Source organism: Aphis gossypii, chromosome 2 (genome assembly GCF_020184175.1).
Source record: "Aphis gossypii isolate Hap1 chromosome 2, ASM2018417v2, whole genome shotgun sequence".
NCBI lineage: Eukaryota > Metazoa > Arthropoda > Insecta > Hemiptera > Aphididae > Aphis > Aphis gossypii.
Window position 1 is genome coordinate 40,351,204 of NC_065531.1, and position 208,389 is coordinate 40,559,592.

At 29.2% G+C, this 208,389-nt stretch overlaps 9 protein-coding genes, 3 long non-coding RNA genes and 1 other non-coding gene across 20 annotated transcripts; 9 read left to right on the forward strand and 4 right to left on the reverse strand.

Moving 5' to 3' along the window:
* Positions 1–737: 737 nt before the first annotated feature.
* On the forward strand, positions 738–18,577 carry LOC114124615 (cyclin-T1). 6 transcript variants are annotated; one of them, XM_050201635.1, is made up of 3 exons: positions 738–1,045; positions 15,596–15,682; positions 15,766–18,577. In XM_050201635.1, exon 3 carries the CDS (start codon positions 15,779–15,781, stop codon positions 17,822–17,824), a length of 2,046 nt encoding a protein of 681 aa, XP_050057592.1. In that variant the 5' UTR covers positions 738–1,045; positions 15,596–15,682; positions 15,766–15,778; the 3' UTR covers positions 17,825–18,577. The 6 variants fall into 6 exon arrangements, with proteins under 6 accessions (XP_050057592.1, XP_050057590.1, XP_050057591.1 ...); XM_050201634.1 differs by lacking the exon at positions 738–1,045 and adding an exon at positions 11,683–11,934; XM_027987920.2 differs by lacking the exon at positions 738–1,045 and adding an exon at positions 13,006–13,231.
* On the reverse strand, positions 3,452–12,652 carry LOC126550327 (uncharacterized). Its single transcript, XR_007604390.1, has 2 exons — positions 12,507–12,652; positions 3,452–3,786 (listed from the first exon to the last, which is right to left on the reverse strand). It is a non-coding gene; the product is annotated as an uncharacterized LOC126550327 (long non-coding RNA).
* Positions 18,298–19,829, forward strand: LOC114124622 (G patch domain-containing protein 4). Its single transcript, XM_050200151.1, has 4 exons — positions 18,298–18,328; positions 19,058–19,227; positions 19,522–19,607; positions 19,715–19,829. Exons 1-4 carry the CDS (start codon positions 18,298–18,300, stop codon positions 19,827–19,829), a joined length of 402 nt encoding a protein of 133 aa, XP_050056108.1.
* Positions 19,830–19,897: 68 nt separating this feature from the next.
* LOC114124278 (cadherin-99C) lies at positions 19,898–74,971 on the reverse strand. 3 transcript variants are annotated; one of them, XM_027987485.2, is made up of 24 exons: positions 74,649–74,971; positions 37,807–37,901; positions 36,497–36,562; positions 34,763–34,941; positions 34,540–34,662; positions 34,220–34,462; positions 31,932–32,081; positions 30,732–30,950; positions 30,454–30,657; positions 30,203–30,340; positions 29,946–30,095; positions 29,424–29,882; positions 29,074–29,358; positions 28,813–28,986; positions 28,251–28,592; positions 28,067–28,183; positions 27,206–27,452; positions 26,370–26,521; positions 25,832–26,215; positions 25,439–25,707; positions 24,924–25,160; positions 24,253–24,343; positions 24,045–24,177; positions 19,898–23,053 (listed from the first exon to the last, which is right to left on the reverse strand). In XM_027987485.2, exons 2-24 carry the CDS (start codon positions 37,898–37,900, stop codon positions 22,773–22,775), a joined length of 4,737 nt encoding a protein of 1,578 aa, XP_027843286.2. In that variant the 5' UTR covers position 37,901; positions 74,649–74,971; the 3' UTR covers positions 19,898–22,772. The 3 variants fall into 3 exon arrangements, with proteins under 3 accessions (XP_027843286.2, XP_027843275.2, XP_050057588.1); XM_027987474.2 differs by having other exon boundaries at positions 24,247–24,343; positions 74,649–74,970; XM_050201631.1 differs by lacking the exons at positions 34,220–34,462; positions 34,540–34,662; positions 34,763–34,941; ... (1 more) ...; positions 37,807–37,901; positions 74,649–74,971 and adding an exon at positions 32,169–32,320 and having other exon boundaries at positions 24,247–24,343.
* Positions 74,972–89,772: 14,801 nt separating this feature from the next.
* On the reverse strand, positions 89,773–93,123 carry LOC114124548 (50S ribosomal protein L1). The gene is made up of 8 exons (XM_027987840.2): positions 92,751–93,123; positions 92,528–92,690; positions 92,034–92,126; positions 91,672–91,957; positions 91,237–91,351; positions 91,052–91,170; positions 90,884–90,987; positions 89,773–90,002 (listed from the first exon to the last, which is right to left on the reverse strand). Exons 1-8 carry the CDS (start codon positions 92,755–92,757, stop codon positions 89,867–89,869), a joined length of 1,023 nt encoding a protein of 340 aa, XP_027843641.1. The 5' UTR covers positions 92,758–93,123; the 3' UTR covers positions 89,773–89,866.
* Positions 93,124–93,281: 158 nt separating this feature from the next.
* Positions 93,282–149,517, forward strand: LOC114124556 (CCR4-NOT transcription complex subunit 6-like). Its single transcript, XM_027987851.2, has 13 exons — positions 93,282–93,495; positions 93,816–93,883; positions 93,960–94,114; positions 94,188–94,374; positions 94,454–94,629; positions 135,378–135,446; positions 135,544–135,701; positions 137,238–137,392; positions 139,032–139,183; positions 147,148–147,366; positions 147,448–147,622; positions 147,685–147,824; positions 147,901–149,517. The coding sequence occupies exons 2-13, from the start codon at positions 93,834–93,836 to the stop codon at positions 147,981–147,983; spliced, it is 1,719 nt and encodes a 572-aa protein (XP_027843652.1). The 5' UTR covers positions 93,282–93,495; positions 93,816–93,833; the 3' UTR covers positions 147,984–149,517.
* On the forward strand, positions 97,769–97,848 carry Trnal-uag (transfer RNA leucine (anticodon UAG)). The gene has a single exon. It is a non-coding gene; the product is annotated as a tRNA-Leu (tRNA).
* Positions 110,533–153,143, reverse strand: LOC126550162 (uncharacterized). The gene is made up of 3 exons (XR_007604204.1): positions 152,921–153,143; positions 110,713–110,913; positions 110,533–110,652 (listed from the first exon to the last, which is right to left on the reverse strand). It is a non-coding gene; the product is annotated as an uncharacterized LOC126550162 (long non-coding RNA).
* LOC114124566 (protein YIPF5) lies at positions 145,100–146,067 on the forward strand. Its single transcript, XM_027987862.2, has one exon. It carries the CDS (start codon positions 145,281–145,283, stop codon positions 145,980–145,982), a length of 702 nt encoding a protein of 233 aa, XP_027843663.2. The 5' UTR covers positions 145,100–145,280; the 3' UTR covers positions 145,983–146,067.
* An 817-nt stretch (positions 153,144–153,960) lies between the features above and the next one.
* LOC126550160 (uncharacterized) lies at positions 153,961–156,411 on the forward strand. The gene is made up of 2 exons (XM_050201196.1): positions 153,961–155,011; positions 155,140–156,411. Exon 2 carries the CDS (start codon positions 155,211–155,213, stop codon positions 156,189–156,191), a length of 981 nt encoding a protein of 326 aa, XP_050057153.1. The 5' UTR covers positions 153,961–155,011; positions 155,140–155,210; the 3' UTR covers positions 156,192–156,411.
* A 707-nt stretch (positions 156,412–157,118) lies between these two features.
* LOC126550161 (uncharacterized) lies at positions 157,119–177,258 on the forward strand. Its single transcript, XR_007604203.1, has 3 exons — positions 157,119–157,194; positions 157,270–157,359; positions 177,206–177,258. It is a non-coding gene; the product is annotated as an uncharacterized LOC126550161 (long non-coding RNA).
* Positions 177,259–180,127: 2,869 nt separating this feature from the next.
* On the forward strand, positions 180,128–189,035 carry LOC114130876 (retinol dehydrogenase 14). Its single transcript, XM_050201195.1, has 8 exons — positions 180,128–180,295; positions 182,803–182,994; positions 183,090–183,182; positions 185,037–185,276; positions 185,560–185,748; positions 185,823–185,932; positions 187,616–187,705; positions 188,746–189,035. Exons 2-8 carry the CDS (start codon positions 182,808–182,810, stop codon positions 188,848–188,850), a joined length of 1,014 nt encoding a protein of 337 aa, XP_050057152.1. The 5' UTR covers positions 180,128–180,295; positions 182,803–182,807; the 3' UTR covers positions 188,851–189,035.
* A 1,256-nt stretch (positions 189,036–190,291) lies between these two features.
* On the forward strand, positions 190,292–202,687 carry LOC114130874 (facilitated trehalose transporter Tret1-2 homolog). Its single transcript, XM_027995944.2, has 7 exons — positions 190,292–190,599; positions 190,730–190,793; positions 195,279–195,647; positions 196,789–197,042; positions 198,684–198,899; positions 199,518–199,772; positions 201,423–202,687. The coding sequence occupies exons 1-7, from the start codon at positions 190,564–190,566 to the stop codon at positions 201,723–201,725; spliced, it is 1,497 nt and encodes a 498-aa protein (XP_027851745.2). The 5' UTR covers positions 190,292–190,563; the 3' UTR covers positions 201,726–202,687.
* The last annotated feature ends 5,702 nt before the right edge of the window (positions 202,688–208,389 follow it).

Genomic DNA, 208,389 nt, shown 5'->3' on the forward strand with positions numbered 1-208,389 from the left:
AATTGAAATTTGAAACAATTGAAACAGTAAAAAATTCAATCCAAGTGTAATATAGTATAGGTACCTATATTATTATTTAGTGTATAAAGTGTGTAGTATACCCTTTTATCAATATTCAATAATAATAATAATAGATACAACGAGAATCGAGATAGTTGTACCAAGTTGTTCTTTGGTTGTACTATAGTATATATAGTATATACCACAGCTGCCTTCTACATAGAAATCTGTGGCGTATACTTATTATTCAATATTCATTTATGTTATCGTAAAAGGTGAACTGCAGAGTTTGCATGTAATATTATCAGGGGTACGACACTCCCTATCTTTCCATGTTAAATAAATAGGCGACCTTGAATGCCTCCAAGTGCCGCCGGGTATACGACCTCTCTATCATTGTGTGTTAATAAATGGGTGACCTTGAGTGCAGCTGGCACGGTTATAGTATATAACCGTGGTATAGCCTATTGTTGTAATATAAAATATGCTATACATGTAGTTTATTGTAAACAAAAACCGGTACCAACTTCAAAGCGAGCCTCCAATAATTCGAATATAACTTCAAGGCCGAGCCTCCACTTTGTTATCACACGGCAGAGTGTCGTTTCTTGTTTGTTCTTTGATATTATGTATGTGTGACGTGGCCGTAGAGTATACTCTATGGACGTGGCTAATCGCGGTTTTTCACACTTGTACGTTAGACAGCCTGTCAAAACACTTTGAAAGGATCGTCCTAGGAAAGTTGGTCAACGTGTAAGTACTTGATAAAAAAAATATTTTGGCGTTTCTTTTTATTAATTTTGCTACAATTTTACGTATTGTTCCCAAATAATTATTACTGTATTTCGTTCAAGTTGAACGTAAATCATTTATATTATTTGGTCGAGCTACATAATTTATGTTTTATGTTTCTTTTGCTAAAAAGAATTACCGTTCTAGCCGTCGGTCGTGCTCGCTGTGTAACCGAACTTGGTCTTTTAGGTAATCGCCATCACACATTTTCCAATTAAGAGAGAAGGCCGTTAATATTGCAGTTTACCCTAAGGTAAATAGATACAAAACAAATATAAAAATATAAGCAAATATCATTTACCTCTTGGCTATTATTATTAACGTGTTGAACGCTATGGCGTTACCAATCTTCCGGCAGAATGTTTTGCCAATGGGTCACCAACTATATTTTTAATATTATTATTATTATGTATTATTGGTATAAAAAAATAAAATAAAAATAGTAAATTTGTATTATTTTAAATGATAAACAACTTCAGTCGTCTTTTCTTTTTTATAAACCTTTCCCTTGTAAGTTACCTTGATTATTTTCTTAACATTGCATATTAGTAATTAGGTTACTAAAACGGTATGGTTTAAAGATGTTCTGTATGATTAAATGCTTTTCTTAAATAGACTCGTTCATTTTCAATGTTATACTTTTTAATTAATGAATGGTAATAGTTCTTATTTGTATCTGAAGATACACGATATTGTGAAATTTAGTATGTATAAAAAAAAGTTTTCTTTGTTACTGATAAATTTGTTATACTAATGTTAAAGAGTTAATAAAAAAATTTAGCATTTACCTATCTTTAAAAAGGGATTAGTTTTTGTTAAAATTATTTCTTTTTTTGATAAACATCTTTTTAAATGTTATTTATTTTGTATGTACCTAATTAAATTGAAATTAATAAATTAGTTTTTAACCATATAGACTTGAGTATTAAATAATACTATTCATAATTTGGTAGGTGTTCAAAATATGTTTCAAGTAGTGTCATACTGCCAATCAGTATGTAAAGTTGACAATAATGTTAGTTTTAAAATTTGAAAATATTTGGATAGTTATATTCAAAATAATAAGATCTGCATAATATGAAAATATAAGATCAATCTTATTAAACTAATGTACTTTGGTAATTTATTTGTTTATATTTTAATTTATAAACAAGAGGTCTTGAGTATAATACATTTCAATATTATGAAAATCGTTTTGTTGTATTAAAACAAAAACTAAATAAATAAAATTTTAATAAATCAATTAATATTATTCAATCAAAATGTTTAATACAATTTTTATATAAGTAAAATTTAAAATAATTAGTTTATTGGGCATTTGTATTCGGTATTTGAACATTGCAGGAAATTTAGTTGTGAAATATTTTAATACATTTTTTTTTTTAAATACTTAACTTATTTTTACATTTAATTGTCATTACTTACCTTCACAATTTTGTAATATTAGGGAAACGGAAAACAATCACTAACTACTCATTAGTTATGGTTTTCTTTGATATTATACATTTATAGTAATAATATGTCAATCACACTACCCATCTCATTAATATCAATGATTATATTTAGAACTTTTAGATTATATAATTAATAATTGATAAATAACAATCATTAATATTTGTATGAGAAAAAATTCAATGTGAAATATTTTATTAGAAATATTTCATACTTCAAACACTATCTGTATTACACATATTGTAAGTTATTTTTTAACTCCATGTATTTTTAAAAGATAATTTGTTTAATTTAAATAATTTGATCCATTTTTTCCCAAAAAAAGAATTGTAATTATTGTGTATTCTAATTTATAATATAACTAAATATCTAAATTTAATTTATAAATACAAGTATAATCAATTATTGATTAAGTTATTACCAAAGGTCATTTAAATAGTATTTAATAGTATATGTTTTATTATATCAAATTTGAATGACCTTGTATTTTTAAATAAACAATGCTTATTATAATTCAATAGTTTAATTTTATCCTGATATCACATTTTACTTTGGATACCTAGATACAGTGAGTATACACGCCAAATACATAATACCATATACTTTATCTTATTAGTATAATGCATAATGGTGTGTATACTTACCATATTTTAAAAGGATTTATTATAAACAAGAATATAAACATGTCATTTAAATGCATCTGTTATTTTTGGGATATAATGTACTAAATATATTAATTTTACAATAAATATTATTTCATAGTTATTTAGTTATTACCTTCAATATTATTTATGCGCTTTAAATTTTTTTAACATTTATTAATTCAGTAAATTTGCTTTTTTAAATATTATATTTATCAATATAATTTATTGTAGATTTTAGATACTAACAGCTGAAAATGATAATTTGAATTTATAAGTTCAATTAATATTCTGTATAAACTAACAAAAATTGGTAATTAAATGTAGCTTTTTAGTAAACGCAAGTAACCAGTTATATTATTTTGTTTAATTTGTTTGTTTGTTTTTTTTTTACTTAGCAGTTTATAATATAATTATGTAAGGTTTGATAAAAATTCGTCACTCTATAATCTGTTTTTTTTTTTAAATTATTATTATTAGTAATTTCTGATTTTAAAAATCTAATAATTTTATTATACTATAATGTATACCGTTGTCTATAAAAAAAAAAAACAAATATGTATAAATTATGTTAAATGTATTATTTTTATTTTGTGTGAATTTTTATATAACATATTTAAACTTAATTATACAATCAATATTTAAAACTAAATTAAAATTTAAAAACAAATAAATAATAAAAAAAAAATAGGTACTTAACAACAATAATAATAATAATAGTTATCAATACATAAATTATTCAACATTAATCTTCTAAAAGTTATTAAACAATATCAAATAAATAATTTTGTACTGCATAAGCAATTAAAATAATTTTTTAGTTTAAGCTTTAATGTTAAATATAAATATAAATATAATGTTCTTAAAACTGCAGTCTTTTCTTCAATCCATCTTCATAATTCTAAAACATTAAAATGAAACATTATTAATAATTATATAAATACTATTAATAATATTATTTAATTTTAAGGTATAAAACTACTATGTTATAATTAGAAAACACTATATATTATATACTCTGACCAACAGGAGAAAAATCATGGTTTGATAAAAATTAGTTTTGCGCATCTCCTAGTGACATCCTGCCATTGAGACTGGTTATATACTATAGTTAAAGTGGGATGTTGTGTGGGGAATGCACAGAAATGGCATGATCGTTGGGCAGAATATAATTTAATAATTATTTCTAAATTTAAATATTGGAATTAATAAGTACTATTTAAAACTATATACAATTCTTTGAATTCTTCAAAATTTATTTGTTTAGATTTTATGGTTCTATGAATAATGATATAAATTTCTATTTGTATTGTTGTTTATTTTAAATAATACAATAGCCAAAATGTATTAATGCATGCTCGACTTATATGGTATTTTCAGTCATTCTAATTTCTAATAGCATTCTTAAAGTAGGCCCAAAGTAGAATGTTACTAATTTGACTGATGTACAATAAGGTAATAGAGGTTATATTTAAGATACATCTTTTTGTTTGCTATTTTGTGATGTAAGAGGATTACGAATTATGATATTACGTGAATGTTGGAATTGATAAGATTTACCTTCTAACCAAATTAAATTTAATCCAACAACAAAAATATATTGTACTTATAAGCATAAATTTATTTTATTTTATTTTTTTATGTTGAATATATAAATATAAATTAATTAATAACTAACTTTATATATACACATAGGTATCTATTAACTATTATTATAAAATTATTTAAGTATTTAAATTAATACTGATTGAAAGTGAAAAAATAATAACATTGTAATTCAAATATATTAATTTTACTCAGAATCTAAATTTGTAATAATCTTTTAAAATATACAATATTTTATATTATTTTTCTTTTTATATTTTCTTTAATGATATTTTTTCATCAATAAAATATGTATTCCTATATTTTTATTTTATCAATAGAAATGTATACAGCTATTCAATTTTAAATTAATAAAATAAATTTATGTTTTAGTTTTTTTTTTTATTGGTTTTTAGCTGATTTGGAACTTAATCTTCTGAAATACAATTTTCTAATAATATAATATGACAAACATTCAAAGTATATTTGTTTAAAATAAACAAACCATTTTGTTTTACTAGAAGTAAATGTTTTAAATGTTGATACTTAATAACTAAAAGGAATGATTACTTCCTAATGAACTTTAACCTTGAAATTCTATGGCTTATTAAACACGTAGATGGTTATTTTAAAACAAAAAAATGAATAGATTTATGCATCTATGTTTAACAGAATGTTAGGTTACGTTAATATTTATGATCAATTTTTAAAATAAAATATTCAAAACTATTTCTTTCAGATTTTATTTTGTTGACTAGCAGTTCTTAAAATTTGGTACCCCTTACTTATGGTTCTGTGAATTATCTAGGGTTTCCATAAACATGTCTAAACTTTATATTATCAATTGTAATCAATATATATCATATATAATATAATGATAATTAGGATATGTAATATTTTTTATCAACTTTAAGTTCTGTGAATGAAAATGTTTGAGAACCACTTTTGTAAATAACTTATTTAAATGTAACTACAAAATATAAATTGTTTTAAAACACTTAATTTTTTAAATGGTTGTGTTTACTTATTTAGAATATTTTTGGCTTCAAATGAGATTATATTGAATATTTTAAAGTAAATGCAACAGATATGCTGACATTTAATTTATAATTAAAATAACTTGTGATATTCTAGACAAAATACTATTTGCATTCTGAATTCTGATACATAAATAAAATAGGAATCGTAATCAATTATCCAGTAGTTTTATTGAGTATGGATATGCAACTTTCCAAAACTAGACTTAATTAATTTTTAAAATATTAGACAATTTAAATTAATTTTCACTTATTTATTATCCTATTATATTGTTTATATGTATGAGCAATTATTTGAATTGGTTTTAATTTATAATTATTAATATTATTTAATGTTTTTTTAATATATAAAATAGCTATATTTGAATTCTATCTCAGGAATCTTTTTAAATACCAATTCTGTATGATGAAGCAAAATGCAACATATCAACATTATTAACGGTTTTTAAATTCAAAATTGTTTGTACGATTGTATAGATTAGGGTGAGTTTTCACAAATTCACAATTGTCTGTGGTTCATTTAGTAGTGTTAAAAATTAGCTAGAATATGAAATGGAAGTATTGATTCAAGTGAAATATTGTTATCTAATAAATAGTCTAGAATTAAATCTACTTTTAAAATGATTTAATTGCCAAAGAGTAATATACTCATTAGAGTACATAGGCAATTTAAAATTAATATTCTATATTCTATAATTTATAGTTTATTTACAGCTACAAAAATAAATGTTACCCAAGTCAAGATGATATATTATTATTGATTACATGTAATAAATAATTTTGAGTAGGATGAAAATCAAGTATCTCTTTATTACTCAGGACGGATCAATTGTGTAGCCACTAGTCATAAACCAGTAGAAACACGCATTTATTTATATAATTAACAAGTCGTCACTTAATGTTCACTCAAAATGTGTATCCAAATCATTAAAATTCTGATGCATTAATATTTAGTGCCATGCTTGGGCTTTTAATTATTTTTATACTGTTAATAGATCCCATTAGGTGTAACATAATAAAATTGTATTCTTGGCTCACGTGTTTCCTTGCAAGTGGTTAGGTTAGTTAACTTAAAATACTGAAATATTTTTAAATGTGTATACAAATGTTCATATCACTAGAACTATTTCTTTAGAAAATTAAAAACTAAATTTTCATATTATTATTATTATTATACATATAATTAGATACATCATTAAGTATCTATAAAAATTTTACTAACCATTTACACATATTTTGTGACACACCTGAAAATTTTTAAGTTTGGTACAAGTTTTTTCCTGTTTTAATTTTCAGTTATCTTACGAAACAATAGGTTATACTAAATTAATTCACCAAATAATTAAGATTATGCTTGACGTCATTATTTTTTATTTATTCAAAAAGTATTATTTACTAATCTGTTTTCATTAATTTCTATTTAGTTGTTTTTTTTTAATGGTAAGGAATTGGTATGATTTAACAAAAGATACTATATTATGATAATGATCGTAAGTAGAGGGTTTGTGGAATATTTAAATGTGAATAGAGAAATTATTCTAATTTAATATGAGTTAGGTACCTTCTGTTAATATTTAAAGCTTTCTTAAAATACTAATTTTCTTAAGGCCGAATATACCACTAATTTTGGAAATTAGAACGCAAAGCTTAGTATACACTATTTTGTTTTTTCCCTAGTTAAGTCTTTAAATAACTAAATACATTTAAATATCAAAACATTTTTTTATTAATTGTGAGTATGGCCAATTGATATGTGTGTTATTTTATTCATATGTATGTATGAAATTGAATAAATAATAATAATAATGTGTTATTAGTAAACATGTTTTGAGGTCCGTGTACAAATGTTTAACGGGGAATCTTTAATCAATTACCGCCAAATCATTACAATTTATAAATTAATTTCTTAATTATATATAATACTGATTATTTTATATTAAAAAGTGACCAAAATATTTTAAAAACTATAGAAAGTAATTTTTATTAACTTTATTTGGGAATAAAGTAATCACATTTTTTTTTAAATTATCTTAAATTCTAAAATAATTTCATTCATTAAATTAAACTCCTGTAATCCAGCAGTCATAAACTATGAAAATAGATATTTTTCTATTTAATTTACAAATTCAATTAACATAATTTCACTGAATAAATAATAGGTAACTAAGATATTTTGTAAATGAGTGTTCCATGAACATTTACTTATTACTCGTTGTGAGGAGAAATATCAACAGAACAAAAATTGGTCAAATACGATTTTTCTAAAAAACTAAAATACTTAAACATTATGAGGTTAAAAATAAATGACAAAACAATACTTCAATTTAATTTTTTATGCCTTAATATTAATAATTACAATTTAAATCTGTTAAGTTTCTGTTTTGTTTTTTTTAGCAACATATTATGTCAATAATATTCAATTTGAAAATTATAAAGAGTTTATACTTAAAAGATCAAGGAATAAGTAGTAACAGTAACCATAATATTTGAAATAATTTCAGTTTGTGGCTATAAATTTATAATCATGATAATACAATTTTATGATTTCTGCTTCTAAGGAAAACTTTGCTGTTAATTATTGTTAACAATATTATGAATAATAATATTTCTTTCTCTAATTAATAATAAATACTTTAAAGTGAGTTATAAATGTATACAATTTAAAATATAGAGGGGGACGTGTGCAGTGCACACCTTATAGTTTAACAGATAGTTGTGGCACTGTTCATTACTTAAATATACATATTTTAGTTTGTTAACCAACTTAACTTTATTTATATTAAGTATTATATTATATACTTCATAAACAGTACAATCTAAAGGGGTGATAATATGACACCTGCATCCATAACTTATAAGCAAGCCACTATTGTACATAGCAGGGGTGGCCAAACCGCGGCTCGCCACATAGACTTTTGCGGCTCGCATCTTATCTCATTTTTATAAATTTTTTTATATGAATTTATGTGTTATATATATGGCTTTTTTTTTACATTCTGGCTTTTTCATATTATTAATACATTTGGTGGCTTGCGAGTCTCTTCTTGTAGGCCACCCCTGGTATATAGCAATAAGATCGTATAGTAGTATTTTACTGATATTAAAATTAATCTTATAATTATAATACTTACTAATTTAAATATTAATAATTCAATTTTATAAACAAATCTAAATGTTTTTTTAACTCAAGTATGATGGTTACATTTTATGATATTTTATTTCCCAACATAAATAAAAATTGTGTTTCAAATTAAATATCCTATATCCATACATACTCTAATAGACTTGATCATTAAATGATCATTAAAATACACTTAAGTCTCAATAACTCAAATTTTTTTGTTACTTATCCCTAGGGAATTCCTGTTCACTTAATGCAATATTTATAACTCGAAAAATACATGAGTTGAATAAATTTTTACTTCCCATATTACAAAACGTAATCAAGCCACAGCAGACAGTTAATGCATCTAAAAATATGTGTTTATATGGATAAGACAAACATGTAGGCTCCTCCACAAATGTGACCAAGTATCTGCTTATGCCATTGATATTCAAGTTATTGAGACTTGCGTGTATAATTATATTAAAAAGCTTTTTTGAATACTTTTTGAATCATATTTATAATTTGTATAATATTAATTCTCCTTAAGAGGATATCTCTATGTTTTTGATCAACACACAACAAGGATAAAATGCGTTTATGAAAAATTATTTTTTTGGTTATTGTATAATAGTAGATATTTAATATTTTTGAGGATTTAACACATATCTATTTAAATTTACAAAACATTATTTTTAATTTGAATTTAAGTTTGTCAAATATTAAATAAAATACAACATTTATTAGTAGAATCTTCAAAAAATATGCATACTTATCTAAGTTATTAGTGATAATTCAGTGGTAGGAAATTCATATTAGTTATTATAAGAGCATCATTGGTTTTATTATCTCATATTTAATAAGTATTAACTATTTTATTTTTTCATTATTATTCTATATACAATTATTGGATATTATTTAACAAATTTCATTATTTTGTGTTTGATTCAGTATTAGTTAGGTATTATGTATTATTTTTCTTTTATATTGATTTATTACCAATAGAGACACTTGATTTGAAATGTAAATAAAAATACAGCAATGAGACTAAAACAAACTGAAACAAATAAGTGAATTATTTTACAAAATATTAAAAATTGTCTAATTAACACAATTTATAGATTGAATGAAATAGGGACTATTTAATAAACTAGGAGAGTTAGGGTATTTTATTTTTGAAGTATTTAGCTTATGAACTAAGAACCGAGTATTGACACTTAAATCTTGTATACTTTAATATTAATAATAACTATTTAAAAACTTTTGAATAAACTAAAGTAAATGGTCGTAAAAGAAAATTTGGTTATTAATTACTTGAAAATAATAGTGTTTAAATGATAAAATTTTAAAATAAATAAACTAATAATTACATACCTACCTAGATTATAATTTATTTTTATTAAAATGATTAATGTATAATATTATAATATTTAGGTATCGATAATAATTTATGCTACATAAAAATAATACCTATTATTATCTTAGATTTATTTTAATGACATACGGTAGAACCTCGAATATCCATGTTTGTGATTAACCATACTCTCTCTTGTGAAAATTTGTATGTGCCAAAAGTAAATAAATAGGCACAAAAGCATACATAATATTATAGTATATATAGGTTAAAAACAATAAAAATAATAATTACTTCATATTTTAACCCCTGATATAACTTTATAACAATACAATGCACACACATACATATATATTATATATAATATTTTTAAATTCATAAAAAGTGGTTAACTATGGTTTTTATTTATATTCGGGTGACCCCTCCACCATTACCACAAATAATCGAGGTTCTACTGTACTATTATGTATTAATATTGTATTATTAAAAACAAGATGTTAATCAGTTAACAGTAGATTACTATTGGAATACACAATTGTTACAATAAAAATCTGTCTATGATTTTATATTTTTATTGAGATAATAACATAATATTTTATGCCAATTTATTAATTATTATAATTTAATAGGGGAGAATTAAATATGTTTTTACTAAACATTAATAATTTTTTTTAATATTGTTTAATTTTTAATTGACAATGCATTTAATAGGTACTTTATTGGTTAACTATTAAAATTGTTGATATATATTTTGAAATGTTATACATTTTTATCTAAATTTATAAATAAGATAAGAATGTTTTAATTATGTTTATAATTATATTGGGATTATTGAGATGCTTTAAAATGAGCAAATGACTTTAAAGTATAGCAAGAATATAACACACTTTTGATTAATAAAATAATATACAGGTAAAATTAAAAAAAAAAGGACGCATTTAACATTTAGCTATGTATCCACCTTAAGTAAATATATTTTTTATAGTATCCGGATAGTATTTTATTAGATTCTAAAATTTCTAAATATTATATCCATGTTATAATAATATATTAAAATTATTTGTAGTTCAAATAGTAAACTTTACATAATTTAGAATTATAAATTCATTATTTTTTGTAATATTTAAGATTTTAAAATTTTTTAACTTTTGTTGAAAGTTCAAATTTAAATTAATCAAACATTAATTAAATGTTTAAATTTGATAGCAATTAAATTAAGGATGATAGGTTAATATTCCCATTAATTTTATTCATACCAAATATTTTAATATCATTTTCTAAGCTTTTTTAATTAAATATCATAATAGTATTTAATTATACTAACCTTTAAAAATGTAGGTGATTTTTTTTCAATTTGAACTTATTTAACTAGATAATTCAATTTACCTAGTAGTTTACACATTTTTACATTTATATTAGGTATTCAAATTCAGATTTTTGTATTACTTAATGGATATTAAACAGTATTTCAAACTCTTATTTTTAAAATAAGAACCCCCTTTTTTACTGTAATTAAGAGGATAATTTTATTGAGAAATGTTAATGCACCCAGTTTAAAATTAAGATTTTTTTTTTTTCATTGAAATTTTGTAATTTACAATTAATCTCAAAGATTATGTGTACATGCTATAGGTAATTATATAAGCAACCCAGAATTAAAAATAGTTTCTAGGTAATTAAAATGTTTATTTTAAAGATAAAATAGCCCTAAAAAAAAGTGTTATAAAAGCATAAAACAGATGAATATTGAATACAATCATATCACTAGAATTTCCAAATTGCCAAGCAACATAACTAGCAAACTCATTGTCATTAGTACACAGAGTTAAATAATTTAAAAACTACTCGTTCAAGTTCTGATTTTGATACATTCCATTTTTCAGAAAAATTATCTACTAAATAATTTACAATAAAAAGTAGAAGTTATCATTTGAAAAACAGAAGTTTTCATCACTCAAGGAAACTTGTTAAGTATGAAAAGTCTATTAAACATTACAAAACCATATTTAAAATAATTGCATTATTTAGGGGGGGAAAGAATGAACATGATGAATAACCTTATATATTAAAATCTACTAAAGTAATAATTCTAATTAATCAAAAAATATTTCACAGATTGGAAAGTTATATAATATTAATAATTAAAAGTAGTGGTTAATTATAGCATTTAACAGCTAAAATACAATATTGTAATTAATTTATAGAGTAGATGTAATATTTTGAAAATAATTTTTACTTTTGAAGTACCTAGCCTATATAAAAACACTTTTTTTAAATTAAATTAGTATACACTAAATAAAATTCATTGTTAGTTTCTTTATTAGGTGTAATTTGTTATTTTTATAGTAACTCAAGCTTAGATTAAAAAATACTAATAAAAAATATTGACTACCTATGTGCAAATAAATAAATATTTTAAATATTTCTATGTCTAACTATATTATTTTTTATTATGTGTATTGGTCTAACTACTTTATAGTATATTAAGACAAATAATGTTGTGGAAAAAAATTGATTATAAGTATAATAATTAAACAGTTTACCTGTAAATCTGATAATGTTATCCAGTTCACGATTATTTTCTTTTCATTTAATATTATATTACGCACTTGTCGAATAGATATTTTTAATTTTTTTTTTTTTTAATTCAAAACCGTATACGCACGGACGACATCTCTGAACGCTTGATTATTAGTGACTGACGAACTGACGACTGTCGGACTGTTGTTATCACTTATGTTGTTAAATTATTATATTGTATTGTTGTCATCATAGTATACAGTGTTCACTTCTGTCTGATCATTTTTCTGGCTTCCATTTGTTGTGTTATATTATTATAGTTTCAATTTAATTACTTGATTTTACGTTTTTTATAATAAGCAAATTTTCCAATAATCAAATTCTTTGTCATATTGTTGTACGAATTTTGAGGAAGAATGTTGCAAAATTTATTTTTTGGAGTATGATTATAATTTTTGAGATAAAAAATATTGTATTTATGTTTATCATCCATGGATTTGTTTTTGTAACTTGTTTTTCTAGGTTGGGTCTATGATGTTGCGTTTGTGATTTGTGTTAAGCAAGTAGGTTTTTTTCAATAATTTCAATTTTCAATTTCAAGACTTCTGACTAGAATTTGTCTAAAAATACAGATATGTTCTCTCTACAATAATGTTCAAATATAATCATAGGTGATTGTCGTATTTACACGCCGCCAAGACCATGAGCTTTGGCGAATCTATTTTACGTAAATACGGCTGGACTCAAGGTAAACAAAATCATTATTTTTTTTTTCAAAAACACATGCAGCTTCTAAAGAAATTGATTTTATCCTGTTGTTTATAACCATTCTTTGACTTTAATGTTTTTTCAAAACATTGAGTACATTATACAGTGTTTTTTGTTAACATTGTGCTTGTACACTTGCTTGCAATCTGTCTGTCGGTTCGAATCTTAATGCATTTGCTAGATTTGGCATTGTAAATTGATATCAATACACTTGGTAATGTTTATCATATTTCTGTGTCAAATAATTGTTAAAATAATTTGTGCTGGTAATCAATTATTAGTTGTCAACATTAGTCAATTATTTGAATCGGTTTTGGGTATGTATTTGGTCATTGATAATTATGGTTGAACAGATATAAATTTCTAATTCAAAATTATTATTTTACCTTTTTTACTTTGTCTGAATTATAACATAAGATTTTAAATATTTTAAAAAAGAAACTTCATTATTTGTTTATCTTAAGATGCCCGAGAAAATCATGTTTACTATTTTATAGTAGATCATTTATATTATTATGTTATAAGGTTAAATTGCAATTACATGGTTAATATTTTTAATATAAGTATCTTACCCATGCCCCAATGAAAATAACTACAGTGAAACTTCGTTAACAAAGTCTTGTGGGGAAGTAAAAAAAAATTGTATTACAGAGAAATTTGTTAAATAGAATTAACGCATATATAACAATGAAGGTCATGGTTCTCAAAAAAAGTTTGTTAAATTAGAATTTCACTGTATTAAGAGTAATATGTAATATATTTTACTTTGAAATTAATCTTTTATTCAATCAAAGAAGTTTTGCATAGTATATATAGTATTTCAAAAGTATTTAACTAATAGTATATCAATATTAAATTTAATATTTTAATATTTATTTTGTACTGTTTAATAGGCTGCATATGAACTGAGTCCCAATAAAACCTTTTATGACGAATTGAGTTCCGGGCTGTTTTAGGGTACCTATATACCAATTGAGTCCAGTGAAATTTTAGATATACAACTAATTGAGTCCGTGTTTTAATACTAACTGAGTCCTGTCAAATTTAAAAAAAAAAAACATTTTCCTTCTCATTTTTACAGACTTTCAAAAAATTCTACAGGTATGGTTAAAAATGTTTTTTTTAATATTTTATAATATATATATATATATATATAATAATATAGGGGTAAAATACAGTATGAATAATTTCAAATTTGTGTATAATTTAATAAATGTAGATAATGATAAAATAACATTTTTTATATTGGTAAAAATTTATGGGATAAGCATTGTATTTATTCAAATCTAATTATTGTGTTTAATTGCAACAGCTGCATTTGATAGATTTCTTTTTCTTTTTTATAATTTCTCGTATACTTTGATATTTTCATCTTTTTCTAATTTTTGTATTTGTTGATTTTATATTTTACTCAAAATAATATTTGGACTCAATTCGTATACTATTAGTTTCCTAACCTCGGACTCAATTATTATATGTCCCATTTGTACCCGGGACTCAATTACTATATTTTTTTTTCCCTTTAGGTATAGGGACTCAATTAGTATATGTCCCGTTTGTACGTGGGACTCAATTACTATATTTTTTTTCCCTTTAGGTATAGGGACTCAATTAGTATATGTCCCGTTTGTACGTGGGACTCAATTACTATATTTTTTTTCCCTTTAGGTATAGGGACTCAATTAGTATATGTCCCGTTTGTACGGGACTCAATTACTATATTTTTTTTCCCTTTAGGTATAGGGACTCAATTAGTATATGTCCCGTTTGTACCCGGGACTCAATTACTATATTTTTTTCCCTTTAGGTATAGGAACTTAATTAGTATATATCCCGTTAGTACCCGGGACTCAATTACTATATTTTTTTTCCCTTTAGGTATAGGGACTCAATTAATATACAGCGGTTTAATAAATGTATTAGGTATCTCTTTTATTTAATTTTTTAGGTAATGTAGTTATGTATTTCATTTCAATTATATTAAGATGAGTAGATCGTAGCTCTCTTTGTATATTGTTATTATTAATAATCATTATGTACTATGAATTTAGTATACATTATTAGTACATAAATATTAAATTTTATCTAAGAATAAAACAAGGGCATTTGTCAATTCAATTTCGTACAGACATCCTTATGTTAAAAAGCTAAAATTTAACCAATTAATCTAATTACATATTTGTTTATACTTAAAAAAAACTATTGGTTTAGTATCCTCTTAAATAGTAAAATTAATTTTTAGTTTATAGTTATAACTCTATTATTAATTTATGTTATGTTTAATGTATTATATTTTCAAATTTGTTGTATAAATAATATCTTTCTTGATTTTTCATGCATTCAGTTGAGGAATAAATAAATAAAAATATAAACATGGTTATTGTTTATTTTGTAATCTTCATGTACTAATAGCCAATAGGAAACACAATGGGTAGTAAATATTATGCATTATCTAATTGCATTTACTTTTAGTTATGTATCATTTGGACTAACATATAGACTAATTGTGTTTAGGGTGGTGAGCGCCATGCATGAGGATCGTTGGTACTTCTCAAAAGAGCAGCTGGAGAATACACCCAGCAAACGATTTGGCATCGATGCTGATAAAGAGCTGTCATACCGACAGATTGCTGCCAACCTCATTCAAGAGATGGGCCAAAGGTTGCACACCACCCAACTGTGTATAAACACTGCCATTGTGTATATGCACCGTTTCTACATGTACCATCCTTTTACGCTATTTCATCGCAATGCAATAGCTACAGCATGCCTTTTTCTTGCTGCTAAGAATGAAGAACAACCACGGAAATTAGAACATGTTCTCAAGGTTTCCATAATTTGTCTAAATAAACAACATGGTCATAGTTTTCATCACATTGATAATAAATCTGAAGTTTATTTAGAGCAAGTACAAGACTTGTTAAAAAATGAAGAAACCTTGTTAAAAACTTTAGGTTTTGAAACAGCCATTGATCATCCTCATACTCACATAGTAAGATGTTGTCATTTGGTAAGAGCTAGCAAAGATCTTGCCCAGACAGCATATTTTATGGCATCCAATAGCCTACATTTAACCACCATGTGTGTCCAATATAAACCAACCATAGTTGCATGCTTCTGTATACATTTAGCTTGCAAATGGTCAAAATGGGAGTTAAAAGATAGTATGGAAGGAAAACCATGGTTTTGGTATGTAGATCAAAGTGTAACAACTGAACTTCTAGAACAATTAACTACAGAATTTTTAACAATATTTGATAAATGTCCATCTCGTCTGAAAAAACGATTAATGGCTACTAATACAATGGACAAAAATGGAGCATTAGCAAATTATTGTTCTTCTCAACAAATGCAATCACCAACCCCTACTTTGCCTTCTAATTATAAACACCAGGGTCATTCCCGAATGGTTAACGCCAGGCCTACGCCGTCCAAATTTCCTAATCCTATAGTCTTCCAACCTCCAACCAGAACTAATGGTGTTCCAAGCGATCACAAATTTGTAGTACCAACTACTAGACCTATTCCTTCTAAAGAGCAGCCACCTACACCAATTGTTAATAAACCACTAGCACCAGTAAAACCCAAAGTTGAAATACCAACAACTTTAAATAATAATATTAAAAATGAAATTCTCCCACAAAGACCTAAATCAGTACCTAAACCTCCAGAACAAGTTATTAAACAGGAAGTTATAGTTAAACAAGAAATGGTTGTCAAACCTGAACCAATTCGAAATCAATTTTCTGTTGGTCGAGATAACCATTCTGAAGTAATAACAAGTGTGCTCAAAGAAATGACCAAGCATAATGATTTAAATATTTTATCTGTGATTAAATCTCCACGAGAATCTCCACCCAAAGTTAAAAAGCCATCAATATTTAGTCCAGTACCTGAAGATGAACTACTAGATATTAAACCTTTTACTATTAAAACTGAACCATCAGAAAATATTGTTATTAAATGTGAACCAATAGATGAAAGTTATAACAAATCTGAACCAATAATAGAAAGTTATGTTAAATCTGAACCATTACTAGAAACCTATATTAAATCCGAGCCAATGAGCCCCGAAACATTAGATGTACCTAAATTTGATCCAGAGCTAATGTTAAATCCTGTTGGTCCAACTGGTACTATTGAAATGGATGGAGAAACTTGTAATTCAAATTCACATAAAAAGAAAAAGAAAAAACATAAAGAAGAAAAACGTGAGAAAAAGAAACATAAAAAAGATAAAAAACATAAGGACGGGGAACATAGACATCACAAACATAAAGATAAACACAAAGAGCCTGAACCTATTAGAATTACAATACCAAAAGAAAAAATTAAGCAAATACCACCTGTAGTTATAACTACACCACATTCTCCACCTAGAGGCATTAAGTTAAAAATTGCCAAAGAACGAATTGGAGGTAGTGGTCCAGGATCTGGAAGTAGTCTACGTATTAAAATCAGTAAAGATGACAGAGGATTAAAAAGGGATCATAGTCCAAATGAAACGACTCCAAAGAGAAATCGGAAAGAACGAAGAGATTCTGATTCCGGATTAGGTTTTAGTCAGAGTTAGTATTTATTGTTTGTAAACTGGAATCGAAACTATATATCATACATTATTATTTTTTGTTTTTATAACAAAACAGAGTGTTTGAATAAGTATTTATCATTTGTTTTTTTTTATTTTATAAAAATGAATTTATAAATTGGAAAAACAGAACAAAAAAAAAAAAACATTTTGCAAATACTTTTTTCTCTTAGATAAATGTTTCGATTTCTGGTGTGTGTCGTTGTGCAATATAATAATAATATAATGCTCTTCCCGACACTTAATTTTATGTTTTCGTTTTGTTGTTAACAATTTAAGTGCCTTTATTTTGTTTGGTCTTTTATTATTTTTATATACATAATAAGTCAAACATAATTCACTTAACGAGTAGACCTCCTAGTACATACTCGTACACATAAATATTATAAATAGCTAACATTATCATCTCACACGTCAAGCTATAAACTATAATATTGATTTTGTGATAATTGACGGACATGCGTCAAACTTATTTGTACCACTACCATTGTAAATATTGTAATGTCGACTGAGTTAACAATCATAGAAAAAAATATGGTTTTTAGGAATTTACATATTAAACATTGTATTTTGCAGAGCTCATAATATATACTTTTCTTTTTTTCCAAACTCCCTAAGACCTAAATTTTCAATATTCTAGTAAATAAATTTTTTTAAATTGTATATTTTGTATTTGTACTTGGTTATGTAATTATTTTTCTGCGTACATAAGTAAAAGAAAATGTTGTTGAAAAAGTACTTTTTTTTACTTAACATTTATATTATCCTTTATTTCTCTTTGCTCATCTAATCACATAAGTGATTGTGTTGTAACAATACTGCATGAAAGACAACAAAAAAAGGTTCATTAATAATAATATATGAATGTGTGACCCAATCAAATAAAATTATAAATATTAAGTATATTAAAAGAAAGACATTTGTTCTTGATATAAAAAAATCTTGATCATTTCCCTTGCTAAAAATAATATATATAATATATATATTATATAAAAACATTTTACATGATGCCAATCGATTAACCGATTATATGTCACCAGTATATGTAACCTATAGAAATTAATGGAAGATCTACAAATTATTGATGTATACGTTGAACCGATTGACAGACAAGCAAATTGACACATTTAAGTATCAAATTATGGTTATTTAACTAAAGAGCTTGTTTGTTTCATTGAAATAATTTTTGTTTTTTTCTAATTAATACCAAATGGTTAGGCAAGGGTCTAGGCAAAAAAGAAGATGGAATTGCCGCTCCTATCCGTGCAAGTTTTAAATTTGACCAAGCTGGTGTTGGCTATGACACGGCTAATGCAGAGTCCTACGGAGATAAATGGTGGACTCGTACTTACAACGATGCAGCCAAAGGAATAGATGTCAAAAATAAAGTAATAAATTCAATATGATATAACAAAAAAAATATTGTACAATAAATTTAGTATTTAATATTATTAAGATATATTACTAGATTATATTGAATGTATACTAAATTTTTTTTAATTTAATAAAATACTCTCCTTTTTTAGGGCGGAAATGTTACTTTTAAATCAAAAAAAAAAAAAAAAAAAGTTAAGGTAATTTATATTTATAATAATATGCATATTATGATAGAATAGATATTCATGCAAATGTACATCTCACCTGTTGTGTAACATAATATTTTAAATATTGTTTTTATTTAGAAAATTAAAACCGAAGAGGTTAAATCTATGTTGGAATTATCAGACGAACAGTTATTCCAAGCATGCGGGGGGATTACTTGTCATAAGTAAGTTTAAAACAAATATAATAAATACATTTTATGCAAAAAAATTGTGATGTCAGATTATTATGAACTCCTCAATACTTACTTAAAAGTGCACTTTGTTGTTTTAGAGCTGCTAGGCACGGATTAAATATGGATGGAAAGTTGGCTAGATTACGTAAACAGGATGAGCAATTATTGGCTACTTATAAAAAAAACGAAGAAACCAGCGGCATGGAGAATTAAAACTATAAAATATAATTGTACTATTTTATGGAAAACTGTTTGATAAGAATTATAATAAAAAAATAACATTATACACATAAATATCAAACATTTATTTTTACTAAATGTACACAAAATTGAAATAATCGTATAAAAAATATAATAAATCAAGAACGTAATTATCAAAACTACATAATATTATACACATTGTTATATTACTATATTACACTATAAAATGGTCCTTATTTTACCATATTTTTACTAATTTTAGTAATAAATTATTACACACAATTTGAGCTTGAGGAAAACGTTGAACGTTTGCCTTTACAATTAAATATGGCAATTTGTTACCTATTTTAATAATATTATTAGGCAAACTGAAATATCTTATATATTATGAGCAAATCACTAATAATACAAATTATGCACACGTAAGTACATTTTACCATGTATTAAATATAGGTACTAGTATATTTAATCTATGATTTTACTGACATTACATTTATATTTAAAAAAAAATATTTATGATTATGAATAATTTGATTGGAATTATTGTGGCTACTGGCTGCGTTCATGTATGCTTAAAGTATGAAATTAACTTGTCAATATATTAGGTAACGTACAATTAATACCCTAAAACCAAGCTTTGTATTTTTAGAACATACTGAAACTGAGTTCTATCAGCTGAGTATCACGTTTGAATCGCTAGATAATTAATATAATTAAAAAAGATTTTATTTATTTACATGCGGTTACAGAGTATTTGCCTACTAACTGTGGTTGATCATTATGAACAAATCACAAACGTGGTATAAACAATCTGATGGTTTTTATTCCATCTTAGTTTTTAATTTAGTTGAACACCGAACGCACCCGGTTAAAGTTAATGGAATTTAAATCAAAAGTATCTATAAATGCTTAACTAAACAGTCGTCATTAATTAGTTCAGTACCTACAACTTATTCAATAGTATTATAATACCTATATGAAAAGCGTACGTTTTCGGTGAATTAATCATTACAATACAAGTAAGTTTCGAATACAAGTCGTTACGGTTTCACAACGCAAGAATATTGTATGGTAAGTTTATAGTTCTATACAAAAATAAATATAGTTAATTACAAAAGTACAAAACACATGATTACGAGAAGAAAACTGCAGAGAATTAAAAATAGGTACCTATCAGTATAGGTAGTAATAATACATATATATATATATAGGTGGCTACGTATAAAACAACGATTAATAATAATTAATAATATTAGAAATTGCACGTTCCAATAGTCCCTTCCAATTATCGCTACGACATTTAAAGTTTTCGACTCGTTTTGTTGATGAACTCTGTTTCAAATCGGAGATGTTCTAAATCGAGTAAACGAGTTCGTCATAAGTATACCTAATTTTTAACGTCACACAGTTATATACAACAACAGAGTAGGTAATTCGTACAAATATCAAAAAAAGGATTTTGCAGAATTTCCGAATCGCGTGTCCGTTAGTCGCTCACTTCGTGTATAATTGAGATTTGAACTACTACACGTGTTCGGCACGTCGGTGGTTGAAAAATATAAACGTTTTGAAACAAGTGATAACGACAGCTGGCACTACACTGACTGCGCCTAGTGCCTACTATATTAATATTATGTTTATCAATCGCACTCAAAAACGATTGTTCATAAAAGTTACGTTTAGTTTAATGCCCGATACGATGATAAAAATACAACACTAGGTAAGGCACACGGTATGTGTATAGAATTAGAATGTTTGAATCATTTCGATTTATAAAAAAAAAATTGATCGTCTCTCCTCGTGCTACACTACAGGTATAAATTATTAAATCGGTGATCGACATATTTTGGAATCCGATCTTATCTAACGATCATTTGTATTATTATAAATTACCGTTTATCGCACGTAGGTGAATATAATTTAAATGATCGAATCGGAAATTGGACATGTAAATGTGTAATAGGTATTTAAAAATTTACGCCGTTCGGATTTTTGATAACAGATTGTTAACGTATCTCGTATCCTGCGTTCCTGTCATTTTGATATTAAACATTTTATACTGTATGATTCTTTTATCCAAGAACATTTATTATTTCAAAAACGTTTCATTACCTAGTTATTTGTATATATATATATATTTTTTTTTACATAAATTTAAATCGTTACAAAACTACATTTTTTGTTGTTGAGATTTTATACTTTTTTGAATGATAATATACCTACATTAGAATCAAATTCTTGAATAATTGACTTATTAGTCTTAGGTACTTATAAATTATATTTTATTATATCAAAAATTTAATTTATAAGCATTGAACTATCTACCCTGGAAAATACTTTTCAATGGAACAAGAAATTAAAACGTATGTTATCGTTCAAAATAGTTAAAACTTAAAAATGTTGTTTTGTAACGTCTATATTTTTTAAAATAATGATTGATCTCTAATAAAAGAACCAATTAGTATAATACCTTTAATATGATGCACCTACTACCGATATAAATGCATATCGAGGATGATGGCCGTTGGGGAGCGATTTTGATTCGACGCGTAGCTCAAAATAAGTCGTTTCGTACAATAATAATGGATAATAAATTGTACACGAATATAGAGATACAAATAAAAACTAAGTTCGTTGCACACAGTTAAAGGGTGGGGTTGGGGAAAACGTATAATATATTACATACATAGTATCTATATACACATAAATTTAATTTAGGTATATGTACAAAAACGATGTTATCACAGTGACCGCAGTTAAGGGGAAACGGGGCTATTTAAATCGTGTCGTTGATTGGGGGAGAGGGGGACCGCGGGGACTAGACGCGATAATAACATCGCATTTTTAATTTTCATATGATATCAGTGTTATACCGACTACCGGAGTTATGATGTAATAGGTATTATAAGAAATACGCTAGTGTACAGACTATGGTGAGAGGGCAGGGTAGTTGGATCACAGTTCGGTGGTGACTTCCACGTCCTTCCTGTTGAACGTTGTCAGCCCGTTGCCGTTGTGGATCGTGGGACGTCCGAACTCCTTCTTCTCCCGGAACATCACGTTGTCGTTGGTGGGACTGACGACGGCCGCAGTGGCCGCTGACTCGGCGTCGTCCGCCGGGTCGAACGCCATGTTCGTCCGGCCGAACGTGCTGGTGCCGCCGTTCGCCATGCCGCGGCCCATGCTCGATGTCCTGGCCGTGGTCGCCGCTTCCGAGCTCACGGGGCTGTGTCCGTCTGCGGATCATACGATTGCGATATTTTAATATGATGGAAACATTTTGCGATTTTTTTTTTCGTACCTATATTTATATTCCGTTTTTTGTCGTATTTTTTTATATTATTTATCATCTATCGCTATAATGGTGTAATTTAGGTGTAAATAGTATCATCATAATATCGTTATTATATTTTATTGGTATGCCATAGGCATATATTGTGTGTAAAATATCGTTTTATTATAATATTATCTCGGTCGACCAGTGACCACCGATCGTCCAGACATCATTTGCGTAGTTTTGTTTTTAATTTTTTTTTTCAAACGTTATATTCCCGCTTTACTTTTTTCATATATTTTTTTCTCTCGTTGCTACTTTAGTCACAACAAAATAATATTGTTCCACGAAATCACGTTGGTTTTTGTACAATTCGCGATTTTATTAGAGAAAAACGCGTTATATATTCATAAAATAGTAATATATACGTGATAAGTAAAATACTACAGAATCGTCTGTGTATATAATATTCAGCAGCATTTTAGTTTTATTTTTTGTCGCGTAATTTTACGATCAATTTTAAAGTCGTCTAACGAGAAATATATTTTTTACGTGAATTCTGATGCAACAATCCTACAAAACCCGACATTCCCGTTATAATTTAGATTTTAGGTCATACAATTTGGGCGGGAGCATGCATATTAAAATAACAAGTTGGGATACCTAACTATTGTTTTCGTGAAAAATTATTTACGTGGGTGCTTACTACATACTTCTTATAGAGGCGGCGTTTACTATGTACATTTATAACCGGCAACCGCAGTCAATTGACTATCTTAAAAAAATACGGGCGCAACACTGGCCAACGTTTATATGGCCTTGTTATATAGTGTATATTTTATTTTAGATTCGTTATGATTGATTTCATTGTTATGATGTGGGAGTGTCGTAAGATTTTATTCTCCCGTTTAAAACTTAAAGCACGCACTATAGTTGTTAATAATTGTTATTACCGATGCTGTCGACGTTTTCTTTGGTGATGTATCCGACATTGTCCATACTGAACGTGTGATTTTTGCGGCTAAAGTCCAGTTGCAAGTCGTTGTAGCTATCGTTGTCGTCGATCGGTACGCTCATTTGGAGCACCTGTACAAAAACACCGTCGGTCAAGATTATTAGTCCTATGTCCACGAGTCGTCTTAACTCAAATCTTACCTGTACCTCGTATTCCTTCATGTTCGGCTCGATGAACACTGGGTCATACCGTTGCGTCACATACATCCGGGCCATCCTCTCCTTATACGCCTTGTACCTGAAAAAACGAATGGACAAACGCTTTTATTACACATCGTGTAGCATAATTAGGTATATTGCACTGCCATACTGCAAGACAAATGTAAAATCAGCCTGATCATTTTTATTGATGAAACACAATGGACTTTATGTATACAATTTAATATGTAAACAATAAATAACGTATAAGCAGTGTAAGTATAAATAATCTATATCTTATAATTTTCGTGAACAATTTCAAATAAGTATCACCTTTTAATATGCAGTCTTTTATACGTGTTTGGGCAATGCTAAATGAATAAATGATAGTTATAAAAAATATTATATTCAAATTGCAGATATCTACCTAATTACATATGAAAAGATCAGAGTATTTTTTATTAGAATAATTATTTTTACTAACAAAAAAATTGGGGCCAAATTTACAATCGTTCTTCGTACTATCATAATTATATACGCTACAAAGCGAGCTGTCTCGTTTTTCCGTGTCGGTGTTGTGGGAAAACGTGTTAACCCGCTGTGTCATATACAATGTACAATATGTATATATACAGGTATACGTCGCGCGTTATCGCCGACGGCCTGGAGTTCAGCCTTACCTAGACCACGACACGCAGATGTAAATTATACCGGCAATGCCCAACACCAGGATCAGGGCCGCCATGAGGATCAGAGTGTACGGAAACACGGTCCATTGGATGGTCACGCCCGCGGTGTGGGTCCGAGTGACGACGTTCTGCTGTTGTAGCGGCAAATGAATATCAGACGCGATAATTGACAGTTTCTCAGCGATCGTCGTTGTAATGTTTCCGACGGAATCTCTGTTCAGTATCGACCTGCAGCGTGGTTGAAAAAAACAAAACACGAAACGTCAATTTACACGTTTATTACTAATATTATATACGCGTGTAACAGTGTCATCGCATTATACGCCAGACGGCGGAAACCGTTTTGTATTCTCGCCGAGTGACGACTAAACCGGTTGTGGAAACACTACACTTCGTACGTTATAGTCCGTCATTTTGTGCAAATATACGTCGGTTATGTGAACACTATAAGTATATGGCTTATATAGGTAGCCGCAGTCTGCAGACATGCAGTTATTATTAATTACCTGGCCACTTTGGTGTTGTTTCGTTCTAAAATTGTCTCGCTGGCAGGGTCCACGACGTAAAACCAGAAATCGGTCGAGCTGGGATCAGTCTCTAAAGTGAGGTTGTCTCTTCTCCTGTACTGTTTGGCCAACACTTTTTCACCGCCCACGATCAGCTGCAGTTGTTTTTCTAGTACGTCTATCAGTTTATTTTCCGACGACTTAACAATGTCCGGACGTGCGCCATCGATTGCCATTACCAAGCGATGTTGGTCTTTGATCACGTTTATCTACAATAAACATAGGTCATATATTATACGCAGTCTATGTATAATCATGCTTTTTGTAGGAGCGGGAGGAAGATTGTCTAAAATAGTTAAAATGTTGTGTTTATTATTTTTTTTTAACACTCACGACGACATGCGCTTGAGCTGTGTTGTAGTCGCTAGGATTCGTGGCCCCCGGGTTGTCGCGCGCCGTGACTACTAGTCGGAACGGTAAGTTTCGAGGAAGCACGTCAGCCAACGTCCTCAGGGTTTTCACGATCCCGGTCTTTGGATCGATAGCGAAATAAGGTCCTTCTGTCGAGTTTTGATCATCATCATCGGCCAACTCGTATCTCACGTCACCCAATTTTCCACCGTCCAAGTCCTCCGCTTTCACCTGTAACACCGCGCTACCTATTTCTTCGTCGACCGCCACAGCTCCGTAATATGCGTTCTTGGCGTAGCGTTTGCTGCTTTCCGGATACACAAACGTAGGAACGTTGTCATTTATGTCGATCACTTGCACGTTTAACTAAACATAATATTGAGCGTGTTTAGAATATTATAGTTTATTGACATACAAACACTGTTATTAGCTATATATTAAGAGGTACCTATAAGGTATATAATATTACCTATAATAATAGTATTTAAGTATACTTTTATTGTAAACTTAAATTACTTACCATAGTAGTGCTTTTTGTCGGGCTAACGACTCCGGCAAGCGTGTCGAGACGTATTTTCAATTGATAACTCTCTGCGTGTTCGTGATCTAATTTCGTTTCCTTCAGACGTACTTCACAATTTTTTTCGGTTGTGACGTTTATTGTAAATACATCTATGTACACCCATAAAACCAAATTATTATGATAGGTTTTTTTATTTTCATAACAAATTTAAAGGTTTTAATGTGTATATAGGTACATACAGTGAAAACTTTCTGTAACGAATTTGAAGGGACCAAGAGATTTCTTTCATTATAACATTTTTGTAATATAGGGATTAAATAATTTTTTTAATTTACTTATGTATAATGGACAATGGTATGTACTTATGTATTATTATTATCATACACATTATCATTTTTACATTACTGTTTGAATTTGTTTCCTCGGCTAATATTTTATTTTGTATTTTTCTTTGAATTTGTATTATGAAACAAAATATTGCTTCGTTATTGAGAGTGACTAATATGCTATAGAGAATGAGTTGATTAATAGGTTATAAATCAAACCAACCATAGTAATGAAATATTTACGTCATACATAGTTTTTCGTTGTAACGAGTTTCGTTATAAAGAATTTTCACTGTATATAAAAAAGTAACTATTAAATCAATTTTATAAATATGATTAACCAAACAATAATATTATTTTTTAAATGAAGTAGGGTGTGGGAACTGGGAATAAGGAACTATAGGTATTAAAATTAATAGAAAAATGCATATTTAATATTTATATTACCTACTGTTTAAATTAGTAGGTAATATTTATTTAAATAAAATATTTTTTGTAATACTTTACCTTCAGAGTTTCCAGAAACTATTGTACAAACGAGAGGAAGTGGTAGTGATGGTCTTGGGTGTACGACAGTTAGAACTTTAACTAAAGTGCCAGCAACAGCAGATTCTAAAACTCGAGCAGTGTACGAATCATCCGAAAATCCCATTCCCAATTCTGGTATTGGAGTTGTGACTCGACGAACAAATATTGTTACTGAAGTCACTGACGAAAGCTGAGGTTCACCCAAATCATAAGCTTTAACATCCACCTGTATAATTAATATATATTATATTATTTCTGTGCGTTAGTACGGTGTTTAATATTTATTTGGTTTTTGTACAATATAATATTTTACATTTTAATTTTAAAAAATATAATACACATTATGTGGTAGGTAAAAAGTAATTGGTAACAAGAACATTCAAGTTATAGCGACCTACAGATAAAAAATAATGAGCAATCGATTTTAACGGTTTTTAGATACATTAGTTAGATGACGTAGTATGTAAGTAATAAAATAATATGTAAATAAATAAATAACCGATGCGGGTGGCCAATCGTTAACTGCACAGTAGAATATATTTTAGAATATTTTATATTGATAATTAGATAATAAAGTTAAATTTGTAATATTTTAAATAAATCTGTAGTGAATCTAAATATGAGTAGTCATATTAGTGTTTAATAATATATTTATGTATTGTATGTAAAATACTAGTATTAAAATTTAAATATATTTTCATCTATGCGTATGGATAAAAATGTAATAAATAATAATATTGAAGTATTGGAAACATAATTTACAAAATTTAAAAAACTGGTACGTATAGACACTTATTCTATTTTTAATCTCAATAACAAAAACAGTTACAATTAATTTACCTGATATTCATTATCGGGTTCTTTTTGTAAATCACCGCGTACATATAAAACACCAAGATCAGGGTCTATGTGGAAATACTTTAATGCCTTTCCACGGCCACTCAGTTCATACCGAACCTAAAATACATATTTTTTTTTATTACGATTCAGTTAATTAAAATGATAGTGTTTTTTTTTAATTTACCTTATTTCCTGGAGATGTTCCATCCGAATCAGTAGCTAAAAGAGTTGTGACTTTAGTTCCAATGGCTACATCATCATCAAGTGTTACTGGTGAAGGTATGGTTAGAAACACTGGTGGGATGTCATTGCGATCTTCAACGTTTACAATTACTTTCGTTGTGGCGCCGGGTGTTTGGTTTGAATTTTCTAATGTTCCAATAATTAGGGTATGTTGACTGTCTTTCTCGTAGTCTAAACCTCTAAGCGTTCTAATCGTTCCAGTATTCGGATCAATGGTAAATAAATCTGAAGGTCCTTGTTTTATTACATAAGTAACTCGTTTCACTGTATCGGGATCATCGGCCTGTAATTATTATACTCAATATTTTAAACATAAATAGTTAAGCATACATTTTTTAATTAAATTATAAATATATATATATATATTACGACGTATATCATAATTTTTTTTTAAATATTAACTATGCACTTACTTAAATTAATTAAAAAGATAAGTTTGTTATTTAAAATATGGGAAAAATTGTTTTAAAATAAAAATAATATAGTTTTAAAAAAATACACACGTGCACTTGAGTAACTAAGAAATCTGGTGAATTCTCTGGTACTTTTGCTTCGTATAGTGTTTTATGAAATAGTGGAATTTCGTCTTCAACGTCTTTGACTGAAACAGTTACAGAAGCAGTGCCAATACGTGGATCTGGTGCTCCGTCTTTGGCAGTGACCACAAATTTATATTCCTATTAAAATATTCATGATTTTAGTATGTTAATTTTTAATAAAATAATGTATAACATTCCTAACAAAAATTAATCACTGCTACTCACATTAATTTTTTCGTAGTCTAAAGCTGTAGCAGTACGTATATGTCCAGTGTTAGCATCAATTAAAAATGGCAAATCGTCTGGCAACGAATAATGAACCAATGCATTTATTCCTTCGTCTCCGTCTACAGCTTCTACTTTTCCAACCGGAGCTCCATCTAAACCTTCGTCCACCGAGAACTCATATGGGGCACCAATAAATTCCGGATTCTTATCATTTATATCACTAATCTTGATGTTTAATGTTGTTGTACTCGAAAGTCCACCTTCATCTTGTGCTTTGATTAACTATACATATATTATTTCCGTTAACTTTTATTCAATATTAAAACCGGCGATAACGAGACACTTACCAATTGATAACGAGTGAGCTCTTCGCGGTCCAATTTTCTTATAACACTAACTATTCCACTTTTTTCGCCAATTGTAAATTGCCTTAAGTCATTTCCTGATAAAATTGTATAAGTGACGGGGTCATTTTCGGGATCAATGGCTTTCAATGGGATAACTGTTGTATTAATTGGTGATCCTTCACTAACAGTCACTTCATATGAAGATTGTGAAAATACTGGGGATTTAGTATTTGGTCCAGCTATTACAACAATTTCGACAATACTTTGGGTGTATAAACCTCCAGAGTCAGAAGCTTGGACAGTAATACTATATTGATCACCAGCCATCATTCGACCAGTGGTTTCAATCCAACCAGTTATTGGATCAATATGGAACTTACTGTGGCCTTGATTTGATACATGATATATACTATAAGACACATTAGCGTTTTGACCTTCGTCGTTGTCTACTGCTTTAATCTACGTAAAATGAAGATGATCAATGTAAACTCATAAAATCGATTAATATAATTTACAACGTACTTGAACAAGTTGTCGCCTAGAATTTCCAGCTTGAATCGTGATCGGAGACAACATTGGCATTCTAGGAGGATTATCATTCACATCTTTCAAAAACACTGTCATTAGGTATGGAATGCTGCCAGCATGTCCATTAACTTCTCTAGCTACTATCTAAAAATAATATTTATCGTAAAAGTATTAAAAAAAAAATCGTTTGATTGGAACTAACGAGTATCAAATTATTTAATATTTACAACTTAATATAAATTTGTATTTACTTGAAAACGGTATTTTCCGGGATTCGGCGGGTCTCTGTCTAATTTTTCTTCATTTACATAAACATATCCATCGGAATCCACATTAAAAGAATTAGTTGTGAGTTCAAACGCATAAGTTACTTTAGGGTCGTTTGGTCCCTATAAATAACACATATAATAAATATTTCGATATTTAAAAATTTAAATGATTTATTGTAAGTTTTAGGTCAAGTACATAAAAAAAATTGGTATTATATTTTAGTTATATTTACCAAATCGTCGTCGGTGACAGATAAAATGATCGGTTGTCCATTCTTGTCTAAAACTTTTGTACCAATTGGTGAGTTTTCTTCTACAAATCCATATCCTTCGTCAACAGCAGAACTATGAATTACAGGGGGATTGATATCGACAGGTTTTACTTCGATGTATAGTTTAGCAGTAGTTGATCTGTGATTAGATGACTCTTCTTCAGCCTTAAAAATGAAAATTTATGTCAAGTTATCTTTTTATAATAACTGTATAGAAAAGTAATATTTTTATGACTTACCTTGACAGTTATTGAAAATCTTTTCGTTAAACTAGTATCTACTGCTTTTATTTGTTTTACGGTACCAAATTGTGGATCAATGGTGAAGTATTCGGCGTAGAATGACGGAGTCCCATCAATAAACGAATACTCAATTGGATAATTCAAAGAATCCATGTCTACAGCTTGTATTTTTTCTGGTCTTATCGTAAGGACTCCAGAATTTACACCACTTGCAACCTAATAGGTAAAGTATAATAACATTTAGTTGAACGTTAATTATTTTATAAAACCCAATAAAGCTTTATTAAATATAGGTACCGATAAAAAAGTAAAAGTAAATTGTTCTTTGTTAAAATAAATTTACTCATATACTTAATATTGGCCATGATATAATTAAAAAGATTAACAATGTATATATTATTATTTTTAGTTTAGACAAAATATATAATAATACTTAGTTAAAACATTAAAGACGGATTAAAAAATTCAAATAATTTAGTCAATTTAAAATATTTTAATCATCCAATAAGCGACAATCTATTTTTTACATTTTATGGGTTTGGTGTGTTTAGACCGCAACATTTTAACTAGCTTATAATGAATGGATCTTTTTATATCAATACAAACTACAATTAGTAATTAATTTACTGAAAATAAATTAGGTTTTGTATTATATTAATAAGAAATATAAATGAATTCAAGTATGTAGGACGTAGGTATATTATATATTATATTATTGTAATTACTAATGTAATAAGTGAAGAACGTTAAACACGTTTACATCTGTAACCACTTGTATGATTTCTGCACATATGTATTTGCATTTATCACCGTAAATCATAATCAGTCAAGTTCAATAATAAATCACTAAAATAAAAAAATGCCATTTATATTACTCCCTCTCTACACACACGTATTACATCGACGATAATAATATGTAATATAGTTTACAATTATAGTAGTTCGTATAAAACCTGCGGGCAACCGGAAAACCGGTTAAGCGTTAAATGTTTTAACTCTCTCCCATGAATGGAACAACTTTATAGTACGTACGAATATATTATATAGATATAATATGTTAATATATTGGATTGGTCATTTTGATTTTTAGAGCAGAAAATGAACTAAATAAACGTACTCTGTTTCATTGATATCATGTTAAAATCTTTACATTATAATAGTTATCGAGTCATACATTATATTTTAATAGTCACTCACGGTGGTGTAGTATTCTGGATTTATGCAAGCTCCGTCCTGAACCGTACATCCTTGATAATTGAACGACGGATCCTGATCGTCTTCATCTTTTACCATTACCGTAAGCGTTGTTGTGGAGGTAAGTCTGTCATCGGGGTTCTTAGCTCGGTCCTGAAATCATGTTTATTTCATTCGTTCGTTCGTTCAACGATACTGTGAAAATATAAGTAATTATCGGACAAACGGGGTGGCACCAACCGGCAGAGGGTATAAGTAAATGGGGCCGACGTTGAATTCCGTCGCCTGTCCCAAGACGTACGAAACACACCAATAACCGAATAAAATAAAAACCTTAACCATTTCGAAACATTTAAAACTTTACTACAATTCACGCCATCTAAAACATTTATAACGCGTCTGACCTCTACAGCCGTTGCTATTCCGTCATAGATGTGCCATATGTACAGTGTGTGTACCTATATATAATACGTATTATATGAACAGTGTACGCTGTAACGTGTGTGGTACGTGTATGCTCGTGCATATTTGGATGCGTGTAATATTCAAATATAAACAACCATAATGCCTACACCTATATAGCGTTCATCGATATTCGGCTGTTCTATTTATTTGACATACGCCGGAAAAAACATAGAATATTAATTATAATATTATTGTTCGAAGCGTACAGAACTACAGAAGTAATAATTTTATACAGCAGTATACAGTATACACTATACACACAGAATGACACATACATTTACAAACGATTTCATCTAATTGTAGACACAAATTATCTTTACAATAATATCATATATTATTATTATTAAGTATGTATTTAATGTGACTGTGCAACCGGTGCTATAGAGTTTCATTAATCCTCATCACTAAAAAATTAAAACATGTAGGTAGTGATCACCGTAGGACATATTTTTAAAATATAAGTTTTTAAAAAAATCGGTCATGGTAAATTCAAAAATTGTATACCTACTTAAATGAAATTGCATTATCTTTAAAATGTATTATGGCGGGTAATACAGAAGTGGTTTATTGGGCTTTGATTATTTAATTAATAAATACTGATAATGATAACACGGGGGTCAAATAGTGAAGGTCAAACTTTGTGAACTTTAGTCCATAAATATCATTATTAAGTGGGCTTATGACATGAGAACAAATAATGTCAGTTATAAATACTCAAATTTAATGTATGTTGAAATAGAATTATTATAGTTTCGAGGTCGAATTAAAAGAAAAATTCTAAAGATCTACGTTTAGGATATACTTAACGCTTCAATAATTAGTCTTAACTAATCTAACCAGAATGACTTGCTCACGTCGTAATAAAACCAGTATACGCTTATATTTCATAAATATATAAGTATTAGGACATTAGGTATAAATAATTTTTCTATTATTTAACTAAATATTTTCAAAATAATATAAAATTGAGTTAAAATGCACGTGACTGGAAATATTATTATCCATTGTCAACAGATCGTATGCCATATTATATGCTTGCATATATTATTATTATTGTATTATCAACCACCAACGCTATTTTTTGGCTAATTTCAACACTTAATTATTATCATATTGTATTCTCTGGAGTGAAGCATCAAAAAAAAAAAAAAAAACTATGAAATCTCAGGTGTAGGATTAATGAGTCATACTATACATGTATAAAATCCGTAGGAGATGATGCATACATAATATAGGTACGCAATCTCAACCAATGTTCGCGGGACTCACAGCGTAGGACGTTTATGGAGTGCGAAATGCGCTACGTGTGTACTGTGTAGGTACGTATATCTAATCCCTCCTTTTCGTACATATCGTTTGCTAAGGGAAGTGGCGTAAGCATATAGGTGTATATAATAAATCGGATAAAATGCGTATGTGAAAAAGAAAATAGTATCTATAACCGGTCTGTAAGAAAAAAAACCTGGTAAAAAATACCAGTGTAACTAGAGCGGCTTGCTTAAATTGGACATTTCCACTTTGGCCTCGTTATTAAACCCTATCGCGTATAATGCGTGTCCCCGCACCATAAACGTAAATCGTAATATTATATTTTAAGAATATTACACGGTTTCGTAGTTTGAGGATACGGTTCCAAAAGTCGATTTCGGCTTATGAACCAACATCGCGGAGAAAAATAATTACTGCGGTACCGATTATATAATTATATATATAACATAATAATCATAATATATGTATAGCTGCGTTGTACCTATTAGAAATTCGTTTCCGCCGAAAATGGAATACATGATATATTTTGATAATTTAACATTAAATTTTATACGTACTGTTGCTTGGATCGTTACGAAGTACTTTTGAACTTTTTCAAAGTCCAAGCCTTTTTGCAGTATTATTTCGCCAGAATTGGAAGATTTCATTTTAAAGTGTTTGACGCCATCGCTGACTCTGCCTTTCTGAAGTTCTTCTTCCGGCACGTTTCCGGGAATCACCAAGTATTCGACTAAAGCGTTGACGCCGGTATCCGCGTCTACTGTTTTCACAGCTGCCACAGATGTGCCGACTGTTGTCAACTGTACATACACACACGAAAATGAATTGATGAGAAATTAATGAATTCAGTGCCAATACATTATTACACGATACATACCTCGGGAACCGAAACTTGGTATGGAGTATCTAAAAATACTGGTGCATTGTCGTTAATGTCGGTCGTTCGGACTATTATGGGTATAGTCCTCTTTTTGTTGGTAGACCTCACTATGCATGTAACCTAAAGGTATAATTTAAAAAATTAAAATAAGTGAAAAGTTATCACAAAATAATATATTTATAAAAAATACTAAAAAAAAATATTAATATAATATAGTTACCTGAAATACGATGTGGGACAAATTTTCAGCGTCTCTGTCCAGCGGCTGAGTCAATTGGATATGTTTTCCGATTAACGCGAACGTCGAATTTCTCGTCGGAAAAAGTAAATCCAAAGAGATTTCAGTGTAAGGATCTCCTATGATTGGTAATTCGGATGGTTTGATGGGTTGATTTATTTCTGTTCACAAATAAAAACAATACAACAACAGGTGTATTAGGTACGTTATAAATTATTTTACGTTTATTATATTATTATGTAGCATGTTAAAAGAGATCACGATATCATTATAAGCACACATCATCCTCGGGCGTTTTCTGTATATAATTGCCGAAATAATGGCACATAATTATTGTATGTTAACTACGTTTAGTGCGTTTTAAACTCAGTTATAGGGCACGCGATCTCAACACGAAATTGCTGCGTATTTTCACAAAAAAAATTCCATAAATAACAAATACCAGTCGGATGACTATTCGATTGAATAATCGAAACATTAAAATGTTGTTGATATACCAAATTTTTTAAAATTATTTTTAAACGACCGTCGGTTGCGCAATGTGCATATTATAATATTAGAGAAGTTTTCATTTCCCAAAAAATTCGACTTTACCATACAATATAATTTAATCATAAAAAAATGAAAACGTTTTCGAGCACACTATTCTGCAGAGGAATCACATTATTCGTGGGAATCGTTTTAACGGCTCGTCTATTGTACAACAATAATTGTAGACACATACGAATGACGTGTGATGCGGAAGTCTAATCTTTACTATATATCTATAATAAACCATCCGTTTCGTGTCGATTTCTTGTTGGACGAAATATTTTACATAGCTTATTATTGAATGACATTTGGGATAAGACCTATATATTTATACTATTTACAGTATAGTATAAAAGAACTCGGCAACTTCGATATGTCTATTATATTTACTACCTAGCACATAGTATACGTGCTGTTGTTGATTGGCTGAGGTAAGTATTATCAGGTCAAATACCAGCACAATAAAAAGTGACTAGAACGATGGTCCATTGTAAAGGTGGCACGCTTAACGTTGGCACCGCACATCTCGAGGTGTAAATAACTGCCAATAGCTCGAGGATAACGGTACAATTATTGTTGTGACGAGTAATAATCAGTTTTACGTTTTCACTGTTGTTGTTCCTATATAGTTGCGATGTGTGAACGTGTGTGTGCTGGTGACAATTATACAGCGTGACTATGTGTTGTAAATAGTATATTTGGACAAGTTCGCACGGTCTAGTTTTTGTAAATTGACTTTTAAGTTTAGAAAACATTTAATTATTGTACGATTTATTAAATGTCCATCCGAAAAATAGTAACGAAGGATTTTCCATGAACATCCTGAGCGCGGTTATAGTTTTGAAAAAATTTTAAGTCAAACCATTTTAACCGTATTACTATTAATATTTGATATTACCTATATTTAATATACGCTTATCATTGGTATCAGTTGTTGGTATTGAATATGTTCTAAAATAATAGATAATGATTATAATTTTTTGTTTTGTACTGCAGTTTCTTTCTAGCGAACACGCGCAGAGACCTTTGTTCGTCGTTTCAAACTATCTTTTCAATACATAAACTTGTTGGGTCATCGTTAATTTGAGTAACCCGAAGCAAATCAACACACGTCACGCGGAAATATAAGTGGATCTTTTTTTTATTGCCATGACCAATTGGATTTTATTGAAAAAAAATACTTACGAGACCCACGACTTTCTTCGATGTCCAGCACAATGTTTCCTTGACCAGTTTCCATCTCGCATAGCCCTAAAATAATAAAAATGAATTCGATTCAAAACGTGTCTAATTAATATTTTGATTGTTATTGTTCTAGTGGTAGGGTACAGTGATACATCAACCAATTAACTGTACGAAATTAATAATTATATCATAAAAAAATATACTAGTTATACTTCATAGGTACACCTATAAGTACATATATATATTTTATATTATAAAATATCCTTTTAAGTTTTTTTATAAATATATTGTTAAATCTATATAGAAATATATTCTCCCTCCCCCCAATCAAAACCCTGGATTCGTAACTAAACTAAAATATTATATCATGATGAAATTTCCGACCTATATGCATTTCTCGGTTAGGCCTTATGCCAAATACGATGACAAAATTGTTTGCAATTGTTTGTTTAATTTTTAAAATTTTTATAAACATACGAGTTTGAGCATAATTCACGAAATCCATAATTTATATAGGTACCTATATACAATGTACGATGTTCACACGAGTTCTACGACCCTATAGGTATATACAAACCGGTCGTCAATCCTCCGGAAATGCTTTTCACGTAATATTATATACACGCCGTATATAAAATTTTCTGTTTCATTTATAAATATATGATGCGACAATCGATTACACAATCCCACGGATCTAACTAATTAACACATTTCGACGAAGTTAGTAGTATTGGTGTATGGTAATTTTTGAATTAATATATTTTTGAATTGAATAATACGTATAAGTAAACAAACTTGTTTAATATTTTTATGGGCATGGAGAAAATTGTCGTCGTACGACAAACGTACCTACACATTACATATTATTACATTTAGTTATACGGAGATAAATATTATTATTATATTATTAGTTATTACATTATCTGATGACGTCACGTATAATTTCTTCGGGGTTAGCTTATAAATTATAGGTTTTTTTTCTTTATTTCCTCGAGATTGTATTTATATACTCGTATACCGCTAGTAATATTACTGGTCACAAATAAAATAAATATTATAATAAAAACAGATCGTTAAAACGATAAATAATAGGTAATAATAATATAATGTTGTTTATACCTACTGCAGTTTAAGATTTTATTTTTTTTATTTCACAGATGAATTTTCTAGCGTAAGATAACGCGATCGCATCGTATAACACAGATAAAGCGTCGCAGATTGCATTATATAGGTGCATATAGCTATTATTCTTGCAGTTCAATGCTATTATATATACGCGCAGTATTCTAATCTTCTAATCAAATTATTACCTGGTTTGGCATAAACGCCATGTCGGTGTCCTTTGTCCAAGATGAGCAGGAACAGTAGCGGGGTCCACACAGCTATAGACCGTCGCCGATCCATCCTAAAACAAAAAAACATTTAAATTTTAATAGGTTTATAACAAAATCACTAGGTTATGAACATCACACGTATTGGTACACCGCAAGCACGCACGCACGTACGTACGTGTGGTTGCGCCTAGCTGTCGGTCATTAGCGATAAGTTCCAAAAGAAGTATTTTTATGATTTATTCTGCACACAGGATTTCATCCAACGCCGAGAGATTTTTCAATCAGGATAATATTGCTTATTATATTCCTACATAACTGTTATTACACAATTGTGTAAGTGAGACGAGGTATTTTTTTCTTGTCGAAAAACCCCTTGAGACTGACGAGTGAAAGTCCACCATGCAGTTATGCGCATGTATATGATAATAATGGCACGTGACCTTTTAAAGTCGTATAGTATATTATTGACGATCATTTTAGTATGTCATTTTTTTTAATTAATGGATAATGTGAGTTTATATTATATACTGCAATAGTACGTTTATTAATTTTTTTTACGATGGAAATGTTTTGCGACTTAATCAGTAATAAGAAATTGTTTATATAACACGGGATTTGAGAATGCATTCTATATTTCTATAACACTATAATAATATAGTGTACGTATGTCGTATACGTACGTCGTACATAATATAATATATTACTTTTACTATCAATATTCATTTATAATTAACAATTTGGAATTGATGTAGTTACCGTCTTTATATGTGTAGAAATCTCTTTAGATTTCTATGGCATTATCACACCGAATACGCACCTAAGTCCTAAGGTTTAGCTATTTTATTATCGAGTGAATAGTACAAACATAAACCTACTGGTATCACGTTGAATAAATACTTTTTCAATTGTATAAAGGTCGTACCTGTATAAAATTGTCAAAACTCTTACATTTTAGGTACCTACTTTATGACTGATCTAGCTACTTTGGTAAGGTGGCATATATAATAACCCAATAATGTGTACATGCCTACATGTATGATGATGACTGCAGTCATAAAATTAAAAAGAATAACGCGAATAATGTTTACTGCAAACGCAATAGTGATAAAATAATAATCGTAATTAGTCGTACGATGCAACGATAGTGTTTTATGTATTCTAAATAAAATTATTAGGTAGGTAGGTATACTCGAGGGTAATAACTATAATAACATAATAATAATATGGGCACCTATAGTATTTATTATTTAGGTTAAAGTAATACAGAGTACATTAATAATACACACATGTGTGTCTTTTATTATATAATTTACATTGTGAATACGTAATTCGAATGGAGCGAAATTCAATGAATAGAACATAATAATATACAAATCACTTAAAGTTTTTCAGTAATCGTGACTAAACGATAGCGTATACTGCAGTCCTTCGTTTTAACACGGCAATGTGATAGTATTGTATTTATTATTTTACTATTTTTTTTTATAATATTTATTGTCTTTCAGTTCGAATCGGAAAAATACTTTCTCGAGTTATTTTCTAGAACGCAATGCGTTGTACGTATATAGGCATTATATCGGGTATAACGCGGCTGGAACTCTGGTGCGTTATGGGCAGCATTATCCACACATGACTACGTCATGAGCGTTAATGCGTTATAGGTTGCGAATGCAACAAGAAAAAGATGGAGATTTTCAGATTTTTCGTAATGAAAACGTTCGCCGCACGACAGAGCATGTGCTACATAACAATATATAATAATATAATATTATTATAATACTCGGAACACGACTGACGTATAGATCTAATCCGACCGCTGTACAACATTATTATTATCGTTATTGGTATAGTACCAGTATTATTTTTTTCGAATATGATTAATTATAATAAAAAAAATATAGCAATACTTAAATACGTAATACACTGCGTCGGTGTGTATAATACGCGACTTCTCGAAGCTCTAATTATAATGTAATTCGATGACTTTTCACCAAATTGCCGCGATGTGTGACGAGTGTATTATGCGTGTGCGTGCGTGCGCGTATATCTAACATGTTATATTATACACCTAACCCTTTCTGCAAGGCCATACATCGGAATCCGATCCAACTCTGCCGTTCCCGTGTAGGTACCTATAATAATACATATTATTGTAAGTGTGTGTGTGTGTGTGTTTTTTTTTTTTTTTGAAAGATATATTACAGGCGTAGGCATGTACCTATAATATCCATAACAATATCTGTGGACAGGATTTTTTGGCCCGATACGACCGAGCGGCGGCACGACGGTCAATCGGTATTCGGGTCAGACATCTCGATCGTTTAGCAACTTGCCTTGGCCACCGTCACGATTCGACATTCGTACATTATAAGTGTATACGACACACACACAATTTAATATTGTACAGATAACGACTGCTATATACCTATAACTATGTACGTGAAAACGAAAAGTGCTCGCGCCAGTCGTGGAGATAACAAGACCGTTTTTCAGCGTCCAAGCGCGGCGAGCCGGAGTCCGCGTATAGTCCACTTTTACGTGGTTTTAACGAGAAATCGCCGAGATCGCATCGACACGCGTAGGCATACATAGGCATCATATAAGGGGGTGCTTACCTACATAATTCATATTATTTCAACTTGGACCGCGCACTTCTATACGACCGTTATGGCCCACAAATTCGATTGAAATCGACGATGTATCCAAGTACGAGTAGGTACTATACATTTGTTTGTTAGATACTTAAAGTTGTATAACAATATAATATTATTGTTAGATTGTCGAGGTATTATCAATGTTATACAGTTTGGTCGCGGTTACACACGTTCGTGCGTGATAATAAATCGTATATTTAGTATATTATTATATTATGAATTCACGAATAACGCGTAAAGTGATAATGTGATACTAAAGCCTATATAAAATTAAAAATAATTCAATAAATGACGAAATGGATATACTTTTTAGACGATTTTAATTAAGATAAGAATATAATATCAGACGACCAATTGAAAATTGTATGGGTTACAACGAAGAAATTCAGTATTATAACAATGTAAGTGCACTTGAATTTTAAATGTATTAAAATATTTGAATTTTTATATGCAAGACAACCGTGAAACCTTTAGGTAGGTGGGTATTGGGTAGGTATTATAATATATATTATGAATTATGTACAATACACGGTTGTGAATCGGCAAGTACACATGGTAACTTGCCAATATTTTATATCCTGTGCTGTCCATATAATACACTTTAATATACATTTATAAATTATGTAATACGCACATCCGAATAATAACGTATTTGTTAAAAAATAGCTTGCAGCCGTTAAACAATAACCCGTAGTGGTTTGGCGTGGACCACTATAAAGGTATGCGCAAACAACATCACAGATATATAGCAGCTCCACACCTATATGCGGCTAAAGTATATCATTCGAATTTAGTTTTAATTGTCAGCATTAGTGCGTTTCTCGAGACGAGTGATTTTAATAAACAGAGTGTACGCGTTACGCACGAGTAACGGCGTAAGCATATACATAGTATAATAAACTAATTCGCCATAATAATAAGCAAATTATAAATGCGAGTACATAAATAATACTACTTTTTAACATTTGAATTTCAAATATTTAAACGCGCAGCAATGTAACGACTCCTACGCGTAATGTATTTCACGTATAAATATATACATTTATGCGTTGCACTTTAACTATATACTTCAAGAGCATTGCCTTCCAACGTAACAGAGAGAATTTCCAAACAAATCTGCAATTAGTAATATTAATAATAATAATTATTATTATTATTATATCATTAGGTCCAAGTACAAATTATGTCAATCAAAAAAATATATTATGACTACATTTTACAAAGCACAGTATTAAATAGCTTATTTTCTTTTGTGTGATATTTTTATAAATATTTTTGAGAGATTTACCATATCTTCTTTACATCGCAGTCTAGATTCATCCAACATTATCGGTAGATACGTTTTTAATAGTTTTTTTTAATTTTACTGTAAATATATTAATTATAATCGTCGATACGTTTACCGATTGTCATAATTGTTTCTTATTTTTTTTTTTGAGTTCTATATAGGCGTACGGCGTACCGCAATCGAACACTCCTCAAATCACGCCTACCGCGCAAATTATATTACGAAATTAAACATCAAATATGGGCATCGTACAATCAAAAAACAATTTACTTAATGGATATGGTACCGATCATAAGTATATACATTTAAGTCGTAGAGTAATTAATCAAGATTTCAATGAAACTAAATAATTTAAAATATAAATTCAATAATTTTTTTTCCGTAAAGTATAATGTGTTACTTACAAGTTACAGTACAATAATTCATATTTTATACATAATATTTAACAACTTCATTTAATATCTAGTAATGAAGTATAGACTATAGTTTGTACGAAAATTATACGTTATTCATACAATTTTCTAAGAAAACGATGTACAATAAGTAAATAAAGTTATAACTATTAAAAAGACAGCAGGAAGTGACTCACGACTATAATAAGATATTTTACAGTCATGAACGGTTTAAATTTAGTGCTACAAGACTATAATATTAAATATTCAACTTTGTTTCAGTTAAGTATTTTATCAATGGCATATTAAAAAAATAAAAAAAACAACAGTTAGGCGGTATTTAAATTATATTAATTGTCAGGTACACATTTTAGTATAATATTACGTAATTTCCAATAGTACCTAATGGATTATTTTATTAATATTCAATACACATCTACAGTAAAAACTTCATAATAATAATAATCACACACGTCATTTTCGCTGAAAAACTCGTGAGATATATCGGTACTACGTTACGTATATACCAATTAAAAATCCTTAATATTTCTTGCTTCGTGTTTGCCGTTAACGGGCTACAGCCGTTGTTAATGATATTTAGATTGAAAAAACTCCAGTCACGAACGTTGGGCGCGGAACAAACGCGTGGAATATAAATCGAGGAAAACGTGTAGGTTTTAAGTATAAAAATATAATATAACGCGAGGACAACGCACATCGCACATGCGTATAATAATAAATCAACAGCTGAAAACCCCTCGAAAAATGACAATTTCAACTGAAAACATTAAAAATTTATGATTTCGGGACAAAATTATATAATCAGCTCTTATTTTTTGAACAATATGAAAATCCAAAATTCCAATACTAATTTTCTACAAATTTTTGTTTTTATATACCTCGACCCTTTCTGGAAGTTTTAAATAGTCCCTATTACACATGTATAGAAAGAGTCAGTGCTAGCAATACATTTTTTTGTGAATAATCGACTGATAATATCAAAAATGGGTATGCATTGGACAATATCAAAAATGTTGATTTTTATTATTTCATATTTATTTTATTTTGATATTTTATAAATTATGTAGTTATCGCGTATAATATTATAATAATAATTGCATAAAATATTGAAATTGACACTCAAAAATAAAAACACGATTCTGTTATTCCATACTAAGTATACCTATTGATATTTCTGGTTTCAAGAAATCGAATAAAACCATCGCTCACCATCTCTAATAATAATATATTAATAGTACTTAGTAGATTAGTAGCGACTAGCAATCTACCATACTATACGTCGAAGACGTTTGCGTGATTAATGATCCGGTCATATCACGGGTGCTTGGTTGTGTATAGCCGGAGAAACTGGTTAAGCATGCCGCGTTGTTGGAGTTTTTTTTTATTATTTTTTTGGTTTTCATTTTATGACCGAATCGAACGCGCATCCAAAATTGCGTGTGAGGTACAAAAGATGGTCGTTACAATGACGGTTGTAACGCATATATACTAACTCCAGCAGAGAGGATAGAGACAGGGCGATGTATACTCCGAAGATCGCGTGGTTGGAGTCTAGAGATGATAATATCGCCAGCTAACGGTGGTAAAGGTACTATACCATGTATATAATGCAACTCTGCACCCATGATTGTTTGAAAATACTTCATACAATAATCTGTGTTATTATTCACGTTTTTTTATGTAGAAAACGCGTTTCAGAGTACACCGGCTCCAAACGAAGACAGTAAAACACTTTGGATTTTATGGAAATTTCTTTCCGTGTAACTTTTTCTCTTTTGTTTTTGAATTGAAGCACGATCCAAATATATCTAACACTCTCAAACTACATTGAAGATTGAACTGAAATCACGATATTATATATAAAAAAAATTTTAACGAATAATTTGATTTACCACAGACTTAATATAATTAGGTATATTAGTTAAGAATTGAGATTATTTCGGAAACTGAAGTCCCCAATGATTTCGGGACAAAATATAAGAAAGTTGCAGGTGACATTAATAAAGGATTGACGTAGCAGGTATACTCGAAGGAAGGGATGTGTTTTAATTTTTGGGAGACCATTAGACCAAGTTGATTGTTTTTTCTCCAACGGTCTATACTGTACCCAATGGTAGATTTAGTGTATTCAATATCACCGAGTACTATTTCAGACGTGGATTTAAACCAATTTAGTTTAGTACCTACATTTTTGATATTATGTTATACACACTCATTATACGTTGGGTGTATTTGTAACACTAATTGATCAAATCTGTAATAAAATTGGTTGTTGATTAATAATATTACAAACAATAAATATTATTATTTAATCAATGATATAGTTAGAAAAAACATTTTCAACATTTCAGAAGTTAAAAATATCGCCTGTATTATGCGCTTAGTGATTATTATGATGTCTATGCGACTATGCGTAAATCCGCCTCTGAATTCTGACTTGTCTTTGTCTATTTTTATTTAAATAATTCACTTAGTTACCAAATTGTATTGTGTTCAGCTGCTTTTCGCTAAAGATAGTAGGTACTATATAGTTGATAGAATAGCCTGTACTTTATTGATAATGTTAGTTTTTTGAATAAATAATAGACAAAGACTTAAAACATTAATTAAAAAAAAGGAAAAACTAACAACAACATGCAATGTTTCATTATCAGTGGTCACCAACTCATGGCCAAATTATGTTGAAGTAAAATATTGAAATAAATATAATATAATATAGTAAAATAAATATATTAAAAAATATCGTGAATTTGTTTGTAGTTCAATAAAATAACATATCATTAATATCGTAAAATATTCGAAATCAAAATAGAACAGTTCAAATTAATACGATTTAAATATTTACTATACATAATATAGATTTGAATAACATAATAATAAATTAATATGTGTCTGGAAGGTACCTGATTAAGTATGGAATAAATCATACAATGGCTACCATATTATGTATTGTAATTAAGTATAAATAATTTATATACCTATACAGGTATACAGTAAGAGTATGTGTATATTATTAATTGTTTTGAAAATATCATTACCAATTCTATTTTCTATTGCTATATACTTATATATTGTTGTGTTTGTTTATTATTTACATCATTTTAATTTACATGATTTATTATTCTAGATCTTATTCTCATGTGCATATGAACTTTTTAAATAACATTTTCATAATTTATGGTTATTATTTAACTTAGTATACTACAAATCTAATATGTAACATTGTTCGTCGCGAGTATTTTTCTTTAGAACATAATAATTTTGCCGAAAATTATATAATATATCTTTAGAAAAAAGAACCAACTTCGCGTCTTTAGTTTTAAGCATTTTGATTGTGTTGCCATTCACAAAGAGACAATGATATTTATGTATAAAATAAATGAAACAACCAGAAAGCAGATTATTGTAGGTATGTTGAGGGATAATAAATTCACAGATATTATTAATAATTAATATGTTAAATGTCAAAAACAAAAAGAATAATTTCAATTTTTCTTTTTTTTCTTATAGTTTTAAATTCGTATAATGGTTATAAATGTAGATTGTAGGTACAATAGGTATACACATATAATGGGTTGTATACACACAATTATTTTGTATTTCTGTTCGTAGTAGATGAGAATGATGAGATACAATTCGTTTTTACTTTTTTTACAACTACTAGTGTTTTTTCTTTTTTTTATTGTTGTCTTAATCATCATAGAAACAAGTGCTTACAACCAATCAGTGGGCGGTTTTATTTACATATTGTTAAAGAGTATAGTTGAGATACACTCTGCACTTCTGCAGTACACCTGAATCGGACTAGTTGGGGTTTTACATGACATGTATATAATATAGAAATAGCGGCAGCCGTGTTTCGGCTGCTGTATCACATCTCACAAGTCATAACGCGCGTGGCTCAATAAAAAAATAATTTAGTTAATAATAAACTACGTCGTATAGCTATAAACGTCGTACTCTCGTAATGAATGTAATTTTAATTTGATCATGATCTAATCGCAAAACACTATAGTTCAAAACATCAGACTACGAGACGCTGTATAATATACGCTGCGGCGGACACCTCCAGCTTGTATAATAACTAGTTTATGATTGATATACGATGAGAACATAATATACTGTCGGTGCGGACGTGGGATTGAGTAAAAAAAAAACCAATGCCGGTAACACTAATGACGACACTCGGATCGGATGTGAAAAAAAAAAATTAATACCTATGCCGAAAGGGCTTGGCGGACCAAACTGTGCCTATAACATTATATATATGTATATGCTGCACACGGCGAGTAAGTCGGCGGTTAGCATTATTTATCGAGTAGGCGGCGTTTCCTTAATAAAACGCGCTATATAATATTATATTATATATCGAACCGAGCGGCTTGCGCGCGTGCATATTATAATATATGCGGCCAAAAAATAAGTAATACCAACACCTATGTATCAATGAAATGGGTATTACACAGTCAACGGAACGTTATTCGTTTTTGGACATAATAAAAGCGACCAACAGAGTATATAACGACGCATTATATATTATATTACATTTAGTCCTTATAAGGTAAACGACGTTTTAAAATCGTTAAAATATATTGAAAGTATTTATTCGTGTATGCAATATTCATGTTTTAATAAACTCAATAACCAGTCCCTCTATATAGGTAGGTATTATATGTGATCTTCGGTAAATGGTTAAAACACCAGAGTGTATAGAAATACCCAATTCATGTAAGTAATAAAAAAAATATGATTATCATATTATTATATTATCAACTCATTAAAAAAAAAAACATTTTAAAAGTAAAACAATAAAAATAACAAAACAACAAAATAATATAAATTAATAAATAGGTATTGGGTATATTAAATAAATATTTTGATGTTTCAGATATATTTTTAGCTAATAATTCATTTCCGGATAATTTTTTTTAAATTCACTATATCTTTAAACGTCGGAAATACGCTTCAGCGGTCAACTACAGTCGGTAGTCTTGTATAAGATTATTGTTCGTCTCGGGTGCCAGCACTAAATATGAACCAAACGCAACGTGCACGATTCCAAAAATATAATATTGAATAAAACATAATTTTTTATTATTTATTTTATTTTTGCTGTCATCCAGGAACCGTAGGTATCTCTGTTTTGTTTTGTTTTTTTTTTTATCTATTTCGAGTCCCTCGTGAAATCGGTAATGTGCATAATCTGTTACCGCGAAATGGCCCATTATACTATTGTACCGTAAACGCGATCATAAATATTTATCGAAGTCTTTTATTCGTGACGCGTGTATATATGATAATTTGGACGAGCACACGCGTACTGACGTAATGGTGACACGCATTATGACGTGTATAATCGCAATCACATACAATCCAATGCACATCGTAATAGTCGATATTATAATTATTACGAATCATGAGCAAAATTAATTAACAGACCAGTGTCCGGCAACAACAAAACGCGAATTTGACAATAAATATATGTGACACACCGGTGCTGATCCTGCGTATACTCATAGCTACATAGGTATAGGTACAATATGCATGTATTCATGTATTACGTATTCAAACGCGCAACGAGTGGAGTTTCCGCCATAACGGTGCTAATTGAATGAAGAAAACAACACGGTAATAGGTATAATATATGTAATAATGTATAACGGGTTGATTTACCAAGCATGATTACCCAGCTCATTGTTTTTTTTTTATAATGAATTTATTCAAATTAAAATTTTAGAAATTTTTCGTACCACTTAAAGAGAATTCTATGGAGATACAAACTTTTCAAATGAGAACCTCCCTTTTTTACCAAAATTATTTTGTGAACAACTTTTTTAAAAATGTTGATGTACCTAATTCAAAATTCGGATAAAAATAATCATGATAATCCTTAAAAATGGTTTTTAAAAAATAGATAATATAATATACCTATAAGTTTTAAAGAATCTGGTATTTATTAAACTTTGATGATTTTACAAATTATAAATATTAATTAATAGATGTTAATTACTAAAATTTTTAAATCAGCAGAGCTCCATAATGTATTCCAAACAAATTATCTTTAACTTGTATAATTATATATTGTCATCACTCCTTATAATACACAAAGTTAAATAACTCAAAAAGTACTTGTTCAAGTTTTCATTTGACAAATCAAAATTTTCAGAAAAAATATCCACTACGTAATTTACAGAAGAAAAAGAAGAACAGAAAGGTTCATTTTCAAAAAAAAAAAAAACAAAAGTTTATATTTCTACAATATACTTCTTATGTAGTATAATATTGTATGAGTAGTATACCTATACCTACAACCTATCGCAAGAATTTAAAAGTTAGTAAATATATATGATTTAAAAATTCCAAAAATCAAATTATGAATAAATTCTGTTTTAAAGAAAAAAAGGGGATGAGCATGTTATAGTTTATATACGTATTGTAAGTTGTAACACTGTATATACCTATATGTACTACTAAACTATTTACGTCTAAATATTATGGAAACTACGGAACCGAATCTATCGTTGACCATTACGCGAACCGTTATATTATAGCAGCATGTAACCATTTGGCACGTTTATATTATATACTACCGGGAGCGGTTAAAAAAATGTGTAAAAACCTCTCTAGCAGCACCAATAAACGGTTTTCGTAGCGCATATATTTTGGGGTGTTTGGTCAGTGGTCGTGCTGCACCAAAGCGGAAGAACAAACACGGCCGTGGGAGATAAATTGAAAAAAAAGCCATGCGGATTCGAAGAGGCGGAATGATTTGCGGTTTTCGGTTTTACACACAGGTATATGCACGAACCGCGTCGCCATAGCCACAGAGCTCACACGTCGGTCGTCGATAGATACGTCGCAGCCTTACCTAACTTGGAATGCGTTTATTCATCACGCATGATAGCCGAAATCTATTCGTTTTAATGTTCACATATTGTATTATACTACAGCAGGCGTGTACCTATACTATATGTATGTACGTCAAAATCATGTTTATATTAATAATAATATAAGTACAACGCATGTTAATAGTGTTTTGAGTATGTGTTTATTATATTATTATACACTAATGTCTAATACATAATATACACACTACATAACACATATACAATATACATAATATACATATATCTAATGATTCTTACACGTTCGTATTTTTCTCCATTACAGGTTATCATCGCCCATAAGATATTCGAAAATTGAAAAAAAAAAACACAATAATATTTATTTACTGAATATTTATTCAAATCGATTCGTTAAATTCTCTATTGCCGTCCCGGTTTATAAGTAAGTGTCTATAAAATAATATGCTGCAATCTTATTTCACAGGAATTCGTCGAGTATGAATAAGCTGCAGCATTTCAGTCTACCCTATGTCTAAGCTCTTGACTGCGTATAGGAACCGTTAAATATTTGAATGAAAAGTATTGATGTGAGTATGGAAATTAGAATATTTTTAGATTAAGTTTTTGAAATAGTATTTTGTAGATATTTGTATTTTAAATTTTATTTTATTATTTTTGTTTGGACTATGAATATTATATTGTTTTTACTAAGACATTAAACTATCGAATTTTTTATATTTTACACCATTGTTTATAATTATTTTCGTAGAACTAAAACCTAGGTATATAAGTTGTATGGTGAATATACAGTTAAAAATATTGTTATTATTTGCTATTGCATACAAGTTTCGTAATTTTATGTACAATTTATGCTCATGAATACTTCACATATACATAATATATTCTAAGGAAGAAATAAAAAAATATCATACACATTTTATGAGTTTAAGTAGAGGTATAGTTTACGATATTTTTCCAACAATTTTATACAATTTGTGATTATTGCTTCATAACTCATACCTAGTTAGTAGTATACAGTGTAAATGACCCAATACATCAATTTCACCGGTATAGTATAGATTCCACCTGTACAGTTAGCTTAAGAACAACCTATCAATTCCGCCAACTAACAATTTTTATCTGTGATAATCCAGTTTTCTTTTTAATTTTATTAAAAAATACAGTTACATTTAGCCTAATGTAACCACTATTTTTAGAAATGATAACTCAATATATATATATAATGAACAAAATGTATATACCTAAAAAACAGATGGTATTCAATTACTAACAGTATAACGAACCTAGTTAGTGTATGACAAATATTTGTCGTTCTTTATGTCAGAATGTTAGATTATTATTATCAATTAGTAACAAATAAATATTTCAGAAAATACTTTATAAAACAATATTTTTATAATATAGTATAATATTATATAGCTATATGTAAGTAAAATCAAATTATAATTTTTTTTCTGAAACGCTATTTTTCTCCTGTTTGGTTATAGATGGCGGAATCTATGTAACTTTTCCACAAGTATAAAAAGATCTGGTAGAATCGATAAAATCCCCAAAAAATATACTGATAAGTTTTTGTGTTTAAATACTATAAACAAATATTTATATTTGCTCTTAGACTTATTATTGTCTAATTATAATTGAAATACTTTTAAGTCAGTGAATCTGTAACTCTTATTTAAATATAATACATTACAAGTGTGTATATGTAATGTATATTATATTATACTTATAAATACTGCAAACAAATGCCCATATACATCGACTGTACAGTCATCCTTGATTTTTATATACGTACATTTAACCTTATTCATCATATGCGTATAATTCTTATAAGTAAATTAAAAATTTTCTGCTAATAAACATAATATACAACTGCAGTAGCTATACTGCTGTAGAATTAAATAATTACTTATTAGTGTACATAACCAGTATAGGAATGTCTATAATTGTATTTATTATATTATTATTACGACCATGGTACTCGTATATAGCGCGGTGTTATAAATTAATTTTTTTATTTATTAAAAATTCAGATTCACTGTGACGAATCGATTTGATCACCGTCATTCCAAAAAAAAAAATAAAATAAAATAGAACAGGTATTTTTTCTACTACAGGTATATAATATTATCCATTTTTATTACACATACTAACTATATGGCCTTTTAGGGTGGCCCAGTGATGTTTTCCTGTCTTACTACGGTGTCGTTATTATATATAGCCATACGGGAAAACAACACTGCGATGAAGAAAAGTAAGAATATTTACTATAATCATACGTAACGAGCAATGTTATCCATTCAATGACGAACAGCTGTGATTCAACTAATAAGAATTATAACCTTTATATTATATACTCTTATTGTTATTACGTACACCTATTGTCTTTATATTTATTGGTTCTTACTTCCTATACAGAGCAAATTAGTAATTATTTTACAAATTATTAATGTTTCCGTTAGATTGAAAAAAAAAACACAACAAACACACAATTTAACACGTCATCTAGCTGGTGATACTGTCATAAATCAATTTTATGGATACCTAAAAATTCAAAATATTTTTGTGTCACACGGGTTGTACGGATACTCGGATAGTATTGACTATTATTTAGAATATCAAAAAATAACAATCGTTGAAATACGATTTTGTGACATATTTGGTACAAAGATATGTTAGAGTTAGACAAATTAAGTACTCCAAACCATGTACAATGTACAATAGATGATTTTTTTATTTTTTTCAAACAGTAAAAGTGTAAATTTTGTTAATACGTAAATGGTATATAGATAACTATATCTAAAAGTTAAATGCAATTAAAGTACGATATTAAAGTTTTCGTTAAAAAACACATAGATGTTGTTTTAAAATAATTATTAATTTATTCTTATATTTTACTTCGAATAAATATAATTTAATTTAGATTCTTGATTTCAAATGCATCGACGATTTTAAAATATTATTTTTTTACGAACATATTATACATAAATAATAAATACCATTTACATATGGTCCGTAGTGTGGATAAAAAAGTTTCATTAATGTTTAGTACGATTAGTCATCGCGATATTGGACAATACATGGACAATTAGATCCCCATCAAAACGTTGAACCGATCAAAATTATCTAATCTTATCCTATTTAAAAATGTGGCTCAACTGCTAATATGCCGCGTATTTGTTAGTGACATTAATATAACTATATACACCTCGACTGTGGAAATCTCAATATTTGTCGCTAAAACAGAGCTCTGCAGCTGTAAACGGTATATTATGCTTGTCGAATTGTTTTCCGTGTATAAATTGAGAAACCGTTTAATTTAAATTAAAATTCGCCATGGCCTTCGTACGTACGAGTGAATACAATATTAATATTGCAGGGTATGTTATACCAATGTCTTTATTATAATATTCAGTCGTTTTTTCGATACAAAATTTATACTTTTCTGTGTTATCACCGTTGTGCACACTGCACTATCCCGTATGTATTACAGCGACGTATAATGTATATAATGTACCTATTTTAATTTTATTAACATTTTTATTTCTCTGCGCTTATCTTGTACACACGCACAACATATAGTACTATGATACGCGTGTGTGTGCAATGGGAGGCTGCTTTCACAAAAACCGGTTGCCCCATACGCTGCCGCAGAGATTCCGTTTCCCGGTGCCTACGACATTCCATTGCGAAGATTCAGTCACGGACATCAGAACCATGCGTTTAAGACAACGAAATGAGATGTGATCGAAACTAATTAAGATATATTATGCTCTAGTGGGGTTCACGAAAATACATTTTCGGTACTCAAATCGTGTAGTCAAGTTTAAAAAATGTTTTTTTGCTTATACGTTTTATTATACTTAATTACTTAAATTAATTATAGGTGTAGGACGTAGATACTCAAATACGCATATATTAATATAATAATATACGAGTTTACGACGATTATATACATGTAGCGCGACGTTTATATATCTTACATTGGTATATATTATGTAAATAATAGTACTATCGTACTCGGATGTACTCAAAATAATGCAAAATTATTACTAGTTGTATGAATAGTAGACGACGATTTGTTCGTATTAAACATTTTTTTTATTGTCCGTAGATATAGACGTTATTTCTACGAATATAAACTGTGGGTGCTCACAATTTCGAAGGCGATGAAAAAATGTACACTTTTCAAGTCGCTATATTATACTCGACATGCGGTGCTATAGATATTTTTTTAACAACAATTTGGTTGTACACTGTCAGAATCGTCAGATAAAATCGGAGTAACCGTGTAGTTACTATATATTATAGTTAATATTATATTATACAACATAATATATAAACACGATTTGATGCGTTCTATCATACCGAAATATAATCGTATAATCTTCAGTCAGTGCAATGACCATACGATTTACGATGACCGACGGTTATAAAGGTGTACCTACTATATATACATTATCGCAGTACAATTTATATTTCGCCAGTACGATAAATTATACGGCCGATTGTTGCAGAGGTAAATGACAGAACTTAAAGATAATTTAAGTACCCATATAAACAATAAATATTGAACTATATAATTTATATTTCATGTATAATGATGTATATTGACATGAATGGTGTTATTATTATCGTATAACTTTAATAACTACGTTTTCTTTTGGATAATTTGTAGACGTATAATTATTTATTTTCCTCTTTTCACTTCGATAAATTTCGCCCGCAAAAATTAAATTTAAATTTGATATTACTGCACACTCTAAATTACACATGCGACTATGCGAGCGAATTAAAGTGGAGAAAATTTGGTGGTTTTTTTTTAATTGAATTGAAAACAATTATAAGACCACGAATACCGTGCTATTGATAACACTAATACAAGTATATCAGGTAATTATATAATCAAATGAACAGAACCCACGTTGAAAAATAAACCATATTATTTATGATCTTTAAACAAGACCATAATAAATGTAGGTATAATTGTATGAATAACTTTTTTAGGCTCTACGTCTTTAGTTTTCATATTTATGGTAATGTCTCTCCTCTTTGTCCCTTAACGCTAACGAACATTCAAGCATTGTATATCAGTGGCCCAAATATATTATTTAAACGAGTAAAAATGTGGAAATATCTTCATTACGTTGTATTCAAGGACGTGACTTTATTATTATCATTATTTTTTTTAATGAAACTTCTTTATTTCATATACGATGTCTGGACGCAATGAAGCACGTCTTTCCGCGTACGCGTTATACAGTCAGTGTCCAGTAGGTCCTAGGGTATGTTGAACCATAAAAGTCATACACGATCGCTCTTGTGAGAAGTTGACGGAGCTGATGAGGGGCGGTGTAGGTTCTGTTTGTTTTCAGTTCGTATAATATATTGCACAACACACATGCATAGTATTATAAGTTATTCATATTATGAGAAAATTTAGTTAAATAAATCTACTGTGTACTGTACTTATATCGTATACGTTGTATACTTATTATAATATTTACCAATACAACATTATAATAATATGTATACAGTATATACATTATACATACATATTTAATATATATATTTTTTTTTGTAAAATTATGTACAAAGTTTATGTATATTGGAGCATGGATACATAGCACTGGTACGCTTTGTAGTTTTGTACATAATACTTTCATTTTATCAGTTTTCACAGAAACGCAATAAGTATGTTATATCGTAAACGTAGAATATTATATTCGTATAACTATATTATTCAGTGACATTTAATACATCATTCTCCGCTATATTGTTTTTAAACCTGATAAAAATTTGTTTTGACAATATTCACGTAACTTACTCAAAACATGAAAATATAATATAATAATAATGCATGTTGTAACGAGTATAATCATGATTCACGACGTACCTACTTATGTTTTGAAAAATTTCAAAAACCAGACAGCTGAGCCAAGAGACTTGAAATTTGTCCTAATTTTCACTATTTAATGTAAGAGAGCACTATAAGAAAAGACTTTTGGAAATTCATTCCTCTCCCTAAATCCCAAAGATAGAAAAAAAGTACAATCAGTATATATTTTCTCGGACAAAGTCGAGTAATACAGCTAGTAATTAAATTATAAAATTTATTTCAGTTCATTAAAATAACATTTATATATTATAGTAATAAAAATAGGTAGTATAATTATTGTTTTTTTTTTTTAAATTGCAATCATTGGTTGGCTAGACCCTAAGCGATTATAGATCATGATTTATTACAACTTATGACTATCACTGTTTACAGTTAAGGTATTCATATTTTATTAACTGTTAAACCCTATTTATCTATCTTTGAATACTAAAATAAATATTCATTTTTAACATAATATAATTTAATCATAAATAAGATAGCTTACTACTGTAAAAACATGACTATGAAATTAATCATTATAGTTTTTATATTTGTATTTTATTATTATACTCAAGAGTCAAGACAATAACTAATTTTAAAAATTAACAAAATAAGTCATCATAGTTTTATTATCTTTGTTCTGCAAACAAAATGTATACATTTTTTATTTTGTTAATGATGATGATGTATACAATATTATATTTATTTTAAGGAAATATTAAAATGAAACCTTGGTACTATATACTTTAGTTTGCTGAAAGATATCCATCTACATATATTTCTTAATTTCATTGTGGCTACAGGGCACTTATAAAAACATTTTATTGAAACAGACGTTCAATTCAAAAAAAAACATATTAAACATACTATTATTAGCTTTTGGCATATTAGGCATTTAGACGGTGAATATAATCGACAGGTAATTTAATACTAATGAAATTTTCTTTCGAGCACAAAGAAATGTGGACAATTAGTAATACACAATTAATATGTGCATTACTAATAGAAATAAACCATTAAAATATTTATTCCTCTATAATATATATTTTACTAACTAACTATACATAGTTTACAGTGTTAAAATATTTTACTTCAAATTTTTAGAATCTATATAGTTTTTGAAGTATAGAACTATTATTATAATATATTGTTTTATAAAATATAAATTATATGTATAATTATTATATTATATTGTTTTAAATATAAGGAAGTTCCATTATAAAATCTATATACATTCCATTTTATACACAGATTTATTTTATTTTTAAGTAAATATTTATAATGTTAAAATATATTCTTGTATATTTAAAATGTGACCAAATATTCAAGCTAACTACCTACTTAGTTCATATTTAATATTGAGTTAAACAATGTACATTGGGTTTTAAAATGAAAAGAAAATTTTCAAATAATTGTTTGACAATAAACTTTTTTTTATTAGTTGATTCCTATAAAAAGTTGATAACTATTAATTATGTTTACCTAGTCATAACTCGTGCGTAAGGATATAATCAGTAATATTGTATATGTATTTAGTAACAACTAATACTTAAAAAATGTAGGTTGTAGAGGAAAATTATTTTATATAAACTTAATTGTTATTAATTGGATGTAGATAGTTACAATAAAAGTAATTTTTCGTAGTTCGAAATATTTGAAGTTCTTAAAAAATATCTTGTCATAGATAACTTACAAAACAAACTACATATTTTAACGATTCGATATTATTTATTATGCACATATAAAATGTTTATACTTAATAACTTGCCGTGTTTGTATAAATAGTGTTTAACGGTTTTTTTCAATCAATTTCCACGACGTTTCTACCATATAGTATTATATATGTGTAGGTTTAGTTGGAATCGACACAAAAAAAGTCGTTTCGCAACCAAGCGTCGTCGTTATCGAGCGGGGTTAAAACTTAAAAGTACATATAATATGCATGTATGTTAACGGGAAATATTCAATAAGATTAAGCACGATTAATGTCCATTTACAGAAAGATTCCTGAACGTTGTAGAAAAATTAAAGTCGAGATACCGATTTCTCTTCGACCTTGGGCTTTTATACAGCAACCGCCACCAATGCACTGGGTCACGATTTAAACGTTCGTTTGAATGTTTTCTCTGCAAAGCTTATAATACTATAGTGATCGGTGCTACAATTTTTAATTTCGGGAAAATAAAAACCGTAGGTATGTGTTAAACAGCTGTTAATATATGTCAATGCGTGTTATATTGTATTATGTATTATGGTTATATAGATAATGTGTGTACTAATATAAAATGGTAGGTACTTGGCGTACTATATTACAATATATATATTTTGTTTAATTCACGAACACTAAATGTCTTAATAAAACGTCAATGTAATTATTTACTCGGATTAAAAAATGTCTTGTACCCATTGATAAATCACCTATAAAATCGAGGTTAACGTCCCAAAACCAAAACATTTAATATTATAAATTATTTAAGCGATTTAAACCGTATTGTATCTGTATTAATCAGTGATTTGGTTTTTGATAATTAATTATACGGATGACAAATGTTGGTGTTTAGAGCACAACAACAACCCTGCAGAATTCGTAACGCGTTTAAAAATTACCAACATAATATAATAAGTGTATGTCTGTATAACTATGGACTTGATATATTAACGTGTGGTGTTTTTAGTGCGTACAGAATTTAACAATTTATATCGATTGGTTTCTCGAAAGAGAAATAATATTATCGTCGTCAAGAGCAGCCGGTGCGAGTGTAATGGAACCGGTGGTCGGCAATTAAAGTGTTCGTTCGACGGATTTTCCAATCACGAAAACCGGTAAAAATCAACGTTAATATTTGATAGTATATTACAATAATAAAAATAAACTCTCCCTCTTTCTCTGCTGACGACACCACTGTTTATGTGCGCTGGAGAAACCGCGCGAATACTGTGTTGCTAACGACGGACAAATGACTTAGCGCGCACGGCCAATTAATAACGCGTCTGTACGATATAACATATTATACACTCTCTTGCAGCTGGACGGGTGCGGGCAAGGGGGTGACCCACATTCGCACCTCGCCCGGTCCATCCGTCTTCCGATCACACGAGAAACTCGTCAAATCCGTGCACTCTCGCCCAACCAAGATCTCGGCAAATGTGTGTGATACAATAAACATCCTGCATCACAATTATTCACAGTGTCATAGAAGTGTTACGAAACTAAACTTAAATGAATATACGTTGAACTAAAAACTAATTGGAGGGAGAGCTAATATAACTTCCCATATGAATGCTGGTTCCAAACGTATATAGAGGGTTTATAGGGAAATGTACCTTTTTTGCTCGATGAAGCAATGAGACACGAGCGTTAAATGTATTATAATTTACATCTTAAATTGTAATCAGTAACGAAAAAAATATTATAATGGCCTCCTAGCAAAGAAAATATGACAAAAGGTTAATTGCTAATTTCACGCCCAACTAAATAATGTATGACCTAATTACGTTCCTACAATAATTGATTTTCGCGATGGTAACTATAATAAAATAGGTATTTAAGTTTAGTCAAGTAAAAATAAAATATTATCACGATTGAACAAAATAATTTAAACTTTACTTTACCAAAGTGTTATAATCTTAGAGTATATAATATTATATTAAACAAGTGATATATAGTGTGCTTCATTTGGCGATAGTCACGCCTATATTGAAAATTGAAAAACAATTGGAGAGGAGGGGACCGTAGACTGTATATTGATTCCTCCTGCAATTATGACATTGAACTTGTTCTGTTCTCGTACAAATGACAAGAGTATCTTACAATGTGCGTTGCGAGGAAGTTTCCGTCGATTTCGTAATATTTAATAACAATTGAAGCACAAGACGACAAGACAACAATGATATTATAGTCGTCGAAATAAGGCACCTGTTAGGTATACAACTGCGCACGTATGGACATACACCGTAAGTCATTATTTATTAAATATTGTTACGCGGAAGAGTTGTGTACGAATAATAATTAATATATTATCGTTATTACGATGACACCGTAGTTACCGATGACGCGACATCGAGTGCACACGGACAATAATAATTATAAGTAGGAACGTAAAAAAGAAACAAAACAAACTCATCGCATCTGCGCGCAACAAGTCCGACTGTCGAATACGTGCAGTGTACATTAATGAATAGTATATTTTCAACCGTACGTATACGAAATTACCATTCCAAGAACCCAATGAACTCCGATGACCACACTTAAACATGGGCGTAATAATAATGAAAACTATGAAAATAATAATAATAATAATAATAATAATAATAACAACAATTACTATTATTATTATTATTATTGACAGTGGTCCGTCAATAATAAACTAAAACGTAAAATAATATTGTATTGTTTGGTTTCTCGACACAGTTGCCATGAAACGAGCTATGTCTTCGAATTTTTGTATCATATCAGTACATCACTTCGTGCCGTTTGTCATATTTTTTTCGTTTGTTTCGACCGCCGAATTACCTACTTCAACTCGTTGAAAATAACAACGAATAAAAAAAAACTGTGTTGTCTATCGAACGATTTGAACGTTTTTATAAACATTATTATTTATATTTCCATAGAAATCATATTCGATGTGATATACTAATATCCCATCGCACACATAATCGACTACCATAATATTTTTCAGACGTCAGTAAAGTAGGTATTTAAAAAGAAGTATCACAGCTCTATATGTGGCGTGCTCGTGATTCTAAGGTAAAAGAGGCGACAAACGTCTTGCAACACTCAAAATAAAATTGAGACATAATACTGTAACTTATTGTAGGTTTTTACAGTGTAAAAAAAAGTTATGATTTTAGATAATATAATCAAAAATACTATTGTCCGATGTAATGGCAACAATTTTAAACTCGAGATCAAATACGAAAAAAATAAATACACAGCGTATTCGGTTTCAGATCGGTGTTTAGAAAATAACAAGAAACCATACATTATCTTTTCGCGCGATGATAACAATAACTATACGTCCACTGTCCGAACATAATATAAAATAATACGTACCTACGTATACGTTTTTAGATCAAGTCTCTAAGCCAAGGTCACACTCGCGTGTAATCCAATACCTATATTCTATGGGTATTCAAGAGATCTTAAGAGGTATCCGTTTTACAACATTTTACAGTTTATCCCTACGGTGCCGTCGCCGGTTTATTATGCCGTATACAAATAGGAAAAACGGTTTTGCAACGTTGTCCTCGATAATATGTGTTCGTCCCGGGGCCAAGGTTCCCCGAGTTGGGACAAAATGTGTATCATTATAGCCGTTATCACTAGACAATGTACAATCGTTATACGATTTCATAACGTCGCTTCGAGCAATTGTAATTTTACTCGCTTTACACAATTCAAATTACAAATTAAGCTGACAATAACACACATTAATCGATAATTGAAATTTATTTGACTCCGCGCGGAACAGGGTTGAGTGCACAAGTTCTGTAACACAGCTTGGTGGGTATTACTCATGTGCCAACTACCGTACCTATACCTAATACCTATATTGTTATACTAACCGCTTCACCTAACCTAACCCACTTGACCGACATTTTTAAAGACACAATAGGAACCTATATAATACTAATACTTGTCTTATTCGATGCAAAATTACTATTTCTGTTTTTTAAATCGCTAATTGGATACGCACAATATATTATTTAAACCGATAAAAATTATACAAAAAATGTATTCACAACGACGTCATAGTACTTTTATCAAAACCAGTTTAAAATTCGTTTAATTGATATAAATATATAATACATATATAATGAGAGTAATATAAAAAAAAGTCTATAATAAACTATCTATATTTACTTTGAAGCGGATTATTATTATTCCACTAACTTTCTAAAATATAAAATATTTAATAAATTATAATTTATCTTTATAATGAACAATTAATTTTACCATTCTGAATTTGATACAATATACAAATACTATTTAACTATTTTGTACTTGCACTTTGTAATATTATCAATTGAAATTAAATTAATCAAACATAAATAGTACGACATTAATTTTCTTGTTGCCATACCATAAATTTGTTTCGTGACTATTTAAATGGTAATCTAAAATACATTTAATTGTCATGGATTTTACCGATTTGTTAATGTTCCGACTTCTAATAGTTTAAGTCTAATCGCTGATGTTCCAAAAACTATTATCTAAATTACTCTTTAAGTTATTACCTATATAGGGTGTAACAGAAATAACTGATATATGTAATTGATAAATATTGCAATAAATGTAATAAACATTAATTTTTTTTTAAAAAATTAAAAGAACAAAATTTATAGTACACACATATTGTGACATTGTGTCTAATTATTTGGTATCTCCTTGTATCGCATTTTTATAATTTTAGTTACATGCAATTAATTGTTATGCCATTACAGGCACTTATAGTGTTATTTTTTTAAATTCTAAATTCTTAAAACCCTAACCAATAAATCTAAATCATTTAAAAGCGAATAAAAAATTAATTAGTTTTTTTCTAGTTTGCTTTTATGCAAAGCGTTTTCTACTTTGAAATCAAGTTTAATTTCATTTAAGTGTTAAATGTTAATAATATGTTATGTGGGTACTTGATTATTTATCATTCGTAATACTTTATGAAACCATCTCCGAGGATACGTGTCAGAGTGCACACGCTGTAAATGTTTATTAGTTGTTAGATGTTAGGTACGTTGTTAACTTGTAAATATTCCTTGTATATTGTGTCATTGATTCACGACTCACGTAATGTCATTTTGGTTGCACACATACCTACTCGTTTATTACATTATACCATTAAATAGCTTCGAAAAATTTTATTTTACAACTAGTTCACTATTTGTAGCTTGTAATGACATGCACTCTTGATGTACAAGCAGCGTAGAGTGGCATATTGACTTTAAGAGGTAATAGCAATAGAATTTCAAAGTCATCCTTACGAAGATGTAGCGAGGTCGATATTATTGTTGTTTATTCATATGTCATTTAATACATTATAACAACTATAGTAATAATAATCGAAAACAAATTCTCATTTGACCGATATCTATTTGTCGTACAGATTTGTTCAACACATTAACAAGATGGTATACCTTATAGTGGCTAAACGTCGATGTTTAAAATTCGAAATTGTCGTTTTTTGCGTGGTATAATGGCTGACAAAATGATTGAACGTAAATATCTCTGATGAAAAAAAAAATGGGAAATAAAAAATATATATTATATTTGCACCCGGGAGGCGCACTTTCTCTTAATTGATTATTCGGATCACACATGAGCGCAAGATTGAATCAGTAGACTACAACAAGATATACTATACGTATATTATTATGCTTTTATATATACATATACGCGCTGCATGCAGTCACTGCCGAGTTGGTTTTCGTGTCAATCGAATTTTTACGTAATATACACGGCATATCATATCATCATAGGTATATATATAGGTACACAATATAATACACGCATCAGCAACATATACATATACGCGTAAGCTGTTTTTTACGGCCGTCACCCAAAGGTGTGTCGGAAGCTGTGTGTAGTATCTATAGACGACGGCAGAACCGGTCGACGTTCGGGTTTTAAGAGTTGACTCTACCGTAATACTTATAATTCTGTGCCGTATATAAATCGGTTGTTGACAAAATGCATTTTATGTCTTCGTTAGGTATATATACATTAGATACCATACTATGTAGAAAATATATAAACACGACTTACGTTGTATACCGCACGTAGGCCCGTACGCGATAATGTGTAAATAGTGTACGATAATATATACCTACATATTGTAATACCTTCAGTGTAACTCACTGTAGGCCACTATGTACTTATACCTAAATGTTTAATGTGTGTATACGGCGAATACGAGTTTTGACAAGTCGGTGCGATCAATACGCATAATGATTATTATATATACGACAAGCGGCATGACGTTTAATGTTTAGTAAATGGTGTGTTTTGTTGAAAAAAAAACTGCGACTCGTTAGGATATGCAATAGTGCAAGGCACGCAAATCGTTTACAAAATATATATTTAGGATCGAGCGTCGACGAAAATGTATAAGTACAACAAGCGATCGCCTGGAATATAATCACTGAGTTACCGATCTTTTTTTTTGGAAAATTAAATATTAAAATCAAATTGTTTGTTCTGACCCATAGGGGTTTTTGGCTGGTAAATGTTCCAAGACTCGGTGAGCTAGTATGCAGTTTATATATCTTATCTGGCTATCCGGTACTGAAGCTATATCTATACTCATTCTCCGAGTCTTCTCATCCGCGGTAGCTATACAGCGCGTTTTCATTTTCATATTTCACTTCATCATGGATTTGACCTAACTTTTACTATTATTGACCATTAAGATTCACAGTGCTAACACACGTTTTAGCAGCGTCTTTAATGTTCTATACACAATATAATATGGTCTCTATAGTATTCTTAATATCATATTATGATACCCCGTCGTATGCAAATTGACACATCTGGCGAATTTCTAGAATGGACACGTGTAATGTGGGACGTAGTAGACAGTACTACAAATATAAAACGTCGATCTATATAAAATGCCAACTCTACCGATACACAACGGGTCCAATTGCACTCGTAATTCAATATCTGCAGACTATTGCCGTATTAGATATACGCGCGATGTTATTTTATAAACGCGCGTATGTTCAACGCAGTATACATGCGGCGATCGTAAAAGGACACTGCGCTATAACGGTTTATCCAAATGCAAATGTAAAGTCCATTAATTATACCTTTACCGTTCATGCATTACGATTACTATCAATTATCATAGTTATTATATGCAGAATTAACAACGATAATAACACGTAAGAACGAACACGCAGCGTGTGTCTGGCGCGCAGAGTGAGAGAGTATACATGCAGGAGAGAGAGAGTGAGAGAGATTTATGCCGCACGGTGTCGCCGCCCGTACGTACGTATAATAATATTATTATTATAATTGAGCTAAAATGGGAGGTGCCCCGTCCGTTTCGATTGAATTGAATATTTAAATCATAACTTTCCGCGCGCTCGTCCGAGTGAAAATCATCTATTGTGAGGGCTGCAGCGCGCCGCTACCGCTCTGCCATATACGTAGCCGCCGCCGAATAGAAACAAACAATAATAATCATTATTGATATACATAATGTATACCGCAGAGCTTCGTTTTAGATGATTCCGATGAAACACGACGGCCGACCGCCACAATACTATGTGTCCGCAGCCGCTATAATGGTGATAATACTAATTTATCCTGCTGTTCCTTCTGAATCATTCATTAGATCATTACGGAAACGACGGACGGCCGCGATATTTACCCGGTATAGACCCTAATGACCGGTAGGAATGTACGATATCATATTTTCTCGACTTCCATTATTTATATTATGTTCAACAATATAGTATGACGGTAACCGCGTAACGAACAAACGACGGTTGACGGTTATAGCACACGTAAGATATTAATGGATTCTTTTCGTTAGGTCTCGGTATTCCACGTAAAAACTCCGTAAGATTATGATATAATATTTTATTACGTTACGTGGAATAAAATCCCCTCCCCACTCTACGATATCTTAAACTGTTTTCAGTTACCTAAACCATTTATTTTTAGTTAATTTGATAAACTTCTAGATTTGTCAGTAGATTTCGCATCTCTAAGGCTTATAAGAAAAAGTAACAAATTCAAGTCAATATTATGTAGATGGTGAATATTGCCTTATAATAGGTATACGTTTAGAGACCCTCGAAAAATCAATAACCAAGTCTGGTTGTGTCACGGTCCAGACCCCGACATCCAAGCATTCTAAATTCCTATATACACACATAAATATAATATATAACGAGATATTGTTTTATTTAGATTTCAAACATTGTTTCCTTCTCAAGGGAAAAAATTCCTTATCTTTAGATTTTACGCATTAGTGGAATTAAACGCTTAAATGTTATCCAGAACGCACACGGAGGCCATTCCGATTACTGACGAGGGTCACCAAGCTTATAATATATCATACGACAGTATGATAAGCGCTCTTGTTGACTTTACCATGAGCGTATATACTAATACATATTATATAATTTAAAACACTTTTTTTTTATTTTAGAACAATTCGTTTCCTAGTCGTCACCGTATAAACGTTTTTCTTAATTGCAACCTATCTGTTCTGCTCGAAACGAAAAAAGCGTCACAGTTTTGAAGATTTACATAGTATGATTGGCATGTACATACGACACGCCTGCACGACGAGTTGCAATATATATATATATAAGTAAATGCTTTGACGCGTTGCAATTTGCGAGTATCTTATATCCATTCTCGTAAGGGGAGTGGTGTGGAGTCCTCAAGTAAATGCCGCCATTTCGTCGGCCAAGGCTTATATTAGTTATAGGTGTAAGGTGTTGTACGTTGGACTTCAGGATTTACATTTTTTTTAGTCTTAGGGGTACAAAAATGTATGTAAAATATAATTACACAAGAAAATTTACTGGTGTTTTGTACTTCATAAAAAATAAATTGTTTAAATGTTAGCTGTGTTTCAGTAATTTTACCCACTATAAATACTACATCCGTGTACCCGTATAAGTCACAATATATTATTATGAATTAGTGTGGGGTGACATTTGTGTTTTGATATTTATTCATCTATTTTTTTTTGTCCCTCCGCGCGAAACTCTTAATCCGATTAAATGAGTTAGAAACGGTCGATCGGTCATGCGACGCGCGACACCGCCACCGATGCCGCGAGAGTTATTTAAATCGACTACATTCGTAAAACCGCGTTGAAATAAATAAGTCGACACTTCCGCGGCCGCGACACCGTAATTGCGATCATCCTGTTAACCTGGCCTATTCATAGATAACGGTCAGACGCATATTCAGAGTTCGACAAGTTCATTGTTTGGAGGGGTTGACGGTTGACGAAGTTGATAAATAATAAAATGATTATAAAAATAAAAATATATTATTATGAATATCATGATAGTTATTATCTTTTTGAGGCTAAAACTATAAGCTAGACGACTTCATTTTGACTTGTAGTCTAAAATATAATTACTATAATTTAAAATAAAATGTTTTATACTTTAAGTTGATGAAGCGGGCTAATTCAAATATTAAATGTGGTTTAACTTATATCCTTAAAAGTTAAAATCGCTTATGGAGCTGCACGTCTCGCGATACTTTGCTGTCGTCGCGAATTGCATTTCCGTACAGTTTAAGGACCCGGACAATCAATCTATATAACTTTATATATATTTATAAATACATAGTGCAACACTTATAAGCCCGGTTGCAGTGTTTTGTTCGACCAACACTCAACAGCATTCGGCAAGAACCATTTACAATATCTACTGCACGACGGGTTTATACACCAGAGTTACGTTTGTATATGACATATTGGTATAAATTAATTATACCAGTACGACAGCACACAATTTAATAGTAATATACATGCATATAAAATAACTAATAATAACACGCACCCCGAAAATAAACAAAAAAAACTTAGAACCACTTTCGAGCGCAGTACTTATACGTTGTTTTACTTTTACCAAAGGCGTGATTAAAGTTAAATTATTATTTAGGATTTCTAAATGTAAATTATTATTCATGATTTATCCGCAAGAACCGGAAACTCAGTAATATACGCAGAATGGGTGGTAGTAATGGAGTACTCGGTGAGTTCGTTTAGTGTACAAAAGCGATGGGAAGAAAATGGGGTACCATAATTTACACTGCAGGGAAAGTAGTATTACTCGTTGAATTTATCTAAATATATGGTAGATAAAAGCATTCGACACTACTCAGCTACCGTTGGCTTTTATTAAATTTTACAGTCATATTCCAGTTCATACTGTAATTGTAGTCATTTGCTGCATGCGATTTATAGGTATCCATGTAATAGCAGGTGAATTTCATTGTGATACCTGGGTACCTATATATTATACAATTTACAATTGGGTAATTATTAACAGTAGTTTATTTGTTTTATGAGGTTTACTTATTTAATTATTGGCTGTATTTAAATCTTACTGTATGGGTTCGTTATAAAATATCCGATAACATTACATTCATATATCCTACGTGATATTTATATACATAGTATAATTATATTATTACAAAACAAAACAAAAGAGCTATATTATATACATTTATACATCGCAATTGCATTCGCAACGCTATAGAAACTCACGCAAACATGGTTTATAAAACATTTACGTGCGACAACAACCAAATCATGACTTGACCTTTATTATAATGATAATGTTTTTATTTCTATTTTACTCAAATAAACATGATGTTTACACGACAGTACGACACGAGGCTCTGTATAATATATGAGTGGAATTATGGTGCAGATGAGTATGAGGAGCTATTTATTATTTTTAATTTATCTGCAAGACTAAAATAGTCATAAGCTGTGCCAGTTTAAAGATCCATACATTTCAAGCCAATTAACGTGAAATACATTATGACATAAATGCGGATTTAAGTAGAGGAAACTTATTATCAAAAATATAGAATACCTTACTGCATTTAATACAATACCCATCGCGAGCCGTACATCGATTACATGACGAAACAAATCATGAACATACAAGGTTTTTTTTAATTGTTTTTGCTTAACATTTATATGTATCATATATTACATTGTAAATACTCGTATAAATTATAATTATTATAAATAATTAAATTGTTGTTGTAGGACAGATAGAATTTCGATTACACATTTTTAAACAATTTTTAATGGTGCGTATATAATATATTATAATATATCATACATATACATTATGTAGCCATCATATAAGATATTATAACAGATACTACAGTGTAAAACAGTAGGTATACATATTACATACAAGTAATGCTAATTATATTTTTAACTATTAAATTATTATGAATACTATATTGTGAAATTAAATAAATTTATCTTTCAATAACTGATTAATGAAACATTAAAATTTAATAAGTGAGAATTATTAGCAGTTTTCTGTAACACATTTACATGAACATGATAGTTAAGATACATATAAATATTAAATATATATATATGTATTTCCTAGCCATAATATTGTAGTTTTATAAATGTTTCATAAATACATTTTTTCTTTTAAATAAAATATAATGTGAGTTATTGAAGTTCTACGTTACTGAAATATAACTTCAAACAGAAAATTTTATAAATTATGGATAATCTTAAATAATTTATAATCCCTTATAATTACCTCCTATTTTTAAAAATAGAATGATTTCGTTTTTTTACACATTATGAGTTGATATTTTCATATAGATGTATATTGTATATTTAGCTAAATTTATTAATATTTTAAAACTGCATTGTAATAAAATATAATTTTTATAGATATTTTTAAAATTCTATTTTATTTATTATTTCTACAAAACCGGTTATAATAGAACTTATATAAATCCTTAATTATAAATAATTTAAACTGGTTTCAAATTGGCATAATTTTTTATCAGTTTTACTATAATACGCATTACGCATGCAAATGACTGTTATTGAAATTTGTTTTAAATAATATGCATAATATACCTATATGTACGTGATCTTTATAAAAGTATATTATATAGATATAGTATAGTATAGTACATAGTATAGTCTATAGATTCAAAATAGAATACTTTAAAAAAATAAAAATTCTCGATATTTCGAGTATTTGCCTATACATTTTTATTATTAAAGATGTCTATTTCACGCAATTTGCATTGTTTTCCAAATGTAGGTATATTATTCATTTATTTATTTTTATAGTTTATACACATTACAAATATGTATATAATTGAAAATACAAAATCATAAGATATGATCAGAAAAATGTATGTAATAAAATGTAATTATTATAAGCTTTGTGTATAAAAACTTAACAGTTAAATAATTTGCTAATACATTATTTACGCATATACATATTGACAATATAAACTGATATATTTAACTTTTTATAGCAAACGTTGACATAACTAAACTGGACAATTAAATTAAAATAGATCGAAAACATTTGAACCTATCAAAACACAGCGTATAAAGAAGATGGGAAAGTGTAACTGGTTCGAGAACAAAAAAATATAACGTGAGAATCGAGAATGCAATTCGTTCTTTAAGTCTTTGTACACGATAATAATATGTAGAGGTCACGAATATAATTCATTCAAGTGATTATTAAAAAAAAATAATTTAGAATTATATTTTGAAATATATTATATTCATTTATTGGACTTCACACAAAATTTAAAGCACATACCAGATACTTAGAATTGTATTTTTCTAATTTTATTGTGATTATTGTACATTGAATCATTAACTGTGAAATGACATGTGTAAAATCAAATATCAATTGTATATCACTTAGACCGTTAACACTGTGGAAGGACATTGATAAAATTCATTAGTCATTTGTGTCAATATTCAATAATTGTCCTGGGCGTTCAGGTATCCTATGTGGCTACATTTATTAAGTACATAATTTTTTTTTATTATTGTTATTTATTTATTTATTTATTTATTTATTTTTTATAGTTATATTATAAAAATGTTAAATAATATGACATTTAATATTGTATCATTATGCTAACAAAATATGTTCTAAATTAAAATCTACTTGAGATCATACAAACTTATGTATTATAATTTAACAATTCATTAATTTATTAGGTATTATACTACTAAGATACGAGATTAAGATTTTTATTTTGCTGTTTATTTAAATTATACCATTTATATCTACAATTCATATAATTGCGAGAATTTATAAGCAAAAATTATGTTTGTATTTTGTTTTTGCTTGATTATGTCTTGAGGAAAAACCTGCAATGATATTATTGAGATTTGTTCATAGCCCATATAGGGTTTCGAGATTGAGATAAAAAATATTTATATTTAAAAATAAATAATACACTTTCAATTGATAATTATTCTAACAACTAACGACGCTAGAATATGCCCAAAGTACAATGTATCTAAAATAATGTGAGTTACAGTTATCATATAATACCAACAATAAATAATGAATATTAAGAGGATGTCAAGCATCTGCTGTGTTACTCCGCTATAGTGCTATACAAAGTAGTAAGTACAACACATAGAAATGTATGTTTACCAGTAGGTACCAATTGTATATTGTAAGCTTTAATAACATAATATCTGTTTTTTTCATATTGTAACATTTCATCATACAAAACAAGCTTAACTATTTTAAAATCGTAAAAAAGTTAATTCACTTTAATATTAAAACTAACAGCATGCAATTATTTCTATTGAAAGTAAATTTACTATGATGTACGTTCGTAAGATGGGAGAACACATATGGGTCGTAGACATTATGACGATGAAGAATGTCTAGACAGAATTTCCTAAAACGGTAAAAACTAAAAAATCTTTTGGTACATACCTAGTGAGGTTAAGATTAAGTAAGGTTTTTTTTAAATCTTGGGTGGTCATCATTCAAATCCTATGTTGTAATATTATACTAGTATCTAATGTATCATTATAGAATAAAGTATAGTACCTATTATAATTATGGAGTATAGTAAATTGTCTTTTTGTGTATTAAAGTGGTAAATCGACCTTTTGGTTTCCTTAAAATGTTCATTATTTAACGAAATACAATATAAATACATTTATATTTTTGTACCAATGGTTGTATACTTGTATTTATTAAACATATATGGTACCTATAACCTACATGTATAAGTAATACAAATGTAATTTTAACTAATCATTCCAATGATAAATAATATTATAAATTAATTTTTAAAACTATTCATTCAAATATGAAATGAGTATAAACAATAGACTAACCGTCTAACCAGTAACCTTGGTGAAACAAACTATAAAATATAACTATTTATTTGAAGTCTCAATGTTCTAGATTTGTTTCTATCACATTTGACTTGTCTGCTACTCAAGATAAATTTATAGCACTTATTAAATTGTATATAATCCCTATAGTCTTAAAGCTCTGACATTCATTGCACGTAATTCTTATAAGTGTATGTGTATTCAAGGGTGTTTAATCGTTCTACCTATGAAATTCAAATATAAATTAAAACCTTTTTTAGGAGGTTTTATAAGAATGATGTAGTAATTTATGATTCAAAAATATTAGGCAGTTTATTTTTACCCATAACGACTGACAATTGTTCAAGAGTCAACTTTCTAATATTTTATAATATAATGATATAATTTAATAGTATAAACAGTTTCTTGTATTTCATTATTTCATAATAAATATATAAACAACCCACACCCTCTTATTCTTATACGCATTTTCAAAAAATATTATATATAACTCATTTCAAGGACTTAAAATATAATCACTTTCGTTAATCACACTCTTTTGTGTGAGTTACAAAACTAAAAACTGTATTATGATCTAGAGATCTTTGTATGATGATTACCTACCTATAAATACATTAAACATTGACATGCATATGGTGCTTTATGGAAAACGATGGGGATAAATGGAACAAACACAATATATTTTTCGGAATTATATTTCGGATATGCTTGTCAGCGCTGGACGCTGGCGCCACAGTTTATAATATTTTTGGGACTGAATAAAATAAAAAATTTTTTTTTGTACATATGAGGCGCCAAGAAACCGTAGGATACTGTCGCACTATGGTAGATACCATTTTCTAAATGACGCCTGTTGGTATACCACACAGGATAAACAAAAATATATTTCAGTCGAGCCACAGACATCAGACGGCGTATCAAGTAACACCAATTATCCATGGCTTGAAGATGTACATATAATAATAATCATGCATTCATGCGGCCTGTTATTATTTCGAATATCGTGCATAACTAGGATTCCAATTCATCTTCCATATTCTACTTATATACAAGTTGTTCAGATTTCACGATTGTGAATTTATAATGATGAATGATGATTAATGATGCGTCATTAAAATGATTTTTATTTTCAGCAACGCTATAAGGTTTTATTGGTTCTATATTATATTTCAACGTATCTGTAATTATTATTTTATTTGAAAATGTATTTTATTAATAGTATAATGAAGATTTCCTGTTATATTAAATTTATTTTTTAAAGATAAAGAAATACTGGAATATTAATGTCAATGTATCATAGTAAAAAATATAACATTTTAAATTGTATTTACATTTAAATAATTAATGGTAATCAATTGATATGAGTTAGTAGGTAGGTATGTAATCGCAGATTAACAATAAACATAATTTTTAGTTCAGTGTTCAACGAAACTTTTGTCAAGTTTATTTATATTCAAATGAAAATGACATGATACTCAGTAAATGAAGTATTCTGATAAATTAAATGTTTAAAAACAAACCAGGAAATCATGTATAACGCCTCGGTCATATATATTGACATACTTATAAGTTGCGGTCGGCACCCTCGGGTACCATTTACTTGTTTATTGGAATAATAATAACACTAATAACAGACAAGGCATAGTACCTCAGCCTATGGGCTTTTATTTAGCTCAGTGCATAAAAGACGTTTGTCTTTAGTTATCTATTTCTATAGACCTATCGTCTATACATACAAATATATGGTGCCATGGTGGTTTTCAGGTATGTGAGTGTGTAATGAGTAGTTTGTAATGTGTACACGCACTGTATAGTTTACATAGTATATTATAGATGACTGAAGAGTACCTCTTTAATAGTTTCCATTCGAAATGAGAATCGATATGGGCTTATGAATAGGTATAATGTCTTCTTTTCGTTTGTTGTTAAATAGTAAATAATATATATTATCCATAACTAGAGCGGAAAATTGTATTCTTTTTTGCACCACTAAATAAAAAGTAAATCATTTAAACATTAAAATGCTACCTTTTAGTTTAAGTATAACTGCGTCATGTTTTAAATTAGTATCCACATACTTATAAGGTTTTGTTTGTAAACTATTAATCAGTGTACTTCCCGTTATTTTTAAAATTACTACCTAATTAATTTTAAAATATACGTTAAACGACGTATTAAAGAAAATTATAAAACGATAGGTAACAGTATTGAATTTTTGAAATTGAAAAAATTTTTTTGTTTAAATCATTTGTCATTGATTAAAATTTTACAAATAATAATTATATTAGGTTTACATTAGGTTTACATCACAAATATATAGAAATGAATACTACTGTATAATCACTAAACCTAACCCTCCCTAATATATATTTTTAAATTCAAACTATATAATATTTTAATATATTCAATGCCTATACAATTTTATGTCAGACGGATGACAGTTGAACAGTTATAATATAAGTATAATATAACTGTGAATTATTTTAATCTTGATATTCTATGACCATAGCTTTTAAATTGTAGATAATTTGATATTATCAACAGTCGTGAATACGTCGTAACAATTTGTTGGCTGATAATAATTGAAAAAAAAAATTTATGAGGACTATACAATAGTTATTTTATTGTGCATCTGTCTTATAAGCGCATGACAAGGGAAATTTATGTTCAGCATTTCACATTCAATTATTATAGTTTTGTTGATTTTAATATAACTATATTAAGAGTATATAAGACTATAAGAATGAATTTATAGAAGTTATCAAATTTAAAGGTATCTTACAACATTAGGTATATCCAAGTTTTTTCAGCATTATTTTTTGAATAATTTAATTTTAAAGCTATAGTTATGAGTATTAATAATAATAATAATAATAAGGTATTAGTATAGTATAGGTACCTACAATTAGTATAGATGATTTTTGTGATTTTTTATTTATAAACCAACCCTTATAGTCGGTGTCAAATGTTTATGATTATATATGGTCTCGAGCGTTAAAGTTTCTCGAGATCAAATATAATGAGTACATTTTCATCGTTGAATCATCACTCATACCTAGCACTAAACAAGTATATTCGTCACTATACAAATATTTTGATGTACGTAATAAATTATAGATACAGTATGACGTGCAGGAGGTATTTTGTATATATATATTTTTATATATTACTATGAGCACATCAAATGTAAATATATAATAAACACTGTATATATATAAAATTATTTGTTTTTTGTCTTCAATCGTCAACATTAAAAATATAGTGTAAGTACAGGAAACATCAATATCCATGAATGTCGAATCAAAATACTTATGTCTTACATCATGTTGTGTATAGTGTGTACAATAATGAATAGGTATCGCCGTAAAGAATACAATTGCGAAAAACGATTCAAATATAATAATATTATACAAGCAAAACAAAATATGTGCTTTGCAGTCTATATGGACGTGTTTAAACTACCAATGGAAGTCAATATACCTATACCTACATCATATATTTATAGAATATCTAGTATCTACCCAATGCGAATAATATTATTATAGGTACGTATATTATATCTGCAGCCGTGCACGCGGCGGTCTCCCCTTTTTTAGTCACTCGCACGTGACCGACCGGCTTCTTCCGGCCAAAGCTACTCGGCTCATACATCGTACACGCATAACCGCGGGTACGCGTACCCCCCCCCCCCCCACCCCAAATTCTGCCCAGCTTCTCTGCGAGTCTCACCACAGCTACAAATAGGTACGTTTTCCACCAATAATTACATGTCACCGGGTTGACCGACACACAAAGAATAGCAAAAAGAATAACGTTTCGGTCAGTTATTTTTAAAATTTTTTCTTACCTTCTCGTCAAGACCGCCACCGTTGCGTAATGCACCTGTACTAGTCCTCCGGGAGTTGCAGTTATCGAGTATTATCCATGACGTCACAGGCAACGATACAATTTTTTGTCACGACACACACTCGCGGCAGTACACGCATTCGGGTTCAACCGAAGTAGACGATAGGAAAGGAGCGAGAGATGAAAAACGGTATGATTTTATATAAATTATTCGAATTCCGAACGGTCACTAAACGCACGAAACGACGACGACGACGACGACGACAACATACGAGTAAAAGACGTGCAGGCCGAACGAATGTTACCGGCAGACTAACGTGGCGGCGGCGGCGGCGGCGGCGTACGGCACCAGTTCACCACCAATATCCACCACCACCACACAACTACTACTACTACTACTACTACTACTACCACAATTACTATTATGCATTTATACGACGGATAAAACAACATGGGTACCCGTCACGGTGAGACGACGACGGCAGACATACATGGTGTCCGCGTTAGATCCGTTGATTACATCCCTGAACACATATTACCAATATTATAACACACATAAATATAATAATAATATTGTAAAACGAATTTTGTATATTTTATATTTAGCCATTTAGGCATACTAGGTGTTATATGATCCAATCGTTAATCGATGTTGATACACCTCGCCGTCCGATAAATTTTTGCATCGTCGACAAGTTTTTTTCATATCCATATTGTCATAGTTTTATAGATTATCTACATATAATCTTATTACTATTGATTCGATACTACGTAATATTTACCAATCGATTTTTTTTTCACTGGAAAAAAGGGATTTAAAGTAGTTATCGAATTATAGTAGTACCTAGTATAGAAGTATGTAGCAAAAGAATCATTAGTTGATAGGTCAGTACCTATTAAAAATAACATAAGTTTATCAAATATTTAATTTTAACTGCAGTCAACGACCTCTTAGACTATATTTTGTAATATTGTATACGAGTACATACTGTTGATATAAATAACATTTTTAGAATTGTATGTTTATGTTTACATTCAAATATTAAATATACATTAGATATATTCTCGGTAATCCGGTACGTCCAGTAATCCGGTTATAGGTATTAACCTATATTTATCTGGCAAATAACCATAAAATTTCTATCGTAAACTTAAAAACAAAAACAAATTGATTTATTTTCTTAATTTGTCTCATCAAAAGATTAGTATGTATGTATTATTTATATGTTAATATGTTATAATAAAATACATTAATGTTATTCATTTTTTAGTATGTGTAAAAATCTAAAATTCAATAAGTAAAAATGTTTTTTTATGTGAACCTTCCATTAATCCGTCGTTTTTGTTAATCCCGCAGTAGCGTGATCTGATATCTGTCGGATTACCGAGATTCTACTGTACATACATTACGTCATAATACATTGTCTGCGGTTTGTTCAAATTTATCGAAGGAAATTCAAAATTGTGTTTGTGTATACACAGAGATGAGATTATTTGAAAGTTGGTTGGAAATTACTTCAAATAGTAAACGAAGGTAAACGTATTTGTATGTTATAACTTATAATAATACGATCGATCTTGGTATAAAATTATATTGTGATAATTTATGAATTGAGAGTTCTTATAAGTAATAGATACTCAATGTAGTTAATTGATTAAAACAATTTGAAAACAATTTTTAAGTCCAATGTCATGTGAATAAAAATATAAAAATTCAGTAGCAAAATTCTAGTTTAGGTCAAACTTTATCTTTTTACCCGCCAAATTTTCAACCTATCTATAATCATACAACCGTTGTTGGATGAGCAGACGAAATTGATTTCCTATATTATACCTATATATTTCATATTATAGGCGGACGGTTAGGTTACATGAGTCAGACACCCTATGGGCTATAGTATATAGAAGTCAGTATATAACGTATTATATATATATATATTTATATTTATAATTTACCTATAGGTACCTGTAGACGGTAGGTATTGTATTATACTTTATTGTGAAACACCAGCTGTAATCCTGTATGGGCTTATACATATTTGATGTTTCTACATTGTTTGCAGTGTTTTCGTACACACGTGGGGCTGCCGCCGCATACCTTTTTTAGAGGAAGCTTAGCTATATACTCTATATAGGTATAGTAGGTATAGACATTATTTTAGGTAAGGTGCATTTGCCTACCATTTACAGCTTATATATATATATATTGTATAATGTATATCACCAGTATTATACATGCTTAGCATTTTTTCTTCGTTTGTTTTTATTATTGTGCTCTTATATCACGTATAAATCTCCGAGACGCATCAGGTCAGAAAAACAATATCTTGCGCCATAATATCGTCATCTTCACGCGTATCTACCTCTGACTATGGGACACGTCGCCGTTACATAATATAATATACCTAATAATAATAATAACACCCGCCGCGGCATCACATCCGGCCGGACGGTCCGGACCGGACACGGTGTCAGGCGTCACACGATACAACGGTACAGTGACCGAAAGGAAGAAGATCGCTTATATTGTATGCATCAATCCGTACATGTTATATATATTGTTTATACACGTATTTTGATCGCACGACACGAATCACATATTTTTTATACATATAGATATAACTTACCTAATATAAAATTATATATGGCTGCACCTATGAGTTGTAAATTGTAATAGGTTTTATGACACTATTTATAATCCTTATAAGTTATAACCATATAGGTAGTTATTATAATATATTTTTATACTTTTATAAGGCATATGTCTCGAAGAATTCGATCAAAAACCATTGATATTTACTGATTTACGAGTACATAAATTTAAAATGGTTAACACTGTACGGTGAGAAAATTATTTTATCTATACCTATGTAGTTCGTACATGAAAACGAATAAACATGTAATTCGAATAGATATATTGTGCTTTTCACCAAATCAGATTTCGTAGTCTACTATTATAGTATTTAATATAATGACTGTGTGTAATTTGTGTGTGATGCGCTAGTACTGCAGTAGTTATGTAAATGAGCCCACTAATTTATCAGTTATATCGTGCAATGTAGAATTACCTATATCACTAAAATGGAAATTTATTTTCGAGCTTACATTTTACGAATATCTATACTGCTAATTATTTTAATAAATATTTTATATCAAATGCAGCTTTTAATATTTTACTTACGTATTTATATTTAAAATAATGTATACAACATACTGCAGTATAGTTACTGCAGTTACTTATTCTATTGTAACTTGTAAATATAAACGATCAATGGTTGTATATACTTATTTTTAAATACTGTTTTTTTTATCATTAACAACGAATATTTGTGTTGAAATTAAAAAAAAAAATACCTAATGATAGAGAAGCAGAACTCATATGTATATTACGCAGATTATTGATTACTTTGCGAATTTAAAAGCTCGGAAAGAAAATTTAAACTATTATTTATAAAATATCTCATTAATGATGTATAAACTTACATTTTTCTTTTACATTTATTTTGAAATGGAGAAGAGCCATTGGGGCCGGATTTTTATAATTATGCCACGTGAACTATTTTTTTTAACTATTTAGAATTACTATAATCGGGGTGCGAATCGTTTTGGTAATGCTGGGTTGTACTTTTTAACTAAATTTAATGATCGAATTGTACTCAAATAAAAAGTAGGTAATAGATGAACTGCACTCATTCAAAAGATAAACTTAATTTAAACTTTAAAGTTAAAAGTGTTACAAATTTCGTTTACGAACATTACGGCGTATCTAATAACATTATATAGGCACGTGAATCCGGAAAAAAATAAACTTGAAAAATGTATTAACTTATTAGTTATATATGCTCAAACATAAATTACCAGGTCAGTCATTTTAAGAATTCAGTTTTACAGAATTACAATTAAAAAATAATTGAAAAGTTAAAAACAATTCAAAAAAAAATTGACACATTTTTAACATATTAACCTATGTATAATATAATGCATATATAAACATAATAATTATAAATATATATCGACGTATCATAGGTATAAAAATAATTGTAAACCACGTAAATTATTACAATTATTGTCACTTTTAACTTTTAAGCATATAACTGGGAAAAAAGTGTTTTAAAAATTTTTACTCGTCTTTCAAATGTATAAAAATGTTATCGAAGTCTATTTTATGAACCTGAGTAAAATTCGGACATTGCCTGTTTTTTATCCAAGTACAGTTTGACTGTTACATGTTTCTACTCATATAAAATTCAACCTTTACCTTTTTTTTTTAACCTATGTACAATTTGATCCTATCGGAATTTCTTTACTTTAGATAATTCCACCCCAAAAATATTTAACCTGATGTCCACTCTTGTTTACTATTCGTATGGTAATTAATATATATAAATGATGATAATTTACTATGGTCTATGGATTATTTTTGACAGCCATTTAGGTCATAACCAGAATGAAGTTAATTAGCAAACATTTCTCGGTTTTATTTATATGTTAAATAAGGATGTTGTTTTTAAATATCTAGAGATTAAGTAATATGTTAACTGTTTAATAAGCAATTTTAGAAAGCGAAACGGTTTGAGTTTTAGAAAAAGACCTTTTAAAATATGTATATCCAATTATTAATTTAAAGGTTAACATGGTCTATATCATCAACTTCCGTTGAGTAATTATAAATGATTAAATTTACTTTAAAGAAACAGTACAACAATGAATATTTTATTTTAACTATATATTATATATAATAATCTCATATAAAATATGTTGACTGTTATCGTGTTTTTCTTCTATAACTACAAATGGTTCTTGAAATCAGATTATGTAAATATAACATGATTTCTGGATTAGAATACTTGTATAATATATAAGTATATTATTAAAAAACAGCAGGATAGAGGAATAAAAATAGTTTTACATTTTTTTTTTGTGATATACGTTGTATTTAAAAATTTATTGTTTGACAAAATTAAGTCATGACTAGGTATGATTATATATTAATAGGACTACGTTTGTCAAATTATTTACCAGCGCGTTTAGATGAATATACGATAAACACAAATGAAATATAAACGAGATATTTTTTATTAGTATATTCGAGGACGTTGTTTTCAGTGAAGAATTTAGGGGAATATTGAATATTGTCGGCACTTTTGATATGAACAGCATATTATTTGTGTTTAATATCAATAATAATACATTAATTTCACAGATATAAAATTGATACATGCCAAAATATATGCTATATAACGTACTGCATTAAGTTAAAGTATACAATTGATTTTATTGTATATTTTTATGGTTTTTATGACACGACAGTCGACAGATGTTACTGTTGCAGGTATGTATTTTATTAGATGTACCTACCTATATCAAAAGGTTTAAAATTCTATTATTATAATACTTTTTTTATAGATACAGTGAGACTTTTTAAGCAATATCACCTTCGTTTTATGTTCAAATTCTATTCAACATAACATAGCGATTGTCATAGGCTTAACTTGGATATAATTTAACATTATATTTTATTATATTATGTCAGTCGATACAATAAAATCAAAATTCTAAGTAACATAATAACCACCATAAAAATGCTTATGAATATATAACTACTACACACAACTAATAATATTTGATATTTATATGTACTAGTAGTCCGCAGACGACGAAGCGAAAATAATTAGATTTTAGAGAATTGAACCACTCTGCGGACATGGGGAAAAAGACCAGACGCGACGATTGTGTTATTCTAAGATTGGCCGACTTTATATCGTAGAAAAATTCGTGTTAAACGTGAAAATTAAAAATACTAATTATTAATACTATGTTAGTGTCTTTCTCCCGTGATATTATAATTAAACAGATTTTTAAAATATAATTCATATTCTCGAAAGTAGTGTTATTATTATACGCGCTTGGCGTAAAATCATTTATATAGGTACCTACCTTTACTTATTGTTTATGCGGATAACACTTAATTTTACACCGATCTTCAATTACACGCTTAATATTGTAATATTTATTATTCAACTAACACATCAGAGTATCAGCCATCAGTGGTGAATTCGTAGAGTAGGGGAGTACTTAATTCCCTCTAATAGGACTCCTATGTATATAAATAATAATTATTACCACTTGTTATAATAACTCTAAGATCTGCATAAAACTATAAAAGCATCTCTATACTTATCTTATATAGCGTGCGCATTTTTCATACCATACATATTATGCAGGTGCCTATATAAATATATAATATACTATATAGTATATATAGTCAGAGGAACAATCTGCCGTGTCCTGCACCCGTATAATACTTCGTTGCATGTCGGTCGCAGTTGGTTACAGCGATTACGGGCATACGTTTTAAAGATTTTCTATTCTTGTTTCTTTAATTTTTTCATTATGTTTTTCCGAGTTTCCGATACTTGGTTTGTTTTTTATCATTCGATTGTTTTAACAACCATACATAATATAAGCATAATATACCGTATATACGTGTTGTACGTAACATGTATTGAAACACACATTCGTATAATCGTAAAGGTATATACTACAGAGTATAGGTACACTAGTGTTTTCCTGTTGCTCGTAAATTTACTACGGTAATTACGGAATGCAAAAACGTTCCGAAACTTAAATAACCTGTTCTTTATACTATACTTAACAGTTAACATGTATACACAATATATTTTTACATACACACACTTTTATGACTTTACCAACCCCTGTGAACCTGCACGGACGCGTATCGAATGAGTAGGAGGGGTGAACGATGGCGTCCGTGATGCGGAACCTTTATATTATGTACAGAATATATATATTTATACTTAAATATATATAGTTTAATAAAGAGTATACAGATCTTAGATCCTTTATGTATTTGTGTGTGTGGAGGACACCCATACATAACAACAGAATAATACTGTATACCTGTAGCACGGATGCAACAGCTGTGTTACCCGATGGGTGATGAGGTTATAATCAAAGGCATAGAAAGTACCGCTTTATACATTTATATGTATTTGTATTATGTATATATATATATATTATATATTATATCATATGGAGTCAAATTTTATAAGTATATACGACCTTCTTTAAATACCACACATTCAGACTAGGATTAAGATTATTGCCGTTTGTAAGCAATAAATGTAATGATAAATGACAATTTTGAGGCCTTTTAGGACACAACAAACTTTCCCTAAACAGCTATTTCATTGATTGACAAGCAACATGACATTTTTCAGGTAAGCCGCCATCGTACGTTGTCGTCATATATATTTCAACGGTAAACAAAATAATACATTATATAAAAAACATTCTTCTTAATCTTCTTATTTGTAAACTTATATTCATAACTTGTGTTTATATTCTATACATATATATGAATGTACGTCTGTATTGAGCTTTTAAATTAAGAAACCATTACATTTTATTTGACTTTGTGAGTGTTCAAAATAGTTTTATTTTTCGACCTCAATTATAAGTTGAACATTTTAAATTAAAAACAATGTATACCAACCAATAAAGAGAAAATAGATTAAAGAATATTTAGGATATTTTCTTCCTTTCAATTATTATTATTATTATTATAATTCTATACTTAACAACTTAAGTGATTATATACCTACTTATATATATATCACTGGTTACATAAACTATCACATTAGACACATTAGATTTATCCTCCTTAAATAATCAGTGAAGCATACCATTTATAATATTTATTATTGGTAAAAAAATTATTTAACAAGACCTGACGAATTTACGAAAATCAAATAAATGATAAATTAATTGATGAATGTTTTTAATATACAATTTAAAATAATTAATTATAGAAATTGAGAACTTAGCGTCACCATATAATATAGACAAAAACATTTGACAATTTAATAAATAAAATATAACATACATTATATTTTATTGTATATAATATGTGTTTGGTGTGTCTAAAAACTACCATTCTACATATTATTATACTTCTGCAGCTTTATAGCTAGCTACCTAGCTGTGATTTAAATGTATATACATAACTATAAACTAATTGTAGCTATTTTCCATTCAATGAAAACTTGAAAATCCATTATCTCTCTCAGTCTCATCTACCTAATATAACAATTATTTTGTTTTATTTCTCTCGAATAGTCAATTTTAACATTTTGGTTTTGTATTTGATTTGATTTAGGAATGATTTTTATATTATTTTTTTTGTTTTTTTACATGAATTGCTTTAAATAATATAATTTTACGTTTTATTTCATATTTTTACTATTATTTTTTTTTTTTTATAAAAGCGATAAATTTCTTTTCCCGGCACTCCCAAACACTACACTACTACAGCAATTGGTTTTTATTTCAGATTTATATTTTTGTAGATAATAATAACTATATTCGACTGTTGACTGACGAGCTATCCTTTATTATAAGCATTTTTAACGTTCTTTTCTATATTATACTCATTGCACCATTCGTATAATGTATAGCCGTAGGTAGATACCTACGCATTTCTACGCTTCGTTGCACATTTCATTATATCCGAATCTTGGACAACTGAAAATATGAGAGTCGTTTTTATATTATATAAAGGAAAATTAATGTAGTCTTGTATGTGACATCAGCATTCTTACCATGAATCAACAGGATAATAATAATTTTAATGTTGATTCCTCCGATTATATTATAATATTAAAAAAATATAAATTAATATATAATACGCATTTAAGGTAGGTATTTATGCTCACACATTTTTAATGCTTATTAAATAAAAACATATTACATTCAAATACATAATATATACTTAATACTATATAGTATTAATTATTAAACACTATGATTCTTTAACAGCAAACATTTATTGCCTGGAAAGTAAAGGTTTGTGATATATTTTTTACTATATATATTAATTTGTAGTTTACAAAACAACATTTTTTGTGTAATATAATTTTTTGAAATTTTACTTTTTTGAATTAAAATATATAGATACATTTTCAATTTCATATTTAGTAGAATTTTTCTTATATATATTGTTGAAGTATATAAATATTTGTATATACTATTTTACTTATTTAAACTTTAAATACTTAAAGTACTATAATAATTTACCCGGTAAAGATTTGTTTCTTTTTTAAATATTAGAATCATCAGAAGAGGTTAAAAAAAAATATAAAATTAAATAGGTATAGGCTGTCAACCAAAAAAATGTTTTTTATTACGACTTCAAATTACGTTTCTAAAATCGTTAGTACTTTTAAAATTTGAGTTATTTAGTGTAAAAATAATCACTAAATATTATATATAGGTATTAGGTACACTTAATTTATTTACTAACTTATTATTATGACTTATGGTTAATAATTATTAATAACACATTTCCCTCCTGGTTAAGTATACTTGAGTAATAAATAAATCATTTAAGAAAATAATACAAATATACAGACAATACAATTGAAAAATGGCTATAATATATGACGGTATCGATGTGTCATATTATTATAATATATTAATATCTATTATAGGATCAATGTAATCGAATAATAATAACATCGACTATGAATTGGGAAAGGATCAATAATCTTTGAGCTCCAGGCAAGATGGCTTATATGTACGGATCACGAGGTATACTTGCATACATTACGCCCCTTTGTTTTTATTTGTTTTATTTATTACACAGTTATCGAACTTAATGGTAAAACATTTTCACCACAGGTGACTACCAACTAGCTATTGGTCCATGAGCCATATATATCTTCTCACAAATTTCGATTCGGTTAAATCCTCTATAAGTACATATTACTTATACAACGACATAAAACTACGTGAAATGAAAATAATAATACGCGTGAACGTGATTAAATAGAACACTTATAAACTTTGTTTATATATTTAAGTGTATTTGCATATAAGTCATAATCACATATTATTCACATCACAGTTCTATAAAAGAATCTGTATCTAATATCCGATTAGTCGTCTATAATACATAGGTGTGGCCTTAACTCTTACCTACGTAGTATCAGGACATTAGGTGACTTATATATAGTTGGCGGTAGATAATTACTAATAATAGTTAGACAGAAAAATTTCGGTTTTTAATGTTGACAATTTTAAATTACATGTTTTTAATATAAGACACCATTGTGTTCAAGCTCCAAAGTTATAAATTAATATTACTTTTATTTGTATTTTTATAACTACACATTAATATAATATTATATAATTATATAATCATACTATTTGAATAGTAAGTACTAAGTACATTTTAATAGTATCCCTATGGTCCAACATGTACGTCCTAGCGTTCCGCAAGGCGCAAGAAGTCCGCATCGAGTATTTGTGTGTGTCTATGTGGACTGTATAATGTATACCTATATTATTTTAATCGTGAGAACTTCAAAGCATACCAGCTCAATATCTGGCTTTTAAAATACGATAAAATCTAAAAAGTGTCCGCCTATACTGTATATTAGAGATGGCACAACTTGATATTGATCTTATGTACCTACCTAGAATAAAATTAATATTGTAAGTATATTTGATAGAGCGCGTAGGCCGTGTTTGTGTACACGAATATAGATAATATAATATTATGTTTATGTATTACGTATTTGTAACTTCAGATATTTTAATGAAAAGCTAGTTTTATTAATCTTAATTTAAATATTAAACAAAAATAGAAAGTAAAATTAGCTTATACAGTATTATAATAAATTATTATTATATATTCATTAAGTGTGGGTGATTATTATATTTAAACTGGTATAAATCGTAATTTTTCAATAATTGGTATGCAACCTATATATTATTTACGGTTCATTATAATTATGGTAAATATTTAATAAGCATTTATTAAGCCAAAACGATTTAAAAAAAAAAAAAAAAACAACTGAAATATTGTTATTAGAGTTAAGACAAGAAAAATGTTACACACTCCGCATTGCAGATTTTACGAAGGTGTATTATGTCGAGGTAGTGGATTATATATATACATATTAGATGTATACAACTGCAGTCATACAAACGTACATAGCGTATATTAGTATGTATACGATTGCCACACGTCCAGTTAAATTGTTTCCGAAAAAAAGTGAAAGGAAAGTTGTATTGATCAACACTATACACAACAGCCAACAACTTTACAATTTAGATGTTATGGTTTTATTTTTATACGTCAATGTACATATTGTATACGTTTTGGGTCAAACGAATTTACTATGCAACGAACTTAACCTCAAGTCGTCGGCGTGTCCGACGGTGTAAATATATAAAAATATGTATTTATTATACATTTATGTATATACTTTCAAGTTTCAATAATACGGCGTTACAATAATAACAATATCATAAATAGATATATTATGTATATTTGCTAGGTGCACTTAATATGTGTCGTGTATAATCAGTGCCGGATTAAGTGTTTCACAGTATAGTAAATATAAACACGACGTATAGACGAATCAAATATTATAATGATTGCGAATTGCGATATCGTATTAAACTGCTATTATCATACAGGTATTGTGTGTGACCAATATAATTATTATAATATGATTCCCGTCGTTCACTTCGCGTCCTCCGAAATAATAATAATAATATGTAACAACTCGGCCGGGTGCCTTGCTCGAATCGTTTGAACGATTTTCATCCGCGTCATCTGCGGTATTACAATACAATATTATTATTATAATATTATTGTCTAAACACGAGTAATATATTATGCATACGCGTTACATATTAGGCAGGTACCTCGTACACCTTTATATACATATTAATAATATTATAATGAACGCGAGTCTTTCGAACACAATGTAAACTGTATCCAATTATTATAATCGTCTACACTATCGGCCATATACCTGTATATGTGCGCGTATGATATGGAGTTCATCCGCGTCTATTCCGCGTGCAATGTCAAGGGCAACGGTTTTAAAACGGCGTTTCATTGTGATCATTACGCCGTGCACGCGCATAATATTACTATACACGAGTCCACACGAAACAATGGACATCTGACGATGGTATCTACGTAAATAGTTCGACTAGAAGATGTCTCCTCCCCGCCATTTGTAAGTAAATCTTCCTTAAACCTTTCTTATCTATCTTTTTTTTTTATCGTTATTATTATTATTTATAATACACACTTTTTTTTTTCATCGACCGTCCGTGGTTGTTTTCGACAACCGTCAGATGTGGGCACGATAAACGCAGATTTGCGGCTTGCCGTGGGTAACTAAATACCTGTACGGGTTACAGGTAGTCGTTTACTAACGCCCGAAGCCCAAAGGTCAGGTTAAATGTCATGCAACGTCCGACCGTCACCGACGCCGCCGATGTTATTATCGTATAATATATTACCTATACCTATATAATATAGTGTGTTACATGGGCGATTTCTTTATTTTTGAACCCATCTATCGGAAACAAACACCTATATATTATTATTATAATAATATTGGCTATTACTTTTATTATTATATATATTTATACGGCAAAACTGTTCGGAAACTCGGGAAACGGTCGGACTTCTTTGCCGGTGGCTGTCCAGCGACGACCGATCGTATAGGTATACCTACATCGTACATCACATCATCATAATAATATATTGCCGTTTTATGCACGTGCCGCAGTGTGCGGTTTCTTTTTTCGTATCTCTTATACCTACCTATTATATAAAAATATGTTAGGTATGCATACAATATTTTGTCTATTGAAGGGCCGTGAAGATCACGATCGGTTGTCATCACGTAGCCACCACGCTGATCGCTGTTGGATAAAAATTAACAATATTAGGTACTATTTATCTAGGTATATAATACAGTTGCTCCTCGAGCACGTCCCAACGTCTCATATATAGGTACTAGAAGGCAGAAGCATAGACCTATTAACTTTAGTAAATAGTTCTATGATTAAAAATGACATTTAAATTTTAAATGTTAAAATTGTTGTTATGTTCCTTGGTAGTTTGAATAATAACACTATATTATAATATATATTTGTAAAGATATTAAGAACATAAATTTTAATAATAATGATTGTTTTTAAAATAGTTTTATTTATAAAAATATCAACTTAAAAAATTTGGGGCTTTTATAAAGGTAATCCAGCAAATCCTTTCTTATTTTTTCATTTGGTAAAAATCTGTGAATATGTCATTGATATAGTGTACCAGCTACAGATAACTTGTGAACGTTTAAGAGGACGTGACACCATCAATTTTGAAGTGTATATTTCATTTATCATTTTCCCTGACTTTTCCATAACTTTCCCATGTTTTTCCATTTATATTTTAAAAGTAAATTAGTATTTTATATAAAAATGTTCATATTTTTATTTAATTTTAATATACCCAACATCTTTTTTTTAAAAAAAAAAAAATAATAATTTACGGACACGAAATTACACTAATTTAGGACTTATAGCCAGACACTCAATTAACTAGGTACCATTTATTTTTTGTATTTAATTAAAAAAGAACTGGAAAAGTGTCGAGACAAACTTTTACATTATTTTACATTTACACCAAACGATAATATGTTTTATAGAATAAAAAATAATAATAAAATGTGCTCAAACACGACAATCGACTTAAGTACTTTTTCTACTTTTTTAGTGAATGATTTCTTTTCTAGATACTCAATTTCCATTTCTGACTGAATTTCTTGGGAAACAATTTTCACTCCACTACTTCGAAAGCGCCGGAGGTGGCTTCCAAACACCCATAATCGAGTTCACCGGCCCCTAGTATTGATAATAAAGGGGGTATGATCAAATTGGAATGATTTAAATATTGTTATCTCTTATGTTTAAACAGCGCCACCAATTAACTTATAAATGTTATAATCATATTAAACATAAACCTTAATTGTTTTAATCAATACAGTAAAATTTTTTTTCTCGAAATTATGATTGATTTACATTGAAATATTAGGGAAAATTTAAATTATGGTTTGAAGTATAAATCCAGAATTTCATGAAAATTTCCTGACTATTCCATGTTTTCCAAGTTTCTAGAAACTGTGGCAAATAAAAAATAGTTAGGTACTACACCACATGACAGTTGCATAGGTATTGGGACATCTCGCTACTGTTCCATACAAAATGAATTTTAAAAGCTTACATCTTTGTAAATCTAGTATATGATTATGGTTTTAGAAAAAGAATCAGACAATACTTAGTTAAAAATATATTAAGTTAGGTGGTCATTTTATCAGTAGGTAGAACTATGCATCGTGCCATATGGTAAACCAAAACTGATAAAAAAACCAAATTTCTATATTTTGTACATACAAACATTCTTTAATCGTTAAAAATAAATTTGTATTATTTATTCTCCGTAAAAATTTAATATAATAATATGATTTAATTTTAAATTAATTTAATCTATAGGAATTTGAAATTTTTCTTTTTTTCTAAATATATTGGAAAAAAATGTAATATTGATCAAAAATATTGATAATAGAATATAAGGTTCTATAATATATATATTTAATACTAAGATTAGAAAAATTGAAAGTAAATCCAATTATTTTTTATGAGTAATTAAACTACAAATTTTGAAGATCTTCACATGAAACAAAGATATCAATTTTTGTATTATAAATAAAAATTCATACGACAGTGGTTATCATAAACACTTGAAACCCACTGTTCAATTAATTTATTATTTTCAAAATATTTTGATTTTAATAGTAATTTTAAGCTACTTAAAGGCATTTTAAATGTATAAAAATGTTTAGGATCAATTTAAAAATATGAAAAGGTCATTTAAGATTCCTTAGAAAATTACAAAAAGCTTGTAAGTTATTTAGAAGTAAAAAATTTAAAATTATATAAAAATTTAAATTAAAGTTCCTCATCAGTATTTCTTACTTAATAAAAAATTATTTGGAAGACATTTGAAGTTTAAATTTTTAACAAAATTGTTTAAAAAATGAATTAAATTTTAGAAATTTTTTTTTCATTAAAAAAAAAAAGTAAAAGAGTTTTCTATTGTAATAGAATAAATTAATACAGGAAATATAATATGATAGAAGTAACAAATAAGATAAATTTTATTTGATTTGGTAAGAAACAAGTAGGTATTAGTTTTTAAACTTGTTTAATGATTAAGGCGTATTATAAAATATAAAATGATGGTTATTGTACGAGTATATTTAAAAAAAAAAAACAACTAATAACCAACTAATATAATTTAATAATTTATAACAAATCACTAAATCTTAATTTATACTAAATACGTTGTTTCTTTTTAATCTCATCTTCATCATCTGAATCTGAATCCGATTCTGAGTCTTCTTCAATGCTAACAAATGGAGATAAATTGATATTGAATTTTTCTTTTGAAGCGGGAGTTTGAGCTAAACATCTGAAATACATAATTTTTATAAATGCATAAATGTAACAATACATAGAATATATATTAATTTTGATGATTAAAATTGAAGTGTTTGAAGATAATATGTTAAATAGTAAAGTATTCAGAATGATTTTGTTATGGGGGAGGCGGAGATTTACTCTCTTTAAAGTTTGCTTTAAGAAAGTACTTAATTCCCAGTTTCTAAGTGCATTAAATATATAAATAAATGCAGTGACGTAAATCGGCTTCAATTTGTGGTGGTGCACAGAAATATTTTAATTTTTAACCTACCACTAACTTTGTTTGAAAATCCCACCCAATAAACATTATATTTAACATTACATTTCAGATGTAGTAGTGCAATTGCTAAATTTGCACCACCCAATTTACGCCATTGAATAAATATATGTATAATAACTACAAACAATAAATATCAACAACTAAATATATTTATTTACTGGTAACTAACAGATTAATTTTAAATGGATAAATAATTAGATAAAATAAAGAGGCAATGGTGCACTTTTTTTTTTTAGAGTTGAAAGTTAAATATTACGTTAATTAGTATGTACGATAAATTTATTTTTTTTATTATATAGCTTATTGTATTGCTGTAAAATAAAATAAATATGAATTGATGTCAACAATAATTAAATCATTTTCACTTTATACAATTATACTGTTACACAACTACATTCATCATATATTTATATTATTTACTTCATTATAAATACGTATTCAACATGATTAGTCTTTATATTTTACAATTATATACCTAATAATACATACATTAATATTTATTTTTTTTTATATAAAAGTAATTGATGGATACAAATATATTAAATAAAATAAAACCTGAGCTTTTATTTCAAGATTTCAATATTAATTACCGTATAATAAATTGAGTTTGTTGGGCTCTTTTTGGAGCTTTGGTCATAATATCCTTGAATAAGGTTTCAAAATTTTCAATTAGGTGTTCTGGTTCATCTGTAAGCTAAAACAAAAAATACATAATATTTAGTACTATTTGTTGATAATGAATATGAATTGTACTTTACTTGTCCAATTTTCATTTCTACGATTCCTAAAGATTCATCATATGGATCAACTTGCATATTATACTTGATACCTTTTATGTAATGCTTTATCATGGCTACTAAATCTAATGTCAGTGTACCTGTGAATTATATTGTTTTCATTACACTTTGCTCAACATTTACATTATTACAATTGAATAACAAACCATGTTGAAGACTTGGATAACGTTTCCTTAATAATCCACGGATGGCAGGTAATTCTGTTAAAATGTCAGGATGAGCAAGTACATATTGAAAATCCGGTAACATTATAAGACCTCTCTAAAAATAGATTACAATTGTAGTACTTTTAGGAGAATCTGATTTCAGTTTTTTTTTCAATAGTATGTAAAATACCTAGTAATATTTTTAAATCTACTAATTTTTTTCAGTTACTATAATATGTGTTAAACATTACTACTGAAAAATTGAAATGTAAATGAAATAGTTTATAGTTTTACAATATATATTAATATATTAATATTTCTTTTAATAATGTATAATATATACTTGAAACTGGTTAATAAAATATCATGATAATGGTAAGTAATTACACCAATAAATTGTATAATATATTATTTTAAATAATAAAAATGATATACCTCTATACTTTTAATAACATCTTTCCCACCAACTAGCATGGCACCAGCATTTCTAGCTTCATCCATCATTTCAGCACTTTGACAAAATGCTATTATTGTTCTATCTTCTCCGTGGTCATATGGATGAGGTAATTCAATTATTTTATGATATTTATCCACAAATTTATTTTTTTTATCTGTAGTTAAGTCTATTTCAAAACGAACATTAAGAGGTGCATTAGGCATATTGATCATTGTTGGATGGTGAAGTTCACGATGGGCTAATATAGCTTCCAACAAGTTATACCTGTATCATAATACATTTAAAATTAAAAATAATAGAATAAGGAAATATAAATAATGTAAAACAGATTATAACTGACCTGCGCATTCGATTAAATAATCCCAGATAGACATCATCGTTGGAACTACGCCAAGGAAATGTTTCAATAGTACGACTTGATTTATCTAATTGCCTATAAACAGTAAAACCTTTATAAGAATACTTTAATTAAAAAAAAAAGTATTGAACATTGATTATATTAAATAATAGATTACCTATAAAATGACAATACATACCAATTTTTACCATTTAAGATAATTAATTTGGATTTTGGATAGAAAATTTCATTAATTTAAATGGTTATCAATATTATATGAGCTGCTTAAGATGTTTAACAATAATTATAAAAATAAATTTATTACTTATATTAAAGAAATATAGGGCAAGTTAAATGTGGCACTCCTTTAGTTAATAATCAAGAATATAAAAATGTGTTAGTAATAACCAATGAATAATATACAAAAATAAAAATAATAACAAGACTTTAATACTTAAAAATACTTAAAACTTTAATACTTATTGTTTGCAGCCTACTTTTTTTTTAATAAAGGTATATATTTTCTTGCTTTGGCTAAATTAGCAGCTCTATTTTTTTTGTTAATTTTTGCTTTTCGTTCCCTGGTACATTTACGAGCACGATACCGAACTGGCAATATTGAAGAAACTGTTGGTAGTGACCGAAACAAGTTACTAAAATCTAAAAACAAAATACATTAAAAACATAAACAAAAAATATTTCAACTTGTGCAACACTTACTAAACATTTTGTTTTTATTTTCCAAAAACCTTGTTTAAAATTTGACAGTAGTACGTAACAAATTATCGATTTAAATTAATAGGCAGATTATAATAAATCGAATTTTTTCATTTTATTTTTCAATAACAAATTTGTAAAGACTTATTTCAGCATCCAACGATTTTATTTTAATGAAGTCTATTCGAAAATTCGGTACTTCCGTGTGTACCGAAAATTCTACAAATCTACAAACTAAAAAATTACTAAGTAGTAAGAGTTTATTAAAAATTGACCATGAAAACTGAAGAGTCAACACTCCTAAGACTTAAGACTGAAGATTGTGAAGACTCCAGTAAAAAAGTCTAATATGGTGAATTAAATTTTTTATTGTTATCAAAAAAATATAAATGTTATTAAGAACATAACCTCACCAACAGAAATACTGGTAACATATTATTATTATTATCATCACAGACTTCACCGAACAATCGAATCTAAGCGATTATTATTACTGGTCACACTGATATCGTCTTGTATCATGTTTTGTTTTTCGTTTACTTAGCTATATTGCTGCTGCTCATACTATTTAGTGTATGATGAATTTTAGCTTTGTGTATTTTTTGAACTCTGTGTCGTGAATGATTTTTTTGTATATTAGTCATTACCATAGGTCCATAGCCGCTTCCCTTTCTGCTCGTCGCATTAATTGTTAGGACACCTGTCAGACATTTGCAAAGACAGTTGGATTTGGTAATAAAAGTAGCAGGTAAAATGATTGAATTGATTTTTATACAACAAAGACTTACTTACTAACAAGTGGCTCTTGTGGAGATGAAATGTAAAAAAAAAATTTTTGTTGGTTTTGGAATATTTCATCGAAATAAAAATGAATTATTTATTAGGAAAATGAGTATTTATTATTATGAAAATGCTTATATTTTTTATTTAACAATAGACTAGTCACCTACATAATGTTTATATTTATATACTTAATAATTACCATATTGTGATAAAAGATTATTTAAATTTTCAAAAAAGATTTCATTTGTATCTGATTGATTATTAATATTTTTTTACAACCAACAGATTTTTGTAGTTGATTCAATGAACGATTCAACCGAAGAATGTTCTCCATTTAAAGATAGAAAGAAAAAGTAAATAAATTCACTCTTATTTTATATTTATTATTAGTATTTATGGTTTGTCTTATTTATTTTTAATTTTGTCTAGAACCCATATGTCGCTAAATGATAAAAAACGTTTAGCTCGTGAAAAAGCTGAGCAGTATAATAGCAATGGCAGGCCTTTACGCCAATATCATATGTTAACAGCTGAAGAGGTTAAACAGGGAAAAGAAACTCATTGGGAAGAATTGGAAATTATTGGTATTTGATATTGTTTGTATATTTTTAATTAGACAAATAATTTAATATTTTTTATGTTGTGTGAAAATCTTAGGTTGTGTAAAAAACATAAGTCCTTCTTTATGGAATTTGACAACATTAACGGGACTTTACCTTAATGACAATCAATTGACACGTTTACCGCCAGATATATCCATGCTTGTTAATTTACAGTACCTGGATTTGTCTGGAAATAAATTACGTAGTTTACCTGCTGAACTTGGTGAATTAGTGTATCTCAGGTAAAATACTTACAGATCTTTTCTAAAACTTAATTTTTATTATTTAATTATTTATATTATATTTAATGTAATACTTTAGGGAATTACACTTGGGTTACAATATGTTAAGATCGCTGCCTCATGAGTTAGGGCGTTTATTCCAACTGCAAGTATTAGGTCTAGCTGGTAATCCTCTATGCCAAGAAGTAATGAAGTTGTATAGTGAACCAAATGGCACACATAGATTGCTTATGTATCTATTAGATAGCTTACAAGGTAAGATGATATATTTTATATGTAGTATTAATTATGATCAGTTAGTTTTAATCGTTAACATTATAAGAGGTAAAATCGTGATATTTTAAAAGTAGGTAAAATTATGTTTTTTATTTTAGTTCAGTGGCTAAATATTTCAGGTTATACTAGTTGGATGCAATATTTTGATTGACTTAAAAATAATAGATGTTTATTCCTCCTACAATACAGGTATTTCTTCTGTCCCCAATCATATCTATTTTTTGAATTGATTTTGTAGAGACTATCTTATATTTCTTCCCCGTGTTCACTGTCTTAGATATTTATAGTAGGTATTAGAGATCTATTTTTGAAACTTGTAAAAATAATTAAAGACATATTGGTGGTATCCAAATGCTGCTATATGCTTATTGTTTAATTTATAATTGATTAGTAGATTTAAATCTTTAATCTTTATTTTAATATCTAATTATAAATTAATAGTTTTTTTCAAAAATGTTTAAAATGTTAAATATATTGGTTATTGTGTCAGGATATAGTGAAATTGGTTTATCCCTAAGTATTATATTACTCACAACCATTAATAATAAAATTAAATATTTGAGAGTCACATATTTAAATGACAAACATACACCTATTTAATCTTGATCAAATTACTTTTTGACTGTTTTCAGTTAAAGGATTTTTTTAAGGAAATGTATGGATATGTGCTCATGTTTGCTTAAATAATAGTTTTAAAATATTATTAAACACTTGATAATATTAAAAGAAAAAGTATGACAATATTATATGATAATAGTATGAGAAATTTAATTTTATGTATTCTTAAATTTCCTCCCATTTACTTATTGTTTACCACTTATATTATACTTAAACCGTTCATAGCTTTATCATAAGTATTATTGTTTAGGCCTTTAACAAAGGCCCTTATTCTTTAGGGCTGTTTTGCTAATAAATCAGATCTCAAAATGTGACCAAACTATCTCATCTTTTGGATTGAATTATCGTAGTTATGTATAGTTTTCCAAATGCATTATACATTTACTAATTTGATGTAATCTTGTACTTGGGTGTTAATTATAAATCGTTCCTTTTCTACAGTTACCATTCCATTTAACTATTATTAATTATAAAAAATGTAATTAACAATAATTATAATTTATAAATTATACTACAATTATAAATGCGTTAAAGTTGCCTAGCAATAGAAGAAAAAAATTACTTTTATTTAGGTATTTTTAAATTTTAAAATATTTATTATGTCTATTAATTTTTTAATTTTTTTAATATTATTTTTCCTTTGCATCAAACTGTTTATACAACATATTTTTTAAATATTAGGTAAAAACATTTCAAAGAATTTTTACTATTATAATATTATGCATTTCAAATACAATAATATGATAATTAGTAATTTAATAAAAAGGAATTAAATTAGAACAATTTTAAAACTGTTAAATAAAAATATGGATGTGAAACACTTATGGGCTATTTCTGAACACTTATTATTATATGTTTATTAACTTCAATGTAACTGTTATTGCCAACATTTATTTTAAACTAGTAATAGAATGAATTGTTAATTTCTTCATAAAATATTATTACAAACACTTAATAATTAGAATGTGGAAATGTTAAGTTAAGAAAATTTCTGAATTTCAAACTTTTTTTTTTTTATTTAGATTTATACTGCTACCAGATTAAGTGTTTCTGTATTTTAACTTTATTTAATTAATTTTAAAATTATTTTCTTTAAATGTTGTACTTATAAAGCATCAAACTAAATTTTATTTCAAAGTGGAGTTTTTAAAATATATTGATGAATTATTGTTTTTTAATTATCAAGGGTGTATTAATTATAAAAATATTCTAACCTTGTAAAATTAAAAATGTGTTCTAATTTAGATTGCCTTTTGCCTGTCAAATATAAAGTTTTAAATATCACCAATAGATAGCAGCACATAATAGAATACTTTACAATATAGTTATAAATAGTTAATAATTATTATAATATAACTGTTAATTCATGAAATTGATTAATTTATAATAATTTTATTATAATAAAAATAAAATAATATTGTCTGCTATAGATTTAAAACTAGTTTTATTAGATTATTTTGATATAATTTTATTTTATAGTAATTTTTATTGATATCATAAATTATTCTTTAGTGTATTTCGAATACTCATTAGTCATTATAAATTATATTTATTAAAATACAAGGAATATTATGTGGTATTGTTAGGTCAGATTAATACTTTACTCATAAACAAAGATTAGGTTATTTTATATACTACTAGATTATGAATGATAATTCAGTTTGTAGTTGCAAAAATTAAAAAATACCATCTTTTAACTAAAAAGTTTATGAATAAAATTTTTTTCTTTTGTGAAACTAGTCAATCACGATAGTGACTAAAATTTTTCATTTAAAAATCTAATTTCAATTCTGAAAATAAAAATGGAATTCCAGCCTGAAATTTTTTTCTTTAAGACCCATGTGTTATTCCTGTCAATTTTTTTTTTAAAGTAATCTCAGAATAAAATTACATATTAGTTATAAGTTTATAACAAAAATTATAGAAGATATATTTTTGAGAGTTAAACATTGGTTTTATGTTTTATTAATACTCAATTTTATTTTCGACTGAAAAAAATAAATCGAACATTTAAATAAATATTAAATTTGTTTTATGGCCAATATTTAACTAGTTGATGACTTATATGACATGTCATAGCCACAAAATCTCATTGAGTACTCAAGTAGCTCTAAGATTAAACATTTTGTATTAATATGTTTTGTCTATGTTGCGGATAGAAATAAGGAAAAAAAATAAATAGTGCTTTCACATCATAGACACAATCTTTACAAAAAAAGTTGGAAGAAACTCTCATTCTGTATTATTCCTTCTAAAAATATAATATATTTTTGGAATTTATTATTGAGAATAATAATATTAGTTGTGTAAAAAAATAATTCATATGTATTTGTTACTTGATAAATCTTTTTTAATTTTGGGAAGATTGATGAGATTTATATGGTATTACATTTTTACATTTTGGTGATATTCTTTACTTAAATAACATCGTGTATTTTTGACTAAAAAATATCAAAAACAGTCGTGTTAAATAACAGAGTTTCGTAGCGGCTGTCATGTAGGTAGCGTGGCCGAGTGGTCTAAGGCGCTGGTTTTAGGCACCAGTCCGAAAGGGCGTGGGTTCGAATCCCACCGCTGCCACAAACTTTTGCAATTTTTTTCTTCAAATATTTATGTCAACCCTCGTATTTATTTATTTTTGTTTTTATTTTATCATGTTTTTTTTATTTTAAATACAGAATATTTGTTTTATTTTATGATTTTGTATAATTAGTTTGACATGTATGTTTTTCCATAATATTCATTATTCGCCAAAATTTGAGTCAAGATTTATAAAAAAATAAACAATTTTACGTGTGGTCCTTATAAATTTGATTATATTTGATAGTTATATTAGAAACACAAGTTTGACAATCAGCTCAACACGTTTATGTTGAAAAGTTTTCGAAAATAACACAAAAATATTAGATTTTTTTGATAACCTTAAATGTACCTTATTAGAACATTTCTCCGTTCTCCGTTTTTTACATTTTTTAAACTCCTTATTATAGAATTCGTTTTGTATGTGGTTAATGAACCGGCACCCAAATCAATCCGTGACTTATTATCAAATAGGCGATTCAGTATACTACTTAAATATATATGTGGATATTGATGAAAATACCGGTGGCAGAATAGAAAAAAATAATCCGAATAATATCCAATAGTAATAATAATTATTATTATCCGATCTTTAAACGTTTTTCCGGATATTATATTTAAGAATGGAATTATTTATATTTTCAAATGATATTGCTGTTATTTTTCTACGCTTAAATTTATTCACAGTTTATTTTTGAAGTTATTTGCTTATAATGTACAATGGATATCATAATTCATAACTAATAATAATAATAATAATAACGTCCAATTGCTTTCAAATTACCAATTAATCGGCGTATTAACACACATAAATAATATAGTATTCCAAAAGCATCAATTTTAAACAGCAGTTAAACGATGTATTATTTTTGAAATATGTATGAAATATATAATTCTATCCTAACAGGAGTTGTTAATAATGTATAACATGTTTTAAAAATATATTTATCTATAAAGTAAAGTATTTTATGCTAGATCAACAAATACAGTTGGGTAAAATTTTGGTATTGATAATAAATGTCCTCAATATTATACAAATAATGATGTTAATGAATAAAACTAGATTTAAAATTGTATTACTATACATGGTTAATTGGTTTACAGTAAGCAATTATAACCTATATACGTTTGACTAATCACGAATATCTATCTTTCAATATTCTGTGTTAATTTCTTTTATTTCTTTAAAAATAACAGCTTTCCAATATTATTCCCGTATTTTAATTTCCTTGTTCAAAAGTGTGGTATGTGTACCCACAATAAATCTACCTAAAAACCGTTTTTATAAGTATAGGTAGTTAATAGGTTTAGGATTAATGGTCGTTAATACTGTTTAGTATTTGAATATTTAATTTAATATTTTAATGACCAACGTGAATATTTGATCTTCCAATGAAAAAACAGTCTAATTTATTGCGCATTGGTTTAAGTAAATAGCGTCGTAAACAATAGTGCATGGGTTTTAAACACGTATAAGAATACTTAACTTACTTTTAAACATTGCTCATTAATTAATAATTACCTATCATTGTCCATTGATAGAGAATAATATCAGGTGTAAAAATTGAATGCGGTATAAATAAAAAATGCACGTATAAAAAAAATGTGTATTTAATATTTCTATAGTATTTACGATGAAGTGGAGAGCAACAAAAATATTCGAATTAAGTTTACACATCGATACGATGATACATGTCCGTGTATACAATATCACAAACGCGTTTCTAATTTCACTTTTATATACAGACGTCACTATAAGCGATGATCGCACGTGATTTAATTGTAATCCATGGATTATTTAAACATATTATAGATTTATAGGAAATAACTAAGTCCAATCGGAAGTTTTAAGTTAGATAGTTAGTTAGAGCCATAAGGTATATGATTTATTCGACATACGGCGCACCTATTAATACAATACGTGTGTAAATCGTTTCAATGGAAACTTTCCGGATGCGTCTATCTCTGAAGTCTTAGTGAAGATCAATGTGGTCGGTATAGAGACTAAACCGTCCGTTTGATAAGCGTTGTACTATTTAGCGAACTGTAAATAGGTGCGTGATATTATTTCTGTTCAATTAGAAAAACAGTTGACAGTTGTTATCACAATTTATTTTTTTTTCCGCGTTCATTCTATTAGTACGTATAGTAGAGATCCTTAAGTCAAAAAACGAGTCTTTTTACATATCACGACAAAATTCCTTATTAACTACAACGTATGTTCAATAAAATACGTCGTTCATTTTTTCTGAGGAATACTTGTCTAGCGTCAGTTGTTGGGTCAACGTATATATCTATCGTTATAGCTATATTATTCCGTATTTTCATACGCATATTTCTTGTTGGGAATATTATAGGTAATACAGTTGTATACGCCTCTTCTTACCTATTCTTTACTGATTATTATACCATATACCTAGGTATAAGTGTTTTAAATTCTGAGTAGGTAGGTGACGTTACTATCTATGCTGCGATAAAACGTGAACCGTGATTTCTGTAAAATTATTTGGTACTGTGTTTGGCTGAATTTTGTAGTTATAATAAATTGTATACCACAATGTTACCGTAGTATATTCAATACTTCAGAGAGTAGATTCTAAACTACTCGAAGAGTAGGTATCTGTTAAACCAGTTATCAATTACTATTTAGTCCATAAATTCAAACACTTAAATCAGTGAATCACAATAAAAATTATAAATATTTTTTATTACTGTTCACGTTTTTACGATGCAGTGTGAAGTCGCTCTAAGACCTAAGTAATACGTCCGTGCCGGATATTGTAATTAGGTAATATCGTGCAAATCTTGCGCGAAGACAAAAGCGTTGCATGGCTACAGAATACTGAAGTGTTTGGCGCCAAAATGTCACCTCTATAGACGCGATATTTGCGCATAGACTGCTGTAAAAGCGTATACCTGTCTATTAATACGATAAACGAATAGCTACTATAATATTATAATATTATGCTTTTTGCCATCGGCGAACGGTTGTCGTTTTCTCTTTGGCGTCGGGTCTACGAGTTATTTTCAATTAGTCTTCACACTGTTGTTATAGGAATATCTTAATATAATTTAGTAAAAAAAAAAAAAAAAAAATATATTTGAGTGTAATTATTTTATGTGATTGTGAAAGGAGACTAAATTAAATATATGAAAAATATTTGAACATTTTTAAAATGTTGACCTAAACTAAGACTTATAGCTATACTTACTTAATTCAAATAAACATATTAGCACAAAAATTCATCATACACTCATACATATTGAATTAACCAAATAATTAGTATTATTTATATGTAGCATATTATACTACATATCAAAAACATAACGAATATAATTACATAAAAGTTGGTAAAGTTGGTGAATTTGTTTTGCGTTAGTTGTATACAAATTATGATTTTAAAACTGTATTAAAGGTATTTATATTTAATTAAAAATTCGTAATTTAGTTAATAAGGAAAAAATTTCGAAAGAGTACAATAGTAAATATGATAAATCGTATATCATAAGTTTCTTAAATCGCCCCCACACGAAGACTGCTCCTCTGTGTTCTGCAAACCCTTATCGCGTAAACGGTCTGTTGTGAATAATATATAATATGTATATTATTATTATTATTATTGAGTATAGTATTATTATGTTCATCTATAACTTTCTCGTTAAATAAATAAAAACCTACTGATTTCTCGCGCTGTGCGTATCGCGGGCGCCGCCGGTATCGTCTGTGTGCCGTAGCGGAGGTGGGGCAAACAGGTGTTTCGTCTGGCGGTTCTGAGCAGCCGCATCAGCAGACCGTGCCGTGCCGTCGTAGTCGCGAGCGTCAGTCGTAGTCCTCGTCTAGATGCGAGCCGGCCGCGTCGGTTTTGTTTTCGTCGTCGTCGTCGGTGTTGTTGTTGTTGTTGTTGTTGTTTTTATTTTGCCGTCGTCGTCGTGTTGTCGACACGAAATCGTCGCGGTCGTGTCGTCCGGTCGCGTCGCTCGCATCGTTGCGAAAAATAATTCAAACCATCGCGTCCACAACGACCTGTCATCGTAACGTTATTTTTATCGTTTCAAGTCGCTCGCGCGTGGTGCAGTACACACACATGCGCGGCGGCGGCGGTGGCGTCGAGTGCGCGATATGAACCGGGGCCCTACCGTAGCCCAATCGCTATCCGTCGATCGTTATGCGGGCAACTGTCTGATAAAACCGTCGTCGTCGTCGTCGTACTACTGTGGCGGCGGCGGCGGTGGCTTGCACAATGCCCAGCTCGAACCGTCGCGTTGCCGGTACGACACCGTGGCCGGCGTGTCCGCCGCGGCGTACCATCACGGCGCGCCGACGCCGTACCAGCATTACCAGCAGCTGCAAGACTGGTACGGTCGGGCGGCGTACTGGCACCATCACCATCAACACCAGAACCCCGTCGTCGGCGCGGTCGGCGTTAGTGGCGTCGGTGGCGGCGGCGGCGGTGGGCCTCTGGCCGAGAAGGCGAATTTTGCCGCGCACAAGCACGGCGCGCCGCTGATACAGGCCGCCAAGTACAACAGGACGGGAAGCGGTGGCGGAGGCGGCGGCGGTCCCGGCAAGAAGTACGCGAAAAAAGCGACGGCCGAACAGCCGAACTGCAACGGCGGCAAGAAGAACGACGGCGGTAGCGACGAGAGTTCCGGCGCCACGTCCGAGAACAGTCTGCCCCGCATTATAAAGCCCCGGAAACGCAGGAAGAAAGAACGGAAGCCCGTGCCCGCCGTCGCCGTTCAGCCGCTCGCCGTCGCGACCACTGCCGCCTCCGCGGCCCCGGAACGAGCTGCGGCAGAACGTCCGCCGTCGCCTCCGTCGTCGGTGTCGTCGTCGTCCACGTCGTCGTCTCCGCCACCGCCTTCCGTTTCGGAACTCGGCGTGCGGGACGCCGCGCCGTTTGACACGATCCGGCTGTCGGCCGACATCAAAGCCGTGAGCCTGGAGGACGTGTCCACGTGCCAGTGCGCGTGCTGCGACCCCGTGGGTAACGTGTGGGACGTGGGACGCCGGTGTTTCTCGCCGTCGCTCACCCGACCGGAGCCGGCCCGGAGGAGTTGGAGCGGCGAACCGACTTCGCCGCCGTTCCAATCGTCGTCCCAGTACTTCAAGATCGCCGCAGCCGCCGCCGCTGAGTTCGCGAAGACCGAAACAGCCGCCCCCGTCGCCAGGTCTAGAACTCACAGCTTAGAAGTCTCCTCCGAGATCGTCACTTCGCACAACGGTCACCGGGACATCGAAATCAAGTTTTTCACCATGCCCATCGGACACCACCGCTGACTACGCGATGCTCCCTTTCGTTCACTCCGAAGTTGTTTTTCTTTTACGACTTAGCGCCGTGACGTTGTCGTGTTAAGCTCCTCCGCTAAACTCGCTTTTATTTTTTTTGGAAATCCATTAGCGTTTTCCCCCTTGTTCGATTGTCTGTATGTGGATATAATATGTATAATAATTATGATATTGTACTATTTTTTTTCTTTTCGTAATTTTTATCTGTGCTCTTTCATGCGATTTAATTTTCTAATATTTTTAGGTCGACGGTCGTTTTTACTTTGTTTTGCTTTTTTATTTATTTATTTATTATTATTATTATAATTTTTTTTTTCATCGTGCGAAAGCGCGTAGCGCTTTCGTACGTTTTAGTGGTCTCAAAATTATAATAATTAATATATTATTACGATGACAAGATAGTAATGATTATTATCGTAGGCTTTTTATTTATTCAATTTAGTGTTAACGTTATGATTTCCCGCCGTCAAATCGTTCCTAGGTTATGGTTCGATTTATTTGAAATGTAACTTTATTTATTGTTTTAGTGTTTTAATGGCAATTTTAAATATTTCTACGGGTAATATTGACCTGTACACAAATCGGATGTATATATTATAATATAAGTTATTAATTATGTGTATGAAACACATTGTATATTCCGATAATATTATATGACTTTATGGTAAAATTAATATTTATAGTGTTACATTCATGTATGTCGGTAACACTTTATAAGCGCATTTCAAAGTGTTGAAACTCTGAAAATTTGACCTAACTCATAATTTAGTTGTATTATCAATACAGTTTATGTTTTACGTCTTCTTTGATGTTATATTTTTGAAGATTGTAGATAAGTAAACCACACACGTCATACCTAATCATTTATTTATATTATGTATTATGTGTATAAATTATTAATTTTTGAACGTATAACAAGGTTATTGAATAACATATTAAATAAAAGAACACTTATTCAATTACTGAATAGATGTTTTCTGTGTTAACCTGGTCTTATTTTCACGGTCTCATATGTGCGTTTGATATGTTATATTTACCATGGCGTCATATATGGCTGTCGGCTTGTTAACACGAGTCTGATATTTTTTCTTTTATTTATACCTATAAATGGTAAGTTATTCATTTGAAATGAATTCGTGCTTAATATTTTTCGATGTAAATTTTCACTTTGGGTTTTATTATAGTTTAATTGCTTTGTGTCTTATCCGGCGGGTTTAAGGTGTATAATTATCTTATTTTAACCAATTATATATAAATATTTTTTTTTAATTTAAGCTACAATCGAGTACCTATATTCATTTACTTATTTCATTTTTGCAAAAGATTTTAACTGTTGTTATTATTATTATTATTATTATTATTTTTTATAAGTTTTAGTCCTGATTATTAATTTATATATTTGAATTGTAATATTGATTATTGCTGCATAATATTATCATACCTATTTGATATATTGTCATCATTTATATTGAAATCTATAGTTGTTTACCATATTATAAAATGATGAAAATATTAAAAATCGAATATGTTTAAAAAAAATTGGATTTTAAATTATTTTATTTTTAAGATATCCTTATAAATATTTCTTGTTGACTGTAAAAACTTAAAAAAATTATAAACATTAAATTGTAATGAGTAACACTTAGTATACTTAATGGTAACACATGTAATCGATTGACCTGTACATGTCATGTATGCTCGAGTTGATTATGGAAATATAAAAAATAATTAATTTTTTTGTTAAACTAGAACTATGTAGGTTATAGTATATAGATGTTATTCTTGATTTTATTTTTACTAAATAAGTGTTAGCTTCCAATCATTTTTTTTCCATTGCAACTTAAGCCCTTGATTTCCTACTACTTTGAACATAAGTCATATTGATTTCGAATTCGTTTAAAACTAAAGTAATCATCGAGAATGTATATTTATTATAATCAATATAAAGACGAATGTAGAATAGTAGAAAAATGAGATTTATTTAAATTTTAAAATCAAGAGATAACAGAAATTTGTTAAAAGTAGAACGAAAGAAAAATATTCGATTTTTATTTTTAAATGTTGAATAATTATCCGATAATTTTCTTAAAAACGGTGTACAACTCTGGCTATGTATAATGTACATATATATGAAGTATACTTGGCTTTAATGCATTTGTTTATCATTGACTAATGTTATTATTCTAATCAGTAGTAAACAGTATAAGCGCAATTATGCATTTAAGCGTTTAAACGCGTGGTTAAGAAATGCGACGTAAATATAATGTATTTACTACTGATAATAATTGATTGATGTTGTTGAGTAGGTACCTACTAGGTACAGTCATGCGTGGGTGTACCGTTAAGTAATTGAATCGCATTGACGAATTGATTTTTATGAAAATGTTTTGCGAGGAACTCATGTTGTTGTACATGAGGGACAGAACGAATGTATCGGTTTTTACGCCAATACAATTTGTAGGGGATGGTGGGGCTAGTTTTTACAGAATGTAAACAATTATTATATAATTATAGTTTTTACAAAATGTTAACAATTATTTATAACTCGTTTATTTTTTACTAAATGATTATTAAAATTTAATGACATAAATAATATAACAATTGATATTTTTATGAACAACTTAATTATTAAAAACAAATAGTTTTGCTAAAAATGTGAGTTTAACTTAATAACTAATTTTGTAACAAACTACACCCAAGAGGGATAAGATGATACAAATGAAGGGTAATTTGTTACAGTATTTAAAAATTGTAAAATTGAATTTTATAACAATAATCGCTATAAGTAATATGTAGGTACAACAAAATATTATTATCATAATGGTTAATATAAACGCACATCATTCTCTAATTCTAATTCTAAATATTTATTTAATAATCATACTATAATATTAACAATCCCCCACCACTGAGTATTTTATTTGAATTCAAAAGGCATAGAATTGGAGAAGGTTGGTTGTAAATAATCCATAAAAGATTTATTGGTATATTTAGCCGTCAAATTATACTTTCTCAGTTCTCTTTTGTTACTCAATTTTTTATGATAATCATCTAATTTAAATTTTTTAACTAAATACATAATAATAATTTTTTTATATAGGTAAATACCTTATTGTCAATCGTATAATGTAATATATTTATAATACATATATATACACTACTATACTAGATTATATCTGTTCGCCTTCTCACTGTTTTGGCTACTGTTCCTTGCGTAGTTCACCCGTCACCTAATAGTTTGCACGTTGGATAATCAATATGTATATCGTAGGTACTTGCCATCCATATATATGATATACATACATAAACATGATTTGCATTGCCGTCGCCATTATATATATCGTGGGCTATTCGTCGTTACGGTATATGCCAGACCGTTGGCGCGCGCGTGTGTGTATATTGTGTGTGATTGTGGTGCTTTCACCCACACGTCGTCATTTTTAAATCGTTAAAACTACTACTAACAATGTGACAGCTGATAAACTGCATTTAAATTTTAAATTTAATCATCGTATCGCATTGGTATGGCTTATGTAAATATATCAATATGTTGATATTATCTGTGTGCTTTTTGTTCGGTTATAATATAATGTACACGCAAGTAGAATTATTATAGACTATATTACTATAATATTATAATATTTCTTTACTATGAGGCAATATTAATTAACAATTAGTACGGCTGTGTGACGTATGTACACTGTATATTATTATTATTCAAAAAATGCCCGGTAAACGATTCTCGTTAATTGCAATATAATTTTATTCGATGTACATTAAAGTTAAGTATATTAATAATAGTAATAATAATAATAAGTTATAACTATAGGAGAGAGGGCGAATGATGGTTATGTTGATAACGATGACGATGGCCAGACAACAGGTGGTCTACCGGAATATGGTTTTTTTGTTCTAAAAAAAAAATATACACCTGTAAACCTACTTTCGGGAGACGCGGAAAAGTGTTGTACGAGACAAAAGGTGTTCCCAGTCGATCTAACGTCTGGCGCTTTTGTTACCGAGGGGGTTCGTGTGTAACAAATATTCGGGGTAGAAACCGGTTTACTTTCCGGTACATTAAACGTATGCGTAGGGCTATAGTTCCAGTGGGGTTGATAATTTGATATTATTATACATTCCGGTTGAATTAATTATAATAACAATATATTAAACGTACATTGGTACTGCTGTGTGGGTTACGTGCACATTTCACATTTACACGCACCCTCAATGCCATAGCACACCCCGATGTATGTAAAATACGTATATGGATGAAATATTTTGCTTCTAAGGTGGTTTTCCTTTATGAGATGTGAATTCATTTGGTGTTCACAATTAAATGTACTAAGTTATGTAACAGTACACGCATTCGGTACTTGTATAGACTCTTGAATATAATATATTATGTGTATTGTATTTGTTATTTTTGTTATAATATCGTCACATGTTAAAACGGCATATAAAATGTATCTACGTTGCTAGGTTATAATTTTTTTTCATTCAAAATTTTCTAAAGAAATCTGATATGGTTTCATCGAAGGTTTTCGGTGATAATATACACGGTGTATAACGTAAGCAGCCGCATGGTTAAAATTCTATTGAAAAACATACATCCGTACGTTTTATCTGTATTGTATCAGTATGTATAGGTTATAGTTCAAATAATAAACACTCGTGTTTTCTAAGCAATTTTGTATAATATTTACTATTTATTTTTTCTGGTCGCGCACGCTATACTTCCTAAATTTTATAAAAACCCATATTGATTATTTAACCTTTCTTATCAGGGTCTATCATAATATATATATATATACATATTATATATCTCAAGTTAGTGTCTTAGTGATAACATCGCGTATTACTATATTGACTTGAATTATAAACTTGACATAATATTATATTGTACCTATATGTATATTGTATTTTGAGGTAAAAAACCTTGAAAACAATACGAGGCTCGCAGTCGAGTATATTTTAACTTTTTATTTATTTGTTTTTTTTTGTCATAGTCATCATTTGCCAAATGTGTAGTGAAGTTGCGTGCACGCGGCTCGTGTAGAAAAATAATATTACAACAAAACGAGTGTAAAAAAAAATTAAAATTAAAAACGAAATTGGCATGAAGGTCGATCACGTATATATTGCCGGCGGCCGGCTGTGTCAAACAAACAAAAGCTCTTTTTTTCGGCCGTTGTCCTCTCCTCCCGCATGGTCTGTGCTGCAAATCCGTGATATATACCACCGCCGCCATCTCACATGTGGCGAGTCTATATGTGATTTTTCGTTATATTATTTTCATATTTTTTTTTTTTACTACGACGTCAACCAGATTTGTCTTTAATCCAACCTCTGGTCGTTCAAGGACAGCGCAGCCAGCGGTACTACACCTATTGTTTAAATCGGAGCTGCTCCGCTCCACGTATACCTTTATGTATACATGTATAATAATATTATAAATTATAATACTGCACGAGGCGGCTGCAGAGCATGCGCGCGCATGTAAATTATTTATGCGTATGGTGTTTTTATTATAAAACTATTATTTTTTTATTCGTAATGACACATATATTATGCGTACATGTTTATGAGATTAGTGATAACAATACGTCATATTATGTTCGTATACAGTAGGTATACGCTGCTGATATACTCTGCGTGACGTGAACTGTTGTCCTGGAAATAGTACGCTACGTAAATACTCGTATTATATAAATATACAATTATTTTTTGTGAAATGAGTTTTATTACTACATCTAATTTCAGAAACTTCTGGGTCGATTACAATTTATTAAAGTTATATCCATAGATTCTTTGAAAATCTGAGTGTGTCTTTTGCTTCTTTTTTCAACCATTATAGTTAGCTACAGAGTGTTCTCACTGTTCACATGGGTTTCTTTTGGCTCATGCACAAAGTCGAATGTTTTGTTTAAATATTATATAAGGTGTTCAATGTTGCCATAGGTTACAGAAATTCGGTTAAAAACAAGAAAACACAAAATTGCTGACTCGCCATGTGTTATTGTGGGTTCTTTTTAAGGAAAGAAAAAAATATGTAATTTATTATTTATATTAAAATTTACGATAAAAAGTAATGTTCTTATATTTATAGCTTATGAACTTAAAAAATATTCAATTGATTTTTACTGAAGTTTTAGAGATGTTCTTAGAGATTTTAGGAAAGTTTTAAACAGTAGTTTGAATCACGTGTCCACGTTAGGAAATATATCAAGTCTAAATCCAATCCGTCACAGATAATTTGAACTTTAAACCACTTTCGATTGGTGACTCTGATCAAAATTTGAAAAAATAATAAATATTTTTGTTCATTACTTTTTATAATTAAGCTATACTACTTATTAGTTATTACTATATTGTGCCGTATTTTAAAATTGTTCATTATCCTATACAGAATAGTCCCATTATTACATATTAGTTTATGAAGTTATTAAATTTAAGCTGGTAAATTCACTGAGTGTTGTCTCTCCAATTCACCAAAGTCGGATTGCCTATTATCTCGGATAGATGCGAGGTGACACACTGACACCACCCACTTGTCCGTGAACTGTAGAGGTATTCTATAACCATAATACACCCAAATATATACGTATTTTATAATCATTGTTGTTAATTTTTCCCGGATGAAGTCGGTCAATACAGCTATATAATATAATAATAATATCATCAACGGAGGATAATATGGCTGTGGCTTGTGTTTGAAAACGACAATAACAATAAAAATATTGTTATAATATTATTATATAGTGCCGATGATATTGTGAAATTTCATTTCAACATCCGTTAATTCGCGTCTGCGGCCGGTGTATACTATAAGTTTTTTCGTCGGATTACGTCGAAAATGTATAATATGCAAACCGTATTTCCTATGTTTGGCATTGTACACAATAATCGAGCCCTTGTACCGGTATTGCATTAAATATAACATAATATATTTTATGTATAGATAGTAAATTAATATAATAATAATAATATATATTTCGCATAAAGCATATAATATCAAAGCGGGCGTCGTGTTTTACACGCTCGTCGCGCAGTGTCGGTACGCTGTTTTGTCGAACGACCGAATAATAATAATAATAATAATAATAATAGTTGTTGTTCTATAGTAATAGTAATAATAATAATTATAATTATCGTGCCCCGGATACACCTAAACTACCGCTCGGCGCGGCTATACATAATCCGGCGGCGGTGGCCGTGTGATCCCAATGTCACCGCATGACGACCGACTGTTGTTCGCCGCCGCCGCCGCCGCCGCCGCCGCCGCTCGGTGATGAAACCGCCGGACCGTTGCGCGGTGTCGCGCGCTGTAATGATCTGATGCCGACCGCGTGTGTCTCAACGTCGTCTGCAATATAATAAATAATAATACCTATCGCGTATATACGGTTTTTGGTTTTGTTTTTTTTTCGGTTTTCGGGTTTGCCGGCTTTTCCACCATCCGCTCCTATTCTTTTATCTGGTATAGAAATATTCGGCATTGATTTTATGTGGGGCTATAAATATTATTTGCAATCAAAATAATGAAGTTTTATGTGTATTATTCATTCTTTTACGTGTTGCACATTTTTATTGAACGCTTTTTCGTTTTTACAAAAAATTACGTATGCGGAATAAATCGAAAAGTTCATTGGAATTGCATTAGTATGGATAGCAGTGTACGAGTGTTACACAGATCTGAATGGTTTGGTTGGCCCAGGTCTGAGTGTTCAAATTATATTATTATTATACTCGTTTCTGCAGGTCTCAGTCGGATACTAAAAAAAAAAAAACAGTGAATATAGTATAATATTATAAATAATTATATAAGTCTGTATAGCTTTATATTATAAGTGCAACACTATATATATATATATATTATATGTAAGAAAATTACATTCAGCCTTAATTCGATTGTTATATCGGGTTCTTCTTTTTAGCAATTTTTCCAATGACATAACTTTGAAACTTAAGTGTTAGAAATTATAAAATTCTTATACACATCTCGCGGGGTCCGCAATCCACCACGTGTGGATTGCCTACATGATAATATACTGCTCTCATAATCATAAGAGAGTCTCACGGCAACGGTAAGCAGAATGACTATAATATTATGACTTGAGTAACTCACTGACTGATAAACGTAGAGCCTGAACAATGATAGATCGATGCTTACAATTTACACGGTACATTCGTAAAATCATATCACAAATTTAGTGTGTAATAAGAAAGCATTTTACAAAATTCGCATATTAAAGTGGTGCTTTCACAAGATTTTTGAGAATCAAAACAGTCAATGAAAATGTCTAAGTTTTGAACACCGTTAAACCGAATAGTAAATAACAAATTAATCAAAATTCGAATCTATATATATAGAATTTGCATTTTTAACGGGCAACGAAGTGCACGGGGTCAGCTAGTATATATATATATTACACTTTGTATAAAATTGTTCGTTTTGATGCATTTAACTTATTACTGAAGAGTTACCTTTTACGAGTGGCTTTATTGATAAATCACAAAATATCACCTGTTTATAATCACAAACTTGGATAAACTGCTACCTTTAGGTATGGATTCTTCACTAAAAGCATTTTTTTGGGTTTAAGAATGTACTTAGAGCCGAGAGATGCCAAATAATAAATTTAAAAAAAATGACTAAGGAATGAGTATAAAATTTATTTTAATTACCATGACCTTTTTTCAATTATTTATAATTTTAATATTACCAATATGTTTATAAAAAAATAATGTAAATACAAATTAACTTCATTTCTCTTCCCTATGACATAATCATTTGACCACCACTGACACACACATAAAATGTTATTGCAAAACGCAGACGACGGGGGCATAATAATATATTCCCGTAATAATAATAATAAAAACATAGTAAATCCGTACGTGTTTGCGGTTTTGTGGTCGAATGTAGTCCGGCAGTGATCAGAGCGCCGCCGTTGCCGGTCTCCTCTTGTAACATGATTTTTTTTAGTTCTATATAGTGGTGCCTCAACATTAATGGTATTGTTGGCGGCAGCTCGCGGTACTGCCGCGATAATAACGCTAATTATATAAAGGAAAACGCGGTCACTGGAGGTATATGGTTTCTATAACTGCCGATAGTGCTGTGCAATATTTTCCTTCGGTTTTGTCCGAAAACGTGTCTTCAATGTTTATCGCAGCTATAAAGTATTTTAACTTTTTTATCTATCACGATTTTGCACTCAGACCATATTACAGTTCCTGTTGCAGTTGATTTGCACATTTATTTTTTTAGAAAACCTAATATTTACTTTTTCTCTATACACCCACTACAAAAAACTTGTTTTTTTTCATCATATCTATCTTCTTCGTTTGAAGCTGAAATCAAACCAGGATGTCCTGAGTTTCTTCGCTGTGAACATATTATTATTATTTTTTAGTGTTATGCGATTGTATATATAATGACGAATAGAGAAATAATAAATTCACTATTTTTTCTTTCCCGATAAGTAGGTCTCATGATGATTTTCACTATTTGTATTCGATTCTATTGATGATATTCAATATACGGTCATTTCGACATTTTAATATTATTATTCTTCTTATATTCGTATGCGCATTGTATGTATGCTCGCACAGTCGCACACACGTGTTTCATTGTAATAATTTTTGATTCATCTCAAATTTTTAAATTCGTTCGAATTTATTATCAGAGTATTCATATGAAATTTAAATTTATAGTGGTCTAACAATCGCCTATGTAGTCTAACTACAAAATCGCTATCGGATCATTTGTTTCCCATTCGTAAATTTTATATTAAATTATTTATTATTATTGGTTCATATTTGTGTACCAATTCAAACTCAATAGGATTTCGTATTTAGGTAAATTTAAAAACATCCCAAAAAAGTTCAATCACTACCTATTCAGACTTTGCAAAAGAGAATCTATACTTTTTATTTTTATAAAGTAGGTGTATTCTATTTGTTTGATCATTTTAAAAATGTATTGTAAGTTGAAATGCAAATATTATTTGCAGTATCACGACTTACGAGTATGTATTGTTGTGCCAAGTCCCAGTACTACATTTTATTTATCTTATTAAGCTTTTGATCTTGGCAAACATTTTCCACTGCAGTAAGCTTATAATAATGTTCAACATAGCTATATATACGTATTGTATATTCAACCATAATATTAATCGTGATATTTACTTTATACAATATATATGAATGTATAATAAAACTAATAAAAGTAAAATAGCTTAATAATTTTTATGAATAAATCTACTGATTTGGTATGGTTTTGCAAGTCTTCATCTTACGTACCTGACTTTCGGCTGTATAATATTATAATGTTGGTGTGTATGTGTGTGTGCAAAAATCTAAAATTTCGATTTTACTATGATACTATCTTGCAGTCCTTTATAACATGTGTCTATTGTTCTCTGCAGTTTAATATTACGGATTTTAATTTGTGTATACTATATTTATAGTTGAATTAACCACAAGTAATTATCACGGATTACATATACACTTGTATTATATGTATGACGTATGTATATAATTCAACATATGTACACGGTGTGGACTTAGTGTCTTAGTCGTGATGTCTTGTCGTGTTATTTCATCACCGACCACATTTAATAATCGATTGCCAGGGTTTACGCTGTACTATTCTTATGACATCCGATTAGTTTCAATCAAGTGTGCAACGTGTGATTCTACATAATGCACGGAAAATATCTATGATGGCGGTATAAGATATAATACGTATATATTTGAGATAACCATCATAGTATCCTATTTAGTATATTTACGTGACAACACGTTGTGCCACCTCCGACAATGACATCGTCTCCAATCAGCAAAAAATCGTCCGTGAACAAAAATAAATAAATATATATATATATTATATGTACATTGTACTCGTACATACATATAATATATGTCATAGACACAGATATTCAGAATTGAGAGATTGAGAGAGAAAAAAAAAACGAAAATTCGTCGGTGTCACGGCCAATTCGGGATGTAACAAGACAAACCAGAAAACCTCCGGAGTCAAAACGTGTATTGTTCATCGCTGCCGGTATTGTACGACCAGATGAACTGGGCCAAGTAGACTGTGCGCCCCAATTCGCCGCCGGACCGTGGAAACCAACGCTGTAACAGCCTCTCTCGTTCGATCTTTTCGATGATGGTTTCATTATTATGTATATATAATATATATATATATTATTATCGAGTCGGCCGCTGTGTCCGTTACATATTAAACCTAACCTATAGATCAGTAATGTGTTTGGTACTATAAAGGTTTCCTTTTTTCATATTTTATAGTATTATTGATTTTATTATCATCGTTGTTTCCGTTTGTTTACGATTTAGTTATATATTATATAGCACGTACAATGTTTTTATGCGTTAACGTTTCGTTTTTGAAAATAATTATAAGTGAGAAAAACCTCGGAGACCTAACCTAATTCATCGGGGTTATATGGCGGACATTGTGCACAAGAACGACCTGTCGTCGTAACGCGGCCGGTAATTGATTTGATCGTTAATCGCACGAGAACTCCGCACCACCGGACTTGGCCGGAGAAAGAACGCTAATGTGTATAATACTTAATCTCTCTATTTCTAGTTTCTATTATATATATATGTAAATTTTAATATTGAAAAAAGTATTTGCCACGACTTGGCTCTGAACCGACTGACGGGATTTGTATTCTTTACATGTAAATAATATAGGTCTTGATAGCTTTTTCTCGGAGAAATGGTTTTGGTGTACGTAAATAACGTTCAAAATAATTGTAATTTATTAAAATATATCATGATTTTTTTGTACGACACATGAACATGTATGTATGTAAATTTGAACTTTGTTACAACATTCCAACCCTAAAGTCCCCCCGTCCGGGTAAATCGCCACTATTAAAATACATTACTATGTAGACAATAGCAGGCGAAGTGGTTTGGAGTGAATAAAATATGTGTTTTAGCACGGTCGGCGTTTATGGAGAAGACGGCGACGATCTACCGTTTATACATAATAGTAATAGGTAATAACTAACAATATATATAATGTTATTCTCTCATCGATTGCCGTCCGTACGTTGAGTGTGCGCTACGTGTATAATATTATACTATATATCTATATTTTATTCGTGTGGGATGACGAGACGGTTGATGGCTGGTTTTCTTTGTGTGCGTTTCGTCGTAGTCGTCGTCGTTTAAAAAGATGATCCGTACTCGTGTGCGCCGCTGTTACGATTTAGAAAGTAGACGGCTTTCACATCCGTGTGTGTGTGTGTGTGTGTGTACCCCCGCAACACGCGCCGAGTTATTGCTATAAGAAAAGAAAAATAACCATTCACATATAATTTTGTTTAAATGTATACCTTTATATATATATAATATATTAGTAATAAATATTATAGTATAACGTACGTACAATGTACTGCACCATTTAAAAGTATATTCGAGGCACATTTATGCCTTTCTCGTCTTCGTTGGTCGTAAATTATTGTTTTTGGGGTTTTAAAATTATTAAATTCTCTTTAAATTTTCGTTTTAATGACATAGCGTTTCGTAGGTTAGGACATTGTAGGTGTTTGTGGCAATTACTGTGTTTATACACGTGCACGTTTGATGCGTGTGGAACACTTTATGGTAGTATAAGCGTACAATATTATAATATGCGTCCTATGTTTCGTTTCTGCCACCGCACTGCAGCAGTTTCGTTTTATCTTTGAACTGTTCCCGAGACAGTAACAACATAATATCATTATGTTCTATCAAGGACGATTTTTTATTTTTACTTTACCGCGACAATGCACTCGTCGCGTGTGTATGTATATGCCCGCGTTTAACCTTCTTTCGATAATAATCGAAGGCTTAACCGAGCTCAGCGGCGTATTTGAATGTGTAAAATGGCTAAAAAAATCCGTACAAGGAACCGAAAACCGCGATAATTTCAGCTATACCGACTATTGAATCGGGTCTAGGTTGTGATTCGCATTTCGCGTTGAAAATCTCGTTTATGATATTGTGTGACGCCAAATAAAAATAATTCAATACATAAATATAAATATTGCTCCACAAGGGGAGGAGAGTCTTCTCCTGTGCGGTAAATTGCTTATCAACATGCTGCAGTTATTGTAGTAAATAGTCTTTATTATTATTATATCAATGTGTACGGCGGTAGTAGTATAGTTGTAGTAGTAGTGAGCGGTTTACGTTTTGTGTGAGTATAGTAAAATACAAGTGGTGCAGTAGTGGAGTAGTGGTAGTAGTATTATAGTAGTCAGTCGTTGTGTATACGTTTCACCAGATCTACAAGACGGCGTTGTCCTACTGACCTTCATACCGGTCGTCTCGCCCCCTCCTTTTGATTAATCGGTCTAAAAATGACCGATTCTAGAAAATAATGATATTAACTGCTGCTGGCTGCTCCTACCATGTCTACCGGTTTGCTTCCTTTCCTTTCTTTCTTTCTTTCTTTGTTTTTTAATTTTAATTTTTTTTTAATTAGACGTTTAAACAAATTTTTGACTAAATTAACGCATTTTTTTTTTCGTTTTGACAATACGAATATCGTGACATTGATTTCTGATGGATATATATTTTTTGTTTACTGTATTAATTCTGAATCTTTTTAAGGTCAGGTTATAAGAACATGGTTCTTCATTCGTTTACTTATTTAAATCGCAGAAAAAAAAAATGAGCTACTATTAATATTTTATTGATGATCGCCATTAATAATAAAATTAATAAATAACCTTAATTTATAGTCGTTTAGGTAGAGTTATATTTATATATAAATCTTTGGTGTTAGATTACTGTTTAAATCGATTTAAATTTAAATAAAACAATTTTCCAAATAAAAGAAGCAAATCATAATAATGGGTACTTATTATGTTAGATTATTACTTATTATAATAATAAATTATTTAGAAAAATATTAATGCAATTTATAATTTGCTTTCTATTTTGAGTATAAATTAATTTCTAAATATTTATGATGATAAAATAAATCATTATAGATACAATAAAATAATTAAATAAATTGAATTTTAATTAATACTCCAAGTATCTTAAATATAGTAAGCTCTTTAATATATTAGCTAAAAATTTAAAATTATATTGTCGATATAGCTCATTATTTTTTAATCTTCCCGTAATATTAAAATATTTTGTTTTAAATATTATTCTAAAGTTTTATTTTACGGAATAATAATGGTCTTGAATAATTGGGTTTTTTAATCTTTATGTTGTAAGTGTATTTGTTTTTAATGTTCAATTAAAATTCATTAAATTATAAACCATATTATTGTATTCATATTATGACTTATATAAGTGTGATATTTTTATATGACAATAATTATATGTTTAATTTAGTTATTTGGACATAAAAATTAATATCCTTAAAATGTTTAGATTAGTATTTGAATTGTTATCATTTTTGTGGTTGGCCAAGAAAGACGACCCTACGATACTTGAATGTTAATTAAACTACTTTTTAAATTTAAATATTATTATTTGTTTTTTTTTTTGCCAAAATTAACCGAATAATCACCATAGATACGTTAATAAAAACACCGAATATGCTAGTGTTTTATAAATTGAATTGTTCCTGAACATTGATATATATATTGTAGATAGTTGTTATTCATAAAATGTAGTCCAACTTATTGTTCTATAATACTAACATTTAATAATATTTTAATTTTGTTGGTTTTATATCTGGTGTTGATACTTAAGATACGCACCAATTCCTTGCCTGGATATAACATTAAGAATGTTAGTACAAATTCGAAAGTAATATACTTCATTAAAGATCTGATGGTTCTGTTTAAAATTAATTTGTACTTTCAAGTGGACAAGTAAAAAATTATATTTTTTATCAACGTTAAATCAATTAATCAATGATATGATTTCAACAAGTTATTCATTATTGTGCATGTCATTAAACACATAAATTATAAATAGGTGCTATACTGAAATTTCATAAACATTTATGTCCTAATTTTTATTATTAATTAAGAGCAGTTTGAGTCAAAAATTTCAATATTTTCGTATTCTTATTTTTAGGATGTACATTGTACAATAATTTAACTAGCTTGCCTTACACGTTTTGCCGGATCACGATAGGTATCTTAATTGTGAAGTTTCGAAAATGTTCAATCCAACTTCTTTGTACTTGTTGCAATCATAAACAAGTTTTAACTCGTTTGACAAGTTGCTTACTAAGAAATTAGCTATAGCTGATAGTTAGATCACGATAAAATGAATGTCTTCCAGCGTGTGCCTATATTCCTAGAAAATACACGACAATACGCGTTATTAGTCGTTAATCGTTAATCAGTTTTATAACTGTTACTATGGACTATGGTATTTAATAACAATATTATCAAGCACCTCTCATTCGTCATTTGTTATCGCATCGAAACAATGGCATCAGACTTGTGGCGTTATCGATCAGAAATTTTTCATTAATCATTTTTAGTAGTTCTCGTGAATCAAATGTCGTAAAAGTTCAAGTCAGTACTATAAATTGTAGATTGTAGTAGATTTTGCTTGGGCGTATTATTTTTATAGATTATTATGTTTTAGTTAAGTTTTTAAAAACCGTCAAAACACAAAATAATGATGTACCTATTTTAAGTATTGGATTAAAAAACCAAGGTTTTACGATACACTCACTCACGTATCTAGAAATAGTAAGAAAAAATTACATTTATCGGTTTCCTATCAATTAAAATATGAACTGTTATTTTAATTAAATCCATTATAGAAATAAATATGTGTTGGCACGTTGTACTATTATTTTGATTTACAGTTTTATAATAGTTGATTAACCTTTTTATACACAAGTTAATATTTTCATGCAATTGTATGAAAATAAATAACATACATTATGCATACGTTTTAACTGGCCACAGCAGATCAGTATCAATAATAAAAAATTAAAAGGTATGTTTTATTGAAAATTATTTTCATAATTTGTCCGTATACGTCGTGTTGTTTAAAGTTTAAACACATGTGTACTAATTAATAATATCGCGCAATTAAATGTTGTATGTCATCGGTTTTTTTTTAGTTTTTTAATTTAATACTCTGTAAAAAAGCAGTGTATGCATTAGTAATAAAATAATGCCTAATATTTTTCATTTGTTCGTCCACTCAGATATTGTTGTTTATATTGAGTAACACGTATTAAAAATAAAAAGTTATGTTCATAAGTTAATATTATCATTTTTAACAGTATCACGTACACGGCATATTATAAATGAGTGCATTCAAATTTAAATGGTAAATACACAACAATACGATAAATATATCATAAAATATAATGTTAATGTTGAAGTTACAAAAACAAACACGATCCTACTTAAAGCTAAGATTAGTCGTATGGTTTCGTTTTATTAACGTAATACGCGTGTATTGTACTATCATAATTCATAACTATCTCATTGTATATTATATTTTCTTTTTGTACATTTACGTAATTTGATCAACATTTTTACTTCACCTTGTATCTACATAAAATGTATATTTGAATTTAATTGTATAGGTATAGTTACGTTTCCATCAAGTGAATATCTGATTAAAACCTTTTTCTACTATCAATGTCTTGTTTTTTTTTTGTGTGCACCAGAGTTAGTTTATTATGATTATTTATTAATTAGGTTAAAATGTCTCTGGACTATTTTATTTTTAGTCGATGGATGATATTATAAGATGAATATAGGATAGATTAGAAATTAAATGGATAGAATTAAAATGTAGTATTCATAATAATCGTTTGTAAAATTTAGATTCTTGATTTTCAGAGATGGTAAATAATACTAAGGTTTTCGTGTGGAGAATTAGATTACAGCTAAAATACCTTAGGGTCTAAGGAATTTGTTATTGTCCCAAGGGATATTTATTGAAATTACTGTATTTTTATGTTTGAAATTTTTTTCCCAAAATAGGCTTCTAGCTAAAGAAGTTATTAACCTATATACCTATTATGTATTATATAAATTATAATGTAATGGTTAAATTTTTTATATTTTTATAGTTATTTTTAATTTGTGTACCGATAAACAGACTGTTATCGGAATGCCAGTGAATTATCTATTATTTTTGTATTAAATAAAACGTAAAATTATTTATTTGTTAAATTTTTTTCTGACTTTCTACAGTTTTAGTAAATGCTTATTAATAATGTATTTGCATGTTCTTACACCTTCATAACTATTTTACAACCGTGTTATACAAGCATGTATTTTTATACTAACCCTTTAATAGTTGTTGCGTGAAAAAAAAATAAATCACCGTATTATGAAATAATGATTGCGGCTAACTCGATCTCTATTTTGGATCATTTTCCGCGTGGTAATTGTCGTGAAGCCAATAAGGAGCTTACGGTATTTATTATTTTTCTCGTTTGTTAAGAGTCGAGTTCCATTTTGTAGTTAAGTACCATTAGTCATTACACCTATGTATGCAATGCTTAATTGGGAACAGTTAAGTGGAGAAGTTCAATAAACGATTTAAAAATTGTGCGTTGTAAGTGTAAGATTATTTAACACGGATTCAATTTAACACCCTTTTCTCCCAACCATCAGTCCTTAAATAACAAATAATAATAAGTTCAACTTCAATATAATATATGCCACACATATTTAGTTTGAAGTTTATATAACAGTTTGAATTCGGAAAACTGCAGCCATTTTTCTCCATCAAATTCTTATATAAAAACATTTATAAACCATTTTATTCTCCTTAAAAGCATTCGCACCTCTTATATATCTACGGGTGTCCTGTGAGGATAAACCCATTTTTAGTGCACTGAAAGCATTTGCGGCCGCACGAATCCGCAGCCTGTGGTCCACATGTTTGATGTCACTTGTACTATGGTATTAAATAATACAATTTTTTTTTAGAAACTAGAAAAAATATTAAAAATCATGAAATTAATGAAAATAAAATGTTGAAACGTCATTATTTGTAGTAAAAAAATTCTACAAAATGGCTATAATTTGAAAATAAATTAAAATATGAATTACATCTAGTCTTTATCCCTGTGAGTCTTATAACTAAAACATAATTATGATATTTCTATTATTTCAGGTGATATCTTAATGGGTAAATCCTCTCGGGATACCTGTATAACTGTCAGTTTTTTAATATGAATATATGTTTATAACTTTATAGCGTACTGGTGCACGAATATGCGTACAGCGAACATCGCATAATTCTTATATTTTTGTTAAAAGCAGTTGGCTCGCAGTCATATTATACTCTATTCACATTTAGAAGCGACCAGTTTTTTAGTCAGTAACACGCAGGTTATACTCATATAACTGTTTCCCCTACTTTATTAACCATCAATAATATAAACACAAAATGATCCACGTCCATGCGCAGAAGTCATCCGTTTGCGGGTCGCTTCTTAACGCGAATAGAGTATATCATCGTTTTATGTATATTATATTAATACATTTTACCTATATTTCCTCCGTTTCTGTGGTTTATCGTATCGTACATATGCGAAGTATTACGTCAATTGATTGTCTATGTATGTATATGATGTTGCGTGTATAATAATATAATAAGTTTGTAGTGTGCGTGTTTGATGTGTACAACATGCATTCGTGTTTGTTTTTCGTTTGTCATTCGTCGATCCCCCATGACGTGATGTAATGTTCTACGGCGCATAATACTGTTAGTTCTTAACGTACACTATAGATACATACTGGTTGACGGCGTATTAACGTATATTATAATATGGTTTATATTGTACAGTAAATATATTTACATAGTATAATAATAGACGCGTTTGCTGTTCAAATTCATTATTATGATATCATAATATACAATATACATAATACATGCTCGTCGTTACGAGATTATAACAAGTCCGGTTATAATATTATGTACTATATTACTATATTATAGTGTAATATATGACATTCCACTACAGGGTGTTTTTTGGTAGATATATGACCAAATTCTAATCATATATTGCTTAAAACGATATTTCAAGATGGGACAACTCCCTTGATTTTTTTTTAATAATGTTAATTATTCTTCCACAAAATAAATAATAATATAACAGTTTTATAGACGTATCGAAAGTAGGTATACCGACAAATCGCGATTATTCTAAATAAAGTTCATATTGACTATTTGTTAAATCAATTTTATAGATCATTCGTAAATCGCATACTTACTTTAGTTGAAGTTTTATCATTGTTATTACTACTGGACAGTGGACACCCTGTATATAGAAGTCGTTATCGTTGTTGGTCGATTTAGCCTTGCAGTTGCAGCCCGTATATAGTAGCAGCTGCGGTATACTATTATTATTTATCATTATAGGCTACAATAGTTTGCCCGAAATTACAAAACGGTCATGTCTCTTACTCTCTTTGTGTACTAATGTACTATTATACTATTTGTGCGTTATAGGCCGGAAGATTTGAATTATTGAGATCGTATCGCAGCTACCGCTGAGGAAGTTAGCAATTTATAAATATTATATTAAATTAGTAAAATAAATCTATAGAGAAAAAATCATTTTAAGTCGCATTTAGTCGACAAACTTCAGATTTAGGCCTATAAAACAATTCGTAAAACTTTAGATGGACTTATTCAAAAGTCAAGATTCCTTTGTACTAATATTTATACAATTGATTGCTGTATATTAATTACGCATTAGGTGTATAAAATTGGAGAAATCTAAACAATTTATATGGTTATTTGCACAATAGTAGTAATGTTTATTTTTTAAAATAAGAAATTAAATTAAAAATAAAATATTTTCCCAAGCTTTGTATTTTTTGTCTAATTTATCATTTACATCTTTTTTTTTGTATAATGTAATTTAATCTTTCCTGGTATATTTTTTTACAGTGTATGATATCAACGTTAAATAAATAATGTTTAAATATTATATTAGTATATAATTATATGGTTTTAAGCTTTGAACAAACTTGGTATACTCGTATTGTGTACTTGAGTATATGGGTTTTAATTATACGTTTAAATTTTGACATTGTTAATAAACGAAGAAGACGATCAGTCAATCTTTGTGTTGATGTAAAATTTTGCACTCGCATGAAAAAATAGGTGCAGTGTACTTTTCTTTATATGGAATTTTCGTTAGGTGTGAATTCTTGTTTTGATTTTTGACTAGAATATTATTGTTTAAAATCTGTACTTTTTATGTTGGCGTTAAAAAATGATTAACTGTAATTGATAAACTGTCTTTAATAATGTAACCATGAACTCGAATATGACGTCTTGACCGTTCATATGTGTAGGTAAATATGATTTTTTAATTGCGTACTTGCGTAAAAAACGATAAAAACGTGTCGAATTTTCAAAATAACCTAAGTTCCGTACGTTTTTGTAATCTGCATTAATTAATTTATGAACCGAGTTGTACATATTATATATCAAGTTATAATATAATAACATAATCGGTGTTTATTTCTTTCAGCTACGCTGTTTGTATTAGATGTTTTAGTGTACCTATGTATGCTGTTAGTAACTCTTAATTTATAACAATATACAGAGGTATACCTTAAATTGGATTCAATTGCAATTTTCAGCCAAATAATATTATAATATACCATATATATTATATAAAAGATATTACAATATATCAATTGAGGTTGCGATCTCGTGACGATCCGGTACAAAATCAATTTTTATTAGAAACAAAGTTATCGATCGTCGTTTACCGTATAGCGTAGTATATATCTATATAATAACAAATAATAATATAATAGTGTATAAAATATAGGTGATTGGTGGGCGTTTGTAGGCGAGAGTTATTGTTCGCGGAAACTCGCAGCGATCTTGGGTTGTGTGTTAACAAGTTTAATAATATTAATAATAATAATAACATAATGGGAGTCGGCGGTAAACGTTGCAGCGCGTGTTGTGTTCGATCAAACGTACTCGTTCTCGTCAAAATGATACAAAAACAAAACAAAACAAAAAAAAAAAAATAGTAGAGAAAAAAAACGAAGTTAATTGAAGAAAATTATAATAATAATGGCACAACAAAACTAGAGATCGTATATTGTGTGGGCGGGCGACCAACTATTAATTCTAATCGACTTCGCACGGACGAAATGTATATATAATTTAGCGTGTAGTAAAAATGTGCCGTCGAGAATTGTATTGTGTGGGGTCCGTGTCCGCAGACACTTTCATTTTTTTTTCACCGCTTTCCACGTCGAACGCCATTTATTTTTTTCTCGTACACGCGTACTGCAGACTGCAGAAAGGAGCCCCATACATTTTCATTACAAATGCTATATAATATTATACCTTTCGTTAAATAATCCGATTTAAGAAATTTCGGGAGAACCATAAGTTCACTGTATTTTATACGAATCTTAGCTTCAAGAAATGTATAGTTATTCTGTCGTTTCCCGTCACGCATTTTACTGTGCACATAAAATATTATAAGGCATGTAACTATGTATAGGGTAGTTGGGAATCACTGAACTGGGTGTGCGAAAATGCCATAAGTCACACTTACTTGATCCCGCATTTTTATTATATAAAACTTAGGTTATAGGTTATATAGTAGGTACCTAACCTAAGCTATATAGCATGATGTCGTTACTCGTTTGCGACTAGACGTTTTTGCGTCACATTATTCGTATATCGTGTGCGATATAATAATATGTGGCGAAAGAACGACGCGATGCGGTCGTCGTCCGATGAGGGACGAAGGTCAATCGTCGTCGTACGCGAAGGACCAGCGTGTCACGACGAATAATGCGTATGCACACTCCGACACTCGCGCTCTCGCCACAGCAGCCTCCGGGCGGGTCGCGAGTTCTCTGCCGGGGCAATCCACTTGTGTATAATAAGTATTATATATACGTATATATTTATGTACACGGTTAACCGTGGGTACCTATGGCGGACCTGGCAGCGTGCGTGCGTCGTAAATTACTATATATTATAATTTATAACACACATATAGGTATACGCGTGTATATAACTATATATATAAGATGGCGGGCGACTCGTCGTGTGAGCGAGAGGTGCCGGAGATTGCAGTGTGACGAAATTGATGCACTTTTTTCCCATATCGTTTTCGTGTTGACCTAAATATGTGTATATACCTACAGCATATACATATAACATCTCGTGCGTGTATTGCTTGTTTGTATTTGTTATTATATTTACGCGTATATATACGTTCTCTATATAGTGTGTTTACTGACTTTATAGCCTGCTCCATCGGTAAATACATACCATATACACGTATAGGTATAAATAGTATATATACATATTATATTATATTGCGGTGATGTGTGTTCACGTTCGGTTTTCACTGGCTGGAGAAAGTGTTTTGTTTTTTTATTTCTGGCGAAACGGGTACGTTTTTTTACTTCGTTATTATCACCACTTTTTTCCCTCTTGACCCCGATACGACCCAACGGCTCTCCACTACCGCCCCCCGTAACATCCAAACACCCTCGTGCACCGTCAGTGAAAGCACCTATTTATAGCCTGTACGCATTTAATAATGTATATAAATAAGTACGATATTAAAACGTGTGATATAGATCTGTCCCGTCGCCACTGTAGATCGTAGTTGAGCAGTGCGTGTAATGTTTATTGACCGTCATCGGGGCGCAGGGGGTACCTATGGCGAAATGTGACGCTATCATCACTTCAATCATCAGCGGATTTTGTGTCCTGTATATTTTATAGATAAATGTATAGCCATATAGGTAGTCAATAGTAACGAGAGTAACTCTCGCAGATATAGTTACCCACCGTCGCCATCGGAGCTTTTGACCCCGGTCGTGACCTTTATCTCCAGTGTTATATCTGCAGGTACCGCTGCGCTTCCGCGTAGGAAATATTATATATTATTAAAATCTTTTGAAAATCAAAGAACTACGACAATGCGTCTCGCGTTACTATTGTGCTGCTGCTGCGTATATAATATGTATATATGTGCAAGTGCATTGTGTGTGTGTGTGTGTGTGTGTGGAGGAGACCCACGCTTGCGCCCACTTTTTCCGAAGACGCCTCCAAAAAACAATAACAATCGGAGCACACTCAAGTTCACCGAACCCAAACACGAGGGATTGGCCGTGTGTGTCGGAGTTGTTTACCACTCTGTTGTCGTATATTATATTATTATTATATGTGTACATTATTATTATATTATTGTTATTATCATATGTACGATTATGCTGTTATAAACGCGGTTCAAAAGACGGGAAACAAGTTAAACAAAAAACCGCATCGGCGGTGGATGATACGACGTTGTGAAACACATATATAGTAATAACATATAATAATAATATACAATGGCGATAACAATTGTGCGTCGGAACTACGGCAGCGGCGACGAGACGGTTCGGCTCCGCAGGACTTTCGAGTATCGCTGGTATAATAATATTATATATATGTATAATCTGCGTTTCACTACTGCGCTACGGGAATATTAATTAGTCGTGATGGACGACGCACGGTCGGAACAAAGTATAATACGCGGCTTATGTAAGGGGGCCCCGTCGGACGCATATTGCATATTATAGTGTGTATTATTATTATACGATGTATATGTATACTAATGTATAATATAGTATATAGTATAATAATAATATAATGTCGTGCCCGAACATTTTTGACGAGAACCGACGACGGAGAAACTACTATACATTATGTACCCGCGTGCGTACTTAGACGATGACGATTAAGAAATTTGTGATTTTGTTTTTGATTTTTCTCGATTATATACGAGTAGACTTTCGCTTACAACTGACATTTTTGAACAATATCAAAGTTACACTATAACGTGTGTAACTTTGTGTTGGTTATTAATATTAATACACGTATTTATATTTTTTACTATATGTAGTAGGTACCTGTTATAAATATTGTTATATTATACGTCGTTTTCGTTATTGTATAGTCTTAATCGTTGCAGTTGCTGTATGTGGTATACTTTTTTGGAGTCGAGTCGACTTTACGAAATTCGTTTATTAAGACTTTGTCTCGGATTAGTCTTTTATGTGTCTAGGTACACACGTATTTTCACTGAAAATTAATATTTATACATTCCTCTTGTTGAGTAGGTATTAATACAATAATGAGGCGCTTTGAGAGACACGCGCGTACTGGCATATAATATCCATATTTTAAATTATATATGTAGTATAATATATAAGTACGCGTTAGTTGTGATTTTAAAATATAATTTCGTTGTTTTTGTATGTTTGAGATTTTAACGTGGTGTATATTTTTTTACTTTGTCCTTAAATACCTACTTTTAGATGGATCAATACGCGTTAAAAATATGTATTGTGTATAAGTAATAAGTATTTTAACGTGGGATAAATAAACACACTGCTTTACAGATTTTTTTATGTAATGAGTATGAAATAGAATGCAGAATATTCTAATTAATGTGACTGATATATATAAAAAAAAAATTAAAACGATTGTTTTATTATGGAGTGATGCTATCTGTCTGTATAAGTGTTTATTGTGTATTGTGTGTATTATCAATCATCGAAGAACAAAATAAGTACGACAAGTTGAAAACGATAATTTTCATTATTCAATAGAGTATCATACTGTTAGATATTTAATAAATTACATTTCATTAATTAGTTTCGCTATATTAATTTACTATATAGTAGAAGTATACTAATCATAAAATCACTATGTACCTATCTTATTTTTTATTTTATTACAATAAATTCTCAGAATGTCTTTATTTTTATTATTTGAATTTATTGATTGTGATATTGAAGCTATTAGGTACCTCAAACTTTATAATAATATCTTATTGTATAGTTTTAAAGAAAAACATATCTAATATTTTACACGAAAATGTTGTTTTTAATTTCAAATTCATACATATCCTATATTTTATTTTTTATTATAATATCAATATAGGTAGTTTGCCAATGTTATTATAGTAGGAGGTGCGTATTAATTAGGTATTTTACATTTTTATGCTATCGATAAAACGCATAATCAATATAACTGGAATTTCCGTTATTTTAAAACCGTTGTTAGTATTTTTTTTTTATATAACTCATACACATGGCCTATAATAATTACCCCCCAATTACAATTTTTTCGTATTTGAATTTTATACCAATACTGCCGATCATTCATTATTACGGCGACGACTGATTTTTAATAATTTCTCGAATTACGCCTCAAGAGCAGGCGGCTAAGAATTGCCCATAGAAGTGAGCAAATTATATCAGTACAGGTAATTACAGGGAAGAGTACTAATCAAAATAAATCCTCGCGATATGCAATAAATTTTTAACCTGGTTAAATATATTTGTAGGGAAAAAAACTAAATAAAATAATCTACGAAATAAATAACAAACTTAAAAAAAAACTAGGTGTAGATATATTTTGTTATCTATTCATGATGCTGAGTAATGTTTTATATTTTTTTAATGATTCATTATTTTTTATTTAACTTTAGTAGAACAATACGATTTATGACAATGCACCATGTACATTAGGTATAAATATATACGATATATTTATGCGTATAATACTATATTGTGTAAACAGTATACATTATACAAAACCATATTTGCTATTTACTCCAGTTTTGTTAAAAACAAAAAAATCTAGTCTGATATGTGTTTAAGCGTATATTATCCCTGCGCTAATGCGAACTATTAGTGCGATTTATCAATTATTTATTAGTGTCTAATGATCAATTATATACGTAGTAAATCTACATGAAAACATGCAAATGATCCTTTTATGCTATTTTATTTTATTTTGTACCCAAGTGGAGTGTTTGAGGCGAAAAACGCCGTTTCGGTTATCCGCTGAAACCATGACGTGGACTTGCGGTCAAGCTAACTCTGCCAACACCCGTCATACCTTTTTATGTGCCTATAGTGTATATTATATTATATAGGTGTATGGATATAAGCCACTGCACCTCTCAGCCCGGCCGTGACTATTTGGTGTTGTAATTGCGCACTACACGCACATCCGGGTTAATAGTAGGTACTATACCCACTATTGTTGTTCGCAGTCGAATACTATTTTAACGATTATAATAATCGTTTCCAATTACGATTTAAAAAATAATTCGTATAGGTTAGGCGTAGGTATACTGCACTAATGGTACTACATAATAAGAAATGTATGTAAGCATATATATATGTATTCAACGGCACGGTTTATTATCTCCGTTCGCGGATATACGACGAAAGTCTATGAGTAAAAAAACCACAACTGTTGCTGATGAGGCAGCGTTAAGAGATTATTATTGTAATCTAGTTTCGTGCAACTGATTTCGGGTTGAGCCGCGTCTCGGTCTTGCGGAGAGAGCGTTTGCTCTGTTATTGTTTTTGTTGTTTTTGGACGGAATCCTGTGATTTGGTAGTGTGTGTGTGTGTGTGTGTGTGTTTGTGATGTGTTCGCGCAAGTCGTGTTGACATTGTCGTGTGAAACAAAACAAAAAGAAATTCTCTCGTTATGATGCTGCCCGTGATAGCAGGTGCGCGTCTGTTTATACACACGCTCACCGAACAACATTAAATGTGGAGCAAACCGCTGTAATGGTGGTTCAGTTTGACTTTCTCATTATAATTCGCCTACTTTCACTCACTTCTCCGTTCCGATTTGACAATAGCTGGAAACGTCTCTCGTCGTCGCATTCGTATCAACCACTGCGTGTACCCCACACCCCTCCCTTCACCCACGAATTAAAAGCGGTGACATTTTATATAAACGTTCATTATAAAAACACATCAGGCATCGGCAGCTGCATATATATCTATATAATAATATACACATCATGGCAGGTATCATGCGTATTATATGTATATATAGCTGCTGTATAAATAATGTGAAAACACGTGATTTCTATATATCGTTCGTTTTCTTCTTGGCTAAATTTCGTCGATACAATCATTACAATCTATATATATTATACTATATCATTGTGTGTACCAATCGCATCGTGAATGAAACAAACTAGAAATTGAAAATTATCTTAAACGTTTTTGTGTTTACGAAACAATTGTAAATTACACAAAAGAAAAACGCGGCTCTGAACTGTGTCTAATGCTTATTGTAAGTGTATACACGTATATATTGGGAGTTATTAAATTTCTATGTAATAATTTTTGATTTCGACAAACATATATATTGAAAAAATTTTGTTTAATATTATTGTTTTCTTTCTATAATCATATTTTTATCACATACAATACTATAGATTAAATATAGACTATAGTTAGGTACTATACATTTTAATCTATGATAATATACATTTACACAGTATATAGGTGTGACTTTATTACCTTAATCTATTCGGCTATTTCGAGCAAATTGAAGTAGTATGATTGGTGTGTCTCATTCTTTATTATGTTATGTTTTTTAAATGAACAACGGCTTTAAGCCACTTTGGCCAAGACTGGACTATTGCGAAGTTAATAGTTATATTACGTTATATTATCAGAATAATATGATTCATATTTCATGCAGTAAGTCTCGTTGACTGTCGTAAATCCCAGTTTAAATGAGTATTTTGTTTATAGTTTCTTATCAGCCAACGATATTTCGCATAAAGCCTTTGCGCATAATATTTTTGAAATGCATTAGGTACAAACAAATTAAATAGAAATCGTGAAATGTAATGTTTGGAAATTATAAAAAAAACATGATTTATCTTAATATTTCTTATTTTATTTATGCTTTCACATTCAAGCTATGCCAAAATCTTGTAAATCAGTTTCTATAAACTATTTAGAAGGGTAGGGGTTAAGAAAAGGAACTATTTTAAAAAACGTGCAGGCTACAGTAAGTATGTTTACAATTGGCTAGAGATCGGGAGAGCAATATTATAATTTTATTCGTCTCACTTTCTATATCAAACGAACCAATTTCTCATATCCCACGCATTATACTGGTAATATCATATGTACATCTGATTGCAGTATATTTTACTCTCTATTTCTTGATTTATAATGTATTTATCTTTTTTTATTAAAATAATATGTTAAATCATTTCACAAGATGTAATAAAATAAGTACGCAGATTTATAAGGGTATTGGATCTGTACTTTGAATATACATAATATATATGTTATAGTTTAATACTTATAATAACTATATATTATATTAAAAGCATTTAGTTATGACTTTATGAGGTAGATAATATACCTACTTAACAAGTTTGATTTTGTTGAAAAATTAAATCGAATTGCATATGTAGAACGGGAACGATTGAATTTACGCATTGTATATTTTTGTTCGCTATTATTAAAATTTAAAAGATCAAAATCCATAATTATTATTCGAGTTGCAAAATACTAACGGTAAAACAATTTATATCCATTATGGTTGGCCTATAGGCTATAGCTGCTTTATATATAATATTGTACAGGTATATAATACGACCAGACCTATACCAATGCGTTTGCAGTTTTTGTTGTATTTTATACGTAATATAATTTCCATATTTAAAGACCCAATGATGTTCCAAAATTATACATGCATAATATATATATATATATCCCTACCTATACATTATTCAATGGTTGTTCGGGTGCTGCACAGGTTTTGACGCACACATGCGTAGACTCGCCAAAATCTAGTATTTTAACCTTGTCCCGTTATCTATACAACGTTAGAATTTCGGTTATTCGCCCTTATACATTTAAAACACCGGCATGCAGAATACCGTAAGCGAATAAAATGTTTATCGAAATATCTGATATTCCTAATGTATATCTGAGATGTCTGAAGAATCATAAATGACTTTTCAAAGTTTGAATTTCAATTATTATAGCTCGCCGCTTGACGTAATATTTTATTTCACTTTTTATTTACTTATGACATCAAAAACATATAAGAATGTAATTTTTAATTAAATGAGTACAAAAATATTGGTTAGTTCAGTCGTGGTATGTAATAACTAATATATATAGTTATAACTAATAATGTATTATAATAATATGTGCTTGTTTATAAATTGTCACGCGTGATGTATAACGTTTATTAAACCGATACGGTATAACAATAATATTTTATCGTCTTGATAATAATAATAATTAAAAAAAAAAGTTAACAATTGACCTGAATTTTTTAACATAACATTAACTTTGACGATCCGCGTACGAGTAAAACAATATAAATCGTAATAATTATCGACAAATAAAAATATACGGTGACGTATACAAGTCATCGTCGTTGTCGTCGGATCTACGTGGCTGCACGTTATACCTATACTGAGCGGGCGCCCCACGTCGCAATTTGTCCGTCACGAAATAACCAAATAATTGATTGACGTGGTAAAACAGCGAAAAAAAAATTATAAAAAATAAAACAGAAATGGGTTTATTGGTCATCGGGTTCAACAACTTTACGGGTCCATGCTTAAGTCGCCGTGAAAACGCGCGTGCGATTTTGCATGGGTCGTCGTCAACGCGATGATGTCCCCTTGCCGCTCCGGGCGTGCGTCGAAAAACGGTTATTCAGGCGACTCATCGTGTGGTCGGATGGATTAGAACACGCGCTCGCGTAACGGACAGTTTTCGTCGGATCTGACACGGGAGAACAAAACAACAAAAATATACAAAACAAAACAAACAATATAAAGACGAGTAAAGCGATAATAATAATACGGCAATGACTTGATGTGGTGTAGGTATACAGCGTGATCCTTTTAAAGGTAAACTCTAATTTTCTTGAAAACAGTTTTAAAGTGTAAAGTAATTAAAAAAAAACAACATTTTTGAATGACAGCCGACAGCATACATTTTTAATTTCAAATTTCCGATTCGAAGCAAACTATTTTTCTGAGAATTTCAATATAAATAAAAATATATAAATCGGATTTTGAACAAATAGTTAGTTAATTAAAGACATATTTTTAAGTATACACTGACAAGCGGAGTAATTTTTTGTATCAAAATTCGTGGAAAAATATTCTGCTTCAGAGTACTATGATATATGATATTAATAATATTGCATACTGTTTCATTCAAAAAAGTATAAACTTAAAAAAATGGTAATAACTGTAAAAATAGTAAAAAATATATTGATTTTATTTATTATAAATTATAATTTGTCTTCAAAAATGTCGTTTTATAATTTATAATGACCTCAATCGTGTAAAATAAAATATTTCAACATTTAACGACGTTAAACCTTTTCGATAAAACGAGCGTTTACCTTTTAACATAATCACCTTGTATATACGGTTATAAAACACTGGTAGCCGATAAACGTATACGAAGATCGTGTGCGTGATATTACGCGCGTTATTGTTTTTGCGCGTCACGTATCCACATTGTAATATATTTATAATGTGTCGAAATCAGGCTCGGAGGACCGTCGACCGCTTGTCAGCGCTCATTTGACGCCATATTATAGTAAATATATATAGTAATAATAATTATTATTGTTATTATTACACTGCACCTATATACGGAGTATAATATTATTATCTTTGCCGGGCATTCTGTGTTTACATACGAATATGGCTTGCCGTGATTGTTTGTATTTTTTTTTAAAAAATATTTATTTTTTCATAAACTCATAACCATACGTGGTGACGAGAGGACACAATGGAGTTGGCAGACGCGCGCGCACGCTCTCTCTTGACTTGTTATGTATATATTATAACGCGTAAAAAAAATATAATTAATATATTTATCAGTGCGGATAGAAAGAATTTTATCATTTTAATAATTGTTCTCGATTTTTTTTTTTTTTTTACTGGTCTGAATGTTTAATCGTCGTACCAATCTGTTTGATAGCTTGAAATCAAAACTGCACTTTTTTGACTTATATATAATATGCATTAATTATAATTTATAAATAACTTATAATACACAATATTATAATGAGAAATAATTATATTATATCTAGGTAATCAATGATACTCGTTATTCTTATATATTATGTATAAATCATCGTTCGTTCTAGTGCGACGATTACGTTAAATTATTTTATTTCTTGCTTATTTGTAGCCGGCTAAAGTGGACCGAAGTAATTGTGACAAACGGCCTAACGGGAAATTTGATTTTTATGTACTTTTATTACATAAATTATAATTATTTATAATGTAAATATTATATTTAATGAGTATCGTGCGATTTGACTTGACTTCTTTAAAAGTATACACACACATACATATTATACATATGTACGTCTGACGTATGATGTGTCATTTATACGTATAAATAGTCAATTACTATTCGACGAGAGAACTTATAGTTGTGTTGATTTTTTGAAGGGGTGGGATAAGGAGGTGACAGACGGGCCCGCTCGCGTTTACAAATTAATTTATTGGCTGATCGACATCAAGCGCGCACTTCTATTTTATACATATGTATGTACAGTGTACACATGCGATCGTATAAATAAAGAAAAATTAACGAGATTGCACACGCTTGGCATACGTAATTCTCAATGAATATATGTATATATATTACTAAACACGATTTTCAATCCGATTCGACGAGACTAAATTAATATATTTTATATAATATGTATAGACGATTTTGTCTAGAAATTAATATATAATTGCCTATACGGACTACAAGACGACAGTCCGTGCGTGTGTGTCTTTCTCTCTTTTTTCCCCATGTATAATATATATATACACGTGTGACATAAGGCGTTTGTACTTATACGTACACATGCGTTTATCATAATATATATATATATATACATATCGAGTTATGATGACGTGTGTAAAGTATAATGTGTGTCTTTAATTTCGATTTAGACGAGTTAATATCGACAATAAATATTTCAATAACCCCGCTTCCAGTGTGCAGTGTATGAATGACGTTTTTGTACCGCCGAGTACAATGTGTTGGTTTGTGTGTTAATAGATTGCGAATGAATTCATTTAGACCTAATAATATGTTATTATTTTTATTATTGTCGAAACCGATTTTTACGATTACTTTTTTTTCGTTCTGCATGGCGGTGATGTGACTGTGTAAGACTTTCACGCGACTGCAGTGGCAGAGGGTATCGTGTGTGCGCCAGGAATATAAGTCCTTTGACACGATTAATAATCGGACGAAAAAAAGAAATCATATCACTTACTATTACTTATTATTATATATATACAGACATACAGTTGCTTTTTTGTGCGTTTAAATTTGTTACTGTTGTTAAACATTTAAGTGATTTTAATCATATTATTAATTTCTGTCTATATTTATTACTATAATTTTATTTTTTTGTTGTTTTTTTACAGTGAGAGTACCTGTGCCTCCGGGAAGACCATGGATACCTTTATCTAGACCGAACAAGAATATTCCCTCCTGTAAGTCACCATAGTGTGCTATAATAATTATAATTTATTTATAAATACGTATTACTTGTTTTAAAATCTATATTTTTAATCTTTTTCAATGTTACAGGTCCAGTTACGGTGATGTGTTATAATGTTTTATGCGAAAAATATGCTACTACTCAGATGTATGGATACTGTCCATCTTGGGCCCTTTCCTGGGATTACAGAAAAAAAGTCATTTTAGGCGAAATCCGGCATTATACTGCCGACATTATCACTTTACAAGTACGTGTTTAGACTTTTAAATTGTTTATTCTTAATTTAGTTAATTACTCTTAACTCACAAATTCGACACATATATTCTATAGACATAACATATTTTGTAAAGGTTACAAAACATAATGATTATTTTTTTATTTATATAATGTAATCTATACGATGTACCTATTATACGTATTGTAGCAATTATATGATAAGTATTTTTTATTTATAAAAACTGATCTGGTAACGGGCCATTAGCTACAAGCATTTTAATTTATCTTAGTTATTTATAATTTAAAGATTGTTTTACAGTGTTAGGGCTTAAACAATTCTATCACAGGATTAAATAAAATCAATTTTAATGAGATAGAATTTAATGATTTAATTTTAATTTTAATATTGTGTTCAACTATTTGAGTTACTGATACAGTTACAGTTACCACCAGGGTTGTCAAGTGTTTTAAACATATGTTTAAAAATACTTGCCCTGAAGTAAAAAAAAGATTATTAAAAAACTTTATATTATAACTATATTATTATAACTGTTTAAAGTTTAAGCCAAACGAAAAAAGCATTTTACACAAAAAAAAAAAAATTAAAAGATTGTTTAATCATATTAAAAAAACGTTTTAAACGTTTAAAAACGTTTCTTTCTACAACCCTGGTTACCGCTATAACTTATATTTTTCTAATTTAACGAGTATGAAGTTCTATACTTTAGTATTTATATAGAACTAAAAATAAATTATGATATTGTGCATTATATATAGTTTTAATTTAGTGCTGTGTACTTAATTACATAAATTCAATTTTACAACAATATACTAGATTTCTAAATTTACAGATCGGTATAACATATGAACTTTTTAGATAGATCTTTTTATCCCAAAAGCTGTAGGTATCTTATGATTAAAAATATGTATACATATATATATATATATTCTGCATCATATACAAAACTAACAGGATCTTATAATTTAAAATTATTGTTGGTTTTATAAAATTTAATTTAAATTATTTTGAAAGGATCTATAATGATAATATTTCAATTACTACTTTCAATATGTGCTTTAGGTCTAGCCGAATTTTTAAAAACAATTTTACTTATGTTCAATACAATTATTGTTAAAGGACTAAACTGCAGGTGGAATTTTAATTTTATAATTTTTGCAGTTTAATGTGTACGCGTGTCACGCGCACATCTTACCTGCGATTAGGTATGTACATTGTACACTGTATTACAGTTTTAGTGTTGCATAGATTATAAATACTTGTATTTTATAATCGATGGTAGTAGCTGATATTTATGTAGTATTGGTATTTGGTATACCTATGAATAAAAATACGATAAATTGTGTTCAATCCGGTTGACCAATAACATTGTATGTATAATGTATATATGTGTTCACAATAAATCATTAATAATAAAATTGCAATGATTGTTAACTAATAATTTATTTATTTTCGTCATCTCAATATGCAGTATTTACCGCACATAGACATAATAGACTTTGACAACTTCAAAAATTATAAGTATAATGAACTTGTTTGCATTTTCAGGAGGTCGAAACGGATCAATTTTACAATTTCTTTTTGCCGGAGCTTAAGAAGGACGGCTACGATGGTGTATTCTCCCCCAAGTCAAGAGCTAAGACTATGTCCGAAAACGACCGTAAGCGAGTAGATGGATGTGCAATATTCTTCCGAGCGATCAAGTTAGTATATCATTATTATTCACCACTGTGTACAATATATATATATATCATGTTTTATGTTCTGGTTGTGGTCATGACTTGTGTCAGAGCCTTGGGGTACATGGCTCCATTTATAATTATAAGCGGTTTTTGACACACATGCATCAGGTTTGATAACTTATACCAATTAAATACGTGTTTGTTATATATACATATAATATATCCTTCAGATTTCCAATATTGGAAACGAATCCTAGACCACTTCTGATCGGCATAAAATCATGATGACAATCGCTCTTGGACAGATTATTTTGGGTGGTCGGTGTTTTGTCAATTTGTTTTCTTTGCAGAACTACATGAATTAATTTCATATTTTGTTATAATAAGGTACATTCGTATTTTATTTGAACACAACTTTGATAAAATCCATATCGACCGTCTTTGTATAATTATACTTGTAAAATATCAAGGGAACTATGGGAGAGTTGAGAATATTAATTTAACAGTAAAGTAAATGCTAATTATCTTAAAATGCATAAACGTATTAAATTTTTTTGTATTTTTGCAGCATTAATAAAATATAAAAATTACCATTTCCCAAGTATTTTGATGCATGTTATTATGTGCATTTTTGAAGTTTGGTGTAAATAAAAATATGCATATTCTTTAATATTTTACAACCAATCTGAGGCTTGTATTTAATTAACTTAAAGTTCGCGTTTAATCCGATTTCTTTATGTATCAAAATATATTCTGCTTTCGAATATGATGTGTATTGGTTTGATCACTCTATGTATATGTGTGTATTATTCGTAAAAATGTGTCGGCCGTTCATAATTTTTAAGAACACATGGTTTTGCAGGGTTTAAAAAATTCATCTTATTCTTGCTGTCTTCTACTGCTGGCAGTGGCGTACTTACAATTTTAGGGGCATTGTTAAACGGCCTAACGAAGACGAGTTTTAACTGTTCGATTTGCTGTCAACGTGTACAATAATGTGTTGTAACGCTTCTGCAGTTGACTACTAAAGAGGTTGGCGTAGAAATAGTAAAACCGATTGGAACGGTCGCTGTATACCTAATTTAGACATAATATATTATATAAATATACGTCTTATGCTTAGATATTATTAAACTTACTAATATATTATATATGATGTGTATATTGTATATACTATATTTAAAGAAAAACATCATCCTGCAGCGTTGAACGTTTTTCAAATGTGATGTTTAAATGTTTTATACATATTTATATCGGTAATTTTTTTATATACCTATAGTTTTTATCGTTTGCCTTATTAACAATAGTTTATATATTATATATTGTGTATGATTAAACCCGGTTTTTTGGCAATTAGGTTTAAATAGTAAACACATAATTATGACTCAATAAAGCCCAGCTGTATAGAATTTATAAGTTTTATTCGTATTCAGAAAAGTAGGTAAATTACGTATAGTCGGCGATCTTGTTTAGTTTTTTTTCATAAGTCGGGAGAGTATGCTATAGGTAATAATGTCTTGTACGTCAACTATTTAATAGGCACTTACTACTTACTTATATTTTATTAATTGTTTTTAATCAAATTACGTTTGTTCTCTGTAACGTGAACGACATTTCAACGTGTATACTGTTTAACTATTTGCGTTTTTTTTTTTTTTAGATTTACATTAATCAAAGAACATCTGATAGAATTCAATCAACTGGCAATGGCCAATTCGAGTGGTTCAGATGACATGTTAAACCGAGTCATGCCCAGGGATAACATTGGTCTGGCCGCCTTATTGAAAACGAACGAAACCGCATGGGAAAACTGTAAGTTGACTACGTCAGGTGTAGTTTTTATTTATATATTATATATGGACTTATACAAATATAAATACATTATTTATGTAGTGTATAATATTAGTTTCGTCGGGCTGCAGAGTATAGAATATATTGAAACGTACTCACACGTACACACACACATATATATATATTTATATATTATAAATACGAGTACCGATGCACCGGTTATATATACTTATATCATATACGTCTGTGAATAGTACACGTATACTTTGTGTATTATTTGTATATATATATAGGTACTTGCATATTAATGAACAACGTTTTGATGTACGATTGCAAACAGAATATTCATAATTCCCGCGTTCGTTTCGCGTGCAATGAAGATACGCGTAAAATATAGGCCTCCTCGCGGTCGCAATAAACGTTTATCATCGCGCGTTTCGATTAACTCGAATACACACACGCAAGTGTGTGCATATATCGACATATAGGTATATATTTATTTATATACATATGTATAATATACTCATTTCAAGGATATAAGTAAAAGATTTCGCGCTATACGATAAGTCGATAACGCCCATTACATACTTGCGCGTTATTGCCAACACGCACACACACGCGTATAATATATACTCATTATATGTATGTATAGTATATATCATCTATATAGGTACTTGCAATAGGTATATACGCGCCCGTTAACTCCAATGTGTATATTATAAATATAGTAATATATAGTTTGGAATTATGTAGGATAATAATGCTCGCTAGACGATGATCAATAGAATCGTTAACTCGTGTATAATGTTGTACCCCCCCGTATAATAATAATAATATAATAGCATTATGATCGGCGCGGAGACGACGTGTATAATGATAATAATAAGTGAAAGTCAGTCGGGCCCTGGGGTCGTCATTAGCAATTGAATAGGTCAATATATATTGCTCCGGACGGACACCGAGCCGAAGTATAGATTGTTTATATTTCGTATATTCCGCCCGTATTTTGACGTAATTTCCAATAATAAGAGCGTATATTATAATATAATACTATATATTATTACTATTCAAAGATTTCGGTTTCAATCGCGCACTTGTTAAAATAATATACGTAGAAAATGATGTACGTATTAGATTTTTAATACGCTAAACAAGTGATCGTTATAATGATACACTTGTATAGACGCAATTTGACTTAAAAAACACTAATAGATACGTTATAATACATATCCCCATATATATATATGTATATATATGATATTATATCACGTGTATATACATGCGTGTTCACATTAAAAAAAGCGTTCTTTTCAAGGTGTATATTAATTATAAGTATACGTATTCCTACCTATTATAGTAGTGCCTGCGATCGTCTGATTTTCATCCCGCCGTCATCATACCTCGAGGCCCGCTGCCACACGCATCGGGTGTGATTGAAACATATCAGAAAGTCTTCGCCTTCTATGTTTGTCGAGTGTACCTAAATTCAATCAGTCAATGCGTTTGTAAAAATTTGTAATTTCCGCTGTTATCTCGAATGCAGCAGAACATTCCCATGTATTGATTTTTACGTATTGTGCACATTGCACTTAATACATACCTAATATATTATAATCCGTCGTAGGTGTTAATCTGTACACAAGCAAGTAGACCATATAATAAAGTCGTCTCCAGTATAGCGGGCGTAAGAAATTAATTTTTATTGTTGAGCGTGAAATCGCAATGATGCATTAGACATACATTATTATGTATAATACACAATGTAACGTGTGTTTTAGTATTTAGAACGTATAATTATATATAACATCGCGTTTGTCGTGTTTACATATATAGTGTTTGTGAACGAAATAATAAAATCGAAAAAAAAAACGATTATTTAATTCCACTCTAAATACACATAACGACACGCGTGTCGCTAGTGAAAATTGTGAGATACATTATTTCATTATATTATTGTACACATCACGCCTTATAAAATATATGTGCGAGATCGGCTGCACGGGCGCTAATTTGTTTAATTATTAATTACGAGTCATTTGTAAATTCAAAAAATTATGTAATTCGTTACGATAAGATAGACATACATAGCAGTCTCTTAGTAATAATTTATTCTTTATACCTATGAGTGACTCCCTACCCCATATAGCTATATATTGCACCCAAGGCCGCCGCATAGGTGAAACATTTCTGACCCTGGGGGAGGAGGTACCAAAGAGGTTTCAACTTTTGATCTTGAAGCCAATTGGACTATTTAGGTATATCTTATTGTTTGCTAGTTTGTAAGGAGTTAAAGAGTATGAGAACTGCAGCAATTTTTATACATCCGTACGACCGTACGTTTCAAACTAGAATTTAGATTCTAAGTGAAGCGATAGAATGTATTAGTTTTATAATGATGTGTGCATGTAATGTGTCTATGCGTGAAGGTGGATGACTTATTGACAGTTGATTGAATCTAGTTGATACTTAGAGGTATGAGAAAAGTTAAGAGTAAAAAAATCCCAATAAATTTAGTTACAAAATTAGTACCAAATATTGATTTTTAAATGTTTCAAACATACCTTTAATTGTATAGTTTTTTTTATAATACAGTAATATGGTACAATTATATTTATGTGATCTACAGCCGATCCTCATTTTGTGATGGTATAGGTATCATGCCGTTCCATGGAGTTGTCGTATAGGTTTATAGCTATATGCATTATTACATTGTATTCATATAAATAATATTCTTTTACCAATTATAAAAGGGGAAATGCACTGTCTATCAATGTAAGCAAAACATATCATCGTGTAAAATTTTCATAATTTTTTTTCTCCTTTTATTTACTTATTTGAAAATGTTGACTTTTCTTAGTTTTTTCGATTTATGTTAATTATTTTTTTCTGAGTCAAAAGCATTTTTTCCTGCAGGTACCGACCGCCGTTGTTGTAATAGATTATTAAACTTTTTTTTAAAAGTTTAGTACTTATAAAACTAATCAATAATTTCTCTCGATCAATGAGGATTTAATGAAAATTTTTAAAAATTTCTCTAAATTCGGGTTGAATTAAAATCCAGTCGTTCAAAATGTCTGGACTTTTATTGGGGGATTCCCAGGCCCCGATTATCTAGTGTAGAACACTTCACCACACACGATCATGTAGACATCCTTTTTGACTTATGTACATTTTAACCGGATTGATGATAGCTCATATCTCCCTAACATATCAATGTTGTATTCATGTTTATATATTCGTATCACTCAACTATAATAGCACTCCTCTCTTGCTTTGGCTCATTGTCTTGGACACACATACGTACAGATATACTTAAACATTTTTACATTAAAATAATGACTTTATACTTTTCACCTTGCCTGCAGGTATTTTGCGAACTGGTGAATTAAGTCATAATCTATTTTATATAACGTATACTAGAGGTAATAGGCATTAGTTCTTATATCACAATGTATTATTTACAAAAATTATAATGCAGCTAATGTTCTTTTACAATTATCGTATATTCAGATATAATAAAATGGGTTGAAAACGACATAATCATACAATAACAATCGTTATCAAAGAAATATCGACACTTAAGATAAATATCTGCATTCTGTAGCTCCTGTTCAACACATATACATATAAATTATATATTTTTATAGACATTGACATAATATACTATATTATTATTATCTAGCAGGTTACCTCGTACCTATATAGATACTTACTTAAAATGTGTTTGGTGTCATCACCCCTGACTTTTTAAATCATTACCACCTTTCGCTCTTTCGCCTTAAAGTCAACACTGTATTTAAATATCATTATTATTATTATATCATGGACCATGGTCACGATGTTTCGATTAAATATCTGGACGTATTCGAATTCGTCGCACGTGTGAATGCCGATGCGTATAATATTTTGTTTTTGTGTTTCTCGAACACGCGACGAGGTGTATACGCTCGTTATAAATCATTACATTATTTGTCTTGTGCAATTTATAATGTTACCGTCGTCGCCGTCGTCATCATCGTTTGTATAATACATAATGTACGTATATTATATATTATTGACATGCGTATGAGATGGTTTCATACTATATAGCTTCAACGCCTTACGGACGGAGTGAATGATGTATGCCTTGCGTATGTCGTATGCATAATGTATAAAATATTATATTATAATATGTATTCTGTGGACTGTGATAATATAGTAAATTTGTTATGTGCTCGAACTCCTTAGAAATCGGCGTGTGCGACGTATAAACGAATTACAATAATAAAAAAATTATATTCTTGTCTCTTTCTCGATGCGTACAGCGTCTAGTAAAATATAGGTACTAACTATTGATCAAAAGTCGGCGGTATACTCCTAACTTACCCTGCACTCTGCAGTATTAAATCGTATGCGTATACACCATACATTACGTCATGCATATTATATATTATTATATAATATGATGACCAGAAGTACATTTTAGTGCATTTTCTTTAAATAGTAGTCTTAATCATAAAATTGTGACGTGAAATTATTTTCTTTAAAAAATATATAATATACTCGTATTATTAAAAGGACTCCGTACCCGTGGATTGTGTTGTCTCCGTCTTAATTTAGAATTTTACACCTTCACAATAAATAGTCCATTTTATTCTATTAATTTTACAATTAGAATGAGTTAATCAGTTGCCTATTATTAAATATAAAGGTAAGGTTATTATTTAGGGCATCTTAGAGGCTTTTGTTAATATTTTAACTACGAGGAAAGTCATGATAATTTTAAAATTTGTAATAATTTGATGCAGTAACTCATAACTTGCTTCGTAATTATAATATAAATATAAACTCTTAGATTTCATTAATAATAATTTTAGACCTGGTCAATTTTCTTAAATTTTTAAAAATGACCGAGTAAAATATATAATATTGTAACTTAAAATTTCTTATGTTGTAAGACTTTTATATGACGGAAGCAACACATAGTCACATTCAGTCATCTTCTTAATAATATTAATATATCTTTAATAATTCAATTATTTAACTATGGTTTGACCTTATGCATTTATAAATATTAGTAGGTACAGTAGTATATTAGTTACATTAGTACGACATATTTAATCATAATATTACGAATGAACCACTACTTTACACCTATACAATTGTATTTTGTACATTATTTATCCAATATAAATAAAATATTTCTATGAAAGAATCGTTAAAATTTTAAATAAATTGTTTTTATATCTGGTTATCTTATGTAATATATATAATAGGTAAACTATTTTTTTTCTCTAAATAGGAACACATCGTAGTAAACTTAGATCATTTAAACGGCAACGCTTATTCGCGTATTTCGGTCGACTTTTAGAGATAGTTAAACTTACTATAATATCATATAAATACATATATATATACTTTAGGTATATGCCACGAAAACAATGAATTTTTTCACATAGGTACATTTCATGACAAAGATTGGTGTTTGTTTAATAAACTTAAAAAACGATGATAATTATGACTGATTTCTCAACACTCGCGGTCGACAAATAACGAATTCGCATTCGTCGATTTTAACGTTTAGAAAAAAAAAAGATCAAAATTGCGAGTCTCGTCGAGTGGCTGTAGCCTCAAAAAACCGTTATTATCCGCAAACCCGCGTACATGACCGAAAACCGGAAATTCGCCTTGTACAATACTTTGCACCGATTTGCCGCACCTCGATTCGTCTAGTACCTACCGTCTAATCCGATTAACGATAAACCCGTTCACTGTCCAATTATGATAATATTATAATAATTAATATTGATAAATATTTCGACACCATAATATTATAACCGTCGGAAGATGGACGGATATCACGCCGCGGTAGTCGCCGCACATTCACGTCACAATGTTTTCGTCGCCGCTCGTGGCTGCCCTGTTCTCGTTATCGTTCAATACGCGAACGTTATCAGTTATCGTGTTGTTAATTTGTTGTTCGACGATTTTTTTGTGGACACTACAGTTGTACAATCAAATGCCGTTTCACGTATCGCGTATTTTGTCATGTCACAGATTCTAATGAATCTCTAACGGTCCGTTTGTATCGGTCGTATTTCTCATATTCATATAAAAATTACATTAGCTATCTATAACTATGAACCCGAATCAATACTACCCTGACAACTCGTACTTCGTGTCGGATGACAATCTCAACTTCCATGCCGGTTCGTATTCCAACTACGATCAGAGTTTCGACAGCTATTCACAACCGGCCCAGTTAAACCAACCGGCTGGCGCGTCGTGGCAGCCTGCACCTGCAACGAATTTCACCGGCGAAGAAGACGAACCACCTTTGCTCGAAGAGCTCGGCATCGACCTCAACAAGATCCTAATTCGCTTGATGCATTCGCTAGACCCGACCGGAAAGTGTGGTGTCGTTCTCGGTGATTATGATGTGATCGGTCCAATCGCGTTGTACCTTACATACACGTCATTGCTGCTGTTGGCTGGCGGCAAGCTAATGTTTAGCTACATATACGGCTTGGCCGTGTTAACGTCTGTGTGTATGTATGGTTTACTCTGGGCCATGACTGATTCGTCAGAAGTTACACTGACGTCCACATTTTCTGTACTGGGCTACTCTTTTACACCCGTTGTACTGGTAGCGTTGCTTGCCGTGTTTGTTAACCTCAAGAATATATTTGGTGCTATCATTGTGTTAGCGGCTGTGGTCTGGAGCAGTATGAATGCGGCCAGGGTATTTGTTGCCATGTTCGGCAACTCTGATCAGAAGTATCTAATGGCATATCCGTGTGCAATCATCTGTGGCTTATATACACTGTTTATTTTGTATTGAACTTATTAATATTCATTAATTTAAATGTTACTTGTAATTATTACACCTAAATTTTTTTCTTTTAATATATTTATATACAATAATATGTTATGTTGTATAATGTTTATTTTTATAATACCAGTTCTCTATACATTTACTGTTTGAATTATTATATCTTACAAATAAAGCCTAAGAGTTTTCAAATTCATTGAACAAAACATTATACATTTCATCTTTTATTACCAGGTGAGATATCAGCACTGTAAAAAAACTTACTTTACTGATAAAAATAAGTTATTACCCTATGAATTGTATTCTATGAAAAAAATATATGATATAAAGGAAAATGAATGTGTAGAGTCTATACTGTAGACGAATAGGTAGTCATGAAGTATTATGTTTAGCCATATCATCTGAGATTAGTATTTCTAACGCTATTTTATATAATATGTATGATACTAATGTTAAAATGTATTTTAGCCATATAAGTTAATTGAAATTAAGTTTTTTGTATATTATTTATTAAAGTAAAACTATAAAATCAAATTAAATCATATTTAAAAAAATTGTTGTTTGATTAAACAATAATTCTTTACTTTGAATTTATGATACTATCTCTCATGAGAGTCCCCAGGGGGTACTTTCCCTCCTCCTAGAAATATATCTGGGGACTCCCATGCTACCTCTTGTCAAAAGATGACAGTTATAAAAAATAATATGAATATAAATATATATATTTTTATATAATATGTATAAACTGCCCTTTAAGCATTATTATTTAAATGTTCAGAGGTCGTTACAAATACAATACACGAAGGGTGTAATGGGTGTATACATAGTATGCAATAGGTATAATAGTTATATAACTATATAGAATAATATGTATAATATGAACACGTCCATGGTTTACCTCCATTGAAGTGGCAACTAAATTATAATATTATTAAAGTATTTATTATATACAATATATTTACCTAAATGAAAAGTCAAAAATAAATAAGTATTGTTCAACAATAATGATTTACATTGGCCATCTGTATCATTTCTTTGTAAAATTTTAAATAACAATTGAGTTTCATTACATATTTAAAATTAAATTAGTTTATAATTATAATAATATACATTTATAATGTAAATATAATAAACTAGAATATGTACAATTTACTAAGTATACATTGTTATTTAGCTCTTCCATCGGAAGTCCAACAGCCTATACTTGTTTGCACCGCACACATACATTGGGATCCAGAATTTTGTGATGTCAAGCTCATACAAATCATGATGTTATCAAATGAACTGAACACTATACTAGAGGAAGCTAATCGCAATTACCGTAATGTGAATCACCATCAACCACCAATACAGCTGTTGTTGTGTGGGGATTTCAATTCATTGCCTGACTCTGGTATGAAATTACTTAACTTGTGTGTTAATTATTATTGTAACTAGGTATTTAATTTTTATTTGTTTTCATCTGTTTAATCAGGAGTGATAGAATTTTTGTCTGCTGGTAAAGTATCATCAGATCATCAAGACTTTAAAGATTTGCAATACAAGACGCTTCTACACAAAATTTCTACATGCGATAGACCGAACGAATTTATGCATTCCTTTAAGTTATCATCTGCTTATGAAAACATTATGCCATTTACAAATTATACGTGTGTTATATGAAAATTTAGTTGTGTTGATCTATTTTTTACTTATGAAATTTATATTTTAGATTCAACTTTAAAGGCATCATTGATTATATTTTCTATACTAGACAGACGATGACGCCTCTCGGTTTACTCGGTCCATTAGCTCCTGAATGGTTCAAAGACAATAAAGTACTTGGTTGTCCACATCCTCATATACCATCTGGTAAATATCTCTTATCACATACTATTTTGTTTTAATAACTTCAATGATAATGACTAATACACAATTTTATTTTCAGATCATTTTCCATTATTAGTTGAATTCGAGTTATCGCCAAATGCACACCAAAGCAACTCCAACGGATTGATCGGTCGAAGGTAGCCTCAACGTCGGTTGAAAATCACCGTCAAAAAACATTAATTGCCAATATATTAAGCGTACGTACATGCTACGAACACTCACACTACACACTTTGTACCACAATAACAGTAAATCATCTGAATTACTTTACCTATCCTCTTTTAACATATGTCATTGACTTCATATGAAAATAATAATCTGTTAAAAAAAATCCCATGACTACATTTTTTCTTATTTATTTTTTTATGAACAAATGATAAACTGAAAAAAATAATAAGAAAAAAATGTATGGAAAATAAGATTGTTGTGAATTATTAGTTATCACTTAGCTTCTATTTTTCATTTTAGTTTATTTTATGTATGTAAAATTTATCTCCCAATCCCTTTCCTTAATTTATTTTCAAATTTTTGTATACAATACCTTAGAGAAATTCTGACAAATATTTGTTGAAAATCTTTTGTTTTACTTATTAATTACAGTTATTATTGTAATTACTATTTTTTTTTTTATTTATAACAAAATATTAAGTCACTTTTTTATTTTTTACCTAAAATAATTAATTTTGCATTTATTTTAACAATGCTCGAAATAAATGTTTCTTTTTTTATTTTGGATATATTTTTTCATCAACAATATTTGTTTTGTATAATTTGTGAATTATTTTCATATTACTAAAAAGACATTCAACTAATATTTTAATTCAAAAATTTTCAATTGCATCACAGAAAATCTACTATATAGTTTATTTCCTGAATAATTTATACTTATTTAGTATTCTGATCTACTGTATAATTGTGAAACATTATAATATTTATGAATAATTTTCGTTTAATACCTATGTAATACATTTCATCATTGTAATGAAAATATTAGATATGCTTTTCAAAAAAACTTAAGTACATAGAAACTGTTTTCAAAAGTATATTGATTGTCAACAATAGAGAGGCACAGTGACACTTATAATACATCATTGTTTTATTATTTTTTTATTATACTCTCAACGTCAGTATTTAATTATGATTTGTAATTTTTGATCCATGTCCTATGATAGTAAGATTTAATGTAAAAATGTAACTTGTATTACTTTAAATGTAGTGATAAATAAATTAAAGTTTACCTATTGCTGATAGATTTTCAATAGACTTTGTATAAAAAAAAATACAACACTATCTTATAATATAGCAATTTTCGATTTATGAAAATTGAGTACGTACGTATCGATTGTTTTTCATGTATACTTAATGAAATAATATTGTTGTACTTGAAATCATAAAATATTTCTATCGATCTGAAGCGCCTCATGAGATAATTCTCACGATAATTACAAAATGTACGCACATGTATTATTTATTATAATCATCATACCTATACTATTAAGACTTAGTTCGTAAGCGTGTTGTTCTTGATGTATAATAGAATGTGACGATTTTTTTCTGCGTGTTTACAGAGATGTGTATTATAATATATTGTTGTATATTATTATACGAAGTTCGTGTTAAGTGTTGTCAGTGGATTTCTCGGTACGCGGGCATTAAACCACTTTTCGTTCGACAAGTGTCTGTATATTTTTTTTTATATATTTCTGATTCTTATTATTTAAAAGTTTCGCATTATTCATTCCACCGTCGCCCGAGAACCGATAATTCAAACGGCAACTATAAAATAACGTTTGTAACGTCGATAACCCCTACCTATTAGCCTTATACAATATACATAGGATAAAATAATACTTCGATAATATGATAAAATGTTTGTTTTTTTTCGATTATGTGTTTTCGTCGTCATTCCGAACATGTTTTTAGTTTTTAGTGTCATTAATTTTTTTTGCTTCGATACATTTATGGTTTCATCGTAACTCTGTATCCGTCTACGTGACGCACAGACAACGCGGAGTCAAACACTATAAACATCCTTTGATGATTACGTATCACGGTTATTTGTGTTTCGTGGACACATAAAAATGACATTAAATATTTGATCAATCATATTAAATTAAAATGATCAATACTAAAATATACTAGTAGTATAGATTGAGGTTGTTACACTTTTTATTTTTTTTGGCAACTAATTTTAAGTTAGGGCGCGAACTGATGTTTCTATAGCATTCAACGACCATTAAATTATAGTTATGTTATAGTATCTACTCAAAGTCACATAAATATCTAATTGTGTATTATTTATTTATTATTTTACTTAATGATATTCGAGTAGAAATATTTTGAACTTAGAAAGTATTCAAATATATTGTCTTACATAGCTTACAGTAATTTTATTCAGCGTCAAAATGATTTTTATAAGTAGGTACAAGATATATCTTTCATTAGAAATATAACTAATATAAGTACGTCATGTAGTGTTGAATATTGAGATTTTGGTTTTCAACTTTTTATTTTGAATATTTACAACTAAATATAATGTTTAAAAAAGCGTGAACGTTTCGAGTATTATAATCAAACACATTCATTGTGATGTAGGAACTTTCCTTACTTGAGAAATACTTTTGTGTAATTTTTTTTTTAATAATTTTTAAAACTGTCCTTAGTACACAACACTGAATATATTATACACTTACGAAATTGTAGTTCCGTATTATCGACAGACGTGTTTTCCTACTTATGCATTTTATAACGTGTAATGCCTATAATTGATAATAGAGAAATAGTATTAGATGTACTTGATAAACTACTACCACTTTGTGCGAAGCACAGTCATCCCCGTGTAGAATTATCCCCCCCCCCCCCGATACAGATGTCGTGTCCGGTATTCCTATACCTATATACCGCCGATACTGTCGTTTCGATTTAAGATAATATAATAATTTATAGTATTAACATATAACAATAATTTTTAAGTAACATTATATAAGAAAAAAAAAAACGTAACAATATCGTTTAGATCGATTTTACCTATTACCGAGCAGAGATCAACCGCACACCGAATATAATAATATACCTATAGGTACCAATATTGTACATATTATATAATATATATATATTATGCATTATATATATATATAATTATTACGGTCGTACGTGCGTCGTATGTGTATGATAATTAAACAATAGTAATGTTTTATGTCAGTGATGTATATGTATACCTGTGTATGTGTTATATATTATATGTATTATGTGCTGTAAATATATATTATAAATGTGTGAATTATATATATATATCATATTTAGTTACAACGATGACGTGCGTATCGTATTAAGTTCTGTATATAAATATAATATATATATATACATAATAATATAGGTGTCCCATTTGATGTGAAAAACAAATACCTGATATATAGTAATAATATTATTCTGTTATTTTTTCATTAATAATATTATTGTATTCTGTGCGCCTGTGCGTGTGTTGTTATTATATATTATTATGATATTTTTTTTCAAAAGTAAAACTATATATTATGATAACACCGGTACGAAATTGTAATATTCTATATTATATTAGACCTGTAAAGTCGATGTGAAAATCTAAGTTGTCTACAATTATTATATATGACTTTAAAAATGACTAAAAGACTGAATCCTTTAAATCGGTTTAATATGCTCTCCTACGCATATTATAATAATAATTTATTGTTGTTATAGGCGTTTGCTTCTTTTGTCAACAAAAGTATTTAGATTTCGAAAAAATGATATAATGTATGTATACATAATAGGCATACATTCAGTATTATTGTACACAGTACACATACAAACGTGTAAATTTATAATTTAAAAATCAGAACTAGGATGATGCCATTTTTTTTTTTTGTTATAATATCCGATATTCCGGTAAAATATATTGTCTTTGTGAGTTGTGGACTGATAGCCGATCCGATATTTTATTTATTCGTTTTATTGGATCCATGAAACGATCATGTTACCTACAGAACATATTGCATTTCAGCGAGTGAGATAAATTCATTGTTATGCATTTTCTGGTTACACAAAATGTAAATATTATTTTAGTTGATATGACAAACGATAAAACATACCTAATTGTGATTTATGAGTAATTTGACTAATAAGTGCAATAAATAAATTACTTATAATAAGTAATAATTCATATTAATTTTAACAAAAACAATGAAATACCATGTGTTTGTGCATTTACTCTAGTTCAGCTTATTATTTGAATGACAATATTATCATTGTTTGAACATAAAATTTAAAATGTATATTCATTAGTAATTATTAATATTATGACAGTTTATAATTTATTAATTCGAATTAAATACAGGGTGCGGCGAAACTCCCTCACTATGTATAGTTTCAGCCTTGCGTTTTACAACCACCAGCATGATTTGGATGGCCGATGGGGTATGTGCATGTTTAGGTGGATAGAAAGATTATGTTATTTACGACCGGTTTCAGTCATAAAACCGGCAATGCGAAAACCTATATGTTCGTTAAAACGAAGCTGAAAAGGTATAAAATATTTTGTTATAACGTGTTTACAAAATGGAAAGGACTTATGATAATATTGTTTAATATTAATAATATTAATACTGATATAATAATTTTATTAATTCTAAAACCTTAAATCTAAATATGTTGTAAGGAAGCACAAAAAAATCTAATCTGACAGAAATCTTATGGGCCAAAACAAAAGCTTTCGAAAAAAACATGTTATTTCCACTGTTGGTATTATGATTAAGAATTACAATTAGCTACAAGTTCCTTTGGCTGTTTCTAAATGGTATACAGAAACAAATTTCAGATAATAACTTAGAACAGTCGACGAGGTCGTTCAAAACATAATATCTGCTAATTTACGTATTGTACCTAGCGGTTCTATAAGATTAAGAAGAGTTTTCAACAGCATTAATGGTATGTATAATATGTATATGTGTGATATGTTTATTAGATACACAGGTAAGTCAATTCTTTTCATAAACTAATATTGGACATTATCACGATCAAGAAAATTTTGCTCATTACATTATTCATCAGTATAAAGTACTTACCCCGTTTTTCAGTTCCAATATGGCGTGTTAGGTACATCATCATACATTTTTACACTCGAAACATTAATATTTACAATAAAAAATTTATTATTCCCGAGTTTGAAAGTAAAACTGTAACTAAACAGTTTAATTTCTTAACTTCGACAATTTTTCATTAGCAATTTTTAATACTATTATAGGTACACACTATTAAAATAATCGCATTAAATTACGCGTTAACGAGACCACAATATTCACAACGTTCATTTCGCGTTTAACCAAGTACTAACTACTAGCGTGTTAAAATTTATTGAAACATTATTGTGTAAGATGATATAGTCGATAACTGATAAACAGCTAAATAGTCTATTGTGTGAACTTCCGTTAGGTAATCCCAATTCTAATTTTTATAATAGATTAAAAGTCACGTGTCACGATACAAAAACTGCCGAGCTTGTGGAGATTCTCTAGGGGTCGTCAAACTAGATCCAAAACTCAAGATAACCAAAATATAATTTTTTTAAAGTTCAATTATTTCAAAATATGCACTTAAAATATCGTATAAATAATATAATTTAGCAACAATATATGAAACACATTTTTGTTACTACTATATTTAGAACAAGCGAGTAAAATATGAAAACGCTACATATTTTCAGATTGAACTACACACATGCCTAATAGAATGTGTAATGCAATTTTTATATGCTATTAATAAATAACTCAATTTATTATGTATTTAATAAAAAAATTTAATTTGTTATATTATAATTTAATCTATATATACATGACCCTTGTATAATTTTATAGGTACTTACCAATTTATTTAATTTAAATGTAGGTACCTATATATTTTTATTTTCTACTTATTTTAATAGTTATAAATTTATAAATATTTGTATTTATATTATGCATACATATTTTATTCGATTTTAAATCATATAATAATTTAAAAACACCAAAGAATATTTAAGAACTTTCCTTCTGAGAAAAAATGGTATCTATACTGTTAATAGTTAAATTAATTACTATAATTTTATATGTAATTAGTTATACGCCACTGATATCAACCAATATTTGATAAAATATAAAAGCAATAAAATATGCTGACTGCTAACGGATCATTTTCGCTCGGAATCATTTTGCGTATGCAACGATTGAATTTAAATTTAACACATCCATTACTGCAATGACCTACTCAATGAAGAGGTATACTACTAGACATCTACAGTAAAGCGGTTACTATATTTTTGATTGTTTTATTGTAGTATTTTTGTTTTTAATTTAATGTTAAAACTATATTTGATGACTATATAACGTAAATTTTCTTTTTCTGTTAAGGCCAGAATTAATTATGTACATAACGCATTCAATATTACAGACTATCATTTTTATCGCTTAATAAGGGTCGGTCCTATTTGGTATTTTAATTATTATCGCGTAGATTATGATAGTGCTATATCAATTAGTATTGTATACATTTTTAAATTGACTTTATAGCTTTTATTATTAATCGTATTATTAAATGGGTATGCGTAAAAACAACAATTAACAGGGCGTTTGTTTTTGTTTTTTAGTTGAAAATAATTTTAAAATAACACATCGTTCATAAGTTGTTGTTGTTTAACATCATTTTGGGGTAGCATTGAAATATTTTATATTGTAATAATATATACCTAAAGGCCGTGCCCAGATACAAGTATATAGGTACTTGCTTACCAATAAAAATTTTAAAGTTTAGGAATACGACGTCGACAGCAGACTAGCGCCGGTACACAATAATTATTAATACCATACCGTAAACATGTTCGGGTAATTTTTTAATATTATATAAGTTATATTAATCACACTATATCTATAACTCATTATAGCTGTAAATCGAAATTTGATGATCGAACGCTGTGAGCCATGACGAGCTGCTTGAACAGCTGGTAAAGTAAATAAAAGATCTTATTGGTACTCGATTCATAGCAGCGTATTAGGTATACTATGTTTGAACCGACCGAGCGATACTTGACCGCTATCCGACTACCGAATGCTATCTTTCTAAAGCGGTCAATACCTACGATTCTTTTTATGTTTCATTTTATATGAACACACCTAAGAGTTCGGGTGAGTTTAGTTTTTCAGTATTGTACAGCGTATGAACGGCAGAAAATATAAACAAATGATCAAAAGTGTTTGAATTTTTCGAACATGACCACTACGGTACGACTCGAATGACGATTTTTTCGTTAAAGGTCCGCGAACTATTACAATAAGTCGACTGCACTGTCGCGAAGCATAGCAGCCGGACAGGACGCGCGCGATCATGCGGTGCGGACGATTCGGACGGCGCGCCGTCGTGTCGGCGGCCATGGCCGCGATGGCCGCCATGTGCGCGTTCAACTTCGTGCTGACGCCCTACTTCGAGTGTCTACTGGACGGGGAAAGCTGCGACGAGCACGTGTCGTTCATGGCCGGCATATACGCGAGGTCGGTGAGCGTCACGTGCCTGGCCGCGGTGGCGGTGGCGTGGCGCAAACACCGCGGCGCCGTGGCCGCGTACACGGAGCGCAACGAGCTGCACGACGCGTACAGGACCGCGCCGGCCACCGGGGACGGGCGGCCGCGGTACCTCGGCCACGCGACGTTCGGCGCCGTCGTGTTGTACACGTCGATGGCGCTCATCCTGCCGGTCAACGCGTTCCGGCTGTACCGGTTCGTGTCCGACGACCGGCCGGTGGCCGTCATGGTGTACTTCGCCCTCATGTACTCGCAGAACCTGTACGCGTGCCTGTACGAGACGCACTTCGTGCGGCTGTTCTACGCGCTGTACACGAGGTTCGCGGACCTCAACGCCGAGATGGAGGCCGTCGGCGAGTGGATCGTGGACGGCCGGGCGCAGGCGCAGGCGCGCGAAGAACCGCCGCCGCCGCCGCCCGGCGGCCGCGGCGCCGGTTGGATACCGTACGACGGCGACGACGACGACGGCCGGCCGTCGCACCTGTACTTCTCGGCGGCCACCGGACAGCCGCTGGTCGACGCCGTCGAACGGTTCCGGTTCCGGCACCGGCTGATCCGCGAGGCCGTGGACGCGCTCAAGCCCGCGTTCGCCGTGCCCATAGGCCTGGCGCTGTGCAACCTGTGCGTGATGGCCCTGTTCGACGTCTACTACCACCTGAAGAACTCGGTCGATCAGCCGGCCGGCGACATGGCCACCATGTACATATTCATGTGGCTCAGCCAGTACACGTTCCGGTTTTTCGTCGTCACCATGACGGTGGACGCCACTGTGAAACAGGCCAGTTAATATATTATAATATTATAATAATATCGTAAACAGTCGACGACGTATAATATGCGGGAAATCAGTGTATAGACTTTCGTCGGGAGACTTGATCTCGCAAAAAGCTTTCGAGCGATATCTCTACCCCCTTTAAAAACTAATAAGAATACATAATACTGATATTATTCTACTCTAAAACTTTGGTCCAAACCGCTACTGTCAAAATTGAAAAAAACAAATTATAAAAACCTGAAGACTTTGTATATTTTGAATTCTGAAATAAATCTTAATATACCTATACATGGATACAAATAAAAATTATTCTAAGGTAATACCTAATGATGACAAAGAAAATGTAATAAATACTTATCAAATATTAATGTGTAAGGCTTAGCTTTAAAAAATATAAATTGCTGTAAGGATCACTTATTCAGTCGGACATCGCATCATATTTTCAAACATATTTAAAATGAAAACGTTATGAAGTCTTAAAAATAATTAAAGTAAAATTTTTTATTAAATTTTGAAACTACCTAATATATGGTAAAATTATTTCCTACAGTACATAGTATATTCATGGGTAAAATGTATATGGCATATGCTATATAAACTTAAACTTTTATAACACATAGAATGCCGGTACTTTAAAATTAAAATTAAATAATACAAGGGTATTGAAAAATCAAAATATATTAATTAATAGAGTATTAAGTATAATATATTAATGTTATTAATTTTGACATATTTTTTAGTTTACTGTATCTCAATGTTGCTATTTCATCATGCAGTACTTCCCTATTTTGAATTAAAAAAAAATAATACAAACAATGCTCATTTCCACACTGATTTTTTGAAATATTATTTGAATTGACAACTGACATGTTGTTCATTAGGGATGGAGAACTTTTTTTTAATGTGAGGATTATTTATTGTTTATAATTTGTTTGTTTACTTATAGGCACTAAGGTCGAAAGAAACAATAACGGACATATCCAGATACTGTTTAGATGTTTGTACAAAAGAAGAGGTTATTATAAACTATATTGCAACTATGCTATATGCATAAACTATATAATATTTTATTTCTGTTATATTTTTTCAGTTACAAATATTTTCAAATCAAATATCTAGTACTATAATAGAATTTTCGATGTGTGATCTTTTCACTGTAAATGTTCGACTCTTCACTTCAGTAAGTAGAAAATAAAATTATGTTAAATACTTGGTGAAGGAGTAAGTTTTCGGATTCGAAATTGAACACATATGATCTAAAGCGTTGCCTAATTAATATAAATGCATAAAAATGGAAAAATTGACAAATTTTTTTTTCTTTTTCTGCTCACTGCCACTTGTTGTCAGTTTTTTCAAAAAAATACTAGTTATTCGTATTTTTCATAGAGTAAAATTCATACTATCATTTCGCAAACGCATTTAACATATTAAAAAAACGTCGTTGTATCGTTTAGAACAGTTAAAATATTGAATATCTCAGAATTTAAAGTCCAAATTTACGAAATACCGTTTTTTTGAAAAAATCACATTACGTTAAATACTTGGTGAAGGAGTAAGTTTTCGGATTCGAAATTGAACACATATGATCTAAAGCGTTGCCTAATTAATATAAATGCATAAAAATGGAAAAATTGACAAATTTTTTTTTCTTTTTCTGCTCACTGCCACTTGTTGTCAGTTTTTTCAAAAAAATACTAGTTTTTCGTATTTTTCATAGTGTTAAATTCATACAATCATTTCGAAAACGCATTTAACATATTGAAAAAACGTCGTAGTGTCGTTTAGAACAATAAAAATATTGAATATCTCGAATTTAAAGTCCAAATTTACGAAATACCGTTTTTTTGAAAAAATCACATTACGTTAAATACTTGGTGAAGGAGTAAGTTTTCGGATTCGAAATTGAACACATATGATCTAAAGCGTTGCCTTATTAATATAAATGCATAAAAATGGAAAAATCGACAAATTTTTTTTTCTTTTTCTGCTCACTGCCACTTTTTGTCAGTTTTTTCAAAAAAATACTAGTTTTTCGTATTTTTCATAGCTTAAAATACATACTATCATTTCGCAAACGCATTTAACATATTAAAAAAACGTCGTTGTGTCGTTTAGAACAGTTAAAATATTGAATATCTCAGAATTTAAAGTCCAAATTTACGAAATACCGTTTTTTTGAAAAAATCACATTACGTTAAATACTTGATGAAGGAGTAAGTTTTCGGATTCGAAATTGAACATATATGATCTAAAGCGTTGCCTTATCAATATAAATGCATAAAAATGGAAAAATTGACAAATTTTTTTTTCTTTTTCTGCTCACTGCCACTTGTTGTCAGTTTTTTCAAAAAAATACTAGTTTTTCGTATTTTTCATAGCTTAAAATACATACTATCATTTCGCAAACGCATTTAACATATTAAAAAAACGTCGTTGTTGTGTCGTTTAGAACAGTAAAAACATTGTATATCTCAGAATTTAAAGTCCAAATTTACGAAATACCGTTTTTTTGAAAAAATCACATTACGTTAAATACTTGGTGAAGGAGTAAGTTTTCGGATTCGAATTGAACACATATGATCTAAAGCGTTGCCTTATTAATATAAATGCATAAAAATGGAAAAATTGACAAATTTTTTTTTCTTTTTCTGCTTCCTGCCACTTGTTGTCAGTTTTTTCAAAAAAATACTAGTTTTTCGTATTTTTCATAGCTTAAAATACATACTATCATTTCGCAAACGTATTTAACATATTAAAAAAACGTCGTTGTGTCGTTTAGAACAGTAAAAACATTGTATATCTCAGAATTTAAAGTCCAAATTTACGAAATACCGTTTTTTTGAAAAAATCACATTACGTTAAATACTTGATGAAGGAGTAAGTTTTCGGATTCGAAATTGAACATATATGATCTAAAGCGTTGCCTTATCAATATAAATGCATAAAAATGGAAAAATTGACAAATTTTTTTTTCTTTTTCTGCTCACTGCCACTTGTTGTCAGTTTTTTCAAAAAAATACTAGTTATTCGTATTTTTCATAGCTTAAAATACATACTATCATTTCGCAAACGCATTTAACATATTAAAAAAACGTCGTTGTGTCGTTTAGAACAGTAAAAACATTGTATATCTCAGAATTTAAAGTCCAAATTTACGAAATACCGTTTTTTTGAAAAAATCACATTACGTTAAATACTTGGTGAAGGAGTAAGTTTTCGGATTCGAAATTGAACACATATGATCTAAAGCGTTGCCTTATTAATATAAATGCATAAAAATGGAAAAATTGACAAATTTTTTTTTCTTTTTCTGCTTACTGCCACTTCTTGTCAGTTTTTTCAAAAAAATACTACTGTTTCGTATTTTTCATAGCTTAAAATACATACTATCATTTCGCAAACGCATTTAACATATTAAAAAAACGTCGTTGTGTCGTTTAGAACAGTAAAAACATTGTATATCTCAGAATTTAAAGTCCAAATTTACGAAATACCGTTTTTTTGAAAAAATCACATTACGTTAAATACTTGGTGAAGGAGTAAGTTTTCGGATTCGAAATTGAACACATATGATCTAAAGCGTTGCCTAATTAATATAAATGCATAAAAATGGAAAAATTGACAAATTTTTTTTTCTTTTTCTGCTCCTTGCCACTTGTTGACAGTTTTTTCAAAAAAATACTAGTTTTTCGTATTTTTCATAGCTTAAAATACATACTATCATTTCGCAAATGTACTTAACATATTAACAAAACGTCGTTGTGTCGTTTAGAACAGTAAAAACATTGAATATCTCCGAATTTAAAGTCCAAATTTACGAAATACCGTTTTTTTGAAAAATTCACATTACGTTAAATACTTGGTGAAGGAGTAAGTTTTCGGATTCGAAATTGAACACATATGATCTAAAGCGTTGCCTAATTAATATAAATGCATAAAAATGGAATAATTGACAATTTTTTTTTTTTTTTTCTGCTCACTGCCACTTGTTGTCAGTTTTTTCAAAAAAATACTAGTTATTCGTATTTTTCATAGTGTTAAATTCATACATCATTTCGAAAACGCATTTAACATATTGAAAAAACGTCGTAGTGTCGTTTAGAACAATAAAAATATTGAATATCTCCGAATTTAAAGTCCAAATTTACGAAATACCGTTTTTTTGAAAAAATCACATTACGTTAAATACTTGGTGAAGGAGTAAGTTTTCGGATTCGAAATGAACACATATGATCTAAAGCGTTGCCTTATTAATATAAATGCATAAAAATGGAAAAATCGACAATTTTTTTTTTCTTTTTCTGCTCACTGCCACTTTTTGTCAGTTTTTTCAAAAAAATACTAGTTTTTCGTATTTTTCATAGCTTAAAATACATACTATCATTTCGCAAAAGTATTTAACATATTAAAAAAACGTCGTTGTATCGTTTAGAACAGTTAAAATATTGAATATCTCAAAATTTAAAGTCCAAATTTACGAAATACCGTTTTTTTGAAAAAATCACATTACGTTAAATACTTGGTGAAGGAGTAAGTTTTCGGATTCGAAATTGAACACATATGATCTAAAGCGTCATCTTATTAATATAGATGCATAAAAATGGAAAAATTGACAAATTTTTTTTTCTATTTCTGCTCACTGCCACTTGTTGTCAGTTTTTTCAAAAAAATACTAGTTTTTTGTATTTTTTATAGCTTAAAATTCATACTATCATTTCGCAAACGCATTTAACATATTAAAAAAACGTCGTTGTATCGTTTAGAACAGTTAAAATATTGAATATCTCCGAATTTAAAGTCCAAATTTGCGAAATACCGTTTTTTTGAAAAAATCACATTACGTTAAATACTTGGTGAAGGAGTAAGTTTTCGGATTCGAAATGGAACACATATGATCTAAAGCGTTGCCTTATTAAAATAAATGCATAAAAATGGAAAAATTGACAAATTTTTTTTTCTTTTTCTGCTCACTGCCACTTGTTGTCAGTTTTTTCAAAAAAATTCAAGTTATTCGTAATTTTCATAGTGTAAAATTCATACTATCATTTACCAAACGCATTTAACATATTAAAAAAACGTCGTGGTGTCGTTTAGAACAGTAAAAATATTGAATATCTCCGAATTTAAAGTCCAAATTTACGAAATACCGTTTTTTTGAAAAAATCACATTACGTTAAATACTTGGTGAAGGAGTAAGTTTTCGGATTCGAAATGGAACACATATGATCTAAAGCGTTGCCTAATTAATATAAATGCATAAAAATGGAAAAATTGACAAATTTTTTTTTCTTTTTCTGCTTACTGCCACTTGTTGTCAGTTTTTTCAAAAAAATACTAGTTTTCGTATTTTTCATAGCTTAAAATACATACTATCATTTCGCAACGCATTTAACATATTAAAAAAACGTCGTTGTGTCGTTTAGAACAGTAAAAACATTGTATATCTCAGAATTTAAAGTCCAAATTTACGAAATACCGTTTTTTTGAAAAATTCACATTACGTTAAATACTTGGTGAAGGAGTAAGTTTTCGGATTCGAAATTGAACACATATGATCTAAAGCGTTGCCTAATTAATATAAATGCATAAAAATGGAATAATTGACAATTTTTTTTTTCTTTTTCTGCTCACTGCCACTTGTTGTCAGTTTTTTCAAAAAAATACTAGTTTTTCGTATTTTTCATAGCTTAAAATACATACTATCATTTCGCAAACGCATTTAACATATTAAAAAAAAGTCGTTGTGTCGTTTAGAACAGTAAAAACATTGTATATCTCAGAATTTAAAGTCCAAATTTACGAAATACTGTTTTTTTGAAAAATTCACATTACGTTAAATACTTGGTGAAGGAGTAAGTTTTCGGATTCGAAATTGAACACATATGATCTAAAGCGTTGCCTAATTAATATAAATGCATAAAAATGGAATAATTGACAATTTTTTTTTTCTTTTTCTGCTCACTGCCACTTGTTGTCAGTTTTTTCAAAAAAATACTAGTTTTTCGTATTTTTCATAGTGTTAAATTCATACAATCATTTCGAAAACGCATTTAACATATTGAAAAAACGTCGTAGTGTCGTTTAGAACAATAAAAATATTGAATATCTCCGAATTTAAAGTCCAAATTTACGAAATACCGTTTTTTTGAAAAAATCACATTACGTTAAATACTTGGTGAAGGAGTAAGTTTTCGGATTCGAAATTGAACACATATGATCTAAAGCGTTGCCTTATTAATATAAATGCATAAAAATGGAAAAATCGACAAATTTTTTTTTCTTTTTCTGCTCACTGCCACTTTTTGTCAGTTTTTTCAAAAAAATACTAGTTTTTCGTATTTTTCATAGCTTAAAATACATACTATCATTTCGCAAAAGTATTTAACATATTAAAAAAACGTCATTGTATCGTTTAGAACAGTTAAAATATTGAATATCTCAGAATTTAAAGTCCAAATTTACGAAATACCGTTTTTTTGAAAAAATCACATTACGTTAAATACTTGATGAAGGAGTAAGTTTTCGGATTCGAAATTGAACATATATGATCTAAAGCGTTGCCTTATCAATATAAATGCATAAAAATGGAAAAATTGACAAATTTTTTTTTCTTTTTCTGCTCACTGCCACTTGTTGTCAGTTTTTTCAAAAAAATACTAGTTTTTCGTATTTTTCATAGCTTAAAATACATACTATCATTTCGCAAACGCATTTAACATATTAAAAAAACGTCGTTGTGTCGTTTAGAACAGTAAAAACATTGTATATCTCAGAATTTAAAGTCCAAATTTACGAAATACCGTTTTTTTGAAAAAATCACATTACGTTAAATACTTGGTGAAGGAGTAAGTTTTCGGATTCGAAATTGAACACATATGATCTAAAGCGTTGCCTTATTAATATAAATGCATAAAAATGGAAAAATTGACAAATTTTTTTTTCTTTTTCTGCTTACTGCCACTTGTTGTCAGTTTTTTCAAAAAAATACTAGTTTTTCGTATTTTTCATAGCTTAAAATACATACTATCATTTCGCAAACGCATTTAACATATTAAAAAAACGTCGTTGTGTCGTTTAGAACAGTAAAAACATTGTATATCTCAGAATTTAAAGTCCAAATTTACGAAATACCGTTTTTTTGAAAAAATCACATTACGTTAAATACTTGATGAAGGAGTAAGTTTTCGGATTCGAAATTGAACATATATGATCTAAAGCGTTGCCTTATCAATATAAATGCATAAAAATGGAAAAATTGACAAATTTTTTTTTTTTTTCTGCTCACTGCCACTTGTTGTCAGTTTTTTCAAAAAAATACTAGTTTTTCGTATTTTTCATAGCTTAAAATACATACTATCATTTCGCAAACGCATTTAACATATTAAAAAAACGTCGTTGTGTCGTTTAGAACAGTAAAAACATTGTATATCTCAGAATTTAAAGTCCAAATTTACGAAATACCGTTTTTTTTAAAAAATCACATTACGTTAAATACTTGGTGAAGGAGTAAGTTTTCGGATTCGAAATTGAACACATATGATCTAAAGCGTTGCCTTATTAATATAAATGCATAAAAATGGAAAAATTGACAAATTTTTTTTTCTTTTTCTGCTTACTGCCACTTGTTGTCAGTTTTTTCAAAAAAATACTAGTTATTCGTATTTTTCATAGCTTAAAATACATACTATCATTTCGCAAACGCATTTAACATATTAAAAATACGTCGTTGTGTCGTTTAGAACAGTAAAAACATTGTATATCTCAGAATTTAAAGTCCAAATTTACGAAATACCGTTTTTTTGAAAAATTCACATTACGTTAAATACTTGGTGAAGGAGTAAGTTTTCGGATTCGAAATTGAACACATATGATCTAAAGCGTTGCCTAATTAATATAAATGCATAAAAATGGAATAATTGACAAATTTTTTTTTCTTTTTCTGCTCACAGCCACGTGTTGTCAGTTTTTTCAAAAAAATACTAGTTATTCGTATTTTTCATAGTGTAAAATTCATACAATCATTTCGAAAACGCATTTAACATATTGAAAAAACGTCGTCGTAGTGTCGTTTAGAACAATAAAAATATTGAATATCTCCGAATTTAAAGTCCAAATTTACGAAATACCGTTTTTTTGAAAAAATCACATTACGTTAAATACTTGGTGAAGGAGTAAGTTTTCGGATTCGAAATTGAACACATATGATCTAAAGCGTTGCCGTATTAATATAAATGCATAAAAAAATGGAAAAATCGACAAATTTTTTTTTCTTTTTCTGCTCACTGCCACTTTTTGTCAGTTTTTTCAAAAAAATACTAGTTTTTCGTATTTTTCATAGCTTAAAATACATACTATCATTTCGCAAAAGTATTTAACATATTAAAAAAACGTCGTTGTATCGTTTAGAACAGTTAAAATATTGAATATCTCAGAATTTAAAGTCCAAATTTACGAAATACCGTTTTTTTGAAAAAATCACATTACGTTAAATACTTGATGAAGGAGTAAGTTTTCGGATTCGAAATTGAACATATATGATCTAAAGCGTTGCCTTATAATATAAATGCATAAAAATGGAAAAATTGACACAAATTTTTTTTCTTTTTCTGCTCACTGCCACTTGTTGTCAGTTTTTTCAAAAAAATACTAGTTTTTCGTATTTTTCATAGCTTAAAATACATACTATCATTTCGCAAACGCATTTAACATATTAAAAAAACGTCGTTCGTTGTCGTTTAGAACAGTAAAAACATTGTATATCTCAGAATTTAAAGTCCAAATTTACGAAATACCGTTTTTTTGAAAAAATCACATTACGTTAAATACTTGGTGAAGGAGTAAGTTTTCGGATTCGAAATTGAACACATATGATCTAAAGCGTTGCCTAATCAATATAAATGCATAAAAATGGAATAATTGACAATTTTTTTTTCTTTTTCTGCTCACTGCCACTTGTTGTCAGTTTTTTCAAAAAAATACTAGTTTTTCGTATTTTTCATAGTGTTAAATTCATACAATCATTTCGCAAACGCATTTAACATATTAAAAAAACGTCGTAGTGTCGTTTAGAACAGTAAAAATATTGAATATCTCCGAATTTAAAGTCCAAATTTACGAAATACCGTTTTTTTGAAAAAATCACTTTACGTTAAATACTTGGTGAAGGAGTAAGTTTTCGGATTCGAAATCGAACACATATGATCTAAAGCTTTGCCTAATTAATATAAATGCAAAAAAATGGAATAATTGACAAATTTTTTTTCTTTTTCTGCTCACAGCCACGTGTTGTCAGTTTTTTCAAAAAAATACTAGTTATTCGTATTTTTCATAGAGTAAAATTCATACTATCATTTCGCAAACGCATTTAACATATTAAAAAAACGTCGTTGTATCGTTTAGAACAGTTAAAATGTTGAATATCTCCGAATTTAAAGTCCAAATTTACGAAATACCGTTTTTTTGAAAAAATCACTTTACGTTAAATACTTGGTGAAGGAGTAAGTTTTCGGATTCGAAATCGAACACATATGATCTAAAGCGTTGCCTATTAATATAAATGCATAAAAATGGAAAAATTGACAAATTTTTTTTCTTTTTCTGCTTACTGCCACTTGTTGTCAGTTTTTTCAAAAAAATACTAGTTATTCGTATTTTCATAGCTTAAAATACATACTATCATTTCGCAAACGCATTTAACATATTAAAAATACGTCGTTGTGTCGTTTAGAACAGTAAAAACATTGATATATCTCAGAATTTAAAGTCCAAATTTACGAAATACCGTTTTTTTGAAAAATTCACATTACGTTAAATACTTGGTGAAGGAGTAAGTTTTCGGATTCGAAATTGAACACATATGATCTAAAGCGTTGCCTAATTAATATAAATGCATAAAAATGGAATAATTGACAATTTTTTTTTTCTTTTTCTGCTCACTGCCACTTGTTGTCAGTTTTTTCAAAAAAATACTAGTTTTTCGTATTTTTCATAGTGTTAAATTCATACAATCATTTCGAAAACGCATTTAACATATTGAAAAAACGTCGTAGTGTCGTTTAGAACAAAAAAATATTGAATATCTCCGAATTTAAAGTCCAAATTTACGAAATACCGTTTTTTTGAAAAAATCACATTACGTTAAATACTTGGTGAAGGAGTAAGTTTTCGGATTCGAAATTGAACACATATGATCTAAAGCGTTGCCGTATTAATATAAATGCATAAAAATGGAAAAATCGACAAATTTTTTTTTCTTTTTCTGCTCACTGCCACTTTTTGTCAGTTTTTTCAAAAAAATACTAGTTTTTCGTATTTTTCATAGCTTAAAATACATACTATCATTTCGCAAAAGTATTTAACATATTAAAAAAACGTCGTTGTATCGTTTAGAACAGTTAAAATATTGAATATCTCAGAATTTAAAGTCCAAATTTACGAAATACCGTTTTTTTGAAAAAATCACATTACGTTAAATACTTGATGAAGGAGTAAGTTTTCGGATTCGAAATTGAACATATATGATCTAAAGCGTTGCCTTATAATATAAATGCATAAAAATGGAAAAATTGACAAATTTTTTTTTCTTTTTCTGCTCACTGCCACTTGTTGTCAGTTTTTTCAAAAAAATACTAGTTTTCGTCGTATTTTTCATAGCTAAAATACATACTATCATTTCGCAAACGCATTTAACATATTAAAAAAACGTCGTTGTGTCGTTTAGAACAGTAAAAACATTGTATATCTCAGAATTTAAAGTCCAAATTTACGAAATACCGTTTTTTTGAAAAATTCACATTACGTTAAATACTTGGTGAAGGAGTAAGTTTTCGGATTCGAAATTGAACACATATGATCTAAAGCGTTGCCTAATCAATATAAATGCATAAAAATGGAATAATTGACAATTTTTTTTTTCTTTTTCTGCTCACTGCCACTTGTTGTCAGTTTTTTCAAAAAAATACTAGTTTTTCGTATTTTTCATAGTGTAAATTCATACAATCATTTCGAAAACGCATTTAACATATTGAAAAAAACGTCGTAGTGTCGTTTAGAACAATAAAAATATTGAATATCTCCGAATTTAAAGTCCAAATTTACGAAATACCGTTTTTTTGAAAAAATCACATTACGTTAAATACTTGGTGAAGGAGTAAGTTTTCGGATTCGAAATTGAACACATATGATCTAAAGCGTTGCCTTATTAATATAAATGCATAAAAATGGAAGAAATCGACAAATTTTTTTTCTTTTTCTGCTCACTGCCACTTTTTGTCAGTTTTTTCAAAAAAATACTAGTTTTTCGTATTTTTCATAGCTTAAAATCATACTATCATTTCGCCAAAGTATTTAACATATTAAAAAAACGTCGTTGTATCGTTTAGAACAGTTAAAATATTGAATATCTCAGAATTTAAAGTCCAAATTTACGAAATACCGTTTTTTTGAAAAAATCACATTACGTTAAATACTTGATGAAGGAGTAAGTTTTCGGATTCGAAATTGAACATATATGATCTAAAGCGTTGCCTAATTATATAAATGCATAAAAATGGAAAAATTGACAAATTTTTTTTTCTTTTTTTTGCTCACTGCCACTTGTTGTCAGTTTTTTCAAAAAAATACTAGTTTTTCGTATTTTTCATAGCTTAAAATACATACTATCATTTCGCAAACGCATTTAACATATTAAAAAAACGTCGTTGTGTCGTTTAGAACAGTAAAAACATTGTATATCTCAGAATTTAAAGTCCAAATTTACGAAATACCGTTTTTTTGAAAAAATCACATTACGTTAAATACTTGGTGAAGGAGTAAGTTTTCGGATTCGAAATTGAACACATATGATCTAAAGCGTTGCCTTATTAATATAAATGCATAAAAATGGAAAAATCGACAAATTTTTTTTTCTTTTTCTGCTCACTGCCACTTTTTGTCAGTTTTTTCAAAAAAATACTAGTTTTTCGTATTTATAGCTTAAAATACATACTATCATTTCGCAAAAGTATTTAACATATTAAAAAAACGTCGTTGTATCGTTTAGAACAGTTAAAATATTGAATATCTCAGAATTTAAAGTCCAAATTTACGAAATACCGTTTTTTTGAAAAAATCACATTACGTTAAATACTTGGTGAAGGAGTAAGTTTTCGGATTCGAAATTGAACACATATGATCTAAAGCGTTGCCTTATTAATATAAATGCATAAAAATGGAGAAATCGACAAATTTTTTTTTCTTTTTCTGCTCACTGCCACTTTTTGTCAGTTTTTTCAAAAAAATACTAGTTTTTCGTATTTTTCATAGTGTTAAATTCATACAATCATTTCGAAAACGCATTTAACATATTGAAAAAACGTCGTAGTGTCGTTTAGAACAGTTAAAATATTGAATATCTCAGAATTTAAAGTCCAAATTTACGAAATACCGTTTTTTTGAAAAAATCACATTACGTTAAATACTTGGTGAAGGAGTAAGTTTTCGGATTCGAAATTGAACACATATGATCTAAAGCGTTGCCTTATTAATTAAATGCATAAAAATAAAAGGAAAATCGACAAATTTTTTTTCTTTTTCTGCTCACTGCCACTTTTTGTCAGTTTTTTCAAAAAAATACTAGTTTTTCGTATTTTTCATAGCTTAAAATACATACTATCATTTCGCAAAAGTATTTAACATATTAAAAAAACGTCGTTGTATCGTTTAGAACAGTTAAAATATTGAATATCTCAGAATTTAAAGTCCAAATTTACGAAATACCGTTTTTTTGAAAAAATCACATTACGTTAAATACTTGATGAAGGAGTAAGTTTTCGGATTCGAAATTGAACATATATGATCTAAAGCGTTGCCTATCAATATAAATGCATAAAAATGGAAAAATTGACAAATTTTTTTTTTTTTTTCTGCTCACTGCCACTTGTTGTCAGTTTTTTCAAAAAATACTAGTTTTTCGTATTTTCATAGCTTAAAATACATACTATCATTTCGCAACAAACGCTAACATATTAAAAAAACGTCGTTGTGTCGTTTAGAACAGTATAAAAACATTGTATATCTCAGAATTTAAAGTCCAAATTTACGAAATACCGTTTTTTTGAAAAAATCACATTACGTTAAATACTTGGTGAAGGAGTAAGTTTTCGGATTCGAAATTGAACACATATGATCTAAAGCGTTGCCTTATTAATATAAATGCATAAAAATGGAAAAATCGACAAATTTTTTTTTCTTTTTCTGCTCACTGCCACTTTTTGTCAGTTTTTTCAAAAAAATACTAGTTTTTCGTATTTTTTATAGCTTAAAATACATACTATCATTTCGCAAAAGTATTTAACATATTAAAAAAACGTCGTTGTATCGTTTAGAACAGTTAAAATATTGAATATCTCAGAATTTAAAGTCCAAATTTACGAAATACCGTTTTTTTGAAAAAATCACATTACGTTAAATACTTGATGAAGGAGTAAGTTTTCGGATTCGAAATTGAACATATATGATCTAAAGCGTTGCCTTATCAATATAAATGCATAAAAATGGAAAAATTGACAAATTTTTTTTTCTTTTTCTGCTCACTGCCACTTGTTGTCAGTTTTTTCAAAAAAATACTAGTTTTTCGTATTTTTCATAGCTTAAAATACATACTATCATTTCGCAAAAGTATTTAACATATTAAAAAAACGTCGTTGTATCTTTTAGAACAGTTAAAATATTGAATATCTCAGAATTTAAAGTCCAAATTTACGAAATACCGTTTTTTTGAAAAAATCACATTACGTTAAATACTTGATGAAGGAGTAAGTTTTCGGATTCGAAATTGAACATATATGATCTAAAGCGTTGCCTTATCAATATAAATGCATAAAAATGGAAAAATTGACAAAATTTTTTTTCTTTTTCTGCTCACTGCCACTTGTTGTCAGTTTTTTCAAAAAAATACTAGTTTTTCGTATTTTTCATAGCTTAAAATACATACTATCATTTCGCAAACGCATTTAACATATTAAAAAAACGTCGTTGTATCGTTTAGAACAGTTAAAATATTGAATATCTCAGAATTTAAAGTCCAAATTTACGAAATACCGTTTTTTTGAAAAAATCACATTACGTTAAATACTTGATGAAGGAGTAAGTTTTCGGATTCGAAATGAACATATATGATCTAAAGCGTTGCCTTATCAATATAAATGCATAAAAATGGAAAAATTGACAAATTTTTTTCTTTTTCTGCTCACTGCCACTTGTTGTCAGTTTTTTCAAAAAAATACTAGTTTTTCGTATTTTTCATAGCTTAAAATACATACTATCATTTCGCAAACGCATTTAACATATTAAAAAAACGTCGTTGTGTCGTTTAGAACAGTAAAAACATTGTATATCTCAGAATTTAAAGTCCAAATTTACGAAATACCGTTTTTTTGAAAAATTCACATTACGTTAAATACTTGGTGAAGGAGTAAGTTTTCGGATTCGAAATTGAACACATATGATCTAAAGCGTTGCCTAATTAATATAAATGCATAAAAATGGAATAATTGACAATTTTTTTTTTCTTTTTCTGCTCACTGCCACTTGTTGTCAGTTTTTTCAAAAAAATACTAGTTTTTCGTATTTTTCATAGTGTTAAATTCATACAATCATTTCGAAAACGCATTTAACATATTGAAAAAAACGTCGTAGTGTCGTTTAGAACAATAAAAATATTGAATATCTCCGAATTTAAAGTCCAAATTTACGAAATACCGTTTTTTTGAAAAAATCACATTACGTTAAATACTTGGTGAAGGAGTAAGTTTTCGGATTCGAAATTGAACACATATGATCTAAAGCGTTGCCTTATTAATATAAATGCATAAAAATGGAAAAATCGACAAATTTTTTTTTCTTTTTCTGCTCACTGCCACTTTTTGTCAGTTTTTTCAAAAAAAAATACTAGTTTTTCGTTTTTCATAGTTAAAATACATACTATCATTTCGAAAACGCATTTAACATACTGAAAAAACGTCGTAGTGTCGTTTAGCACAGTAAAAACATTGAATATCTCAGAATTTAAAGTCCAAATTTACGAAATACCGTTTTTTTGAAAAAATCACATTACGTTAAATACTTGATGAAGGAGTAAGTTTTCGGATTCGAAATTGAACACATATGATCTAAAGCGTTGCCTAATTAATATAAATGCATAAAAATGGAAAAATTTACAAATTTTTTTTTTTTTTTTCTGCTCACTGCCACTTGTTGTCAGTTTTTTCAAAAAAATACTAGTTATTCGTATTTTTCATAGTGTTAAATTCATACTATCATTTCGAAAACGTATTTTACATATTGAAAAAACGTCGTAGTATCGTTTAGAACAGTTAAAATATTGAATATCTCAGAATTTAAAGTCCAAATTTACGAAAACCCGTTTTTTTGAAAAAATCACATTACGTTAAATACTTGGTGAAGGAGTAAGTTTTCGGATTTGAAATTGAACACATATGATCTAACGCGTCGCCTAATTAATATAAATGCATAAAAATGGAAAAATTGACAAATTTTTTTTTCTATTTCTGCTCACTGCCACTTGTTGTCAGTTTTTTCAAAAAAATACTAGTTATTCGTATTTTTCATAGTGTAAAATTCATAATATCATTTCGCAAACGCATTTAACATATTAAAAAAACGTCGTAGTGTCGTTTAGAACAGTAAAAATATTGAATATCTCCGAATTTAAAGTCCAAATTTACGAAATACCGTTTTTTTGAAAAAATCACATTACGTTAAATACTTGGTGAAGGAGTAAGTTTTCGGATTCGAAATCGAACACATATGATCTAAAGCTTTGCCTAATTAATATAAATGCAAAAAAATGGAATAATTGACAAATTTTTTTTCTTTTTCTGCTCACTGCCACTTGTTGTCAGTTTTTTCAAAAAAATACTAGTTATTCGTATTTTTCATAGTGTAAAATTCATACTATCATTTCGAAAACGCATTTAACATATTGAAAAAAACGTCGTAGTGTCGTTTAGAACATAAAAACATTGAATATCTCCGAATTTAAAGTCCAAATTTACGAAATACCGTTTTTTTGAAAAAATCACATTACGTTAAATACTTGGTGAAGGAGTAAGTTTTCGGATTCGAAATCGAACACATATGATCTAAAGCGTTGCCTAATTAATATAAATGCATAAAAATGGAAAAATTGACAATTTTTTTTTCTTTTTCTGCTCACTGCCACTTGTTGTCAGTTTTTTCAAAAAAATACTAGTTATTCGTATTTTTCATAGTTAAAACATACTATCATTTCGCAAACGCATTTAACATATTAAAAAAACGTCGTAGTGTCGTTTAGAACAGTAAAAATATTGAATATCTCCGAATTTAAAGTCCAAATTTACGAAATACCGTTTTTTTGAAAAAATCACATTACGTTAAATACTTGGTGAAGGAGTAAGTTTTCGGATTCGAAATTGAACACATATGATCTAAAGCGTTGCCTAATTAATATAAATGCATAAAAATGGAAAAATTGACAAATTTTTTTTTCTATTTCTGCTCACTGCCACTTGTTGTCAGTTTTTTCAAAAAAATACTAGTTATTCGTATTTTTCATAGCTTATAAACATACTATCATTTCGCAAACGCATTTAACATATTAAAAAAACGTCGTTGTGTCGTTTAGAACAGTAAAAACATTGTATATCTCAGAATTTAAAGTCCAAATTTACGAAATACCGTTTTTTTGAAAAAATCACATTACGTTAAATACTTGGTGAAGGAGTAAGTTTTCGGATTCGAAATTGAACACATATGATCTAAAGCGTTGCCTAATTAATATAAATGCATAAAAATGGAAAAATTGACAAATTTTTTTTTCTTTTTCTGCTCCTTGCCACTTGTTGTCAGTTTTTTCAAAAAAATACTAGTTTTTCGTATTTTTCATAGCTTAAAATACATACTATCATTTCGCAAATGCATTTAACATATTAAAAATCGTCGTTGTGTCGTTTAGAACAGTAAAAACATTGTATATCTCAGAATTTAAAGTCCAAATTTACGAAATACCGTTTTTTTGAAAAAATCACATTACGTTAAATACTTGGTGAAGGAGTAAGTTTTCGGATTCGAAATTGAACACATATGATCTAAAGCGTTGCCTAATTAATATAAATGCATAAAAATGGAAAAATTGACAATTTTTTTTTCTTTTTCTGCTCACTGCCACTTGTTGTCAGTTTTTTCAAAAAAATACTAGTTTTTCGTATTTTTCATAGTGTTAAATTCATACAATCATTTCGAAAGCGCATTTAACATATTGAAAAAACGTCGTAGTGTCGTTTAGAACATAAAAATATTGAATATCTCCGAATTTAAAGTCCAAATTTACGAAATACCGTTTTTTTGAAAAAATCACATTACGTTAAATACTTGGTGAAGAGAGTAAGTTTTCGGATTCGAAATTGAACACATATGATCTAAAGCGTTGCCTTATTAATATAAATGCATAAAAATGGAAAAATCGACAAATTTTTTTTCTTTTTCTGCTCACTGCCACTTTTTGTCAGTTTTTTCAAAAAAATACTAGTTTTTCGTATTTTTCATAGCTTAAAATCATACTATCATTTCGCAAACGTATTTAACATATTAAAAAAACGTCGTTGTATCGTTTAGAACAGTTAAAATATTGAATATCTCAATTTAAAGTCCAAATTTACGAAATACCGTTTTTTTGAAAAAATCACATTACGTTAAATACTTGGTGAAGGAGTAAGTTTTCGGATTCGAAATTGAACACATATGATCTAAAGCGTTGCCTAATTAATATAAATGCATAAAAATGGAAAAATTGACAAATTTTTTTTTCTTTTTCTGCTCCTTGCCACTTGTTGTCAGTTTTTTCAAAAAAATACTAGTTTTTCGTATTTTTCATAGCTTAAAATACATACTATCATTTCGCAAATGTACTTAACATATTAAAAAAACGTCGTTGTGTCGTTTAGAACAGTAAAAACATTAAATATCTCCGAATTTAAAGTCCAAATTTACGAAATACCGTTTTTTTGAAAAAATCACATTACGTTAAATACTTGGTGAAGGAGTAAGTTTTCGGATTCGAAATTGAACACATATGATCTAAAGCGTTGCCTAATTAATATAAATGCATAAAAATGGAAAAATTTACAAATTTTTTTTTCTTTTTCTGCTCACTGCCACTTGTTGTCAGTTTTTTCAAATAAATACTAGTTATTCGTATTTTTCATAGTGTTAAATTCATACAATCATTTCGAAAACGCATTTAACATACTGAAAAAACGTCGTAGTGTCGTTTAGCACAGTAAAAACATTGAATATCTCCGAATTTAAAGTCCAAATTTACGAAATACCGTTTTTTTGAAAAAATCACATTACGTTAAATACTTGGTGAAGGAGTAAGTTTTCGGATTCGAAATTGAACACATATGATCTAAAGCGTTGCCTAATTAATATAAATGCATAATAATGGAAAAATTGACAATTTTTTTTTTCTTTTTCTGCTCACTGCCACTTGTTGTCAGTTTTTTCAAAATAATACTAGTTATTCGTATTTTTCATAGTGTTAAATTCATACAATCATTTCGAAAACGCATTTAACATATTGAAAAAACGTCGCAGTGTCGTTTAGCACAGTAAAAACATTGAATATCTCCGAATTTAAAGTCCAAATTTACGAAATACCGTTTTTTTTTGAAAAAATCACATTACGTTAAATACTTGATGAAGGAGTAAGTTTTCGGATTCGAAATTGAACACATATGATCTAAAGCGTTGCCTTATTAATATAAATGCATAAAAATGGAAAAATTGACAAATTTTTTTTTCTTTTTCTGCTTACTGCCACTTGTTGTCAGTTTTTTCAAAAAAATACTAGTTTTTCGTATTTTTCATAGCTTATAATACATACTATCATTTCGCAAACGCATTTAACATATTAAAAAAACGTCGTTGTGTCGTTTAGAACAGTAAAAACATTGTATATCTCAGAATTTAAAGTCCAAATTTACGAAATACCGTTTTTTTGAAAAAATCACATTACGTTAAATACTTGGTGAAGGAGTAAGTTTTCGGATTCGAAATTGAACACATATGATCTAAAGCGTTGCCTAATTAATATAAATGCATAAAAATGGAAAAATTGACAAATTTTTTTTTCTTTTTCTGCTCCTTGCCACTTGTTGTCAGTTTTTTCAAAAAAATACTAGTTTTTCGTATTTTTCATAGCTTAAAATACATACTATCATTTCGCAAATGTACTTAACATATTAAAAAAACGTCGTTGTGTCGTTTAGAACAGTAAAAACATTGAATATCTCCGAATTAATAAATAATAATAATAATTAATGTAAATGCATAAAAACTTTTAAAATGTCAAATTTTTTTTTATATGTATTTATTTATTATCTTCAATTGATGTATTTGATTTGTTGTGTATCTAAAATAGTCGTGGATATTTATAATATTCATCAATTATTTCGATTCTTTTTGTATTTACAGTTTTTTATTTTCATTATTGATATGATAAATATTTTCCTATTTTAATGAATTTTTTTGTTATTTTAAATACTCCTGTTCGTATTGTTTTAAATTTATAATTGTCGATATTATTGTTTTGGTTATGTTATAATTCTTGAGAATATAATTCAAAGTTCTTCATATGTTAATTTCATAGAGATTCAAAATTTATAGTAATACATATATAGAGGCACAATTATTAGAGTTTGATGTTCAAACGTTGACTAAGGTTAGTCAAAATCACTTTTTATTTGCTTAGTTTTTGGGCGGTATAATTCATAATGTTGTTTGTATAAGTAGCTAAGAGTTTAAAATGTATTTTAAGATTTTCTTTATGTTTTGCTTGCATTCATTTTTAAAAACCTAAATTTAGGTGTATTTAGGCCATTAAAACCTAACCATTTTTTTAGTATCGACCATAAATCAATCTATGTCGACATTTCATCTCCGTTCAGAATCGTTTTTCGTATACATTGATACCTTTCATTGGATTCAAATTTATCACATCATGGTCTTTATTCACCTTCTATACAGCTGCAGATTTTTATCCACTTGACCATTCTTTTTTAATAGTTAATATTCTTGTTTTTGCTTTTTTTAAATAATCCTGTATTTTTTTTTTGTTGCTATCTATGCTTTAAAAGTCGAATTTTGCGTAGTATTAATATTTTCAAATTGTATATTTTATATTTTTTTGATTATATAAATAAATATTTTGTCAAATAATGGTCGTAATTTTTGTAATAAAATGCATAGCATTAAGTTATTACTTAGTAGTCGTACTATCATTATTGAATTATTAATAATTATATTTATATTATTAATGTATTATTAATGTATAATAGTTAATACGTTTTTTCACTTTTTAACTAAAAAAATGATGGTCACTCTTGGTATAATACTGTTGTTCTGTATTATTGTCCTTATAAAATTGGTAATATATACCTATATTATTAGTTTCCTCATCTCCTTAGCTCATTGAATAAAAATCGCTTAACAAAAGTCATATTTAATGTTACACGATGATTTGTAAGTAAGTATTGATTTTTTTTTTTCATGATTCTTTCATGGTATTTTTTATTATTGTGATATTATAAGAATTACATTTTAGCAAAATTCATAGAGTTTGAATAATGAGGTGTGATTTTCGTATGGTTTTAAGTTGTTACGAAATCTGCACTTTTTTACTGTACAGAAATTTTAGATTAAATAAATAATATTTTTTTTTTAAGTGTCGAGACTTAGCCACTTTCAAGCTATTCAATTTTATTATAAAACTATAATATGGCCTGCATATTCGAATAAATAGATTGTGAGGTAGACGAAGAATAATGAATTTATACTTTTTGTTAATAAACTACAGATATATTATTATAGTTGACAGTCAATAAAAGTAAATATTATTTTCTCAACATCCCAATCATCGTATTAAACTTTAAAATATTTACAAAGTCCAGTAGTTAATATAAATTTTGTATTCCGTTTTGTTTCAGGCGGTCGGTGTTTGTATTACTTACTTAGTAATATTACTTCAGTTCAAATTAAAAGTGGATAATGTTTATTAGCAAACAGTTTTAGAACTATATGCGTGTAGGGGAATTCTCGAAATCAATAACAACGCACGCGTGTATAAATATATCGTGTTTTATATATACATAACCTAAGATAACATTTTTCAACATTTACATTCAATCGCTTAACAGTAAATATTTTCATTAGATTTTTTGTTGATCTACATAACTTCAAGTCATGTCGGGTATTTTACGAGATAAAAATATTTCTTACATGATTAACACTAACTTTTAAGCAGTAGAATTAGGTAGTACGATTTTTAATATATATTTTTTTGAACTATGAGTGATAAAAAATATGTGTATTTATATTTTATACCAATATGAATTATGACTTATTACAGGCTATGCCTGCCTACTTAAATATTTCACTGTCGAAATTTAACATTAAAAATTGATTAATTTTTGATAGTGAGAATATTTTAGAATAATACATGTACATGATTTTGGATAAGAAAAAAAAATGTGAAATGTATGGTGATTTTATAGTGTTAGATTTTTTTTGTAGATATTTACTTTTTATTTCAATATGTTTTTTTTATTATTACTTGTACAATATATTAAATTAAGATAATATATTTTGCGGGAAAAATTATATTGTATCTAATAAAGAAAAGATAAGTTCCTTTTTCTTTAAAGAAAGACCATCAGTTCTTAGAACAAAACACAATTAACCTAATTACAACAGTGAAACATTATGTGTACCTAATCAGATAATTACTTAAAAAATGGTTTTGGATTCCACTCAGCATATTTGTATACTTACTATGGAAAATGGGGCGGTAGTAAACTCTCCCGATTTTATGGTAAACTATCCCGATTTTTAAAAATAGTAAACTCTCCCGGGTCAAAATTATGTTTACCTGAAGTAAATGTGTAAACTCTCCCGGGTCAACTTTATAGTTACCTGTAGGAAGTATGTAAGCTCTCCCGAGTTTTCTTAAATGTTATTGCTACACTACGAGTTGGAAATTTTTACGTATATTTTGTATTTGTAACTTATATTATTATTATTGAATATTTTTAAAAGAAACTTAAATGTATATTGGATTTTTTAAAATTTTATTTTTTATTGTATTTTGACTATAATATCATGTTCATAGCAGCTAAAGACATTAATTTATATTGTAATTATTATTATATATGATTGACTATTTTTAAACGCAACTTAAATATATATTAAATTTATTTTATGATTTTTACTAGACCCGGGAGAGTTTACATATTTCCGTTAGGTAGTACAGAAATAAATCCGGGAGAGTTTACACGTTTTTGTCAGGTAGTACTGGAGTAGACCCGGGAGAGTGTACCATCGGGAGAGTTTACAATCGCCAGGAAAATGTACAAAGTGATATTTTTAAATTTATTTATATTGCTTTTAGTGTTTTTTATTTTATATTATTAAGTATACCTTGGAATGAATTGTTTTTTGCCTAAAACATTTCATACACTGTATAGAAATTGTATTCGCTGGGGATCACAAACAAAATAGTATTCCATACTTGTCATTTTTCCTTTAATTAATATTAAAATTTAAATCATATTATATTATTATCATTGACTTATGCATAAGTATGAATAGTAAATACTAAATACGGAATGAATTTTTTAATTGAATAAATAGCTTAGAATATGTTTAAATATTTTTGACTATATTATTTTCTTTTTTCATAGCTTTTAAATATTTTTAAAGAAAATGGAAAGTTTTACTTTATACCTCTCAAAATAACAACTAGAATCCTGTTTTCCATATCTGGATCTATCCTGAAAATGAAGATTTTTACTGTTTTAAAAGGTGATAGTTTACACAAAAAAAACATATATATATTCAGTGTAAAAAAATCATTTTTAAAAAGTGCTCTGTACGTGGTTAGTACACTATAGTAACTAATACTTTAATAATTGTTGTTATTTGTGAGGTCCCTGGCACGTATCTATAGTTTATGAGTTCATGACTAACACGATAATTCAGCAAATAATGTATATGTGTAAGGTGTAGGTATACTGTATTGCGTATACTGTTTATCATTGTAAACTGCAAAAAGTGTGAATTAAAGAAACTTGGTAATTTAACACTTTTTAAGGATAAGCAATTTTATTTAATCATTAAATTATAGGTATTATAAGTAATAGTTTTAGAACTATTATATATAGTTTATATATCATGTTGAATTTCATCTTATTATCATAAAAGTAGAAAATATTCGTGATATGAAAATTATACGATTGGTACTCATCCCACCGCGACTTTAGTAAAAACGTTTGACATCCGATAAATTATAATCTACAAAAAGTAAAACATTAAAAACGATAATAATACAGTCAATATATTATTTATTATTTCACATGACTTGTGTATTTCTTTTCGGGAAAATCACTAAAATTTCCAAACACATTATTGGGATAGGTACCCGTTCGAAATCGTAGGAATCATCGTTTTGTCTCTATACGATGACCAAAAGAATTTTTGTTTGGAGCCAAGTAGGTACGCGTCAATGACTGTACAAGTATGTGTAGATCGTACGCAAAACGTGTTTGTTTTTGAAGTTTTGTAGATGGAATTTCGTACCACTTTCCGACATATCGTCACAATTATCTCGGCGGTGAATGTTTCAATATATAACATGTGTTTCAATAAAGCTGATCTACTATATAATATGTACAATAATATTATATAGTACGATAAAGTATTGCTGTCAACCCACTTCTATATTTTTATGTACTATCGTGAAATTAGGAACAAAATATTCTCTCTTAACGCCATACACAATAATGTCAGTTATGTGATCCAAACTATCGACGACTTATAAGCCATCGTCTTATATCATTACGTCACCAACTCACAAACAGCTCTCCCTTCCGCCCGGCATATTATGTCGTTTTCATCTTCGTGGTGTTCATGCTTCCTCCACAGAGCTATATACTACTTTCACTTGCTGGCCGCGCAATAGCTGTGAATTCGTAACCGTGCACACGTACAACAATACGCTACGAAAGAAGTCATCGTCTAACGTGAGTAAAACATTTTTATCGTTTTATAAAAAAAAAATACATATTGTTTCTGCATTGATTTTCGATCATAAAATATCTATAATAAAAAAGGATTTTTCGATAAAGTCGCACGAATTGTTCTAGTTGCCGACCCGATAAATCATTACGATATTGTCACGTGTTATATTTCTAGTTAGTATTAATACTTAAAAACTACAAATTAAATCGTTTTTAAAATATACATTGGTTATAGCTCTGAAACGCAATTCATGGTTTTTTGAGACCAACAGAATTCCCATAAAAATACATTTACTTAATCTAGAGCAGATAATAATATCAAACGTTTACAGTTTAATAATAACAGCTGTGTTTATAACGCCATAATGGTATATTAATATTTCACAGAACATTGATAACTTATATTGATCAACAGTTCACCTTAACTTAATTACTACTACCTAGTACACATACGTTCATTAATTTTTATTGATCCTTAAAAAAGCATTAGTTAAGTACCTATTGGCCATTTCATTACTTTAGTAACACTGCCATCGGCATTGATGCACGCCGCACGGAGCGGTTTTATTTTTTAATGAATTAATTTACAAAAGAATATATAACTATGTAAACATAATATAATGTTTTTCAGCATAATACAAAAAAAGCTTATCTAATCAATTATCGTTTTATCAGTATGATATAATGTGTAGTATAAAAGGTTGAAACCATCAAGATAAATACATTAATGCATTTAATTTCTAACATTTACTGCTTAAATAGTATAAATTAAGTATAGATATAGGTATTCTAATACTTTTTTAAAATATTTTCATACTCAAATATTCTATTACGGAAAATTAATACCTATTTTTCCCTTAAAACACACGAACATTTATGGAATAAATGTAATTCATAGTTTTATTATTCCAACTGAATTTTTAAATGGTTCATTATAATAAGTGGTAAATTTTATTCTTAAAGTAGTATAACTATGTTGGTTATTTAAAAAAAATAACAATGTAATGTTCACTGCATTATCGTCTTCGTTATATTATAATATTATATAGGTAATTTGTATAATTATTTTTTAAAAATGACTTCCTTATCTTTGTTGATTATTGTCAAAATCCGAGGTCACAAAAAATTGTATAGGTACCTGTACATATACCATTTGTTAACTTATGTAGTAGATTAATGTCTATAAGGACTACAAAGCCTATAAAAAATATATTTATTATATAATGTCGTATCTATAGTTAATTTTTAATTTAAATTTAATATTGTAACAATTGTTAAATAGGAACTCACACGTAATATTAAACAAGAGTGAAACTAGCATTGTCAATAAATATTAAAAAAAATATAAAACACAAAAAGTTATTATAATTCATTATGCATTAGGTATATTGCCCGTTTATATATTTAGTGTAGTACTATACTTATGTCCTGTACATTTAGTATGTACACGGCTCACATTATTCATAATCTATATAGTGTTGTAATTGTAATTTTTATCATGTATAACACAATATTTGTTTCTCGAGGAAATGTTATTATTGTACTTAATTGATTCATTTATTCATACAGCGGTAAGTTATATTCAAACAGTTATAAACATTTTCCACACATTATTGTAGCTTAGAATTTATGATTGCACTTGTGTAAATTCTTTTAATAAAACAATATAACATCGAGGCACAAATTAGAGATAGTATGCGCTTAATATAGATCATAGTGTATTTAGATACTATTTTGAAACTTGGAGTTGTTATTCTTTTTGTGTAAAATGTGTATAATTTATTATTGTAATTTTAATTTGTAAAATCGTTATGTACTTATGTAGTTTTTATGTTGATTGTTAAGTAGATTTATCAAATGTTACATAATGGAAGGAACTTAAGTACTATTTTGATCGTAATTTAAGTAATTATCTTCTTAGTTTTGGGAAATATTTAGTTTTATTAAGACTTTAAACGTTTAATAGTTAAAATTTCTGGTGGATTGTTACACATTTACATAATTTATACTTATTACATACATTTTAGAAGGTACAATTTCAACAACTATATATACAAACATTTTTTAAGTGTATATCTATCGACAAATTTTAATGTATTTCAAATCAACATTTTGTACATCCCCTTCATTCATATAAGACTTATCGGTTCTTATTTCGTTATTATCATTATTCTATATTCGTTTTGTAAACTAAATGGGTAATTTTTCTCCTTAATACTTCGCTGCACAATACAGATCTTACGCCTAACTAATTATTTTAAGGACTTTCACATTTTTAACCACCAAAACTATGATTATAAATTATACACATCTATTATTTGAGATTACCAAATAATATTTTCAAGGATTTTGGTAATCATCACTTTGAATCCAAGGCCACTTACTCATTAAAAATACTATTTTTATTCTCTATACGAATTTTGAACACTCGCCGCATAGAACCTTACGCGAGGAATGATGTGAACCTTATAACTACTATACTGTTGCGTTTTGTTTGTATTTCAATATAGTTACAATGTGGTATTCGGAGACTCTCTCTTACCTTCACACGACTAACCTGGTGGTAATCGCCGCCTATGCCGCTCTGATCACTTTTCTATTCTTGGTCATTGTTAAGCTGTACACTTGGATAACTACAGGTGTATACCGCGGTACAACAAGCATGAAAGGCAAAGTCGTAATCATCACCGGATGCAATTCGGGTAATGAAACACACTTTTTTAAATACAATATGGCTGGACACGGAGCACATAAATGTATTTATTATATTCGTGTTTCTATATCGTTTTCTTATCAGGCATTGGCAAAGAAACAGCCAAAGATGTGGCTAAGCGTGGCGCCAGAGTGATCATGGCTTGCAGGAACATGGAGACCGGATCGAAAGCTAGAGGTAAAAATAAAAATCGATCGCTTACAATAATAATTAAATAGTTGCATGCGATTGTTCGACTATCGATTGAATTCTTACTTCATTTTGTTTGTTGTCTATAATAGTATTTATTATATTTTTTAGTTGGACAGGGACTTTTTTTATGTATATTTTAGTGAAACTACAGTATAGGTGGATTAAAATGCACAAACAAAACACCTTCGATGATATTGTGTGATTATATTATGCATTACTTTGATGATGTATTTATAGTTTTATGTCAGTATTTAGTAGATAAAAATAATTTGCGAGAAATAATTTGGTTTTACTTCTTTATGGTTCATAATGAATATATAGGTACAAATAAACTGTGTCTTTGAGTTCACCATATAAATTTTGCTTTATAGGAAATCCTACTAGTTACTATAGTGACATTAAAGTTACTTTTCACTAGTTTTTTTTCTTTATTTTTTTTTTTGCGCAATAGCAATTGAAATACAAATTAATAGTTAACATAAATTAATATTATACCATGTTTACTTTCTCTGCGGTAATTAGATTCCATTTATCATTAATTTAATTAGTATTTAACAATAGTATCTATAATATTTATAGTTAGTATTGCACATAAATTTCATTTTAAGTTTCTATACTGTGTATGCTTATAATATAATACAAAATGGTAGACATAATATTTACCAATAGCGTGTCCTTATTATTCTGTAGCGATTTTCATATCTTGGTCACCCTAACGGTTGATTGTGCGTACAATTATTAAATGATTTCTCTATAAACTCATTTTTAAATAGTTAATAAGAGATATCGTTGTATTCATAGTACTTTGTACTGTTTTATTTACATTAAATTAATTGAAGCCTTGTACTATTATTTCATATGACCGAAAACTTAATAATTCGTATCACCATTTATCAATTATCATGTTTTGTTTAACAAAACTTACTATGCTGTAAATACCGTTTTACAATAATGTTAATTTTAACGATTTTTTTTGTGATTTTTGAAAACTTTTGCTTTATAAATTGCTAAAAACAAAATAGAAGTTATTATTTTTGTATTCTATTGAAATATTGCAAAGTTATCCAATCTATATAGAACTACTAAAATACGTTTGTACGAAGTTGACACTTTATAATTACTACATAATATTCAAATAGTCCTGTGGGTTTTAAACTTTTGACAGGAGTGGGTAGTGGTGGCATTAGTCAGCTGGGTCGCAATAGAACAAACACGGTGAGACATGTATATAATTCAAACCCAACGACGTATATAAAGGGGTTCTATGCATTATGACAAAACAATGTTCGAAAGCCACGTTTTATACAAAATCGTGTACCTATTGTAAAAGTCGTTTTTCATAAAAATAATTTACTATTATAGAAGTTAATAGGTATTTTAATTAAGGTTCACACAAATGGAGTTGGAAAATTTAAAATGAGGAAAATGAAAAATGAGTTATTATACTTTATATATTTCAAATAAAAAATTTAATATTAAGTTAAAAATGTTTAATATGTATCGATATTTCCATAAAATAGTAAATTTCAAAGTATAAATTTTATTTTTATTTATATGTACCGAGGTTATAGGTACATAATCATTAAACAATTTTACAACACATAAAAATTGATCCAAATTCATGTATGTATAACATGCATAATATAGTATATGAATTATGGAAATTCAGGAACTTATATGCTTTTTTTATTCATTATTTATCCACAAAAACATTCAATTATATTTGTGTTAATAATACCCGTTACCTGTATACTTGATTTTATTTTATGTGTGTAAAATATATTGAACATATTATTATTGTTCTAATATCAAAGTTGAATAATTCTCGGTTTTGTTCAGACGAAATCATCGCCTATAGTGGAAACTCTGACGTGGTGCTCATGGATCTGGATTTGAGCAGTTTGAATTCAGTGCGTCAATTTGCAGCTAAAGTAAACAAACAAGAATCTCGATTGGACGTACTGGTCAACAACGCTGGTGTGGCTAATACTTTTGGTAAAAAAGTTACCGAAGATGGTTTAGAACTTACCATGGCTACCAATCAATATGGTCCATTTTTGCTGACGCATTTACTTCTACGTAAGAACGCATGACATATCAATTATTATCATAGCTATCATATTTATAATATATTCGTTCTACGTGATGCACTGTACTAGTAAGTTGAACGATATTTCGTTAAGTTTTTAAATAAAAAAATCAAAGGTAAAATTAAACTAAAATGCATTAATATTATACTCGTGCGTGTCATCACGTAAACGGTTAAGTAAACTTATGGTCTAAATTGTTGAACAACATGACGTAATGATTTAGGTGAATACAATAATATTTTATATAAAATTTAAGCTATTTTTCGTTTTAGCATTGTTGAAAAAGACCGCCAACAGCCGGATTGTAATAGTTGCCTCCGACTTGTACAAGCTCGCAAAATTGAACTTGGCCAAACCCAATCCGACCAACCAATTGCCCGCTTACTTATACTATGTCTCCAAATACGCTAACATCATGTTCTCAATGGAATTAGCACGTAAACTCAAGGACAGTAATTCAGGTGATTTTCCCATAGACATATACCATCGTAATTTCCAAATAGACAATATGTAAATTATAATTTTTATCAAACAGGTGTCACGTGTAATTGCCTTCATCCTGGTATCATCGACTCTGGAATATGGAGAAACGTGCCATTCCCGTTGAACTTGGGTTTGCAGGTGATCGTCAAGACTATGTTTAAGGTATGTATCATACACGCAGGTATAGACATAATTTAGTTAAACATAATAAACATCGCCTCAAATGGCAAATCATTTTATCACAGTGGCACATTTACATGATAGTAAAACGCATACACTATTTATTATTCGACCTTGTATTTATAGAAAAAAAAAAATAAGGTTATGAAAATGTAATTATTGTAATACCTAATAATACATATTCATATTATTAGTGATGTGAATTTGTATAAGTGCTATAATTAGGGCAGCGAACTTGTAGATATTTAAAATCACCAAACATTTATTTGAATACCCAAAATATGAATTTTAAAAATAAGAATATTTTTATTATTTTTTTTTTTTGTGTTTTGAACTAGCTTTATTTGTTCCACGCGTAACAACTTTAAGTATTATATTACCAGTTATATGATCACATCGTAAGCTATACTATCTATTAATAAAACTAATTAATTAACGGTAAATAAATCATATCGTCTTATTGACAATCATTAAGCGCCTTTAGGAAAAACGTAAAACACTAAATACAATAATTGTATATAAATTTTTTTTCTCTTACGTTTTTATTTGAAATAATACAACTAAAACATAAAATAATAAAATATACGACACAAATTAAAAATAAATTTATGTTTTAGTTATATTATTTAAAATAAAAACGTAAGAGAAAAAAAAATTTATAAAATTATTAACTATATTAAAATATGTCACCAAAGGTATAAAATGGAAAAAATATGACTTAAGAACAAAAAAAAAAAAAATTGGAATTATGCATTTATATTCTGAATAAAATTTCAAAACTAGCTTTGTGAAAGCATGAAACATATTTGTTTTATATTCTGCTATTTTTCTGACTTTACAAAACAAATATGTAAATGCTACAAGTCCTCTGCCCTAGTTATAACTTATAATATATTATTAAATAGTATACTATACTGATGGCACAAGCGCTGTAGTATTATATTCTGACTATACCTATTTACATTTTTTAGTCGTAAGTATAGAATAATTTTTTTAAATCTACATACAAAAACACCCAAGATTATGATATATAGCTGTTAAAATTGTTATTCGTTGAATAATTAGTCATCGATACTAAATTATTGGTATTTATCTTGAATTTAGTTAATCATAGTGCATTAACTTAGTTGTTAATTTTCTAATTTTCTGATGGTACCTATATAGTATATACTCCTAATTTTTTATTTGTATTATTGTCAAATGTTAATGCATTTCATTTGCATAAACACATTTTATATGTGATTTTCGTAATTTTCTAAATAAAGAAATTTGAATATAAGTATAAACATTGTGTGTTATATAAATTAATCACACTATAGTCTTTAGTTTATAGTTTAATTATACGCACGCGCGCTATTGTATAAAGTATAATATGTTATGTACTAGTGATATGCAAAGTATAAAATGGTATAATATTATAAAAAATAAATGAAATACCATATTTTTACATCATATCAGATTTTCTTTTGTAATTTAAACCATAAATTATAATATAATATACTGCCGATGTTTAGTGTTTTCATAGATCATACTACCACCTATATTGTGTGCACTGTATAATATGTATTTAATGCACGACCATTATATTAAATCAGTTTTATTCAAGTCTATTCATATCAAACTATCTATATTACATTTGCATATTATGATGTGATCTGCTTTCAGACTACCGAACAAGGTGCACAAACTTCAATTTACTTGACTGTTAGCGAGGACGTTGCCAAGACTAGTGGAAAATATTTTAAAGATTGCAAAGTAAATATGATTTTATTACATATTATATATTTATTTCAGACCATATACGTGAAATTTACCTATTACATAACAATTGTGTGCATAGTTATGCGGTGGGTCTGAGTAAGGTGCTCATCTCGCTTCCAAATAAAAAAAAAAATCCCTATACACGTACCATTGTATTTAATACTATTTATATAATTAATGATGTTTTATATTATTATTATTTTACTTTATTTTACTCATTCCATTTTCTAGTAATTATAATTATAATTATTGAGCGTTTATTCCGTGGTTAATGTTATCCTGTTCGTTTCATTACTATCAACTTCCATCATCAACTTACCGCAAACTTATTATCGCGACTTTCGAGATTTCCGTTGTGCACTTCTAAGTTTTCCTTTTAACCTTTTCTGGTTCACGAAATCACTATTTAGTTAGTGGTTATGGGTCGTAGTTATTAACAGATGGAAATAGTATCATTTCAAAGGAGGATTTAAACGCACGTCGTTGTTGGAACAATAAAAACTCTAGTATCCTTATCGACAATAAACGTGTTGGGAAATATTAACAACAATATCATTTATTATGCACAATAAAAACTGTTATATAATCAAACGATATACCATAAAGTTTATTTCGAGGTACGTCGAATAGCTTTTAGAATCGTCGATTTAGATTATTGGGACATTTTGTTGTTTTTCATACCTATCTGCTGACGCGTACCACTCAAAAAGTTTTCACGTGCCAGTGTGCTCTACTAAAAGAGTGTAACGAGTGCCACAGGTTGGCTACCACCCCCTCAATAGAAAGTGACTATACAAAAAGGTCAAGTATGGGATTATCATATAAAAATATAAAAATTACTTATGATAAATTTAATATACGACGTACTCGACGAGCTATTGTGTCAAATTTGATTAGTATACACATATATTATAATATTAGAAACTCCCTTCTGAAGGAACGCGGTTATGGAAGTATTAATATACTTAATCTCTCTTCACAAAATGTTGATGACTTTGAACGTCAAACTAATCGTTATTGCTTGTCAAATTTAGGAAGCCAGTTTGAGAAGTGATGTCTTAGACGAAGGAAATGCCAAGAAATACTGGGAAATTTGCGAAAAGCTCGTGAAACTTCAACCCAACGACCCAAGACCGTAATACACGCGCGTTAGACGTATATATAATATGTGTTATACACTATTTTTAACTTAATATGTGTCAACACAACGATTGATTAATATTTATTATTGATTATCGTGTACTTACTTGTACTTTGATACTATTGTCATTATGTATTATATTATTGTATTTTATTATTTTATAATAGTACGTTTATAATATTATGTTATTATCTATTGTATTATAGGTGTTACGGTTTTAGAACAGACTTACTATTGTTAATCAAAATCGTTATTTTTTTATGAAATAATTGAGTAGGTATACCTTCGTTTAAAATATTATATGTACCTGCAATGTATTTTTTTTACAAACTACTAATTTTTCAAAATAAATCATTCTTTTAACGGTGAAATATCTTTTAAAGGTACTAATAAATTACAAGACTGTGACAAACTCGTTGAATATTTAAGTAAAAAGAAGGCTGCAAAGAAAAAAAACCATTTCTCTACAAGATATCATTAAATAGGTAACGCAAAACTGACATTTAGGTATTCGGTGTATACATATTATAGTATAAAAGGATAGAAAGCTTCACACGTCACAATTAGACGGTGTAAAATATATTGTTAAAGTTTCTATTATTGACAATAAATTGCACAAATTATAGTGCTATCGAAAGCCGTATAATAAATTCATAATGTATGCATTAACCATAGAACGTAAGTACTATATATTATAAACTATTAAACTGTAAGGTATATAACCTATACGATGACAATCGGCATGGACACAGAAGTGTATAGGTACTATACACTGTGTACTTTCGTCCTTCATACATAAATAATATTTACTATTTTTAAAATCAATGCTATGTGTTAAAAAATTTAACGAAAACATTGTCTACCATAGATTTTTTTTAAATATTGTACCTATACTATTATATAGAATTATTATGAAGTGTTAATTATTTTCCATTAAAATTTCAATCTGAATAAAAATAAACATAAATATACTTATAGAATTTTATATAATATTATTTAATATCGATGCATTAAATAGATGTTTATTATTTTTATTTTATTTTATTCACAGTTTATATTTTTCTGAGCAAGTTTAAACGTTATTTATATAGAACTTTTTATATTGTATAAGAACAGAGTTTAGATTCGTACATTTGGTCTTAGCATTATTATACTAATTACAAAAAAAAAAAAAAAACAAAAATATGGTCTTACCTATTGTAAATTAAGTCTTATTCATTGGACGCTGGGGATAAACATTGTTATCCATAGACGCGTATTGTATAATATTATCGTTATAAACGTATGTGTGCACGTAAAGCTCGGGCCCACGCAACTTGTTCTTAAAATATCTATAACGAAACTGTGGGGATAAAAAACGCATACCTACCTAATAATAATTATGTGTCATCTACGTACGGCCATCTCTATACCTAGATAAACGCTGTCGGTTTTGTATAAGTACACAAAATATACTTAAATAATAGCAATACAGTGATATAGATAGACGTTTATATTATAATGAAAACCGCGTTATAATCAATATAATATTAATATGTAAAATTCGTAAGCTTGGAGAAAAATTTCATCGTTTATAACAATTTTTTTATATTCATATATCGATTGGTACAGCACAGAGTGTTTAATTGTATAATATCATATACTTGCACGTGATTAATATAGAATAATATATCGTCCGTTTTCGTAAAAGGAAGTCTATCATTCGTTGAAAATGGCCTTGCCGGATCGTAACAAGAAATCGAAAATCGTAAGTCGATCGTAATAAAAGTTATTATTTGTTTATTCTAAACACGCGTTTTCGTTTTTTTTTTTTACCCATTACGCCTGGCGTATAATATTAAGTCAACAACAATAATATTATGATTTTTGTTTTTTAGTTTACGCTGATATACAACATATCAGGAGGAGCTATTAATGCTCAATTTATCATTACGGTGATTGGTGAGTATCCGACTTTATTTCACATTTAAAGAAAAAATTCATATTTTATGTAATATTTATATGAAATAATTTTTAAGTCAAACAAAATTTATAAAAAATAACAAATTATAATAGTTTGTTAATATTACTATAATATGTTTTATAAGAATTTGAAACCCATATATAAACGAATCTTTTAGATTTAAAAAATTAAAAAAGATTACAAATCTTTTATATTATAAAATTGATACAACAACCGATTATAATATTCTACGGCCTACGAGTATTACGCAATAGCTGTATTGCGGTAATGCCTATACTTCTCACCGGTATGTATTATATTCTACTTTACAATTTACGTACCTTAATATGATTGGTGACTGGTATTATTTCTTATAAAAAAGCGTATCCCATTTTAATAGTGATTCTAAATTCGGTATAATTTTCAAAAACGATTCTTAAATTGAAATAAGGTTGGCGAGCAGTAAAGTCAAGTGGTGCGTTACTGATTCTCCCATAGGATCATTACTATTGTGAAAGCAGAAAGGGTGATGAATTTATAAAAGTAGTAGTATTTAATGATGATTAATTTAAAAAGTATTTTAATCTTATAAGAATTAAAAATAAATTATTAATTCCATGTGATGGATTACTCCCATTGTGGCGATGCGGTCATCACCACAAATGAATTAAAACCTAAATCTCGACGCATTACTACAACTACCGTCAATATATATTCCGAGGAGACTTAGATCTTATACTGTACAATCATTTTTAACATAATATATAAAAAAACACACTTCATTGTAAAATCAAAATCTTATAGTAAATAATGATGTATGATTTCTTAAAACCATTGCTTTTATATCAATAATATTGAATATAATAATTATTAACTATATACGCATTGCTCGAATAAAATAAATCCAATAACATCAATTTTTCCAACATATATCCCTTTATCTTAGTTAAACGGCAAATAAAAAAAGAATTAAACATAACCAAAATAATTAATGATGTTATCCACGGTTAAAATATATAAATTATTGCATATCGACTTGCATTGTTATATTATCAGATAAAAATTGCTGCGTAAAGGAATATCACAAATGATACAAACATGAATTTTTTTTATCATGAAAAATACACAATATTTGACAAATGGATATGCTTGATTATTATTAGCTCCTCTTACGCTAATATTTTTATTATCGAATATTTAATTGAATGATGGTATAATATTATATGCAATAACCTTGTTTGTTTTAACCATGATTTTATCAATAAAAATGTTTTGGTTTAAATTTATTACCTACACAAATTTAAACAGTATTAGAAGAATTAACCGATTTTAATAAAAAAAAAAAAGTTAATAAAATCACTTATAAAGTGGCCAGTGTAGTTAATTTACTATATTAAAATACCTATAGCGTAATTTTTTTTCTTATTATTTTTCTTATCGCAGCAGCTTTTTTTTTTAAAAAAACCACGTAAATATGTACTTGAAGTTTTTTTTATATCAATTTTTCGATACCTATACACAATTTTACGAACTCTATCTATAAAACTCGAGTGTAATTAAAAAAAAAACTGTATTTTATAATTTTATTATTATATTACAGTGTAATACCTACCTACAATTTTTTTTATTATTATTATTTATTATACACTATCAAAAGCTTTAATAGAACAGCTAATTCTAGCATATAAATACCATCTAATAATAGATCATAAATTGGTAACAAACACGCGATATTAACAGCTCATATTATTATTGACTCGGTTTACTCACCCCCTTAGGTCTTAGTTTTACAAGCAGTTCAACAAGCGCTGTAGGTTTGAGTACCTACATCTATATATACGTATTACGTATAGGTAGCCATATCGTTTAATTACACAACGTTGTCGATACAATTTATTATCAGTTTATTATTCGGCCGTCTCTGTACGTCTTACGATATTAGCTATCGAACTTTATGAGTGAAAGAGTGAACGACCATTGTGTACTATGAAACAAAATATAACACAATAAATAGGTATCATGTTATAACGTATATTATAACCTACCTATGTATTTTACTAGTTCTCGGATAGCCTTGCAGCAGTTCTTTTTTTTTTAATACATTGTATCGCGATTGAACAAACGATTTTTGGGATTCGTTACGTCTGTCATTAGTGCGTTATTGGTACGGTCGATAATTATTAGAGACATTATATTATATATTATTATCGTTGCTCGTTAATATTCAAGTCGGATTCGCCGAGTACTCATATCATTTCCGCCAAAATTAAACCAAACCAAAAACGAATTACAGATTATGCATCCGCTACACTAACGCGTGATAAGAGCAATTAATTATTATAATACTATATAATTACCCATTATCGTTATGGATATTATGTCGTATTCGTTATGTGGATATCAGGGTATAGTTGATTTGTTGTTTTGTTCGGTTCGAACGGTTTTGTCAAACGGATTACGAGTTATAGGCGAGATCTTTTAATTCGTTTCAATGACCCGTATAGGTTTTTATTTTTTAAATTTTTTTTAAAGAAAAATGTACATTCGTTAATCGTTAGCACCGTTATCGTTTGACAGTGAACTATCTGCGTTTAACGGATTTCTTCAAATCGCAACCACGTTTTACACATTACCGTATGTTCACTAATGACATAATATAATTGATCTGTTTATAAATTATCATTCAATTTTTTAACTCGAGTATTGCCCACGTTGAAATCGTTTTACTCGCGGCTCCTATAATTCTATAAGATGTTCTAATAATCTTGTGATTCTATGCGAATAATATAGGTAAATATAAATTAAATCACCTGTCTTGGAAGCGCATAGGATCAGAACTGAGGGGTTGCTCTAAAGATTTGGTTGGTGAGAGGGACCTTAACTATAATTTTCTCAAAACATTGTAAAAAAAAATTCAGTATTATAACACCCATAGTTTTTTGTTTGTAGTTTTTGTTTTTAATAATTCACGTCTTTTTAGAAATTCTGGCCTGGGAGGCGGTCTCTAGGGCCCTCCCTTGGAAAAGACCCTGTCTGAAACGGAATTCAGAATTGTATCATTTAAATAATGTCGCTTGTGCGCAATCAACAATCATATAGTCGTTCTTATGAGTAGGTATACCTACTAAATAATATAATTGTATTTTAGAATCTTTTGCAGATGGCCGACAGTACGCTCAACATAATTCATATCGACAATTTCTATGTGCACGATCCTTACATATATATTATAGTAGATCTGTGAACCGTAATAATAATTTGAATAAGTTTTTCTCACAACCACTAATGGTGTGCTAAACGTTTCGTATAGGCAATAACATAACATGTAAATGTTACGGTATAATCGTTATATGTTATAATATGATACTGCAGGAGCGTATTACCTAAGCATTATTACTTGCGAATTGCGATTATATAGTTTTTCATTTACGAAAATTGGCTTTATTGTTGTCTGCTCGGTAACCACTTGTACTGTTAATTACCCGGAAAATCGGGTAGTATCGTCTACATTAATTTTGATATGAAACAATATTTGCCAAGTACACGTATTAATATGTTATTTCCGACGGCCAAATGGCAAGTGTAGTAGTGAAGATAACAAAAAAAATCATATCGTTTGCATTTTCTGTGCGAAAACATTATACGACGACAGTCAAACTGTATACGTGCGTCGGGACATTATATTAAGAAAGAAAAAAAGAAAAACCCAACGTGGATTTCACGACGTGGAAAAATATTTAATCGCTTTTGACAATTAAAAATAATTATAACCTGTCATTATTATATATAATATTGTAACTCAACGCTATGACTCACAGGCCATGGCTGTAATTACGCGGAGTTCAGATACAATTTCATACTTCAATTTTCATATATACGCTTTAATCTTTGTGTATCGTATCCGGAGATAAAATTATTTAAACTGCTGTATGAAACTAAATATTATTTTAAATCTTCAACTATGAGTATGACGTAGGTACTCGATTTAATAATAATTATTATGTGTATATTGTGATAATTCGCCATATTGCGTGCACCTACTTATTAAAAATGATAGCTACAGACGAAGTCGTTGTAATATGTAATTAAACTATTTGGATAACATTGTGGTTTGAAATTAAATCTATTGTTCGTGAAATCGTACGCATTAATAAGGTTGAAAAGGCTGCTAGCGTGATGTTCATATCCCACATAAGGGTTAATCCGGTGGTGCCAAAGAACAAAATTTTACCCTACATAAGCACCTATACAAAAAAATATTTTGATACCCACCTATTTTTATAAACCACATAACAAGTGTAGTTATTATATTGTTTATTAGATAAATTGTGTGACCGACATTTAAAAATAATACAAATAAGTAAAATATATCGGTTTCTTTAATATAACTATTAAAATTGTCTACATTTATACACTTTAAACTGTAAATCATCGGAAGTCCAACATTTAACATTCAACAAATTGGAATAAATTACCCGTTTCAGCGGCACTGGGAGCGATAGCCACCGGCACCATACTAGGATGGTCGTCACCGGCCCAGAGCATGTTCGAATCGGACGAAACGCTGTTGTCGTTTACTGTCACTTCGAAGGACACACAGACGTTCAGCTCAGTGTTCGGCATCGGCGCGGCCTTGGGGGCGCTTCCGGCAGGATACGTGTCCAGGACATTCGGTCGGCCGGCCAGTATGATGCTGTTCGAGGGGTTCCTGTTAGTCGGTTGGGTCATGTTGGTGCTGCCCACTTCAGTTTGGTTGCTGTCCGTCGGCCGGATGATGCAGGGCATTGGGGCAGGAGCTCTGTGCGCCGTCATACCGTCGTACGTCGGTGAGATAGCTGAACCCCGGATGAGAGGTGTGTATAGATAAATTTTTAAAACGCTATTTTTTACAAAAAAAATTGTTGTGAAAAACTGATTTTCGATTCGATGTTCATATTTAAGACCTACATTAGATAAAATACGCACAATCGCATAGCTGGACGTAATTAAAATACAGAATTGTTCCCCGGGTTAAAAGAAGTGTATGAATTGTAGTACCCGATAAAAATTACTTACTATTCTACAACTTTTTGAATTAGTTCACATTTCACACACACACACATAATATATTAGGTACCTAATATTATTGAGATCTGATGAATTTAATTTTTCACCAACAGTTTTAATTGCATTTTAATATACTTCAAAACAGAATCCATTTCAGAACAAATTACTTATTATTGTTACAAATTATATTTAACGGAAAACTGAATTAAAAATTGTACTACCGCTCGAATATTTTTTTGTTAATTGAAAAAGAAATTTTATGTAAGTCATTTCTTAAATAAAAAAGCTTTAAGTCAAAAAAAAATCGCCGAGAATCAAAAGTTATTTAATGAGCAAAAAATAAATGAAAAAATTGAATGACTGTCTACTGTTGTGTTTATAGTTCATAAAAACGGTTCGTTAAAAATGCATATCACATTAATTTGTTTTTATTTTTTAATTTTAATTAACTTAAACGTATTTGATATTGGGTCAGAGTGTTAGACCGTTATTATAAAACTATTTTTATTATTATCAGTATTGAAAAATACGCTGTTATATAACTTATTGTTTATACTTGTATATTAGATTGAATAACAATACGTCAACACAAACGTGAAAACTATATTACATAGGTATTATATACACTTTCAAGTCTGTGAAAACCGAGAAGTAAACTATTTCCGGTTGAATAAACAATAAATTCTTGATTTTTCAATTACAGTTGGTCTTTAACAATATTGTATTATTAAAACGAAAGTCCATGCATCAATACCAAATCATATACTGCCCGTAGATCACCTGGTAACCAATTCATATTATATAGGACGTAATTAGGTATACTTACTTGAGAACCAATTTGGTGACTAGGAACTGATTCGTCCATTAAAATGTATTATATTTATTTATATAACATATCTGTTAATATTATATTGTAGTTTTATCTAAAAAAAAAATGTATATCGATAGGTCGTCTGGGAACGATATTCCAATTATTCATAGTCATCGGCATACTGTACTCGTATACATCGGGCGCTTTTATGAATTACGTGCCATTTTGCATTGCTTGCGGTTTTTGGGTGATTTTACATTTTGTCGGCGCCTTGACCATACCCGAATCGCCGTACCATCTTATGAACATCAATGATCCTAACGGGGCAGCCGTTTCGCTGCAAATACTCAGGGACTCGTCGGACACGACTGAAGAATTGGCATCCATCAAGGTAAGTCTGACGTGTATAATATGTAAAATAATTTTATAATCTTCACCTTTTTATGCCCTGTATAATATCGGAAACTTCTGAACAGATACGAATGAGGTCGTCTTGTATTTAAAGAGCACGCTACGGAACAAGTTATTAGCATAATATTTACGGGCTAAATTTCTGTTCTTGGAGTATTAAGTGATGAAATAAGAATACATCAGTGGTATAATCTGACAACTAAAATAAAATAAAAATATATTATAAAATTATTTTAAATTAAGTAAAACTGTAATTTTTATTTATTTTTTTTTTTTGACGAAGTTGAATAATACAACTTGATTAATATTGTCAATATTGTAAATTTTTAATAACTTAAGTTTATTTCAAAATAATACTAATGAAAATCTATATATAAAAAAACAACAATAACGATTTACCAGTGAACTGAGGTACCTATACTAAAGATAGGTTATACAGCTAATATAATATACGAGGAATGTCCTAAAAATAAGGTCTCTATGCTCATATATAGCACCAAAAATAATTATTTTTTCTAAAACTTGGTAACACTGGCGTATAGCGAAACTCCTTCTCTTTTAAACGAAAGTTGGCTTAACTTAATTTGATGTTTGTGTTACGCTTGACACGCGTTTATGATGGACGCTTCTATATCAGCCGCCGTCACCTCTTTTTCCGTGTATGGCCAGTTGCGTAGCCAGGAATTACCCTAGCGGGGTCTATCTTTTTGCACACACATCATTAAAATATTGTCTCGATATGGTAAAACTGTAAATGTACCACCGAGTTACACCGAATTGAATAATACATTTTTTATTAGCCGATTATATTTCAAATTATTGTACACGGTGACCTTATTGAATTATTATAGCCTATAGGTACTCCTATTTTTATTTTGGTCAAATAGAGGACATTGAACCCTTAATCCCCTGGATACGCTACTAGATTGGCCACTGTTTTTTTTTTGAACAACAAAGAAGTTCTATCGAATTTATCCCACCTGGGACAACCATATTAGCAGCTTTGTATTGTAAGACTTTGAAAAACTTTGTAAAGCCATACAAAAAAAGAAGAGGTATGCTGACATAAAAAGTTTGTCTCTTGCATGATAGCGCCCAGTCTCACGTAGCTCGCGACACAAAAGCTCTCTTGGATCAGTTTGGTTAAGACATGATTACTCATCCACCTTATAGTCCAGAAGTTCCCCCGTTCCATTACCACCTGTTCTTTAACTTAAAGAAACATTTGGGAGGAAAAATTATGGAGACAGATGAACATTTGAAGATCGAAGTCACCCAATACCTGAAAAAAGAGATGGCAACGAGTTTTTTTTAGGCTGGCATAGAAAAACGGCCAGTATACTATGAAAAATGCTTCCAAGTGAATGTTGATTATGTAGAAAAATAACTTATGTACACGCAGTATATAAACTACTCATGTAGAACATTTTCGTAAAACTTAATTCGTTCATAATTATTTTGGAGACCTCATTTTCGGGACATAGATCGTATTATGGTATAAAAAATTCGAAACTTATATTATAGTGTATTTGTATGTGTATTAATCAACGGGGTGCAAAATAATTCACTAGATACCGATAAGTTTGAGATATGGAGTTAATCTGATTCAATATTTTTTCAGACGTTCATCGAAAAGCAGAAATCGCAAAATTATACGGTGATGGAAGTTCTATCTAACAAAGTGAATCGCAAGGCCCTGTTGATCAGTATTGGATGCATGTTTTTCCAGCAAATGAGTGGTATAAACGTGGTGATATTCTACATGAACGATATATTCAAATCGACTGGCGCCAACATGAGTCCGAATGTGTGCACCATAATCGTCGGTGTCGTACAGGTAATAAAGTGACGACGATTAAGTCACAAATTGTACTATAAGAAATGAAAACGACAGAATAAAATAAATACAGTAGTACTACGAGTACCTCGTAAAAGTTGTTTGCTAGTAACCAAATAAATATTTAATATACAAATCCCATAAAACATCTATCACCAATATATTATACCGATCATAAATTATAAAACTATATTACGCGTTCAATCTATAAGACTAATCATAATATATAGATTTGATTTAGACTGAGTTTTTTGCTGTCCACAATATTATACAACAACAATAAAATTACTTAGCTAATAATTTAATTACTTACGAGTTATTGAATAACACCGAATAAGAACTAATATTATCTTTTATAAGTAATAATTACAATGTATTTAAATTTCACGCTATATTCTCGAGGAAGTCTAGTGTCAATAATTGTACTTTTTAAACAATACATATTCCGTTCTACATGGAAAACCAAAAATATTTTAAGATTTTCAAATAAAAACATACAAAAACTAGCTGGTTAACCAAGACGTTACAAATTTTATCAATAAATTAATATAACTACCTATCAATTTTAAGACTGATTATTTTATTTTATTTATTTTTTGTTTTGTTTTTGTTTTGTAGCTCATCATGACAGTCGTATCTTTTACGATCATCGACAGAGGTGGTCGAAAGGCTTTACTCGTGATCTCGGCGTTACTGATGGCAGCCTGCTATGCGGGATTGGGTGGATTTTTCTTGATCAAAACTCATTCTCCAGAACTAGCATCAACACTCAGCTGGTTGCCCCTTGTGTGCATCGCTGTGTACATATCGGCTTTTTCCATCGGTTACGGTCCCGTGCCTTGGATACTGATGGGTGAAATATATTCGTCAGAGGTTCGTAACGCGCAGGAATTTCTCAATGTCGGTTTCGCCATAATATATAATATTCTTCGCCCCATCGAACGTCGTATAATATTAAAAATTTGTGTTAGAAGCCACTATCGTTGGGTTATCGGTGGGTTCATCCCGCTATACAATATTTTTCAAAACGATAATTAATCAGCTAACTGTAATATGTAACATTTATGTCATTTGATGGTACTATAAACATGTAGTATTATATATATATATATATATAAGTCTATAATTATTAATTTACCCGATGTTGAAACGAGCATAAAAATGTAACGACGACAATTTTATACGAGCGTCGAGCTCCGCCGTCGGATTCGAAATGAATAAATTGTGGCCGAGCGCATATTTATAATATAGTGATGTACTATACTGTATATAAGCAGTAAGTACACGCGTACACAATAATAATAATAATTACAAAGTGCAGAGCATATACGTACACTAATATAATATTATATTGTACGTATGTGTAATTGGACCGATGATAAAATAACAAAGTAAAAGGACCGACTTATACCTATATATATATATATATATAACATATACTATGCGTCATTACAATATATTTTGTCGTGGGACCGGCTGCGGCTTAATAAACGTTTCACAACACCGATTCGGTCTCCAGACTCTGCAACACAATGGAATAAAACTCACTCACCCCCGACAAAACGCATAAACGAATTTATGCGTCAGACTTGTGGCGATACATATATACAATATACATATGCGTACACGTTATACATACCAATTTACCGAGCGTTATAATACGGTGCCGCGACGACGTTTAATTAAATCGCGTTCGAGCGAAAGACTCGTCGGGAAGACGGTACTCGACATATTTAGTTCATTAGTTTCAAGTCCATAGTGAATTCCATTTAACGTTTTCGTGTTTAAATTTTTTCTTCTGAGTATTTTGGGTTTTACGGCTTATATTACTCTCATTTACATTAATAATTTCAGGTTAGGTCAAGTTATGACCAGCTTTTTTATTTTAATATTGTTTACACTAATTGTACGAAAAAGGTTAAATATTTACTGCGTTAGTTCCAATATTATAAAAAAATATATATTTTAATTACGAGTACATACATTCATCTTATACTAGAGTATACACGAAATTCCAAAAAACTAAGTTATTTAAAGTTAACTGTAGAGTTTTATTTTTACGTCCATAATACATTACGTGTTATTAGTGTTTAAATAACAAAAAATTGTTGTTTACGAACAATTTTGGACTTGCGTGTATAATAACACGATAAAATAATATATAATAAAGTAAAACGAAACAGCAAAACCATTTTCCTTCAAAAACCTTTTTTATTTTTAACCGAAACTAATTTTTATTCTTTAAATTTCTGATACGATTTCATTTAACTCGTGTATTTATATTATATTAGAATTAAATAATATCATAAAAAGTTATTTAATTTGTCGTGTACATTATTTTGAATATGATTTAACTAATAAATAAATATTATTAATTTATTTTTCTATGCATAATAATATTAATTAATCTTTAACTTACAATGATTTCTACCTATTTGTGTAAAAAATCATTCAATGGAAATGGAAGAAGTGTTCTTTTGACGGAGTCCATATTTTTAAAATCAATATTGTCTTGGATTTCAGGTGAAGCCGATCGGGACGAGTCTGACTACCTGTACTAACTGGACGCTAGTTTTCGTGGTCACGTACGTGTCTACCGAGCTGACTCGCTGGCTGGGCCAAGCCGGTTGCTTCCTGACATTCAGCGCGTTCTGCTTAATGGGAGCAGCGTTTGCAGCGACTATTGTACCAGAAACGAAAAACAAGACGTTGGCTGAAATACAGCTGAAACTCGTCGGAAAATCTAAGATCCCGCCGGCGGCGGTCGATGTTGTGGGAACTACGGAACACGTGGCTGTTGAAAATATGACTACCACGTTTTCATAAATCCCACGTTTAGATCTTTATGGTCGGCGTTTCCCAAACGGGATTTATCGTTAAATTGTTGAAATATATATCACCATCATATCCAAAACCTTCCATCCCTTCCATGGCCAGTAACTATAGTAATAATGTATATTTTCCCTTACCTACATATCACATTGTAATTTAAGCTGTAAATGTATTATCTCCGGGCTCGTTCTATGTACACTTGAACCTCTCGTTTAATGAGAAATTAAAACTGTCTTGTAAGGATACCCACTTCTTTTTTCAAACGAGAATAACTATTTGTTCTGTTAATCGTTAAGTAGATGATTTTTTTGAACACTTCGATGTATCCAAATCGAAATTCAATCAACTACTTTGGTAGTTATTTAATCATTTTTACTACAAATAAAAAGTCCATGATAATAGATTTGATAGATACGGAGAATATGATTTTACAAAATAAATTATTGATATAAATATAATACATTATGTTAAGTATAAATGTCAATTATTATAATTATTATATATATTTTTTAAATTGTCTTAGTATAGAAAATTACTATAGGTTAAAAATTAGGTTTATCCACTTTATAATAAGTATTTTATAAAGATACATCTTAATATAAAAAAAAATATTATTTGCTTAATAGTATTTATTAAAAATTGTTAATTTTTATTTTCTGTTATGAAAATATGTTCTTTGAGTATACTTAAGAATCTTAATTATAATAGTTATAATTATAATTAATTAATTATTAAAAAAAATCTAGAGTTGATCATCATGCTCGATGATTCTCTTTGTATAGTATTACTCAATTATTTTGGTAACAATAACACATGTTTAATAGATTAATGTTTTCAGACACATATAAGCCCCACAGCGAAATGTGTTTTTTAGTACTCAATTACAATTTATGTATCTCATAAAAAATGTAATAAGCCGTGACGAAAATTTGAATTAAATTTTCATGTTTAACATACATTTTTATTTTTTTGTTTTAATTACAATAGAAAAATATTAGTGTTATATAACATGTTTTTTATGGAAATAGGTACTTATTCTTAGTAAGTAAAATTGCAGTGGTATATAAACTATTAAACTGCAAGTAAATATGTTATGTATATAGATAATACCTAATAATTTAAACGAAAGGTGTAGATTAAGACGTGTCTCAGTCCCTAAACGGATTGCGTGACCATTTATTATGCAAAGGTCGAAAATATAATATATATTATCACGATATCAATGTGTATTTATGGTTAAACAAAAATTTTAAATTTTAATATTATTCATAATAGTTATAACATGTTTATGTTATATGCACGTAAAGTGTGTTTATTTTATCTATGTATTTTATTAGTTATAAATTATGATATTTTATCTATACCATTAAGCAAAAAAAAAAAAAAAAATGTCATAGAATACAATGAACACATTGTGTGTGTCAATAGTTTTATAAAAATAATTACTTTTTTAAAACTATGCTATAAGTTTTTCAGTTTTTGTTATCTGAACTTGTTGTTACATTTATATAATTACATTTTTAACGTAAAAAATAATAGTTGTCAATTATTAATATAATGCAAATAAATAAGAATAATAAAAGTTATAAGATTTTTACAATAACGTTAACGTCGTTAACAGTGATCTAGCATTCTAGGAGATATAATATACTAATTTGATACACTTTACAATGAGAAATTAAAAATAAAGTATTGCGAAGACTTGTTTGGGTAAAAAACAAATTACAAGCATAATAATAGTTTAATTATTATTTGTGTAACGTAAACTTAATATTAAATGAATCATAAGTAAATGATACTATCAATTTATCATACCGTTTAATGCTTGAAGAAAAAAGTATAAATATACATGTACATAATAATTAATAGAATTAATAGTATTCGTAAAAGAATATGATTACTGATCAGTGATCAGAAATGTATTATTTATATAGTTATGTATAGATAATCATGAAAAATCATGTAACATTCGATTTTTTCATACAATATAAAATGTTTACTTAAAAATAATTTAATACATTATACACTTTGTAATTTCATTGTACAAATACAATTTTAATTTATTTTTTAGATACAAATTTGGTTTATTATGTAATAACTAATAAGTATACAATAATTACAGCTTGCAATATATAATATATAAACAAAATATTACATAAGAATCGAATATTAAAATATACTTGCAAACTGGCCTTGCGAAGGCTATTGAATAAGAAATATGATTTGATCAATTACGAGTATTATATTGCACACATATTAGAATCCTGTACAGATACAACTAGTGTTTTGAGTATTGGAAGACAAATTAACAATCTTCCTTCTATATTGAACAATGGTGATCGATGAAAACCGGTGCTTTGTCACGTACGCGTTATTGTGGTATGATGAAAATAACAACCAAGCGACTGGGTGCAACCGGATATGTCCTTTGACCAGTGATTTTCATATACTGAATACTGTGTTAAACGTGGGAAAACGCCAAAGAGTTTGGTTTTGAACCTGACTGATCCGTAATGGTAAAGGCAAAACGTCAATAACACAAAGTGTTTTTGTAACTATATTTTTATAAATAAAATACAATTATTTTTTGCCATCATCGAGTGTACTATTTAAAATACTTAATAATGTTTACTTTTACCACTCTGCAATTCTAATTTAAAAAAAAAATTAAAATAATATATAATATTAACTATAAAGATATACTCGTAATATTACAGTTGATGCAAATGAAGCGGGGTTGATAAGAAGGACTAAGCTCTCTAAAAATGTTTAGTTTCACAAAATACTGAACAGATACATAGTATAAAGATAATATTATGTAAGTATATTATTGTATACTTACATTGCATTTAAATGATACCTTTATACAGAGGTAATACTTACTATTATTATTGTTATTATTATTATTATTATTGTTATGTTAAAAATTGTGATAAGAAACACACCATGATTTTTTCGCTAAAAATGCAACTAAAGCTCTTTTCCTTTTGTGAAAATGATGAAGTTTACATTTTATTCATTTTTACAAGAAAGGTAATAAAACAGGTATTATAAGAAAAGGATTTTTTTATTTTGTTAAAGTAAACATGTCCCCTCCTTAAATAAGAAGCTTATTTGCACCTATGAATTATGAATTCATAAACATCTTTTCAAAATGATAGGTATATAATATGCAAACATATTTTTATAATATAAAAATGAAAAGAAAAAATGAATATTAAATGTTAATAAATCACGGTGTGTATATAATTATTATGTAATAATTTCATTTTTATCATCTCTAATTTTATATGCGTTTATTTTAATTATATAATAACGAATTGATTAATTTTTACGTAATACTTTTGTATATATATATAATAATAATAAGATATCGTAGATCGATTATTGAAATATTCTATTGAATCTTTGAAAATAATGAATTATAAACGTAATACTAGTTTAGTTTTAGTTCTTAAAAAGATTTATTGTTTTACGCAGGTAAAGAGGTTTCTAATAAACATGGTTTTACACGCCAAATACAACAAACAAAGATAAATAATTGTTATAAGTTGCAATAAACGTTTTAAGTACAAGCTATAACTCAGATTCTGTAATCGAAATGTATAGGTAAATTATGTCACACGGTGGCAATGAATTCGGTATTCTTCAGACAATGATGAAGTAAAAAACAAACAGGCAGTAAAATATAATAATACGTTGCACTATATTAATTTACGAGGCAACCGAGAGATACATATTAATTATATTATATATTAACTGTTTGTTCAAATGTCAAGTGCCTCAGGGTTTTTTTTTATTTTTACAAATTATTATTATATTATTACGTCCTGTGTATTATCTCAAAGACTTAAAAAGTAAAAATCTTTTTCTCTCGACGGCCGCAATAAAACGTCTTTTTTTTTACGAGACATCAATCTCATATCGGGGACAACACGACTTCCCAACACGCTGCATTTCATACCATGCGCACGATTCGCGAACTCGTCGATTGCCCGGCGAAGGAAATCGTATCTAAACGTTCAATCGTTTAGGTATGTGAAAATTAAAGGAACATAATTATTTGTAAAACGTGTACAGTGCATACACGTTTGTGCGTGATGTGTTATTATATATTATTATAGGTAGACGAGTTTTTATTTTATATTTTTACGACTCGGCCGCGGACCAAAACATTATCATATATCGTCCCTGGTGTGCTATAATCGTGACGAATTATTAACGATTGGGGACGCGTAGTTATATCGTATGTATCGACTTGGGGACACGTTTTAGTTGGCTGTATATTAGGTATATCGCATTAATTATTATAATTCAGTCGGCCGTTTCGCAACACGGCGATATAAAATGTCCACCGATCGAGTCTCTTCAATGAACACGGTACATATTATAATAATAGGCATGTGAACGACGGACGTGTGACGGTTGTGCTGGCAAATCGTATAATATGTGTGTACTATACTTTATAGTGGTGGTTTTCAAGCTTTTTTGATCGACGGATATCTTCTGATTTTGAAAACCAAATTACTGGCTCCCATACGAATACGTCATAGTGATAAATTGATAATGAAAATTAGTACAAACAATTTTACTTTACTATATTAACTGCACAGAGTAATATAATATTATTTAATGATGAAATAAACGCGCAATTATTAATAATAAGAGTCTTTTTATCTTTTTGTTTTTGAGGTTTTGTATAGAAAAAAAAAATTAAATTAAATAATTAATTAAAGGAACACGGCTTCCTTGATAATAAATCACGACGCCCCTGGCAGGTTCGACGCACAGGTTGAGAACCATTGACCTACACAATAATAACTAATATAATTACCTATATACCGTCGTCGAATCCTATGCTCCGCGTAAAGTTACATAATTTCATATTAAAGACACCATAATTAGAAAAGTTATTACTTTTTTTTTCCTCGCCGTCTTAATTTTTTATACTACGAGTATGTTATAATAATTAATTCAAATTTATCTAATAGATATTTTTTTGATATGGGACATGGCAGTTTGGGCGTCTTATAGTTTCTGTCTAAATCGTCACGACTCGACCTCGGTTTGCAGCATGATACTGTTATTCTTTCATTAATATCTAAATTAAAGTTTCATAATACGTTTTAGCCATATCACTTTTTAAAAAATAAAATATTTTGGATTTATAATTTCTGTTTTAAAAAGGGTTTCAATCATCACAGTTATTTCAATTTATCGACATTCTATAAACTGTTTTCATACGGTTACTACTGGCTTAATGGACGCTGGCCGACCTATAGAAATGAACAAAAATCTGTATCTGTATGATTTGATCCCAGAATATTAAATATTTATACACTGTTTATACCATCAGGATGTAGTTTTAAAATAGCAGTTTACGTAATAATAAATATAAATTGATTTTTGTACAACTAGATAACTAAAACGGTGTACAAATTTTAAATAATTTATATTTAATGAAAATGGGTCTTCCGAAACATTCATCTCTGTGCATTTATTTTACCGAATTCTATATGTATCGTTTTACCACGAATACAAAGCACCACGTCATGTTACAATGACACGCGACACACTCTATGCATAGCATTATAATGTTATTTTGTATTATACACATTAGAAGATGGTAATATATTTTATCGTTAAATGTATACGTCGGATTATACTATATTTATAAAAAAAAAAACCAGCTACAGATTAATAACTTCTATAAAATTAACGGTCTAGCCCATACGTTTAGAAGGTATTCCATTTGAGTAAGAAAATTATTGTTAAATGGTTTAAATAATATCATACAGAATTTGGAGTGTAAGTATATCGAATAGTCCCATAACTCATAAGTCATAATACTCCATATTTTATGATTACGATTACGACGGTGTACCACGATAAACGTAATCAAAACCGATGAAGTAACCGATCGCACCAAACATTTATCTAATCAATTATTTTATTTATTTACTTTTACTTATTTCATCAGTTTAGTTTGAACAGTTTAATTGCTTGGTCTGAAATATGAACAATTAACAGCGCCGAAATTCTAGGGGGACAATAAAAATATATATATTTACGATTTACATATTTATTACGGTTTTACGGTAACGGTGTTGCAAGAAAATTAGCTACAGTGATACTTATAAATTTCAAATCCAAAACAATGCCGCCAAAGTTATTGCAGTCACATAAATTATAGGGTCTATATCAGTCTATCACTGAGACTAGATGACTAAATATTTCTGTTTTGTATTGAATACAAAAATAAATTTAGCTTTTATTTTGAAATTAACACGCTTCATTGACAAGCTTTATGTAAACCACTGCTCTGAACGGTGAAACGCATTAGCTACTGTATCAATTATGGGTTTAGTCTGTTTAGACTATTTTTAGTTATTAATAATCAATGACTAAAAATGTCTATTGAAAATTACATTGCTATTATATTGTTTTAAATATTTCATTGCATGGATATTATTTGTTGATTAACTATAGATTTGTTTTGTTAAACAATCGTTCGCAATTCATGTATTATGCATATACATATTGTTAAATAGATACCTACAACAGTTTAAGCGTATTTGAATTTCGCATTAGTTATACTACTATTAATTTCAAAATAATATCATAATTTATATTATATCGTACGATTGAAACTGTTATA

Coding starts and splice junctions, on each gene's coding strand:
- LOC114124566 (XM_027987862.2), top strand. CDS start 145,281: ATGAACCCGAATCAATACTACCCTGACAACTCGTACTTCGTGTCGGAT.
- LOC114130876 (XM_050201195.1), top strand. CDS start 182,808: ATGTGGTATTCGGAGACTCTCTCTTACCTTCACACGACTAACCTGGTG. Junction 183,183..185,036: donor GACCGGATCGAAAGCTAGAG/GTAAAAATAAAA, acceptor GGTTTTGTTCAG/ACGAAATCATCGCCTATAGT. Junction 185,933..187,615: donor TCGTCAAGACTATGTTTAAG/GTATGTATCATA, acceptor ATCTGCTTTCAG/ACTACCGAACAAGGTGCACA.
- LOC114124615 (XM_050201635.1), top strand. CDS start 15,779: ATGCATGAGGATCGTTGGTACTTCTCAAAAGAGCAGCTGGAGAATACA.
- LOC114124622 (XM_050200151.1), top strand. CDS start 18,298: ATGCGTCAAACTTATTTGTACCACTACCATT. Junction 18,329..19,057: donor TTATTTGTACCACTACCATT/GTAAATATTGTA, acceptor CCAAATGGTTAG/GCAAGGGTCTAGGCAAAAAA. Junction 19,608..19,714: donor GGGGGGATTACTTGTCATAA/GTAAGTTTAAAA, acceptor TTGTTGTTTTAG/AGCTGCTAGGCACGGATTAA.
- LOC126550160 (XM_050201196.1), top strand. CDS start 155,211: ATGCGGTGCGGACGATTCGGACGGCGCGCCGTCGTGTCGGCGGCCATG.
- LOC114130874 (XM_027995944.2), top strand. CDS start 190,564: ATGGCCTTGCCGGATCGTAACAAGAAATCGAAAATC. Junction 190,600..190,729: donor GTAACAAGAAATCGAAAATC/GTAAGTCGATCG, acceptor TTTGTTTTTTAG/TTTACGCTGATATACAACAT. Junction 199,773..201,422: donor GTGAAATATATTCGTCAGAG/GTTCGTAACGCG, acceptor CTTGGATTTCAG/GTGAAGCCGATCGGGACGAG.
- LOC114124548 (XM_027987840.2), bottom strand. Junction 91,958..92,033: donor TTATTTAATCGAATGCGCAG/GTCAGTTATAAT, acceptor ATTATGATACAG/GTATAACTTGTTGGAAGCTA. Junction 90,988..91,051: donor TAGAAATGAAAATTGGACAA/GTAAAGTACAAT, acceptor TTTTTGTTTTAG/CTTACAGATGAACCAGAACA.
- LOC114124556 (XM_027987851.2), top strand. CDS start 93,834: ATGAACGATTCAACCGAAGAATGTTCTCCATTTAAAGATAGAAAGAAA. Junction 139,184..147,147: donor CGAAACCGCATGGGAAAACT/GTAAGTTGACTA, acceptor ATTGTTATTTAG/CTCTTCCATCGGAAGTCCAA. Junction 147,623..147,684: donor ATGCCATTTACAAATTATAC/GTGTGTTATATG, acceptor TTTATATTTTAG/ATTCAACTTTAAAGGCATCA.
- LOC114124278 (XM_027987474.2), bottom strand. CDS start 37,900: ATGGATCGGCGACGGTCTATAGCTGTGTGGACCCCGCTACTGTTCCTG. Junction 36,563..37,806: donor TGGCGTTTATGCCAAACCAG/GTAATAATTTGA, acceptor TTATTATTTTAG/GGCTATGCGAGATGGAAACT. Junction 30,096..30,202: donor CCGGAAAATACCGTTTTCAA/GTAAATACAAAT, acceptor TATTATTTTTAG/ATAGTAGCTAGAGAAGTTAA.